The sequence below is a fragment of the Eubalaena glacialis genome, chromosome 4 (genome assembly GCF_028564815.1).
Source record: "Eubalaena glacialis isolate mEubGla1 chromosome 4, mEubGla1.1.hap2.+ XY, whole genome shotgun sequence".
In the NCBI taxonomy this organism is placed as follows: Eukaryota; Metazoa; Chordata; class Mammalia; order Artiodactyla; family Balaenidae; genus Eubalaena; species Eubalaena glacialis.
Window position 1 is genome coordinate 98835081 of NC_083719.1, and position 288358 is coordinate 99123438.

Here is a 288358-nt window from a genome sequence, read left to right on the forward strand (position 1 = left end):
TCCTCGCCTAAATCCAGAAAACGCTTGTTGAGTGAATGACAAAACGATGGATGAAAGTATGAATGAAGTTAGGGGAGTCAATCATTTTACTACACAGGTCCCAGCAGCTCCCGTTACTTCCGGCCGCAGAACTGGCCCTTTCAAGCCAAGCCTCTTGCGCAGGCTCTCGCCGCGACTGGAGGCATGCTGGACTACATTTCCCAGAGTTCCAAGGGATCGCTGCGCAGGCGCACTTGGAAAACTAGGCGTCTCTCTCCTCCGCAGAAACTGGCAGGTCATTGCCGTCCTGCCCCAGCCTGTCCTCCTGTCCTCCTTGTCCCGCAGTGTGAACTCCAGTAGTTCTGCTAGTGTATGTGTGTCGCTGCAGGCAGGACTTATGGCCTCGCCGTTGAGGTTCGACGGGCGGGTGGTACTGGTCACCGGCGCGGGGGGAGGTGAGTACGCGAAGGCTAGAGGGCCGGCGTCCTCCAGCTCGCTCTCGTGCTGGGAGTCCCCCTTTTTGGTCTGGGATCCGCACGCAGCTGTAGCTGCGATCTCAGCATCTGGGCTGCGGGCAGCGGTGGCGGGGCGGCTTGGGGAGCGAGCGACTGGACTCGGTGGGGTTGAGGGTGGGAGGACGGACAACGATTGTTCTCCGGGCGCCTAATCGGCTGAGGATGGTGAGGAGGGGCTGGCCAGCCTTGAGTGGGGAGCCAGAAACTCCTGGTGCAGCCCACTCCTCCACCCGCCCCCAACCCTGTGGGAGCTTCTCAAGGCTTCAGGTCTTGAGAGAGGCCCGGCTCGGCTGCGGGTTGCAAAACTAGGTATAATGCATCCCGACGCCCGTCTGTGCGTATCGATTGCGACTCTTCCTGTTAATAGACTCCCTAGGCCTCTGTCAAGTGTTCTAAACGTGGCGGAAAAGCCGTCTGGGGGCTGGAATCACCCTCGCAGGAGTAGAGATGTCAGACCCTTGCCTTTGAAAAGTCAGTCATCTTTCCCTCTGTCAGATGATTTTAAGTTCTTGAGAGGGCCTTCTTTAAAAAAAGGCATCTGATAAGAGTCCTCCTTTTTGGACTTTGTGTGTTTATCAAGCGGATTGCAAACTCCAATGCCTGCAGGACTCAGGCAGGCGATAGAGGAATAAAATGAGAGTGGGGTGGGGGCAGTAGGAACTGGAGAGCAGAGGCCTTTCTGAAGTGGGCCAGATCTTCCTGTATTTCAGAAGCCAAGTGGAGATTGGTTATGTGAAATAACCCTATTTTTATTTCTATTTATTTATTTATGGCTGCGTCAGGTCTTTGTTGCGATGCGCGGGCCTCTCATTGCGGTGGCTCCTCTTGTCGCAGAGCCGGGCTCTAGGCGCACAGGTTTAGTTGCTCCACGGCATGTGGGATCTTCCCGGACCAGGGCTCGAACCCGTGTCCTCTGCATTGGCAGGCGGATTCTTAACCACTGCACCACCAGGGAAGTCCCCAAATAACCCTATTTTTAAAGGACAAAATTTAAGACAAACCACTCATACCCACACGGATGCTTTGCAGTGAGGTTTTACACTATTTCCCACCTGTCCATGATCTCTGTAATCTCCAAGTGCAGGGATCTTGACCTCACGGGCCTTTGATTACCCACTGGTAGTGCCTTATACCTAGAATGGACCTAATGCAGAATTAATTTGAATTATATATTAAAAGTCACAAACAGTGGAATTCTGACAGTTAATTCATATGTATTTTCACGTCTCCATTTATAAAATGGATTCACATGCTTCCTTTCAGAAAATATCTTTAGTATTAATTGGTGGCCAAATGTTTTATATCCGTAGCTATATTTATTCTAAAATGATTATGTTTTTGGGAAAACATTTTGTTTACACTTTACTTTTGATGGAAATAATTAAGTAAAGCACTCATGTTTTAAACCTCTTTTGACAGTGAGTGATTCACAGTATGAAATACATTTTATACCAGGACCTGGTATACACACACACACACACACACACACACCATATTTGAAACAAGCTCATGACACGGTACATAGTAAATGCAGTGCACTTTGAACGTTTCTATTCTGTTTCATTAAGTAAATGCAGATTACAACCCACTAAATTGATTTTGTGAAGTATTAATGGGTTGTGACTAGACAGTTCTGAATTTAGCACCTCCTGTTCATGACTGATTCATATTTTAAAGAGCCTGGATTATGATACAATTACTAGCCATTAGATTTGAATACTGATCTGGGGCAGATATAATTTTGTGGTAAAGTTGAGACTGTCATTAGGTCTACACTGGGCCATCATTATGAAAGAGAGATTGAGATCTAATTCCAGCCCTATCATGAAGACTGTTGTCCTTGAGGTCTTGGGGTTCTCATTTAAGGATACATATCTGTAGAATTGAGGCACTGCTAAACATCCCAGGAGGGTGTCCGTGAATGCCTGCCAGGCCTGTGTCTGGGAATTAGTCTGACTCCAATTAGAACTCCACGCATGTTCTAAAGATGAATAGAAATATCTTTGCACTATTCAGGTGCTGTTGTTTAGCTTGGAATATTGAATAGTTTAATGGGAGACCTGGAAGGAGAGGTTTAGAATTGTCTAGGATTAAGGTAAACAATTTTGCCATGATGGGTGGTATAACGGGAATTCGTATTTATTAGCTGATTGTAGTAGTTGCTGGGGATGTAGTTGTGAGAGTGGTGGAGGTGGGCGGTGGAAGAAGGGAGTCTGGCCATTGTGAATTTGAGATGGTTATAAAATAGCAAGCTGTAGATCTGGAGATAGTGAGAAGTGTGTGAGTAGTTGGAGATTCTGGAGTCAGGAGAGGTTTCGAAGTCATTTGACTTCCTTTGATTGGTAAAGCTAGAAGGTGAAATAGTCCAGGAAGCTAATCTTAGAGGCTCTGTCAACTTGAAGCAGAGAGAAGTCTAACCCACTGAAGAGAGCACTGAACAAGCACTGTGAGAAAAGAATCAACTGATATTTAACAGTGCTAAAGAAGTTAAGGTCAGAAGAGAAATGGGGGAGAGAGGACGGTTGACAATGAACTTAGGTGTGGGAGAAAGTTAAGACAGGATTTAAAAGAGGATTAACAGAAAATAGAGGCTCTTGGCTTTAACTTTTTATGCATTTTGACTGTAAAGATGTGCTGGGCATTGTGGGAAATGTAAAAGAACGACATAATCTCAACCTACAAGGACCTTCTAGTTTAGTTGGGGAGACAGACTAAGACACAAAGTATTTAAATAATGTTTATGTAAGCACAGATATAAAAACGTTGGAGGACACTTAACGAACCTGTTAATGGACGAGTGGTATTACAGGGAAACAGGGAGGAGAATGTCACTTTTAACTTTATATACGGATTTGTGTACAGTTTGCATGGGCCTTTATGGTAAAAGTAGATTACTGACGTATCTTTTCAGAGAATTGTATAGCTTGGTTTTGAGATAATTCTCTGATTAACTTAGATTAATCTCTACGAGAGACATACCCCATTCCTTTCATCTGATGATTTTCTACTTTGTTACCATTTTTTTTTTTTTTTTTTTGCGTTCTGGTTATGAGTATTTGATTTCTCTGAAAACCTCATGTTTAGAGCAAATGCTTCAGCCTAGATCTGATAAAATATGAGGAGACTTGAGTTATTATATTGGGTGGGTTCTCATCCATTCAGAGTGGATTAAATTTTAAAATAAATTATTTGGTGGTCTTTTAGTTTTGGAAAACTTTATAGTTTGGGTTCTTTTTAGAAGAGCCTGATAATTTAGCCATCTCAATATTTGTTTACTTGTTTATCAATTAATTCAAATTAAATTTAAACTACCAATTAAATTTATCAATTACATTTTAAAAAACGTGCGCACGGGGCGTCAGGGGCATGAGGCGGCGCCGGCCTGGCGCGGGGCTGCGGCGGCCGCGTGGACAGGCGCCCGGGGCGGCAGAGCGGCGGCGGGCCCGGGGTTCCGGAGCGCAGCCCCGCCGGCCGGGCCGAGGCGTTGGGGCGCCGGGGACGCGTGGTGGGCGCAGGGCAGGGGCGCCGGCCCGGACAGAGGCTGCCGGAGCGCCGCAGGCCTGGAACTCCGTGCGGGTCGCCAGGAGACGACGCCTCCGCCAGGCCCTGCTGGAGGCCGCCCCCGCGCCCAGGCGCAGTTGGCCCGCCCGGTGCCCACGGCGCGCTGGGCCTCAAACCATGCCGGTGTCTGACCAGGCGTTTGTCACGCTGGCTACCAATGACGTCTACTGCCAGGGGGCCCTGGTGCTGGGGCAATCATTGCGGGACCACAGGGCCACCAGGAGGCTGGTGGTGCTGGTCACCCCTCAGGTGTCCAACCTGCTCAGGGAATTTCAGATGATCCACATTGACACCAGAAGAAGTGAAACCCTTCTGCTGACCAGTAACAACGGGAGACATGGAGAATGTTATCAAAGGCTTATCTGGGGGGAAGGACCTGGGCCTGGGCAATTGTAAGGGATGGTCTGTAAAACTGGGCACAATAAATTTCCATGCAAAAAGAAAAAAAAAAAAACCAAAAAAACGTGTGCATGTTAAAATAATTTAAACAATGCAGAAGTAAGCTTTCCACCCCTTGTTGCTAGTTACATAATTCTGTTCCCCAGAGGTAACCACTAATTGCCAGTCTCTTATATAGTCTTCCTGAGATATTCTCTGCCTATAAAATTTATATGGGCACGTATCCATTTTTGGATGTATAAATTTACACCTCATACCTTTGAGTCTGAATTAAATATTTCCTGTGTGTGGTGATTATGTAGTCAAGGTTCAGAGCAGGATATAGAAACCACTAGATATTTGAAACAGGAAAGGACTTAATTTAAGCAGTTGGGTTTTAGGCAGTTCCTCTTGGAATTCCTTATGGAACAGTATAAAACTGGTCCATTAGGGGAGCCACTACCTCTGAGGCTACCATTGGAACTGCCACAGCCCAAATAGCCACTGGCCCCAGGGATCTAGAGAATGGAAGCTGCCATCCAGAAATTAGGGAGCTAGATCTAGAAGCTGCCACTATACCTGCTTAATACCTAGGAAGCCTCAAGAAATCAGCTTCTTAACCAACAGTAACATCCAAAGGTCACAGTAAGGTGGCTTCTGCCTCATTCCCTCCTTCCACATTTCATGCAAATGCGTTTAATGGTGGAAACCAGTTCACATCTAGCATCCATCCTAGAAGCTAGGTAGAATGATAGGAAATGGTAGGTAGAATAGGTGGAAAATACAGTTTTAAGCTTTCCAACCCCTGAAAATAGAAGTAGGTGAAGTAGAGGCTGAGCGTACCAATGAAAGCTCTACCCTTGTAATGTAATTAATTGTTCACCAGTTACTTTGCAATAGGGATTGAGTTGAGTGGACCAGAAAAATTATGCTAACATTTGCTCAACCTTCTGATTTTTTTCTTTTGTTTTCAATAGGATTGGGCCGAGCCTATGCCCTGGCTTTTGCAGAAAGAGGTGCATCAGTTGTTGGTAAGTTGATACATTTTTCTTTTCATTCAGTAGCTAGGAACTAAAATACAGTCTTCACAAGCCAGAGGCCTTTGTATTCACATCAAATAATTTGTCAAGGTCAAATTTCATCACTAATTTTTTCTTCTGCGAGCAAAATTTTTTTCCCCATTGAGGCTAACTTTGTAACTTACTTTTTAAAGTAAACTAGTTTCACAGAATTTGCAACTTAATAGAACTGAGAAAGATGAGCCGACATTCATTATATAAAAGGAAATTCTTGAATTTGGTATACTGTGGGCTGTAATTTTTCGATGTAGAAGACTGGTGCAAGATGAATCCTTGTAAGTGTAAATATATTGATAAGGTAAGAAATAAGTACATTTTCATAACTAAATGTTTGGAATCAGGGAATCCAAAGTATTTTTTTTTAAATCTCTTTCATAAAAATTTTTCAAATGGAAGCTTTTATAACAGTTAAAAATTTTTTTAATTAAAGGGGCACTTGCATGAGTTTTATTATGGGGGGATCAGTTGGAAGATGGTGTATTGAAGAATACACCAAAAGTGGGAGGTTTTAGTAATCTCAGTGGTTTGCCTGATGTACTTGGCAGTTGGTATGGACCTAGGAGTGGATTTGTCTACAGCCAAGTCTTTGTGGGGAATATCTAAATGAGTGCCAGGTAGGTACATAGGGCAGATGTATGGCCCAATATTTATTAATATCTTCCCTGGGCTAAAATTGTTGGCCCACATCATTGTCCTCCCAATCCCAGTTTTCCTACATCTTATCAGGGAATACACAGAGACAAATTTCTCCCAATTTGTTTATGGAGATGTGTAATAAAAGACTGAACAAGCAGCCAGGTTTTCTAAACAAAGAAGACCTAAGCAGGATATTGAATATACTTTTCTTCCTCAGCATATATCTTTTTTTTTTTTTTCATTCATGAGATATTTATTAAAATAACACATTTAGGGAAAAATATCAATACAATTGTATACATCATTACTGAAAACTGTATACCATCATACAAAAAAGGATTTTATTTTGGGAAGTCAATTCCTAATTTATGGCAAGTTTTACTTTCAGAAATAAAACCACAAAACAACACAATCTAATTCAATCTTAAAGGCTGGCATGCTGAGCAAGGAATGTTCTTATTCTTTGTAGGAGCTCCTTCTTTACACTGTCAGGTACCAGGGCTTTGCCTTTTGGTGTGATTTCAGCCACCAAGTCATCAATAGTAACGTGTTCTAGTCCTTTTTCTTTTCTTTTTATTTATTTATTTATTTATTTAATTTTATGGCTGTGTTGGGTCTTCGTTTCTGTGCGAGGGCTTTCTCTCGTTGCGGCAAGCGGGGGCCACTCTTCATCGCGGTGCGCGGGCCTCTCACTGTCGTGGCCTCTCTTGTTGTGGAGCACAGGCTCCAGACACGCAGGCTCAGTAATTGTGGCTCACGGGCCTAGTTGCTCCGCGGCATGTGGGATCTTCCCAGACCAGGGCTCGAACCCGTGTCCCCTGCATTGGCAGGCGGATTCTCAACCACTGCGCCACCAGGGAAGCCCCCTAGTCCTTTTTCTTTAATTACCTTTACAGCGTGCCTTCAACTGATCCTTCCAGCCACATTCAATTAATTTAGCTCTCAGCAACTCTTTGAGGCGTTCTCTTTCTCCAGTTTCTATCAACTTTTGGTTAATTGCTGCTCTCATCTGCGCATCTTTGTTCATCTTGCTAACCACACTCTTCTCCTGCCCGGACCTAGCATATATCTTTATGGAAGGGACACAGCGACTTTGGATGTTCCTTGTTTAAGGTCATAGCCACTGTCTGTTAATCCAGTCTACTTCTTGGGGCAAGGACAAATTTTGATATTGTGGTATTTGGTCAGGGCGTGTATAGTTCAGGCCTTTTTGGTCAGATTTTCCCCAAAATATTTCATGTCAGGGCCTAAAGGCACATGTTGTTACTTTTTTTTTCCTTTAAAAAAAATATATTGTTATTTATGTATTAATACTTAACAACTTTTTATTTATTTACATCTTTCCCACTCAACTCTGTAAGTGCAAGTATCTCATTTTATCTTTTGTATCTCCTAAAGGACCGAGAATGTTGCCTTTTGTAAAGAAGGGACTTTGTTCATTCGTTCCTTTATTGTTTGCTGTAGCCCTTTTCAGGGGGTGGGGTGGGCTGGGGAGTGGTTGGTGTGTCTTTGAGATTGGTTGAATAAATTTCTGCTTTTTTTGTTGTGACTAAGTTATAATCTTAGTTTATAAACTTGTTTTGTAAGACCTTTTGCAGCAATATGTGTTTATGTGGATCAGTTTTCCTGTATTTATTTATTACCTTTGAATTTGTTGAACTCAGATTGGAGTTTTTCAGTTCTAAGAAAAAGGTAAACAGGGACAGTGTATCTGTTTATTTTGTCATTGCCTCAGGGATGGTATTGCAGCAAGTGCTTGTGAGAGTCCAAAAAGGCAGAAAATTAGTGTTTTGGGAAAAATATTTACCAAACTAGGCTGGAGAGCCAGATTTAGTTTAGTTTAGTTTATGTGAAAATGTAGAACTTTTCACTGATATTTTCTACCGCTTTTTAGCCTGTGACCTAGCTGTGAACTTTCTGGGCTACCAATGGGTTTTGTTCTTCCCTAACCACCACCACCCTCTGCTTTAACTTTTTTAAAACACAGATGCCCTGAGTCCAGGTTGTATCATGTGCACTAACATTTCTCCTGTGTTAATTTTGTTCTGCTCAGCATATTTTTACCTGAGTAAGCAAAAAATAGTAAAGAGGAGTAAGCAAACCTAGGATTTATGACATCAGAGTATCTTGTTTGTGGAAAAATTACTAATCAGTTAATCCTATGACTAGCTCAGAGGCCAGTAAGAAGTAAGACCTTAAGAAATGGAGTACCTTGTTTCTCATATAAGTCAACTTTTGCTAGGTTATGCTGAGTTAACAGACAAATCTCAATGGTTTATAATAATAAAGGATAATTTCAGGACTTCCCTGGCGGTGCAGAGGTTAAGAATCCACCTGCCAATGCAGGGGTTACAGGTTCGAGCCCTGGTCCGGGAAGATCCCACATGCCGCGGAGCGACTGAGCCCGTGCGCCACAACTACTGAGCCTATGCTCTAGAGCCCACGAGCCACAACTACTGAGCCCGTGTGCCGCAACTACTGAAGCCCACGTGCCTAGAGTCCGGCTCCACAACAAGAGAAGCCACTGCAATGAGAAGCCCACACACCTCAACGAAGAGTAGCCCCCGCTCGCCGCAACTAGAGAAAGCCCACGCACAGGAAGGAAGACCCAACACAGCCAAAAATAAAAATAAATAAATAAAATAAATAAATTTATAAAAAAAAAAAGGGTAATTTCATACCTACCTGACCTTTCAGCTTGTGGTCAGCTGTGTCTCTGCTTTATGTGTCTTACTAATTTCAGGATCCCAGCTGAAGGAGCAACTTTCATCATGGCTGTTCTTCCGGCAGAGGGAAAATAAAAATGGATCCCCTTGGTGTCTCATAAAGCTTCTGTTTAGAAGTGGCATGTCATTTCTACTCACCTTTCATTGGCCAAAGGAAATCACCTGGCCAAGCCCAAAGTTAAGGGTATCACTTAAGATATTCTCTTCATGTAAATATGATTGCTATGTTTTATATTCCGTAATATAAAGCATTATGGGAGATTTAAATCTGGGTATAAGAACTGCTAAGCCTTTGGCTGATAATTACAACAAGGGACATTTGGTTTCGTACACGTTATATCTTTCAAGAAATGTTCGCACATATCTGAAGGAAATGTTGGGAATGGAATAGATTGTTTGAGGTTTCCTCTGTAGGTGAGCTGTATCGAGTTCTCTGAATATTAAGTTTTGTCTTGAGGGCGTGAACACAAAGAAGATCGAAGTGTTCCAGCAAGGAGAACCTCTTTTTGGACAGTAAGAAAGGCAGAATGCTTTCTATCCTTGAACTGGAGGAGTAGCATTTTTGGGTAATTGAAACTGCAATCATTTGAAGTAAGATCGACATGATTTCTTTTCTGTACTGCAGTTGCATAATAACTGGTAAAGATGAGTTACAGGTTCCTGTGGTCTGATGCCAGAGCCTGTGTTTTTAACCGCTGTGTGATCCTGACAGCCAGAATGTGAACTGCAGTGGGGAAAGTGAATTGTCTTTGAAGTTAGGTCAGGCTATAAATCCTGTTTCTGCTGTCTAATTACATGACCTCTCTGAATATTAGTAGCCACCTTACCTAATAACTTCCAGGATTATGATGGGGATTAAAGGACATCAAGAATTAAAACCTTTTGTAAAGGGGGTAAAAAGCCAGTAATAGTGACTGCCTACCGGGCAGTGTGCTGGGCACTGTGCTCAAGATTATGTCAAAGTGAGCTTAGGGGGCATCCCAGGCTGGAGTGAAGTCATCTAGGGGAACGAAGTGAGAGAGGAGAGATCACAGGAGGTCAGGTCATGTAGGATCATTTAGTTCAGAGTAAGGACTGGCTTTTACCCTGATTGAGATGGGAAGTCATTGGAGAGCGTGGAGGAGCAACATGACCTCATTTAAGGTTTAAGTGGATCATTCTGAGTGCTGTGTGAGGAATAGGTTCTAGGGGAGCAGGCGTGGAAGTGGAGAAGTATGTTGGGCATGTTGGGGTCTATTATCCTATTAACAATTCTTGTCCACACTTGTGATTTTTCATTAAAAATAAGAAGAGGAAGAAGAGAGATCTGTCAAGTTATCGCAATAATCTACATAAGAGATGGGGGTGATTCAGGCAGGTGGTAGGGATGGAGGTGGTGCAAAGAAGTTAAATTCTGGATATATTTTGAAGGTAGGTATGGCAGGATTTGCTTATTTGCTGATGTGGGTTGAAAGGGAGAGAGAAGGATAAAGTGGTGGTTTACCGAGATAGGAAAGACTGGAGGAGGGCCGGATTCGCAGAGAGGGGACATTCGCAATAGACTTTTAGATGGGGATAGTAGGTAGGCAGTGGGACATAGGACTCTGTAGTTGGGGGGACAGGTTGAAGGTGTATAAATCTATTTTCAGTTTCTAGGTGGTATCCAAAGCCAGGAGACTGGATTAGATTACCCAGGTGGTGAGTGCAGATAAACAGGAGATGGGGTCCCAGGACTGAACTCTGGAGGGGACTCAGTCTCTCATTTTCAGTTTCTTCTCCCTTTAAGGAGACGTTTGATGCCTTCTTGTTGTTGAAACAGATTAAGTCCCTTAAATTAAAGGGACCTAATTTAAGACGTTGCTTTCTAAACTATCACAACATTTTGGAGGTCTTCAAATATTTAGATACATTTATGGCCATTCTGGAAGACTCTGATGAACTAGGGTGATTTTATCTTTCTACCAAACGTGAAAATAGTATGGCAGCTCTGTGTTTTCCGCCTTTTCTTTGGCTGTCAGGAAGCTTGAGGGTAAACCTGACACTGTCCCCAAATAGAGTAACTACCATTAGCATATGCTTTGAGTAGGCTTCTCTTTCTCTGATGTAACGTTTTCGTAATTTTTCCGTTTTTTAATAGTCCTTGCACATTTAAGCCACCTTAAATACTTTTTGGTAGCAGTCAGGACATGAACAGAATACAGGAAGAAATCCCCTTTGGGCCCACAGCTCTAAAATCAATGAAATGATTCTTAATGCTATTGTTTGCTATCGGAAACTTTATCAAAATAGGAGGAAAGGCATCAAGCATAGAAAACAGAGATGTCTGGAAGAACATCCAAGAGATGGTTAATAACAGTTACCTCTGGGGTAAGACAAGGATTAAAAAGACTTTCTGAATCTGCAGGGTTTGAATTTCTTGAAAGCATTAAAAAAAAAAAAAAAAGTAAATAACCTCTCCAAAAAATAAGTACACTTGTAGTATAATGTTGCCCGTGTCATCTTTTTATATGCTTCTCAGATTACTCATTGTAAAGGATGTCACTCACAGAATCAATACATATGAAAATTATTTTGATTTTGTAGATTTGGAAGCACCATTTTACTTTGGAAATAAAAGTCGTTTATAGATAACGTCATTGGTAGTGGATATGACTCAGCTGGTGTCAAACCCTTGGATTGAATAAATATATGAACACGAATATGTGTAAGCACAGTGATAAAGCACTCTTCAAATACAAAGCATTATAACATTATTACTCTTGATAATTAAGTGGCAAGTTAGAAACGGCTATATAAGCAATTTCCCGCACTGAGCTACAGCAAAAAGGACGAACTACTTATAATAAAGTGAAGCAGTAAAGTGAGGGCAGACTTTAAGGGATCTTGAAAGTTAGACAGTGAATAGTTAGGGTTCCACTGCAGATTTTGAGCAAGGGGATGACTTAGTATAAAGGCTGCCTTTGGGCCATTACCCAGCAACAGTCTGCTGATTGCCTGGAAAGATTAAGATTGGAGGCAGAAGACCACCGGGAAGGCAACTGTAGTAATCTGGGCGTGAAATTATAGAATAGGAAAGAAATGGCAATAAACGATTCCTCGAAAGAACTGGAAACTCCTCAGTGCACAAACTCTCTACCTTGCGAGCTCAAAGCACCTAGCACCAGTGCTGGATACAGAGTGGGAACAGAGTGAACATTTGAAGAATCATAATGAAATTGATGTCAAGCCTTGATGGCTCAGTGACATGTGCTGTTCAGAAATGGGAGAAAGGAAAGAGTACCTGGGAAATAACTCACCCAGCAAAGTGATGTTGAGAAGGTCGGACAGTTTGAGGAAGATGATAATCAGTTTGATTTGCTTTTTTTTTTTTCCTGTCAAACTATAAGTGACGTATAGTCCCTCAGCTGGTTTAGCAGCCCTGATATCAGGAGCCCCAAAGCATGTTTCTTGCTCTAGTCTTTGGAGCCAATAGTCAGGGCTGAAGGATAGCAAGAAAGAACAAGAAAACCAACTTCTGAGAGCAAAGTCCTGTACACAAATAGGATTGCTAAAGACAAATCCAGATTTCTCAATCTGGTTTATGTAACAAAACACTGAAAAACAATGTATGTAATGCTCATCAAATAATATTAATGCTCCAATGTTACCTCTGTTTCTCTTTCAACATTTCAATAAAGGAACTATGATCTGCAACACATATGATAAAGAATTAAAATCTTTTATAAGTAAGGGACACGTACACATCTGTAAGAAAGAAAAGCACCCCAAATGAAATGTGATTTAAGCAGGCAAAACAATAAGAAGTATAACTGACCAATAAGCCCATGAAAATAATGTTACCTTACTAGTGCTCAAAGAAATGTAAATTAAATAATGAGCTACAACTTGTAATCATTTAATTGTTATACTGAAAAGAATGATGTCCAGTGTTGGGAGGATATGGGGAAACAGGCATTGTCACAAACATGGTTCTGTTTTCAGGCTTCCATAGCTGATAACTTGATACTTTGTATTTAGGTATCCATTTACCTATTAATAGAGTACTTTTACAGGCTCCAAGTGTGTTTTAGAATTCTCTGGATTCTTATATCCCTGCTCTAGTGGTTAGCATATTGCAGGTATTTAGTAAAATCTTGGGGTGGATTTTTAGTAAAAAACCTTATGTAGTCTTTAGTAGACTATCCAAGTCATTGATTTATTTAAAATGACAGAAATAGGAAAAAGATTTTACATCTTAAAAAAAAAAACCAAAACTCTTCAGAGCTATAAACTGGATTTTATATGGAGGATTTACAAATATATCACTTTGGGGGATATTTTGATGGTTTTAGCTGAAAAGACTCTGTCCTTAACTATCATAATCTTAACCATTTTTACTCCCTAATTTAAAGCTATTTGTTTGACTGGGGTGGCTGATTTACTGTTCCTTCTATATTCTCCCCAAGCACATGTGATTTTTTTTTTTTTTTTTTTTTTTTAGTGGAAATAATTAGGATAAAAGAAACTTGTCTACAGCATTAGAGGAGCAGAGTGGTATTGTGGTAGGTCCAGGTTCTAGTCTGAATTTTGCCATTTCATACAGCCTTGGAGCCTGGACAAGCTTTGGAGCCTGGAACAAGTTACATAACCTTTCCTAAACTTTCCTCTTCTGTTCCTGCCAAACTCCTAAAAAGCTGTGTGGAGATCAAATGCAGCCATGTACATAGATGGGTCTTTGAAAATGTAAAGTATATACATACCAGTATAAGGCGGTAATGGTATTTTAAAATATTATTGTGATTAGAATTTTAGTCATATATTTAAGCGGAACAGTGTCACATAGTGTGGATACATTTCTCTTTGTATACAATCTGTTAACATTGTTGCTATCCAAGCCCTTCAGCATGTAACCAGTGCTTTTCTAGTTAAGCCTGAAATCCCTGTGATTTAGCTCTGGTGATAGTGGGATAACTGAGTGGGGTCAGTGTTAAGTTTGTACTCTCTAAGGTAGAGACTTGTCTTGAATAAATCTATTCTGAAACTGTTTCACTGCACATCATTGATCTCAATAATTATTTATCCAGTCTTCAGTTCTTACCTTTGATTGCACTTGGTTGCACTTTGAACAGTTTCCACTTGGGGGTAGTGTTTCATTTCACAATTGAACAATTCTTTCTTTACTTAGGTATGGCCTGTGCCAGTTTGCTCTTGAACTTTCCCTTGCTTAGTTAAAAAGGGTCTTAAAAGACTGTTAGCCGCATGTTTTAAAATCTTGATTTTTTAAAACTGTTTCCTGTCATTTGAGTAATTGTACAGAAATGAATAGTTAATAGGAATTTAGTCTTGAGAATCTTTAACACTTTTTTTTTTAATCTCTGAGGGATAATGTAAGCCTTTTCCCCATTATTTTGTGTCTTTGCGGCATTTTTTATTTGCAGTAAGGCTGTTAAGACTATATTGTTAGAAAAAATATATCCCAGTCCACATTTTGAAAAACTCGTTTCCTTTAAGCGTAAAAGCACATTAGGCTAGCTTTGCTCTGTATCATCCCTGTATCTCCCTTTATCACCCAGCCCCACTTGCAGCCCTCACCCCAGCCCCCCGCAAAAGAGAACCATTCTTGAAAAGAAAAAAAAATCTTGTGGGTTTTTTTTTCCCCCAGGTATGGTAATTATCAATTTGGTAATATTAAGAGACTTTAAATTTTAGTATATACCTCTATGCCATTTATTAAATAGTAATTTTTAAATTGTTATATGCCTCACAGTATGTGCAATAACCCTACAAAAATGATCACTTTGCAATGCAAATTAATTCTTTGTCCCAGGTATTTGTTTTAAATTCTGTTTTTTCCAAGTTATTTGGCATTGATCTATATATCTTTTCATTTGTTTTTGCATGTTATTTTGTAAATAATTAAATTATTGTATAAATTACCTTCGTTATCATATTATTTAGTTATGTTGGCTTTTATAAACTTTATGATGCAATTAGTGCATTAGTGTAGCATACTTAACTTTCAGTAGATTATAAACTCTGAGGATAGGCACCATTCTTATACATCTGTAGATTTCTGTAGATTTCCTTGCAAATAGTAAATGTGCAATTAATGTTTGTATCTATATAATTGGATATAGGGAGATGTTATGTGGTAAGTGTGGTCAGTTGTTAAACATATAAATTACATATATGGTATAAATTAGTGACTGAACACATATTAGTTGTGTATGTAATTTTTGACCTCTTTCAATAAATAGTTTTTATTTCTTTTTTTGGTAGACCATGACACACTATGTTTTATAAAAATTCACATGTGCTTCTCCAAGAGTTTAATATTGTGCTTGTTCTTTATCACCATTCCTGTAAACAAAGGCTTTCTTGACATGGAGAAAATATTTCACATTGTGTATTTAACCTTTCTTTCTTTTTTTTTAATATGGTAAGAACATTTAATATGCACATTTAACAAATTTTTAAGTGTACAATACAGTATTATGAACCACAGGCACTATGTTGTATGGCAGATAAGATCTCTAGAACTTATTCATCTTGCATTATTGAAACTTTATGCCCACCGATTAGCAACTCCCCATTTTCTCCTCCCCCTAATCTCTGCAACCACCATTCTACTCTCTGATTCTATGAGTTTGACTATTTTAGGTACTTTGATGTAAGTGGAATCATGCAGCATTTGGCCTTCTGTGACTGGGTTACCATATTATCTTCAAGGCTCATCCATGTCGTTACATATTGCAAAATTTCCTTCTTTTTTTAAAGGCTGAATAATAGTACATTGTATTTATGTACCACATTTTCTTTATCCATTTTTGTCTGTCAGTTGATATTTAGATTATTTCTACATCTTGGCTATTGTGAATAGTGCTGCATTGAACATTTGGAGTGCTGTTATCTTTTTGGTTCCTGATTTCAATTCTTTTGAATAAATACCTGGAAGTGGGATTGCTGGATCGTGTGGCAGTTCTATTTTTAATTTTTTGAAGAATGTCCATACTGTTTTCCTGTGTATTTAATCTTAAAAGTGATCTTTAGGTTTTTTTCTTTTCTTTCTTTTTGCTAAAAGTGGGTTGAATCATGGTCTTTTTCTTTCTAAAAAAGGAGAAGCGTTGCACAGTTAAAAATTTCATGACATGAACCTGTGTTTAAATATTTTTGCTGCTTCATATCTATATTTAAAAACAAAGAGGCATGTTTTGAAAGTACGTATCTCATGGTATGTTCAGTAAGATGGGAATATGGTAGTAGGGAATTAGGAGGATGACTGAAGAAATACACTAATAATATAATTTCATTTCCAACTCATATTTTTAAGGTCTAGAACTGAATTCTTATTTGTTTATTTTTGCATTGCAGTGAATGATCTAGGAGGGGACTTCATGGGAGTTGGTAAAGGCTCCTTAGCTGCTGATAAGGTTGTTGAAGAAATAAGAAGGAAAGGCGGAAAAGCAGTGGCCAACTATGGTACAGTATTTGAGAGAACTATACTGCTTCTTTTATATTTCCTTAACTAATGCTGTTTCTCATGTTTTATTGAGCAGATATCTTGGCATTCCAGTATAATTATGAAATTAGATTTTATCTAAGTCTGCCAAAGATGTTTAGTGATGTATTTTTTAAACTTTTGATGTAGATTATTTCATGAGTTTAACTTTTATTCAGTTGTTTATTTAATATTTTTAATAATGAGCACATGATGTAATCAGTACATTACTGTAGATGTGAATATGAATATGCTCTTTTCTTAAAAGACCTGTCTTAGCTAAAAGGTCTTATGTATTTCTGCAGAGTAATATTAAATCCTTCTTTTTAAAATTGCTTTTAAAAAAAATTTCTTAAAGTAATATAGTGTAAGAAGTGAAGTGCCCCCTTTCTGTACCCAGCCTTCATATTCCATTCTGCACAGGTAATCATTGCTGTATGTAACCTTCTTATCTTTATGAAAATGTAAGTGTCAAAGTTAAGCATTAAAAATAAAGAAAAAATAATGACAGCAAATACAACCTTTATGTTTGATGTATTGATTCTAATAGTATTTGTAAGGAATCTTCTTGAGTAGATTTACTTTAAAAAGCTAGTGCTTACTGACTTTTCTGCAAATTAGATTGTTTTTATGGACCAGGGAGAAAATTAGATTGCCAGTGACTTTATTCTGAAATTTTAGAGGAAAGGAAAAAGGATATGATTTGTTTTGAGAGTTCAAGGGAATAATGAGACAGACATTTTAGTATCTTATTTCCACATTGAGAGTCTAGAAAAATGTTTTCAACTTAAAAAAAATTTCTGGAGTTTTAAAACCTATTTTGTAAAGATAAAGATTTCAGACTCTCTTCCCTGCCCCTCAGTTTTGGTATTCAACCTGTATCAGTCAGGATTCAGTCAAGAAAACAGAAGCCCCTCTCGGTTTTCCAAGTGTGAAGGGTTTTATACAAAGAATTAGAGACTTAACATTGGAAGGTCTGGGTATGTGCATGTCAGGGAAACTGTCGATGACCATCTCAGCCTGTGGCAGGTGGTTTTCAAGAGCTCACCTAGATGTGCTGTCAGTCTCACATCTGCAGCCTGCTCACGAGATTGCCTGCATTTACAGTCTCCTCCTACTTTTCCTCCCTTTAAGCGAGTATCTCTTTTTGGCAGATCTAACTCAGGAGCTTATGGGTCCCAGGGAAGGGACCTGGCTCCCCCTGTGATTGCAGAGGAAGTAGAAAGAGGCAATGGTGATGCTGAGTTGATAGCTGACCATTTGACACACAGCTCTGGGGATATGAGCCCTTCTCCTGGGCTGATTAGCAGAAAATAATAAATCCATAATATTTCATTGAGCTTTACTTTTTGTAGTTAGTATTACAAAAACAGTAGGTTTGTTTTCCAAATGTAGTGGTACAGAATTGAACATGCTTTTTCAGATTAAACACGCTTCTCCTTCCCTCCCTCTCAAAGTCTCATTTGCATCCTTAAGGGGAAGTGCTTATGTGGCTATTTAAAATTCAATAGAAATGAAATAAAATAGAATATTCCATTTGTCGTACTAGCCACATTTCAGACCACATTTCAGTAGGCACATGTGGTTCGTGGTTACCGTATTAGTGCAGAAATAGAGCATTTCCATCTTCACAGAAAGTTCTATTGGACCGTGGTATCTTGGATATTATTTGTCAAATACTTCTCATTTACCCCCTCTCTTTTTTTTTTTTTGTAGGTTAAAGGATTGTCTTAGGGACTAAATTTCTTTTGTAACATGTATCATTTATATTTTAGTTTGTTACGTGCCTGCAATATGAATGTATTTTCCTTGGAAACAGGTTCTATTGAATGAATAGTATCTGTCATGTGCTCTGAGCCACAGAATTTAGAAGTCGTTTGTAAGGGATATTACTGAAGTTTTGTCCTAATTTCCCTTTCCCTCAGATTCAGTGGAAGCAGGAGAGAAGGTTGTGAAGACAGCACTGGATGCTTTTGGAAGAATAGGTAATGTTTCTTTGCATTTATGGTACTAACAGAGCAGCTTCTACCTTTCTAATGAAATATTTTTTATTTCACTTTTGTTTATTAAAAACTCTTTTTTGGTAATCAAATTTTTAGATTTGTTTTAAATTTTAATTTTTTTACATACCCTTTTCTTATTCCACAAAAGGCTTGAGGTGACAGTTTTTATGCATGTATGTGTTGAGTTTGTTTTATATTTTTTTGTACTTTAAGAGCTTTTAAAAAAACTTGTAAGTATTCTCTAAATTTCCTTTTTATAATAATTTAATCATACCCCAAATATATTTAGAAAATAAAAAATAAATCAGTATTTTGGCAATAGAGGACCCAGTGGAATATTTTAGATAATTATAATGATTCAGATTAAAATGATTCAGTATCTTGCAAATTAATTAAGATGAATTATATAAAATAAAAATCTTCATTTTTAAGAAGCATTTCAAATATATTTAATTTTCCTGACTTAGTCCCATACATTGTTAGTAAAAGGTTATTGAATTACTAGAGGGAAACTACTGCAGATAAGCCCAACATGTTTATAATCTGAAAAATGTTAATTTTTGTAGTTTGAATGTGTTCCCCCCCCCTTTTTTTGGTCTAGCATATATATTTTTCTAGCTATATTTGGTTGAATTTATGAGAGACGTGTTCACATAGTGTCTGACACAGGGATAGAGACCACAAAGTTTTGAAGTCATAAGGTGAAAATAGCCACAAGATGGTGGTTGAACCTTAGGAAACAATCCCTTTCTTTTTATAGTGAGAATGCAATTATGTATTAAGATAGGCCATCAGTTTCGAACTCTAATGGTTTCCTTTCTGGGCTTTTGACTTTTGAGTGGCAAGGGAAAATCTTTTAAACTTTTAACTTTCCCAGTGAATTTTGAAGTTAATTGAGGGATGGCTTACGATTACCACTGAGTTCTAAGAACCTAAGAGTTGTGTGACTGCTAATTCTGTAAATAAGCTCACAGAATTTTGGCAGAAGGTAGAGGTGGAAACATTTAGGTATGTAGACTTGAGAGGAAAGCACTGATATAATGGGGTACTTATTGTGCTTTTGTGAATCAGATTTTTTTTTGCTATAGGTATAAAATTTTGTTCTGCTAGCACTTGTTACCTATTATATCTACTTTTCCATGGGCGGGGGGGAGGCAGGGAACACTTCTGAAAGAAATGTGAGTTGTAAGCAAAGGCAAATTAATATGCTTGCTTTTATATTTGTGACTTGAATATTTTTATATTGTAGATATTGTGATCAACAATGCTGGGTGAGTATTTCTTTTTAAATTTCCAATAAAGTAATGTACATGCAAACTTTTTTTTTTTTTAAGTGTTGACTTTCTCTTCTCAACATATATAATATCAATTTTTTAGAATTTTGAGGGACCGTTCCTTTGGTAGAATAAGTGATGAAGACTGGGGTAAGTTATTTTAAATATATGTTCTCTGGAACATACTTATCCATTTAGCCTTCTAATATTTGATACATTTACACACTTAAGGAAAAACTTGCTTCTACCTACTTTTGCTTCTGCTAATGTAAGTGATGAGTAAGCTTTACAACTGATAATGAACAGTTGGAAGAAAAGGCTTTTGTGACTTTCGTTCGTTTCCCTTTTTCTCTTTGAGAGATGGTCAGCATTTTCTTGCAGTATTAGTTGTTTCTAACAGCCTTTGCATGCTTGTCTGGCTGTGTGATTCTTATTGCAAGAGCAAGAGCAGGCTATGGAAGAGGGTCTGAGGCACTAAAGACGATGGAGATCTGAGAACTGGGTGGGAAAAACCTAGATATAATTTTGAAACTTCTAATAAGTAGGAAAAATTTCCATTAGGAATGTCATGTTGGAAAGATTGAGTTTAGATGATGAACAATCAAAGGTATAAAATTTTTTTATCCTGTTTGCTCTTTTTTGCCCTTACATTCATTGGCTATCAGAACTAAAACAAGCATTGGTGGCTGAGATGGTGGCAGGCATGGTAACTGAGATGAATTACATCATTGTTTATAGAGTGTGTTTCTGGGAAATACTGCCAGAAGTTCTTTTGGAAGAAGCAAGATATCTTTCTGACTTAGAATTAAGCAAAGACAGGCTTTTAGCTTCCAATTCCCTTGTAATAACTGGAGAAAAAAAGGAGCTGAGAAGGATAGAATTTGTTGGCAGAGGGGACTTAAGTCGGTGCTTTGCTTTGAGCTCTGATGGGGCTGGAGTGTGTCCTCTTCTGGTTTCATCGAGTAAGATTAAATCTGGAGTTGTTTGTTTATCTGAATCATCCTCCAAGCTGTCTGTTCATTAGATTGACATTTCAGAAAGCAGGCTTCTGTGTCTCTCTTTTTCCCTCTTTCCCTCCCCCTCTTTCCTACACCTCCACGCCCCGACCCCCAGCTCTCTCTAACTCATTTGCAAATCCTGTTAAAAATAGGGATTTAGGGATATACTGAACATTTTATAAACATTTCTTGATGAAGAACTGAGTGGTTTTTGATTATGCTTTAACTAACATTTGTGTTGAGTCCCAATTATATATGTAAAATTCTTGGTTATTTGTATTAATGAATTTTTATATAAAATAGGCAAAAATTAAAGATGGCATTGTACTTAGATGTGCATAGGCATCGTATTTAGGTGGCATTGTATTTATGATAAAGTTAGATATATTAGATAATAATCTAATCATAAATTATAGGCAAAATGGGTATGAATTATTGATTGGTTATGTAACTGGAACTAAAGCAAAAATGATTACTCGGAGTGCAATGTGACAATAGTTGATTTTGAATGCTAGGTATAAAATGAACATCTTTGTATAAGTAAGTCTTTGCTTATGTTGCTTCTGAGATAGGTCTGTCTAAATTTGACAATATTCATGATAAAAATTTCTTGTTTTAGATATCATCCAGAGAGTTCATTTGCGGGGCTCATTCCTGGTGACCCGGGCAGCGTGGGATCACATGAAGAAACAGAAATTTGGAAGGTAGAGTTGTATGTGGCTGTCAAGGGGGATTGGAGATGCCTTGTGTGGGTTCTTATATACAGAGGAAAAGAATTGCTTTGACGTTGAAAAATACACCTTCAGATATGCACAGGCTTTTTAAATGTAGTTTTGGAGGATGCCTCCCCGTTACATTGGTGTCAGTCATAGATTAGCGAGCTGGACAACTTAGTATTTCTTTTCACCTCCTACTTTTCATTATTAATGATTCTCCTGCTATTCTCTGATACTTTAGCAGTACAAACGTTGAGGATTCAGCAGTACTTTATTCTCTAACCAAAATATCATTTTTTGTGCCCATTGACCAACTGGGGAGAGATGAGTGGCTGTTTTCTACTGGCTGGCACTGGTCAGACATGAGTTAGTCTTTGTAAACTAGGAACGGTTAAGACTCTTATAGTTGCGTCTGTGTGACTCAGACATGGCAGACCTAGTAAGTGGCCCCATGCGCTCTAACGTAAAAGTTATTCCTGTTAACTTAGGGTTCACACACATCTACTAGAAGTAAATTGCGTGTGATATCTGTTCTTATTGGAGAGTTCTAGTATATCCTGATACTAGCAGTTTCTGAAAGTAAATGATAGGATTTACTTGTTCTACTAAGTAGAGTAAGTGAGATTAGGTCAGATCATGAGATGGTATTGTTTAATATGAGGCATTTAATATTATCCAGAAAGGGAAAGGAGCAAAGTTCTGAGGACTAAAGAACTAGAACTTCATGATCTAATATTTCTTACTAAAATTTTGACTTGTAAATTGGCAGTTTATTTTATGTTTATAAATACTTATTGTTTTCAGTACATAATGAATATACATTCTTACACTTGAATTCATTTGATCCTGACCAGGGATTCTTTCTAAAACAATAAAGTCTCGCAGTTGAATTTTGAGAGATTATTTTTATTATTTATATTAATTTAGATACATGAATCATGACTTTAAGAACCTAATGGCAGTATACAGTTGCTTTTGACAGGTATAATAGTAATGAAAAAGAAAAAAAAATGCTTAGAGTTGCAACATTATCAAAATATAGAAAAGATGATGTTGAGAGATTGATTTTCCTTTTAGGATCATCATGACTTCATCGGCTTCAGGAATATATGGCAACTTTGGCCAGGCAAATTATTGTGCTGCAAAGCTGGGTCTTCTGGGCCTTTCAAATTGTCTTGCAGTTGAAGGCGAGAAAAGCAACATTCATTGTAACACTATTGCCCCTACTGCTGGATCACGGTTGACCCAGAACATTTTGCCTGATGGTAAGTAGTTTAGATTTTTTTTAATGCTGTTCCTCACATACCTGTGTGGTGTGAGCTTTGTAAAAGTATTTAATTTTTTGAGTAGCTAAAAAAATTTCCTTACAATTTAAAAAAGCATTATGTGTAGTTTATGTTCATTATAGAAAATTTAGGAAAGCACAAACAAACAAAATATGACCCATAATTCTACCACACTGAGATAAACTTTCTCTTTGTGTAGGTAGACATACATACATTTTTTCTTTACAGAATGAGGTAATAGCATTCTTACTGGTTTATAATAATAATTATTTAAAACAATTAATAGATTATGTTTTTTAGGGCAGTTTTAGGTTTATAGAAGAATTGAGCAGGTAGTAAAGAGAGTGCCCATATACTCCTCCTCCCACCCAGTGTTACATCAGTGTGCTACATTTATTACAATTGATGAACCAGTATTGATCAATTTTTATTTATTTATTTATCTATTTATTTATTTATTTATTTGGCTGCATCGGGTCGTTGAAGCATGTGGGATCTTTCGTTGTGGTGCGCAGGCTTTTCTCAAGTTGTGGCACGTGGGTTTTCTCTCTCTAGTTGTGGCGCATGGGCTTCAGGGTGCGTGGGCTCTATATTTTGTGGCATGCTGGCTCTCTTGTTGAGGCACGTGAGCTCGGTAGTTGTGGCACCCGGGCTTAGTTGACCCTCGGCATGTGGGATCGTAGTTCCCTGACCAGGGATCGAACCCACATCCCTGCATTGGAAGGCAGATTCTTTACCACTGGACCACCAGAGAAGTCCCTGATTGATTATCATTAACTATAGTTAATAGTTTACTTTAGGGCTCACTCTTTAGGTTGTATGATTTTATGCGTTTTCACAAATGCATGATGTGATGTACCCACGATTATAGATCATACAGAATGGTTTCACTCTAAAAATCCCCTGTGTTCCATCTCTTCATCCTCTCCTTTTTTTCCCAAATGTCTGGGAGGATTGAAGCTCATTTCTTTTTATCACTACATAATATTACATGGTATGTAGGTGCCACAATTTGTTTTTTCATTCACCTATCGTGGAACATTTTGATTGTTTCCAGTTTTTGACAGTTGTGAGTGAAGCTGCTATAAACATTCATGTGCAGGTTTTTGTGTGGACGTAAGTTTTCAACTCATTTGGGTAAATATTAAAGAGGATAATTGCTGGATTGTATGGTAAGACTGTCTTTAGCTTTGTAAAAATTTCCAAACTGTCTTCAAAAATGGCTGTATCGTTTTTCATTCCTACTAGCAGTGAGCGAGAGTTCTTGTTGCTCCACACCTTTGCCAGCATTTATTATTGTTAGTCTTTTGCATTTTAGTTCTTTTAATAGGTGTATAGGGTATTTCATTGTTTTAATTTGCAGTTCCCTAATGACTTATGATGTTGTGCATTTTTTTCCTGTGCTTATTTGCCATTTATTTGTCTTCCTTGGTGATGTGTCTGTTCTTATTTTTTGCTCATTTTTAAATTGGGTTCTTTGTTTTCTTCTTCTTTTTTTTGGGGGGGGGGTTCTTTGTTTTCTTGTTGTTGAGTTTTAAGAGTTCCATGAATATTTTGGAAACAAGTTCTTTATCAGATATGTGTTTTGCAAATATTTTTTCCCAGTCTAGCTTGTTTTTTTATTCTCTTTAGTCTCTTTCTCTTTTGAAGGATAATTTCACCGGGTACAGAATTCTGGGTTGGTAATTTTTTTCTTTCAGCACCTGAAATCTTTCACTCCACTCTTCTTTTGCTGACATGGTTTCTGAAGGAAAGTCTGACATAATTCTTTCCTTGTTTCTTTATGCATAAGGTATTTTTTCCCCTCTGTGTTCCTCCAAGATCTTCTCCTTGTTTTTTCTGCAGTTTGAATATAGTATGCATAATAATAGGTGTAGATTTTTGGCAATATTCTACTTGATGTCTTCTGAGCTTCCTGGATCTGTGGTTGGTATCTGTGATTAACTTTGGAAAATTCTCAGCCATCACTGCTTAAAATATTTCTTCTGTTGTTTTCTTTTTTTCTTCTACTTCTGGTATTCCCATTATGTGCCTGTTCTATCTTTTTATTTTAATTCATTAATCGATTAATTTATTTGGTTGGGCCGGGTCTTAGTTGCAGCAGGTGGGCCCCTTTAGTTGCAGCTCGCAGGCTTCTTAGTTGTGGCTCGCAGGCTCCTTAGTTGCAGCACGTGGGCTCCTTAGTTGTGGCATGCAAACTCTTAGTTGTGGCATGCAAACTCTTAGTTGCGGGATCTAGTTCCCTGGCCAGGGATTGAACCTGGGCCTCCTGCATTGGGAGCGTGGAGTCTTAACCGCTGCGCCACCAGGGAAGTCTCAATATATCTTTTGTAATTATACCACAGTTCTTGGATATTCTATTCCCTTTTATTTTTTTGTCCTTTTTTCTCTTTGCATTTCATTTCAGTTTGGGAAGTTTCTATTGACATATATTCAAATCAAGCTTACTGACTTTTCTTTTTTCATTTCAAAATGTTATATTGTTTTTGTTTTTTAGCATTTCCTTTTGATTTTTTTAGCATTTCCTTCTGTCTGCTTACAGTAGTCATCTGTTCTTGTAAGTTGTCTACTTTTCTCCATTAGAGCCCTTAGCATGTTAATCACAGTTATTTTAAACTCCTAGTTTGAAAATTCCAAAATCTCTGCTGTATTTCAAGCTGGTTCTGAGGCTTGCTTTGTCTCCTCAGCCTGTACTTTTCTTGTCTTTTAGCATGCCTTGAAATTTTTGTTGAAAACTGAACATGATGTATTGGGGTAGTAGAAAGTGTGGTATACAGAGCTTTATTGTGAGGTTTCATGTTTATCTGGCTAGGAGTTAGGTTGCGTTTATTGGTTGCTGTAGCTGTTGGTGTCAGAGGCTACATTTTCCTCTTTGTCGTTGTTTTTGTGTCCCCTGTTGTCTTTGGGTTTCCCTAGGTACTCTTTGTGTTTGCAACTCTCTCAGTTGTAATCCACTGTTATTATACTGGAGGCCTGTTGAAGTGGCTGTAAATTATGGCGAGGGGAAGTGTTCTATAATCTTATGATTAAATCCGCAAGTTTTTTAGCAGGTCAAAGTCTCTGGACTCTGAGCTTCAGTAGAGTTTTTTAGCCTTTTTTTTTTCTCCCCTTATTTGAGACAGGAAGGCTAGAGGGGTTCCACTAGTCTAATTGCTCTTCCCTTAGGTCAAATAAGGCTCTGGTAGCTTCCCTTGAGGATAGGCCTTTGTTAAGGAGAACAGAATGCTCTGGGCATATTTCAAAATGATTCTGTCTTATTGATTTATTTATTTTGTTACCCTCTCCCTTTTTCTCTGTAACATTTCAAAGCAAATCTTAGATGTTGCATTTCACCTAATAAATACTTGGAAATGTGTCTCTAACAGATATGGACATTATAACCACAATGCCAATATCACACCAAATAAAATAATCCATTAACATTGTCTAATACCAAATTTATATGAAAACTTCCTCGTTATCTAAAAAATATCGTTTTAGAGTTAGTTTATTCCACAATGATCTAAACAAGGTTCACAGTCGTTTTGTTACTGTATCTCTTAAGTTTTATTTAACATATGATAGTTCATTCTCCTTTTTGAAAAAGTGCCAATTATTTGTTGAAGAAACTGCGAGTTCATTTGTCCTGAAGACTATTCCTCATTCTTGATTTGGATTGCCTTTGCACTTTTGTGGAAAATCAATTGACCATGTATGTATGTGTGGGTCTGTTTCTGGATTGTCTGTTCTGTTGTATTGATCTATGGGCCTGTCCTTTTACCAATACCATGATGTTTTGATTACTATAGTTTTATAGTAAGTCTTGAAATCAGGTAATGTGAGTCTTCCAACTTTGTTCTTTGAAAACATGAAATATAAAGTTTTAAATTTAAAAATTTAAATGTATGATTGAGAGCCAATGCTTATTTATTTAGTTTTATAAGAAATAGAATACTTGACTGGTGGAAAACTGTATGGTGTTTGATACTCCTGGTTTTAACATATTTCTAAAAAGAAAATATCTATAATACTTTAAAAGTAGTTTCTGTGAAACAGTACAAAACAATTGATGAGTGAAATTACTTTAGAATTAGCTGCTTCATGGCATACAAATGCTCATTCACAGTACCATTTTACTTTCCACGTTTGAGCTAACATTCATTTTAGAACTTGGGATTTGTAATACCAAGTATGTACTTGCTAGCTTTTCCTAAGAGCTGTGCCTAACCAGTTTGCTTTAGTGTAGAATAGCTATTTGTACCTGAGATCTAATTTTTTTTTCCTTTTCTTTTGTCAGCAGGGCCATTTAAAAAAGTCCCTTATTTTAAAAACTCTTTATACGCTCATATCTTATTGAAGGAATTCTTGTTAAAGAACTGGATTATTTAAGTATAATGCTACATATATATGCACAACAGTGTAGGTTACTGGCAAGAAGTAAAGCATCAAAATGTAATGCATAGTCATGAACTCACTGCTCAACCCAAGAATTGGAACATTACTTGCATCTAACTTTATACTTTGTATTCTGTTCCTCTGCTTCATGCCAAGAGATAACCACTATTTAGAATTTTATGCTTATCATTTCTGTGCTAGACTCCTACCTTAGTCACTTTTTGCCATTGGCTGTAGACTTGCTTGGGGAAGCAGCAAGTTTTCAAGAAAATATTGAAAACTTTAGCTTTTAAATTTGCTTTCCTTTGGGAATGTAGCTTCCGTTAATTTTGACCTCTAGAGATGTTAGGTCACTGCTTAATGTAGTATCTTTTATGCCCACCAAACCCTAGTGAAAGATGTTTGGAGAATAAGATCTACTTTAGACAAATAATTTAATCATTCTGGACCTGCTTTCTCTTCTGTAAAGGAAGAGAGTTGTTACAGATCATTTTTAAAAGCCCTTCAGATTCTGAATTCCTGTTATTTTAAATTTTGGTATTTATTACTTTTTTATAGTTTAGAAAAAGCCGAAAATTTATTTTGCCTCAGCGTTTTTCCTCTTTTCCTCTGAAATATTAACTTACAGGCTGTCAAAGGAATTATTTGTTAAAGAACCAGGTGTTATGAGTAATGTGTGGAGACATTTGCAATTTCATTTCCCCCTTTGAAATATATTTGAAAAATGGAAAGTCATGTATGTGACTTACATGTTTCTTACATGAAATGAAACGTAATCTTAGGATGAATACCCATGAACTAACTTCCCAAGCTGTATTAGTTATTTACTGCTGTGTAATAAATTACTTCAAATTTTGTGGATTAAAACAACAAGTATATATTATCTCACAGTTTCTGGGGTCAGGAATACTGTAAAGTGAAAGGTTCTTAGAGCTGCTCTTTAATTTACAGGGACTGTAAATGTCATCTTTGTCACTTTAAAATATAAAACTGTATTTTGTCCCTTCACAGTTAAAATTTACATTTATTTGATTCTTTAAAGATTATAAGATGTATTTACAAATCGTGTCTCATTTGAGCCTTGCAACAACTTAGTAGAATAGGCAGGTAACGCATTTTAATTACCATCTTATAGATGCAGACGCACGTCCAAGAGAGTTGAGTGCTGTGCTCAATGCCCTAAATTGCTTACATGGCAGGGCCAGCAGTAAAATCTAGGTGTTCATGCTCCTTGTGTAGTACCTTTCTGCTCTGTTAAGTTGCTCACAGAAGGTATGCAACAGGAAAATATTTCTTACACTTTGTGACTCATCAGTAACGGTTGCAAGGTCCATTTTACATCATCTTACTGCCATTACAGTTGTCAAGGCTGTTTTGTAGTTTTCTAGCTTCTGGGAGAGCAAAATAGTTTTGGGAATGAATGGTACCTAAGTTCATTATGCTATGTATGCCTTTGCTCACCAGTCTTTGCCAAGGCAGCTTTAACTTGTCTTCTAAACAGTACGTTACCCATCTTGGAAGGGGATATCTGATGCCTTCTATGTTAGAAGCCTGAATGTCTCCATTGGGATGAAAAGATTCTTCTAAAAGCCTTGGATGTTAATACTAATTATTTATGTATATCTAATTTTTTTCCTATTTATTTAAAAAGTCTCTGAACCTATAATTTTATAAGTGAGGAATTTTCAGAAAGTGAAATGATTGATTGAATATGTATATGTTCTTATTGATAGATTTTTTTTTTTTTTTTTGGCTATTTATTTCAGATCTTCTGGAAGCTCTGAAGCCAGATTACGTGGCACCCCTGGTCCTTTGGCTTTGCCATGAGAGTTGTGAGGAAAATGGTGGCTTGTTTGAGGTATTCTGCACCTTTGCACTTTCTCCCAAAGCAATATTTGTGTAATTAAATATAAAAAATGATTCAAAAATTAGTATTTTCCAGTTGTTCACATTTGTAAAAATCTGCATCAGTTGGTATCACTTGTATATTTTTTAATATTATGTATATGTTATAATTAAGGAACAAGTATGACTAATGTCCTTTTTTGAGAAAGTAACAGCAACTTTGTAAATTGTTCTTCCCTAGTTCTTCATTTCTGATATTCTTGTCAAATGAAAATGTGACTGACTGGTTTGATGTGTTTAGTCAGATACAGAAAGTCTCATTTGGTTAGAGATGCTGAGTAGTAAAGTGAAAGGACAGAGGTGATGGTTTAAAGTCAGCCAGGCCATGTTTTGATTTCTTGCTCTGGTAATTGCTGGCTTGCTGGAATATTGTACAAATTAACCTCCCTGAGTTTTAGTTTTCTTGGGGTTTTGTTGTGAGAACTGGAGATCATATTTTTAAACTCTTAGCATACCTAGCAGTCACCCCTCAATTTTAACTATTATATCAGTATAGCAGGAGTTCAGTCTGGGTATGATAGATCAGTAAACACAACTTATTATTTGTATTAACTTTAAAAATAAACTTTGCTATGTTTCCCTGTTGCAAAGCTTTACATGTTTGCTATAAAAATAAAAACCACACATAATCCTACCATCCAGTGAGGTTCAGTTTTCACTCTATAATCAAAGTCCCTTTAGATTTCCTTATGCTGATTTATATATTTTTTGGTCCTCATTTGAGTTTGATCTCTTTTTTCTTTTCTAGCATAAACTGTTATATTTTAGACCACCCCCCTTTATTTGATTCTCTGTGGTAATATAATAATAAACCTGTTGCATGCGGAATACATGACATCCAAAGATATTTCTTGGTAGCAAAATTACCTGGCTCAGTTTGAAGTGAATGATATATTAGCCTGATTTATTTGAATAAAAAGCTGTTTAGTAAATGAAAAACAGTCTACACATGTCTATGCAGAGATAGGCACCTCTGCTTTCTTAATCACAGTCGTTGATTGTGAATTGTGGAAAATTAGAGGTGGAAAGAACTTTACAACTCTAGATTTACAGAAGAGAAATTTAATAATATCAAGCCATGTGGAGCTCAAAATTTGGTCTGCCTGTCTTTTGTCTCATTAAGGAATTTTAAAAAAATTCTTTGTCTTTTACATTTATATTTGTTTTTAATTCTGTGAACAAAAATAATATATGCTTTTTGTAGAAAACTTCAAATATGTAGGGGAGTACATAGAGGAAAATAAAAATCACCCACATTACCACTATCGAGAGATAACTCCTATTAATATTTTTATGGATATTCTTTTCCAGTCTTTAATTATATGTGCATTTTACACGAATAGTCTTTTTTTTTAGGTATACAGTTTACATACACACCCAAACATACACAGATAACTAGGATAATGCTGTAGATGAAGTTTTGTATGTTGTTCTTTTATTTTACTATATTGTGAACATTTTTAGTAAGGGACATTTGCTGTGTGAGATTGAGTACAAAATACAGTAAGAGAGGTGTGTAATATCCTGACTTAAACCTTGAATGTAAATTCACGCTTTGTTTGCCAAGTTTTGATAGATATCTAGAGTGGCAGATAGAGATTTTTTGGATCGACTGGAGCTGTCGTTTCTAGCACCTGCGAGGAGTTTGCAGCTTGTTGCTTCACTCCCCAAATATGGTAAAAGATGATATTTTTCTTGCCTGTTATAAGTACCACTGCCACTTTAACTACTCTGGCAGCATCAAGGCCGATTGTCCTGTTAATATACGTAAAGGAATGAGTGATTAAAAAGCCATACCCTTGAGCGTAGAGCCACTGAGAAGTGTGCTGTCTGCTGGTACAGTTTCTTCTGTTATATGCATGTGGAACACTGTAGTTGTGGTGTTTGAAGATATGACAAACAGATTTTCTTACATCAGACATTTTCTTCTGAGGATTTCCTTGAATGGCTTCTAGAAAAAAATATCATCTTTCTGTACGGTGATTAATGTATTTGGTCATTTGCCTTATTTCTATATAAAGGTGTTTCATTAAAATGAGTATATGTAGTTCATTAAGTCAAATCCTGGCTTTATTTTTCTTTGCTTTTTATTTATTTTTTATTCATTAAGTCTTTCTAGAAGGACATGTATTTCAAGTGATGTGCTGGGCAAATTTGGTATTTATATTGTTTAACCTTCATGGTTACTTCATGAAGAGTGTATTATTATCCTGATTTTCCATAAGGGGAATCTTGAGTTTAGGGAAGTCAAATTATTTGACCAGGAATCAGACAGCTTGTCTGTAGAAGAACTGGTATCACATCTTGGTTTCTGTGCAAAGTCATGCTTTTCTACTACGTGCATTTCTGCTATATTGTGTTGCTTTATTTTTCTACTCTGATAACATGAATAGTGCAAAGTCATGCCGGCCAACGGACTTTTGTAGAGCTGCATTATTTTCATCCATTGTCATCTAGCATTCTGATACTCGTAAAAAGATAGCTGCCTGTTTTGTTAATTTCATAAAAAATTCTATTAGTAATTCCACATTAGATGGTATAACTTCTTCCTCCTCTTTTTGGTAGGTTGGAGCAGGATGGATTGGAAAATGTAAGTCTCTTTTGGTTTTTGGTTTGCCATACATTATTTCCATATCTTTAAACCTGCATATCCAGGTAGAGCTGGGTAAAGACCTTGTCAAATGCCGAACCATTGGATTTAGTGCACGCATAATCAAACTCAAACATTGTTATAGCAACAGGTCTTCTAAAACATGGAAGTTGTCCTGCAGGCCTGTGGTATTTTCAAGGATCTTTTCAGTTTTTTTCCTATTAGCAGTGCTTATTCAATATTTGTCCTGTCCTATTCAGAACTGGCTGTTTCTTCAGACAGCACAGTCTCTGTTTATATTGATGTTTGTCTTCCCATGTCTCCGGCACCCCACATGCTTGTTCAGCAGAGTAGTGAGTGGGAGGGAGGGCGTTTTTTGAAGATGGGAGGAGCTCTGTCCTAGGCAAGTTCTCCAATTCTCTCAGTGATTCTTTTCTTCCTTGGAGCGTGAGACATCAGAAGGAGACAGTGGGAAATCACACTGGACAGCTTTCTAGAAGAGAAATTGCAGCTGATCTATAGAAATTATTCTCCTTCAGCCCAACAGTAAATTCATCTGGCTTAAATCTTCTCTTCCCCCAGTTCTTAAACCCTGTGAGCTCCAAATTGGATAATTACTTTATGGTGTTTAAAAAAAATTGTGAACATTCCAATATCCCAATTCAAGTTTTCAGTTGGATGCTGGTATCAAAATTAATTGAATTATTTAAAAGGCTGCCATTACTGGATGACATTGTTACAACATATTGTAGAATATTATTAATGACTGTTCTCTAAGTTATGAAGTAACATATTCAAACATTTTTAAGTGTCTTATGACATCTTTTAAGAAAGGAAGATCAGTTGTTGCAATAAAAGCTGTATATGGGACTTTATCAATAAGAAATCTCTAGAAGCTTCTGTCATTCCCCAGGACAAATCTTCAATTTAGTAATCATCAAAGTCTGACCATTCTGTTTAAATAAGGTTCTGTTTATTCCTCAGGCTTTTTAAAAAAGACACAATGTTAAAAATTATCTTCATGGAACTTATGCAGCAATGATGATTTTTGTGAATCTGGGCAATCTAGTTGACTTCCCATGGACAAGGAGGAAGAGCAAAGGGAGGAAATGGGAGAATTATGTGGGGTTGTCTGATATATTAATTTGATTATCTGGAGTCTTTGGCCTGTTATCACCACTAGTTTTCAGTTTGCTATTCAACAAAGCTCTCTTCTGTTCTGTTACCTTAAAGTGTATTATCTAAGTGATCTGTGGTGATGAAGACAGTCTTTTGGTGTGATTATATATAATTTAACTTTCTTATTCAGCATTTCATCCTACCTTTAGTAGTATCTGGCATAGTCAGAGGAGGGAGAGGTTTTCCCTTCAGCTTCAAATATTAGAAAAAGAAATTTGACATCCTAATGGGTTTGTTATTCTTTTAAAAAAGATTTGTAGTAAAAATCTTTAGAAGTTAGAATCTTTTTTCCAAATTCCATTTTTCTTGAAGTTAAAAAAAAAAATTCAGGGGACTCATGAATTCTACTTTCTGTCTCCCTCTTAAACTATGTGTTCAGTATCTTAGTTTTGTTTCTATAACCAGTACGATGGGAGCGGACCCTTGGAGCCATTGTAAGACAGAGGACTCAGCCAATGACTCCTGAGGCGGTGAAGGCTAACTGGACGAAGATCTGTGACTTTGATAATGCCACCAAGCCTCAGAGAATTCAAGGTAAAGAGTCCCAAGTCATTTCAGTCCTGGTTGGGGAATCAGAGGCAACAAAGCATTCTCTTCTCTTATGGAATTGTCTTCTTAATTGTGATAACTTAGATGCTCAAATCATCTAGAGCACATTTTCTGCTCCAGTAGGTATTAGAACTCTCCAATTTAAGGTATGTATGTTACTCCCACTGTCAGTTTTTCAGTTTTCTTATGATCCTGATTTTTTGGTATATGTGTGATTGAGGGGATGGTAGGAGGTGTTTACCCATTTGTGCTCAATGCATCTATTCCCCATCTGGTGGTTGGTTTCAAAGTCTTGCCTTATCTAATCACATGCTCCTTATCTGACCTGATTTTTCTTTATTTCCCCAAAAGTTTATTTAAGTCTTATATTATTTAGGCTTAGGTCTTTTCTCTCTAGTGAATAGATTTTGCTTTGTTTTAGCACTTTGTCTTTGCTACTGTTTCTCTGCCTTTCTAAGATGCCTCTTATTCCTTTTATCACCTCTGCTAATCTCGGTGCTTCTTTAGAAAAACTCAAGCCCCAGATGTTCAACAAATCCTCCGCAGATATTCTGGGCTTCACTGATCTCTTTCTTAGCTGAACTCTTACAACTTGAGCGTCTAATCATGACTGCTTTCCACTGCCTTTGTTTCATAAGTGTGTGGTTTCTTAGCTGCATAATAAGTTCCTTTGGAGGCAGAGAATGTATCTTGTATGTCCTTTTGTATTTGGTGCTAGTATAGTGCTGAACTCATAGAAAGGATTTAGTAAATGCTTGTTACCTTGAATTATTGAATCGTCTATGATATGCCACAGGAAGAGATGGCCAATAAAAGTCACATTGTTTTTTCTAGTATAACTCACATATGTATATAGTATATGAAATTTAAAGGACCTTTCTGGGAAGGATCATGAATCAGGATTATTTTACAGAAAAATCTTTTTTTTTCCCTTCCTAGTATTATATTTAATGTTTGATAGAAGAATATATCTGAAAAATGACTGTTCTTTTTTTTTTTTAATCCCAATGTTACTTTCCTGTCTGCTGGTACACTCACTGAAATTTTCATTATACTTTTCTCAATCAGAGGATAACATGATTGTTATGTCATTAGCGGTAGCATTTTCTGTATTCTTTTTTTTGATATTTGAGATAAATTTAGTCTCCGAATAGCAGTCACCTATCAATGAAAATTAGGAAAAGGAAAAAGGAAGAAGTATCTTAAAAACTCTTCTCTGAGGTCAGAATTCCATTTTATTGCCTTAAAAGTATTAGACTAATACAAAGAAAAAGCTAACAATGAATTATATAGTCATAAATGAAAAGATACCCCTAGTATTTGAAGTACAGTTAGAAAAAAAATCTTACACTTTCTGTAGAATCACGACTTTCCAAGCACCCATTTCATCATTCTCATTTTACAGATGATGGAACTAAATCCCAGAAAAGCTGAGTAAGTGGCCCAAGCTTTCTCAGTGTTTGAGCCAAGAGTTAACTCAGGCGGTCTGTCTTTGAGTGCAGTACCGCCAGCCTGTACCGAGGTTACTTTCAGTTAAATAGCCTCCCATCTAGGCAGCAGCCTAAATGGGGTGGTAAGAGGAGGATTGGTAGGCAAGAAACCTACTTAGTGTCACCAGGAATGGCAGAGAGCCCTGGTCATCTCACATTCTGTAGTTTAGTTATAGTTTTTGTCTGAGTTTAGAAGGAGGCCCGTATATCTAAGGTTTGTTAGAAAGGTCCCAGAGCTTTTGGAACCTTATGGCATATGTGGATACTCAGTGACTCTCCTTTATTAACCTTTTAGACCCCAGAATAGCAGCTTCTGAATTCTGTCTGTAGTCACTGGTCATAACGGTGGTTTTCTCTGGAAGAATTTTCAGTAATATTTTCTGAGCAGTTACCTGTACAGAGACCTGGGGGGTAATCTTGACATTGTTGCATCCTGGAGGAGGGGTGATGGTGGGGAGAGAAGGAAAATTAGTTGTCCCTCCACCAGATGGAAGTTGCACATCTGTGGACAAGGATCCGACTTTACAGAGTTGTAAAATCACTCAAAGACTTTGCAAAGCTCAGAGCCTCTTTGGAATCATAACGTGGGGAGAGTATGTTGGAAACACCCAGTTATCTTTGGTCTATTCAGAGTCTTTCATGATTTTTTCCTGCAATAGCCTGACATCACGCAGTCAGTTCATGAATGCCAGCGAAGGTTCTGCAGCAGGCTTGCTGGATGTTATAGGAATGATTGTCTAAAGCATTGTAGCTTTTCTTAGTCACGTCTGTAACAAAAGCTTTTTTTTGGAAATAGCTTACATTTATTTGGATTTCACCAGGGGAATATTAGCTCTGTAGGATATTTGAAAGATGATGCTTTTATGATCTTTATGTAATAGGTTTACCAAAGCACTCTGTCTTATTTAAATTCCAGTGATCCTAAAGAGAAGATTCAATTCGTTCATCCTTATTTATCCTGAAGTTGATGGACTTGAATCATTCATGATTTAAAAATCTTTTCAGTACAAATGAAATATAGTTCAACTATATAGGAAAAATCTGGAAGTTTGTCCTGTAGGTCACTATTTAAATAGCACTGTAAAATAACTGGCTAGATATTTCACATATGCAAATGCTCTTCCCACACCATAGTGGGACTGATTGTTTTTTTTTTTTTTTTAATTTATTTATTTATGGCTGTGTTGGGTCTTCGTTTCTGTGCGAGGGCTTTCTCTAGTTGTGGCAAGCGGGGGCCACTCTTCATCACGGTGCGCGGGCCTCTCACTATCGTGGCCTCTCTTGTTGCGGAGCACAGGCTCCAGACGCGCAGGCTCAGTAATTATGGCTCACGGGCCCAGTTGCTCCGTGGCATGTGGGATCTTCCCAGACCAGGGCTCGAACCCGTGTCCCCTGCATTGGCAGGCAGACTCTCAACCACTGCGCCACCAGGGAAGCCCTGATTTTTTTTTTTAATTAATTTTTATTGGAGTATAGTTGATTTACAATGTTGTGTTAGTTCCTGCCGTATAGCAAAGTGAATTAGTTATACGTATATATATATCCACTGTTTTTTAGATTCTTTTCCCATATAGGTCATTATAGAGTATTGAGTAGAGTTCTCTGTGCTATACAGTAGGTTCTTATTTATCTATTTTATATATAGTAGTGTGTCTATGTCAATCCCAGTCTCCCAATTTATCCCTCCCTGTCTCCCTCTCACTTGGTAACCATAAGTTTGTTTTCTACATCTATAACTCTGTTTCTGTTATGTAAATAAGTTCATTTGTACCATTTTCTTAGATTCCACATATAAGTGATATCATAGATATTTGTCTTTCTCCTTCTGACTTAACTTCACTCAGTATGACAATCTCTAGGTCCATCCATGTCACTGCAAATGGCATTATTTCATTCTTTTTTTATGGCTGAGTAATATTCTATTGTATATATGTTCTGCATCTTTATCCATTTGTCTGTTGATGGAAAAAAGCATTATTATTGTTATTTATTCCTTTTTTTAGACTCAGTTGGTGGTATAATTGAAGCTCTAAATAAAATAGATTCAGATGGAGGAGTTTCGGCAAATCATACCAGTAACGTGACATCAACAGCTACATCAGGATTTGTAAGTGGAAGAGAAAGCCTAACGCTTTGCCTTCTCTGGAGACTTTTTTCTTTTCTTTCCTTTTTTTCTTTTTTCTTTTATGCAAAAAATGCTTTTCCAAGCTATTAATTTATTGTTAAATAGGAAAGGTGAGTGACCATAAAACTTTATAGAACATGTACTGAATGTTTATAAAATTTAAATGAACATAAGGCTAAAATATTAAATGTAACTTTTACTTTCTCTTCTTCAGTGTAATAAACAAGTGTATTTTTTGTTTTTTGGAACATTTTTGCTAATCATCCTTCAGTCACTTTCTAACTCTTTAGAAAAGGATATTTAACTTAGTGCCTCCTTTGAGTCATTTCTTTTAAGGAAAAGCATTGATAGATTGTATTTTGGAAATATTTCAACATGGCTGCAAGTAAAAAGTCTCCCATTGTGTCAGAAATTCTAATAGAGCTGTGGTTATAGCTCTTGTGAAGTTTGCTGATTAACTATCTCCAGTACTTCTTTTTTAAAAAAAAAATTATAGTGCATAAATAATAAGAAATAAGTCATTTGACACATTCAGTTGTGGTGTTTTGTGACTCAGGGGAGACATAGTAATGAAATAAACAATCTAATTGTAACCCTGAGAATATGATCAGTTTATAAATGTGATTTTACTTTAGAGTAGGGGTTGGCAAATTTTTTTGGTAAAGGGCCAGATGGTAAATATTTTAGGCTTTATGGATCACGTACTGTTTCTGACACATAATCTTCTTTTTCTTTTTTTAGACCACTCTTAAAAAAATGTAAAAACCATTCTTAATTCTCAGCTGTTGTTTGCTGACTCTTGCTTTAGAATGAAAGTGATCAAAAATTGGACATGATTCTTTTATAACCTAACATATACTTCACAAATTAGCTAGGCATGTCATCACTAAATAGAAAAATACAATATCCAATTAGATAAAGGACAGTCCTGGGTAGGAGCTTACGGGAAAATCTAATTATAACCAAAACCATTATGAGGGAGTCTGATTTACAAGCATTAAGCAGTGTTTTACTCATCTGTTTATACTGACTTTTATAAAATAGATCTTATAGAGCCATTCATTATCCCTGTTTATAATAAGTTTTTTATTTTTTGTAATTTTGAGTAGCTAACAGTCACTGTATTAATAGGCTTTTCCGTCATCAGAGACAGGAAAGTTGAAAATGAGATATACTACCTGTTAGCAAGAAACGGGCAAGAAAAAAGTACTTATTTGTAAATGAAGTCTTTTTCCATATATTATAATTGATTTTATTTAAAAAATATAGTGAAACAATTATGATACCCTATCAGATTCACTAAAATGACATTCTATTCACAAAGCTAAGTATGTAGCAGTTAATAGTTTTGAAAAGTCAGAAATTTAAAGATTTGACAAGAATATCAGTGAAAAAATAATTTTCTACAATTGTTCCATAGGCTGGAGCTATTGGCCATAAACTTCCTCCATTTTCTTCTTCTTATACGGAACTGGACACTATTATGTATGCCCTTGGAGTGGGAGCATCTATCAAGGAACCGAAAGATTTGAAATTTATTTATGAAGGGAGTTCTGATTTCTCCTGTTTGCCTACCTTCGGAGTGATTCTAGCTCAGAAATCTATAATGGGTGGAGGATTAGCAGAGATTCCTGGGCTCTCAGTCAACTTGGCAAAGGTATGCATAACAAGAAACCTTTATTTTGCTCTTCTTCTCTTTCTTTAAATATGATTGGTAAATGTCACATGCTGTGTGTGTGTGTGTGTGTGTGTGTGTGTGTGTGTCTGTGTGTGGTGTCTTAATACAATAGTTTATAGTGGTTGATTCAAGAATAAAGATTTAGCATGTCTTTTGAGTTTTCTTAAAAAGAAAAAAAGGGTAGAGAGTTAGCTGAAAAGGCAAGCAAAAAGAAGACAACAATAATTATGTACAGTCCATAACCCTGGCATAATGTTATTAATTCTCTCTCTGCCATTACATGCTATTTGACCAAGGGTAAATAACTTCTCTAAGCTTCAGTTTCCTTATCTATAAAGTGGGTATGATAATCCTTACCTGACGATAGTGATGAAGGAGCAAGAGTGAAGAATATTTGAAGCAGAGAGAACAGGTGTAAAAGGCCCCGAGGCAGGTGCATACTTACCTTGTTTTTGGAACAGCAAGGGGGTTGATACAGCTGTAGAATGAGCAAGGGGGCAGTGGTAGGAGAAGAGGGCCTTGTAGTCATCGTAAGAATTTCAGCTCACACTCTGATAACATGGGAGGCCATTTGTAGTGCTTTGAACTGAGGAGTGGTATGATCTGGCTATGTTCACTCACAGGCTCATTTTTGCTCCTCTGTGGAGAATAGATTTATGGGAGCCAAGCATGGAAGCAGGGAAACCAGTTTGGAGTTGATTATGGTAATTCCAGCACTAGTCTGGATATGCATGGAAAGAAAGAGGAGTCAAGGAGGAAGGTTTTTTGTCTGGTTAACTGGGATGATATATATGCATATATACCCATATATTTAGAATTAATTATGTACAATGTATTTAACATGTATAGTAGTTACATATGACACATTACTATGTATGATAAAATAGATATATACAGTTACTTTAAGGTGGGGATGATCAGGAGTTGGTTTTGGACAGATTTGAGATGCTTACTATACATTCAAGTGGAGATATAAAGTGGGCAGTTAAATATGTGAGTTTAGAGTTTGCGGGGGAGGCCCTACTGGGATTCGTAGCATTTAAGTGAGATTTAAAGACATGAGGCTGGGTGAAATCACCCATGTGTGAATGTAAGTAGAGAAAAGCCTGAGTTTGGTGAGAGGTGAGAGGTGGAAGAGATGAGGAGGAGTGAGCAAGAGAGACTGGGAAGGAGTGGCTGGTGAGGTATGAGGCGTATCAGGAGAGTGTGGTATTTGAGAAGCAAAGTGAATAAATGGTTTCAAGAAGGGAGGAGCAAACAATTGTGAGGCTTTGGGGTTATTTTATTTCTTGAAGTGAGGGTCAGGCCATGAGTCCCGTTGATAACTGTTGAATCGTAGACTTTTGAACTGATTTCTGTGATTTTGACTGATTGGAGAACCCATTTACTGGAGGATCAATTAGCTCATTGCTGCTCTGAGTCTATGAGAATCTACGGTTATTTTATTAAAGTAGTCGATGAAGCTGGGAGGGAGGCAAGAAATAGATTCCAGGCAGTTTGTTGTTTTAGTCACTCTCCCATGGTATTTGTTGCATACAGTTCTTCTGTTTGGGTAATGTGAGTACAAACAATTAAAGTAAATGTTTCAGAATTCTTCCTCAGAGTTGGAAGGAGTTGGAAATCATGAATAGTGTTCAAAATCTGTCACTGGGAATGATAGCCGTCTTGGGATTTGAATCCCAGTCTTCCTAACCTTGAGCTTCCAGGTCATATGATAGTGAGGCAGTCCTTCATTTGTCCTCCCATCACTACCCTCACCCCTCTTCTTTTTCCCTTCTGGGTTCTGAGGAAGACTGGGAATTAAACTGTCCCATAGCAGTTGAGTGTGGTCATTCGGATATATGGGTCAGGTTTTGTTTTTACTGTCCTATTGTATTCCTACATATATTTTTATACTCTTGCTTTGATACATTGAGGTTAAGTGGCTCTGAAGTTGCACAGGGTCTTTAGTATTTACTCTTACACTAAGGAAATGTTGACATTGACAGTGCTTTTACTTGAATGTGGTTGTAAGATTTATATTAATGTTTTGGTTGTGTCATTTGTATTTGGCAGGTGTGACCTGAAATTACTTTTCTAGTACTGACCTATTTGTTCATTTTTATTCAATAGATATTTATTGGATACCTGCTATGTTCCAGGCACAGTGATGAGCACTGGAAATACGCCTAGTTTAGTGTCTCCATTGGCGAATAATCCACAGTTATCAGTCAACAAAAATTTATGAATGTCAAGAAAGAACACAAATGGATCTTTTCTATTCTAGAGAGCTGACAGTCTTTAGATTGGGGGACTGATTATTTCTGAATCATATAATTAAGAAGTGGGAGCCAAACTGAGACAGATAATTTGGGGGAAGTAGTCACGTGAACGTGTGGACATTGAAATGCCGCTTGTGATTAGCGGTATCCACAGAAGAAGCTGTGGAAAAAGAAAGTCTACTAATAAAATTTTGCTTACCCTAACGTAGGTTCTTCATGGGGAGCAGTACTTGGAATTATATAAACCACTTCCCAGAGCAGGTGAGTTCTTGATCGTTTTATTTTCTGACTAACCTTCCAAACTGTGTCAAGGTGTTAAACTGGCATAGAGCAACCTAAATAAACTATATTATAAGTTATTTATGTGCATGTCAGCCATTAGAGTAGATTGATGTTAACTAGTACCTATTTTGGTTGCCTTAAACTTTGTCCTATTTGAATAGTCTTATTTAATAAATTACTTCAAAATACTAAACATCTGGTCAACAATTGAAAGGAGCATATTCTGTGTGTGTCCTAAACTTAGTGATTGTGTATAATCAGTTATGATTCCCATGAATATGATTCTTCATTCTTTTCTCAGGTATTTGTGTTGGTACTGATTTTCATAAAGCAAACAATGTTAAAAGATACAGAATGTCTTGTAATTAACTTTTTTCTATTTTCTTTTAGAGTAAGTAAAACCAAGGCTGTTTAATAATCAGTTTATTTTTCTCAATAATATCTTACTTGTTCAGTAAATCTTCTCATTATCTTTTCACTTTACTTTGATATGTTTGTTTTATGTTGCTACTCTGATGTCAGAATATTAATTATATACTGACCATGTAAGGTGGTAAAATAAAAAAAAAGTCTTTTTCATTTCACATTATATAATGTAGAGGTCAGCAAATAGCTAGAATTGTACTTTAATTTTTTTTGAGATTTTAATTAAAAAAAAATTCGTATTGCTTAATGCTGAATAGTTCTGTTTCAGTGTTAGTGTTACTTGTTTCTGGTTGTTTTTGTAGTTCTTCCCTGTTTTTTTCTTTTTCTTTTAGTTTTTTCCTTTGTGGTTTCATGCTTTTCTTTTGCTTGTGTTCCTTTCTCTTTTGTTTTTGGGTATCTGTTGTAGATTTTTGATTTGTGGTTACCATGGGGCTCATAGATGTTGATCTATGACTCTATTTATTTGTTTTAAACCAGGTAGTCCCTTAAGTTCAAACACATTTTAAAAGCTCTACATTTTTTACTCGCTTCCACCATACTTTGTGTTTTTTGTTTTTTTTTAATTAATTAATTTTTATGGCTGTGTTGGGTTTTCGTTTCTGTGCAAGGGCTTTCTCTAGTTGTGGCAAGCGGGGGCCACTCTTCATCGCGGTGCGCAGGCCTCTCACTATCGCGGCCTCTCTTGTTGCAGAGCACAGGCTCTAGACGCGCAGGCTCAGTAATTGTGGCTCACGGGCCCAGCTGCTCCGCGGCATGTGGGATCTTCCCAGACCAGGGCTCGAACCCGTGTCCCCTGCATTGGCAGGCAGATTCTCAACCACTGCGCCACCAGGGAAGCCCCCATACTTTGTGTTTTTGATGTCATAGTTTACATCTTCATGTTTATCCCTTTACTGATTATTGTAGTTATACTTGATTTTACAATTTTTTGTGTTTTAGTCTTTGTACTAGCTTATTTAAGTGGTTGAGCCTCAGCCTTCCCTATATATTTGCCTTTACTAATGGGATTTTTTTCTTTTCTATAGATACTTAATTCTTGTTATAGCTTTTTCTTTTCCACTTAGAGAAGACCCTTTAACATTTCTTTTAGGGTTCGTTTAGTATTGATGCTTATCCAAGAAGTTCTTTATCTCCCCTTCAATTCTGAAGGATAATCTTGCTGGGTAGAGTGTCCTAAGTTATAGGTTTTTCCCTTTCAGGACTTTAAATATACCATGCCACTCCCTTCTGGCCTGCAAAGTTTCTGCAGAACAATCAGCTGATAGCCTTATGGGCATTCCCTTGTATATGCTCTTTGTTTTTCTTTTGCTGCCTCTAGAATTCTCTCTTTAAGTTTTGCCATTTTTATTATGATATATCTTGGTGCGGGTCTGTTTGGATTCATCTTGTTTGGGACCCTCTGTGTTTCCTGTACCTGGATATCTGTTTCCTTCTTCAGACTTGGGAAATTTTCAGCCATAATTTCATTAAATATATTTTTACCCCCTTCTCCCTTTCTTCTCCTTCTGGGACCCCTATAATGGAATGTTGGTATGCATGATGTTACCCCAAAGATCCCTTAAAATGTTCTCATGTTTTTTTCTTTTTGCTGTTCTGATTGGGTGATTTCCATTTTCTATCTTCCAGATCACTTATGTGTTCTTCTGTATCACCTAGTGTGCTGTTAATTCCTTTTAGTGTGTTTTTCTTTTCAATTGTTGTATTCTTCAGTTCTGATTGGTTCTTTTTAGAATGTTCTAGTTCCTTGTTAAAACTCTCACTGTATTCGTCTATCCTTTTCCCTAATTCAGTTAGCATTTTTATTACTAATGCTTTGAATTCTTTATCTGGTAAATTGTTTATTTCTATTTCATTAGTTGTTTTTTTCAGGAGTTTTCTCTTGCTCTTTCAATGGAAACAGATTCCTCTGTCTTTTCATTTTGCTTATCTATTTCTTTATCTGTTGAAATTTGGTGAAATAGTTACCTATGGTGGTCTTGAAGGGGTGTTCTTTTGTGGGCGTGTCCCTATACGTATAGTCTGCGTGTGCCCAGTGGCATTGATGGGAGAGCTGGATTTGATGTGAGCACAATTTATGTCTTTCCCCAAGGTGTGCTGGCAGCTGTCATCTTGGTAGGGGGTGGGGCTGGAGATGGAGGGGTAGGGCCAAGCCAGATGTTAGGTAGAGCTTCCCCTCTGCTTAGTGGCTGTTACCCCACTATTTGGTGTGGGGGCAGGTCCCAAGTTGCTGGAGCAGAAGCCCTGAGGGTCGGGTCTGAGCTGGCTAAGTTTCCTTTAAGTGTGTGCTTTCCCCCGCTCCCAGCACTGGCACTCTTACCCCAGAGGGGAGCAGTGGTGGAGCAAGAGGGGCTGGTGTGGGTAATCAGTGAGGGTCGGAGCATGGGTTTCGTTTGGCATGGCCACCATCAGAGATCTGGGGCCCCTGTGCAGCCACCAGTAATGGCTGCCCCCTCGCTGCTCAGTTGCCACGTAGGGTTTGAACCTCCTCAGTGTCTCATGGCTGAGCCTTTTCCTCAATCATGGCAGCCCAGAGTGTGAAGCTGCGACACGAGGCACATGGTGCTGGCGTGTTCTCTCAGCTCAGGCTGGGAACCAGGGCAGTCGTAGGAAACCAGTCAGCTACCCAAGTGGTTTCAGTCTGCCCTCTCTGCCCTGCCTCAGGGGCACGTAAGTGTTCACCTGCTCCCGGAGTCCAGGCTTCCCACAGCCCTCCTGTTAATCCCACTGGCCCTCCAACCAGCCAAGGGGACTCGTGTTCCCCTTGTTGGACACCAGGGCTGGGGCGCCCAATACGTGGCTTGAACTGCTCACTCCCCAGGGAAGGTCTCTTCCTGTGTAATCTCCTTTTTCCTCTGAGTCCCCTCTCAGGGACACAGGTGCTGACCTGATCGCTTTTCTTCCCTTTCTACCCAATTACCGGTGGGTCTTTCTTATAGTCTTGGTTGTACAGGTCTTTCTGTTAGTCTGCACTTAGTTTTCAGTGAGAATTGTTCCACATGTAGATGTATTCTTGATGTGTTTGTCGGTGGGGAGGTGAGTTCCGTCTTCTCCTGCTCCACCATCTCAGTTTGAGTCTTCAGTTTAGTGTTACAGCCTAAGTTTTCACACAGCCCTTTTTTTATCTGAGGCAGTGTGCAGTGTGTGGTCAGGTGAAGAAGTTTGGCTTTTATTTTAAAGACAATAGATAACCGCTGAAGGACTGAAAGGAGAGAATTATATGATCAAATGTGGATTTTAGAAAGCATCAACTCTGGCTCATGTTTGTAATGCTTGGATTCTAAGGGAATGAGATAGAGAGAAGGAGATTTTGTAAGAGACTGTTGCAATAATCTAGGTTAGAGACCGTGGTTGATTGAATAGGATTGTGGGCATGAGGATGGATATAAGTGGAGAAATTATAGAGATATGTAGGGAGTGGGCTTGGTGTTTGATTGGATGTGGAGTTGATCACTTGAAGAGATCATCAGCAATTTGACAATTATTTATTGATTACTTCCTAACTTCTAGGCTTTCTGCTAGGGTTGTGAATAAATGGAGAATGGAAGCAAATCTGGACTCTGCCCTCATGGAGCATATAACCTAGTTGGTGGGGAGGGCAGCCAATAATCAAAAACCACACAAATAAATGTACACTTGCAACTATATGTGATAAACATTGCAGATGAAACATACATGATACCATTAGAACTTAAAATAGAAGGATTTGGCATAATCAGGTTGGTAATTAGGTTGACTTTAGGAAAAAATAACTTCAGACATAATAGGAGAGCATGTTTTAAAGTTGGTCAGAGTGGACATGCAGGTACCTAGTTAGAAGTCTGTTGTGGTAGTTCAAATGAAATGATGGTAGCTTAGGCTAAGGTGGTGGTGGAGAGATGGAGAGAAGTGGAAGAAGCAGAGAGAGATTGAGGAGGTGAAAGTGACAGCAATCTAGTTATCCTTAGCGTTTCTTTTACCATTTCACCAAATTTCACACCCAGGCAGGTACCAAGTTCTTTGATTCTCTCCCTTCAATACATTTAGAATCCTATTTCTGTCCACCTCACTTCGACTACCATCATCTTCCACTTTCTAAGTGTTCTCTCTGCCTCCATTCTTGCTCCCAGGTCTGCTCATCTCACTGCAGCCAGAATATTATTTCCAAAATGCAAGTGTATTTGTCACTTCCCTGTTAAAAACCCCAGATGGCTGTTCATAGACTTCAGGATGAAGTCAGAAACTTTTCATATAATCTAGCTTCTCCCAGTCTCTGCATACTCAAGTCTTGCCACATACTTAGACACTATTTTATGAGGCAGGGGTCATGCTGAAGTTTCTGGCTTGGCAGTTGGGTGGATAGTACCATTCATTCGTATAGGGAACAAAAGAGAAAAACAGGTTGGAGAAAAAGATTATGAGTTCACTCCCAAATAATTGTTAATCCATCAAGACGTTACCAGTTAAATAATGGAACAGTCCCTCAGAGAACAGAGGAGTTAGAAAGAAACACTGTCTGATTGAAGCCGGTAGAATAGAGATTTGAGAAGGAATGGGGTAGATGGTGTTGGCTGTATGCTTAACAAGTGTTCATTGAATGATTGAAAATTGTTACTTTTTACAACCTAATTTATCAGAATTATTGATGTTTCAAATTTGGTGACTCAGGTATTCTGATTGCTTTTAATGTTTATGATTCAACATTATATTGAAAACTATTCTAAATCATGATTTTTTAGTTTTGCTGAACTTACAGTGGAAGTTATGTTAATTTCTCTCATGTCTTCATATAACTTATGGTCTTTAAAACAGTCTCATTTATTTATTTATTATTTATTTATTATTTTACTTTCCATTTTTAGGAAAATTAAAATGTGAAGCAATTGTTGCTGACGTCCTGGATAAAGGATCCGGTTTAATAATTCTTATGGATGGTAACTCATTTCTAGTTCTTATAATAATATTGTTAGATTCATAGGCTTTGTATGTAACATAATACTTTATCACAGAAGTTGATTAATAAGTTTCTATTTGTCTTCCAATTGTGAGAAAGCAAGATTAGTGTTCTAAAAATTCACAAGCTTTTTTAGAAAATAAGGGAGGAGGGGGTGGAATAGATTGGGGTAGAGGTCCAGAGAGTGGGACATTTCAGGGGATTTGTAACAACATAACCAAAGCACAGAGGTGAGAAATGTGGCTGGTATAGCAAACATAGAGGAGAATTATGCTTCCTAGATTATGTTTTTGGCAGGAATGAATACATAGACTGCCCTCAATTGATAATTAGGCTATGTTGTAGATACTCTTTTCTATGTTAGCTCTTTGGAACTTGGAACGTATTTGACCCCTGAATCATTCTTATAAATGGTAGTTACGTTCTTAACCTTGCACATTCAAACCTATTGAACTTATAATGTGGTTTAAACACCATAGCCACATTTTATTTGCAGTGGAAAAAAAGATTATAGTAGTTTAATGAATGTTGAAATACTAGTAATTAAACATAAGCTAAAGATACATTGCTTAGAATTTATTTGTTTTAAAGTTTAAGAACAATAGAAATAGATAAACATTATAAAAAATTTTGGAAATAGCAGTGGAAAGTTTAATATTGTCTGGTATTTGGAATATAGGCTTTATCATTTTGTTCTAAATACATAGGAGTTCTGCTGAATATGTTGTTTTGGAACTTGCCTTGTTTTTACTTAATAATATATTGAGAACATTTTTAATGCTCTTAAATATTTTCCTACTACATTGTTTTTGTTAACTCATAGTTTACAAAGTAAACTATGTATTTCATCATAGACACGTAGAACATGTGTCTGTTCTCTCTCTTTCCCTCTTCCTCCTTATCCCTCTTCTTTCTTTTTTAAGATTTTTGTATTTTCTTACCATTCCAAATATTGGCTAACATTTGGCTGCAACTCTCCCGGTTTTCTTTTAGCCTTCTCACCATTCTACCAAATGTCTACCACAAAGAAGTTTTGCAGTAACCTTGGCTTTAATTTTTACTATTCTTTCTTGATCTACTCCATTTATTTAGCTATAGCTTGGTAATGGGTAGTAATGTATTAGAATTTGTAGATAAAATATAGATGGAATTAGATATCCAATTTTCTGTGTAATAAGGATAAAAGTCTTATTTTAAATACAAATCACCATGACTTCCCTTATTTTTTGTTATAATTATATTTTTCCTTATTATACAATTCAAAATCATATTCCTAGTTTTATAGTGCTGGTGATTTAGGTGATGCTCAAACTGTCACCAGGAAAGTAGTCAGTAGAAAGAGGGACAGCTGTCTTTCATTCATTACTTGCTTACTTACTCACTAACTTGCTCAGTCACATCGTTTGTTCATTGATTTACTAATTAATTTAATACATATTTATTAGGTGCCTTTTCTGTCCCAGTTACTATTCTAATTGCTGGGAATATGATGGTGAGCAAAAAAGCCATGATCCTGCCCTCCTGAAGCTTATACCTTCATTCTCACTTATTTCTTCTTTTACATTCCAGGCTCTATTGAGGACTTCAGCAGAATGTTTGAAAATTTGGGAGTGTGGTTATCTGTATTTTATTTTAATTTTTTAATTTTATTGAATTATTGAATTTTAGTGGATTTACAATGTTGTGTTAAATTCTGCTGTACAGCAGAGTGATTTAGTTATACATATATACATTCTTTTTCATATTCTTTTCCATTATGGCTTATCACAGGATATTGAATATAGTTCCCTGTGCAATACAGTAGGACCTTGTTGTTTATCCATCCTATATATAATAGTTTCCATCTGCTAATCCCAAACTCCCAATCCATCCCTCCACCACCTTCCCTTCCCCTAGGCAACCACAAGTCTGTTCTCTATATCTCTGAGTCTATTTCTGTTTCGTACATATGTTCGTTTGTGTCATGTTTTAGATTCCACATATAAGTGATATCATATGGTATTTGTCTGTCTCTTTCTGACTTCTCTTGGTATGATAATCTCTAGGTGCATCCGTGTTGCTGCAAATGGCATTATTTCAGTCTTTTTTATGGCTGAGTAATATTCCAGTGTGTGTGTGTGTGTGTGTGTGTGTGTGTGTGTGTGTGTATCACATCTTCTTTATCCATTCATCTGTTGATGGACTTTTAGGTTGTTTCCATGTCTTGGCTATTGTAAATAGTGTTGCTATGAACATAGGGGTGCATGCATCTTTTTGAATTATAGTTTTGTCTGGATATATGCCTAGGAGTGGGATTGCTGGATCATATGGCAATTCTATTTTTAGTTTTTTGAGGAACCTCCATACTGTTTTCCATAGTGGCTGCACCAATTTACATTCCTACCAACAGTGTAGGAGGGTTCCCTTTTCTCCACACCCTCTCCAGCATTTGTTATTTGTAGACTTTTTAATGATGGTCATTCTGACCAGTGTGAGGTGGTACCTCGTTGTAGTTTTGATTTGCATTTCTCTAATAATTAACGATGATGAGCATCTTTTCATGTGTGTTAGTCTGCATTTTATAGTGGAATTGTTTGAAAGGTTTGAGAAGGAGAGAATTGAAATATGAAAGGCAGTTGGGGAAATTTAAGAAGAGGTGAGATGAACTGCTGTTTCATAGTCAAGAAAGGATTTGTCAAGATCCTCTTCTCTCTGCCTCCAGAGACTGGTAGTGAATGATTAAAATGAGTGCTCTGTATCCCAAACTTGGGTGTCTTTAAATTGCAAAGCCTTTTAGTAATTGGATTTTGTTTCTGAAACTTTTAAAAGGATTGTTGATCATATATTGGGTAACTAGTTATGTCTTTTGGTAATAACCTCTTTTCTTTTTTTCTTTCATTTACTTTTCAGTCTACTCTTATTCTGAGGAGGAACTTATATGTTATAATCAGTTCTCCATCTTTGTTGTTGGCTCTGGAGGCTTTGGTGGAAAACGGACGTCAGACAAAGCTAAGGTAGGCTATGACTTCATAAGCGAGATACATGTGTTGTTAAGGATCCTTATCTGTATTTTGAACTTACCGTATGTGTAATTTCATAGAGTAGGGTTTCAGTAATCCACAGTTCTTTGAATCAGAATGTGTTCCTTGGATTTGAAATGCTGTTTATATTTGTATATTTTAATATATAACATATGTTATATATAGAAAAGTCTGGCTGACGTAAGTGTAATGTAGCTGAGGTAACTATGGGAATATCTTTACTTTCTTATGCAAACTTTGCCTGCATCCAAAACTCTTTAGAAAAACCTAACACTTACAAGTGATCCTTGTATAAATGCAAATCATCATTCATTAAATGACTTGAGCATTTCTCTTGTATAAAACAATTCTAGTTACTCTTTAGTTCTCAAATTCTATCCAAAAACATATTTTTTTTCCTAAAAATATTTTGTAAATTGGATTTTACATCAATTTAACCTAGCTTTTACCTCTGCCCTCAGTTCCCAGAATAGGGCCGCACTGTCTTCCTAGGAGGAGCAGCCCACTCATTTTTCCTATTACCCCCAGCCCGGCTCCCCGACCCCAGCTTGTGCTGCAGAAGCTCAATTCCAGGTCAAAGTGGCTGAGAGTTACGGGGCTGTCTTCCTCCACCCCATCCCCACTTGTAGGGTGGAGACTGTGTTCCACCGTGGCAGGCTGAGAACACTAGGGCCCTGATAACTCTTGCCCAGCCTGCTCATAGGGTGGGGGTCCCCTGCTGCTAGAGGCAAGCTGAGAAGACCAGAAGCTCCGACCTCCGCCCAGGACTCTTCTTGTAAAGTGAGGGTGTCACCTGGAGGGAAGTGGGCCACTATCCTTACCCTCATGTCCGTTGCAGTGGTGCAGAGGTTTTGCCTGGGGGGCAAGGCAGGCTGTAATAATAGAGAGCTCTGAAGCTCTTCCCACGGAAACTGACTCATTTTGGTACCAAGTATTTGGAAGCTTAAAAGTAAGGATGGTTTCAAAAACAAGGTTACTTTAGTGATAATCAAGAGGAGGCTGGTAGCTCCATGGAAGCAGTAAACTAAACTAGTCCAACTAGAAGTTTGCCAGAGAGAACCATGGAAAGAGACAGCTAAGAAGAGTCGTCATGGGATCATAACAAACCTCAAAGACTGGCCTCAAAGACTACACCTCCAAAAAGGCCTGACTTTAATTGGATCAGACTGTGGAACAATTTATGCCCCAGGGCACTGTTGAAAATAATAGAACAGTCATCTGGCAATTTGTGAAGCCAAACAGCTGGACAGACAGTTTAACAGAGAGATCAGCGAGAGACAGTCACAGAGAGCCCTGCTAAAACCACTGTCATCCCAGGCTGACTGTGCTTGCCCAAGGCTGTACCCTCTGAGGAGCAACATCAGAGTCTGCACACTGTGGGGGAAATACGCTTAACTAAAATCGTCTAGCCAAGTCACTAAACAAATAAACAAGTTAACAATAACAACAAGCCCTGGAAGGGGAAGGGGGTCTCAGTATCCAGAGTTGCTGCAATATATTATCTAAAGTATCCAGTTATCAACAAAAAATTACAAGATCTGAAAGAAATAAAAGAGTATGACCCATAGATAGGAAAAAACAAAACAGGCAACAGAGATTGCTTTTGGGAAGACTTAATAGGAAAAGACTTCAAAGCATTTATTGTAAATATAGTCAAAGAACTAAAGGAAACCATGCTTAAAGAAGTAAAGTGTGTAAAGAAGTAAAGTATGATGACAATGTCTCATCAAATAGAGAAAAATTGGAGAATTTCCCGGTGGTTCAGTGGTTAGGACTCCACACTTCCACTGCAGGGGGCATGGGTTCGATCCCTGGTCGGGGAACTAAGATCCTGCAAGCTGTGTGGTGTGGCTCAAAAAAAAAAAAAAAAAAAAAAAGGGAAAGAAATCAATAAATAGAAATTATATAAAAAAAGAACCAAATAGAAGTAGTTCTGGAACTGAAAGTACAATAACTGAAATGAAGAATTTACTAGAGGGTCTCAACAGTAGATTTGAAGTGGCAGAATTAAAATCAAAAAGCTTGAAGATCGATCAATCTATCTCTGTCTGAAGAACAGAAAGAAAAAAGATGAAGAAAAAGATTGAAGGGGCTCAGAGAAATGTGAAATACCATTAAGTATACCAGCTTTTATGTAATGGGCATACCAGAAAGAGAGGAGACAGAAAGAAGCAGAAAAAAATAATTGAAAGAACAATGGCATTGATGAAAAACGTTGATCTACACATCCAAGAAGCTCAACTGCTCCAATTAAGATATAAATGCAAAGAGGAAGATCTAAATAGACATTTCTCCAAAGAAGACATATAGATGGCCAAAAAGCACATGAAAACATGCTCAACGTCACTAATTATTAGAGAAATGCAAATCAAAACTATGAGTTATCACCTCACACTGGTTAGAATGGCCATCATCAAAAAATCTACAAACAATAAATGCTAGAGAGGGTGTGGAGAAAAGGGAACCCTTTTGCACTGTTGGTGGGAATGTAAATTGATTGAATGTAAATGTAAATTGATTCTTCACTACGGAGAACAGTATGGAGGTTCCTTAAGAAACTAAAAATAGAGTTAGCATATGATCCAGCAATCCCACTACTGGGCATACACCTGGAGAAAACCACGCACCTCAATGTTGATAGCAGCACTGTTTACAATAGCCAGGACATGGAGGCAACCTAAATGTCCATCAGCAGAGGAATGGGGGCTTCCCTGGTGGTGCAGTGGTTAAGAATCCGCCTGCCAATTCAGGGGACACAGGTTCAAGTCCCGGTCCGGGAAGATCCCACATGCCGTGGAGCAACTAAGCCCGTGCGGCACAACTACTCAGTCTGCGCTCTAGCACCCGTGAGCCACAACTGCTGAGCCCACGTGCCACAACTGCTGAAGCCTGTGCGCCTAGAGCCTGTGCTCCGCAACAAGAAAAGACACCGCAGTGAGAAGCCTGTGCACTGCAATGAAGAGTAGCCCCCGCTCACTGCAATTAGAGAAAGCCCGTACACAGCAACAAAGATCCAACACAGCCAAAAATAAATAAATAAATAAATTTATTAAAAAAAAAAAAGATTTATGCACTTAAAAAAAAAAAAGAGGAATGGATAAAGAAGATGTGGTACGTATATACAATGGACTATTACTCAGCCATAAAGAAGAATGAAATAATGCCATTTGCAGGAACATGGATGGACCTAGAGACTGCCATACTGAGTGAAGTAAGTCAGACAAAGACAAATATCATAAGATATCACTTATATGCAGAATCTGAAAAAAAAAATGATACAAATGAACTTCTTTACAAAACAGAAATAGAGTCACAGATGTAGAAAACAAACTTATAATTACCAGGGGGGAAATGGTGGGGGAGTGATAAATTGGGAGATTGGGATTGACATAGACACACTACTATATATAAAATAGATAACTAATAAAGACATAACTTTATAGCACAGGGAACTCTACTCAATACTCTGTAAGGACCTATATGGGAAGAGAATCTAAAAAAGAGTGAAGATATATGTGTATATATATATATATATATATATATATATATATATATATAACTGATTCACTTTGCTGTACACCTGAAATTAACACATTGTAAATAAACTATACTCCAATAAAAATTAAAAAGAAAATAAATGCAAAGAGATCCACACCCTTAGTAAAGTGCATTTAAAGATTAAATCAATATAGATGTGAATTGTTTGTCTAATTCTTACAGTTACTGACATCTTTTGCATTGGGAAAAGAGTCTTTACCTTTTTCTCCTTTGTGGCCTAGAGAATGGATCTGGTTATATAATTCCTTTCATTAAACAAGGTCATTTCAGGGAAATCTTAATGTAGATGAAGCTAGCAGTTGTGAAATTTTAAATGTCATTATGTGCTGAAAATAAAATATTAAAATAAACTTTTTATCCAGCTTGCAGATTTTGTTATAGTCAGCCCTCCATATCTGTGGGTTCTGTATCCACAGGTTTGGCATCTGCAGATTGAACCAACCGTGGATCAAAAATATTCAGAAAAAAAAAATTGCAGAAAGTTCCCAAACTATTTACATAGCATTTACATTGTATTAGGTATTATAAGTATATGGGAGGATGTGCATAGATTATATGCAAATACTACACCGTTTTATATAAGGGATTTGAGCATCTGCAGATCTTGGTGTCCATGAAGGGGTCCTGGAACCAATCACCCTTGGAAACTGAGGGATGACTGTATATTGAAACATGGTTGTTTATCAAATATCAGTTTGGGTAAAGAGAATAACAATTATTTTGTTATTATTTAACGTGTAGTGTTTTTTGATCTTAGGTAGCTGTAGCCATACCTAATAGACCTCCTGATGCTGTACTTACAGATACCACCTCACTTAATCAGGTAAGAATGTATTTTTGAAAAGTGATAAAGCCACCTGACTCCTGACACTTTTTGATTTATAACTCTGATACCCTGTAATTTTGTGAGTCCAAAAGTAGTGGCTGTGTTCTTCTACGTAATAAAAATAATGGCATATTTCTGTAGTTGAAATTCGTTCTTTCTGAATTTTTACTTAGCAGTTTTTTTCTCCACTAGGTATCAAAAGAAAATGTAAAATGGCTTTTCATTAGTCAATTGAAAAAGCGTCATGCTTTGTTGGCAATGGATTGCTTGCCTTAAGGAGACTGCCTAGCTTAGTAGTGAAGAATTTCATTAAAGCCTTAGAGAGCAGGATAAAATAAAAGGCAAATTTCAGTTATCCTTTCTTCTATTGGAAAACAAAACTGAGCTCCATTGCTTCGAGAGAGATTATTTTATGCTAACTTTAGTGGACAGGTACAGTAAAGCATCTGAGAAGGAGTAGATGATTTAATCTCTTTTGTTTGGCATAAATAATATGTTTTCTGATGGAGGAGTTAAAATGCCCTGTCAGTTAACAAATTCTGTAAGCATGCAAAGATTTATCTAAGAAACAAAAGGTGACCGTAAAGATGAGAAAAGCAACTTTGTTTTTGAGAGACGTGAAGATTCTTCCCTAAAATGGCCAGAATACTAACCATGCAGACATAGAACAGAATATATAAAGCTCTGAAGTTATGCTGTGAATAAGCAGGTAATGACAGCACATTATTTGTAAAATTCACTTATTTTTTGATACTAATTTTGATATACTTGATATGAGAACTTCTGCAGGATTTATGTGTGCTGGCAAATAGGAATATAATTTCATGAGCCAGAAAGAATTAAGTTTGGAACATATTAATTGTATTTTTTTATACACTATATAATTGGGTGATAGAACAATACTTTCTACCTCAGATTAGTTTTTGCCTTTAAATGTTCTTCCCATCCCTATTTCTTATCAATTTCTTAAGAGAGCACTCGTATTTATGTTTAATTAAAGCTTCATAGTGAAATTAATTTTATTAGCACACTAAAGAACAGAAGACTTCATGGTTTCATGGTTCAGAAAACCCAGAAGTGCTCCATTATTATTCTTGGGTTACTGAAATAATAAAATGTATCTGCTGTAGATAAGAAAAGCTGAATAGTTTCCATGGCTTGAATTTCTTTATACAGTAAGCAGAAAGATTTTCTTTTTTTCTTTTTTCAGATGAATAGAACTTTTTGTTAGCTTTTAGCAGACTTGAGTATTTTGCTGTGTGGCAAGGACAGTTTATAAGTTAACAAATCTTTTTTGTATAAATAATGGGCACCCATCATTTGACAGAGGTTCCTGACCATTTGTATCATATGGTCATTCGAGAATATGATAAAAACTACTGACTGTTTCTTCAAAAACATTTTGCATAAAACTTTGCATAAATTTCAGGGGATTTGTGGGCTGTTTAAAATTGGATCTGTGCTATAGGAGATACAAATCAAGTAGAAGAAGTGTGATCTATTGACAAGGAACTGAAAGGACACTTAGATATAAGGCGTAGATGTCTTAATTTCTAGGGCACCTATTCTAAGCAACGAATGATTAAATACAAGGCTTTGAATTGTAGAGTAAGTGCTGTAGACATCCTGAGATGGGCTACTCATTAGAGAATGACATACAGAAGAGTTTGGTAGGAAAGATGGGACTTCTGAACTAAAATGGTGTATAGATATTCTCTCTTACCAGGGATATAAGGCTTGCAGTATGGCCTGGAAGGGGATAAGAACTTAGTAATGATAGCAGAAAAGAGCATGATGTATGTACAAGGAGTAAGAATTAGAGCATTCACACCAGAGAGTGGTGGGAGATGATTGTGGATGAACAGACCTTTAAGGAGAAGTGGAAATGGAACAGATTATGTTGTTATAGCGTAAACTTTGTGCCAGGTATTTAAATTAAATAAGTAACTTTTCAATCAGTAGGGAAACTGGCAACCATAGCTCTACCAATATCACTTCTGGAATATTTTGTTTTTCATGTCTTTAGGAGAATTTCTTCGTCTTCAAACTGTTATGATATTACAAGTATACTTCATGGTTTTTCATAATTAATAAAGAGAAAATTCATCCCCAATAATCTAGAAAGACCAAAGAATAAATAGGTAACAGGTGTCAGGCTTTGTATTTGAGGAGAATGAAAACAAGTATCTTTAGTTTCCCTAGATACATATCTCATACTACTTATTCTAACAGGACCTTAGCTACCATCATTGTTAAATAAAGTTAATCTTTGGAATATTGGTTATACTATCCATTAAAATATAATTCTTTATTATATTACCATGTGTATTATACTTTTAAAATTTTGTTTTGAAACAATGATTTATTATTTTGCATGACTCTGGGTTGCCTGGGCGGTCCTTGTGCTACAAATGGTGTTGGCTATCACTCATGTAGCTGTTCTCAGATGGCGGCTGGGTGGGGCAGGAAAGTCCAAGATGGCTCTTTCACAAGTGCAGGGTCTTAGTGCTCCCTGTTGGCTGGCGTGCCTCTAATCTCCACCTGGCTTCTTCTCCATGTGGTGTCTCATCTTCCAGGGCCTATCTCTGTGGCCCTCAAGGGGATTTCTATTTCAATTTCTGGAGCTGTTTCCTGTGTAGCTTCCTCCTTTTCAGTACATCTACATTCCAGCTGCCCATTCTCCCAGAACTCTGATCTTTATCTCTTTAACTCTTTGAGACTGTTTTGCTATGTTTCGGTTTCCCTTTTTGCACTGCAGTCTAGAAAGTGCTGTCAGGCAGAGCACTGTGGCCATTGTAGAGTCCATCTTGTTTGTTTCTTTTCTATCAAGAATCATAATCCTGTCCTGCCTACTGTCCAATGTCTAAGAACAGTATCTCCCTCGCCCACTTAAAAAAATTTTTTTTTTCCTAATTGTTTACAGTGGAAGAGTAAGTTCATTCCACTTATTCCATCTAGGCCGGAAGTGGAAGTCCTATACCTTTTTATATGCCCATAGTGCCCAATTTTCTCATTTATTACTATTTGTTTTTTCAGTTTTTATTGCTGTGCTTTGTTTCCTACTTGTTTCTAATAATTAAAGAGCCTATTTTATTTTCTTGTTTCTCTTTCCCTTACAGTTCCCATTTTGGGGAATGCATTAATTTTACTTTTTCAGAACAATTTAACATTTATATATTATTCTTCCCTCTTCCCCACCTTTGTTTTAGTCTTAGATTTGCAATCGAATATATATCAATCCTTTTGCCAAAGGTTCTCCCATATCTCCTGGTTGGATAAAGCTCCTCCTGTGGTAGGTTCCCCAAGAAGGCCTCGTGTATAGTATTCCTTTGGTTCCTATGTATTTATTTATTTATTAAATAAATTTATTTATTTATTTTTGGCTGCATTGGGTTGTCGTCACTGTGCGCGGGCTTTCTCTAGTTGCAGCAATCGGGGGCTACTCTTTGTTGTGGTGCGCGGGCTTCTCGTTGTGGTGGTTTCTTTTTGTTTCGGAGCATGGGCTCTAGGCCTGCGGGCTTCAGTAGTTGTGGCACGTGGGCTCAGTAGTTGTGGCTCACGGGCTCTAGAGCACAGGCTCAGTAGTTGTGGCGCATGGGCTTAGTTGCTCTGCGGCATGTGGGATCTTCCTGGACCAGGGCTTGAACCCATGTCCCCTGCACTGGCAGGCGGATTCTTAACCACTGCACCACCAGGGAAGTCCGGTTCCTATGTATTTAAAACTATTTTTCTATACCCTGGATACTCAAAGGACAGCTTGGCTGGATATGAAATCTTGAGTTTCTTAAAATGGTGTTCCATTGTTGCCTGGCTTTCTATATTGCTGTTTAGAAGTCTGATGCCAGTCATTATCTTCCTTTAAGTTACTTGATCTTTATCCTCGAGGGCTTTAGGATTTTTTTTTCCTTCATCTTTAAAAATCTAATAGTTTTACTAGGATAAGTCTCAGTGTTGCACATTCCAGGTCAGTTTTCCCATGTACCTGGTGGGCCTTTTTAATATGTGTGTTCAGATCTTTTATTTTCAAAAAGTTTTCTAGGGTTATAATTTTAAATATTAGTTCTTATTCATTGTTTTATTTTTATTTCTTCAGGTACTCTTTATGTACATTGGATCTTTTTCTATCTTTCTTCCAACCATTTTCTGTCCTTTTTTAGTTCTTTATTAATCTCATTTCCATTCTCTTGGTTTTTTTCTTCTTTTTCTTCTATGCCCCTTATTAAAATTTTGTTTGAATATGTTCTCCTTTGGGAACATTATAATTTAGTCTTCAATTTCTGGTATGATTTTGATTTTTCTTTTATTTCTTTCCCAAGTTTAATCATCTCTTACTTCATTTCTTCATGTTTGTTGTCCATTTATATTTTTGGTTTTTGAATTTCAGATTCAAGATGTTTATTTCCTATCCCCAAATGCTTGAGTATTGTGTTATCGTTTTCTTCTGTTTGCTAGTTGTTTTGTTTGGGAAAATTTTATTTATTATAATGTTTTGGTTCTTATTTTCTTTTTTAGTCTTATTGTAGCTTTGTACAGGTGAAGATTACTTACCTATATGCATTTTGTAGGTAAAGTGAGTAGTTTGGGACAGTTTACAAGGTTCTTTCTTAAAGAAATTCAAGATTGTCATCTGTCAGTATAGCAAAGTGCCTTTTCTTTCATGGATGGCTTTTTGGAGTAGGGCATAGTGGGGAAATGTTTTATTAAATTTGTTTTTAGTTCTCTTTATCCTGCAGGATCATAAATTTCCCCTCTTGCTTCTCTTTCTTCACCATTCGTCTTCGAAGGAGACATCTTTGTTTTATCCTCTTCTTCCTCAGAAGTATTGCCTTTCTAGGACTGCCATTTGGAGGCCCGTGCACTTTTAATTCTTTTCTCCGTAGTCAGTATTCTAATCTTCCAGGATTCTTCTCAGTATTTTTGTCCTCGAGGTAGACTCTCTGTGTCTCGAAGTGATTTTTCTTTGTTTCCTTTTTTCTCTTCCATGAGCTTCTGCTATACTCCCCCTCCCCACCCCTACCACTCTCTCTAGTAGTTTTAAGAGGGTGCTCAGAAGACAGTGCTGCTGGATATAGGTGTTTTTTTTCCTACTTATAGGAATTTGAAGTTTGCGGTTTTTCTCTTCTAGTTACACTGTAGGCCTGGGATCTGTATAGTTCTACTTGTTTTTCTTGTCGATCTGTTTGCTTTTTTAGGGGATGTGAGGATTTGGGAAGAACTAATTCCTGACCCCTTTTATTTAGCATTTGGTTTAACTTAATGTACACTTTAAAAAAAAAAAATTTACTTATTTATTTGGCTGCATTGGGTCTTAGTTGTGGCACGCAGGGTCTTCGTTGCGGCATGCGGAATCTTTCACTGAGGCACGTGGGCCCTCTAGTTGTGGCGCGCAGGCTCTAGAGTGTGTGGGTTCAGTAGTTATGGCACGTGGGCTCTCTAGTTGTGGTGCGCGGGCTCTAGAGGGTGTGCGCTCAGTAGTTGTGGCACAAGGGCCTAGTTGCCCCTTGGCATGGGGGGTATTAGTTCCCTGACCAGGGATCAAACCCATGTCCCCTGCACTGGAAGGTGGATTCTTAACCACTGGACGACTAGGGAAGTCCCTAATGGTACACTTTAAATAAATAAAACTAAGAACTAATTTACTCATATATGGGAGATCCTCCCATTTACATTTAATACTCAAGTAAGACAATATAGAGCTATTTTTCTTAGTTTGTATGTGTGAATTTTAGTGATTTTTACATCTAGGCAGAAATGAAACAAAACAAAACATGAAGCTTTTTGCTTTTCTTCTGAAATATGAAAGTCCTTCAAGATATGCAGAAAATAAACCTTGATAGTGTTCTTTATTGTTTGGAGAATGGTCATTTTGCATTATGATTGAATTTAGTCAAACATCCAATCAGTTGACTTTAGTCATTTCTCATCATAGATCTTTTATGTCTTTGCTAATTCTGCCTTCTGTTGGAAGCAATGCTGTCATTGAAATAATATGAAAATTTTCATATTCCTTTAATATGATTTCTTTAGAAAAGTTGTTTCTTTTCATTTATAGGAATGATATCTGTGGGGTAAGAACACTGGCACTAATCTTAAAAACTTGATTGTCTTATACTGTTGCTGAAATCTTTAAAAATAATCATAATAGTTCACATTTATTGAGGTATTAATATTTATCAAGGATAATGCTCTGTAAGAGTTTGACTAGCCTCTCAGTTTTTTAAATGAGAAGATTGAGGTTAGGGTGATAAAGAAAATTGCCCACTAATGGCAGAGCTGGATTTGAACCTAGGTCTGTCTGGTGCCAAAGCCCATGATCTGTTATGTGTTTGACACCTTCCTCTTTGGGCCCTGAAATTTGTCATTCTTTTACCATTTGTATGCAACATGATGATGTATATTTGCCTAGTGTTTTATTTTTTTTAAAGTGCTTTCTAAAATTTATCATTTAATCCTCTACCATCTTATACAGAATCTTAAGTCACATCTATTTGATAATTGTTGATTTGATTTAATTATTTTTAGAAGCCATATAAAGGGAAAAAATACTGAGTCATTAAAAAAGTGAATAATTTAGAAAACTATCATATAGAGTGATGGGAAAGAGAAAGAGCTTATTAAAATTGTACAAAACATATTAAAAAGTAAACAACATTTTCCTATGAATTATAGGAGATGTTATTTTCTGTAAATAAAATTTGTTAAAAAAGAATAATCAGTAATTAAGAACAACAAAAACTCATTAAGAAAGTCAGGTATGCTAACATGGCTAGTCTCTACACAACATTTTAATAGTCTTGGAAAGCTTAACCTAGCAATTGATAAGAGAGAAGTCTAGAGGCAGACCCAAAGTTAATACACAGATACATTAAATACTTACTGTTAGCTCTTTTGTGAATTTCTTCCCTTCAGTACTGAAAAGTACTCTCTCATTTGACCAACGCACAATTTAAATGTTGGGAAGTATGGTGACTTTTTTCCTATTGTTATCTCTATCTTTCTGCTAATTCTGCCTTATCTAAGTACAGAAGTGATGTGAAGATCTGGAGTAAGCAGGAATATAATCTTAATGGCAAGTTATTAGTCTGTTTTTTTGCAGGATGAGCTGATCTCAGTATTTAGTGTACCCAGTAGAATGAAAGTTTGTGAGAAGTGTGTGATATTTATATGTCTAGTATTGGGTTACAGGCTTCAATTTAAAACACCCCATTAAGAAAGTTGGCATAAATTTTGCTTGGTTAGAAGAGGCTATAAACATTTACACCTTATCTTCATTGTGTTTTTTTTTAAATGTTTATTTCTTTTATTTTTAAAAAATAATTAATTAATTAATTTTTGGCTGCATTGGGTCTTCGTTGTTGTGCGCGGGCTTTCTCTAGTTGTGGCGAGTGGGGGCTACTCTTCATTGTGGTGCACTGGCTTCTCATTGTGGTGGCTTCCCTTTGTTGCGGAGCGCGGGCTCTAGGGCATGCGGGCTTCAGTAGTTGGGGTGCTTGGGCTTCAGTAGTTGTGGCTCACGGGCTCTAGAGCACAGGCTCAGTAGTTGTGGCGCACAGGCTTAGTTGCTCTGTGGCATGTGGGATCTTCCTGGACCAGGGATCAAACCCATGTCCCCTGCATTGGCAGGCGGATTCTTAACCAGTGTGCCACTAGGGAAGCCCTTCATTGTGTTTTAATGAGAGTAGATTGATGGATTCCTTTTTGTGAATTTCTCCTTAGGCAGTGGTAACCAGTGTTGTTCCCAGATGTAGTTCTTGGTTCCCCTTCCTATTATTTGACAGTCCTCACCCCTTCTGATCTCAGTGGCAGGTGTTACAAAAAGCATTTGATTTACACTTAATCTTTTTTTGTTAGAAATAGTTATTTTTTAATCAAAGCTACTATTAGGTACATTATAATGCATTTCTTATGCAATAACCAGCCATATTTCCTGTTTTTATTTTAATGTATTCTAAGAAGGCACTGGGTGCTAGTTTCTTTTATAATTCTTTCTCCACAGGCTGCTTTGTACCGCCTCAGTGGAGACTGGAATCCCTTACACATTGATCCTGACTTTGCTAACTTAGCAGGTGAGTTGCTAATAATGTGAGCCAATGAAAATATTAGCTCAGTTATCTAAATAATACTTAAAGACGTTGCTACTTATGACTGGAAGTTTGAGTAACATTTAAAAAATAGCCCTCTCCTAATATGTTTATGCAAAGGCCATGGAAAGGTGGGAAGTAGTGTTCAGAAAATGGTGTACGTGAAATTCAGATTATGGTGGAAGGTAGCTCCTGCTCGTGCAAGGTCTAGGATAGGACCATGGGGATGGGTATCTGAGTTATCATGAAGGTCAAGGCCATTGGAGGGGAGAGCAAAGAACTGAAAGGTTGAAGAAGGATCATCTACATACATGGATATTGAAATCACTGTGGATGATTTCATGGTTACAACCAAAGCTAAATAAAATAATTATTTGTGTCCCCAGATCTCTGACATTCCTTTCTTTTTTTTTTCTTTTTTTGTTTATTTCATAATTATTTTCCCAGGAAGTATTATTTATAAAATATTTTCCATGTGTCTTAACACATTATTGACTAGAGATGTATTAACGCCATAGGCGTTAGTTTCTGCAAAAATCCCCCTGGTCAATAATGTGTTAAAATAGATGGTATGATTCAGGCTAATGCAGTTTAAAAATGTATTTTTGAAGTCCTGAGTGAACTGTTCTTGGTTTTTAAACATGAAATGTGCCTTCATCTAACTAAATTCTCTCTATCATTTTTAGGTTTTGACAAGCCCATATTACATGGATTATGTACATTTGGATTTTCTGCCAGGCATGTTTTACAGCAGTTTGCAGATAATGATGTGTCAAGATTCAAAGCAATTAAGGTATGTGTAAATTATTAATAATTTAACTACTTGTTCATTTTTAGTTTTAGAGGAGTCTTAGTGACTTCATTTAAAAATAGGTACTATACTGAAGTTATTATTTTTATTATTTCATTGACTTGGCAATCAGCAAGTTTTCTTTTTGTAGCTATAAATGCCTCTATTACACATGCATCATGAAGGATATTATATACAGTTACACTTTTAACAGATTGATTTGATTGTTTTATAAATTAATTAGGAGCATACATATATCAGCATATATGCCTTAACAAACTCGAGATTTACCTTTAAAAATTTATTTATTCATGTTTTACTGTTTTATAATTTGCCTTAATTTAATTGAAAATGTTAAGTGGCTGCATTTGAACTCTAATAAACGTGCACCTATATCAGTATGTTGGCTGCATATTGATTTTAGTTTTGCACTTTTTTTTTTTGTGGTCACTGTAAATTTATTTATTTTTTGGCTGTATTGAGTCTTCCTTGCTGCGCGCAGGCTTTCTCTAGTTGTGGCGAGTGGGGGCTACTCTTCATTGTGGTGTGCGGGCTTCTCATTGCGGTGGCTTCTCTTGCTGCGGAGCACAGGCTCTAGGTGTGCGGGCTTCAGTAGTTATAGCACACGGGCTCAGTAGTTGTGGCTCGTGGGCTCTAGAGCACAGGCTCAGTAGTTGTGGCACACGGGCTTAGTTGCTCCGCAGCATGTGGGATCTTCCTGGACCAGGGCTCAAACCCGTGTCCCCTGCATTGGCAGGCGGATTCTTAACCACTGCACCACCAGGGAAGCCCTAGTTTTGCACTTTTAAGTTGGCTTCAAGTTTTCATCCATTATAAATTGCAAAGAAAACTGACTCTGCACAGTTTTGCATAAATCGAAAGACATACACTTAAAACAAAACAAAACAAAACTTTAAGGCAGTGTCAAATAGCTCCAAAAGCTTTTATCAGTTTGTGCTCCATGCAGCAGTGGAAATTTATTTTCTGATGTCTTGCCTTTGATAACACTGATTATTCTCATTATTATAACTATTTTATAGTTATTATTATAATTATTTAAAAAATCAGCCAATAATATGTACACAGAGCAAATAAAATAGTATAGAAAATTAGGAAATAAAAAATGTAATTATTCTGTCCTATACAACAACTCCAGGTCTTATTCCTCAGACTTAATTAGTGCCACTTTTAACTGCTTCTGTTAAGTTGTTCTGGTGGTTACCTATATAACTCTACTTAATATGATTATTCTTCTGTGTTTTGATTTGTCAAGATTAAACTATTTATTGATTCTATATTTTGAAAGACAAAGAATTAACTTTTACTAACTATATCTCTACTAATTTTATCATATTACTATTTTTATGAATTTAAGTATAGTCCAGTCTCTGTTTCTTCCTTTTATGCTCTCCAGCCTTCCCCCCAAATTCCACCCCCCCGCAAAGTGGAAAAGTTTCATATTAAAACATTCTTAACCCTAAAACACATTTTTTTTAAAGGTTCGTTTTGCAAAACCAGTATATCCAGGACAAACTCTACAAACTGAGATGTGGAAGGAAGGAAATAGAATCCATTTCCAAACCAAGGTATGGATAACGTAGTTAGAGGTACATTGTTTCGTTACCCTCTTCACTGTATCCTATAATTATGTTCCATCCTAGCATTCTTTTGGTTAATATTATGGATATGAGATAAAACTTAGAAAGTTTTTTAAAAAAAATCAGTGGTAACTTTTAATTGAAAATAAGATGCCTCCGTACCTTGTTTTTTATTTTCTGTTTTTTTTTTTGTTTTTTTTTTACAGTCCAGGTCTTTTATTTTCTTTACCCCCGTCATGCCATGAATTCATAGGGAATGGGCTCCAACAGTTCAGGCTCTTTTCCATTGGTTCTCACGAAGTGTGCTTCCCTGGGGGGAGCAGGCTGGCGCTTCAGCTGAACCCAAGTACCTTTCTCTTTGGCTTCCTTCTTTTTCTGATCATTTTCCTTCACTCGTTTCAGGAAGCTGTCTCGGCTCTTAGAGTGCTTAACATGCTCGATACGCACATTAATTCTCTTGGCAAGAATCTTGCCCTTAACTTGTTTGTTTACAATGATGCCAACAGCATGCTGGGTAACACTGTAGACTCTCCCAGTTTTGCCATGGTAACGTTTGTGGGGCATTCCTTTTTGAACAGTGCCCGTTCCCTTGATATCTACAATATCACCTTTCTTGTAGATTCGTATGTATGTGGCCAAAGGAGCAGCTCCATATTTTCTAAAAGGCCTAGAGAACATGTAGCGGGTGCCCCTCCTCTTTCCCTTTGTGTTGGTCATTTTGGCGAATTACTGGAAGGTGGCGGTTCTGGCCGAAAAGAAGCTATTTTCTGTTTTTTATTCTCAGCTAAATTGGTGCCTGTCTACATAGCATTTCTGAAAACCCAACCAACCATATCTTTTTGGCTCAACCCATCATTCAAGTTGTTGTCAGAATATAATCTTCAGAAAATTAAAGGCATAACTCTCAGACAGATATAAAATGAAAATGTGACACAAATTAACATCTTATGTCACAGAGTCTGGGCTTAATTAATAGTAAGTAACAAGACAGAGTATATCTCCCTATAGAGTTAAGTAATTTTGGGGTGAGGCTGTTAGCAGTGCTCCAGTAAAATACTAAAAGGACATGCAATCAGCCTTTTATAAGTTTTTTACAGATTATTTTTGTTAATACAATTGACCAGGGTGATACTTCTTGGCCTGATCATTTGCACTACATTGATGGTTTGTGTCGAGCAGTTTAAATACCACCACCAACGATAATAACAGCTTAAAGTTGTCGAGTACCTATAAGCAGGCTATCCCATTATTTCTACTATGCGTAACAGCTCTACATTTAATTTAGGAAAATCTAGATTCAGGTCTCCTAAATAACTTGCTCATGGTCACATAGAAAGTGGTGGAGCTGGGATAGACACCCAGGTCTGCCTGGCTCAAGGCTTACTTCCTAGGCCCTAACTTTTTTTTTTTTTTTTTTTTCTTTACTGTATCATGATTTCTTTCATAAATATAAATAACTTTGCAGAACTCTTCTTTGTATGGCTGCCTTCTCCTTATTACTTCCTGCTGCTTGCAGTATCATTTTCCTGCTTCATGTATGCACACTATTTCACTTTTCAAATTTCTTTTGTCTTTTCGGCTTCAGTGGAAGCTCTACCTTGTCCTTAGAGGCAGTCCCTTACTACTCCCCTTTCCCTCATCCATATAAAAACACATACTGGCTTTCTCTGAAATCCTCCTACAATTAATGTTGGTGCCACATATTCTGGAACCCTCTTATTTTCTAATTATTTCACCTACGTTTATTTTATTTATTTATTTTTAACATCTTTATTGGAGTATAATTGCTTTACAATAGTGTGTTAGTTTCTGCTGTATAACAAAGTGAATTAGCTATACATAAATATATATCCCCATATACCCTCCCTCTTGCGTCTCCCTCCCATCCTCCCTATCCCACCCCTCTAGGTGGACACAAAGCACCAAGCTGATCTCCCTGTGCTATGTGGCTGCTTCCCACTAGCTATCTATTTTACATTTGGTAGTGTATATGTGTCCATGCCACTCTCTCACTTTGTCCCAGTTTACCCGTCCCCATCCCCGTGTCCTCAAGTCCATTCTCTACATCTGCATCTTTATCCCTGTCCTGCCCCTACATTCTTCAGAACCATTTTTTTTTTTTTTTTTAGATTCCATATATATGTGTCAGCATACGGTATTTGTTTTTCTCTGACATACTTCACTCTGTATGACAGTCTCTAGGTCCATCCACCTCACTACAAATAACTCAATTTCATTTCTTTTTATGGCTGAGTAATATTCCATTGTATATATGTGACACATCTTCTTTATCCATTCATCTGTCGATGGACACTTAGGTTGCTTCCATGTCCTGGCTATTGTAAATAGTGCTGCAGTGAACATTGTGGTACATGACTCTTTTTGAATTATGGTTTTCTCAGGGTATATACCCAGTAGTGGGATCACTGGGTCGTATGGTAGTTCTATTTTTAGTTTTTTAAGGAACCTCCATACTGTTCTCCATAGTGGCTGTATCAATTTACATTCCCACCAACAGTGCAAGAGGGTTCCCTTTTCTCCACACCCTCTCCAGCATTTATTGTTTGTAGATTTTTTGATGATAGCCATTCTGACCAGTGTGAGGGGATACCTCATTGTAGTTTTGATTAGCATTTCTCTAATGATTAGTGATGTTGAGCATCCTTTCATGTGTTTGTTGGCAATCTGTATATCTTATTTAGAGAAATGTCTATTTAGGTCTTCTGCCCATTTTTGGATTGGGTTGTTTGTTTTTTTGACGTTGAGCTGCGTGAGCTGCCTGTACATTTTGGAGATTAATCCTTTGTCAGTTGCTTCGTTTGCAAATATTTTCTCCCATTCTGAGGTTTGTCTTTTCGTCTTGTTTATGGTTTCCTTTGCTGTGCAAAAGCTTTTAAGTTTCATTAGGTCCCATTTGTTTATTTTTGTTTTTATTTCCATTACTCTAGGAGATGGGTCAAAAAGGATCTTGCTGTGATTTATGTCATAGAGTGTTCTGCCTATGTTTGCCTCTAAGAGTTGTATAGTGTCTGGCCTTACATTTAGCTCTTTAATCCATTTTGAGTTTATTTTTGTGTATGGTGTTAGGGAGTGTTCTAATTTCATTCTTTTACATGTAGCTGTCCAGTTTTCCCAGCACCACTTATTGAAGAGGCTGTCTTTTCTCCATTGTATATTCTTGCTTCCTTTATCAAAGATAAGGTGACCATATGTGTGAGGGTTTGTCTCTGGGCTTTCTATCCTGTTCCATTGATCTATATTTCTGTTTTTGTGCCAGTACCATACTGTCTTGATTACTGTAGCTTTGTAGTATAGTCTGAAGTCAGAGAGCCTTATTCCTCCAGCTCCGTTTTTCTTTCTCAAGATTGCCTTGGCTATTCAGGGTCTTTTGTGTTTCTATATAAATTGTGAAATTTTTTGTTCTAGTTCTGTGAGAAATGCCATTGGCAGTTTGATAGGGATTGCACTGAATCTGTAGATTGCTTTGGGTAGTATAGTCATTTTCCCAGTATTGATTCTTCCAATCCAAGAACATGTTATATCTCTCCATCTGTTTGTATTATCTTTAATTTCTTTCATCAGTATACTGTAGTTTTCTGCATGCAGGTCTTGTGTCTCCTTAGGTAGGTTTATTCCTAGGTATTTTATTCTTTTTGTTGCAATGGTAGATGGGAGTGTTTCCTTAATTTCTCTTTCAGATTTTTCATCATTAGTGTATAGGAATGCAAGAGATTTCTGTGCATTAATTTTATATCCTGCTACTTTACCAAATTCATTGATTAGCTCTAGTAGTTTTCTGTTAGCATCTTTGGGATTCTCTATGTATAGTATCATGTCATCTGCAAACAGTGACAGTTTTACTTCTTCTTTTCCAATTTGGATTCCTTTTATTTCTTTTTCTTCTCTGATTGCTGTGGCTAAAACTTCCAAAGCTATGTTGAATAATAGTGGTGAGAGTAGGCAACCTTGTCCTGTTCCTGATCTTAGTGGAAATAGTTTCAGTTTTCCACCATTGAGAATGTTGTTGGCTGTGGGTTTGTCATATATGGCCTTTATTATGTTGAGGTAAGTTCCCTCTATGCCTAGTTTCTGGAGAGTTTTTTTCATAAATGGGTGTTGAATTTTGTCACAAGCTTTTTCTGCATCTATTTAGATGATCATATGGTTTTTCTCCTTCAATTTGTTAATATGGTTTATCACATTGATTGATTTGCATATATTGAAGAATCCTTGCATTACTGGGATAAACCCCACTTGATCATGGTGTATTATCCTTTTAATGTGCTGTTGGATTCTGTTTGCCAGTATTTTGTTGAGGATTTTTGCATCTGTGTTCATCAGTGATATTGGTCTGTTGTTTTCTTTCTTTGTGACATCTTTGTCTGGTTTTGGTATCAGGGTGATGGTGGCCTCATAGAATGAGTTTGGGAGTGTTCCTACCTCTGCTATATTTTGGAAGAGTTTGAGAAGGATAGGTATTAGCTCTTCTCTAAATGTTTGATAGAATTCACCTGTGAATCCATCTGGTCCTGGACTTTTGTTTGTTGGAAGATTTTTAGTCACAGTTTCAATTTCAGTGCTTGTGATTGGTCTGTTTATATTTTCTATTCCTTCCTGGTTCAGTCTCAGGAGGTTGTGCTTTTCTAAGAATTTGTCCATTTCTTCCAGGTTGTCCATTTTATTGGCATAGAATTGCTTGTACTAATCTCTCATGATCCTTTGTATTTCTGCAGTGTCAGGTGTTACGTCTCCTTTTTCATTTCTAATTCTATTGATTTGAGTCTTCTCCCTTTTTTTCTTGATGAGTGTGGCTAGTGGTTTATCAATTTTGTTTATCTTTTCAAAGAACCAGCTTTTAGTTTTATTGGTCTTTGCTATCATTTACTTCATTTCTTTTTCATTTATTTCTGATCTGATCTTTATGATTTCTTTCCTTCTGCTAACTTTGGGGTTTTTTTGTTCTTCTTTTTCTAAGTGCTTTAGGTGTAATGTTAGGCTGTTTATTTGAGATTTTTCTTGTTTCTTGAGGTGGGATTGTTTGAAAGATCTTTTTTTCTGAAGTATAATGGGAAGTAGTCAAGGGAGAATGATCTTCCTGATTGTTAAAAGTCAGTTTTAATAAATGCTGCCTTAAGTTTTAGGCATTGTCCTATACATTTGTAGCAATACCATAATTTTATGAAAGAATACCACTGGAATAATTTTAGCTGAAGTATTAGGAATTAGAATTAGAGTTCCTTTAATATTTTATAGAAAGGCTATTTACATATTACTTTATACTGTGTACACTTCCTTTTTGAAATAAGAACTAGAATTATTTCTTTAAAAAGACTGTGGTCTGTTCCTACCCAATTTTATTCTATGTTAACTGAACAAATACAGTTTATGTACCCCTACCTCATGTGGATTTTTTTGCCATGCCTTTTACTATTTATAAGAATTAAGTAATTCTCACCCTGGCTCCCCATTAGACATACTTATATTGGAAAAAAAAAAATCCCCCAAATACCAGTGCTCAGGGTCCACCCCAGACCATTTAAATTGGAATATTTGGAGATGGGACCTGGTCATAAATATTTTTTAAAAGGGCTCCAGTTGATTCTACAGTTAGGGTTAATTAACACTTGTATTAAATCAGTAAGCCTTCATGTTTATTTCTCTTGATATTTAATTTATGAACTGTTTATTTAATTTGGATTATTTTCTTTTTCATATGAAGAAAAATGTAAATTTCTTTTAAAAGACTTTATGCTGTTTCACAATGAAATTGTATTTTCATTGGAATCATCAGAGTGAACTGGTTGTTTTTTTTTTCCTCTTGTACCTTTATAAGATCCAAGGAACTGGAGACATCGTCATTTCAAATGCATATGTGGATCTTGTGCCAACAGCTGATGTTGTAGCTAAGACACCATCTGAGGTGGGTTATAACCACTGACATCCAAGTCATACCCTGACTTATGAATTTCAATTAAGATCACTTTAAGAATATTCAGTCTACTTTAGAAAATTAAGAGCTATGAAAGATTCTTAATTCTTGAACTGGAGAACATTAAAACTGCTTGGAGAAAAAGGAATATTTTGACAACTTACGAATTTTTTGAAAAACTTTTTTGTGGGGATACTAGGGTATCTTTCAAGAGAATATAAGTAATTTTCTAGTTTTATAGTAACTAAATCAGTTGTTTAATGAGAAATCTTAAACAGTATTTGGGAGAAAAATATATTAAAAATTTAAATATCCTGTACCTTTTTCTTGATTTAAAGATTTGTATAATGCTTTGAATGCAGATATAAACACAGTAGCATGTATTATTTATTAAAACATTTGTGTTATTCTGTATTAACATGCTGAGACTTTTAATAAAAATATTTATATTTTCTTTCTCCAAAATACTAACTTTGTAATGTTGAGGTTTTTAAACCCATGACGTTTGTCTTTCATTCGCCATATTATCATATAACTGAATGAAAATTAAAATCTCTTTAAAAAGAATCTAAGATCAAAAACTTAAGAAATTTCAGAGCTAGAAAGAAATTCAGGCTTCATGTAATTTAGTCCTATTTTACAAACAAAGAAATGAGACCACAGTAGTTGATTGATTTGCCCAGTATCTTCCTGCTGAAGTTAGTTAGGATATAAGTTATCCGGTTAGTTCCTAGTCTACTTGTAAAATATTATTTCTGAATTTTGATAAAAGTAAAATTCTTTTATTAAGAGGACTGAGGTTCTGGATGACATAAATTAATATAAGGAAAGGTATGAAAGAAACCTAGTGAGAAAAAACCAGTTTGCCTTATTTATGTGCAGGTTTTTAAAGAAAATCATGTTGTTGCACTTTTATTTTGTAATAGTTTTATCCCCTTGAGTCATTTTTACAGAACTTCTAAAATTAAATTAACTTTTCTCTTTTTGCTAGGGTAGGGAGCTTCAGAGTACCCTTGTGTTTGAGGAAGTAGGTCGCCGCCTTCAGCATATAGGGGGAGAGGTGGTGAAGAAAGTAAATGCTGTGTTTGAGTGGCATATCACTAAAGGTGAAAATACTGCAGCTAAGTGGAGTAAGTCATGTCCCTGGCTCTATAATATTCTAAGATAACTCTTAATCAGTAGAGATAAAGTATCCTTGTTATAACTAAAGCCTGTCTCTTTGAAGGTAGGTAAATCTTTTCTTCTTCGGTAAGTTGTTTTTTTATGGGAAATAACGGGTTTCATGGCACCCAAAGCCATGCATGTTTTTTAGAGATGAAGGGAATCAATTAAAATGAAAATATCTGTTTTAAAGATTTCATTGTAACACCTGAAATTAGTACTTTAAACAGTCACCTTAGCCGTATGCTTCTTTAACTAATCTTCAAATTCCTCTTAAATGTGAAGAAAGTACATCAGGTTAAATGAAATATTTTAAAGTTTTGAGTAATTCTCATTACATTTTAACAGCTTTAAAAATATTTTCTTCATTCCCCCCAAATTAACATTTTGGATTATCACCTTAACTATCAGTATATAATCATAATTATTTTCTTCATTTATACAGATGGCAATCAAAGGTACTAATTTTATCTAATGTAGGGAAGTTATCTACTAGAGTGCCATGTTAGCAATCTGGCAAGGCATCCAATATAAGCCAAGTTGCTGCAGAGAGAAAGCAGTCACATTTCCATTCACTTCTGTGGAGCTCCAAAAGGACTCTGGTACCATTTTAAGAAGAAAGAGAAGATAAAAAGGGAAAGGGGTAGAAAAAATTCTACCATGTCTTTTGTATCTGTTGTGTAACTACATTCTTAATCATGGCACAGACTTTTCTGTGCTGTGGTCTCTTAAAAGATTGCAGTGTCCAATTTTAATTTAATTCTTAAAGTAAAATTGGGGAAGGTAAGATGAAATTACTAAAGATGAGTAAAAAAAATTTTCTAGATCAGAGAATTTTCTTCTTTTTCTGTCTGCATAATAAAAGCACTAGCACTTTTGTGGGCTCACTTTGCTAATCAGCCAGATCTGTTAGCAAGTTTTTAAGTATCCAGTGTCTATATGTCATGACAGAAAAATATGTGGCTTTATCAGATTTCACTGTGCTGTTTCTATATAGGTTAAAGGACAGGGAAGTGAGTATATGTCCATTCTCTTTCTTCAGCATCAGTCAATTATAGATTGAGAGGCCACTGCTTCTAACAATGAGAGTATCTTAGTTCAGTTTGCTATAACAAATATACTATAGACTGGGTAGGTTAAACAACAGAAATTTATTTTCTCATAGTGTGGAGGCTGGAAGGTCCATTGTGAGGGTGTCAGCATGTTTGGGCTCTAGTGAGAACCCTCTTTCTGGTTTGCAGATGGCCGCCTCCTTACTGTTTCCCCACAAGGCAGAGAGAAAGATCATCTCTCTCATGTCTCTTCTTCTAAGGACACTAACCCCATTATGGAGGCTGTACTCTCATGATCTCACCTAAACCTAATTACCTCCCAAAGGCCCCATTTCCAAATACCATCATTATTTGGAGATTAGGGCTTCAACGTATGGATTTTGGAGGGACACAAACATTTATTCCATAGCTGACCGCTATTCATATTTTGAATCATGAAGCATGCTATGAATGAACGCTGACCATCACTTCTTTACCTTTATATTATAAAGTGTTCTAGCCTTACTTTGATTGGTAGAATATTCTTTCTGTATAGAGTATTCTAACCTTAGGTTTATGTTATAGAGTATTCCGATCTCTAGAGCTGTTGGAGAAAAAGGGTGTATCAGTGAATGTTCACTGAAACTTCTTGATTTCTCATGTTTTTTGTCTTGAGGTCCCAAGGGATAGGATCCTTTCATTTGTAGTCAAGCAGCTGTGGTCCCTTGAATCTGTCTACTAATGAGGTACAGGGAGCATCCAGAATAGTTTTTAGCTCAAGGATTTTTCCCGTCCTTCATAACTGTGAAGTACAATGGGATCCTGTGTAGTTAAGGTTGACCAAGAGCCCCTGGAATGCTGAGGGACTCCTGGAAGTGACCTGTGATTGGCTTACACTCCAGGACCATGTTAACTTTCAGGCCCATCTCAAACCTGGTTGTAATCCTTCTCTGGGGACTGTAGGCTAGTGTATGAGATGTAGTATACTATGGTGGTACCTGAAAGCAAGGAGATTGTAGGCTGTGCTTCTGCAAGTCCCACAACTGATGGTATGAACCATCTTCACTCATTATTTGTATACCACATATCATGCAGATAATCTGTCTATACAGACTTTTTTTTAAAGGAAAAAATCTTTAGGTTTGGGATTTTACTTGCACAGTAGAAACTACTGTTTTGTAGATTTTCATTATTTTTATTCTGAGATTACTATTTTAGAGTGCCTAAATACCTTGTAAATCAGACTGTTTTATTTCTCATTACAATTAAAGATCACTGTAAATGCTCACTGAGATCAAAAAAATTAAAATGTATCTCTAAATCAACTAAAACTTTTTGAGACCATCTTCTATTACATATTCCTAGGAAACATTTTGAAGTTTTGTTCAATTGATTTTGGTTTAATGTAAGTTTCTTTTTAACATAACAATTGCTATTCCTTTTAGGGAGTATATTTTCATTATATAAAATTTGGTATATAAAAGTATAGAGCAGAAAATAATGATGTATAATCCCACTACCTACAGTTAACATTTTGATGTTTGTCCTTCTGGAAGACATTTGTGCTTATAGGAGGTTAATTCAGAAGGGGGTAAAGGAAGCCAAACATGTAATATGTATTTAGTTACCCAAAGTTCAAAGTGTCTATTTTTTTTCCTAAAGAACTTCATAGATTAACAGTGATATGTAGGTATCATCACTTTCTTTCTACTTTCTGTCCTTCCTTCTTTCTATCTATTCATGATGGAATTCAGCCTTTTCCCCTATAGATGAAACTGTATTAGAAGTTGAGTTATGAATATAAAACACAGGATTTTTGAAGATACTGGTGAAGGAAAGGAATGCGATCTATAAGAGAGAAAACGTGCTGGAATTATGTGTCTCACAGTTGGCAGAAAAGAACTCTGTAGAGATTTGTAAATTATACAAGTGATTCACTCTGGCAAATAGCGTAATTTCCTTCAATATAGTGTCAATAACCAACTAAGATTTTCTCCTTATCTTAGTATCACTTTCCTTGTAGAAAGTATTAGAAAATGTGCTTACATTTAATAATTACCTTTAATTAACCTAGGCAAAGGGTTTTTTCTTGTATTTTCACCGGAAAAATGGGAATATTAGAAACCTGTTAATAACTACTTGTAATTGATGCTTGTGGCTTTTGTTTGTTTTATCATCTCTTCTTCAGGTCCAAATTTATCACAGCTAACAGTCAAATTGGATCTTGAAGCTTTCTCTGAAAGGGTTCATCATTATCTTTGGTTATCTGCCTGTCTTTTATTTGATCTGATTCTCAGCTGTGTAACTTTTTTCAATTCTGGTTGTTTTCTCAACTTCTTTGTGTCACTGAGCTAAATCAGAGTAGCTGGCAGCAGTAGAAAGTATCTAGGTGTTTTGGCTTATGATATTTTAGAAGATGATTCCATGTTGGTATCTCTCTTTTGCATCTTGGTGCTTAATGACATAAAATAGGTGATTGAATGCTCTGACTTAGGGAATACCTAATTTTTTTTTTTTTTACAAGCAGTTTTAAAAATGTTTTGCTAAACAGTTAATCACCAAATTCTTGGTATTTTAAATTGCTGTTAGTTGTCCCAGTCATGTTTGCATTATGGCAGATCCAAACCTGTTTATAGAGAACAGGCTCAGCTCCTTAGTTCACCTACGGAACTGGAGTTACACAAGTGACAGGCCTTGAGCAAGTCTAGGAACCAAGGGGTTTGGGCTCAGTGGCCTGGAAGATGCATGTCAAACCCAAAGATCCTGGACCGTGCCCATCTTCCCTGCTCCTTCCCCTATCTTGCCATCCAAACAACACCAACAATGAATCTCTGGGCAGAATGTGTGTCTATGTTGGGATTTTTAAAAACTAAATTAGTGTGAGTCTAGAGAGAATGGGGAGAGTTCTGGTATCAGTGTTGGTTTTGGCTGTGGAGGAGGAGGAGTCTTAGCTATGTCTTTCGAGGTTAGGCCTCTCTGAGGCCTGTTGTGCTTGATCATCTAGGAGCAGGAGGGCTGCCTGGGCGAGGACCCTTCCTCTTCTCTGGGAAACAGGAGTGTGTAATGGAGAGATGTAGGCCCTTGACATACATAAGAAACCAGAGGGTGGGCCTCAGTGAGGTGCTTTTGGGAAGGAAGCCCAGATCTTGGAATGCTCACTTGCACCTTCTTATCCATACTGATGTGCAAAATATTAATGAAATAAAAAAGAATCAGAAAGAGAGACACTGTAGACTTCTTCAGCTGTTTTGGGAGCTGAAATCAGAACATTGTAGCAAGGTCATCCTGTTGAGTAAAATCTATAACACTATTATTTATTATAAAATAAAAATTTTTTATTGATGTATGGTTGATGTACAATATTGTATAAATTTCAGATGTACCACATAGTGATTCACAATTTTTAAAGGTTATATTTCATTTATAGTTATTATAAAATATATTTCCTGTGTTGTACAATCTATATAATAGATATATAGCTTATCTGTTTATCTATTTATTTATTTATTTAATACATGACATCCCTAGGTTAGTTTGTTTACTGGATCTATACTTTTTTTTTTAATTGACATACAGTTAATTTACAATGTTGTGTTAGTTTCTGGTGTACAGCAAAGTGATTCAGTTATATATATACACATATACATATGTATATACACATATATATATTCTTTTCATATTCTTTTTCATTATAGCTTATTACAAGATACAGAATACAGTTCCCTGTGTGAAAGAGTAGGACTTGTTGTTTACCTATTTTATATATATTAGTTTGTATCTGGTAATCCCAAGCTCCTAATTTATCCCCTCGCCTCTTCCCCCTTTGGTAACTATAAGTTTGTTTTCTGTCTGTGAGTCTGTTTCTGTTTTGTAAATAAGTTCATATTTTGGATTCCACATATAAGTGATATCATATGATATTTGTCTTTCTCTGTTTGACTTACTTCAATTAGTATGATATTCTCTAGGTCCATCTATGTTGCTGCAAATGGCATTATTTCATTCTTATGGCTGAGTAGTAGTCTATTGTGTGTGTGGGGGGGTGTGTGTGTGTGTATGTGTGTATATACACACACATACACACACCACATCTTCTTTATCCATTCATCTGTTGATGGACATTTAGGTTGCTTCCATGTCTTGGCTATTGTAAATAGTGCTGCTATGAATATTGGGGTGCATGTATTTTTTCCAGTTAGAATTTTCTCCGGCATTATGCCCAGGAGTGGGATTGCTGGATCATATGGTAACTCTATTTTTGTTTTTTTAAGGAGCCTCCATACTGTTCTCCATAGTGGCTGCACCATTTTACATTCCCACCAACAGTGTAGAAGGGTTCCTTTTTCTCCACACCCTCTCCAGCATTTATTATTTGTAGACTTTTTGATGATTGCCATTCTGACTGGTGTGAGGTGATACCTCACTGTAGTTTTGATTTGCATTTCTCTAATAATTAGCAGTGTTGAGCAACTTTTCATGTGCTTATTGGCCATCTGTATGTCTTCTTTGGAGAAATGTCTATTTAGGTCTTATGCCCATTTTTTTGATTTTTTTTTTTTTTGATATTGAATTGTATGAGCTGTTTGTATATTTTGGAAATCAAGCCCTGTCTGTCGCATTGTTTGCAAATATTTTCTCCCAGTTTGGAGGTTATCTTTTTGTTTTGTTTATGGTTTTCTTTGCTGTGCAAAAGCTTATAAGTTTGATTAGGTTCCATTTATTTATTTTTCCTTTTATTTCTTTTGCCTTGCGAAACTGACCTAAGAAAACATTGGTACGATTTATGTCAGAGAATGATTTGCCTATGCTCTCTTCTAAGAGTTTTCTGGTGTCATGTCTTATACTTAAGTCTTTAAGACATTTTGAGTTGATTTTTGTGTATGGTGTGAGGGTGTGTTCTAACTTCATTGATGTACATGCAGCTGTCCAGCTTTCCCAACACCACTTGCTGAAGACACTGTCTTTTCTCTATTGTATATTTTTGCCTCCTTTGTCAAAGATTAATTGACCATAGATGTGTGGGTTTATTTCTGAACTCTCTTCTGTTCCATTGATCCATATGTCTGTTTTTGTACCAGTACCATGCCGTTTTGATTACTGTAGCTTTATAGTATTGTCTGAACTCTGGGAGGGTTATGCCTCCTGCTTTGTTCTTTTTGCTCAGGATTGCTTTGGCAATTCTGGGTCTTTTATGGTTCCATATAAATTTTAGAATTATTTGTTCTAGTTCTGTGAAAAATGTCATGGGTAATTTGATAGGGATTGATTAAATCTGTAAATTGCTTTGGGTAGTATGGCCATTTTAACAATATTAATTCTTCCAATCCAAGAGCATGGGATATCTTTCCATTTCTTTAAATCATCTTCCATTTCCTTTATCAGTGTTTTACAGTTCTCAGCATATGAGCCTTTTACCTCCTTGGTCAGGTTTATTCCTAAGTTTTTTATTTTTTTGATATGATTTTTAAAAGGATTTTTTTTTTTTACTTTCCCTTTCTGATATTTCATTGTTAGTGTAAAGAAATGCAACTGATTTCTGTATGTTAATCTTGTATCCTGCTACCTTGCTGAATTTGTTTATCAGTTCTAGTAGTTTTTGTGTGGAATTTTTAGGGTTTTCTGTATTTAGTATCATGTCATCTGCATATAATGACAATTTTACCTCTTCCCTTCTAATGTGGATACCTTTTATTTCTTTTTCTTGTCTGAATGCTGAATAGACTTCCAGTACTATGTTGAATAGGAGTGGGCATCCTTGTCTTGATCCAGATTTTAGCAGGAAGGCTTTCAGCTTTTCACCATTGAATATTATGTTGGCTGTGGGTTTGTCATAAGTAGCTTTTATTAAGTTGAGGTATGTTCCTTGTATACCCACTTTGGTAAGAGTGTTGTAATTTGTAAGGTATATATTCTAAAACCTTCAAAGATCTCTAAGTCCAAATGTATGTTCTCATCTAACACCTTTCCCTCCCCCATTAAATTCTGTAAAGTATAACTGAAATTTTTTGGACTTTTTCAGTGCATTAATGATTATATAAATACCGAGCTAAAATAATTCATAAAGCTTTTAAAATACATTCTACCACAAAAAGAAAATACATATAGCTTGTTTCTTCATTTCATTTAGATTACCCATGACCTGACAGGTATCTGTAAACCTAAGGTGACGGTGGTGGATGACGATCCTCCCGCAGGAGCCATTTGTAGACCATGACTTGAGCCACTGTGGAATGGAGAGTTTCACTCCTTTACCCCAAATTTCTGTATTCTTGCTAAGAACTTCCCCCTTTTTAGCCCTCTTTTCTTTTACCAGCACTAGTTATTAGCTTTCCACAGAAAAAAAGTTTTATTGCTTCATAAGAGTCAGGGCTGTGAAGCAGCATGTAAAACCAAGTGAGTGAGAGGGCAGGTAGACAGCCCTTCATTAGAAGGGCCTTCATTAGCTAACAGACTTATTCCACACTGAAGTATTAAGATGCGTGAGTCCAGTTTTATTCCTGAGCAAGACTAGTACATATAGTGGTCATTACACTTACTTGTGAAGAATTAAAATCATGTCTGTTGAATGCCAGAGGTTTGCTTTTCTTTAGTCTTTCCTTTCTGCTCTCTGACCCCCGCCCCTTATTCTCTCCCTGCTCCCTCCCTGCCTGCCTTCCTCCCTCTCTTTTTCTACCTTTCTTTTTAACTATACAAATAACACATAAAAACACATTTGTAATATGTGTGTACCAATAAGAACAGAGCCTTTGTTCTTCATGCCTTACTTTTAGTACCTTGTACATTGTCTGACACCCATAGAAGAAACTTAACAATGAAGTGAGTGAATGAAGCATAAAAAGTAAAAAGGTCTCCTTCTCACTCTTACTCCTTCCCAGGTAACTGTCATAGTCATGTTATTATTTTTTAGTTTAGTTGGCAAGATTCTCTTCTGTGGACAGTGGGAGTGACTTAATTTTCTCTTTGGAGTAGGGCTTGGCTAAGCAGAATGCATGGCTTTGCTTACCTGTGTGTAGCTTTTCCTTGATCCTAAATTGGGAGTTTCCTGGCACTCTTAGGGAGAGTGATGCAATCATAGCTCCTTCGAAGTAGCAGAGAAAGCACATTCAAGAGGCTGAAGCTGGATGAGTGGAATTACCTTCCTGGGTGACTGGTTTCAGTCATGTATGAGACAATTAAAACTTTCTAAAATGTAACTTTAACATAAAGCTCTGTAAGTGTTGTATAGAGAGCAATGAAGGCAAATTTTTAATAGTTTTTCCAGTTACCCAGCCTGTTTCTGGGAGACTTAATCCTTCTGTCAAAAACATTTGAGGGAAAAGATTTTAATTTTAACGTTTATTCACAACAGTTAGGGCAATAAACATTTTATAAATAAATTATAGCAAACTAATTAGAATACTTTTTAAGATTTAATTTGACTGTCGTTTAATTCATATGACAGAACCTTTGATGAATTCAGGTTTTTGAAAGGTAATTAGAGTGTGCGTTCCCTTCCCCCACCCCAACCAATATGCAGTTGTTTTAAAATTCAGTTTTCTTCCTTTGTTGACTACAGAGTCTTTATTTGAATCTAAAGGCCTTAACCATATAACTTCCAACCACTTAACTTCCTTATATTATTCTCCATTGATTCACATTTCAAATATCTCTGTTATGTAAACTTCTTCATGATGAAAAGCTATTATTGATTTGACTGTTCTGAAGATCATATTCTTTATAAAAAGGACATCTCAAAAAATCAAGGATTTAAAATTTTTTTCTAAGTGATAGGTAATATATAATGTATTGGTTTGGCTAAAAAGTTCGTTCGGGTCTTCCATATCTTACAGAAAAACCCGAACGAGTTTTTGGCCAACGCAATAGAATAAGTACCACAGTAACTTGGAAACTATAAAAATGTCTGCATTTATTTGGTTTATTTTATTCTCATATTGTGAAGAAAAAAATGACAGACATTTGTTTCTTCCTATTTTTCCCAGCTATTGACCTAAAAAATGGTTCTGGAAAAGTGTATCAAGGCCCTGCGAAAGATTCTGCTGATGTAACCATCACGCTTTCAGATGAAGATTTCATGGAAGTAGTCTTGGGCAAGCTTGATCCTCAGAAGGTAAAGTTCTTAAAATGTTCATTTATTTGTCATTATTGCTTCCTATTTGACAATTGCAGTTTTTGGCTGACTCCAAAATTCTGATTTATAAGACATATCTTGCAGCTCTGAGGAAAGACAGAGTTGATAGCAGTATTCAAATTGACAGGTCATATATTTTTCTAATGGAGTTTTTCAACTGATACTTTTTAAAACTAAATTTTTGGGTGGAATTCTTCTTTAGCAGATAAACAATGTAAAACCCACATCTAGACCTTTTAATATATTGTTAGTTCAGAGTTGAAAAACCATATGGTATTTCATAAAATTAGACATTCTTTCCTGATATATAAAATTAAGAACTTGTCTTAATCATCATTGAAAACTGGAAGTAGAAGGATGGAACATAATAGCCAGTGTCTTACTGAAGGTAAAACATTTAGAGACATTTCAGTGGAAAATCATGATTAAAACAAGAGTGCCTTTGCTGGCCATTATGAGGTAATATTGTTCTGAAACCTATGGCTAGTCCACAAACACACAAAATTAGATGTAGCAATTAGAATGGAGTAGAAAATTTGAATGATTATGTAGCTGGAAATCCCACGAGAATCAACTGATTGATTCTTAGACCAGAAGAGTTCAAACAAGTGGTTGAATGCACAATGATTATTTAAAAATAGCTTTCACATAGCAGCAAAACCAACTAGAGGATATAATTTAAAAAATTTGTTTGTAATCGCTACCCAAACTACGAAGTACCAACAACTACCCTAACAAGAAAAAGCACAGGGCTTATTTGCAGAAAACTATACAACTTTACAAGGAATGGAGCAATTTGAATAAGGGAGAAAATGTTCAATTTTCCTGGATAAAAAGACTAATTTTAAAAGAATTGTAAAGTAGTATAGTGGTTAAAAATACGTTCTTTGGCATCAGATAAATCTAAGTTTGAATCTTAGCTCTGCCACCTACTCTCTAAGCCTTAATTTTCTCATTGTAAAATGAATTGTGATAATCCCAAAGGATTGTTATGATAACTAAATCCAGTAATATACATGAAGAGCTTAGAATAATGCGTGGTACTGAGTGAGCCCTCAGTTAATTGCTTCCCGGGAATTTATTTAGTACCTCCTTTTATTCAGGTGCTAGGTGTGGCTGAACAAGACAGTGCCCCTTCTGGGTAGAGCTTAGTTCTAGAGGGAAATGGAAAAGACGTATAATTTCAGGTATGAAGAAAAATAAGTCAGTGTAATGGGTTATAGCAGTGGTTGGCAAACTTTTTCTGTACAGGGTCCCCTAGTAAATATATTCTAAGCTTTGCAGGTCAGATGGTCTCTGTTGCACTTACTCAGTTCTGCCATTGTAGAGTTAAAGTAGCCATGGATAATATGTAAACAAATGGATGTGGCTGAGTTCCAGTAAAACTTTGTTCACAGAAACAGGCAGCAGACTGGTTTTGGCCCGTAGGCTGTAGTTTGCCAACCCTTGGATTAGAGTGTGACAGGATAGAGGAACTATTTTAGATCGGATTGTCCAAAAAGGCTTGATAGAGACCTGAACAAAGTGAGAGAAGGAGCCATAAGGCTAAAGAAACAACTAGCACAAAGGCTGGAGGCCCCGGTAGCTCAGCTTATTGGATACTATAACTGTGAAGAGGCCAGTGGGGAGAGAGGCAGGAGGCGAACAGGGAGAGGTAGGCATGGCTTAGATCACACAGGACCTTGTAGATGTTGGCAAGACAGTTTAGATCTTGTGTGACAGGAAGCTATTGAGCTGTGGAGTGACATCTGATTTTTCAGGGTCATTGTGGCTGCTGAGTGGCTAATTAAGAGTTCTTTTTTAAGATATATTTGAGGTGCTTATATATAAAGATTAAATGTAGGGTTTACAGAAACATTTATATAATTGCTAGGAATATCAGACCTTTGTTGGGGAATGGATTATTCGGTGAATGGTACTGGGCAGTTGCATAGGAAATGGTAGTGCTTTATGTCATTCCATATACCTTAGTCAGTACCATACAGGATGGAATTAAATGTAAAAAAATTAAAGCAGGGCTTCCCTGGTGGCGCAGTGGTTGAGAATCTGCCTGCCAATGCAGGGGACACGGGTTCGAGCCCTGGTCTGGGAAGATCCCACATGCCGCGGAGCAACTAGGCCCGTGAGCCACAATTACTGAGCCTGCGTGTCTGGAGCCTGTGCTCCGCAACGAGAGAGGCCGCGATAGTGAGAGGCCCGCGCACCGTGATGAAGAGTGGCCCCCACTTGCCACAACTAGAGAAAGCCCTCGCACAGAAACGAAGACCCAACACAGCCATAAATAATAAATAAATAAATTAAAAAAAAAAAAAAAAGAAAGTGAGTGCCATGTTGACTAGTGTATTTATTAAAAAAAAAAAAAAGCAGAAGCAAAACTCAATGAAAACCTAGGTGTTTATTATTCTTAGTGACAGTCCTTAGAGAAGTTCTAATTTAATATTAGGGGTTTTCTAAACTCATTTGGCTCAATTACGTTCTGCCTCACCTCAGTGCTATCTGTCATCACTAGTCTTCAGTTATCAAAGACCTTATATCCCAGTGTACAGTCTCTCTCTCTCTCTCTCTCTCTCTCTCTCTCTCTCTCTCTCTCTCTCTCTCTGTCTCTCTCTTTGCATCAACTCTTGTCAACCTTGATGGCTTCCTTCAGGATTTGTAAAAGTGACTTCTCTAACAGATGACTCTTAGTTTATTGATATTATTTCTAATTATCTTTTACTCCATTCTACATCAGCTTTTGTCTTTATTGGCAGCATAAAATGTACAACTTCCAGTATCTGTTTCAAAACGTCACCATTTTCCAACACCCTCACCTCCAGTTTCATTAACTTGTTTTGTTATTCCTGCTACTGCTGTTGAGCTTCACAGAGACCTCCAGTTTGTTGACAATACCACTTTCTATCCATCAGCTCCCTTCTGTCTTCTCTTCTTGTTCAGCTTAGATTCCATGGTCCATCAGAGTATCTCCCTTGAAAATACCCTCACCTCCCTTGTACCTCTCTCATCTTATTTGCCTGGAAAACTCCACCCTATTTTAACCCTACTCTCTGCCATCTTTGCATCTGTACCTGAATAGATGAAGACGCCAGGAGAAAAGCCATACAACTAGACAAATTGGCTTCCCTTTAAAATTTTGATTACAAGTCTCAAATAGTCTCTACACACTGTCTAGCAATCTTACTGTGATTTTCCACTAAGCCTCCATTCCTGTTGTCTGAGATGAGTATTTCATACCTGTCTTCTCAAAACTCCCCCATGCCTACCTCTCTTTCATTTTCAGCTGATGACCTTTCTCATGTTCTTTGGGAGAAAAAAAAGACTTTCAAATGAAAATATTCACCTTCCCATCACCAGATCTATTTTGTCAGCATCTGCACCTGTCTTCTTTTCTTCTTATACATTACATTGAAGGAAGTCTCCCTCTTCCTGTCAAAGACTTCTTTACTTCTCATCCAGGTATCTACTCAAAGTCATTGCTTCTTCTCCTTTCCACTTTTTTCTGCACCATTCTCTCCCATTCTACTATATAATTGTCCCACAGCATAGAGGCAAGCTAACATCTTGATTTTAAAGCAAACACTCTCTCTTGATATCAGATCCCCATCCAACATGCCATATCATTTCTCTGTTCCTTTTCACAAAAGAATTGTCTAAACCAGCACTGTTGAATAGACATATAATGTGAGCCACATAAGTAATTAAAAATTTTCTAGTAGCCACATTAAAAAAAGGTTAAGAATAAACTCAAAATGGCTTAAAGACTTGAACATAAGACATGACACCATAAAACTCCTAGAAGAGATCATGGGCAAAACATTCTCGGACATAAATTGTTCCAATGTTTTCTTAGGTCAGTCTCCCAAGACAATAGAAATAAAAACAAAAATAAACAAATGGGACCTAATCAAACTTACAAGCTTTTGCACAGCAAAGGAAACCATAAACAAAACGAAAAGACAACCTACAGAATGGGAGAAAATATTTGCAAATGATGCAAGCGACAAGGACTTAATTCCAAAATATGCAAACAGCTCATACAACTCAACAACAAAAAACCAAACAACCCAATGGAAAAATGGGCAGAAGACCTAAATAGACAGTTCTCCAAAGAAGAAATACAGATGTCCAACAGGCACATGAAAAGGTACTCCACATTGCTAACTATTAGAGAAATGCAAATCAAAACTACAATGAGGTATCACCTCACCCTGGTCAGAATGGCCATCATTAAAAAGTCTATAATTAACAAATGCTGGAGAGGGTGTGGAGAAAAGGGAACCCTCCTACACTGTTGGTGGGAATGTAAGTTGGTGCAGCCACTGTGGAAAACAGTATGGAAGTTGCTTATAAAACTAAAAATAGAATTACCATATGATCCAGCAATCGCACTCCTGGGCATATATCCCGACAAAACTATAATTCAAAAAGATTCATGCACCCTTATGTTCATAGCAGCACTATTTACAATAGCCAAGACATGGAAACAACCTAAATGTCTATTGACGAATGGATAAAGAAGATGTGGTGTATACAATGGAATACTACTCAGCCATAAAAAAGAATGAAATAATGCATTTGCAGCAACATGGATGTAACTAGAGATTATCATACTAAGTGAAGTAAGTCAGAAAGAGAAAGAAAAATACCATATGATGTCACTTATATGTGGAATCTAAAATATGACACGAATGAACCTACCTATGAAATAGAAGCAGAATCACGGACATAGAGAACAGACTGGTGGTTGCCAAGGGGGAGGGGGTTGGAGGAGGGGTGGAGTGGGAGGTTGGGGTTAGCAGATGTAAGCTATTATATATAGAATGGATAAACAACAAAGTCCTACTGTATAGTGCAGAGAACTGTATTCAATATCCTATGATAAACCATAATGGAAAAGAATATATTAAAAAAAGAATGTATATATATGTATAACTGAATCACTTTGCTGTACAGCAGAAATTAACACAACACTGTAAATCAACTATACTTTAATAAAAAAATAAAAATAAATTTAAAAAGATTAAAAAGAAACAGGTAAAATTAATTTTAATATATTTTATTTAACCCAATACATTCAAATATTTTAACATGTACAATATTAAATATTAATGGGACATTTTATATCCTTTAAAAAAATCTTTAAAATCCAGTGTGTATTTTATACTTATAATACATCTCAGCCAGAGCTAATCATATTTCAAGTACTCAATAGCCGCATGGGCCAGTGGCTACTTTAGTGGGCAGCAAAGGTTTAAACATTCTGTCTTGACTGCTCTTCTGCCTTCTCTTATCTGACTTTCACATCTGTTACTCCACTGATAATGTTTTTGTGAAGTTCTTGTGATGACCTATATTGCTAAATCCAGTAAATGTTTCTCTATCTACATCTTTCTCAGCCTTTCAGTAGCATTCAACTCAGTTAACCACCAACTTCTTGAAATAATCTTATCCCTTGGCTTTCATGATGCCTTATTCTCCTGTTTTGCTTCCTCCACCTTTGGCTCTTCCTAATCTCCTTTGGTGTCTTCCTCTTTTACCCCCAACTGTTGAGTTTTGGTGTTTCTCAGGGCTCATTTCAGGGCTCCTCTCTAATTAACACTCTTCTTAAATGAGTCCATCCATCCTGTGGTATTTAGAGCCATCTACATGTTGACAACTTGCAGATTTAAATGTCTCTCTCAGTCATCTTCTCTGAGTTCCGTAGTGGTATAACCAGCTCTTCACTTGTGTCTCTGATGGCACATCTTACTATGTCCAACTTAGAACTTGTGATTTAGTTTTCTCCCCCATTCTTTTTGTTTTCAGGAAATGGCACCATGATCTATCTACCCAAATTAGTATGCTCAGTAATGTAAGAATTGTCTTGGCTTCCTTCATTACCTCTGTATCCTTTTTATCCTTAATCCTGCTTGTTCTTTCTCCAGAACGTATGTTGAGTTCATTTTCTTCTCTTCATCACTAGGGTTATCATCATGATCCAAGCCTCCATCATCTCTCACCTGGCTTCCTAACTGGTCTTAGTGCTTTTAGTCTTGCTTTTCCACCAATCTGTTCTCCATACAGGAGCTGGAGTAATCTTTTAAAAATGTGAATCAGATTATAGGTCATTCCACCTGATAAAAACCTCCAAGGTTTACTTTTGCACTTGGATAAAATCCAAACTACATATTATTATATTGTATGTGAAGTTTCCCTTGCTTATCTTCCCAGCTTCATCCCGCACTGCTTGCCTCATAACTTACAATGCTAATTCAACTTACATTGCCTCTCCTCTTAGTTCCTTCCCATCAATTTTTACCCCTTCAATGTCTATTTATTTGCCTTTTCTGGAATTTCTATTCCCATCTTTTTGCATGGCTGGCTTTGTTTCATCCAAAGTAGTTCCCTCCTATTATATTATCTAAGTAGCCTCCTTCATAGCATTTATAACAGGCTTTAATTACTTGTTTACATTTTACTTTTTGACTCCCCTACTGTAATGTTAGCTCCATGAGAACAGGGAGAGATGTCTCTTTCCTAGCATAGAATATTGCCTAGTGTACTGTAGATGCTCAATTAATACTTGAGTAGATTAAAGCAAGGATAGAAATAAGGAACATAAGCTCAATAGCAGTAGTTTAGGCTATGTAGAAATTAAAAACTTCTGCATGTCAGACTCCATAAGATATTCCATAAACCTGGGGAAAAATAAAATGATGATACATAGTATATTGGTGTTAATAACCTATAAAAATTCTGGACAACACTAAGACCTCAATATAAAAAATGGGCAAAAGACATGAACCAGTAATTAATGAAGGAAATAGGTATGACTAACATACATGAGAAAAACTATTAATTTTTCCCAGTATCTAAAACATGCAAATTAAAGCATGTCATTTTTGCCTCAGATTTTCAAAGATTAAGAAAACCGTATTATTAAGGTTGGGATAAGAGGATTCACACGTAGCTAGAAGGAATATTAATTTAACAGTCTTTCTGGAAAGCACTATGGCAGAGTTTCACTGACTTTCTTCCTTTATGGCCACTTACTGTCTCAGCACTTTTTGCGTGGCACTCCTAGGCCAAAAGAAATACCTAATGGTTCAGTTTATTAAGTAGTTAGATCCAAACAAGAGTAGTTTTCATGTTGTGTTTGACCAATGTCACTATGTTTCCTTCAAAAATTTTAAATATTCTGTAGTCTCTGTTGGAGTTTGGTGTGGTGCCCCAGTGCACTGAGGTGCACAGTTTGAAAACTGTAGTGATGTGGAAGCATGGTCAAGAAACTTATTTAAGAAATGCCATGATTTAGTAATTCTTCTTCTAGGAATCTATCCTAAGAAAACAGTTAGATAGGAACAAAGATTTATGTACAAAATTCTTCCACTCAAATAACAACCATCAAATATTGGTATATTTACTTCAAGGAAGTTGGTGTTTTTATTTTAGGTTGTAAGTCCCTTTCAGACTGTAGCACCTGGCAAGCCCATCTAAGAACTGACTCTGCAGGAGTCGCAGACCGTCATTTCTGTAACTGCACAGTGAAAGCTGTCTTAGTTTTAAAATTCCAGTCTCTAGTTTGAATGCTTAGCACTTGAACCTGATTGAATGAAATTCTCCTGCATTATTTTTGGGATAAAAAGTTTAAGCAGTTTTTGCTTTTCCTCCAGTTGGTAAGGATTCGCTTCTGAAATTAAGTTGCTGCTAGTTAATAAGCAGGAGACGTTATTAAGCAGAGAACACCCATGTTTAGTCCTGGCCCACTTTTTGTTGGCTCTGTGGCCTTGAGCAGGTTTTTAAGCTTTTTGAATTTCTTTTTTACTGATATGCCCACTTCAGGTTGATGGCTGTGCTTCTCAGGTGATATTTTATTTGTGAGGCTGCTTTGTAATGTTACGTATACATGGATATTACTATTTTTTCAATCTAGCTAAAAATCTAGAGACTTCTTTTTCACTTCATGTTCCGTATGTTATTTTCTCAGTAAGCTGTATTGTGTTTTATTTTTATTTTACTGATAGGGAACTTGACACCAGGGGAGAACTTGCACAAGTTTCTATTGTCAGGTCAGGAAAGAAGTGGTACAGGAGCTCTTAGTGTTTTAACATTATAGTCTTTTGCTTGGTAATAATGAGCTTAATAGCTCCTTCCACATGTCAAATGCTAAGCTAAGCACTTTTCACACTGTTTCATTTAACTCATACAACAAAGCTGCTATTTAGGTGCTGTTGTCATGCCCTTTGTAGATAAGGAGGCCAGAGCTCAGAGAGGTTAAGTAATTTGTCCAAGCTCACCTTGCATTTAGTGGCAGAGCCTAGATTTTAACCCAGGCATTCTGATGCTACAGCCCAGGATCTATTCACTACTTTGTTACACTATCTTATTTTGCCATTATATGGCCTTCTGTTTCATGAAGATATAATAAATATTTTAAATCTTTTAAAAGTTCTGAACTGAATGTTTTTATTGTTAGTAATACAGTAAAGCCTTTTATTCATATGGTCTCAAATTCACATTTAAAAACATAGACTAAAGCCAGAAGCATAGGTTGAAGCAGAATTCCCAGATCTGTCAATTCAGATAAATTATTCTATCATTTTCTAAAATACACAAGGAGTCTTTACTTTTTCTTAGATATCTAAAAATATGGGTGTTACTATAATCATTAAACTATCATTGCTGGATAAAAGTTGCCTTTGTTGTCCAGAGTTATTAACTCAATTGTATTCAGTCTAAGCAATGATCTTTTTAAAAAAGAAATACAGTGTGACATGGTAAAGGTTGGTTCTCTCTTTCCCTCTCTCCTTTCCAGGCATTCTTTAGTGGCAGACTGAAGGCCAGAGGGAACATCATGTTGAGCCAGAAGCTTCAGATGATTCTTAAAGAATATGCCAAGCTCTGAAGGACATACTACGTTATTAATTACAATAGAAAAATTAAATACTCTCTTCAACTAAATATGCAAAAGTGATTTAGCAAAAATGGTCAAAATTAAGATACAGGGGAAATTGCTTAACATTTTCAGATTACAGATAACTTTTCAGATGTTCATTTTCTACTAATTTTTCATGTTATTACTTTTACAAGGAACTGTAAGCTGGCACATGATTATCCTTCTGTTCTTAGACCTATGTCTTCATAATAAAGTTTTGCTCAAGTCCAATCTTTTTAGAATTATGATGGCATTTATAAGTTGTAAGGAAAATGAAATGAGTAGAGGCCACTTTGATGCCTTTTACAGTTTGTTTTGTTATTTTCTCTTCTCTTTATTGATATCCCAATTTTAACATGAATTTTCATATATTTATTCATTTTCATACTTTGCTATGATAGATAGTGTTCTGTTTTAAGGCAAGATAAAGGTCTTTGTGTTTTCAAATAGTTTTCTTTCTTCTCTCTTCGCTTTTGCTGGAAATTCTTTACTTTCATAGAATGCTTGGAAATCTACCAAATACATAACTTTCTTTTTTTTCTTTTTTTAAAAATTTAACTGTAGTTGATTTACAATATTATGTTAGTTTCAGGCATACAGCTTCAGATTCTTTTCCCTTACAGGTTATTACAAGATATTGAATATAGTTCCCCATGCTATACAGTAAATCCTTGTTGTTTATCTATTTTATATATAGTGGTATGTATATGTTAATCCTGTGCTCCTAATTTATCCCTCTCTCTCCCCTTTCCCCTTTGGTAACCATAAGTTTGTTTTCTATGTCTGTGAGTCTGTTTCTGTTTTATAAATAAGTTGATTTGTATTATTTTTTTAGATTCTACATATAAGTGATATTATATAATATTGTCTTTCTCTGTCTGACTTACTTCTCTTGGTATGATAATCGCTAGGTCCATCCATGTTGCTGCAAATGGCAATATTTCATTCCTTTTTATGACTCAGTAGTATTCCATTGTATATATATTCACATCTTCTTTGTCCATTGATCTGTCGACGGACATTTAGGTTGTTTCCATGTCTTGGCTATTGTGAATAGTGCTGCTATGAACGTTGGGGTGCATGTATCTTTTCCAGTTAGAGTTTTCGTCTTTTCCAGATATATGCCCAGGAATGGGATTGCTGGATCATATGGTAACTCTATTTTTAGTTTTATAAGGAACCTCCATACTGTTCTCCATAGTGGCTGCACCAATTTACATTCCAGCCAACAGTGTACAAGGGTTCCCTTTTCTCCACATCCTCTCCAGCATTTATTATTTGTAGACTTTTTGATGATGGCCATTCTGACTGGTGTGAAGTGATACCTCATTGTAGTTTTGATTTGCATTTCTCTAATAACTAGTGATGTTGAGCATCTTTTCATGTGCTTATTGGCCATCTGTATTTCTTCTTTGGAGAGCTGTCTATTTAGGTCTTCTGCCCATTTCTCGATTGGGTGGTTGTTTTTTTTGTTGTTGAGTTGTATGAGCTGTTTGTATATTTTGGAAATTAAGCCCTTGTCGGTCACATCATTTGCAAATATTTTCTCACAGTCTGTAGGTTGTCTTTTCATTTTGTTTATGGTTTCCTTTGCTGTGCAAAAGCTTGTAAGTTTGATTAGGTCCCATTTGTTTATTTTTGCTTTTATCATAAATGGAGTTTTTATCATAAATGGATGTTGAATTTTGTCAAGTGCTTTTCTGCATCTATTGAGATGATCATATGATTTTTATCCGTACATTTTGTTAATGTTTGGTGTGTCACGTTGACTGATTTGCAGATGTTGAACCATCCTTGAATCCCTGGGATAAATGCCACTCGATCATGGTTATAATCCTTTTATGTATTGTTGAATTTGGTTTGCTGATATTTTGTTGAGGATTTTTGTATCTATGTTCATCAGTGATATTGGCCTGTAATTTCCCTGTGCCATTCTTGTCTGGTTTTGGTATCAGGGTAATATTGGCCTTGTAGAATGAGTTTGGAAAAGTTTCCTCCTCTTCTAATTTTGGAAGAGTTTGAGAAGGATTGGTATTAATTCTTCTTTGAATGTTTGGTAGAATTCACCTGTGAAGCTGTCTGGTCCTGGACTTTTGTTTGTTGGGGGATTACTAATTCAGTCTCCTTACCAGTAATTAGTCTGTTCAGGTTTTCTATTTCTTCATTATTCAGTCTTGGGACATTGTGCATTTCTAGGAATTTATTCATTTCTTCTAGGTTATCCTATTTATTGGTGGTATTCATAGTAGTCTCTTGTGATCCTTTTAATTTCTGTGATATCAATTGTAACATTTCCCCTTTCATTTCAGATTTTATTTGTTTGTGTTTTCTCTCTTTTTTTCTTGGTCAATCTAGGTAGAGGTTTGTCAATTTAGTTTGTCTTTTTAAAGAACCAGCTCTTAGTTTCATTGATCTTTTCTATAGTTTTTTTAGTCTCTGTTTCCTTTATCTCTGCTCTAACATTTGCTATTTTCTCTCTTCTACTAACTTTGGGCTTCATTTGTTCTTCTTTTTCTAGTTCCTTGAGGTGTGAAATTATGTTGTTTGAGACTTTTCTTGTTTCTTAAGATAGGCATTTATTTCTATGAATGTCCCTTTAAGAACTGCTTTTACTGCATCACATAAATTTAATTTAGGGTGATTCATTGTTATGCCAGTTGAATTTTAAAAAACCAAATGGCAGTCTTTTAATGTTTGTCTTTTATAATTGTGCTTGGAACAGCTTAATGTCCTTCCAAATAGAAATAGCATAGTAAAGTTAATCAAATGCCACTACATATTAATGAATGGAATGGTTGAATATATACCCTAGATGCTTAAAGCATATTAAGAAAGTGACCTTTTAATTACCTTATTAACCCACCTCTGTCAATCTTAATGGTCAGAGAGCTACTGGTATCCAGATTTTGTAGCTTCTTATTAGTCCTCATGCTCCTTAACCTTTTTGTAATATTTAATATTACACCATGTTGTGTACCATCATGCTGAGTGCACCATCCTTTTTAATTCTTTATTTCCCTTTTATTCTCCGGTGAGAAATATTTTACCTTCTTAAATGAACCTATGAGTTAATCTCCCTGACTTCTGCTTGTCTCTTTGGTAATTTCCTCTGTCTACCTGTCTTTACAGAATTTTTGATTGAGGTTTCAGCCCTCTCCACTTTTTGATAGGTGTTTTCTTCCTGGGTGATTTCATTAACTGCCTTATCTTCAACCATCACCTGAGTATTCATAACTCTGAGTCTATTATCTTCAACTCTGATCTTGCCATAATTCCATAGTTCCACCCACAGTGCCAAATGGTTACTAGACTGTTGTCATATATAGTTGACCCTTGAACAATGTGGGTTTGAACTGCATGGCTCTACCTATACTCAGGGTTTTTTTCAATAAATGCATACTACAGTACTATACCATTTGTATAGTTGGTTGAATCCACAGATATGGAACCACAGATATGGAGGGCTGAGGGCCCACTCTAAAGTTATATACAAATTTTCGAATGCATGGAGGGTTGGTGCCCTTAACCCCCTTATTCCCATTGTTCAAGGGTCAAGTGTAGTTACTGCAGATACATGTTCAAAATAAACATGTGATCTTCCTCTCCACTCCTAAATGTGCATCTTTTCTTATTTTGTCTTAGTTAAGAACATCACCTTTTGCTGAGTTAAACTAAGAAACCAGAGTTATCCTTGACTTTTCTCTTCCTCACACCCCATATCCAGTCCTTCACCAACTCTTATCACTTCTATTTCCTGAATATTTAAGGTTTTTACTCTATGCCACTCCTACCCAGGTACTTGTACGCTAGTACCTCATACTTGATAGCTCATTTTAATGGCTTTCCGACTGCTTTCCAGTCTTTCATTACCACCCTCTTGCCACCCACTTCCCTGCAGCCTCCAGAGGTTAACACATCTGAACATGTGACTTCCCAACTTAGAAACCTGCGATGATTCCTACTTGGTCATCTTACTGTCAGACTGTTCAGCGTGGTTCAAGTTTGCATCATTTGGGATTCTTTCAGTGGCAAGTAATAAAACCAATTCAAATTGGCATAAGAATTTTTCATATAACGGAAAAAAGTCTAGATGGGTAGGACTGGCTTTGAAGGGAAATCATTGAATGAGTCAGCGTTCTCCAGGCCATCTCTCTGCCCGCTTTATCCACAGGCTCCATGTGGTAACCACCCTGGCAGCTCCGAGTTATTCTCCTTGTGTTCACAAGATGGCAGCCAAGAGGTACAGCCTCATAGTCGCATCTCAAATCAACCAGCAGAAGAGAGACCACTGGGTTCTCCCAAAAGCCCCAGTGAAGACCTTATCTGGTCTCACTAGCTGTTATTGATTGTAAGCCAATCCCTGAACTCATCACTGTAGCTAGAGATTGTGGGTATGCTAATTGGCCTGCATCTATACATGTAGCAAAGGATAGTGTGTTGGGGAGCCCCAAGACTTTCCCCAGATTTGGTGATTTGTCAGGAGGACCACAGAACTCACCATATAGTCATACTTATGACTTATGAATTTGATTTATTATATCAAAGTATACAAAGCAAAATCAGAAAAGGGGAAAGCGTGTATGAATAAGTCCAGAGGAAATCAGGTAAAAGCTTCCAAGAGTTCTTTCCCTGTGGAGTCATCCAGGACATGCTTAATTTTCCCAGCATCAAATCATGACGGCATGTGAAATGTCTACCAAGACTCAGTGTCTGAGGTTTTCATCAGGAGACTAGTCACATAGGCGTCTTCTGCCAGAGTGCATACCAAAATTCCAGACTTCTAAAAGGAAAGCGGGTATTTAGCATCAACCACATTGTTTGTGCAGTTTGTGCACAGGGAACCACTCTTCTCAGTGAGGGAACGTTGGGAAACTTCTCAAAATTTTAAGTTCCCAGATGTCAGCGAAGGGCCAGCCTTGCAGGCGAACCTTTCTAAGGACAGCAGTCTCAGGCCTGACACGGTAACTGTTCTGCACCGATAGGATCAGCCCCAGCCAGACCACAAGGCCTGAGGGTGAATCAGCTATGATACCAGAGGAAATTTAGAGTATGGGGAGCCACATCTCAAAAGTCTACCCTAAGGTTTCTTTGCCTTTTCACCTCGTCACCTGGCAAACTCCTCTGTATCCTTAAGCCTCCCCAGCGTGTTCCCTGTGCGAAGCTATTCGTAACCCACACTAGTAGAACAGCCTCTGTTTGCTGCTCACAGGACTCTGTGTGTATATTTTAAAGCAAACCATCTGAGAAAGCCGAATCCTATGTTGGAGAGAAATAGATTTGAATAATAATCTATTTAATAATACTACCCCAACATTAACTTTATCCTTGAAGTCAATAACTATTGCAGCAAAACTAAACGATAATCCAATGCCGTGGAGAAATTCTGAAGTTGAGAAACCTCAAAAGCTGAAAGTTAAGGAGAGTGATTTTCTGAAGAGCAGAAGGTTTTAGGTCAGTGTGGACTAAGCTATTTAAGAGGGGAGAGGAAGGACAATAACCCATTTAAAAACCCATAAATAGGCAAAATAGAAAAACTGCAAGTGTCGATTAAGAATCTAGATTTATATTACATGTGTCTGCAGTATATTGGCTGAAGTTGCCTAGTAAGTGACATATAGCTATCAGGGTTATCGTAGCTTAAAAGATAAAAAGATATCTGAGGAGGTGAAATGTTGAGGCACTAAAATTCAAAATTTGCTCATGGGAGAGCTGTTGATGGCCTCATCCAGAATCCGTCTTTTAGACAGTTTGGTTGCATAACTTTTGAGTCCACAGCTGATAAGAGTCAGAAAACAGAGAAGTAGAAAGCGCCGTGAGTTGGGGCAGTGTTGGCCAGGGGAAGTTTTTGAAGGCAGCGTGGAAGAAGACATAAAATTATGTCTAAAAAGTATCACTTCAAGTGAGTTTTATGTGAAGGGAGATTGAACAGCTCTGTCTTCCTTAGTCTCTTTTGAAGTTACAAGCATGTCAGTAAAGAACAACGATGGGTTAAATCAGCTGTCAGCAAACGTTTTCTGTAAAGGGCTAGAGAGTAGTATTCTAGGCTTTGTAGGCCACATATGGTCTCTGTAGCATCTTCTTTTTTTAAAAACAGCTTTGTAAAAAAATGTAAAAACCTGTCCAAAAACAGGCCAGGGTTGCGGAGGTGGGGAGCGGTGGATATGGCCTTCAGGCATAGGTGCTGAGAGTGCCAGTTTAGAAAACAAAATATTGAACTGTCACCTTTATTTGCTTTAAACAATTATGAAAATATGAATTCATATGAATTATGAAAGTGTGAAAGGCCCTCTCCCACTTCTACACCCAGGCAGGTAAAACCACATGGCACACGCACTGGCTGTGCCCCTACCAGCCACACGATGCATTCCCTGTGTCGGCGAGTGGCACCAACATCTACTCAGTTTTCCAAACCAGCAACTCCAGTATCCTCTTGATCTTCCCTTTTCATCTCCATCAACATTCACGAACCACTACCCTCTATTTAAACACTACTGTTTTAGACATTTAAATTCTTCTGAACTGTTTTCTTAGACAAAGCTTTTAGGGGTAGGATTATTGGGTCAAAGGGTGAAAGCAGCTTGTGACATCCTATACAGCCAAGAGGTTTCATTTGTGCTTATCCCACTTTGGGAGGTGAGGAAAGGAGAGCAAACATGTCAGCACGTTTATGAATGGCGAGTTCTGTCATAAAAAACAAAAGTCTTATACAAGTCAGTGCCTGCGGACTGCAGCAGTCCCTTAGTTCCTAATGTGACTAAATCTTGTATCACCAAGCAAGAGAAAGCAATTGAAGCAATATGACTTAGACCTCTGATTCAAATGAGGTGTCTGTGGGAGTAAAGTAGGCAGGAAGTGCGTACTGCTGTGCGCAGATGCTGGGCCAGGAGGAGCAGGGCCCTGCATCTGATTGGGAACCCGTCATCATCAGAAGATACAGTCCTGTTCACAGACTATATCATAAGAAGGTGGGTAGTACTGTGTGTTTTCAACGATCTGACTCTTTTGCCTTTTTGAATAATCAACTGAAGTTGGGGTTCCATGGCAACCAAGCCTCAGTCCAGAGTGAGCCATCACTTTGGCCCATGTCCCAAGGGAGGACACCTGGGCAGTAAGAGTATTTCACCTTAGATTTCAGATTGGGAGATTAGAGAGAGGGGCTTTTGGTACCACTGCCTTCTGGCCCACTGTCCCCTATAAAAATAGACCTGTCTTCTTTTTCCTCTGCCTGGTAAAGAGTACTCAAGTTTATTGGCCTGTGGAGGTGAGTTAGGACAGATTGGAATAAACCATTTCCCCTCACTCTTCACCTTTCAGCCTAATGTGTGAGCTATTCCAGATATATGGTTTTTGCTACATGTAACCATACTGATTCCCAAATAACAATTTTCAAGCCCACCAATGGATAGTCAGTTAATGACTGTTTATTGAACTCCTAATGTGCACTGGGCATTAAAGATTTAGATGGGAATAAGGAAGAGAGAATATCTGATCTTAAGCAGCTCATTGCATGAGTGAATCCAATTTTATCATTACTTCTTAAGGATTATTATCATTAAAAGGAATTCTTATTCTTTAGCAGATGTTCAGTGGTTTCTCTGGTTTGATTTAAATTGCATTTTAAAATTAATTAGAGAATGAACATTTTTCCATGAGTTGTTTAAGGAGTATGTATTTCTCCATGTGTGAATTGTCAGTTTCTATTCTTTAGAGTTGACAATTGAAAACAAAAAAATTCATTTGACAGATGGCAGTGAAACTCCGAGAAGTTGATGAGTTGTCCCAGGTCATACTGGGAGAGGTGTAAGAGTCAGACCAAGAAACAAACTCACCATCTCCTAGTTTGTGTTTGTTCTACTATGCATTCCAAGCAGTATCTCTAAACATATCTTTCCATCCCTATCTTTTAAGGTAATATGATTTGTCTTAAAATAGACTCCTTAATTAAGGAGATTGGGGCTCTGAGAAGTGCTGTATCTATAAAGCTAGCAGTACTTTTGCTCTGTAACTTTGGAATTATAGAAAATTATCTAACTAAAGGTGAAATAGGAGAAGGCTGGGTATTGTATAAATAATTGGACCAGAGAGGCCAATCTTTGGCATTTTTTGTTTCTAATTCTTGCAGAGTTGAAAATATGCTTCTCACTTGTACCTTATACCTTCTTTCTTTATGTATTAAAGTTTCATTCCCTAAGTGCCTTTTTACAAAACCTTAGGGACTCATCTCTTCTGGACCTCCACCCCTCCTCCAATATCCAAACCAAATATTCTTTGTATTTTTCTGATAAAATCTTGTAGTTGACAAAGTCAACTTCTTTCTTGAATTAATTAGGCTTATAACTATAACTATTATAAAAGAATAATGCTTAGAGGCCTAAGACATGGTCTGTTAACTCCAATTTCCATACAGTAGCTCATCTTTATTCTTCTTTGTATATCTTAAAAGTAAAATTATTACTATTGTAAACATATTGAATTGCTGTAGAACTATGACTTTATCACACAGCCATTTAAAAAAAAAATCCCAAGTTACAAATCTCCAAAATTAAGTTAAAGTGTTTAGTTGATTTTCATTTCATAAATTCAGTGAAAATTAGCTTAATTGCTTATTCAATAATTAGACTACAACAGAAAATATTGAAATTTCATATTCTTTGTAAAGGCATTGAATTTTGTAAATTGTGTTCACTTTAACTCACCTGAAAATCAGTTCGAGACATAGGAAAGCAAATGAAAACTTCAGAAGTTTTTTAAAATTTACTTTATTGAAGTATAGTTGATTTACAATGTTGTGTTAATTTCTGCTGTATAGCAAAGTGATTCAGTTATTCATATATATATGTTCTTTTTCATATTCTTTCCCATTATGGTTTATCACAGGGTACTGAATATCGTTCCCTGTGCTATACAGTAGGACCTTGTTGTTTATCCATCCCATATATACTAGCTTGCATCTACTAATCTCAAACTCCCAATCCATCCCTCCCCACCCCACCTTCCCCTTGGCTACCACAAGTCTGTTGTCTATGAAAAACTTCAGAAGTTATGATAATCAAATGGGTCTGCTTTCATACTCAATTTCACTTTTATATCTCAAAGATTGAGTTTCATCATGATATTTTATTCTACGGAGAACGTTAGAAAGTTATCTGATATAATAATGCATTGATTGGTGTAGTTGAAATAAAGAGATTATCTGTTGCTAAAATGGATTAACTAACATCACAACTCAGGAACATATGCAGGCAACTAGTAATAGCTCCCTAGTTTTATGAGCCCCCTTACATACTTAGGCTTAATTTTATTCCCTTTCTGACTTGAAACAGCCAATGATAAGGAAGGGAATAGTTGCCCTTGGCTGAAAACTCAAGTCCATTTGCTGCTGGTAACTTGCATGAAAACCGGGCAAGCGTCCTCTAGGCTGGTTTCCTAGTTGTTAAGAGCTTGAACTAGGTCATCACCAGAAGGTCTTCTGGTTTCAAGATTTTAGGAGTCTATAAACATTAAAGTTCCAATCTTCCTTTGAAACCAATTATTTCACTTTATCAAGTAGGAATAATATTGTATATAGATGTCCAATGAAAACCAGTGATGAAAAAAGAGAATTGGCATAGTCAAGATGTCAGCAGTCTTGGTGGAAAGAAGGTGGCGGGGGCCCGGGTTTTTCAGCCTCTTTGGTCACCTTTCATTTAATACTTGATTCAAAGAGTCTCCGTCCTGCTTACAATGAGAACTCCCATGTCCCTACCAACATGTCCAAGTATTCTTGGGGAAGGGAGCAGTGGTTAATAGTTTTTCTAGTCATCTTTTGATATAATTTTCTGACTCCATTGAATTAGCAGTCTCTCATCTCTCCTTATTCAGTTATTCCCTTCTTTTTTCATTGCATTGAATCTAAATGCGGAACAGCATTCATTTTTGCTCATATTTTATCCCAAACCATTTACACAAGGTAGTTATGTGTACTAGACCAGGACTGAAGCATTAGGATTAACACAGAGGGTTTACCTCACAGCTTAGCCCAGTAGGCTACTTGTGGAATATACTAGATGCTCTGGTTCTTAGTAGTGCCTTTGCCACTCCCACTGTTGAAAAGCCCCAAATAGGCTGACTCCTCTCACATCTGCCTTCCTTACCTCCCACGTCTCCATGTTTAATAAAGCAAATATACCTAACAGTTTAGCTCTGTTTCTCAACCAGGCCATTGCAGCTCTTTTCACAGCTAGGGATGATTTCAGTGTATATGCCTAAACAAAGATAATTCTTTCTCTAAAAGGAGTTCTGCCTCTCCCTTACAAGTATTTTTTCCTTTGGGGCAAAGTAGGATGGCAAGTTAGGGAGAAGTGAGTAGGGAAACTTGGAGGCAGCTTGGGAAGAGGATGCTGGGACAGGGAACTAGCATCCCTGAGTTGCCCACCAGCTGCAGGACTCAGTGCCAAGGGTTTTACAAGTATTATCCCAGCTAATCATCACGACAAGCCTATGAAGTAGATAATATCATCATCCCTTTTATAAAGACAAGGAGACAGGTTTGGGGAGGTTCAATAACTTGCTCAAGAGCATATAGCTAAGTGGCAGATCTGGGATTTGGATGCAGGCAATCTTTGTAAATCACTATGAAACGCTGCTGCCTTATCCATTATGCCGGCACCCCACGTACATGATTGCATTCTATTCCTGTGAGTTATGTGCAATTTTCATCACTTTTTCCAAAGAGAAAACTTTCCCAAAGTCACAGAGTTAGGATGTAGTGGCACCAGCAATCAAACCCAGCTCACGTCACTAATCTCCTAAGTCTGTGTGGCATGTTGCCTTGATGGCCTTTCCATTTAAAATATTGATATACCTACACTTTTCCTTGGGTTTAACAAGCAGAATTTATAATGATCCCATTAAAAATTTGCCAGGTTTTATAGTAAACATCACAGAGTTGATGCCTAAGGACATTTATTTTCAAAGTTTACAGTGTGAGCAATAGAAAGAATAGGAGAAAGTGCATCAAAGAAGATTAAAGAAAACACTTTCAGATAGTAAAAGTACCATTGGGCAAGAAATACACGCACTTAGGATTGTGAGGTATGGGTATTGTTCTAATTTTGGGATTCCAAACCCATGGATTCTGGTAAGAAACATTTTACCGGGTACTTCAACTTGTCAAAAATAAACGGACTGGCAAGTATGAAAATATGCATTGTCATTTATGTTAAACATTGCAGTGAAAATACTGAATTTTCATTGTCTTTTAAAATTACTGTGCCCACAGAAACATTTTACACATAAAAATTATGGAAATGGTAATAGGGATGTTGAGTCTGTTTTTAAAAATGAGCTTAATAGAGAAATTAAGAGAATTTAAAATCAGTAAAATGAAACATCAGTCAATATCCATCCCACTGGATGCTTGAATTCCATTTTTGCTGTACCTGGCGGGTGTTAGTGCCGCCTTTTCTTGGTTACCTCTAGTGATAGAGAACTCTGTTTTTCCTAAGGCAGGGAGGGACTTCCTTAGGAAAACAGGCCGTGCTAAGTGTTACATAATTGAGTGTAATGATGAAATATGTTTTCTGGTATAATCTGTTGATTTTTGTTTTTGCTTAATGAAGCAGGAGAGATTAAATTCCTCCTGTAGAGTTCAAATTGTTTTCAACAAACTTATGGTTACTGAACGGGAAAGGGGGGTGGGGGAGAGGGATAAATTAGGAGGTTGGGGTTAACATATACACCCCACTATATATAAAATAGATAACCAACAAGGACCTACTGTATAGCACAGGGAACTATACTCAATATTTTGTAATAACCTATAAGGGAAAAGAATCTGAAAAAAATAGATATATATGTATGTATAACTGAATCACTGTGCTGTACATCTGAAACCAATACAACATTGTAAATCAACTGTATTTCAATGGAAAAAAAAGATACATTGTGCAACACAGAGAATATAGCCAGTATTTTGTAGTAACTGTAAGTAGAAAGTAACCTTTAAAAATTGTATAAAAATAAAAGAATTAAAAAAATTTTTCAAAAGAACTAATAAAAATAAATAAATACATAAATACATAAAATCAAGCCACACCCCCAAAAAAACCCCCCACAAACAAATCCTTTTCAAAAGGGAGGGAATATGAACTAAGGGGAACAATGTTAGCCTTGGAGTCAGGAGGCCAATCCCAACTTCACACAATGGTGGGTCTGAGAGCCAGTCCTGTGATTCCTGAGCATCCCTCCTCTTGGCTGTTTTCTTGGTGCATCTCTTGGGGTTGTTTTAAGAGTTAGATGAAAATGAATATGAAATATGTTTTTTTAATAGATCTTTATTGGAGTATAATTGCTTCACAATACTGTGTTAGTTTCTTTTGCACACCAAAGTGAATCAGCCATATGCATACACATGTCCCCATATCCCTTCCCTCTTGAGCCTCCCTCCCACCCTCCCTATCCCACCGCTCTAGGTCATCGCAAAGCACCGAGCTGATCTCCCTGTGCTATGCAGCTGCTTCCCACTAGCTAACTGTGAAATATGTTTTAATAAGACCACTTTATAGTTCTGTGCTTTATGAGTCATTAAATTGGGAGAGACAGTGCTCTAAATGTAGTCAGATGAGTGTAGAGTTCAGTGGTGCAGGCGCTTTGCTTACTTATACAGGGGTTGTCAGGGCCTGGAGCACTTGCAGGCAAGAGTTTGTCTGTGTGGGGGTGTGGGGTGGGTCCTGGTTGTCAAAGATCTGATGCCAGGAGAGGGAGCATGTGTTCCAGTCTACCTGCAGACGGGTCAGATCTTTCTTTCGGGTAGGAGATGCTCCCAGCTTCCCTTCCCTGAAGCTCTCTGTCCCAGATTCATTCCATCAGCCCCTGGGGACCCCCTACAACATATTGGCTGGTTCCCTTGAGGGCTGAGGTCCTGATCTGATTTCAGCAGGTTGATCATGGCTATGGGACCCCACCCAGCTCTGTTCACTTTTCCTGGGGTGAGACTTTACTCCTCATCTGATGGTGAAGGGCCTGCCCTTATGGGGCAGATTTCTGGGACTCACCCATTACCCATCTGCTTTCTATCATTGCTGGCTTAGTTGTCTCAACCGTATCTTCTGTGTTTTGGATTGGATTCACCTAATACCAAACCATTTCCCAAACATGCCTCTGTTTTCTAAACTTCTGAGGCAGTATGTCTTAGACCTGTGGTTTTCAAAATATGGTCTCTGCAGGCTCTTCAATAAGTGGTGCTGGGAAAACTGGACAGCTACATGTAAAAGAATGAAATTAGAACACTCCCTAACACTGTACACAAAAATAAACTCAAAATGGATTAAAGAGCTAAATGTAAAACCGGATACTATGAAACTCTTAGAGGAAAACAAGAAGAACACTCTTTGACATAAATCACAGCAAGATGTTTTTGACCCACCTCCTAGAGTAATGGAAATAAAAACAAAAATAAACAAATGTGACCTAATGAAACTTAAAAGCTTTTGCACAGCAAAGGAAACCATAAACAAGACAAAAAGACAGCCCTCAGAATGGGAGAAAATATTTGCTAACTAAGCGACCGACAAGGGATTAATCTCCAAAATATACAAACAGCTCATGCAGCTCAATATCAAAAAAACAAACAACCCAATCAAAAAATGGGCAGAAGACCTAAATAGACATTTCTCCAAAGAAGACATACAGATGGCCAACAAATGCATGAAAAGATGCTCAGCATCACTAATCATTAGAGAAATGCAAATCAAAACTACAATGAGGTATCACCTCACACCAGTTAGAATGAGCATCATCAGAAAATCTACAAACAACAAATGCTGGAGAGGGTGTGGAGAAAAGGGAACCCTCCTGCACTGTTGGTGGGAACGTAAATTGATACAGCCACTATGGAGAACAGTATGGAGCTTCCTCAAAAAACTAAAAATAGAATTACCATATGACCCAGCAACCCCACTACTGGGCATGTAGCCTGAGAAAACCATAATTCAAAAAGAGTCATGTACCACAATGTTCATTGAAGCTCTATTTACAATAGCCAGGTCATGGAAGCAACCTAAATGCCCATCGACAGACGAATGGATAAAGAAGATGTGGTACATATATGCAATGGAATATTACTCGGCCATAAAAAGGAACAAAATTGGGTCATTTGTAGAGATGTGGGTGGACCTAGAGACTGTCATACAGAGCGAAGTAAGTCAGAAAGAGAAAAACAAATATCGTATATTAACGCATATATGTGGAATCTAGAAAAATGGTACAGATGAACTGGTTTGCAAGACAGAAATAAAGACACAGATGTAGAGAACAAATGTAGGGACACCAAGGGGGGAAAGAGGGGTGGTGGGAAGAATTGGGAGATTGGGATTGACATATATACACAAATATGTATAAAATAGGTAACTAATGAGAACCTGCTGTATAGCACAGGGAACTCCACTTCGCTGTACAGTAGAAACTAACACAACATTGTAAAACAACTGTACCCCAATTAAAAACAAACAAAAAACAAAAAAACTAAAAGTAAAAAAAATAAAAACAAAATATGGTCTCTGGACCAGCAGTATTCGTGTCTCCTGGGAATTTGTTAGAGAGGCAAGTTTTGGGGCCCAACTTCAGACCTACTGTATCAGAAGCTCTTAGGATAAGGTCTCGCAATCTCCCTCCAGGGGATTCTGATGCACGTTACTGTTTGCGCACCCCGTCCTGGACTGTCTGGTTGCCCTCTGTGAAGGCAGATTAGGCCACTTCATCTCCCCCTCCTCCCTGTACTAGTCCGAGAGTAGAATTTCTGCCTGGGGTCAGGTTTCACTCTATCTCTACCATCCTGTTGCTCAAATCCATCAAAAGGATCATGATTATTTCTACATATAAATAGTCCAGGTTAAGTAAGATTACCATGGGAGCATAATGAGCCACATATTCTGGTGCTGTGATTTACAGACATCCATCCTGACCTGAACTAACTGGGTACTAATTCTGCAATGGCAGACAACATGCAATTTTTTAAAAAACAAAAGAAATGCCACAGGAGGGAGTGGTGGGGATGGTGGAGGAACTCAAGGGTTTGAAGTCGGCTAGGATATTACCCTATATCACACTCAGGATAACTTCCCTGTACTTCCTTTTTCTCTCCTCTTCTTTTTTCCTTCTGTTCTAGTTCTGATTTTCTTTCTTACAGGAACAGATGAGTAGTTTGACAATGCTACTAGCTAATGAAAAGAAGAGAGCATTACCTTATTTATAGACTTTGGGCATTACTACCTAGCGGCTTAAATGTGAAAGCTGAGGTATGTCTTCATGATTGCTACTTAATTTTCTCAGGAATAACTAAGTGGGAGCTACAACATCTTCATTTAGCAGCTATGGTTTTCATTAAATTTAATTAAGTCTCCCAGAAGCTTTAAATTTAGGGTAACTTCAAAATTCTGGTGGCTTCTGCTAAGTATAATTATATTCCCTTTACAGCTGCCATGGTTTGGGAAAGCTGGCCTGTCAGACTTAAAAATCTTTAACAAGTTCACCAGTACTTTGGTTTCAGAGAGTCCATTTCCAAGCTCAGCCCTCCCTTCCCTCTCTCCTTTCCTCCCTCCCTCACTCCCTCTTTCTTTCTTCCCCTTTTGCAGAAGGCTGTGGCTAATGTGAACTTAACAAAAGCTGCCCAGTTATGCTTACAACCTCACTAATGAGTTGAGGTCAACATTTCCGAGGTTACTTTTGCCAGAAGGATTCTAAGACAGTCTTGGTTGACCACTGGGGTAAGTTGGGGTCCCTGAGTTCACTAGATTCTGTGTCCAAAGAACCAAGTGGACACAAGGCCTGGAGAGGATGAGAACAAGGGTCTGAGGCTGCCTTAATGGCAAACACTCACTGCCAGAGTGGAAGGAGACTTAAGCGCCTGGAGCTCCCCCTCACCTTCTGTTTAATCCTTTTTCCTTTGAAATAAGTACATCCTTTTTAAATCTAGATTTAGAAAGGACTGTGCAAATTTTCTGTGAAGGTAGTGCAGTAACATTGCAGAAAGCCTTTTTTTTTTTTTTTTAATAAATTTATTTATTTATTTTTGGCTGTGTTGGGTCTTCGTTTCTGTGCGAGGGTTTTCTCCAGTTGTGGCGAGCGGGGGCCACTCTTCATCGCGGTGCGCGGGCCTCTCACTGTCGCGGCCTCTCCCGTTGCGGAGCACAGGCTCCAGACGCGCAGGCTCAGTAGTTGTGGCTCACGGGCCCAGTTGATCCGCGGCATGTGGGATCTTCCCAGACCAGGGCTCGAACCCGTGTCCCCTGCATTGGCAGGCAGATTCTTAACCACTGCGCCACCAGGGAAGCCCCTGCAGAAAGCCTTTGATGTAACCATCAGTGTTTTCCAAATGACAAACTGTGTCATGAGAAGGAATTTGCTCCAGGTCGGTTTTCTGAACCCTCACCTGTGCAGTCCTGCAAACTGAGGTGGGCATAGGGAGGAGGAGGAGAAGGAAGAGGGGTTATTAAACAGCTACAGTGTGCAAAACTGGTCCTCCAGGCTCCAAGATTTTCATATGAAAAGAGTTCTTCCTCAGAGGTCCCAGAACAATTGCATTTTTGTACTTGTGCTGTAGTTTCATATCAGCATTTTTCTCGCCTAGCTAAGAGTATAATGTATCATTGCAAAGGTAATGAGAGAAGGTTGTCAGGAGTTTGATGAAGTTCAAAAATTTTTTTGTACTCTTGATATCAACTACACTTCCCTGGGTCTGAACGTAGATTATCCAGGTCAATTCTATTTCTTTCGAAGTAAACAATTTTCAAGTTGCAAGCAGATTCCTGTACTACTTGTGTACATTCTATTTGATTCCAGCTGTAATCCTGGGCACATTTAATGATGTGCATAATTGTTATGATGATCTTTTGTCACTGGGGATAAATATCAAGCAGTTGAATAAATTGCGTTAATTAGTATTGTTTTAATACAGCTAAACAAACCAAATGTTTTTAAGTTTTGTTTCCCTTTGATAGTTGTTCAGTATCTATAATAATATTACTATAATCATTTTTTTCTATATTATTAGTTTTCCTGCTATCCATACAAAATAAAAATATTTCTCTCCAGTTCAGGATTGAATATGGACTGGATGTTAGATGATATCAAGGAATTTTATTAAGGGTAGCAGTGGTGTTGTGCTTATGTAAGAAAATGTTCTTACGTTATAGAAATGCACACTGAATCATGTATGACTGAAGTGATATGCTAGTTGATTATACTATTCTTTTGTGCATATTTGAACATTTTCATGATAAAAAGCTCATGGATTGGAAGAATTAATATCGTTAAAATGACCATACCATCCAAGGTAATCTACAGATTTGATGAAATCCCTATTAAAACACCACTGGCATTTTTCACATGACTGGAATAAATAATTCTAAATTTTGCATAGAAACACAAAAGACCCTGAATAGCCAAAACAATCTTAAGAAAAAAAGAACAAAACAGGAGGTATCATGCTCCCTGAGTTCAAGCTAAACTACAAAGCTTTAGTCATCAAAACAGTATCACGCTGGCACAAACACAGGCACATAGATGAATGGAACAGAATAGAGAGCCCAGAAATGAACTCACACTTATATGGGCAATTAATCTATGACAAAGGAAGCAAGAAGATAGAATGGGGAAAAAGACAGCCTCTTCAATAAATGGTGTTGGGAAAACTGGGCTACTTTCTCACACCTTATTCAAAAATAAACTCAAAATGGATTAAAAACTTAAATGTAAGACCTAAAACCATAAAACTCCTAGAAGAAAACATAGGTAGTATGTTCTTTGACATTGGTCTTAGCAATATTTCTTTGGATATGTCTCCTCAGGCCAGGGAAACAAAAGCAGAAATAAACAAATGGGACTACATCAAACTAAAAAGCTTTTGTACAGTGAAGGAAACTATCAACAAAATGAAAAGACTGCCTATTGAATGGGAGAAGATATTTGCAAATGATATATCCAATAAGGGGTTAATATCCAAAATATACAAAGAATTCATACAATTCAATATCAAAAAAACAAACCACCCAATTAAAAAAGGGGCAGAGGACCTGAATAGAAATTTTTCCAAAGAAGACAAATAGATGGCCAACAGACACATGAAAAGATGCTCAACATCACTAATCACCAAGGAAATGTAAATCAAAGCCACAATGAGATACCACCACCTCACACCTGCCAGAATGGCTATCAAAAAAACAACAAATAAAAACTGTTGGTGAGGATGTGGAGAAAAGTGAATCCTTGTGCACTGTTGGTGGGGATGGAAATTGGTGCAGCCACTATGGAAAAGAGTATGGAGTTTCCTCAGAAAAATAAAAATAAAAATACTGTATGATCCAGCAATTCCACTTCTGGGTAGTTATTCAAAGAAAATGAAAAATTAGTTCAAAAAATCTATGTACTTCACTGTTCATTGTAGCATTATATACAATAGCCAAGTTATGGAAGCAACCTAAGTGCCCATGAATAGATGAATGGATAAAGAATATGTGGTATATATATATATATATATATATATATATACACACAATAGAATATTACTCCACCATAAAAAAGAATGAAATCTTGCTATTTGTGACAACATGGATGGACCTAGAGGGTATTATGCTAAGTGAAAAAAGTCAGACAGAGAAAGACAAATACTGTATGATTTCCCTTTATGTGAAACCTAAAAAACAAAACAAATGAACAAACATAGCAAACCAGGAACAGAATCATAGATACAGAGAACAAATGGGTGGTTGCCAGAGGGGAGGGAAGAAGGAGGATGAGAGGAATAGGTGAAGGAGGTTAAGAAGTATGAACTTCCAGTTACAAAATAAATGAGTCACAAGTATGAAATGTTCAATGTGGGGAATATAGTCAATAATAATGTAATATCTTTGTATGGTGACAGATGGCAACTAGACTTATTGTGGTGATCATTTTGAATGTATAGAAATATTGAATCACTATGTTGTGTAATGGGAACTAACATAGTGCTGTAGGTCAATAATACTTCAAAACCAAACAAACTCATAGAACAAGAGATCAGATTTGTGGTTACCAGAGGCAGGGGTGGGGAGAGGGGGCATCTGAAGGTGGTAACAAGGTACAAACTTCCAGTTATAAAATAAATAAGTACTAGGGATGTAATGTTCAACATGATACATATGATTAACACTGCTGTATGTTATATGTGAAAGTTGTTAAAGTAAACCCTAAGAGTTCTCATCACAAGGAAAAAATTTTTTCTTTTATTTTGTATCTATATGAGGTGATGGTTGTCACTAAACTTATTGTGGTAATAATTTCATGATGTAGAAGAGGCAGATCTTTACGCTGTACACCTTATACTTAGATAGTGCTGTATGTCAATTATATCTCAATAACATTGGAAGGAAAAAAAAATTAGCCCCTTCATACACGTGCACGCCATAATGCAAAGCTACCGCATTTGATCCGCACACACAGAGTGATCCCGACCCCCTCTGCCCAGTTTGAAAAGATGAGCAAGGAAGTCTAGAAAATGCTCGGGTTACTCCGCAGTCCTTGTGACAACCAGAAACACCCCCATGTGTCCAAATGAGCCTAGGAGGCTGGCGTCTGAGTACTTGGTGCAGGGCTGGGTGGGGTCAAAGGATGGGAAAGGAAAGGAAACCCTCTGCATTCAGTCTGAGACTGCACGAGATATTCGTGCTGGGGTAAGAAGGGCTCCAGTCCCTGAGGCTGTGTTTCTGGGGCACTTCTGTCCTGTGGCTCTTGCCTCCTACCCATCACATTCCTCTCCATTTCCAGAAAGTGGTTCTTAGATGCTCCCTACAAACTCCATCTACTTGCTGATGGCTAAAATCCCTGTAAGGGGAGAAAGCATTTCAATCTCTAATCCATGATAAGATATATAAAAGGAAACACCTGGTTGAGATGAAGCATTGGCATTCATTTACCCTGAGGTCTCATCAGTCAACAAGTGTTAAGTGTTGAAATGAGAGCTTTTCCTAACGAGAGGGGAAGGAGGTGGTGAGGATGGTGCCTGGAAAGCGGAACAGGCCGCTCCTGACTCATTCTCGTCTGTGTGTGGACTGACAAAGGCCTTCCTTGCTTCTGTGGCCTCTGGCGCCTGAGGTAGGGAGGACCCTGAGGGAAACCCCTGAGGTGTGCTTTTGAAGCAAGAAGCCTTCCTGTTATATTTGGCCAATGGAAATCAATTTCATTGCTCTACAGTATGAGGTTTTCCTTTTTCCAAATGTGACAGGGGAAGAGGCCTTAGAGGTTCAGAGATGGCAAGTGTAAATTAGGGAGCTAAAACCAGACAATGGCAAGCATGGCTGACACATGTTCTCCATCTACTTAGGTGCTAGGATGGCCACATCATTTTGGATATTGTAACAACTGAGTTTTCCTCTCTGACTCTGTTACATGGAGACTGGGCTGCACAAGTGAAACAGGTGATCTCTGATACCTAATACAGTGTGTTTTTACCTTGTATTAACAAGGTGCTTTTAAATCCTTGCTCTTTACCATAAATTAATTGTAGTTGTTAATATGCTTTGGCATTGTCTTAAATCATTGTGTTAGCTGTGAGAAGATCATTCAGAAAGGGTTTTTTTTGTTTTTTTTGTTTTGATAAAGATTACCCATGATTGCTCCCTGAACTATCTCACATACAGTATTAGACATAAGGTAATCAGTACATGATTTTGCTCCATGACCAAAAAAACAGTGCTTTGTGCAAACCTGCTTTGTGCCAGGGACTCTAATAGAGCCTAAGCTATGTTTTAAGTGTATTGTAAATGGCTTGGAGTGCAGAGGAATAAATTAAGATGACTCTAAGGGGATGTGAGTCCAGCCACATTCCCACCTTTCCTGCCCTTATGCTGTCTCTATTGCAGTCGTTAGTCTACTGAGGACGTGTTTTTACCTCTCAGAATTGTTCACAAGCTATTAAAGTGTTTGCAATAAGAGAGGCTAATACCAGATTGCCCCCTCCCTCTGAGTATGGAGAGGTTTTAAAATGAAGAGGGACTTACTGACTTGCTAGTAAATGTTGAACTCTTAAAAGTGCTTTAGAGAAATCATGACCTGGTGAGCAGTTTGCATCTGCCTTCAGAAAAGGAGCTAAGTTTTTCCTTCATTGGGCTTTTATCCGAATCACAAGATCAGTAACAGTAATGTGATACTGAGACAAGGGCAACAGTGGTCTAGTAATGAAGCAGAGGGAATGTGGAAAATTCTGAAAATCTTGGCAAGGGAAAAGGATCCAGGATCCAGAATCCAGAAGGCCACAGAATCAGTAGCAGTGACTTTAGCAAGTGATTATGGAATCCAGGATCTCTAGAGTAGGTGAGGGCTGCAAACGAATTCTTGAGGGTTTTAGCTGTTTTTCTAATCTTTTTAACCTTAAAGTTGGTGTGTGTTGAGAAAAGTCAGTATCTTTCCGGATTGGAGGTTAATGCACAGGGATTTATGCAGCGGTTTTCAGATCATGGTCATGGCATCAGCAGCATCAGCATCATCCAGGAAATTGCTAGAAATGCAAATTCTTGGGCCCAGATCAGACCTACTGAATCAGCAGTTTGCTTTAACAAGTTTCCAGGTGATTCTGATGCCTGCTTAAGTAGGAGAGCCACCTGTCTACATCCTTTCAGTGGATCCCACCCATAGGTATGTGGGATTTCCAGAACTCTTTGTGAATTGGTGAGATTAGAGCTTGGTTTGTAAGCTCTCGTGTAGTGAATGAGTAAATAGGAGGTTGAGTTTTGGCAGCTAAAGTTGGCCACAGATTTAAAACAAAATTTCTTTTTCTAAAAATCTTGGAGATATTTTGCCTCTTCAGTATAAAATATTCCTGAAACTAAGAAGGAAAGTACTGACTTAAAATGGAAAAGGAAAAAAGGGTGATTCTGGGAAACACCAGGACACACACCTGACTGGTTATTAGTTGACAATATGAAAATCACTGTGCCCCAAAGAAAACTTATTTGATGATATTAAATGAAATTTTATCCAAATGAAAGCATATGAAAAGGAAATATGGATGGATAATTACCATGAAGTTGTTGAATTTCAGTAAAGGCAATTTTTCATTTGTAGAAATTACATTTTTAACTCTGTACCAGCTCAGAGAAACCATCAGCAGGAAGAGTCATGGGAGTTTTAGTCATTTTTAGCCTTGGATCAGTTATAAAACATGTTTGTGATGTGAATCAAATGGTATAAAGATTAAATATGAAGGCCCTCTTGCAAATCATTATATGTGTAACGTGTTCTTCACGTTAAGGTCAATTCATTCGGTAATATAAGGAATTCCAATTGGAATATGGAATTTTATGAATATTTTCTTTCATCAATGTAACTAGAATTTAGGTGGCTACCATGTGGACAGAATAGTAATAGTGTTCTCACCCTTCCTCCAAACAATGTTAGGAAGAGTCAGCCACATTCAGGAGGTGGTGGTGGTGGGATGAACTGGGAGATTGGGATTGATATATATACACTAATATGTATAAAATAGATAACTAATAAGAAAAAGCTGTATAAAAAAATAAATAAAATAAAATTCAAAAATTCAAAAAAAAAAGAAAGAAAGAAAGAAAAAAAAAGTCATCCACATTCATATGAAGGGTGAATAAGATTTTTTGACCGCAGAGTTACACCGCTATGGAAAAGATACAAAATTTAAAGTAACTGAACTTTACCTCAAGCCAAACCAAGGCTTTTGAAAATGAGAACCCTTATATGCATAAAGGAGAAACCATATACAAAACTAAAAATATCACCTTAGGAATGCCTTACCTTTGAGATACGGGGCTCTTAATTTTCTAAAGTTACCCCTTCCCTTGTGTGGATATTATATGCTGAGCTAACGGTTCCTTATTGAGCATCCTTTTTGGCTGAATAGCTTCCCTATCAAACTATCCCAGAATGGTCAAGACTGAAATTGATTTTAGAAGATTGGGTGTATCAGACACTGACTAAAAAAGGATTCCCCAGTTCCTCATATGTCCACTCTGTGACTTATTCTTCCCATTATATGTTTTAGAAATCAATTGTGAATCAGGTTTCCGTGATGACTCACAATAGTCTTTTGAATCTTCTTAATAAAATACGTGCTTTCTGCCACTAGATGTCTAGAAAAAAATGGAGTAATATATCTTCCTCGGAGCTCTAGTGAGGATTCTTTTATGTTAATATTCTTTTAAACAAATGAAGCTTCAGGATAAAAGTTCATTCAGCAATGTCTATGGGAAATAAATGATAAGCCACAGGACATATTCAGAAATGCAATCAGAAAAGAAGGCTAGCTTTTAACTTAGGGCTGGTTTTTAACTTTGTGGGACATAAAGTCATCCTAGAAGGCCGGCGATAGATAACTACATACATACATAATATTTATATATCTAACATACATATCTAACTAGGCAAAAGTACTTCTTCCCATGGCAGGCCAAAGTCAGTATGGGAAGAAAACCTTCATTGTATTTAAACAGTGAGAATATGTGAGATTAAGACTTTGGAAGGCAGAATGTGGGAATAAACGTTAAAATGAGAGGAAGAGGATCTATTATTTCAACTATACGCCGAGTGTTTGTATACATTATATCATATAGTCCTCAAAAGAAGCTTCAAGGATAATATCTCCATTTTACAGATGAAGTACTGACAGATCAGGAATATCCTCAAGATCATGGACTAAAAATAGGGGTTTATTGCAGAAATCTTATCAAAGACCCAAATCTTCGGTGCTGGAATGGTAAAGTCCAGGCAATGCCAGAGCCCTGATGGGGTAAACAGTTGATAAAAACATACGTAAGCTGACTGGCACTATTCCTCATTTACTGCCTCCTCTCAATGCTGCTATTCCCTGAGTTTACTCATAAAATCTTGGCCAAAGAAATTGTTCAAAGGAGGTGGATAAAAGTCCAGTATCCAGAATATATAAGTAACTCTTACAAATCAACAATAAAGAGACAAATAATGCAAATAAAAACGGGCAAAGAATTTGAATAGACCGTTATCCAAAGAATATATACAAATGCCAATAAGCATGTGAAAATATGCTAAACATCATTTGTCATTAGGGAAATTCAAATCAAAACCATAATGAGATACCCCTTCATAGCAACTAGGATGTGGAGAAATTGAAACCGTTATTCATTTTGCTGATGGGGATGTAAAATGGTGTTGCCACTGTGGAGAAGTTAGGCAGTTCCTCAAATAGTTAAACATGGATTTATCACATGACCCAACCATTTGACTCCTAGTTATATACTCGGAAGAACTGAGAACATATGTCCACACAAAAACTTGTACATGAATGTTCGTAGCAGTATAATTCATAATAGCCCAAAAGTAGAAACTCAAATGTCCATCAACTAATGAATGGATGAACAAAATATGCTATATGCCTGCAATGGAATAATATTCCACCATAAAAAGGAAGAGGCACTGATATCTGCTACAACGTGGGTAAACCTTTAAAACGTTATGCTGAGTGAAAGAAGCCAGCCATAAAAGGCTACATATTGCATGATTCCATTTATGTGATTGATCCAGGATAGGAAATTTATGGAGACATAAAACAGATCAGTGAGCAAAAGAAGGAAATGGAAAATGATGACTAATGTGTATGGGTGCTCTCTTGGGGTAACAAAAATGTTCTGAAATTAAATAGTGATAATAGTTGCACATTCTTGTGAATATACTAAAAGACCAGTGAATTGTGCACTTTAAAAAGGATGAGTTTGATGGTATATGAATTATATACTAATAAAAAAACCCCTTTATAGCTCAGTAAAGCACTAGAAAAATTAACAAAATCAAAGGCTGTTTCTTTGACTAGATAAATGAGATTGACAAACTCTAACAAAAATGTCGAGGAAAAAGAAGGTCGATAAAATTAAATATTATACAGAAAGAGAATGGTCAAATAAATACAGATACAACAGGAATATTAAAAAAAATAATAAAAGATTAGAGAAACATCTCACAGTAGTATGAGCTTGATATATCAGGAATGATGACGTTTCCTGCCCGTGTTCTCAAATGGCTGTGGGCTTAAGGTTTTATCTTTTCTGGGAGGGCCATGTTGGGGGTGTGAGGGTAGGGTTGGGGGGCAACAGCAATCTTTGAAGGGGCCTCAAAGGGCGAAGGAGTCCCTTTAGCCCAAATCTGCAGCAATGGGCAACCAACGAACTGGGAAATTCCTAGCATTTCTGCCAGTGACCTGGAAGTTTTGGCTAGCCTGGGTCCTAGCATTGTTACCGTCTATAATGAAGCCCGAGTGGACAGTTACCACTAGATGGCATCACAGTGCAGCTAGCCAGGATGAATTTGAACTGTGCAACTCTGCAACTCTCGGTCCGTGGTTATAGAAGCTCGTCCTGGACATTTCATTTAGTCTCACAATTAAACATCTCTTCATTTACATGGCTGATTTCTAATGTTTGCATTCTACTTATCCAATTTTGGCTTTTTCTCTACTGTGAATGACTGTATGTGAGTGAACTCAAAATGTAGATGAAGTGGATACATTCCTTGAAAAATATAAAATGTCACAACTAGCACAAATATAGAAAACTTAAATAGAATCATACATATGAAATCAATTGAAATGGCATTTAACAACTTCCCCTCCCTGGAACCCCAAGCTTAGATTGTTTTACAGGTAAATTCTAAGAAACTTTCAAGAAACAGTTGTTTTCTAACCTACACTGGATATTCCAGACAATGGAAGAGAATAGAAACTGCCTAACTCATCTTATGGACCCAGAGTAAGAACTGAGCTTCACTAAGTGTGTCTATGAGCGCACCCTCTGCCAGGAGGGGCGGCTGCCTCAGCACCGGGCAGACATTGGAGCCTGGCCTTTGCCCACTGAGTCCAAAGATGTGCCACCAAGGTGCCAGGTTCTTCCCGCTCCCTTCTTCCTCAACCTCCCCAGCAGATGAGAGCTCTGTGTACTCAGGATTAGAGACCTCGGCTGGTATGTGGAGACTCAAAGTCACACCAGGACCTCCTGATTAGAGGAAACTGAGGCAGAGAGAAGGGACTGCACCACTCCCTCCTAGGGCAGCTGGGTGAGAAAGCCCTTCCTTGGTCTGAGTTGAAATCTGCTTCCCTGGAGCGCTCCCTGAGAACAAGACCTGCTTGAACTGCCCAACTGGGAAGGTAAACAACTGGCTGGGAAGAAACAGGGTCTTCTGATCTATCTGTGGTGCTAAGGTTAAAGACTGAGGTCTAGGGAGGTACTGGCTACCACACACTTGGGACTTGAAGCAGATGAAGGACAGACCAAGATAGTGAAGGGTCTTGATTAGAGGAGCCAATGGCAGCTGGGTTAGCTGTTTAGCATACAGCTGCTGTGGCTGGATAGCACAGGATATGAATGGTGTTGGGAAAATCCCATATTAGCCAGAGGCTTCTCTGTTATACTGATATCATTTGTCTATCAGTCCATATGTAGGAATTTCTGCAAGACAGACTGTATCTAGGAGTTAATTTATCCAAGACTAGGCACATGCTCTATGGGGAAAAAATTAAAATGTAAAGAAAAGGCATAAAGGATGATCTGAATAAATGGAGAAACATTTCATGCTCTTGGATGAAATGACTAATATAATGAAGATGGCAATTTTCCCTAAATTATCTATAATTTCAATTCAATCCTGATAAAAATTCTATTTGGATTTTTTGATGAATTTGATAGCCTTTACTTGAACATTTATACAGAATAATGAAAGTCCACAAATAGTACACCAATATCTTTTTAAAAATTGTAAACACATGAGATCTATGCTCCTAACAAATGTACAGTACAGTATTGCTTACTCTAAGCAGAATGTTGTACAGCCGATCTCCCGAACTTTTTCATAGTGAGCCAATCTTGCAAAAGAAAAGTAAATGGAATAACATTCCCTGGCAGATATTAAGACATGCTACAAAGCCATAGTAATGAAAACAGTGTGATATTGGTACAAGGACAGACAAATCGATCAATGGAACAGAATAGAGAGCTCAATGTGATTTGTATATTGATTGGAAATTAATATATCGTAAAGGTGGCACCACAAGTCAATGGGGAAAGGAAGGATTGTGTAGTACACTACTGGACGAACAGGCACATTATACAGAGAAGAATAAGATTGACCTTGTTATAACACTATATACAAAGGCAGATTCCAGATGAATGAAAGACCTAAATGTGAAAGTTTAAACTATACAGTTATTAGAAGAAAATGTACAATTTCTCTGTGATCTTAAGGTGGGGAAGGATTTATTAACTAAATCCTCAAATGTGAAATCTTAAAAAAAAAAAGTTGATTTCGATTACACCTGGGCAATGTTATTGTTGATACAAAGATTAGAATGTTAACAGACATTATAAATAAAGTGCTAATGCCAACAAGGGACTGATATCTGAAAACTATTGCAAATTAACAAGAAAGAGGTACAAACTCTAGTGGAAAATGGTGAAGTATGGGAAAAGAAAATTTACAGAATACATACAAAATTTTACAAGAACATATGCAAATAAAAGAATATACATTGTTTATGAAGAGGCAGAGAAATGCTGGTGGGCCATGGGGATTTACAAATATACATGTGAAGAGACAAAGGAGTTAATGAATAAATAAGAGAAGAGTCTGTGTGGACCAATAAACTGAGTCCCACCAACTGAGGCATGTAATCTCAGTCTTTGAAGGAGACCCAAAAAGAAAAGGAAAGCAAAAAAATTTGAAGATATCTGTCTTTTTTAAAGCTCCAAACCCACCCTTTCTTTCTAGTTTTATCCCTTGAGGCTCTGTAAATATCTTCTCATTAATTAGGTAACTTCAGAGGCTGTCTTTTTTTTTTTTTTTTAACATCTTTATTGGAGTTTAATTGCTTTACAATGTTGTGTTAGTTTCTGCTGTATAACAAAGTGAATCAGTTATATGTGTCAGAGGCTGTCTTGATGATTATCTGAAGTGATGTATGTAGGGCAGCTGGCACAGAGTATATACTCAAATGCTAGTTTCCTCTTCCTCACTTTAATGCTTTCTTTTTCATCGGCCTTCCCCCTACCAGTTCTTTATTTGAACCTTCAAAAGTCTTTCACTGTTGGGCTCATTTCTCTCTGTTTTTCTCTATCGCTTTTGAAGCGTGGTCACGTATTCTCTCCTATGGGTGTGTCTCCTGATTAACCCTCTTCTGGAGATCTCATGTCTATGGATGCAGCCTGGGAGAGCACGAGGGGTTTCTGAAGCCACGTCACCCTGATGACTCAGGTGGAGTTCTTGCCCCCCCAGCCCTCCATCCCTACCCCAGAAATCTATCACGTAACTCCTGCTGCTAACGCCCTTTCTCTCCCATCCTGTCCTTGTGCTATACTTTCTTAGCCCCAAGGAAAAGAGGTTGTGGATACCTGTTGGATTTCATTTTGTTCAGTTTGCCCTCAGCCTGTCAATTGTGCTATCAAAGAAGCTCTCCAGGTTTGTATCATTCCAGAATTTGATATACGTATTGGGTAGATTTCCATGGTGCTTCTGGGCAGAACAAGGATAAATTGAGGGATGGTACAAAACGCAGGTTTAACTTCAACGTAGGGAAAACTTTGAAAAATCAGAATGGTCTCAACATGGAATGGGTTTCCATGGAGGGTAGTGAATTCCTTGTCAGTGGAGATGTTCCGAGTGTGGCTGCTTGATCAAGGCGGGGATGGTGGAGTCCCGTGGATCTCGACCCTCCTGTCACATTAGAATCATCTGGGGAGTTGTTTAAAGCTCCCTGTGCTTGTCCCTTTCCCTCATTTAGTCTTCTTTAATTGGTTCCACATGGGAGCAGACATCAGATTTAAAGCTTAAAACTCCCCAGGTGATTCCAATGTGCCCCCAGAACTGAGAGAGTCTACTGTAGAAAAAAAATTAAAGTTAAGAAAGTTGGGTCTGACAACCTAAAACTCTTCCTTTCATCTTGGAAATGATATTATTTTAACTTCCTATTTGGTATTGAGTCGGTGCTTAGGTGCTTTTTGATGCTGACCTCCTTTTCCTCCCCATGTTTTCTTTCAACTAAGCTCTCCCCTGTATCCACCCAGAACATCTTTGTGGAAGGCAGGTGGCTGCCTCTCCTGTGGCCGCTCTTCCTCTTGGGTGCTGGTGTGTTTTGCTCCCTTTGAGATCAATTGCCTTAAAGTGCTCTGTTGCCCTCACACACTGGAAATCACAGCACTTTCTCCAGAGGGACAGTTTTCTGTAGAACTGGCTATTTTAAATAGTAGCACAAGATTGAAGAAAACACATTTAACTGTGGAAAGGCCATTGACAGTAGCTGTAAGTGTAAATTTTCTTTTTTTGGGCCCATATGTTGAACTGGTTTAGAAAGCCCCAGATTCTTGTTAACTTAGTTGGAAAACACATTAAGGAATGATTACAGGGGCCTGCATTTAGGGGCGCTTGTTAATTATCTGCTTCCTGCAGAGAAAAGATGAGGTTGGGTGGAGGAAGGGCATAAGGGCAGAGAGAGAGAGAGAGAGAGAGAGAGAGAGAGAGGCATCAACTGCAGGACCCCAGCCTGTAATAGAGGTAATGACCTGAAGTCCCCTCATCACAGAGTCTACATCCTGTTTTTCTGTCAAGTGAACTTATCTTGAAATCTGAGATGCCCCTTCCCCTCTGTCCTTTTCAGACTCGCTGTCTGCTCTTTCCTTCTTTTTAGCTGCCCTGAGAGCACTGTGACACAGTGCCATTCTATAGAGTTAATTCTTATGTCTCTTGCCTCCTTTCAAGAAAAAGATCAGGGCTTGACATTATGACAGGTCTCCTCAAAGGCCTGTGAGAGGGTAAAGTTCTTTAAAATATAATCATTTGCTTCTAGGCGAATAGCAGCAATTCTTGTTCCCAAACTTTAACCTTCCAACCATTAAATGTTAAATGTAAATAAGATAAACCTTTATATTGCCTTAAATACCTTCCTTTAAAAAATTTCCTTCTCAGATAAATTTTCCCACCTAGTTTCATGGATTTCTTTCCTTAACCTGACAGTTGGCCATATTTACTCCTTCCGAAATTCTTTTTTTTTTGAATTGAAGTATAGTTGATTTACAATGTTGTGTTAGTTTCAGGTGTACAGCACAGTGATTCAGCTCTCTCTCTATTTTTTCAGATTCTTTTCCCTTACAGGTTATTACAAAATATTGAGTGTAGCTCCCTGTGCTGTACAGTAGGTACTTGTTGGTTATCTATTTTTTTAAATTTTTGTTTATTTTTAAAAATAAATTGATTTATTTATTTTTGGCTGCATTGGGTCTTCGTTGCTGCGCCCAGGCTTTCTCTAGTTGCGGCGAGCGGGGGCTACTCTTCGTTGCGGTGCATGGGCTTCTCGTTGCAGTGGCTTCTCTTGCTGCAGAGCATGGGCTCTAGGCACGCAGGCTTCAGTAGTTGAGGCACGCGGGGTCAGTAGTTGTGGCTTGCAGGCTCTAGAGCGCAGGCTCAGTAGTTGTGGCGCACGGGTTTTGTTGCTCCGCAGCATGTGGGCTCTTCCTGTACCAGGGCTCGAACCTGTGTCCCCTGCATTGGCAGGCGGATTCCTAACCACTGTGCCACCAGGGAAGCCCCTATCTATTTTATATATAGTAGTGTGTACGTGTTAATCCCAGACTCCTAATTTATCCCCCCCATCCCCTTTGGTAACCATAAGTTTGCTTTCTATGTCTGTGGGTCTATTTCTATTTTATAAATAAGTTGATTTGTATCTTTTTTTTTTAGATGGCACATGTAAGTGATATCATATGATATTTGTCTTTCCCTCTCTGGCTTGCTGCACTTAGTATGATAATCTCTAGGTCCATCCATGTGGCTGCAAATGGCATTATTTCATTCTTCTTTATGGCTGAGTAATATTCCATTGTTCATTGTATATATGTACCACATTTCTTTATCCATTCATCTGTCTATGGACATTTAGGTTGCTTCACTCTTTCCTAAATTCTTAAAATGGGGTGCATGGGAGTATAGTTTTTAAGCCACAAAGAAAATTTTGTTTGTCTGTTACCTCACTGATAAGCGCTTCTGTTTTTGCTGGGTCGGCTTTATTGAGCTAAGGCTGAAATGTGATGCTCTCCACTCAACCATCGCATTGCCCTCCTGGAACCGAAGTTACTACGTCACCCTTGGCTGGAACTCTGGATTCAGAGGAGGAGAATCTGAAGGATGGTAACAGGGGCTTTGTAGTTATGGAATTATACCCTTTCCTTGAGCGAATAGAGAAAAACACAAGCTCGTGTTTATGTTGGTCATTTTTAGCTCATATCCTTTTTGGGGGGACTTAAAATGCTGCTCATGAAACACAGAAGTGCTAGGCTTCAACTGTGTGCCTTCAGCACAGTTGGCTGACATGCAGTGCCCAGCAGGCTTCTAGAGCAGCGGTCCCAACCATTTTGGCACCAAGGACCGGTTTCGTGGAAGACAATTTTTCTACGGACCGGTGGCAGGGGGTTGGGGGGGATGGTTCAGGCAGTAATGTGAGCGATGGGGAGCAGCAGATGAAGCTTTGCTCGCTCGCTGCTCACCTCCTGCTGTGTGGCCTGGTTCCTAACAGGCCGTGGACCAGTTGGGGACCCCTATTCTAGAGAACAAACCAGGATGATGGGGTTGAGGAGTTTCACTTTTGGCTTAGCTTTGTTTGACATCCAAAGATTTCATTTTAGAAGTTTGGTGCCCCAAAGGTCTAGAGATGGATAAGTGTTTATGGCTCCAGGAAGTTCTCAGCGGTTCTGAGCTCCCTTATGAATCATTTGTGTGACTGTAAGAACTAGGCTTAAAGAACTTCCTAGACAAGAGTCAGTACCCCTTGGCTTGGTAGAGGCTGACGATGTTGTCATGACCATGTGACAGATGCACCACCTCCTTAAAGCTTTTGGGAGCCTTTCCTCAGTGAAGGGTGCTCTTACCCTGGAGAAATAGGGACTATTAAGTTAGGAGGAATTGTGGTGTCTTGGCCGAGCATCCAGTAAGAGGTCCTCAGAGCAGCGCAGCTACCCCACCTCTGGGTCCTAGCTACCTGGAGCTTTTGGTTAACTTTAAAAAAATGACCAAACAAAATCACACACACAAATTAGCTCATGCTGAATGGGTGGCAGCTAGCAGGAATCATGTTAGCAGATATGATGGAAATGAGTTTTATTAATTATATAATTTTGAACTATCTGAATTCAGCTAGTTACACCAGACCCATTTGATGAATCAAGAGATCATGAGTATGAATAATGCCTCGGTATACATTTGCCTTACTTCTGAGTAAAGTTCCATGTTTATATGATAATCATTGATCTTCTCTAGCTACCATTATCAACAGTTCAAGCAGTCTTCCCAATTATGTTTTTATTTTCTTGTGACCTACTTCTGAAAAAATGTAGATGCCTTTGATCTAGACTATGATGGTCTTGGACCTGCTCTGCCTGAGTTCCTTTTTTTTTGTCCTTCTGCTGCTGTGTTCTCTATCACGGAGGGGCTGACCCACGAAGGCTGTGGTTTACCAAAGTCTTGTGTTTGCTAGCTTCTCACTGACTTTAGCCAGTGGAGGCACTGGTGAGAGCCCCAAGGGAGGTTGGGAGAAGCCAGGGTATTTTCCCTCCTCCCTCTGCCTTGGGCTGATGCTCTGGCAGCAGGTGAATTTATCACGTGGCTCCAGCTCCCACTGTACAGGCTCTGCGTGCTTCAGGCTTTGTTGGCTGATGGACTGTCCTGAGTTCCAGCAGTACCACCTCTTCTCTTTGTTCTCCACCCTAAAGGTGGTATCGGCTTCTTGTTGTTGCTAATATCTGGGTTATGACATCATCACCTGTTCGACTCTCAGCTTCTCCATCACCTGTGTTACCCATTCTGTGCCTTCAATGCCCTCTGTTTTAAATACTTGCAGTGGTACATAATCAACCTCCTCATTTTGTAAAGAGGAATTTGAAGTCCAGAGAGATAAAAGTGTGCTTCCTAAGGCTATCTGGAAGTCAAACTTCTAGCATTTCAAGCACTGACAATGCGGTTAAGAATCCAGAAGTAAGAAAACAGTAATTTCTTTGATGTGAGTAGCTATCTGAAAATTCTTACCCTAATGCCCAAACATCAGCCCCCCAAGCAGACACTCATTAAGCCTATTATTTCTGTTTTTTGCAAACAATTATTCAAGTTGTTGTCACTAAAATTCTCCTGGAAACTGGTGCTCATATTTGCCTGGTGACAGCATTGCGCCCAGCCTGTTGTTTCATTGACTAGAGCTCTCATAGCCTGGAATGGTGGTGAATGTATCTCCCCAGGCACCTAATTTACTGTTAACTAGAGACTCACCCAGTGGAATCTGAGTTGATAATTTATAGAAGCACAGAGAACTGAAACCCCCAAACACAGGACTAAATAAATTAGTGGTTTCATTTTCCTGAGACAATGAGAAGCCAGAAATGGGGAGTTGCCGGCAGTAATCCCAGCTTAACGATGTCAAGGCTGAGACCTTCACTGTGGTGGTGGCCATGCAGGTCTACTGCTTAGATCCTCCTTCAAGGAAGAATTTGCCATCTTGAGAGACTCCAAATGCAACGCTTTCAGGATCTGCCTCAGCTTTTGATGCAGGGCCACACTTTTCCCAGGCAGCCCCCAAGTAATGACTGAGCATAGCAGAAGACACTTGGGCATGGCCATTCTCTCTGATATAGGATTCATCAAATGGACAGTCTCTGCTCTGGAGGTTCCTGTTGGCTTTGCTGAAATTTTGTGAGATTTGCATCTTAATTCAAGGCTCCTCTTGTTCAATACTGCCTTCTTCCCCCTTTCCTCTCATAAGCGTGGTCAGATTTTCAAATCAGAAAATCTGAAGGCCTTTATGGCCCAATCCCCTACCCCCCCTCCAATACTACTTTTGATCTTTACCCTCCCAATAATGCCAGAGTTGCACTCCTAACTCTGATTCAGTGTCTGCTTCCTGGAGGTCCTGACAGCACTTCTCTTGGCCCTTCCCTACTATTTTTTTTAAATTAAATATAGCTGATTTATAATATTATATGTTACAGCTGTACAGTATAGTGATTCACAATTTTAAGGGTTATACTCCATTTATAGTTATTATGATATATTGGCTATATTCCCTATGTTGTATCCTTGTAGCTTATTTTATTTTTTCATTAAAAAGAATTTTTTAAAATAAATTTATTTTATTTTAAAATAAATTGGGTCTTTGTTGCATTGGGTCTTTGTTGCTGCACACGGGCTTTCTCTAGTTGTGGTGAGCGGGGGTTACTCCTTGCTGCAGTTCACAGACTTCTCATTGCGGTGGCTTCTCTTGTTGCAGAGCACGGGCTCTAGGCACGCAGGCTTCAGTAGTTGTGGCATGCGGGCTCAGTAGTTGTGGCTCACAGGCTCTAGAGCGCAGACTCAGTAGTTGTGGTGCACGGGCTTAGTTGCTCCGCGGCCTGTGGGATCTTCCCGGACCAGGGCTTGAACCCATGTCGCCTGCATTGGCAGGTGGATTCTTAACCACTGCACCACCAGGGAAGTCCCAAAATTTTAAAAAAATTTTATATTGGCGTATAGTTGATTTACAATGTTGTGTTAGTTTCAGGTGTACAGCAAAGTGATTCAGTTATACGTCTACATGTATCTATTCTTTTTCAGATTCTTTTCCCATTTAGGTTATTGCAGAATATTGAGTAGAGTTCCAGATACAGTAGGTCCTTGTTGATTACTTTATATACAGTAGTGTGTATATGTTAACCTCAACCTCCTAATTTATCCCTCCCCGCTACCTTTCCCCTTTGGTAACCATAAGTTTGTTTTCAAAGTCTATGAGTCTGTTTCTGTTTTGTAAATAAGTTCATTTGTATCATTTTTTTTTTAGATTCCACATATAAGTGATATCATATGATATTTGTCTTCCTCTGTCTGACTTATTTCACTTAGTATGATTATCTCTAGGTCCTTGTAGCTTATTTTATACATAACAGTTTGTACCTCTTTGTCCCCTACCCCTATATTGCCCCTACCCCTTCCCTTTCCCCAGTGGTAACCACTAGTTTGTTCTCTGTATCTGTGAATCTGTTGCTTTTTTGTTATATTCACTAGTTCGTTGTATTTTTTAGGTTCCACATGTAAGTGATATCATACAGTATTGTCTTTCTCTGTCTGACTTATTTCACTTAGCATAACACGGATCCAAATCCATCCATGTTGTTGCAAATGGCCCTTCCCTTCTATTTACTCGAGGTTGTAGAATGGTGCTCCCACCTCCAGCATCTCAGCACTGTGCCCATGCTTCAGCAGAATGCAGCACTACCAACTGATTCTGTTCTTCTTTTAGGAAATTTTACTGCTTTCATTTCTTAGGCCAGAACTGTGTCATATAACTATAGCAACCACAAGGGAGGTGGGGAAATGTTTTTTGTTTTAGCTGAACTTATCACAGTCCTAACAAAATTGAATTCTGCTACTGAGAAAGAAGAAAAGAATAGGTATTTTGTAGGCAACAAGTAGTCTTTGGCCCACTTTATTTTCATTTCTGGAAAACCTTTTTTTTAAATTGAAACATAGTTGATGTATGCTATTATGTTAGTTTCAGGTTACTACATAATAATTTGACATTTGCATACATTATAAAATGATCACCATAACTCTAGTAACCATCTGTACATGTACAAACTTTTTACAATATTACTAACCATATTCCTTATGCTGTATATTATATTCCTGTGGCTTATATATTATATAACTGGAGGTTTGTACCTCTTATCTTCTACACTTACTTCACCTCCCCACCCCTCCTTCTGGCAACCACCTGTTTGTTCTCTGTGTGTATGATTCTGTTTTCATTTTGTTTTGTTTTTGTTTTTTTAGATTCCACATATAAGTGAGATCAGGTGGTATTTGTCTTTCTCTTTCTAACTTATTTCACTTAATATAATACCTTCTAGGTCCATCCATGCTGTTGCAAATGACAAGATTTAATTTTTTTATGGCTGAGGAATATTCCATTATAACTTTGTAATATTCCACATCTTCTTTGTACATTTGTCTATGTCTATCTTAGGTTGCTTCCGTACCTTGGCTATTTTAAATAATGCTGCAATAAACATTGGAGTGCATATATCTTTTCAAATCAGTGTTTTTGTTTTCTTTGGATAAATACCCAGAAGTGGAATTGCTGGATTGTATGGTAGTTCTATTTTTAATTTCTTTAGGAACCTCCATACTGTTTTCCATAGTGGCTGCACCAATTTACAGTCCCACCAATGAGGCATGAGGATTCCCTTTCCATATCCTTGCCGTTACATGTTATTTGTTATCTTTTTGATGATAGCCATTCTGACAGGTATGAGGTGGTATTGCATTGTGGTTTTGATTTGCATTTCCCTGATGATAAGTGGTGTTGAGCATCTTTTCATGTGTCTGTCGGCCATCTGTTTCTCTCCTTTGGGAAAATGTCTATTCAGGTGCTCTGCCCATTTTTTTAATTGGGTTATTTGTTTTTTTGATGTTGAGTTGCATGAGTTCTCTGTATATTTTGGATATTAACCCCTTGTCAGATATATTGTTTGCAAATATATTTTCCTATTCAGTAGGCTGCCTTTTTGTTTTGTTGATAGTTTTCTTTGCTGTGCAAAAGCTTTTTAGTTTGATGTAGTCCCATTTGTTTTTTATTTATTTTTGTCTTTGTTTCCCTTGCCTTTGGAGACATAACCAAAAAATTATTGATAAGATCAGTGTCAAAGAGCATATTGTCTGTGTTTTCTTCTGGGAGTTTTATGGTTTCAGGTCTTACATGTAAGGCATTAATCCATTTTGAGGTTATTTTTGTATATGGTGTGAGAAAGTAGTCCTGTTTAATTCTTGCATGCAGTTGTCCAGCTTTTCCAACACCATTTATTTAAGAGGCTGTCTTTTCCCATCATATTTTCTTGCCTCCTTTATTGTAGAATAATTGTTCATATAAATGTAGGTTCATTTCTGGACTCTCCATTCAGTTCCATTGATGTATGTGTCTGTTTTTGTGACAGTACTATACTGTTTTGATTACTATAGTTTTGTAGTATGGCTTGGAATAAGGGAGCATGATACCTCCGGTTTTGTTCTTCTTTCTCAAGATTGTTTTGGCTATTTAAGGTCTTTTGTGCTTTCATACAAACTTTAGAATTATTTACTAGTTCTGTGAAAAATGCCACTGGTATTTTGATAGATATTGCATTGAATCTGTAGATTGCCTTGGGGAGTATGGTCAATTTAACAATGTTCATTCTTCCAATCTATAAGTATGGTATATTTTTCCATTTGTTCATGTTGTCTTCAGTTTCTTTCATCAATGTCTTACAGTTTTCCAAGTACAAGTCTTTTACCTCTTTGGTTAGATTTATTCCTACGTATTTATTCTTTTGATGCAATTGTAAATGGGATTGTTTTCTTAATTTCTCTTTTTGATAGTTCATTGTTGGTGTATAGAAACACAAAATATTTCTGTATATTAATTTTGTATCCTGCAACTTTACTGAATTTATTTATTAGTTCTGATTTTTTTTGGTGGCATCTTTACGATCTTCTATATATAGGATTATGTCATCTGCAAACAGTGATAGTTTTACTTCTTTCTTTCCAATTTAGATTCCTTTTATTTCTTTTTCTTGTCTGATTTCTGTAGCTAGTGCTTCCAATACTATGTTGCATAAAAGTGGTGAGAGTGGACATCCTTGTCTTGGTCCTGATCTTAGAGGAAATGGTTTTAGCTTTTCACTGTTGAGTATGATGTTGGCTGTAGGTTTGTGATATTTGGCCTTTATTATATTGAGGATATTCCCTCTCTACCTACTTTCTGGAGAGTTTTTACCCTAAGTGGATGTTGAATTTTATCAAAAGCCTTTTCTACATCTATTGAGATAATTATATAGTTTTTGTTCTTCAGTTTGTTAATGTGGTGTTCACCTTATTGATTTGTGGATATGGATCCATCCTTGAATCCCTGGAATAAATCCCACTTGATCATGGTGGATGATCCTTTTAATGTATTGTTGAATTTGGTTTGCTAATATTTTGTTGAGGATTTTTGCTTATATGTTCATCAGTGATATTGGCTTGCAATTTTGTTTTTTTGTGGTGTCTTTGGTACCTGGTTTTGGTATCAGGGTAATGCTGGCCTCACAATGAGTATCTTCCTCTGCAATTTTGAGGAATAGTTTGAGAAGGATAAGCATTAACTCTTCTCTAAATGTTTGGTAGAATTCTCCTGTAAAGCCGTCTGTTCCTGGACTGTTCTTTGTTTGGAGTTTTGTTTGTTTGTTTATTACTGATTCAATTTTATTCCTGGTAATTGGTCTGTTCATATTTTTTATTTCTTCCTGATTCAGTCTTGGAGGATTGTGTTTCTAGGAATTTATCCATTTCTTCTAGGTTGTTCATATTTTTAGCGTATAATTGTTTGTAGTAATCTCTTATGATCCTTTGTATTTTGGTGATGTTTGTTGTAACTTTTCTTTCCTTTCTGATTTTAGTCACTTGGGCCATATCTTTTTTTCTTGGTTAATCTAGCTAAAGGTTTATCAATTTTGTTTTTCTTGTCAAAGACCAGCTCTGAGTTTCATTGATCTTTTGGTTTTTTAGTCTCTATATTTCATTTATTTCTGCTCTGAGCTTTATGATTTTTTTCCTTCTATTAATTTTGGGTTTTGTTTTTTCTTTTTTTAGTTCCTTTAGGTAAAGTTAGGTTGTTTATTTGAGATTTTTCTTGTTTACTGAGGTAGGCTTGTATTGCTATAAACTTCCCTCTTTAAACTGCTTTTCCTGTGTCCCATAGATTTTGGATCATTGTTTCCATTTTCATTTGCCTCCAGGTATTTTTTGATTGCCTCTTTGATTTCTTCAGTCACCCATTGGTTGTTTAGTAGCCTATTGCTTAGCCTCCATATGTTTGTGTTTTTTTGTAGTTTTTTTCTTGTAGTTGAGTTATAGTCTCATAGCACTGTGGCCAGAAAAGATGCTTGATATGATTTCAATATTCTTAAACTTGTTGAGACTTGTTTTATGCCTAGCATTTGATCTATCCTGGAGAATGTTCCACGTGAACTTGAAAAGATTGTGTATTCTCCTGCTTTTGCATGAAGTGTTCTATAGGTATCTATTAAGTCCATGAGGTCTAATGTGTCATTTAAAATGAGTGTTTTTTTATTGATTTTTCTGTCTGGATGATCTGTCCATTGATGTATGTGGGATGTTAAAGTCCCCTACTATTATTGTGTTATTGCTGATTTCTCCCTTTATGTCTGTTAATATTTGCCTTATATATTGAGGTGCTCCTATTTTGGGTGCATATATATTTACAATTGTTATATCTTCTTCTTGGATTGATCGATGATCATTTTGTAGTGTCCTTCTTTGTCTCTTTTAACAGTCTTTATTTTATTTATTTAATTTTATTTTTTAACTTTTTATTTTATATTGGAGTATAGTTGATTAACAATGTTGTGTTAGTTTCAGGTGTACAGCAAAGTGATTCAGTTATACATATACATGTATCTATTCTTTTTCAAATTCTTTTCCCAATTAGATTGTTATAGAATATTAAGCAGAGTTCCCTGTGCTATACAGTAGGTCCTTGTTGGTTATCCATTTTAAATATAGCAGTGTGTACATGTCAATCCCAAACTCCCTAACTATCCCTCCCGCCACTCTTCCCCCCTGGTAACCATAAGTTCATTATCTAAGTATGTGAATCTCTTTCTGTTTTGTAAATAAGTTCATTTGTATCATTTTTAAAGATTTCACATATAAGCAATATCATATGATATTTCTCTTTCTCTGTCTGACTTACTTCACTCAGTATGACAATCTCTAGGCCCGTCCATGTTGCTGCAAGTGACATTATTTTATTCTTTTTAATGGCTGAGTAATATTCCATTGTATATATGTACCACATCTTTTTTATCCATTCTTCTGTCGATGGACATTTAGGTTGCTTCCATGTCTTGACTATTGTAAACAGCACTGCAATGAACATTGTATCCTTTTGAACCATGTTTTTCTCCAGGTATATTCCCAGGAGTGGGATTGCAGGATCACATGGTAACTCTCTTTTTAGTTTCTTAAGGAACCTCCAAACTGTTCTCCATAGTGGCTGCACCAATTTACATTTTCACCGACAGGTTCCCTTCTCTCCACACCCTGTTCAGCATTTTTTGTTTGTGGATTTTTAACAGTCTTTATTTTAAAGTCTATTTTGTCAGATTTAAGTATTGTATTTTGGCTTTCTTTTAATTTCCATTTACGTGTAATATCTTTTTCCATCCCCACACTTTTATTCTGTGTGTCATTAGATCTGAAGTGAGTCCCTTGTAGGCAGCATATATACGGGTCTTGTTTTGTTTAATCCATTCAGGTACCTTATGTCTTTTGACTAGAACATCTAGTCCGTTTATATTTTAAGTAAGTATTGATAGGTATGTACTTTTTGCCATTTTGTTAATTGTTTTGGGGTTGTTTTTGTAGTTCTTTTTTTTCCTTCTTTTGCTGCCTTCCCTTGTGATTTGATGGCTACCTTTATATTGTGTTTGGACTCCTTTTTCTCTATTTTTGTATCTATTTTTGTATCTGTTACTGGTTTTTGTTTGTGGTGACCATATATATATGTGTTTATTTTAAGTTGGTGATCTCTTAAGGTTGAATGCATTCTTACAACCCTGCATTTTTACTCACCCGCTGTTGCCCTGTGCATGCTTAATGTTTTTGACATCATATTTTACATCTTTTTATGTATCCCTTAATTACTTATTGTGGATAAAGATGATTTTTACTACTTTTGTCTTCAACCTTCCTACTAGCTTTATAAGTAATTGATCTCCTACCTTTACTGTATGTTTGCCTTTACCAATGGAATTTTTCCTTTTATAATTTTTATATTTCTAATTCTGGTCTTTTCTGCTTAGAGAAGTCCCTTTGACATTTCTTGTAAGGTGGGTTTAGTGGTGCTGAGCTCTTTTAGCTTCTGCTTGTCTGTAAAACTCTTTATCTTTCCTTTATATCCGAATGACAGCTTTGACAGGTAGAGTATTCTTGGTTGTGTTTTTTCCTTCATCACTTTTTTTTTAATAATTTTTTTTTTTTTTTTGGCTGCGACATGTGGCTTGTGGGATCTTAATTCCCCCACCAGGGATTGAACCCAGACTCTCGGCAGTGGGAGCATGGAGTCCTAGCCACTGGACTGCCAAGGAACTCCCTCCTCTCATCACTTTGAATATATCATGCCACTCCCTTCTGGCCTGCAAAGTTTCTGCTGAAAAGTCAGCTGATAGTCTTATGGGAGTTCCCTTGTGTGTAACTAGCTGCTTTCCTCTTGCTGCTTTTAAGACTCTCTCTTTATCTTTAATTTTTGCCATTTAAATTACAGTGTATCTTGGTGTGGACCTCTTTGGGTTAATCCTGTTTGGGACTCCCTGTGCTTCCTGGAACTGGATGTCTGTTTCCTTCTCTCAGGTTAGGAAAGTTTTCAGCTATTATTTCTTCAGATAAAGTCTCTGTTCCTTTCTCTCTCCTACTTCTAGGACCCTTATAATGTGAATGTTCCTACTCTTGATGTTGTCCCAGAGGTGTCTTAAACTATCCTCATTTAAAAAAATTCTTTTTTCTGTTCACCTTCAGTGATTTCCACTACTCTGTCCTCCAATTCACTGAGCTGTTCCTCTGTATCATCTGATCTACTGTTGATTCCTTCTAGTGTATTTTTATTTCAGTTATTGTATTCTTTAGCTCTGTTTGGTTCTTCTTCATATTTTCTAACTTTTTGTTAAATTTATCACTATGTTTCTCTATTCTTCACCTGAGTTCATTAAGCATCTTTATGATCATTACCTTGAACGTTTTATTGGGTAGACTGCTTATCTCCACTTCATTTAGTTATTTTTCTGATGTTTGTCTTGTTTATTCATTTGGAATATATTTCTCTGTCTCCTCATTTTGCCTAATTCTCTGTTTATTTCTATGTATTCAGTAGATTGGTTACGCTTCCCAATCTTGGAGAAGTGGCCATATTAGAGACATACTATGGGGCCTAGCAGCACGTTCCCCTCTGGTCTTCAGAGATATATGCTTTAGGGGTACCCTTATGTGGGCTGTGTGGGCCCTTCTTTATGGTGGGGCTGACTATTGTGGGTGTGCTAGTAGACAGGGTTTGACCACCACCACCCCCCCACCCCAGCCAGGTTGGCTGCCAGGCTCACCTTGTGCAGCGGATGCTGACCTGCTGGTGGGTGGGGATAGGTCTCAGCATGGCTGGCTGTGTGGCCTCGTGAGTCCTGGGGCCAGTGTTGGCTCTCTGATGGTCAGGGCTGGGTCCCTAGTAGGCTGGCTGTGGGGCCGAGGAGGGTCGGGGCTGGTGCCAGCCCACTGGCACTGGGTGGGCCGGTAAGCCCCTGGCGCTAATAAGCTAGCAGGAGGACTCCAAAGTGGTGCTTACCAGTACCAGTGTCCTCATGGTAGAATGAGCTCCCCAAAATGGCTGCCACCAGTGTTTATGTCCCCAGGGAGAGTCCCACTAGCCTCTTGCCTCTTTGGGAGGCTCTCCAAGATCAGCAAGTGGGTCTGACCCAAATTCCTTTCAAATTACTGCTTCTGCACAGGGATTTGGAGTATGTGAAATTTTGCATGTGCCCTTTAAGCTATTTCCCAGAGCCCTCTGGCTCCCCCATATACAAGTTCTGCTGGCCTGCAAAGCCAGTTGTTCTGGGGGCTCATCTTCCCAGTGTAGGACCCCCTGGCTGGGGAGCCCCATGTGGGGTTTGGAACTCTTGCTCCTTGGAGAAAACCTCTGTAGTTGTGGTTATCCTTCCAGTTGTGGGTCACCTACCCCAGGGGTATGGCTCCTGAGTTTACTACATCTCCACTCCTCCTACCCATCTCATTGTGATTCTTTTTTTTTTTTTAATTATTTATTTTTGGCTGCGTTGGGTCTTCATTGCTGCGTGCGGGCTTTCTCTAGTTGCAGTGAGCGGGGGCTACTCTTCGTTGTGGTGCGCGGGCTTCTCATTGTGGTGGCTTCTCTTGTTGCAGAGCACAGGCTCTAGGCATGCGGGCTTCAGTAGTTGTGGCTCACAGGCTGTAGAGCGCAGTCTCAGTAGTTGTGGCTCATGGGCTTAGTTGCTCTGCCGCATGTGGGATCTTCCCAGACCAGGGATCGAACCCGTGTCCCCCGCATTGGCAGGCGGATTCTTAACCACTGCGCCACCAGGGAAGTCCTCATTGTGATTCTTTATATTTTTAGTTGGGAAATCTTTTCTGCTAGTCTTCACGTCATTCTCATCAATAGTGTCTCTGTAAATAGTCGTAGTATTGGTGTGCCCATGGGAGGAAGTGAGCTCAGGGTGAGCTCACCTCTTCCTACTCCATCATCTTAGCTACACCTCCTCATTTCTGGAAAATCTTGAGTTTATGAAAGCAAAATGTCTGTTGATAATATAGATGGTAGTCAGGCGTGAGGAAGAGACAGCTGACCATTGGCTCTTTGGTATAGTTTGGGGAAAGGTTTTTGCCACTGGAAAACAGAGGAAAGAAAAAATGATGAGTCTCCATTAGTAAGTTCATGATTATGATAGGAATCTCTTGGTCTAAGCTAGTATCCTTTAACACATAAGGAAATTGAGGCCTAGTGAGAGTAAGCCTTCTTACTTGAAGTGTTTATTGAGCACCTATGAGTATATATTGTAAATGCTTGAGATTCATTAATGAGCAAAACAGGTGCTAAGGCCCCACCAGCAGGGGAAGGATGGGTGTTGGAAGCCAGGTGTCTTAAATGCCCATTGCTGTATTGCTCAGGGCCAAAAGGACCGTAGCTTTAAGGTTATTTAAAATTCATGTAATGTAACTATTATGACTGGAAACCATCAGAGGTTTGCCTGGTTGCTTTGAGAGGTATTGGGAGATTCTGAAACAATCCTTTTGCCTTGTGAATCTGATTGACCTCCAGGCCATTGATAATATCTGCTGACTACCTCCCATATCCCAACCCCCAATCTTGTCTTGTCTTTTTCCCCTCTCAGGTTTTTTTCTACCCTGTAAAGGGGAGGGAGCCAGAGCTGACAGAGTAAGTCTCATTTCTCCTCTCAAACAATACTTGAAAGGGAAATAACCCATTTGGTAGGTAGGTAGGTATCTTTAGGAATTTGCCTTAAGTTGACAGGTTACTTTTGAACAAAATGTGAAAAAAGGGATTGAGAACTATTTTGAACAACCATATCTAAATGTTCATAACAAAGAGTTTAATTTGTCACATTCTTTTGGAGAAAGTTATCTTTTCTAATGATGCTACCATTATTTAAAACACTTTGGAATTCTTCCTATCTTACTGGTTTCAGAACCACTTCATAAGTTACACAAGAAAGTTGGTGTCATTACTTCATAGGAAGATTCCAGTTGATCAAAAGACCATTTACCTTATTTTCCAGATCTGGCTCTGAATGTCTTTGTCTATTCTCCAAATCAAATCTACCCATAAATGATGAAAAGTTGTCACCACTGAGTCTATGTCATAAACTAAAGGAAAATTTAAAAGAGGTGTTCAGAAATATTTTGAATAAAGGCGATATTGTTGGAGTAAAGTTACAGACTCCCGAGGTGTCTAGTTGGAAAAGGTAGACCCTTTATTTTGTCAGGTATTGAATCACCTACTCTATGAGCAGTCCAAATATATATTCAGGTAATCTTCCCTTTTCAAATCTAAGTGGATATTTTTTAAAATTAAAAAAAATTTAACTATTATTTTTATTGAATGAAAGATTCTTTAAATTCTACAATGCTTTACAATTTTCAAAAGTTTCATACACAGGATTTCATATAATCCCATAATAACCCCATATTTAATCCCCTAGCCCTATAATGCCCCACCCCCTCCCCACTGGCAACCACCAGTCCATTCTCTATATCTGCTAGTCTGCCTGCTTTTTGTTTTATTCACTAGTTTGTTGAATGTTTTAGATTCCACACATAAGTGTGGAAATCTTTACTTAACTTTGTTCCATTAACATTTCTCATTTTTTAATGAAACACATCCTTCAGAACATTAGTTTGAGAGACATACCATTAAACTGATTCTTTATTTCTATCACAGATTGAAGGGGCTGTTCTAGAATTTGATGAAGTTAAGAAATGTTATACAGTTAAACATGTCCATTCCCAGCTCGTAAAAATATTCCAGAGAAGCTAATTCTAGTGCTAGAATCAGAATCTGGCAAGGATGAAATGATGTAGAAGTTGGCAAGAGGTTATGCTATGGTAATTAAAAGGTTTTTCCATGTTAAGCACAGATCATTTTCAGAAAACGCTGAGAAGTATTTGTTTTGAATTCCAAGGAAAATTAAAGAAAATGTAATTACAATATACTCAAAATGTACTTCAATTTTGAATAATTTCTCTAGGGATATTATATAAATGTAGTATTTGATCTATTGCTTCAAGATAATATTTATGGCTGCTGTGAAAAGAGAGAGAGATTTACAGTAATGATATCAGTGTTATTTTACATTAAATACACTAATGTCATATTGGTTATTACCAGAGTCAAATTAGCATACCAGGAGCAGATGGAATGGAAACTTCTGGAAATGAAGACTAAAAACAGCCATGGGAACTGGCCCTCCCTTCTGGAGTTTCTGTACAGCATCATTCCTCCTTGGAATCCCAACTCTTCTGCAGTCCCACCACGCTGTTCTCCCTGTCTATGTGGATTGACGTATTGTCCAAAGCTTAGCTTTTATCACAGTTACCACCTCCTCCATGAAGTCTTTTCTGATCTTCTCCAGAGGCCTGTTACTGCACTGGGGAGTTTTGTGTTTCTGTTTGTCTTATGACATTTCATTCTGCCTTGGTTATGGTATATGTAATCTTGTCAAGACCATTTCATGCAACCCACATGCCACCTTGAAATCCTTCTTTGCATCTCTTACATTTAGCCAACACACAGCTAGTGTTCAATATTTATGAATAGTGAAAAAAAAAAAACCCAAACACCCAGCTACTTCCTGTGGTACTCTCATACCGAGAGCAACTGGTAAAAACAGAATGGGCATCTGAGGACAGTCCCCTCATTGTTCTGTGTTGGCATTAGCATAAATGGTCTCCCCAGGACACCAGTTTGTACTCCAGGAAGAACTTAAAGTCTGTAATTTCATCATTGTGTCTCTAAGAGTCAGTTCTAATTTAACCAGCAGAACATTTCTCAGTATTTCTGTGGCAGGGACTATTTTTTAATTCTTTTTTTTAGTGTGTTATTACCTTAAGATGTGTAAATTCTTGGCAGCTGTCTGGATTAAATAAATAAACAAAAACAAAGGATGATATGAAATAAGAACATTTAAAAGGTCCATTACCTCTTGACTTTGAGCAATTGCCTAATTACCTCAAGTTCAAAGCTAATTTATGGAATTCCACGTAATAATGACTTACATTTGTCTAGCGATAGGAGTTTTCTAAGGTGCTTTCATCTGTGGCATTCATTCAGTCAATCAACTAGTCAGTCAATTAACAAATCAATCCTTCAACAGACATTTCTTTAGAGCCTATTACATAACAAACATTGGCAAGCATGGTTTGGGGATTTCTAAAATAAATAAGACAAAGGTACTGCCCTGTAAAAGTCTTCAGTCTGGTAAGGGTAGACAGAAATATAGACAAGTAAATGAGGGAATTCCCTGCTGGTCCAGTGGTTAGGACTCCGTGCTTCCACTGCAGGAGGCCCAGGTTCCATCCCTGGTTGGGGAACTAAGATCCCCACAAGGCGCACGGCCAAAAAAAAAAAGCAAGTAAATGACGGAAACGTTGTGATCGAAGCTTGTATACACCTCAGTGGTGGAGGCAAAGGTGGCGAGTGGGCCATTCTCATTAAGGGAGGGGGAAAGTGGACAGGAGAGCATTCATAGAGGAGCAGTCATTGAGTGAAGTCTTATCTGATTCTTACTAGTGTCACTATTATACATGGTTTACAGTTGAGAACCTGACTTGGGTGTGAAGCATCTTCTCTGAGGTGACCCTGCTCTTAAGATTTCAGAAGCAACTTGCATCCCACTGCACAGCATCTCTCCCGCACCCCCTGAGATTCCTGGAGTGTGACTCTCATGTTCTAGTAGTGATGAGAAAGGGAAGGTAAAGCCAGAGAGCCTGAAAATCTCTGGCTTTATGCCAGAGAAGATTATGTTTATGCAAAATGAGCTTGGTTCCCAGAGTAAGAAGAAAAACAACTTGATTGAAAATGTTATTCATCCATAAAGAAAGGGAGAAAGCCAAACCCAAAGGCAGGATTTAGAGCTGGAAACAATGGCTTTGTTAAAATTTACAGGCCTGTGGGATTTCTCAGTTGCATAGGGTATTAAGGAAAGTTATTTGAAAAATATTCAAATTACTTTGACATCGTTTTCCCTAGGCAATATGGAAACTCAGTTTTTGGTGGTTGGGCCTCTATTAACATAAAACTTTGGAGGAAATGAGGTTTAAAAGGATGACCCACTTCTTCTGCTGTCACCACCCACAGACTCCAATTTAATTTCTTCCTTATTCTGTTCACTAAAAGTCACTAGTTTTTTTCATGGGATGGATGCTTCTCTCTAGTCGTACTTTTGGTGTGTGTGGCCACATTTCACTATGTTGGTGGCATATTGATTTGTATCAAGTGCCTTAAGAAGACACCCACATTCATTTAATACAACAATGGCAAGAATAACTTAATATTGGCATATATTTTCTTTTTTCTCTGAAAGAAAGCTTAATATCGGATGTTAGAATGTAACATCATACAGAGATTTCTAATATGAACCAGAACTGCCCAGATACTGTGATTGAAGGGGATTTGGTCTTTTTCTTTGCCTTTGTACTTCATGTCATCACATAAGAATTAGGAGCTGGAGTGATACATTTTATAAATTATTAAATTGTAAATTTAATAATTAGGGAAGCAGGTATTTTAACTTACCTGAAAACAAAGTTCCATTACTTCAGTGGACTAGGTGTCCCCTTATTTTTATAGTAATTTACAGGTTAGAAAATGTTTCAAATGCTCTCTTTTGGCCCTCACAAGAACTCCAAGGGGAGGCATATGAAATCTTTTTAACTGCAAATTTTTTTTTTAACTCATGAGGAAACTGAGACCCAGACAGGTTAAGGCTAGGCTCTAGCTAATAATAATGCTTTTTGGTGTATCTTCTGGACTAATGTTGCTTAGTTCTGTTAAAAGATAAACTGAGGCATATTCAAATTTTAAGAGTTTATTTCAGCAAAAATTGATTTGAATCAAGCAGCACCAAATGGGAGATGGTTAGGATGCTCCCCATACAGGAGCTGGGAGAAAGACTTTTGTAGAGAAGATGCAGGGGAAGCAAAGCGAGGGAATTATCTGATTGGCTGAAGCAGTTGCATTATTTGTAAAAGCTGAGTTGGCTGTCTGTGATTGGTTGTCCTTAGGTTTCACTTTCTTAACCTTGAGGCATTACAGGCTTAGGTTTTGGTTTGCTTATGTAGGCTGCTAATGTATTAGAGCCACCTCAGTCAAATGGTCTCCTTGTTTAATTGATTTAACCATTCTTTATATTATATTGCTTCTTTGCAGAGAAATTGTCTCATGGACACACACGGTGCCTCTAGTCCTGACCTTCTATTTCTCAAACGTGTGTGATTAGTTGCAAGGGATCCTTCGTGAGAAAATGCATGATTCTTTACCAGCCCATCCCACTTACAAGAAAAGTAATACAAATCATATATCCCACTGGTACAGTAGTTTGAATTACTTTAATATACAAAGAGCAGCACATAATTAAATTCTAAGAATCAAGAATTGTATTTCTTTTACTGGGAACACCTGCATCAGAAGAGATTTAGTCTGGATGAATACAGCCCACTAGGGATCCTCATTACAACACTGTGTGCAGATTAAATTGTAGAGAAATAACAGAAGGAGGTGATATTACCAATGTCAACCCATTTTCTCAGGCCACGCTAGCCTGGAGTTTTAAAAGGGGTCACAGCAATGGTAATACCCATATTTTTAGCTTTTTATCTCTTTGGCTATTACAAATCTCCATGTCCTCCCCACCCAGCCCCAGCGGAGTCCCAGGGGTTGTCTCCTACACGTGCTCCAGTTCTGTCCGCCTCCTGTGGGTTCCATGATGCGTTTCCTTCCTCCCCTGCTTCAGCCCCCGTGGTGGTAGGCTGGTTGCCCTCATAGGGGACACAGATTTTGCTCTCAGTTGGCAGCCTTCCCTGGTACCGTTCTTGCCTCTGCCTCTGATTTCTTTCTTGGAGTTCTTCATGTGAGCCAGGCAGAAGCGGGACATGCAGTCTTCTCCCTTTTGGGATATGCGTGGATTTCATAGCAGGGCAGGATTGTTAGTATGCCTTCTCTTTATTTTTAGATGGACAGCCTTCTCTTTTTAGCACTGAGTCCATGAGGGTAAGTAGGCCATGGACAGAGTGGGGGAACATTAAAACTATATTAAGACCATCACCTTGTCCTCCCCTTGGTTCCTCATGAAAATACTTATTAGTGTTTTTTGGCAGACATTAATACCTATTAGCTGCCAGAGGAGCCCAGAATTTCAGCACAAAATAGAGCCTAGACTCAAGCTTAGGGGACCCCAAATATCAATATTTGTGTTCACCCTGGGGCTGATTTTTTTTCCCTTCTATTTTTCTGTGCTCTCTTTCTTGTACTCTTGGCTTCTGTTTCTTTGGTTATTTGAAAAAATGTTTTAAATCTTAGTTATTGAAGTGAAAACTGCTTTGAAAGGGAGAATGCCCTAGGTGAGATCTATCTCCCTGATTGAAGGGAAAGAAATGAAGGCGACCCACTGAAATAAAGTGAGTATTTCCAATCAGAAGAGGAATATTCTACCTCCCTCAGTGGTGAGTGACACCAAATCAGCTGGAAAGGGCTCTCATTCCTAGAGCTAAGGAATAAGGAATCTGGAGCTCACTGATACTGTACATACAAAACAAAACAAATCTAAACTGCGATATAAAAGCAGCGTTTAAAATTAACCAAGGGAGGCAGAGCTTCCTGGATTTGGATTTGTGGGTGGCAAGTATCTGGGTGCACTGCCCCTATTTTACTGTCCAGAGTGAGGTAAATAGTCCCTGCTCTGAATTGGGATTTTTGGGGGGAGCCATTCTCTCCCTTTACATTCCCAGCATCTTCCTAAACCATCCTGAGTCCACGTCTTTTCTTTATTCTCATTTTATTAGAACCTCAAAGAGGATCAGAGGTCACCTGACAATTTGAACTCTGTTTGTAGGAAGGTGTTTCTCAATCAAGACAACACTTAAAAGGCAGCATGACCTCGGGAAAAGAATGTAGTCATCTAGGTATCAGGAGACCTGGAATTTTCTTTTCTGATAACTGTGCCACGTTACCAGGGAAGCTCCCTTCTCTACCTCTCATCCCTGCTCTCCCCCTCTGCCTCCGTCGGTCTGTTTCTTTGTAAACAGGTTTTATCTATGTGATCCCTCCTTCTCTAAAGTTCTGAGTATATAATTTTGAAAAGCTCCTCCCACCCAAGGAGTTTCTTCAGACCCCAAGGAAAAGTCTCTAGTTGGGAGGGGAGATGTTTTCCCATACATTTATTGAGCACCTCGTATGTAACAGGTGCAAGTCGCCATTCAAAGCGTCCTTTATGTGTGTCATTTAATCCTTAAGGATGATGATAACATACACTTATATAGCACTTCCTCTGTGCCAGACTCTGTTCTAATTAGTTTACATACATTCACCCATTTAAATCCTCATCACGAAGTGTATGAAGTTGGTATTATTATGATCTTCCTTTTGCAGATGACCACTGAATCTTAAAGGAGAAACAAACATAGTGCCCTAGGGCCTAGGGCTGATCTCAATATTCATAAACCAGGACAGGACAATCATCTTCTCTTGACAGATGAGGAGGATGGGGTTCTAACAGGCTAAGGAAAACTGCCCACAGTCACAGAACAAGTAAGTAGCACACTTGGAAATCAAACTCATGTCTAATTTGTTCCAGAGCCCACATTCTTTCCATTTTGCTGCTTTGCCTCCCAGAGACGTTTTCGCTTTGTCATAAACCGCAGAGCAGAGCATGGCACTTTTAATGAAGGAAGAGTTTGCCAAATGAAAAGCAGATTAATGAGATATTTGGGATGCTTTGCAGTAAATAAATCTCTTTCAGAATTCTCATCTTCTCCCACTCACATCGTTAAAGCCATAACAGTAACAATTACCTCAGGCTGGTTGAGGCTGTGTGGGAGTGTCTGTCGCCCTGGTAAGACACTGGGGACCCACAAAACTTTCCTTGAGCTGACTGAGCCATAGGTCAGAAATTGGATATATTAGAGGTTGGCTTTCCCCGTCAGAGCCTCGTCTTGCCCCTCCTGTTTCTGGCTGTGTCTTGAAACGCGGTTACTTGAGGAGAGAAATAGAGCTTAAAATTGGGTCAACATTAAGAATATTAGAAATGTCAATGTCAACCTGTTTTCCGAGACTTAGAGCACCATTTGAACATGATTGCCCGAGACTTGAGTAGAGTCTATCTTTTTTCTTTTTTATAATAGATAATCTTAGCTATTCCCTGGGAATTAAAAAATATCCCTTTGAAACTGAGAGGCCAGAGCAGAAATGTAATTATTTCTATATGATATACAACTGAATTTAAAGCCAAATGCTCACCTTTATATTCAAGAGGAATGTGTGTCTACTTATGCTGGTGTTGAGGGTCTGGGGGATGTGAAGACAAGCAAGTCCCAGACCCTTTCTCTAAGAGCTAGGAATCTACTAAGGGAAATGGGGTGTAAACTGTAATAATCTGTGCTGCGAGGGGAAACATACCATGTACTGCCCGTCTGCCACAGATCAGGCATTGTGTCAGTACTTTATACAAGGACATGGCAAGATGGGTGTATTAGCCCCATTTCTAGGGGAGGAAAGCAAGACTCAGAATAAGTTGTCCTGGGCCAACAGCACTTTATGAATATGGCTGAGGTTCAGACTCAGGTGGCTCTAATGACAGACCTGCACTGTCTCCCCTAGGATTTACTGTTAATTAGGCAGGATCCATTTAATGGTTTAACGTATTAGGTATCCTTCATGGGATTTAAAGATTCACGAAATTAGCTCACTGAGTTGCATAACGTTTTGAGATGCCAATTTTTGACCTGGAGTATTTTGAGGAGTCTTGGGCAAATCAAATAATGTTCAGCTTTTTCAAAGGAATGTACAAAACAGAAAACTTTACCTATTTCTTGTGCTTTTATGTTGGTGGGGTGAGGCTTATGGATGGTCTTTGGGTGAGGGATAGAAGAGGTCTGGATAACCCAGACAGCTACATTACTTGGTAAGAAATAATGGTTTTGAAGTATGACTTGGCTACTTTATTTATTTATTTATTTTTTAAAGATTTATTTATTTATTTATTTGGTTGAACTGGCTCTCATGCGGCAGGTGGGCTCCTTAGTTGCACGGCATGCAAACTCTTAGTTGTGGCATGCATGTGGGATCTAGTTCCCTGACCAGGGATCGAACCCAGGCCCCCTGCATTGGGAGCGTGGAGTCTTATCCAATGCGCCACCAGGGAAGTCCAGTGACTTGGCTACTTTAAAGTGGCTGTATCAGCTCAGTAGGAGTTAGCAGTTTGATGTGGCTACCAAAAAGCTAGTCTTAAGAGTCGTATCTCTGGTGGGGGAGGTAAGAACCCCACTCTACTTTGCCTTGGTCAGACCTTAGTTGGAATACTGCGTTAAGTTCTGGGGAATGTAGACTAAGATAAATATAAAGCAACTAGGACACATTCAGGAGAAAGTTTGGATCACAATGGGGAAATGAAATCTGGACGTTTGGGGAAATAGGGCTGTGCAGCTGAAGAAAAGACTTGAAGGGCTGAGATAACAGTCTTCAAATATTAGAAGGATTGTCTTATGGAAGAGGAATGTTGATTTTTTTTCTCTGTGGCCCTAAAAGATGCAACCAGAAGCAACAGGCTCTGGGGAAGTGGATTTGTCCTTACAAGGAAGAATTTTTTGTTATATCTGCCTAAATATGTTTTATCTGCCTAAATATGTTGAGATTTTTTTGTTTGTTTTAGAAAGTGGTGGATTCCCAGTCCCTGAAGGTCCTAGGACATGTGCCAAGTAATTACTTGGTGGAGCCATGGCAGAGGAAATTCAAAGGTACCACGGATTGGATTTCACAAGCATCAAAGTCCTTCCCAACCCTGAGCATCTCAGTACCTGTGGACTGTCCTTCCAGGCTTTGCCTCCACCTTTGTCACTAGGGTTGGGGTATGTTTTGGGGGGATGGATAGATGGATGGGTGACGGGGAATAGGAAGAATGTACAATGGCAAAGCAGTTACTTGGTCCATTCAAATTTGGTCTGCCATTTAAAAATTTTGCCTTTCCTATATACTCATTTGCTTGCCTTAAACTCTGGGCACCTGGAGGCCTTTGCTGTAACTGTTTGTGATCCTCAACATAGTACCCCATCTCATGCAATTGGGTTCTTATAAATGTTATTTGACAATGATTTTTATCAGGTATCAAGTATTGTCAGGCTCCAATAGTAAGCGAATCTAACTTCGCTGTATGTACAAACTATAGGTTTGTAAAGCTTGTGGCTGCCTCCCCTCTCTGGGGAAAGACAGAACCTGAATTCTTTTCCAAATTTCAGTGAGATGGAAATTTCGGGACACCCAAGAGATAGAGAACCAGTCAAAGGGCTTCACACTTAAAAGTAGCCTTAAAAATTACCCATATGCTAGTTGCACTACTCCCAGCTCTCTGTCAGGTAGCAATCTTCAACTGTTTTGAAAGATCTCTAGCTCTTTTTATCCAATTAAGGACTGAAAGTGATTGACAGAAGGTTTTTGCTCATAGTCTACAGGTGAACTCTTGTGTCAACAGTAAATATTCCAGCAGAAGGAGTCGGGGTTTGATCATTTTACTGCTTTCTGCAGGGCAGACTCTGTGGGCTCATGGCAACATCTAATCTTCAGTGACCCCAGTTGTCACACCCAGGAGTCGGTTTCTCTCTAATCCTTTTCAGAGCTATGAACAGCAGGGAAACATGATTTATAGACCAAGAGGCATTTTAATCATGGGATTTGTGAGCATTTCATGTTCCCCTCCTCATTATGGATACACTGCCCATCCTTTGGAAGAGACACTAAGATGTTGGTCAGATCCTGTTAACCTCGTTTACTTCCATGAATTCATGTCAAGTGTATTAGGTTCATGCAGGAGATTTTCAAAACCCTACCAAATGGGTTTAGAGGAAGATGGGGCTAACTTCAGATTACTTCTTTAGGCCAGAGGTTTTCCTAGGCACCAGTAATCATCTGATTCTGCTTTCTAAGGCTGCTTCCTTTACTTACAATTCATACATAGAAGCTAAGTCCCTGATGGAAAGGTGTTCTTTACAGTTGTGGGTTTTACCTCAATCTCTGGGCTCCTTTAAAAATAAACTTCGAATATTCTTCTCAACCCTAGTTATTTGAACTCTCTGAGTCTCAGCTCAGTTTATTAACGTTATTAATTTGCAGTGGATCTGTATGTCTTATGTCCTTAATACATTGCTTCACACAGGGGCACCAGCTCAGGAAGATTTCGTCTGTTGCAAATTTATGAGGAAGGTGAATATTTATTTTTGGTACTTTTTCACCACCTCCCCATCATCTACCTCCTGACCAGATACCATTTCTTCTTTTTCCTGTCTCTACATTTCCAATCCCATTAAAAAATGGCCCAATTCTCAGCCTGTTTTCCCCTAGTCCTTGCTAAAACAATGGCTGATGATGGTTTAAATTAAGGCACCACTTCTCATGAGGTTCCTTGTATTTTAATAAAAATCTTTGAAGGGTAAATATTCAAAGTACTGCTTCTCTATGGTTAAATTTTAGGCAGTGTAAAAAATAGTTTTAGATGGAGATGAAGGGAGTTGGGTGGATTACACAGGACATGGGATGAACAGAGCTGTCACTTTTGTTCAGTTACATGAACATGGTGACAGGCAAGCATAAATGCAGAGATGGTATTTCTATGCTGGTATGGGGAAAAAGAAGAGAGGCCACTGGTCAGGACATTGTTTGGCCTAGGGACGAAGAAAATCCAGTACTTTGGCAATTTATTTAAGCTTTTGTTTTTTTGCGGGATAGGGGAGCAAGTAGGGGAGCTCATACTTGAAGCCGAATCCGGCTAACACCGAATTAAATCTCAAGACAGAGTTTTGGGTGAAGTAGAAAAGAATAGCTTTATTGCTTTGCCAGGCAAAGGGGGCTAGAGCAGGCAATTGCCCTCAAAACTCTGTGTCCCTGACCCGGAAAGGGTTGTGAGGAGTTTTATAGTAATTGTTCAAAGAGGAGGGCATGATCAGCTCATGGACTTTCCTCTGATTGGTTGGTGGTGAGGTAAGTGGGAGTCAGCATCATCAACCTTACGGTTCCAACTGGTTCTGGGGTTTGTGTGTTTGTGGGTAGCACGCCGTTAACTTCTCCCCCCTGGTGGGGCTTTCAGTATCTGCAAAACAGCTCAAAAATATTGTTATGTGTATCCCTTGAGGGGGCACCAGGACCCTGCCCCAGGGCTGCAGTATTGTTTCTTTTGACTATTCCTCCCTTGTCTGCATCCCCTCCCTTCCCTAATCAGCAACTGTTTGAACCTTCTCGTTGGAACTCAGGGAAGGTCATGGAGGCTGAATGAAGCCTATTTCCTGTAATCAAGAAATGGGGGACACCGATATAGGCTTTTGTGCCCAGGAGCCCCACAGGGTCCTGCTAGGGATCATACTCAGTGCAAGGAGATGTGGAAAATCCAGAGATAAGGAATCTTGGCCTCTACTTTACAAGGGATCCTACTCTATGTTGTGGGGGAAATCAGACACATTCGTTAAGAGTCTGCCTGAGTGGAGAATGTGAAAAGAGTTATCACAGAGGTACAACTAACCTGCTGGGAAAATGCTGGGTCCATTCTCACTGGGATATCTGGAAGGGCTTCCTGTAGAAAGTGGGATTTTAATTGAACTTAAAAACAAATTGAACTTTGAAAAATTATACTTTTGAAAGAAATGAGTAAGCGCCTGTCCTCTGATGGAGGGAGGGAAGTCTGGCCTAGTTGAGTGGAGGCGGGAAGGTGAGTGTTATGCTTAGTCTGGAAAACTCAGCAGGGTCTTCAACCCTACGGGGCTTTGAATGTTCGGTTGAATATTTTAGGTTTTATTCTTCTCACATTGGGAAGCCATTTAAGATTTGAGAAGGGGAATAATATTCTTAAAGAAAATAACTATGACCAGGATGAATTGAAGGGAGGGAGGAACGACATACTCATTTGTCTACAATTTGGGGAAGAGAGGAAGATTATCTCTAATTCATTAGATGTGCATGGTATCAGGAGGAGCAAAATAAGCAGCATATCTTGATACATAAATCCTCCTCCCATATATGCATTCTTTTTCACCAGGGAGCAAGTATTTGGCAGCCAAGTTATCTTTAAAGGAATAATAAGAAAGCTATTTGGAATAAATGTTTCAGAACCATTTGTTACTTTGCACAGACCTATGAGCAAATAGGATTGAGCTAAAGCATTTACAGTGGTATGTGGTTCTGCAGGGGCCGCCACACTATTATATATACTTTTATCTTGGCTAAACTCTAGCTGTTGCCACTGCTATTACTCAAAGAACTGAAGTGTCAACAAGCTAATCAAAATAGCAAAGTGGGAGTCAAGAGTTTTTCCGCCTGTTTCTTAAAAGTCTTAGGAAGATTGTTTCCTTTTTATTCCCTATATTCAGAACATAAAAGCCTCCCAGACATCTAATCTTTACTAGGTCAAGCATTTCAAAAGGCAGTGGGATTATTTTCCAGTTGCTTTTCAGTTTAAGGCAAGTGTTTTAGGGGCTTCCAAAGCCTCCCTCCTGAATCAATTTATGGAAAAAAAAAAAAAATGAAGTAAAGGCATTATTAACCCAACTACATTGTCTTGGTATAAAAGTCCTAACATAGCATAGTGGAAAAAGGTTCTGAATCCAGACCTAAGTGATCTGAGTTCTAGACCCAGTTTTGTGAATGCATAGCTTGATGGTTTTGTCAAGTCTCATATTTAACAGGGAGGGATTAGAATTTTTCTGTATGGTTTCTGTACTATTCAGTAGTATTGTTCACAATTATTTTTGCCTAAGGAGTCTAGGAAATGGAGAGACACATGATAATGTTGCAGGAAGAGGGACCTCTTCCAGGGCCCAAGAGTGGGCTCTTGTCTACCACTCAGAAATGAATTTTCTGAGGAGACACATGTGCTGACAACGCAAGAGACTTTATTAGGAAGGGGTGTCCGGGCGGAGAGCAGCAGGGTAAGGGAAGCCAGGAGAACTGCTCTGCCATGTGGCTCGCAGTCTCAGGTTTTATGGTAATGGGGTTAGTTTCCGGGTTGTCTCTGGCCGATCAGTCTGCCTCAGGATCCTTTCTGGTGGTGCACACATTGCTCAGCTAAGATAGGTTCCAGCGAGAAGGATTCTGGGAGGTTGGTAGGACATATGGACTGGAGTCTCCACTCTCCTTTTGACCTTTCCCGAATTCTTCCGGTTGGTGGTAGTTTGTTAGTTCCGCATTCCTTACCGGGACCTCCTGTTGTAAGATAACTCGTGCAAGTGGTTACTATCGGGCTTGGTCAGGGCAGGCGGTTTTGGGCAGTGGTTTCCCTAAAAATAAGATCGTGGTCAACAATTTTGGGTGGAAGTGATGTGTGTTACTTTTGGGCCAGGACTCACACTGCCAGTGTGAGGCTCCAGAATTCTTTCTCTCTACAAAGATGACTGAGAGAGGTGGCTTCGTCAGGCTGGGGGCAGGAATAAGGAGAGTGGAGAGCAGAACTCCTAGCCAGCCCATGTGCAGCCCATGCACAAGGAGCGGGAAATGAACCCTTGTTGTTTTAAACCCCTGAGATCTGGAGGAATTATTTGTTACAATAAAATGTCAAGCTTATTCTTGATTGATATGGTCTTCAAAGAGTATCACTGGGATGCATAGGGAAAGCCCCATGGATATGGAAGATCCTTCTTTTTCCTAAATTAAAGTTTAAGTTTTGTATACATAAATGTCAAAGCTGCTTTGAGGGGAATTGTTTCCTATCATTGGAAATACTGAAATATAGACTGGGCAACCTCTTGAAGGCAGTGCTGTAGAAATTGAAGGTGGTTGTGTGATATAATAGGAAATAGATATTTGGTCTTCAATGTTTCTGGCACAGAGCTCCTAAAACCCTTGGCATTTCCTAAGTGCTGAGAGCAATAAAGGTGTCTAAGGACGGAGGCTGGTTGCTAGTGGAGCCAACCAAGTGATTAGAGGGTTGGAACTTTCATTCCCACCCCTCTGAAGAGGTCAGAAGGGCTGGAGGTTGAATCATTCACCAAAGGCAAATGATTTAATCAATCAAGCTTATGTTAATAAGCCTCCATAAAAACCCAAAAGGAGGGGGTTTGGATTGCTTCTGAGTCGGTGAACATGTGGAGATATGAGGAGAGTGGCATGCTCAGAGACCATGAAAGATTTAGACACTTTCCCTATGCCTTACCTTATGCATCTCTTCCATCTGGCTATTCCTGAGTCTATATATATATAAAACTTGTAATATGTAGTAAGTAAAATGGTTATCTAGTAAGTAAAATGTTTCTCTGAGTTCTGTGAACCCGCTTTGTGTGAATGGATTAATCAAGCCGAAAGCAACATCTGGTTGGTCAGAAGCAAGGATGGAAACCTGCATTATTTGCTACTGGTGTCTGAATGTGTGTGTGTGTGTGTGTGTGTGTGTGTGTGTGTGTGTGGTAGGAGCAGTCTTGTAGGACTGAGCCCATAATCTGTGGAATCTGACGCTATCTTTGTGTAAATAGTGTCAGAATTGAGCTGCATTTGTACAACACTCAGGTGGTGTCTGATAATTGCTTGGTGATACGGGGAACCCCCTGTCCCTCCACATTGGACTTGGTACTACAGCTGACTCTTGAACAACGTGGGTTTGAACTGCGTGGGTCCACTTATGGGTGGATTTATTTCAGTAAATACACATCCTTAGATTCAACCAAATGTGAATCAAAATTTCTATCCATGGTTGGTTAAGTCTGCGTACGTGACACTTGTGGATAAGGAGGGCTGACTATATTATGCCATTTTACATAAGGGACTTGAGCATCCGTGGATTTTGGTGTCTGCTGGGGCTCCTGGAACCAATCCCCTGAGGTTATTGAGAAACGACCAAAGAATCTTAGGTTGGAACAGAGAAGTTCATGGTCCATTTGAGGTTAAAAGTATTCAGAGTTACAGCTCCTGAGGGTAACTGTTGCGCCTCACCTTTGTGCAGCTTGTATGGTTTATGACGTGTTTTCTCCAGTGTTAACTTACTTGCTCTTCCGTGGATAGCAAAATGTTTATTCACTGTACCTTTCATAGTGACTTCACAGGTGCTAAGAAAAATTTGTTTGGAGAAGCAAGCTAATTTTTTACCTGAATCCCATAGCTATTCTGATAGATGAGTGGTGATATCTCATTATGGTTTTCATTTTCATTTTCCTAATGGCTAGTGATATTAAACATCATTTCATGTGCTTATTTGCGATTTGTATATCCTTTTCAGTGAAGCATTTCTTCATATCTCTTGTCCATTTTCTAATCAAATTGTTTATTTTCTTACTGTTGAGTTTGAGCGTTCTTTATATGTTATAGACTTACTTCTTTGTTGGCTATGTAGTTTGTAAATATTTTCTCCCAGTCTCTAGCTTGACTTCTTATACTCTTAAAAGAATCTTTCACGTAGCAAATGATTTTAGTTTTGATAATGTCTAGTTTACCTATTTTTCCTTTTATGGTTCATCTCTTTCCTGGTTTATTGCAATAGGCCCACTGTTCTCTCTGATTCTGACCTTGCCTCCCAAAAGTCTGTTCTTAACAAAGCAATTAGAGTGATCTTTTAACATGTAATTTCTCATTTAAAACTCTCCAAGCTTCCCATGTCACTCCGAGTAAAAGCCAAAGTTTTAGCAGTAGCCTATAAAACGCTATATAATTTGGTTCCTCATTATCCCTCTGACTTCCCCTCTTACCACTCTCTCCCTCCCTCAGCCACACTGGCTTTCTTCCTGGTATTCAGACAGGCCAAGCAACCCCTGACCCAGACTCCAGTCTCTTTTTGCCTAAAAGATGTAACCTTGGCTCTAAGCTCCCTTATTGCCCTCAGGTACTACTGAGATGAGGCCCTTTTAGTGAAGCCTTCCATGATCTCCCATTCAGCATAGAAATTGCCCTATTTCCTACAGTCCCATATCCAGTTGCTTGTTTTATTTTTCATCATGGTACTTGCAAATATCTAACCTACTAGGTATTTTACTTATTTAAAAAAAATTGTCTATCTTCTCCTCTAGAACTAAGCTCCTTGAGAGAAAATCTTTGCATCTCTTTTGTTCTTAAATGTTCAAGTACAGAATCTAGAGAGCCTGGCACATAGTAGGGGCTAAATAACTGTTTATATAATGAAGAATGGACAGAGAAATGAAGGAATGACAAAAGTATGTCCCAACCTAGCTGGGGCTTGCTGTGATGAACCCATTGCTTCTAGGTTGGAGAACCTGAGCTGGTACGTTTGGAATCATCTTTCCTTTTCTGAGGAGAGGTTCATTTCTTTCAGAAATTCAGGGTCTAAGAAAGATGCCTTAAGAATCATCCTCCTTGGAATGACGGAATTAGAACTTCTAATGAAAGTTCAGCTCCTAAGGAAGTGGTGATTATCAACGGTTGTTAATGCTCTTTGTTGAATGGTTGGTGAGGAGCATTGTGGTTCCTCATCATTATGGATGGAGGGACCAAGCTGACAGTACCTGAGCTCACTGATCAATCTTAACTTCATTAAAAACCGGACAACTTTTTGTACTTACTGTTGCAATGCAATAGGAAGGTACACAGCATCACTTATAAAATAATCTTGTAGTAACATGAAATCGAATCTAAATCTAATTAATTCTCTAGGTATAACTACCTGTTTATAAGGAAATAGAGGTAATAGGGAACATCTTAAATGACATCACAGGAATACAATCAACAGACTCCTGTGGAAAATTCTACAGGATAAATTACTTAGTTTCTTCAATAAATCGGTGCCAAATAAAAGGGAGGGACAACTGTTGTAGACCAAAAGACACATGGACATATTGCAAGGCGTGGACCTTCTTTAGATCTTGATTTCAATAGATCATGTATAAAAAAGACATTTAAACACATTTGGAGGCAATTGAGTATGGCTTAGTTATTGTGGTAAGAAGAAATGATGATTAAATTTGTTGGGTGAGATAATGATGTTATGTTAGAAACAAGTTTTTATCTGTTGGAGGTAAATACTATGACATGTAAGGAGAAATGACATAATGTCTGAGATCTGCAATAAAAAACAGCACTTCCCCCACCCTCCCCAAACTCCTAAACCAAAATAAATACACATAAAACTAAAAGTGTGTGAGTGAGTGAGTGTGTTTGTGTGTGTGTGTGTGTAGCAGAACAAGAATGGCAGACTTTTGATAATTGTTGAAACTGGATGATGGGTAAATGGTGCTGCATTCCTTTTATATCAGTCTCTTTACTTTGTGTATGTTTGAAAATTTCTAGCACAAAAAAATTAAGAAAAAAAATCCTCCTTGCCCCTTCTTTTCTAGGGATTCTCCAAGAAGCAGGAAGATTGAATCTCATCAGCAAACCCTCACAAGGCTGAAGTTGTCCTCTCTTCACTCTCCCGCTGCCTGAAACCTTAAGTCATTCTGCAGTGCCCTTTCAAATTGGGACCCGCCTCAGTCCATGTGGTATTTCTAATGAAAGCAGTGACTTCTGGGAGTCTACCTCATCCCGTGCACCAATACTCCCACTGGATCCTGGCCACTACCTCAAAATGAGGTGTCTCTAATTCTAGAGTGGAATCAGGAGGATCCAGATGCATTGCCACTTATAACTGGTATAAATTACAGCCCACAAGCAGAGGTGTGCAAGAAATAGTACGAAAAATTTTTTTATAACTCCACATAATTTGTATTTTAAGCCTTGATCCTGCTGGTGTCCTGTTTGGATTTCCGCCATCCCTATTTGGAAGTCATACAGGGCCAAGGTTTTGAGGGAGTGGGTGGAAGCATGATCATTGTTGACTGGAGCCCACAGTTGTTAAGTGTAGACGTCCATCAGCTCGGGGGCCATGTGTCCTTTAGGTTTGGTGGCTCCTGTGCCATGCGTGGGACAGGGTGTCATGATTCTGCTTGTATGCACACTATCCCATCTCCTTTTAGAATTTTTGCTCCATTTACCCCTCCAGCCACACTTGAGAGGCCTTTTCTCCTCCAGGATTTACAGACATCTCTCTCTGACTTAATTAGCACATTTCAACAGTCCAGTAGGGAAACAAGACAGTACCTAATTTCAAAAACCTGCTTCTGTTATGTTTCTGCTCAAGTATCCTCTCTTTTCCATGGAGTTTGCGATTTTCGAAATAAAAGCCAAGATGATCAGCATGCTATTTCTGCTATGCCCTGCCGGGCTCTTCCACTGGCCAGTGAACATAGGGTCTGCTACCCACTTGAATGCAGAAGGGAAAGGGTGAAATAAAGGAAGAAAAGAAAAAAAATGAACAGGAACAGATTAACATCTCAAAGTATCCTGCCACATTTGAAAAATGTGAGAGTTGAATTCATGGGAAAGGTTCTGCTGGGAAAAAGGAGTTGTTCTTGAAAATGGGGTCTGTGCTGTTGCAAAGACTGTTGAACCTAGGTCCACAGAATGCTCTGATGTCATCATTGAGGTTAGAGAATCCTGCTGTAGGCCTGGCAACCTTTGAAACTTAACAGACCTGGTGAGCGCTAGGCAGTACTGCTTGTTCACTAAGTGGTCCAAGTTCTTCAGCCATTTAGGAGACTTGACTATTTTTATTTGTATTGAATCATTTCAACGGATTTCCCAAAAGCCAAGAAGGGCCAACCTGTAGGGAAGAGGAGGAGTTGGACGTGAGGCATCTTCTAAGGGAATCTTCCAGTTGGTACGATGAGAGGGCGACAAAAGAGGAAACATCTGGAAAGTGAAGAGTCCCAGGAAACTGCCGAGAAGGGAGGAGGTATGTGGGGGGCAACTTGTCTGGGGCACATGGGTTTCTGCCAAACTGAGCCTTCTGTAGGAAGGGGGGGACTGAGAACGTGTCACCTGTGAAGCAGGGTGCGAGAGACCTTGTCTCACTGATGCTGCCGTATCCATCTGGAGGGTCCCTGTGGTGTGAGACGGCACAGAACGGCCAGATGCCCCTGGGAGATGGGAGGTCAGCTCCGCTGGTCTGAGGACCCTCTCCTGGGGCTGCCGGGCCTGGAGCTTTGTCGGACTCACAGCAGGCTGCATCCTGCTTGCACAGACCTAGAGGTGCAGCTTTTCTCAGTCCCCGAGTTCTCTCTTATTCTCTTTGATCTTCCCCTGGGGTCATGAGGTGGGGGGTGTGAAGGATGCAAGGATGCTGAGAGAGACCCATGAGCTGCTTGGCCCCTTTTACCAAAGTGGAAAGAGAAGCCCCATGAGTTGAAGGCCTTGTTGAAAAATATCTTGAGAAGTGGAATGCAGTTCGAAAGGAGATTGTTTGTCTAGGGATGGTGTCATTGAAAGCAAGGAGGTTTTATTCCTTCGACAGGAAGAATTTCCCAAAGGAGATCAAGGGAAGGGGAGGGCTTTCCAGAGACTGAGACCGCATGGGCGGGGGTGAGAGATGTCCTCAGGGTCCTGCGGGGAGCTCTGAGAGCCATGGGCCACGTGGTGCCTGCGTGCCTTAAACGTAGGCGAGTAGCTTGCCCTGGGAGAGGGGTGGTCACGTGAGGAAGTGGGGCGGAGTGGAGCCTACCCCAGAGTTCCAGCTGGAAGCCTCTGCCCCAGATTAGAGCCCAGTAGCTCCTACCAGGCCCAGGGCCCTGGAGACTAGGATGGGCCCTGGGAATGGAGGTCTAGACAGCAGGCAGATTTTCAGGCAGTGGCTGGGACAGGCTGGGGAAGGCAATGACTGCCCCTGCCCTGACCATTCAGAATATTTTTCTCTGTGTTCCCATGTGTGTGTGTGTGTGTGTGTGTGTGTGTGTGTGGTAGTGGAGAGAAGAGCGGGATGAATGGGGGTAGAGTGCTTATCAGATATAAAGTCTGCATGGTAAAGTTCTTGTCACCCTGCCTGGACCTGGGTGACACTCGGTGTATGTAAGAGTGTATACAGAATTCTTGTTAGGGGTGTTTTATGAGACAGTAACTCATACACCCATGTACACTCTGATACAGCAAATATATCACACACCCCACATATAACTTCCTTATTAAACCACACACAGCACATGTAGGTATATACACGCATCACTCCTGTACTACGTTCTCATACAACCCACCTGTGTCACAATCCTCTCCTCCAACACCAAACGCTGGAGATGAGATATGTATATAGACACACACACTATATATATATGACACACACTATATATATATGTATCTCCTCAACTCTCGCAAACACAGCTAACTTCAGCTATCTCTAAATACCTCTGTAAGAACCAGTCACATGTCATACACACCACACTTATAACACATTCTTTAGTGATGCCAGACCCGCTTTGTACAAACCACAGTAAACCACAGTCTCACTAACCCATGTCAGGGTTGCCAGATAAAATATGGGCTGTCTAGTTAAATTTGAATTCCAGATAAACAACAAGTAATTTTTCAGTATGAGTATGTCCCAAATATTGTATGGGCCATACTTACACGAAAAATAAGTAAGACCAAATACTGCATGGGAATACTTACACTAAAAAATTATTCTGGGTTTATCTGAAATTGAAATTTAACCGGGTGCCCTGTATTTTTGTTTGCTAAGTCTGGCAGCCCTTATATACTTACCGCCAGCTGATGTGTTATATATTTATTGTATTTTTGTTTAGTGTTTGTCTTCCTCTACTAGAATGTGCAGCATTACCAGAGACTAGAACAATGGAAGAGTGCCGGATACATAGGAGTAGCTGCTTACTGAACCTTGGTGAATGAACACACCATAAATACGAGCCACACCGTGTGATGAGGAAAAGTTACATGTCCCAGAATTCCTGACTTGTGAACAGAAATCATGCACACAGAGGCCACAGATACAGATACACACATCTGCACTGTGCTCCCCACGCCAACCCCACACTTACCACAGACTTAACTGATACACATCACTCACTCTTCACACATACTCACAGTCACCACCTAGGCCCACATTACCCACAGGACACTGACAGAATAAGTATTGATTTTAATTAAATACTGGAGTATCCACTGGGAACCACATTCTCAACTGTGTGTATTCACTGCACCTGACACGTGTCAGACCCTCAGTAAATATCTGTGGACAGAGGACTGAGGAACCCACCCTGAGCCTTTCATTCCTCCCTCAGGAATCTCGAAGTCACAAGAGGATCCCCCTCAGCTTGAATCCCCTGTGGTGGCCCAAGGCCGCAGCCCAGGGGCAGGGGAGGTCTCCTCTGCCTCTGAATACTTCTCCTGTGCTTCTTCTCCACGCAAGCTCATCCACGGTGGTAAGGGCGCGGGGCTTCTCAGGTGAGGGGCTGCTTGGCTGGGAGGCAGGAGGCACACAGGTCCCAGGGAGGCTGAGCGGAAACCCAGGGTCATCAGAGGTGCTGAGGGCTCTGTGGAGGAGCCTGAGCAGGATGGCTGAGCTGTACGAGGGCGTGGATCTCAGCTGAGTCTGGGGGCGTGTGAATCCTGGTACCACCATGGGGGGGAAGTTAAGGAGCAGGGGCCGGAAAGGTCTGGGCTTGAGGTGGAGGGCAGAGGGACCAGATTAAGCATCTTCAGAGGAAAATGTAGGGTTTGCCTTTGCCTTTGCTTCCAGAGAAGGACAGAGTTCTTCATCATAGACCTCCAGCCTGAGAGCAGGACCATCCAGCTCACACATACATCCGCTCTCCAGGCACAGCCATTCTCAGCGCACACGTAAACCCCAAGCACGTGATCCACAGTGCTCTTCTCCTACACCCCCATTCCACAAGTAATGCACCACCGATATTCCCAAACTCACACTCCTCGTAGTACACGCATCCACCCATCACATACCACAGCCCTCACCACCATACTCCACACCCCTGTATCATCCCTCACATACCACAGCCCTCACCACCATACTCCACACCCCTGTATACAGACACCGCTCCAGTATCCCCCCACACGCAGATGAAAAGCGCACAGATGACACCAGATACACCACTCCATCCTACGGCCAACAGACACCAAGCTCATGACACAGCTACGTCATGCAAATGTCCCTCTCTCATCTACCACACCTGCTCCCTCAGCTTCCGGCATGGCCCATGCATGTTATTATATTTTTAATTTCCTTTCCCAGGAATCCGGAGATTACATCAAGACACTCCTCAGCCTAGAGCACCCCTAGCCCGGGTTCAGCAACAAGGGGAGACCGCTCCCCCACCACAGTGTGTCGCCTTCTCATCCCCTTCATCCAATAAGACCTCTCTGTATACAAACAAAGAGGAAAGAGGCATGAAAATATACTACATGCGGGTTAAAACGATCAAGGGTGTAGCTGTCTCCTGGGAGACAGAGAAACCCTTGGGGTTGCTAGAAAAGCGGCTGAGGATAGAAGAAGTGACCCTTCCTGAGGATGTGCGGGTAGGTACTCCCCGCTCTGATGTGTCCACCAGAAACCTCTTGTCTGACAGTGAGCCCACTGGGGAGGAGAAAGAGTGTGAGGAAAGGGCAGAGCCATACAGCCCATCAGGGTCACCTGCAGTCCAGGAGAGACCCAGGGCCAAGACACCGGACTGGCTGGTGACCATGGAGAATGGCTTCAGGTGCATGGCCTGCTGCCGGGTCTTCCCCACCTTGGAGATCCTCCAGCAGCACGTGCGGTACGGCGTCCAGGAGGGCTTCAGCTGCCATGTCTTTCATCTCACCATGGCCCAGCTGATGGGCAATGTGGAATCCGAGAGCACCACCGAGGAGGAGGTGGAGGAGGAGGAGAAGCAAGGAGAAAAGGAGAATGAGGAGGAGCAGCCCACGGGGGAAGGCCTCAGCCTGAGGAGACCGTGGAGCCAACGTCCAGGCTGCGTGTTTCATTCTCCGAAGGACAGGAAGTGAGCAGGGGCTGGGGCTGCGGAGGGAGCTGTACCTTCTCCGAGCCAGTCCTGTCTCTCCACCCCAGGCTCATGCTTCCATAAGGGAGAGTTGGGGGCTTTAGCACCTCAGGGGGCAACTGAAGGGGAGATAACCGGCTCCCGTGCGTCTGGCCCAGTCATGTAATAATAAAGTCATGACTGTAAGTGGGAATTTATCCTGAGCTTTTCAGCTCCCACAGGAAATTCTCTTTAGCTAAGAAGTGTTTTTCTCTCTTTTGATTTCCACACAGCAACTGAGATTCATGGGACAGAAGATCCTGGAAGACGGTGTGACCTTCTGTTGGAAGAGGTAAGGCTTGAGGCTGGCACAGTCTTCTGAGCCTATGTCACGAGGGCCCAGAGGAGTCTAAGGGAAGGGGCCGCAGAGATGTGCTGGTTTATCTAATGGCTGTGCAGTTGCATCAACTTGGGACACACCCAGCACTTCCAAAGGAATTGACCTCTGTTGACTTAAACAAGAATGTGGAGCGTTTTGACTAGGAGTTTTCTCAGGGTCTGCATGATGGACCTCAGCTCTAAGAGGACGTACTGCCAGCAGCTCCTTCTCGTCAGAGAGAGCCAGGGGTGGTCTGAAGAGAGGACAGGGGGCCTCGCAGGACCAGAAGTTTGAGGTCTGAGAGCCTGTGGCCTGAGCTGAGATCTCACCCTGACCACTGTACCTAGCCTTCTGGGACAAAGGGAAATGTGAAAGGGAGTCAGATGGAAATGAGGTTCCCTGAGATATGGAAATGTTCCAGAACCTTCGTTGTGCGGTAGTTGATCTGGAGCCAAGCTCACTGTGGTGTGTGTGGCTCTGAGCTTTAAGGCAACGCTGGAGGGTAACCCTGACCAGCAGAGCTTATAGTGCTTCTTGTCTCTTCCTGTTCTGCCTCATTTGTTTTATCCCTTCCAGGGAGAAGAAAGGACCCTCGGGATAGTAGTAGCAGACAGAGTGCCAGTGGTCTGAAGGAGGATGAAGGGCCCAGCAGTCAGTCTAACATCATATGACAATATAATTATCATATGCAATAAAGGGCATTTTCCAAACCTTTCCTGGATGTTTCATTTAATTACATTTATCTATCTATGCATCTATCTATCAGTCATCTACATCTGTATCTTTCAGGGTTCGTGAACAAGCTTTCACATAAGCACTAGAGACGTCCACCAGCATTTTCCAGAAGGAGACCTGGAAATTGCTGGGGACTTCTCACAAATAGGGAATGGCCACAACCCTTGCCACGCAGACTATGTGCGTGGCCCTCCTGACTTACTCCCACTCACTCTCTGAATTGCCCGAGGTCTGAGATGGGGGTGCTGGCTGGAGGCAATGATCACGTGCAGGCTGGATCTTCTCCAGATTCTGATTCTCTTCCTGGGCATATCGTCCTCAAGCACAGTTTCCATGTCCCTGGCCACACTGATCTCTCTCCTTCAGTCCTTCCCTCCCTCCCTCTCCTGCCTCCGAGTGCAGAGAATACTTTTTACATTTGAGATGAGATTTATTTTTTGTTCACAGAATTCTCACCTGTTCTACTGTGGCCTCCGTTTTTAACATTCCAAAGCTGAGAATTATCTTTTTTTCTCCCTCATTTCTGCTGAGTCTTTACCTTCCTAATGCAGTGAACTCAGAGTGCCTAGCTGACTGGATGGGGGAAAAAATCCAGGGAGCAAAGAGAAATAATAAAAAGTATATCAGTTAATTTTTCATAGTGTTATCCAACTGTATATTTTTAAAAATTAGGAATAATATTAGGAATATTCTCTTTATAAAAAACTGAATTATTGGGCTTCCCTGGTGGCGCAGTGGTTAAGAATCTGCCTGCAAATGCAGGGGACATGGGTTCGAGCCCTGGTCTGGGAAGATCCCACGTGCCGCAGAGCAGCTAAGCCCGTGCACCACAGCTACTGAGCCTGCGCTCTAGAGCCCCCATGCCACAACTACTGAGCCCCCGTGCCACAACTACTGAAGCCTGCATGCCTAGAGCTTGTGCTCCGCAACAAGAGAAGCCACTGCAATGAGAAGCCCGTGCACCACAGTGAAGAGTAGCCCCCGCTCACTGCAACTAGAGAATGCCCGCTAACAGCAACAAAGAACCAATGCAGCCAAAAATCATTAATTAAAAAAAACAATTATTTTAAAGGGTACAATGTATAAAATTCCCCCTTCATAACCCCCCAACCCCACTGTCAAGACTACTTCCTTTTGTAGAGATTATTGATCACTAGCTGTCTGATTTCAAGACTTTTGATCCATGAATTTACATATGTAGGTGCTTTATATGTGATTTATATCTTTATAGAGATTTTTTATTTATAAATTATATCATACCATATCTATTCTAAAATTAACATTTTGATTGGAGATATTTTGATGTCTTTAATATAGAGATTTAGTATAAATCTTTGCTGTAGGTCTATCCCATTTTTTAGGCAAATGTTATTTATTTCTAGTGACAAATCATAGTATAATTATTCCCCTATTGATGGACATTTCGAGAAAGATACTCTTTTTCTCCTGCAATTGCCTTGTGACTTTACCTGTTAATCAGATTGTGTTTCTTCTAAGTATTTTTGATTTATAAATTGTATCATACCATATCTATTCTAAAATTAACATTTTGATTGGAGATCTTTTAATGTCTTTTATATAGAGATTTAATATTAATATTTTATATAGTCTCCCATTTCCCTGTGGATTATTGACATTTTAAACTCTGCACTTCAATTTTCCCTCAATACCTGTAATTTTGTCATGGCTATTGCTCTACTTAAAGATGAGTAACTCTATGATTGATTTCTTCATTTTTTTCCATCTCTTTCCAAGGTACTGAGTTTGATTGTGTCTTATGAATTAGTGAAAAATGCTAGTCCTTGAGTCAGGACATCGGGCCCTTTACCAAGTAACTCAACCTATCTGGGCTTCAGCTTCTGTATGCGTGATCAAGAGGCTTGGACTAGCTGACTTTTCAAATGCTGTGTTTCTTTGATTCACTCTCACTTTCTGATCTGCTACTTAAGAAGAGGGTCTGTTCTCATAAAGTAAGAACAGTCTTTTTTTAATCCTTGGGTTGGGCAGAGTTTAATTGGTCATACTCAGTTTGTTAGTTATATTTACTTTTACATATGCTTAACTCTAAATAATTTATATAGCTCTTGTGACTATTTCTTTTTCTTTTGCTGACACAGCAAGAGGCTTTATTGGGAACGAGCGCCCGGGCTGAGATCAGCAGGGTTAGGGAACCCAGGAGGACTGCTGTGCCATGTGCCTCGCAGTCTCGGGCTTCACGGTAGCCGGGTTAGTTTCCGGGTTGCCTCCGGCCCATCATCTTGCTTGGCCTGTAGTCGGCCTCAGGGTCCTTCCGGGTGGCGCGCGCATCTCTCAGCCAAGATGGATTCCGGTGCGCAGGGCTGTGGGAGGTTGGTCGTGTCCGCCGTCTTCTGGCCCCTCCCGAGTCCTGCTGGTTAGTTTTCCACGGCAGCACCGTGTTCCGTGTCGGGACCTCCTGTTGTGAGACGCCTCAGGCAAGTGGTCATCCTCGTGCCGGGCCGAGGCGGGCGGTTTCGTTCCCTCACAGAATTACACACAGCTTTTCAAGGACGGGGCTGCAAAGGGGAGGAGAAATGGGGCAACACCTGGGAGGGAAGTGGGGCTAGGAGAGGGTCGTTGTCTTTGAAAGAGAAGAAATAAGACCATGTTTGTGTGGCGGTGGAAGGTTGCAGTGGAGAGGGGAGAGTTGCTGGTGTGTTAAGCACTGAGAGAGGAGATGGGGACCCGGGCCTGAGGTCCCTCTCCAGTACCAGAGGGAGAGGGGACTGAGGCAGAGCGCAGAGGAGGGGGCGGGAGAGGGGCTGTGGGCTTCCCTCCAGTGGCTTCTGCCTCCTCTGTGCGGTAAAAGCTGGTCACCAGTAAGAGGCAGGGAAGGGGCAGGAGCTGGCGGTTTGAGGGATGGTAGGACCGGAAAAGGCAGAAAACCCTGGAACAAGGGCAGGACTGAGGGTGGGGTCATGGCTGCCGTTTTGGGCAGGAGAGAAACTCCACACAGGAGTGCGTACACCTGCTGCCTTTCCTCCAGCCACGGGCAGGATGCTCAAAGGGAGGAATATGCTGGTGTCTTGGCTGCTTTCTGCCTCAGGGGAATAGGGTCTCACAAGGGAAAATATCAAGAGCAGAGAGTAAAGCTAGAGCCAGAAATTATTCCTCTTAGGCTGTCTGTAGTCAGATAGAAGTAGCCTGTCGTCTACCAGTCAGTCTATCAGTCAGTCAGTCAACAAACACTCATCTTACAAACAGCTACTAAGCTCCAGGCACTGAGCGGTTGCTGGGGATATTAAAATACTGTCTTTCTTACTAGACTGTTATTTAATGTGGCTGGAGCTCCGTCAGTGAGGACACTCTGGAGAGGGAGCGAGTCTTTCCGCTCAAGGGGAGAGGGGAGAGGAGGATCCCTACCAAGAGCTGCCCACTCTGCTTTCCTGGTTGGACCCTCTCTGTTCCTTGAACACACCTCACGCTGTTCCCTCTGCCCAGGGCCCTCTGCCCTGGCTCTTTGCATGGCTGATGCCTTCGTTATCTCTTACGTCTTATCTCAAAACCCTCTAGGCCTCCACCTAGAGCACCTTTGGACTCTGCCTGGAAGGCTCCTCCCCCACTCACCTGTGGCTCCCTCCTGTTTGTCCGTTTTTTTCCACCTCAGCCATACTGAGGTCTAGTTGACAAAATCGTAAGATACTTAAAGCATATGTGCTGATTTGATATACGTATACATTGTGGAATGATTCCCCCAGTGAGTTAATTACCATATCCATCACCTCACATATTTACCTTTTCTGTGTGTGGGAGAACATTTAAGCTCTACTCTCAGCAAATTTCAATTACACTATACAGTGCTATTCCCTAGAGTCACCACGTTTTACATCAGATCCTCAGGCCTTATTCATCTCATAGCTGAAAATTTATACCCTTTTACTTTTACCAACCTCTCCCTATTTCCCCCACCACCAGCCACTGGCAACCACTTTTCTACTCTCGGTTTCTATGAGTTCGCCTTTCTTTTTTTCTTTTTTTTTTTCACACACGCACACTGTATTTTATTTTTACAAGAGATAAATAGACTGACACCAAGCATTGTAAATGGATGACCACAACAAAAGCAACAATGATTGCAATTACCAAACACGAAACACACTCATACTATGTCATAATATTGACATTCAGTCCAGTAATCCTCCACTGTAACAGCTCCTTTACTTTGCAGTGAAAATTGATTTCTATATTCTTTGCCTCTGAGTCCTTGTGGGATTTTTTTTTTTAATTCAAACAGAAAGTCACAAAAATTATAATCATCCTCATCAGTTCACTCAGTCCCATGTAATTAATTTTCTTTTTCATCTTGATCTTAGCACTTTTATGAGTTCATCATTTTTTCATTGGAGTTCTGAAAATGCTTATTCATTCAGTTCAGCAGTACAGTTACCAGAAACCTGTACTTGTCAGAGTCTTTTCCATGAATTCCTTGAAGATGAAACCCTTTTATAGGAACATATTTGCAAAAGCATCAGAGTACACCCAGAACTGTCTGTAACTGACAAAAGACTTAAAAATGACCGTGGTTAAAGATTTGATGAAAGTTCATAATAGTGCAATTGACAAGGAAATTTAGCTTTTTCTGAGATATACATTTTAAAGTAATAACTAGAATTATGAGTTATGCCATTATACCAGAACATACAAGATTTTTAGAAATTTCACGTAATGTCTGAAACATTTATATTAACATATTTCCATACAGTTAACCCAATGAAAGTTTAGTATTAGTTGTTTTGTTTGTTTGTTCTTTTATACTGCAGGTTCTTATTAGTCATCAATTTTATACACATCAGTGTATACATGTCAATCCCAATCGCCCAATTCAGCACACCACCGACCCCACCCCACCGCAGTTTTCCCCCCTTGGTGTCCATATGTCTGTTCTCTACATCTGTGTCTCAACTTCTGCCCTGCAAACCGGCTCATCTGTACCATTTTTCTAGGTTCCACATACATGCGTTAATATATGATATTTGTTTTTCTCTTTCTGACTTACTTCACTCTGTATGACAGTCTCTAGATCCCTCCACGTCTCAACAAATGACTCAATTTCGTTCCTTTTTATGGCTGAGTAATATTCCATTGTATATATGTACCACATCTTCTTTATCCATTCATCCATCGATGGGCATTTGGGTTGCTTCCATGACCTGGCTATTGTAAATAGTGCTGCAATGAACATTGGGGTGCATGCGTCTTTTTGAATTACGGTTTTCTCTGGGTATATGCCCAGTAGTGGGATTGCTGGGTCATATGGTAATTCTATTTTTAGTTTTTTAAGGAACCTCCATATTGTTCTCCATAGTGGCTGTATCAATTTACATTCCCACCAACAGTGCAAGAGGGTTCCCTTCTGTCCACACCCTCTCCAGCATTTGTTGTTTGTAGATTTTCTGATGATGCCCATTCTAACTGGTGTGAGGTGATACCTCATTGTAGTTTTGATTTGCATTTCTCTAATAATTAGTGATGTTGAGCATCTTTTCATGTGCTTCTTGGCCATCTGTATGTCTTCTTTGGAGAAATGTCTATTTAGGTCTTCTGCCCATTTTTGGATTGGGTTGTTTGTTACTTTAATATTGAGCTGAATGAGCTGTTTATATATTTTGGAGATTAATCCTTTGTCCGCTGATTCGTTTGCGAATATTTTCTCCCATTCTGAGGGTTTTCTTTTCGTCTTGTTTATGGTTTCCTTTGCTGTGCAAAAGTGTTTAAGTTTCATTAGGTCCCATTTGTTTATTTTTGTTTTTATTTCCATTACTCTAGGAGGTGGATCAAAAAAGATCTTGCTGTGATTTATGTCAAAGAGTGTTCTTCCTATGTTTTCCTCTAAGAGTTTTATAGTGTCCGGTCTTACATTTAGGTCTCGAATCCATTTTGAGTTCATTTTTGTGTATGGTGTTAGGGAGTGTTCTAATTTCATTCTTTTACATGTAGCTGTCCAGTTTTCCCAGCACCACTTATTGAAGAGACTGTCTTTTCTCCATTGTATATCTTTGCCTCCTTTGTCATAGATTAGTTGACCATAGGTGCGTGGGTTTATCTCTGGGCTTTCTATCTTGTTCCATTGATCTATGTTTCTGTTTTTGTGCCAGTACCATATTGTCTTGATTACTGTAGCTTTGTAGTATAGTCTGAAGTCAGGGAGTCTGATTCCTCCAGCTCCGTTTTTTTCCCTCAAGACTGCTTTGGCTATTCGGGGTCTTTTGTGTCTCCATACAAATTTTAAGATGATTTGTTCTAGTTCCGTAAAAAATGCCATTGGTAATTTGATAGGGATTGCATTGAATCTGTAGATTGCTTTGGGTGGTATAGTCATTTTCACAATATTGATTCTTCCAATCCAAGAACATGGTATATCTCTCCACCTGTTGGTATCATCTTTAATTTCTTTCATCAGTGTCTTATAGTTTTCTGCATTCAGGTCTTTTGTCTCCCTAGGTAGGTTTATTCCTAGGTATTTTATTCTTTTTGTTGCAATGGTAAATGGGAGTGTTTCCATAATTTCTCTTTCAGATTTTTCATCATTAGTGTATAGGAATGCAAGAGATTTCTGTGCATTAATTTTGTATCCTGCAACTTTACCAAATTCATTGATTAGCTCTAGTAGTTTTCTGGTGGCATCTTTAGGATGCCCTAGGTATAATATCATGTCATCTGCAAACAGTGACAGTTTTACTTCTTCTTTTCCAATTTGTATTGCTTTTATTTCTTTTTCTTCTCTGATTGCCGTGGCTAGGACTTCCAAAACTATGTTGAATAATAGTGGTGAGAGTGGACATCCTTGTCTCGTTCCTGATCTTAGAGGAAATGCTTCCAGTTTTTCACCATTGAGAATGATGTTTGCCATGGGTTTGTCATATATGGCCTTTATTATGTTGAGGTAGGTTCCCTCTATGCCCACTTTCTGGAGAGTTTTTATCATAAATGGGTGTTGAATTTTGTCAAAAGCTTTTTCTGCATCTATTGAGATGATCATATGGTTTTTATTCTTCAATTTGTTAATATGGTGTATCACATTGATTGATTTGCATATATTGAAGAATCCTTGCATCCCTGGGATAAATCCCACTTGATCGTGGTGTATGATCCTTTTAATGTGTTGTTGGATTCTGTTTGCTAGTATTTTGTTGAGGATTTTTGCATCTATATTCATCAGTGATATTGGTCTGTAATTTTCTTTTTTTGTAGTATCTTTGTCTGGTTTTGGTATCAGGGTGATGGTGGCCTCATAGAATGAGTTTGGGAGTGTTCCTTCCTCTGCAATTTTTTGGAAGAGTTTGAGAAGGATGGGTGTTAGCTCTTCTCTGAATGTTTGATAGAATTCACCTGTGAAGCCATCTGGACCTGGACATTTGTTTGTTGGAAGATTTTTAATCACAGTTTCAATTTCATTACTTGTGATTGGTCTGTTCATATTTTCTGTTTCTTCCTGGTTCAGACTTGGAAGGTTATACCTTTCTAAGAATTTGTCCATTTCTTCCAGGTTGTCCATTTTATTGGCATAGAGTTGCTTGTAGTAGTCTCTTAGGATGCTTTGTATTTCTGCGGTGTCTGTTGTAACTTCTCCTTTTTCATTTCTAATTTTATTGATTTGAGTCCTCTCCCCCTTTTTCTTGATGAGTCTGGCTTATCAATTTTGTTTATCTTCTCAAAGAACCAGCTTTTAGTTTTATTGATCTTTGCTATTGTTTTCTTTGTTTCTATTTCATTTATTTCCACTCTGATCTTTATGATTTCTTTCCTTCTACTAACTTTGGGTTTTGTTTGTTCTTCTTTCTCTAGTTCCTTTAGGTGTAAGGTTAGATTGTTTATTTGAGATTTTTCTTGTTTCTTTAGGTAGGCTTGTATAGCTATAAACTTCCCTCTTAAAACTGCTTTTGCTGCATCCCATAGGTTTTGGATCGTCGTGTTTTCATTGTCATTTGTCTCTAGGTATTTTTTGATTTCCTCTTTGATTTCTTCAGTGATCTCTTGGTTATTTAGTAACGTATTGTTTAGCCTCCATGTGTTTGTGTTTTTTACGGTTTTTTCCCTGTAATTCATTTCTAATCTCATAGCGTTGTGGTCAGAAAAGATGCTTGATATGATTTCAATTTTCTTAAATTTACTGAGGCTTGATTTGTGACCCAAGATGTGATCTATCCTGGAGAATCTTCCGTGCGCACTTGAGAAGAAAGTGTAATCTGCTGTTTTTGGGTGGAGTGTCCTATAAATATCAATGAAATCTATCTGGTCTATTGTGTCATTTAAAGCTTCTGTTTCCTTATTTATTTTCATTTTGGATGATCTGTCCATTGGTGTAAGTGAGATGTTAAAGTCCCCCATTATTATTGTGTTGCTGTCGATTTCCTCTTTTATAGCTGTTAGCAGTTGCCTTATGTATTGAGGTGCTCCTATGTTGGGTGCATATATATTTATAATTGTTATATCTTCTTCTTGGATTGATCCCTTGATCATTATGTAGTGTCCTTCCTTGTCTCTTGTAACCTTCTTTATTTTAAAGTCTATTTTTTCTGATATGAGTATAGCTACTCCAGCTTTCTTTTGATTTCCATTTGCATGGAATATCTTTTTCCATCCCCTCACTTTCAGTCTGTATGTGTCCCTAGGTCTGAAGTGGGTCTCTTGTAGACAGCATATATATGGGTCTTGTTTTTGTATCCATTCAGCCAGCCTGTGTCTTTTGGTTGGAGCATTTAATCCATTCACGTTTAAGGTAATTATCGATATGTATGTTCCTATGACCATTTTCTTAATTGTTTTGGGTTTGTTTTTGTAGGTCCTTTTCTTCTCTTGTGTTTCCCACTTAGAGAAGTTCCTTTAGCATTTGTTGTAGAGCTGGTTTGGTGGTGCTGAATTCTCTTAGCTTTTGCTTGTCTGTAAAGCTTTTGATTTCTCCATCAAATCTGAATGAGATCCTTGTCAGGTAGAGTAATCTTGGTTGTAGGTTCTTCCGTTTCATCACTTTACATATATCATGCCACTCCCTTCTGGCTTGTAGAGTTTCTGCTGAGAAATCAGCTGTTAACCTTATGGGAGTTCCCTTGTATGTTATTTGTCATTTTTCCCTTGCTGCTTTCAATAATTTTTCTTTGTCTTTAATTTTTGCCAATTTGATTACTATGTGTCTCGGCGTGTTTCTCCTTGGGTTTATCCTGTATGGGACTCGCTGCGCTTCCTGGACTTGGGTGGCTATTTCCTTTCCCATGTTAGGGAAGTTTTCGACTATAATCTCTTCAAATATTTTCTCGGGTCCTTTCTCTCTCTCTTCTCCTTCTGGGACCCCTATAATGCGAATGTTGTTGCGTTTAATGTTGTCCCAGAGGTCTCTTAGGCTGTCTTCATTTCTTTTCATTCTTTTTTCTTTATTGTGTTCCGCAGCAGTGAATTCCACCATTCTGTCTTCCAGGTCACTTATCCGTTCTTCTGCCTCAGTTATTCTGCTATCGATTCCTTCTAGTGTAGTTTTCATTTCAGTTATTGTATTGTTCATCTCTGTTTGTTTGTTCTTTAATTCTTCTAGGTCTTTGTTAAACATTTCTTGCATCTTCTCGATCTTTGTCTCCATTCTTATTCCGAGGTCCTGGATCATCTTTACTATCATTGTGAATTCTTTTTCTGGAAGGTTGCCTATCTCCACTTCATTTAGTTGTTTTTCTGGGGTTTTATCTTGTTCCTTCATCTGGTATATAGCCCTCTGCCTTTTCATCTTGTCTGTCTTTCTGTGAATGTGGTTTTTGTTCCACAGGCTGCAGGATTATAGTTTTTCTTGCGTCTGCTGTCTGCCCTCTGGTGGTTGAGGCTATCTAAGAGGCTTGATGGGAGGCTCTGGTGGTGGGTAGAGCTGACTGTTGCTGTGGTGGTCAGAGCTCAGTAAAACTAATCCACTTGACTGCTGATGGGTGGGGCTGGGTTCCTTCCCTGTTGGTTGTTTTGCCTGAGGCAACCCAACACTGGAGCCTACCTGGGCTCTTTGGTGGGGCTAATAACAGACTCTGGGAGGGCTCACACCAAGGAGTACTTCCCAGAACTTCCGCCGCCAGTGTCCTTATCCCCACGGTGAAACAGAGCCACCCCCTGCCTCTGCAGAAGACCCTCCAACACCAGCAGGTAGGTCTGGTTCAGTCTCCCCCGGGGTCACTGCTCCTTCTCCTGGGTCCCGATGCACACACTATTTTGTGTGCGCCCTCCAAGAGTGGGGTCTCTGTTTCCCCCAGTCCTGTCGAAGTCCAGCAATGAATTCCCACTAGGCTTCAAAGTCTGATTCTCTATGAATTCCTCCTCCCGTTGCCGGACCCCCAGGTTGGGAAGCCTGACGTGGGTCTCAGAACCTTCACTCCAGTGGGTGGACTTCTGTGGTATAGGTATTCGCCAGTCTGTGAGTCACCCACCCAGCAGTTATGGGATTTGATTTTACTCTGATTGCGCCCCTCCTACCGTGTCATTGTGGCTTCTCCCTTGTCTTTGGATGTGGGGTATCTTTTTTGGTGAGTTGCAGCGTCCTCCTGTCGATGATTGTCCAGCAGCTAGTTGTGATTCTGGTTTTCTCGCCAGAGGGAGTGAGAGCACGTCCTTCTACTCCGCCATCTTGTCCTAATCTCCTCTTGTGACTATTTTTAATATCTTATTTTTTTCTTATTTTCTTTTACAGTTTCTAATTTGTTATCGCCAGTGTAGAGGAGCCTGATTGAGTTTTAAAATGTATTGATCTTGTATCTGTCTGCCTTGTTGAACTGTCTTATTAGTTCCTACTAGTTTATCTGTGGGTCCTTTTGGGTTTCCTAGATAAATGAGCATATTAAATGTAAATAATGTGTTCTTTGGATAAAGTTTATTTTCTTGCATCTCTCTATATACAAGCAATATGTTGAATTGATTTAAATATTTAAATACTTACATAACTGTTATCATAATCTAACATTCTTTATCTTATTTTCTTTCAATCAATATTATGTTTTCAAGATTTATCCACGTCAATCCATATAGATCTAGGTCTTTTATTTTTGACTGTTTGATATTATTTCGTCCCATGCATATAGCATCATTTATCTTCCATTCAAGCATTATTGGACAATTGGATTGTTTCCCTCCCTTCTCTAGAACAAACAATGTTTCCTAGAATATCCCTGAAGATGTCTGACAGTCGAGAAGGGCCAGGCGGCCCAAAGGATTCCTACTTGCTTTTAGCCACCTTCCAACAGGCCATCTCCAGCCAGCAATTTGAAGCACAGATGAAATGAAAACTCCCCCAAATGTGGAGACCTTAGGAGCTTCCTAGAAGGTGGGAGGTTAATGATAGGCATCCTGCTGGGATCCCAGGGGAGTCTGAGCTGGCCTGAACCTCCTCCTCCTCCTCCATCTCTCAAGAGAAATGTGGAGGAAAGACTTCAAAAACTGTGAGTAGGCAGAGGGAGAGACGTTGGGGGCCGAAGCTGTAACTGAGGTCTTCGAGTGGGCTGTGAGGACGCAGAACCTCTAGAGAGCCAGGCTCTGCCTTCTGAGAACTTCTCCCCTAAGGATGCTCATAATTAAGGTGATAGCAGGCATATACAGCCGACTTGGTCCACACTGTCACGGAAAGCCTTATCAGAATCTCTTCTTGTTCATACACTCTTGTGTCTGTTACTTGGTTATTGCCTTTGGGACTCCACTGATGTGAACCACAGTCGCTAGGGGATGGAGGACACTAGTGACCCATCTTGCTCTGTGGCATTAGTCCACAGCTTGAGGGTAAGGGAGGAGGCCAAATGAAGCTCAAGAAGGAAAGATGGAGTTTGAAGAGAAGACCTGAGTTAAGGGTGTTTTCTCAAGTCTTGATGAATGAAGAGTAGCTCCAGTACCTGAAGTCCTGCTTGTTCTCAAGGCTGACCACGGGGCTGGGTGCACTCAATGAAGGAACCGTATACACTTCGTATTTCATTGCTTGCTCACACTTGCCCTCCTCTGATACACACTCTGCAAGACTGATCTTTCCACCTGCTACTGTCATCTCATGAACATTTGCTTCCCCTTCCTAGTGTCCCTCTAGAATGCCATTGCAGCAAATTCATAATTTGATAATCGTGCTTCTTACCATATTCTCAGCAACTTCTGATAAATTTTATTCACTTTATTCCATAGTCTTCACACATCAGTAATCTTCCTTAACTTCCTAGCTGCAGGTCAACCCATTTGGAATCATTTCTTTTTCTTTCTCTTCTTTGGCAAATCCTTTCTATCTTTTAAGGTCCTTTTCTTGTCTCTCTACCATCCTGCCTTCCTGAACTTTTTTTCCGTTTAAGTAACCTTTCAGTCTCCTTCCCCAATTTCCTCATAAACATTTAGAGTTTATTCCTCACAAGTTAGACAGCGGTTTATGAATGGCCAGGCATAATGGACTCAGAATGAGTTGGTACCCCCGAGGTACCTGTCTTGCTGGGGAGCCACAGGTGAAGGGCTGGCTGCTGGACACATGTTTGCGTGGAGTCAGGCTGAGTGGCCTCAGGGTGTTTGCTCTGCACTTGTGTGTGTTTCTTCCTAGTTGGTTTCCTTGTCCAGCCACCTCCGACCTCCCTCCATCCAGCCCAAGGAATCCTTCTCATCACAGGGGTAGGATGTTTGTCTCATTTCCCATCAAATCCTTTCCCCAAAGTTTGGTTGTGAGTTGTTCCCATTCCAAAGACCTTTCCTCTTTTAAGAAAAAAGAGAACATCTTTTCTCTTTTCTCTCACTTCACTTTTGCTCTATTATCTCCTCTGTCCAGAATGGCCCACTGACTCAAATGGGTGTAGATCCGAAGATGGCAAGAAATGCCAGCAATTCTGAAATAATAATACGGATGTATCAGGAAAACTTGAAAACCTTTATCCTGCCACATTAAAAAAAATTGCACTTCCAGTGTATTAAAAGTCTCAGTGTAGAAACACAAATGGTAAAGAAATTGAATTACACTCAATTTTTTCTTTACTCCTTTCCTGATTTATTCTAATCCTCAAAGTTAACATGATTAACTATTTGTTATGTAAACTTTCAGACATTTTCTACACATACATATTTTTCTGTTTTTCACATAGAGTGTGAACTAGGTCTCTTTCAACATGCTGTGATTCTGTGATTCACTCTCTCCCACCGAGTCATCCACTGATAAAGTAATCTTTTTCATGGAGAAATATTTCCAATAGCTAATAGCCAATGTCTGTGGAGTGCTTACTCTGTGTCGGTGTTTTCTAACTACTTTACAGACAATTTGTACAACATACCCATGGACTAGTTACAATTATAACCCCCAAGTGACAGATAAGTGCAGATAAGTACAAATAAACACAGAGGCCAAGTGACTTGCGCAAGACACTGGAGCAAATCGAAATCCATGCCTCTGTAATCATTTTGCTCTATTGCCTCTGTCTGGGAGGCTTGATGATATTGCAACTAAAACCTTAAATATCATGTTACATTTTTATATGTCTGCCACAAACGTGGGGTTGTGATATGGGGTAACTAACCTGACTACTTTTGAAAACCCTTATGCACCTGGATGAAAGTAAGCCAGGGACTGCAAGCTATAGATTTAAGATTTCCTACCAACTTTTAAAAATAGCTTCTTGAATGCAATTTATGTAATGTCAAGTCTAGGATGTAGTCCAAATAGTAACAGAAAAATGGAGATATGTAGAAAAATACTTAAAGTTGACAAGTATTGGGAGTGTAGTATTTTTGGGGCCAATGTGTAGACCACAGCAAAGCTTGCTGTTTCCATCCCAAAGGGAAGAGCTCTATGTTGCAACTGCCAAGGTCCCTGGGGCAGCAAGTCTGCCCACTGCTTAGTAAAGAAGCATCCTCAGTTTGAAAGAATCATATGGAAGCCTTACATTTGGTTAGCAGTTCTACATTCTTGATGTAGTAATATTTTCAGGGTGTGGGAGGGTATCAAGCTATGAAAACACCCTTGGAGAGATTTGCTTATTAAGTTTGGCTTTTTCAATCTCCCTAATACTTCTTTACTAAACACCAGGCGGTTTCCTTCACTTTTCAGAATCATGTTGTTTTTCCTTTGTCTTATGAACTTTCAGATACTTTTTGATAAGCTATTAAGTTTGGAAAAAAATAAACATCTCTTTAAAATAAAGAAGATAATAACAATGACAAGTAGAAAAAGCTCTAAAATTGAGAATATACTCCATTGTAGCCAATTAATGGGAGTGGCAAGGTCGTGCTCACTGTCCAGGACATATAAATAAAAGTCCATGATGCTCTGAGGCATCTCTTGGATCTCTATAAGCCTCCATCGTTTCTGATGAGTAGGGTTGACAGATAAAATATAGGCTGTTTAGTTAAATATGAATGTCAGAAAAACAATGAGTACATTTTTAAGATAAGTATGCCCCAAATAGTACATAGGGTATACTTATACTAAAAATAATGATTTATTATTCATCTGAAGTTCAAGTTTAACTGGGTATCCTGTATTTTTATTTACTAAATCTGACAGCCCTACTGTTGATCCACAATGGAGGCAGTTCAGGAACGGTACATGCTGGCTCTCGGACAGTCAGAAATTGCTTCAGCAGATCCAGGTACAGTATGAAATTCTTTTTGGATGTAGCTCAGAAGCCATGGCCAGCCCTTGACTGCAAGTACTTCCTCGGGTTTCCCTGAGGTGGGGTAAACCTTCCTCTTAATGGCCTTTTGGTAAGTCTGGAAGACCATATCCAAGGGGAGCCCCAAAGTCAGTTTCATCCTCACAACATGTTTCCAATTCCTGGAATTGGCTGCATGTGACTCACAAGAGATGAGGAGGTTTGTGAAAATTGGAAGTGTCATAGCTTTAACCCTTTGTAGGTAAAGTTTTGCTCTTCTGAGAGTTTTAACAAGAGCAACGTGAAAGACTCCAGGTCCCCAGGTAGACAGAAATAATCCTGTTATACTTCTGTGTATGTGACAAGTCTCCAGTAGTTCACAGAGCAAATATCTGGTCTCAGAAGGACTGATCCAAGCTTGGATGTTTCTGGTGACAAGGCAAGGTCCTGAGTTTCAAGTTCATCTTTTATGGTTGAGGAGACAATAAGGTTGTCAGAAGGGAAATCATGGAGGAGACCTTGGCTTCATCCATTGTGCAGGCTTTTATATTTGGTTCTATCTAGATTGTGTTTCAAAGGTGGAGCTTGTTTACAATGATGAACGTTCTCTGATGTGCTTTTTGGACCTTCATTCCCAGAGCGAGAGCAGTGCCGAGGCTTTAGAAATGCCGTGGATATTCTGAGCTGTCAGTGGCATTTCCCAGGTACTGTTCCCTTGGTGCTGCTCCTTGAAATGTGCAAAGGGATTGTCATCTGCTTCGTGGCCTGTCCTAGCATTGTGAAAGGAAGCTGCTGCACCTGGCTCAGAGGATTTAGGATGCGGTGGGAGAAGACGGGCCAAATTTAGGTAACTGGTGTTACTGTAGCCAAGGAGAACAAATTATTGGAAGTGGAGGTGTCTGGGATGGGAACGATGTTGCTGTAATTTCACAAATGCTCCAGGACCAGGGAAGACAACCAGAAGTACTGGGCTTTGTTTTAGGTTGCAGGTAAGAGAGGGAGGGATGGACTAGAGATTGACCTCATACAGCTGGTCAGTGTGTTGTTCATTCGTTCATTCATTCATTCATTCATTCATTCATCCAACACGTATTTACTGAGTTGCTGTCATGTGTCTGTCACTCTGTTAGGTTTTTTTTTTTTTAAGTTTTTTTTTTATTTATTGATTGCTTGATTGCTATGTTGGGTCTTCGTTTCTGTGCTAGGGCTTTCTCTAGTTGTGGCAAGCGGGGGCCACTCTTCATCACGGTGCGCGGGCCTCTCACTATCGTGGCCTCTCTTGTTGCGGAGCACAGGCTCCAGACGCGCAGGCTCAGTAGTTGTGGCTCACGGGTCTAGTTGCTCCGCGGCATGCGGGATCTTCCCAGACCAGGGCGCGAACCCGTGTCCCCTGCATTAGCAGGCAGATTCTCAACCACTGCACCACCAGGGAAGCCCTCTCGGTTAGGTTTTGAGATGCAATAGTGAAGAAAACAAATTCTCAGTCTTTAAGGAGTGTATAGTTCAGTCAGAGAGACTGATAAAGAAATAGGTAATTACAACATAGGAAATAAGTCATTTGATAGAGTAAGTGGGTCTTTGTGGGTGTAAACAGGAGGGTAAATTTAACTAAGCCCAGTGGTGGAGGTAGGGAATGGGAGACCCAGAGGGACTTCTTGAAGGAAGTGATAGTGGAGATCAGCAGGGTGAGTGGAAACTTTCCAGGACCTTCCCAGGCAAAGATGGAAGGAAGAAAGAAAGTTTCAGGCAGAGGGACCACTCTGTACAAAATCCTTAAGATAAAGAGAATATTGTATGTTCTTCAGCATGGCTGGGGCATGAACTCTGAGAAAGGGGATTGATAGGAGATATGGCTGGAAAGAGAGGCAGGGCTCTGTCATTTAGACTTTGTTCTGTAGGCAATGGGGATTCATTGAAGGTGAAGGCAGAGGAGTGACTCCATCAGATTGTGTTCTAGAAAAGTCATTTAGGTGACTGTGTATAGGGTGGGTTTAACTGAGCATCAGCGTGGACAGTAAACTCAAATTTTTCTATGTGGTACCAGTGTCACACATGGGACTATGTAGGTCACCAGATTCAATGGGGCAATGAGTGTGTTTTGCTTTTTTCCTCCTTTTTTATATGAGGCTAGGCAGATGATGCCATGCCTTCGTTCCATTAAGAGCAATGTGAAATCAGTGAAATCTCCTAAGATTCTGCAAGGCAGATTTTTCTTTGTATTATTTTAAATTACCTCAAGACCTGAAAGGGCCATTGCTGTAGAAAAGGGGTCTGGCACATGTAACACCTGGATGGAAATAACAGCTTATGGGAAAAAATGGAATTTGAGGAATTCTGGGGCAGGATGCTGGAAGTAGATGACCGCTAAAGGCCTTTGCAACTCACAGTCTTATAGGTCCTGGTCCTCTTTACCTTCTCCTCTTCCTGACCCCAACCTCATGAGGATGAAAGTGTACTCTAGAGACCTTTGATCAAATTCTGCCCACAGCACTCTGTGGTTTGAAAGTTACAAAATTCCCTGAGAAGTGATAAGCTGTTTATCTTCCTTATTAGTCATTTAGTACCATTTATAATTTCCAAACAGCTACTGTTTATAGAGCCCTCTTGCTTTCCATTTGTGAGTGTGTTTTATCATTATTTCTTTTGATCTTGGAAATGTAATCTTTAACAAACCACCAATTAACCATGAGATGTCACTAGAGCAAAACATATCAGTATTCTCCATGGGATTTGTTGTACTTGGATTTGACCTTCATTGTTAATTCTTGGACTGTCTTCCTAGTTTGTGGCTTGTTTGGATTCACATTTCTTCTTTTTGTTGATTACTTCAAAGATTTTGTGTAGAAATTAAGCTGGTAAAATAACATAGAAGTCATTTCCCCTATGATAGTCCCTTTCTTTTGATACCAATAATTAAAAATGTGCTGTGATAGCATTAGAGGACTTAAAGTTTGAAGGTTTTAAGAATGACTTGGAGACTCAGAGTAAAAAGGGACTAATACAAGTGAGTATGAATTAGTATTTTGCTCAAAATGCTATTTAAAATAGATTCGAATTTAGGTTTATTGAAGAAAATGGTTATATTTGAGCTATTTGAAGTTCTAACAGTCAGATATTCTTTGAAAATCTATTTTAAAGTTCTAACTGGTGATCTTAGAATAAAATTGCCACTTGATGGAATGTGGAGTGTGAAGAGGTGAAAGAAAAGTCAGACTGGAATGATGCTACAAAAAAAGAAACTTCCCATCCATGACCAGGCAGAGCAAATGGAAATCAGACGGGGAAGGAAATAGAAGCAGAGATGGTTTTGTAATTCATGGAGCCTGCAGCTCTTTGAAAGTGCTAACCACCAAGGGGCAGGTGCAGAGCACTAAATGAGAGCTTCTCATAAACGTCCATGCGGCAAAAATGGCAGGGGCACCAGGTGGGAAGTCTCTCCAGTTTTGGTACACAGGCTGGAATTTCAAAGATATGAAGACACAGGTCTTTCTCTGAAAGGGGGGGGCTGTGATGTTTTCTAGATAGAATTTCCAGAGCTAATGACATACTCAAGCTAAAGAAAATATATCTGTCCATCTAGGGACTTTGAAAACAGTGGGAGGCAGAAGGAGAAAATATTTTGGCAACTGAGAGACCTGGGCTGGTGTCTGTTACTTCAGTAAATTACTTAATCCCTCTGAGTCCAACTTCCTCATCTATAAACTGGTGATGTAATAATAGGATTGTTGTGGGCGTTAAACGAGATCATGGACGTTGTGCCATTGGTACAGTACCTGCCACATAAGAACTGTTTAATAAATGGAAACCAGCGCTCATTATTCAAATGATAAGAATAGTGCATCTCAGGCTCTTGTTGAGAGAGGTTTCTTATTATCTATTCTAATTGCTAAGATCACTTGTGAAGCCCCCTGAATTTGCGTTTGCCACGTGCCTGCTATTGGCAATTTGTTCAGTGTCCCTCCTATATTTCTTAGACCCTACCATTTTGTGCATGTGGCAAACTTTCAACTGCCATTATTTGGCATTTTCCAGCCCAGGAACTTCTGAAGCTGTTGAAGTCAGCTCTGCCTGTGTAGATGGCAGGGAGGAAGTGAGGGGAATTAATAGCTTCCCAGCAGCAGTCCTCAACCGAGGACTGATGGGTGTGGGTATCTAAATGCCCCAGCTCCCTGGCCCTTCAAGTTGGAAGCTTGTGTTTCCCAGAGTTTCTCTGTGGATTACCTCCACTTTTCCACACTATTACCTGGCTAATAACACAGTATTTAATGCTTGCCTTCTCTTCCCTATCTCACTTTCCTATTGGGGTTTCTTCCATTTCTCATATTAACTATTTGAACTGGAGTGTTTATGATTGGGTTTGATTCTGGGAGAACCCATGGGAAGTCATTTTCTTGAGAAAAAATAAGTTTTCATGTTGCCTTCTATGAAAAGATATTAAATAATAGAAAAACTTAAGTTTTCTTTATGGTTGATTCATTTTCCCCTATGCACATTAATTGGCTACAGTATTGTTTAAATAATTATATAATATAGAAGTGATACAAAAAGCAAAAGGGCACTGCTGATTTTAGAATATTTGTTTTCCTGTTAAGCATCTAAGACACATCAGTTATGTGAAATGAAAACATGATGACCCAAAACCTATGGGATGCAGCAAAAGCAGTTCTAAGAGGTAAGTTTATAGCAATACAATCCTACCTCAAGAAACAGGAAAAATCTCAAATAAACAACCTAACCTTACACCTAAAGCAATTAGAGAAAGAAGAACAAAAAAGGCCAAAGTTAGCAAAAGGAAAGAAATCATTAAGATCAGATCAGAAATAAATAAAAAAGAAATGAAGGAAACAATAGCAAAGATCAATAAAACTAAAAGCTGGTTCTTTGAGAAGAGAAACAAAATTGATAAACCATTAGCCAGACTCATCAAGAAAAAAAGGGAGAAGATGCAAATCAACAGAATTAGAAATGAAAAAGGAGAAGTAACAACTGACACTGCAGAAATACAAAGGATCATGAGAGATTACTACAAGCAACTCTATGCCAATAAAATGGACAACCTGGAAGAAATGGACAAATTATTAGAAAAGCACAACCTTCTGAGACTGAACCAGGAAGGAATAGAAAATATAAACAGACCAATTACAAGCACTGAAATTGAGACTGTGATTAAAAATCTTCCAACAAACAAAAGCCCAGGACCAGATGGCTTCACAGGCAAAATCTATCAAACATTTAGAGAAGAGCTAACACCTCTCCTTCTCAAACTCTTCCAAAATGTAGCAGAAGGAGCAACACTCCCAAACTCATTCTACAAGGCCACCATCACCCTGATACCAAAACCAGACAAAGATGTCACATTGATAGAAAACTACAGGCCAATATCACTGATGAACATAGATGCAAAAATTCTCAACAAAATACTAGCAAACAGAATCCAACAGCACATTAAAAGGATCATACACCACGATCAAGTGGGGTTTATCCCAGGATGCAAGGATTCTTCAATATACACAAATCAATCAATGTGATAAATCATATTAACAAACTGAAGGAGTAAAACCATATGATCATCTCAATAGATGCAGAAAAAGCTTTCGACAAAATTCAACACCCATTTATGATAAAAAACTCTCCAGAAACCAAGCATAGAGGGAACTTACCTCAACATAATAAAGGCCATATATGACAAACCCTTAGCCAACATCGTTCTCAGTGGTGAAAAACTGAAACCATTTCCTCTAAGATCAGGAGCAAGACAAGGTTGTCCACTCTCACCACTATTATTCAACATAGTTTTGGAGGTTTTAGCCACAGCAATCAGAGAAGAAAAAGAAATAAAAGGAATCCAACTTGGAAAAGAAGAAGTAAAGCTGTCACTGTTTGCAGATGACAGGATAGTATACATAGAGAATCCTAAAGATGCTACCAGAAAACTACTAGAGCTAATCAATGAATTTGGTAAAGTAGCAGGATACAAAATTAATGCACAGAAATCTCTTGCATTCCTATACAGTAATGATGAAAAATCTGAAAGAGAAATTAAGGAAACACTCCCATTTCCCATTGCAACAAAAAGAATAAAATACCTAGGAATAAACCTACCTAAGGAGACAAAAGACCTGTATGCAGAAAACTATAAGACACTGATGAAAGAAATTAAAGATGACACAAACAGATGGAGAGATATACCATGTTCTTGGATTGGAAGAATCAACATTGTGAAAATGACTATACTACCCAAAGCAATCTACAGATGCAATGCAATTCCCATCAAACTACCAATGGCATTTTTCACCGAATTAGAACAAAAAATTTCACAATTTGTATGGAAACACAAAAGACCCTGAATAGCCAAAGCATTGTTGAGAAAGAAAAACGGAGCTGGAGGAATCAGGCTCCCAGACTTCAGACTATACTACAAAGCTACAGTAATCAAGACAGTATGGTACTGGCACAAAAACAGAAATATAGATCAATGGAACAGTACAGAAAGCCCAGAGATAAAGCCTCGCACATATGGTCACCTTATTTTTGATAAAGGAGGCAAGAATATACAATGGAGAAAAGACAGCCTCTTCAATAAGTGGTGCTGGGAAAACTGGACAGCTGCATGTTAAAGAATGAAATTAGAACACTCCCTAACACCATACACAAAAATAAACTCAAAATGGATTAAAGACCTAAATGTAAGGCTGGACACTGTAAAACTCTTAGAGGAAAACATAGGCAGAACACTCTATGACATACATCACAGCAAGATCCTTTTTGACCCACCTCCTAGAGAAATGGAAATAAAAACAAAAATAAACAAATGGGACCTAATGAAACTTAAAAGCTTTTGCACATCAAAGGAAAACCTAAACAAGATGAAAAGACAACCTTCAGAATGGGAGAACATATTTGCAAATGAAGCAACTGACAAAGGATTAAACTCCAAAATTCACAAGCAGCTCATGCAACTCGATATCAATAAAACAAACAACCCAATCCAAAAATGGGCAGAAAACCTAAATAGACATTTCTCCAAAGAAGATATAGAGATTGCCAACAAACACATGAAAGAATGCTCAACATCACTAATCTTTAGAGAAATGCAAATCAAAGCTGCAATGAGGTATCACCTCACACCAGTCAGAATGGGCATCATCAAAAAATCTACAAACCATAAATGCTGCAGAGGGTGTGGAGAAAAGGGAACCCTCTTGCACTGTTGGTGGGAATGTAAATTGATACAGCCATTATGGAGAACAGTATGGAGGTTCCTTAAAAAACTAAAAATAGAGCTATCATATGGCCCTGCAATCCCACTACTGGGCATATACCCTGAGAAAACCATAATTCAAAAGAGTCATGTACCACAATGTTCATTGCAGCTCTATTTACAACAGCCAGGACATGGAAACAACCTAAGTGTCCATCGACAGATGAATTTATAAAGAAGATGTGGCACATATATACAATGGAATATTACTCAGCCATAAAAAGAAACAAAATTGAGTTATTTGTAGTGAGGTGAATGGAGCTAGAGACTGTCATACAGAGTGAAGTAAGTCCGAAAGAGAAAAATAAATACCGTATGCTAACACATATATATGGTATCTAAAAAAAAAAAAAAAAAAAAGGTTCTGAAGAACCTAGGGGCAGGATAGGAATAAAGACGCAGATGTAGAGAATGGACTTGAGGACACGGGGAGTGGGAAGGGTAAGCTGGGATGAAGTGAGAGAGTGGCATGGACATATATACACTACCAAATGTAAAATAGATAGCTAGTGGGAAGCAGCCCCGTAGCACAGGGAGATCAGCTCGGTGCTTTGTGACCACCTAGAGGGGTGGAATAGGGAGGGTGGGAGGGAGACACAAGAGGGAGGAGATATGGTGATATATGTATATGTATAGCTGATTCACTTTTTTATAAAGCATGAACTAACACACCATTTTAAAGTAATTATACTCCAATAAAGATGTTAAAAAACAAAAGAAAAAAAAAAAGATTGAATCGGACCGGAAGGCTAAGAACGTAGCTGGAACCCATGTGTAATCACAGCTCAGCATTTAACAACTGCTTTAATTCCTTATAAATATAAAACCAGGCCAGAGGCATCCAATATTTATTACAAATATCAGTGACATGATAGTATCATTATGAGACCTCTGTGTATTCTTTCTGATTCAGATGAAACCCAAAGTTTGTGTCTCCCCACAAAACTTACTTTTTCTATTTCCATGCATTGACCGCATATTTGATTTTGGAGAGCTTGCCATCTGTGTTTTGAGTTGGGCTGAAGTAAGCAGTCTCCCTCTCAGTGGGGTTGCCTACTCAAAACTCAGACAAAATACAGCATGGAATACACATTGGATGTTTTGGTTCTACCTATCAGGTTGATTTACAAATGGTGCCAGTGGTTGTATCTTCAAAATAGCAGTTTTCAAACATTTTTTTCCCCAGTGATTGATTCCTTTTACAAATATAATTTTCTCTAGAACTCCAAAACATAAACTATATTATGAAAATACTGATTTGACAGGCAGGTAGTTGAAAATGGTAATGGACTGCTGTGTGGTCTCAGGACACTCTGCAGTTATTATTTACCCAGAAACCCATGGGAGGTATAGTAAGAAATTCCATTTCAATATTGCATCACCAACAATACCTAACTACTGCTTGTATTTCTTATCATAAGCATCAAAGTCAGAGAAGAAGCACACAAAACTTGTAATAAGTACTAGAAGGTTTATAATTAAATAATATTAAAACATTATCTGTTGGAAATTAGTTATTGAGTAATTGACTATTATGTGATAAGACTGTGTTCCTGGTAGATGAGTCTGAATTTTACATGGTATAGAAATTGGAGGGGCATGTTATTGTAGAACTGGGTTACTGATATGGGAAAACTGAGTTCTCTTACTATATAAATCTTAGAGAAGGGACAGTTTACTGTGATAAACTTAAACGATATGTACTTAGCAAATTGTACCAATAGGCCAGTCTGTGAGATGTTCAAGGAACATGGATTCTCCATTCTCTGAGGTCCTATCCAGTTGCATGAAACCCAGAATGGTGTCTCATCTAACCCTTTATGGTCCCGAAAACTGTTTGTCACCCTGAAAATCCAGCATGATTCCCCAACATGATTGCAAAATCTGCCATCAATCAACCAGCCCTTGTCACCTGGCTCTAGTAGTTTCTCACTATACCACTAGCACCATCTTGCCTCATTGCCCAAAGGTTGCATGATAAGACTAGGTACTGCACATGCCCAATATGGACTGGTTTAGCATGTAGGCTTTGACAAGGCTTTCACATACATAAGGACTTGATTACACATCTTTAGAAATGAGAGCAAACCAGGTACTGCCGTTATAAAAAAATGACCAGGGCTAATCTACACACTTACTAATAAATAACATATTTAAAGTAAGGTCATTTATATACACAGATTTGGTAGGAGTTTTACACTGAGATTTGCAGACAAGAATGAGTTAACCAGACATATCTTGCAAGGCGGTTCACCAAAATGTGTTAAAATCTAATATATATCACATGTGAGTTAGTGACTCCTAGAATATTCCCACAGTGTTAAAATATACATTAAAAATAAAAAATTTGGACTAAATTATTTATATGTAATGCCTGAAACAACTGTGCAGAATTTTAGGGCTTCTAGAAACATAGCTTAAAAATAAATCCTAAAATGAGGTCCCTGACTTGGAGAATTTGGATTATTGCCATTTTACAAATGGAGAAAAAGCAAACAAATCAAAAAATGACTTAGGCATGATTACATAGTAACTCAATGGCAGGCCTGAAGAGTGGAACTCAGGGTTTCTGTGCTAAAATCCAGGAATCCAATGAGCTAAACTTCCAGTAAGTAGAGTATAGCACTGAAGTTCCAGACGACAGCTATATCATTGAGTTTGGTGTAAAATAAAATTCATTTCATTCAAGTGGGAACTGTTAGTTGCTCAAAAATAATATTGGGATATAACTTCCTATTACTTTGACTTTGCACCTAATCCATGTCTGATGGCTTGGTAATGATAAAAAATCAAAGTGTAAAGTTATGTGCAGGAATAATCATTAGGCTTGGAGGACAGAACCAGTAATGGGAAGGAATTGCAGGCTACTGTCTTAGGCTGTGAAGTCATTCATAATAATTTTCTTATTAGCTTTTGGGCCATGATGTTGTACTGAATATCAAGCATTAACCGACTCAGCTTGTAGACTGTAAAGTGTGTATAGGAAACAAAGTGTCATTTGTTTTTCCCTAAAGTGATGCTGAAGCACATTGCCAATAGATTAACATTTTAAAGGACCATCATGTAAAGAAATCCTTTTCCTCAAAGAGTGAAATTCAGAACAACCTATTCTAGCCTAAAAGTTCGGATGGCTCTTTGCATCCAATTTCATTCTGATGGGAAATTTTGGACAGTCCCCTTCCTTCATTGTGGAGAGTCAGGGGGAGCTCAGATAAGGTGCTTGCCTTGAAAATGCACGATGAAGTTTGTGTAGTGAAGGAAGACGTAGGGGTGAGTATTCACTAAAGGTATTTAGTTTTCTCATTCAGAAGATAAGTTCAGATTTTCCCAAAAGATAGGAAAAGATCTAGAAATGGAAGACAAAGCTGAGTATAGAAGTAGGACAATGTGAGATCAGGTGGGCATGGAGCATGGAAGGATCTCTTTTTCTCTTTATTGATTTTCAATTGGTTTATTGGCTTTATTGGTGTATTAGTTTTGGAGAGAAGGTGTGAACATAGGCTTTGTGTATGTACAATCTTCTCGTTTCCTTTTACTGAGAATCTCTGGTATAGGGTGGGATTAGGATCAGTGATAGTAGGTATGAATCAGCAAAGGAACAGATCTCAAGAAATAGTTCAATTGAAGAATTTTAATAACGAACTAATAATTGCATAAGAAGATAGGGCATGTTTCAGCCAATGCATACAAACAAAGGGAATCTTTTATTGAAAAATACACTCTCTCCATGGTATATGCTTGTACTCACTGGGGTAATTCTGGGAGTAAGATAATACTTTGAAGTTAGTTGGGTGGTTTGAAGGTTTCTACCACTCTGTTCCTGAAAAGGGTGTTTTCATCTTTCTTTTTGATAATAATGCTTACAGGCTTTGTAGAGTAGATACAATGATGCAGAATAAAGTCAATAGATAGAAGAAATAGGTAGCTAAAATACCTCTCAATGGAAGGGGACCAAATGCATTGTGAATAACCAAGTGTTCATTTTATTCCAAGGAGGGGTTTGGGTAAATGACTCTGGTTCTGTGCCAGATGTTGTTTAACAACTGGAGCTAGTGGCGATGGAGTCTTGCTGTGTCACTTCAGAAAGGATGTGTTGACTACAATTGTCACTCTGTCCGGTGGCAGTCTTTGTCATCATTCGTCACAGCCGAGAAGGCAGGCGTCTCACACAAAGTTGTTTAGTTGACAGATGTTTCCTGCGTGGAAGCTCTGAGTTAGCAACCTTTGTAGAGTTTCCTATCCAGCTCAAGCTGGGATTACAGGAACCATTCAGCAAATGAACACTGACTCTACCAGCTGTTCCATCTACAGCACACGGAGGCTCTTCAGCTTGTCTGAAGCCTGGTACAATTTGTCTGCACAGGTGCTGCAGGTGGAAAGGTATTAGACTTTCATTAATGCTGGCATTTCACTAGAGGCATTCAAGCCTCCCAGAGCTGGAAAGGGTTGCACTCTTAAATGATAGGATTCAAAGGACATTCAGATCTTAAGGAGAGAAGCAGGAACATGTAGGCAATGACCCTCTTTGTTTATAATGTCTCCTTGGTTTCTGAACTCATTCAGTGTTCTGTCCTCCCCCGCCCCTCTGGATGCTACCGTGCCAGATTCATTAACTGGTTAACCCTCCTTTTCATTTTCATGTGAAATGATTCTAACGTTTAAGTAATGAACCCTGGTCTCACTGGTGTGCTGCTGACCTTGGGCTTGTTTTGAATTTGCTAGTTGGCTGCAGTTTACTCTTCAAGCCTTGCCTAAAGTTATCATTCTGTGATGAGATATGAAGAAAATCGATTAGAAATGGTCCAAAAGACTGAACCAATTCAGGAATGGATGATTTTTTTCACCCAAACAGAGATGGAAGAGAGGGAAGTAGGATAAATGCATCCTAGTGAGACATGGCATGTCTGAAGTGAGTGGGAAAGGGAGACGAATATGGAAATTCTTTATCCATTGCAGTAGAGACTGGGGGTAGAGGGATAACTTTAAATTCCCTTTAGTTTATTTAAGAAATGATTTTATCCTCACATCTGAATGGTCTGAGCACAAATCCAAGTTAATTACAGTGGAACCTGTTGGACTCCTGATGTTATGGTGGGAGTCCTATACCTGCTTTATGAGTTGGCTGCATATGATGGGTCTTTGATTCTATTCTGTGTTTCTATTAGAAAGGATGTTAGGACAGTGACATATCTTAGGGATATCAGTGCATTGTGCTGTGATACTCCTTCTTTTCTTTTCTTCTCTCCCCATCCTCTTCCTTCTCCTCAGAACATATAGAAGCCAGAAATTTCCTAACCTCTTTTTACCTTCAATTTTTAAAACATTGACCATGTCCCTGGCTCTGTGCCAGGTAATGTAGGTTTCATTACCCCATTTAATATCCTCAGCAAGCAGCAGAGGTAAGCATTATCAGCACCATCTTACAGACAGAAAATTGAGGCTCAGAGAGGTAAAGACACTAATGTCAGGTCATGTAACTAATAAGTGATAAGGCTGAGATTCAGATCCGTGTCTCACTACAAAAGCCGCCTTTCCCCCACATGACTGATGTGCATTCACTTTGAATCCGTGTTTTCTTTAAAAAACTTTGGAGAGAGACCAAGTCCTTGACTTGGGTTAGAAAGGAGTTTCATAGACCTGAATCTCAAAACGCTTAAATTACTGAAATAACAAACAGTAAGAAGTCCAGACCTTCTCCACATTTGGAATCGTTGTTCTTCCCATAGTCTTGTGTCTGTTTCATCAAATATGAGTTGATTTTGTTTCAATAAAAAAGGCCACTGAAACATAAATCTGGGCGATTTAAAGGCATCTTTCGAGGCTTGACAGTCAGTGAATGTTTTATTCTCCTCTGTTGCTATGTCACAAGGACAACCGTAGATCTGATTATAAAATGCAATTGTATTCCTCTCCATGTTCTACACTGAAAGTGTTATTAAGCCGTGGTGACATTTACTCGCAAGAAACGTGGTTGGCGAGTCACAGAAAGTGTGAGCAATTGCTCCCCCATGAAGCCCTGCTCCTGTGAATGGAGAGATGCCTTTTGGGTAAAATGTAGCCATCTAGGAGGATTTAGGAAGGTTGAATACTGAGAAGTAAAGTGATGTGGGTTTTATGGCTGGTTGTTGTGAAGTAGATCACTTGTCTAAATCCCAAACCCTTAAATGGCTATCTCTATGAAATAGAGCATAGCTTTTATGATACGAATATTCAGTGACCTGACATCAATAAAAAGGGGAATAAAAAGAAGAAAAGCACATAGGTCAATTACATTTTGCCCACCTGGACAGGCCTTTGGCTCTGAAGCTGGGCATGTCTTTGGACACAGAACATCCTTCTGGTGTGTGCTTCAGGCATTGTGGGCAGGTGTCTGGGTCCCTTTGTGCTGCCAGTGGACTGGGGGGCCCCTTGCTGATGGAGCTCATTGGCAGCTCTTTGTGTATCTTCCTGCTGTTCTTACCTCCCAGGGAGCATCATGTCTTTATCTTCTTCCTTCACTGCTCACCTCAGGCACAGCAGGGACTTGGATCTTCTAGCACCACCATGAACTTGAGAGCTTTGCCTCTGCTCTTAAATCTTGCCAAAAGCTTAATTGACACGTTTTCTTGAAAATTCTTTTTTACATTATAACTAAATCTTTTGGAGCTTTTTCCAGGGTACTTTGTTGGAGTTTTCTCTTATTTGCTGTGAATTTGCTATTAGTTCTCAATTCGTGGCAGTGTCAAATTTGGTATGTCTTTTATTCATTGTTAATTTTATGTTATTCATTATCCATTGATATTTAAACTCCTTTAAGCATATTTAATGGTGGTACACGTCATGCCAAACAAGTCTGAGCTTCTCAGATCCACCTGAAGCAGAGAGGATGAAAAAAAATCAGAATCTTCACTTTTCCAGAGGAAGCGGGGCCAGACCTTCTATTATTGTAAAATGTGTGAAATCATTGCTGTCTCCAACCGCAAGATTTTTTCAGCATCCATGAGGCAATTTTATGTGTTTTTGCAATGAGATCCTTTAGTTTCTCTCTGTATTACATTTAGTGTCTGATGAACAATCCCTACTGTCTACACTTTTGTCCTGTTAGTAGTCTAAAGACTTCATTCTCACAAACTGTACCAGTTGACTTTTATCTCCCCTCTTATAATAAGTAGTTTGATGTCTGTTATAAGTAGCCTTGCCAATAATGTTCAAGAATCATCAGGTTCACTAAAATTCCTTTGGCCTGAAATGTTTTCAGTTTTCCTGCTCACCTCATTGTGTTCAACCAGCCCTTCTAAGCTTTCTTTCTTGTTGCCATTGATTTCCTTCTCTAAGCCACAGACCCTATGACCAGTCCTGCCATTGCAGGTGTACTCAGAGTTCACCCTGGTGGATCACAGATTCTCATGTCTATCAGATGAAGTGGGATGTTATTGTAAAGAAGAAATATGTTAAGTCCGTATGGCTGGCATCTCATGAAACTCACTTGGCACGTGGACTAATATGCTTTCATGATTGTTGTAGTCTTTGTTTTTAAAAAATGTTTAAAAACATTGTGGTAAAATATACCTAACATGTAATTTACCATTTTAACCATTTTATAAAAAGGTATACACTTCAGTGGCATTCACACTGTTGTGCAACCATCACTACTATCCACTTCGAGGACTTTTTTCATCTCGTAAAATGGGAACCCGGTACTCATTAAACAATAACTCCTCTTTCCTCCCTTCCCCCAACCCCTGGCAACTATCATTCTACTTTCTGTCTCTATGAATTTGACTATTCTAGGTATCATATATAAGTGGGGTAATACAGTATTTGTCCTTTTGTGACTGGCTTATTTTACTTCAGATAATATCTTCAAGGTTCATCCATGTTGTAGCATGTGTCAGAATTTCCTTCCTTTTTAAGGTTGCATAGTATTTCATTGTAGGTGTATACCACATTTTCTTTATCCATTCGTCTGTTGATGCACAATTGGGTTGTTTCCTCCTTTTGGCTATTGTGAATACTACTGCTATGAATGTGGGTGGGCCAATATCTTTTCACATCCTTGCTTTCAATTCTTTTGGGTATATATCCAAAAGTGGAATTGCTGGATCAGATAGTAATCCTATTTTTAATTTTTTGAGGAACTGCCATACTACTTTCCACAGTGTTGCACTGTTTTATATTCCCACTAGCAGTGCGCAAGAGTTCCGATTTCTCCACATCTTCACCAATAGTTATTTTCTGTTTTTTTGATAATAACCGTTCTGATGAATGGGAAGTGGTATCTCACTGTGGTTTTGATTTGTATTTCCCTAATATTAGAGATGTAAAGCCATCTCTTCATGCGCTTATTAGATATTTGTATATTTTCTTTGAAGAAATTCCTATTCAAGTCCTTTGCCCATTTTTAAATTGAGTTGTTTGTTTTGTTGTTGAGTTGTAGGAATTCTGTTTATATTCTTGATATTAACCCTTTGTCAGATATATAATTTGCAAATATTTTGTTTCATTCCAAGAGCTGCCTTTTCACTTTGTTGATAGTACAAAAGTTTGATGCATAAAAGTTTTAAATTTTGATACAGTCCAATTTACCTATTTTTTTCTTTTGCTGCTTCTGCAGCCTTTGTCTTTTTATTTTCAATCTTTTATAGTGTTTTTATCTTGAACGAATAATCTTGGTTATTTTACTGTTTCCTCAAGATTCATGTTATAGACCCTTACTTAACCTCAGTGCTAAGCATGCTTTTCACTCCCACAGACACTAAAGTCTAGCCTGGAGTGTTGCTCCACGTGGAAGGTCAGTGAGCAGGCTGCAAGGGACCTTATGTCCCCATGCTTTTACTTAGGCTTTCTCTAGGTTGAAGTTGTGTTATAAACAATAACATATGATTTGGTTTGTTGGATAGCCTCAGAATTCCACTTTCTTTTCCATCTATTTATTCCCTGTTCATTGGTGCTTGTATTTTCTATTTGTGCAGTTACTTTTCTCTCTATTGGTGTTATCTGAAAAATTGAGTATTCTAGATACCCTCATCTAGGTCAGGGTTTTTTAACTTCTTTCTTTAAAGCACTTGAACCCCTTTTCTAACAAAAGCTTAAATAGAAGCTCAGTACAGTGGGTAAGAGCAGTGGTTACTCAGGAGCAGGGGATGAAGATGTTCAGCTCACTGCTTTCCCTCCTCCAGCCCTTGAACCTTTCCCTTTGAACCTGGATGGAGGCTCTGTGGAGTCGAGTTTACTCAGGACAGAAAAGCCTGTTGATAAGGCAGGAAATGAATTACAGTCATTCACTTCCCACTTCTCCAGTCCTACTTACATCAAAGCAATTCAGCTTTTGTATGGTAAATGTATTTAGGAATCCATGTACTATTCAGCTTAAACTACAGGGTTCTCTCAAACTGGAAATCAAATAAACAAACACCGCCCACCCCCTCAAAAAAAACAGGTTTCTCTGCCTGAAATTGTTGTTCAAAAACCTCCAATCTAGTTTATTGACCAAAACGATAATCCACACATGCTAAGGACTTGTAACCATGAAACACTTCTTGGGACCCCCCATTGTGCATAGTGACCCATTTTATTGATGAGTACTTCACATAGGAAGATTCAAAAGCCAGAGGAGAGTCCCCTGGTAAGGAGGCCAGCTACTGAGACACAGGAAACTTAATTTTGATCCACAGACATTTTAAACTAGAAAGGAACTTGGAGTTCAGTAGCCCAAGAGGCAGCAAGTGGTGTGTTTGGTTTGCACAGAATTTAAAAAATTAGTTGCCAGCATTAAAAAAAATCAGCAATGTTTATATAAACATTAAAAATAAAGATAAAAGTTTTGATTTTAGCCTCTCTTGGAAAAATCATAACATCTGACAATACTAGGCCCATGGTCCTGTATGGCCCTGATGAATTACAGGAGGCCTTTAAAAAATCCCAGTGTCCAGTCTGCATCCCAGACGAATTAAATGATATTCTCTGTGGTTAGCACTCAGACGTCAATATATATTTTAAAAATTGTAATAAAAACACATGACAGTGATTATCATCTAAGTCATTTTAAGCATACAGTTTAGCGTTTTAAGTGTATTCACATTGTTGTGCAACAGACTTCTAGAACTTTTTCATCTTGCAGAACTGAAACTCGATACCCATTAAACACTAATTCCCCCACCCTCCTTCTTCCAGCCCTTCCTTGGCAACCACTTTTCTACTTTCTGTTTCTATGATTTTGATTGCTCTACATATTTCATATGAGAGGAATCATACAGTATTTGTCCTTTTGTGACTGGCTTATTTTGCTTAGCATCATGTCCTCAGGATTCATCCATGTTGTAGCATTTGACAGGATTCCCTTCTTTTTTATTAAGGCTGTATAATATTTCATTGTTTGTATGTCCATTCATCTGCGAAGGAATATTTTGTTTGCTTCCACCTCCTGACTATTGTGAATAATGTTGCAGAGTGTGCAGATTTATTTCTGAGATCCTGCTTTGAATTATTTTGCATATAAACGCAGAAGTGGGATTGCTGGATCATATGGTACTTTTATTTTTAATTTTTTGAGGAACTTCTGTACTATTTTCTATAGTGACTGCACCATTTCTCATTCCCAGCAAGAGGGCACAGGGTTCTAACCTCTCCATGTCCTCTCCAACACTTCTTATTTCTGTTCTTTTGACAGTGGCCATCCTAATGGGTGTGAGATAATGTCTCTTTGTGGTCTTGATTTGCATTTCTCTTAAGTTTAGTGATGTTGAGCATCTTTTCATATGCTTGTTGGCCATTTGTATATCTTCATTGGAGAATTGTCTATTCAAGTCCTTTGCACTTAAAAAATCAGTTATTTGTGTTTTTTTGTTGTTGTTGAGTTGTGGAAGTTCCTCAGGTATTTTGGATATTAACCCCATATTAGATATAAGATTTTCAAATATTTTTCCCATTCCAATAGGTTGCCTTGTCATTCTGTTGATTGTTTCCTTACCTGCATGGAAGTTTTAAAATTTGATGTAGTCCTATTTGTCTACTATTGCATTGTTGTATGTGCTTTTAGTGTCATATCCCAGAAATTATTGCCAAATGTAATGTCCTGAAATTTTTACCCTATGTTTGCTTCTAGGAGTTTTATAGTTTTGGTCCTGTACTTAGTTCTTTAATTCATTCTTTTGCAAGTAGATATCCAGTTTTCCAATATCCTTTGTTTAAGAGATTGTATTTTCCCCATTGTGTATTTTTGGCACCTATGTCAAAAATCATTTGGCCATATAAGCAAGAGTTAATTTCTAGGCTCTCTATTCTGTTAAATTGATCTAAATGTTTTTCTACCAGTACCATACCACTTTGATTACTGTTGCTTTGTACTGTGTTTTGAAATCAGGAAGTGTGAGGCTTCTAACTTTGTTCTTTTTCAAGATTGTTATGGCTACTTGAGGTTCCATAAGAATCATAAGATATTTTTCTGCTACTGGGATTTTGATAGGAATTGCATTCAATTTGTAGATTTCTTTGGGTAGCATGGCCATTTTAACGATATTCCAATCCTTGAGCATGGGATGTCTTTCCATTTATATACAAATACAATCTTCCTTGATATCTTTAAGCAGTGTTTTGTAGTTTTCAATGTACAAGTCTTTCACCTTCTTGGCTAAGTTTATTCCTAAGCATTTTCTCCTTTTTGATGCTGTTGTAAATGAGATTATTTCCTTAATTCTCTTTCAGATTGATCACTGTTAATGTATAAAAATGCAACTGAATTTTGTATGTTAATTTTGTATTCTGCAACTTTGCTAAAATTATTTCTTGGGTTTAACAGGTTTGTGTGTGTCTGTGTGTGTGTGTGTGTGTGTGTGTGTGTGTAATCTTTAGGAATTTTTGTGCCTAATATGTCATCTGTGAACAGAGATCATTTTACTTCTTCCTTTCAAATTTGGATGCCTTTTATTTTATTATTTTGTGTGTCTAATTTCTCTGGCTAGGACATTTAGTAGTATGTTGAATAGTAGTGATGAGAGTGGGTATCTTTTCCATCTTCCTGGTCTTAGAGGAAAAGCTTTAAGTCTTTCACTGCAGAGTATGATGTTAGCTGTGGGTTTTTCATATATGGCTTTTATTATGTTGAAGTACTTTCCTTCTATTAATAGTTCACTGTGTTTTTATCATGAAAGGGTATTAAACTTTGTGAAATGTTTTTTCTACATCATTTGATATAATCACGTGGTTTTGTCTTTCCTTCTGTTAATTTGCTGTATTACAATGATTGATTTTCATATGTTAAATCATCACTGCATTTCACTTGGGCATGGTGTATAGTACTTTTAATGTGCTGCTAAATTCAGTTCTCAAACTTTTTGGGGTTGTGAATCCCATTGAGAATCTATGAAAGACATAGACTCTCTCTCGGGTAAATGAATTTCAGCACATAGAATATTTTAGAAATAACTTTGAAGGCTTCATAGAGTGCCCTGAAGTTCTTCTTGGGGTCCTCTAAGGACAACTAACCTTTGTTGTTTGATTACAATGCTAAGAACTATGGGATGTTACCTGAGTTATCTCAATTAATTCCAGCAATGACCTGATGAGACAGGTTGTATGTTATACTCATTCTATAAGATGAGGAAATGGAGGAAGTAAGCAGAGGAACTGGGATTAAAACCTAGGCAGTCTGGTGCCAGAGCTGGAGACCCATGGAGTTCAGTTTGAGAACCCTTGGTTTGGAGAATTTGATTTGATTCTAGGCTGAATTCTAATCTGAAGGAGCATCAAGAGTATTGGACAGTTATGGGGGTTCTGAGTCACCAAGGGACTCAACGGTGTGATCCATAGATCAGCAGCTTTTGACATCACCTGAGTGCTTGTTACAAATGCAAGCACTCAGTTAACACCCCAGAACTATAGAATTTTAACAAGATACTTCAGGAGGTTTGTGTGCACATTAAAGTTTGAGAAGCATTGGCTTAGGCCCTGTAGCATCAGCAATTTTGACACCCTCTGAAACCATTTTGAACTTAAAGTTAAATTTTTGGTAGCTTTGGGTAATATTGCTTCTTGGTTCCTGGTGAACTGACTGATAGTGATGGTTGTGGGGAAGGTGATATTGGGAGAGGTGGAGTCAGCACTCATGAGTGTGTATGACAGCAACATATTGGCACCCAGTATGTCCCCCTTCTCGGAGGTCACTGTAAGATCTCTTTCGAATATTCTTTTAAAATGATAGCATTCTAGAATTGAGAAACAAATGGATGAAAGTGCCATTCTCACTTGTTAGCTGCATGCCTTCCAGCAGCACAGGATGATTCTGGGTAGTACTAGGCTATGGAGAGCCATCAAAGCTTCAAAAGGAAAAGCTTTCATCTCTCGCCAATATTTCCTGCCAGGCACTATTGCCGTGGTAGGTCTTTAAGGACCGGTGGGGGTGTGTCACTCCTGGGGAGCAGGTGTCCTCTGAGCTGATCGCCTGCTGCCCCCTCCTGATACCCTTACTCTGTGACCCGATTTCTGACCTCCAATGTTGGCTATTCTCTTAGAGCCCTGCTTAGCTTTGGCGTCAGTGCCTCCCTTGGAATCAATTGCCTCTTGGATTGTTACCATCTTCAATTGGATTCTGCAAGTAATCCCTTTCTTGTTTTTGAACTCTAGTAAGTTGAACTTCCTATGGCTAAATGATGGCATATCCCTAAGCCAGAGCTTTTACCAAGCAGTAGTTCTTACACTCAGATCTCTCCTCATGTGGGACCTTCTTTGTCATCGAGAGCAGTCATTATGATTAATTCACAGGATCACAGGAAAGGACTTTTTTTTAACCCTTTCAGGTACATTCTGGAATGTAGGAACATCCTGTAGAATAGTGAGGTTAAATGAGTACAATGTCCTCACAGACAGGCTCTTTTGGTGAGAACTCGAGTCCAGCAAAGATTTTGTAGTTAATTTAATAGGTTCTGGGATAGAGATCGGACTTTTGTGATGATGAGTGAAGAGATTATTATTCGGATATTAGGAGAGCTGTGTGTGCTTTTCTTTCTCTGAGCATGGAGCGTGAAATCTGTTTAGAGATGTAACCATCAGCCAAAAATGAGAAGTCTCTTAAAACAAGGAAAAAAAAAGGCACTGCTAATAATTTTGATTCCTGTACCAAGAGTGCTCTGTAAAAGTGGTGCTAAGAATTCCCCTTTAAAAACATCTTATTTCATTATATTTTAAAGTTCAGTACAACTTCTTCAACTGATAAAGCTGGAGGACACAATGTTTCAGAATGTTAATATGGGGTTCTATATTTGAGTTAACTAGACTGGGAACACACAGAGAAAATTGAAATTATAGACATTTATATGATTACTACTGAAGTATATTGATATTTGGCATGAAAATATTATCTCCTAAAATGCAAGGAAATGCACATCCTTGACATTAGACAAACACAGATACCATTGAATATGTGGGTCCTGAGAATTTTGCTTTTCCTTTAATTACTCATTTGAAACAAGTGATGACTGAAAGAGTAAGCAATATGTAAACTCTTCAGCTGGGGGAATATTTCAGTGTGAGATGTGGATCCATTAAGGTCTTTTGATGTGTAGATTAATTTTTTTATTAATTAACCATTGTGCAGAAGTCAGAGCAAATGGCTGTTTTCCACAGGAATAGAGGAACCAGTGCAAACCTTGGAAATGTCAATGTGCCAACCACCTTGAAAAGGTTGTTCAATGGTTGTTCAATTTTTTAAAAAAAATTTCGGTATAGTTGATGTACAATCTTATATAAGTTACGATGTAGTGTTTCACGATTTTTAAAGGTTATACTCCATTTACAGTTATCATAAAATATTGGCTATATCAATGGGAGATCCTAAATTGCAAGTTTACTTACGGTGCCTGGGAATGTTTCTTCATTGGGAAATACCTAATATAATTAAAATAAATTAAATTAATTCATACTCGGCTTAGTTCCAAAGAAGAGTCACGCTGTTATAGATGTTGCTTTCCTAAAACTTAGGATAATTCAAGGCTGCCTACGGAGACAAAGTGCATCAGTTGTGGAATCATCTATGTGTCATCTGCTGATGTTTCACTAGTGATCATCGAATCATTCAGAATTCTATAAACAATATTCTTCCACCAGGGGAAAGAAGTCCACCCTGCAATTCACTGTTTCTTTGGCAGTTGTGAAAAATGCAATCAGAGAAGTTGTCAGGGACCTTAATGAAAGCTCCCTGAGTGAATCTTTTGCATATGCAAATTATCCTCATTGGTATCATTTGTGAGGAAAGGTTAAGGTAAGTGAGTTAGCACTTATGCTATTAATTAAAAAGAAAGACGATCTGTCAGTGAATCAAATAAAGTGTTTATTTAGTTTATTTGTTTTTTTTTTTTGCTTTTACCTCAGACTGTAAGCAGCACCCACAATGCAGGGAGATCCTCTTCTTGATCCCTTTTGATCACTGAGAAGCCTCTGTTTACATACTGAAGGGTCTGACAAATACTCATTGCAACTGTCCATGTATTTTGGGGTGTTTGTCTCAGGTACCACAAACACGTTTATTCTGGTGATATTCTGAAGGGAATGGTACGAAAATAAACTCTAATGTTTCACAAGCTGATCTGTCAGCAGCCTTGAAATTGAGAAAAATGAGCTTTGAAAGGAAGAAATGGGTGAAGTTGGAGCAGGTGACTGGGGACCAGGAACAAGGGAAAGGTAAAACATCAGTGAGTCACAGTGGTGGAAGGGCAGTGACATTTTAATGGAAGAGAGTCCAAGAAAAAAGGAAATTAGAGAAACAAAGATAAATTAACAGAAGAGAAGTATTTGTCAATTTTTTAATCAGGATTTAAACTTTTTAAAAAGTATTTTTCTTTCCTTTTTGCGTTAATGTTTATAAGCACTGTTTATGCAACTGGCACTGTGCTAAATGCTTTATTTTAAATTTTATTATTACAACCCTGTGAGGAGGCTAATAGTGTAATGATTAAATGTGTAAGCCCTAGAGTTTGATCGTCTGGAGTTGGAATACCTGAAGTGCCACTTATTGACCTATGATCTTGGGCATAGTAAACTTTTTGTACCCCAGTTTCTTCATCTGCAAAATGGTGACAATAATAATATATTATTAATATTAATATTAATAATATTATAGTATCAACATTATTATATTATTATATAATATATTATATAATTATATAGTAATTATTAATATATTAATATTATTATATTAGTAATATTAGTAATACTATTATTATTATTAATATTATTATTACTATATCTCGCTTTCCGGGCGGCTGGGACGGAGGTGGGCCTGGCGGGTCCGCGCGGCCTTGGGGCCGGAACCCGGGGGCCCGCCCACCCCAGCGCCCGCCGCGCGCCGAGCCCCGCGCCCCGCGCCTGCGTCTTGGGTCGCGGTGGCCGGAGGTGCGCCCGGGTCCGCGGGACAGGCGGGCGCAGAGGTCGCTTGTGTTGGGGGTGGTGGTGCGGCGAGGATCCGGCGCCTCCGCGGAGCGTCGCGGGTCCGGCGCTGGGGGCGCCGCTGCCTGCTATGCCCTCCGCACTTTCCTGGCTCTGAAGCCTCGAGAACACGGCCAGGCAGCGGTAGTTTAATGGGGAGTTTGCCTGCTGGGAACTAGGGGCCTGCTGGGGTCTCAGTTCTTGGCTGGCCCCGGAACACGAGGTTGCCAGGTGCCTGATGGCAGTAGGTAGGAGTGAGCCGCTGGTGCAGTGATGAGCAGGGAAGGAAGGACCCTGGCCATTGGCCTGTGAACCTCGGCAAGAATGACCAGCCGACACAATCCAGACCGAGGTCCGTGGGCCCAGCTCGGTCCTGGGCGGCTGGTCAGTGGAACAGACCTGCAGGTGTGGCTCTTGTCACTCTAGGACTGGCTTCAGGACAGATGAGCCCAGGGCACCGTCTTCAGTTCTCCAGGAGAGTGAGTGGGAGTGGAGCCAGGGGGGTGTGCCTGACTCATCACTGCGGCCAGGCACGTGCAGTCTGCCGGCGAGGGCAGTGGGCAGCCGGGGGAAGTCATGGCCTTGGGAATCTCCTCTGCTGAAAAAGAACCTGCAGGCTTATCAAATAACTTTTGTGTGGAACGTTGGTTTGTTGAAAAGCAGTTCTGTGTGCTTTTCCCTCTTAGTGTGGATTAGCAGTGCTGAGGCGGCAGGCGTGACACAGAAGTGTGAGCAGAGACCGTCTGGAATCCCCACACCCCAGGGAAACTAGAGGTGACAGCCAGCCTGGTGAAGAGGACAGGAGCTGGGGGCGGGGGCGGCAGCCCAGCAGGCGCCCCTCGTCTCAGGGCCCTAGTCCTGGCTCCAGCCGGCTGGTCAGGGGAGCTGCAAGGTCTTCTGGGCGAGCAGAGCCCACAGTCCTGAGCTGTTCTTCGCTGGGTTTGGGTCATCTCCCCCCGTCCAAGGGGAGAAATCTAGATGAAGTTTAAGAATCAGTGCTTTAAGAATGTGGATCTCATAGTTGAAACCTCGGAACACGTGTTTTCAGCACAAGGTGTTAAAGTGAATGGAAGGATTCAATGCCTTTTCAAGGAGGGTGTCTCCATGTGGGCAGAATTAGAGAATAAATGGGTCTTGAATAAAAAAATATATATATATATGTATATCTCATAAGGTTATGGTGAGGATTAGAAGGTTAATATATGCAAAGAGTGTACACATGGAAGCACTCAATAATGACTGGCCATTGTTATTATCATTTATATTAATATTCCAATTCAGTGGTTGAGCCTCAGAAAAATCAAGTCACATTCTTAAGGTACCCCAGTTAGTTTCAGACCCAGGTGAATGTGACTTTAGTGCCTGTGCTTTTAATCACATCCCACAAAGAGACAGAAGACCTATTTTCTAACTGCAACATGAACTGACTCTTTTATAAGTTACTTAAACTCTCTGATTTTGTTTGGGTTCCCCCCTAAAGCAGATTCTATGACAAGGGCTTGATGAATGGTTCCCAGGGAATGTGATTTTTCTTGAAGTGTATATTAACCATTTATTAATTAACTACTGTAGCCAAATCTGATAAAGCAGGATAGGCACAGCAGATTGGGAAGAATGGAACAGGGAAGAAAGGAAGCCAATCCAAGGATGCAGTTTTAAGAAGGTGGCTGGGTGCACCTGGGGCTCAATACTAGCAGGGCCCCACTGGAGTTCTACAGAATGTGCCTCAGAATCGTCCACCAGGGATGGGGAAAGGTGAGTGTTTATTTCCCAGTTCCTATCCTATGTTAACCAAGGGTTGCTCCAGAGGTGTTAATTTCCTTGCACTTACAGTTTTGCACATGACCCATCACAGCCCAGAATCTCAGTGGACAGAGAAGCTTGGGCCAGAAAGCAAGTGACAGGCAGTGCAGCAGAGGTGTGTCATTTTGTCAAAGGTTATATCTGCGGCACAACTTGTTGCCACAGCCATTTGAGCAAAGCTGTGTGCCAAGGGGTTATAAAGGTGTTTAGCACCCTCTGCCTACTGGAATCCACACATTGATTACATGAGATATTTGCTTCACGTTTGCATAGGTAAATTTTCTGTCATTCACACTCAGTTATTGAGGTGATTCAATGAGATGTGTGTAAAAGTGCTCTGAAAAATATGTCATGTAGACTATTACACTACACATGTGATATTGAGATCTCCAAAGCTGAAGGTCAAACAGTGGTTGAACAATTTTTTTAACCCATTAGTCTACAGGTACTTTTGAACTCAACACTTCTCTCATTTCATGTAAGTAATAAACCTTTCATACCTTCTTGTTGTGTGTCATCAGTCTTGACGTTCCAACCAGATTTTGGGTGGGGGATTTATTCTGTTTCTTCAGAGTGGTTACAACACAGAGAAATCCGGATTTCAGCCAAAAAAAATCACCTCAAGACCGCAACAGGGCATACTTCACTGAATTCCAAACTGATTGTTGATGTGATCCTTTGGATTGGAAAAGTCCAAACAGTTCATCTGCCCCATCCCTGGTCATTTGGCTACTGGCTGTCTTGGATGCTGGACCCTAATATTCTAAGGTAAAAATAGAATAGAAGAGAATAAAAGTTTATGCTGACTAGGTTAAAATCTGAGCCAGTCTGGCACTTTCTATCTTTAGTGGAAATCAATCTGTGTTCTACTTTCAGAGCTAAAATACAGTTATGAAATGTTGAATTTTCTTTTTTTAAAAAAATATCTATCTATCTATCTATTTATTTATTTGGCTGTGCCAGGTCTTTGTTGTGACCTGCGGGGTCTTTGTTGCGGCGTGTGGGATCTTTTAATTGCGGCATGCGGGATCTAGTTCCCTGACCAGGGATTGAACCTGGGGTCCCTGCACTGGGAGCACAGAGTCTCAACCGCTGGACCACCAGGGAAGTCCCGAAATGTTGAATTTTCAATGTTATTTTTCTGCTTTGTGTTTGAATCCTCACTTCTTCACTTACCTGCTGTGGGATGTTGGTCACATTATTTCACCTCTTTGGGCTTCAGTTTCCTCATTGCAAACTTGAGATAATATTAATATTAAATCCAAAGAACTGTTATGAGGATGACTGTAATGTGTTTGGAACATAAAGACATTCAATTCATGTTAGCTGCTAATCTTATTGTTATTATCATTATATGTTTTGACAAAGATCTGTAGCTTTATTTTTTGAGTGTTTAAATGTAATGGTTGTCTCTATGAATTGAATTTAATGATGTGCTGCTCTAATCTGACATTTATATGAAATATAAAGGCTCTTAGAACTATCTTGATGTCTTGACTGAGAGAGAAGTTTAAATGCTTTTGACCCTCTGAGGAGCCCTCTGACATCATGAAAGCACATATCCTTTCTAAAGTTGATTTTCTAAACAGAAAATTGATAGCCCTGTCCATAACTGACTTAGAAACAATTTGAAAATGTCAAGTAACTTGCAAAGGAATAATGATTTTGCTGCTGCTACTGTGTATTAATAGAGGTTGTTTCCCACTGAAAGAGCTGGAAGTGCCTTGTGTTCTTATTCCAGGTACTTCACATGTACCCTGTGAAGGTGATTTGGGTGCACATGGTATCTATGTAACAGATCTCTATCTCATAGACTTACGTAAAAGAATGTAAGTGTAGCCCAGTGTAATAGTCTGACCCCATTTTTAAACATTTTTAAAACATTTTAATTAATTAATTTTTATTTTTTAAAATTAAAAAATTTTTTTAAAAATTTAAAAAATTTTCTATTTTTAAAGTTTTTTAAATTAAACAAAATTTAAAAATATTTTAAATTTTATTTATTTTTAATTTTATCTGACCCTGTTTATTTGATGTTTGCTGACATCTTAAACCTCATCCCTCCTTCCTCCCCTTCTGCCCCACTTCCGGGAAATCTGATAAGAAAGTCTGAGTGCTTCCACCTTTGGTGTTGATGGGAGGTTCAAGCCACACAAGCCCCTGCCTGTGCACAGAGGCCCTCATACCAGCCTCACCCTCTAACCACCATAAACCCCCCCACAGGTCTTCTTCCAGCTCTCACAAACCATTTTCAGTCCAGCTTATGAAGACTGCCCTGCTCTCCCCAGAAAGCCTCAAGTAAGTAATAAACCTTTCATACCCTCTTCCTGTGTGTCATCAGTCATGACATTCCAACCAAATCTGGGGTGGGAGATCCATTCTGTTTCATCAGAGTGGTTACAACGCACAGATATTGGCATGTACTGAAAGGAACCAGGGTTCCTTGGAGAACTAAGTCCAGGTTTGGGGCAAGGACAATACAAGGTAAGTCTGGGATATTTTGTCATACTCTAAAGCAAGGAAGTGCTCCAAGACTAATGGGATCATGTCAAAAGAATAACAGAAGCCAGGATGCAGGGGCTTCCACTTGTCAAAATGGGACAATTTGAGCATTGAAAAGAATAATGATGGTAAGAGATTATATCACATTGAACATAAATCTATAGTGATAGAAAGAAGAGGGGAAAGAGAGGGAGATAGAAGAAATAAGTAGGAAAGCTCTTCTTTACAGAAGATTATAGTAAATGTAGAAAAAGGAGAGAATTTTTAAAAAATCACCATTTTGCACCTGAATGCAATTCAAGCAAAGATCATCAAAGAATACTAAAACTTTTGAATAAAATGTTGTTGGAGGTGGCAAGAGATATTATCCCATGGATTATGTGTTTTCATTGCCAAGGAAAATTAACCTTTAGAATAGATACCTGACACAATGGGAGGTATACAGCATCCCCTGTGTGCTATGTAGTACTTATGCCAAAATATTTAACCTGATTCTCGTGGTGAAGAACAATTAAATACAGAATGTGGGGCATAATATAGGACAACTGTCCTGAATTTTTCAATGTTGTGAAAATAGAAACAGAAACAAAAAGAATGCTCTTCAGGAAAAGATTTAAGATACTAAAAGACATAATCAAAGGCAATGTGTGGACCTTGATTTGATCCTAGATTGAAAAAGTAAAACAATTAAAAAAAACAATTTTGGGCAACTGGGGAAATTTGAATGTGGATATATGAAAGTGATACTCTGATTATATAGGAGAACACTCATTCTTAGCAGATGTGTGATATTTAGGGATGAACTGTCATGGTGTCTGGAACTTATTTTCAAATGGTAGAGCAAGAAAGTATATATATTCTTACATAAAAAAAATATGATTAGTCCAGAGATAGGCAAGAAGGAAAGAAGGAAGAAAGGAATGTTAACACAACATTGTAAATCAATAAAATAAAATAAAATAAAAAAGAAAATTCCCAGAAAAAAAAACCAAGGGTGATAAAATATTAATATTTTGATGAATTTAGATGAATGGTATTTATTGTTCTCTTCTTTCAACATTTTTGTAGGTTTAAAAATTTTTAAATAAAAAATTTAAAGTTAAAAGCCCAAGGGAACAGCAATAGAAACAACAAAAGAACTTCAGAGGACTGCTTAAGCCAGAAAAACTCTTGTGTTACTTCCCCTGAAAACTTAATAGATTTGAACAGATTGTAATATTTGTACCTGGAAATTATTCTTAATGTACAAAACAAATAGCAATTATTATTACGTCAAAAGACCTACTGCACAGCAACCCATGTTCATGAATCAACGCTATCTTCCCCTATCTCTGGCATCTATATGAATTATTTTGCTCTGAAAGCCGAGTAAATATGTGCTCTCTGACAACAAGGACAAATAGACAATTGACTTAGAGATCAAAAGATTTACGGTTGCTGCAAATCTCCTTGTTGTGGGATGTCGTTAATACCAGATTTGATTTGAGAGCATCATGCTTGAACAGAAAATGAACCCTGACTTCTGTGATTGGAGAGCCACTGGCAAGACTCACCTGTGATTAACATCTCTCTGCTCAAATATCCTTAGACTGCTTGACGATGACATTTCTGACTTGTTTGGCTTGTGTTATTGTGTCAGAACACAGCAGTAATTCCTCGACCTGCTCCCGTGCCCTGAGAAAATAATTGGTGTGCTCATTATCTTTTAAAGAGCCTGGAGGAATTTATCCTATTAAGATGGTGGGCAAATGAGTGGTTACCCAGCTCTCTTTGACTTTGTAATGCCTTCCCATAACTTGTTATTGTGCTGCCCTTTGACAAATCTTTGTCCCTTTCTATAGTACTTTTTTTTTTTTTTTAAGATGACAACTTATTTTTCTTTTCCTCTGCCGAAAGACTCTCATTATGAAGAGAGATTGCCAGTCAGTGTAGTATTATGAACTCAGCGCGAAATGCAATGGTAAGAGAATTCTCCAGCATTACATATTCCATCCTCAGCCAATGTGAGATGTAACTATTACAATCATATTCCATGATTTTTTTCACATTTGTAACGTAGCAGTTTTTGGTACTTTCTTGGTTTTTAAAAAAATGTTCCTTGGATTTCAACCTTTATTTTATCACACATCTTTTCTCCCTAGTAGAGAACATAACTTGCTCTACATAAAAATGAAAAACCATAGGCTCGTTTAATGTATTCAGTGAATTTAAGGAATATGAGTTTTGGTAAAAGTGAAATTTCCTTATAAAATGATTATTCATCTCTGAAAACTGGAAAATTCCTGTTGAATGCATACTTTCAAAATGAAACCAAACTGTTATTTCAGTATCATACGAGTGCTTCCAGATATCTAAAAGAGAAAAGCCTACAATCAGATTCAGATGACACAGGTTTGAATCCTGATGTTGCTACCAGCTTAGGGTAGACTTTGAACAGGCTGCGAGGCTTTTATGAACCACAATTTTGTGACATGGGTACAGTAATCCCCACCACACAAGGCTATTGTAAGGGTTAAATTATGATGACATCTATCAAGGAGCCTGGAAGTATTAGGCATCCAATTCATGTTGGCTGAATTTGAATCTATTGAGAATCCCTAACATCCAAATAATTAGTGTGGAAAGGAAATTCACACCCTGACTTACTGTAGCTAAGCAAATCATTTTATCTTTACCTAATAGGAAGTATGGAGGTAGGTGTTGCTCTTCTTGGTTCAGAGGTTCGATAGTATCAGGGTTGGCTGGCAACTCTATAGACCCCCTGGCCTTTCCTTGATAGTCATCACAAGATGAGGGCTACATCACCCGTCATCAAATCTGTGATCATGGCAAGAGGAGGAGGGGTAGATCAGTGACTCATGTTTGTCCCTTTGATCGTGAAAACCAAGATTTTCCAGAAGACCCAGTCAACTTCTGCTTTCACTTCTCTGGCCGGAACTGTGTCACATGGCCTTCTCTGGCAGTGATGGAAGCTGGAAAGGGAGAATTTAGTTTTCCCAACCCCTGCCATAGAGTGGAGCAAGGGAGGAGAGGGCTGGGAATGGGACTGGGGTTAACTGAAACATGGTGCTGTCCCACAGGGTTACTTGAGGAACTGGGGAAGCAGTATAAGAGCATGGGTTTTAGTTGGTCTTGATCAGCTTTGCCAGTTACCACCTGGTGGCCTTGAATGATTTACATAATATCTCTGAACCTCAGCTTCCTTATCAATATTAAAAGGTGAATAATAATCATCTTTCAGGGTTGTGGTAAAGATTATAATGTATACTATGTATATATAATATACACTGGATATATAGTATGCACACATATGCACATACTGGATATATCCTAAATATTGCATGGGACATGCTTATACTAAAATAATATCCATTGTTTACCTGAAATTTAAATTTAACTGGGCACCCTGTATATTTATTTGCTGAATCTGGGAACACTGCCACAAGCACATCTTAAAAGCTGCTTCATCAGTTACAGGAACCTGCTTGTCCTCCAGACTCCAAAGAGAAAGCAAGACCCCTGATGAGATATCATTTTGTATATCTCACTTTTCTGTGATAACAAATTGGTCTTCCTTTGTAGATGTAAGGGTAGCAAAAATCAAACCTCATGTGAATACTTACCTTATTAGCTGATGAACGTTTCTTTGCTATGATCAGTTTTATTTTTTTCTGAACTTCTAGGTAGTAAAATGACCTGGAGGATAGGGGCAAAGAGACACACAAAAGTTTCTGCCTCAGAAAATTGTGCCAGATTTCAAGGCACAAGAGCTGAATTTTTGACAAAGAGCCACCACAACTAATGTTGTGACTTTGTACAATGCACTTACCCTTTATATATTTATCTTCTTCAATATATAATGGGCATAGCACTTAACTTATAGAATTTTAGTGGATATTAAATGAGGTCATTTATGTGCACAACATAAATATGAATTTTATTGAGAGTCAGAAGCTAAAACTAGGATCAACCTCAAGGGAAGTATTTGTAAAATTAGGGCTAATTTTGGCATTTGATAATTTTCTAGGAATTTATCCATTTTATCTATCTTTAAAAATTTATTAGTGTATAGTATCTAGCTGTTCATTAATTGCTGATATTGTAATTGTGTACCTAAAAGAACTAATAGAATCCAGAGACAACCTATTAGAACCAGTATGTGTTTAGCAAAGTTGCTGGATACAGCATCAACTTACAAAATCAAAAATATTTCTCTATACTAGCAATAATTAATCAGGAAACTCCAGAAAAATAATATTCCATTCGTAATTGCAATAAAACTATAAACTATCTAAGAGTTAAAGTAACCTAGAATATGTAAGACCTTTATGAAGGAACTCACCAAAGTGTGCTTTTCAAAAAGTTAAAACCATGACTTTTATGCAAATATAAAATCAACATGTTAAAGATTTTAAACCCATTAATTAATAAGGGAACCAATAAGGTGTATGGCCAGTTCAAAGAGAACTTAAGATGCCAGCGATTTATAGGCAGTTTAACAGAGAAATATCAGGACTGCTGAATTAGTTATAAAACTAATGTCCCAAACACAGACCATAAATCTTTGGAGTCATCTCTTTCATTAGACACAAAATTATTTGCATCTACTGGAAAAAATTCTAGAAGTTAACATGTAACCTCACTAAGTTTGAGACCTTTTATTAATGGTAAACAATGAGATAAACTAAATACATTTCATAACTATACTTTTGTGACCTTTGCCCTCATGTGATATTGAAAGGATGTCCCACTCACCTTTTTGTGGTCTTATTTCCAAGTTTCAAATAGTTTTCCTGACACACTTTAAAATTTGGATGAAGGACATGAAAGATGATATGAAGAAAGGGAGTGACATTTCATGCTCTTGGATGGGATGAATTCATATTATTAAGACAGAGATTTTCTTTAATTTAGTATATAAATGCAATGCAATTTCAGTAACAATTCCAGTTAGATATTTTAGGGAAACTATTAAATTTGCTGTAAAATTTGTAGAGAGAAATAAAAGTTCATGGCTGTCTGCTGCTTAAAGAGAAGTCGTAAAGATGAAGAGCTTGCCCTGCCAGATATTAAGACATACTACAAGGCCAGAGTAATAAAAGCAATGTGCTATTGGTATAAGATCAGATAAACAGATAAGTGGAAGAAAATAATGCACTCAGAATGAGATTCATATATCCATGGGAATTTAATAAACTTTAAAGGAATTACCACAACTCAGTAGAAAATGTTTAGTTGAAGTTTTTTGGGGAAATTGTCTCACTATATGGAGAAAAATTGGATCCCTACCTAAGACTACATAATGAGTTACCTCCAGATAGATTAAACATGTAAGTTGGAAGGGAAAAAAATACAGCTGATAGAAGAGAATGTATGAGATAATCTTTACAATCTAGGAATGGGGAAACACTTCAAAAAATTTCAAAAGGAAAAACGAAGCAAAAGATTGCTAAATACAATTATATCAAAATTAAGGCTCCCCCTGCAAATATGCTGTATAGATGGGAGAATTTTATTGCATGTAAGTTATACCCCAATAAAGAAAACAATCAGAAATATTGTGGGAATGTACGTTTTGGATTGGTTTGTACCAGCAAGATACTTACTCATATGCATATCTATGTAAAATCTTCCAGATACTGACTTTTGGGAACGATCCACTGGGAACGATATGGAGATTGAAATCATGGAAAGAGACTGACAAACAGCTTCCATTGCTCCACCCCACTGCAGCCCTCCCTCCCTGAGCAAGAAGGATTTTTCTTGTACACAAACCAAGTAAGTCGTGGGGAACCGTGCACCTTAAAGAATCCAGGAGGTGAAATGACCTCTCCATAGCTCTGGGAGACTTTCTAACTTCATTCATCTGGCACTTATATATGGCACTAACCCTGGTCCAGGCACTGTTGTAGTTGTGCGGAAAGAGCACCAAACAAAACTGATCCATCCTCTGTACTTGGGCAGCTGTCATTCTGTCCCCAGCACCCTCAGGTGAGACTTCAGGCAGGGAGAGGACCACAGGGGAAGATCTTCAAGGATGAGAAGGTTAGAAAAGAAGAAATAATCTGTGAAAGCTTCATTATGCTCAGGAAAATTAAGGTTTTTCATTCATGAAGAACACTATGGACCAAATTAATAGATGACTAAACGGGAGAAGGCATTTTCAATGTTTAAAACTGGAAAGGAATTAATAATTAGCAGGGAATTTCTGTAAATTGACAAGTCAGTTACCACAATAGGAAAACAGGTAAAGAATATGAGAGAGCAATTTACAGAAAAGAAAACTCTCAAAACCAAGTACTCAAAGGCATGCTGAAGATAGTAATCAGAGAAATTCAGGTTAAATTAACAGTATTAAATTGGCAAAAATTAGAAAACTGGATAATGCTGAGTGTTGTCAGGGAAGCAGCTATGCAGAAAGCTTCATGGGGAGTAGATTGGTACAGCCATTCTGAAGAACAGTCTGGCATGATGTAGACAGATTAAGTGTACATACATACTATGACACAGCAATTCTGCTACTGAGAATTTATCCCAAAGAAAATTTCAAATATTTTTATAGTGTGAAATATATAAAGATAGCTATTACAGTAATGTTTACAGTGGTGGGAGTTGGTGGCAGTTTGGGTAGAGTAAATAGGCAAGACTTGGAGAATACATACCATGGGTGGTTATGGAGCTTTAGGAAGAACATATCTGATGTACACATAGAAATAAGATTGGATCTTAAAAAGATAATACTTAGTCCAAAAGAGTAAGAAAATGAATGAGATCTCTGAGGATTTACATAGTTTAAAATAAATGCCAACAAAATCACACAACACATTTTAGAGCACTTTAAAATAAAAAGAAATAAATAGGGCTTCCCTGGTGGCACAGTGGTTAAGAATCCACCTGCCAACACAGGCGACGTGGGTTTGAACCCTGGTCTGGGAAGATCCCACATGCCGTGGAGCAACTAAGCCCGTGCGCCACAACTACTGAGCCCGTGTGCCACAACTACTGAAGCCCGTGTGCCACAACTACTGAAGCCCGCACGCCTAGAACCCATGCTCCGCAACAAGAAAAGCCACCGCAATGAGAAGCCTGTGTACCGCAACGAAGAGTAGCCCCCACTTGCCGCAGCTAGAGAAAGCCTGCGCGCAGCAACGAAGACCCAATGCAGCCATAAATCAATCAATTAATCAATCAATCAATAAATAAATTTATTAAAAAAGAAAAAGAAAGAAATACAGCAGAATGGTTACCTTGGAGATGTGGATTAAGTAGAATAAATAACTATTAAAACTAGAGAGACTCATATGTATCGATGATTATAATGTGCCTTGAACTGAGGCATATTATTAATTCCGCCCTGTATATCTGATAAACAACTGATAAAATGAAATGAAACATAGTGCACCAAAAGAACCTAAGCATACATGGCTGTTGAAGAGATATGCCTTGCTTACTCCTTGGCTCTGTTTAAATTTACTGCCACAATTGCTTTCTGGGGTGTGGCCCAGCTGGGAGGCTGCTGGAGGCTGATCCAGGGTTTTCACATGCTCTAAACTCAGAGACCAACAAGGAAAATCCTGAAAGAAGGAGCACAGGCACAATCAAAACGGTTCTGGTCTCTACTTTTGTGCATATTCTTAAAATGATGCAAAATTTTTGAATATTTTCTTTGCTATGAAGTACCCCAATGTTTCTGCATTTCCTCCCCTGTTTATTTAGTAAATCATTTTCATGTTTATGCTTCTACACTTGTCTAGCATGCAAATCACTTTGATGAAATATCCTCTTATTTTATCTTCATTACAACTCGGCTGGAAGCCCTCTCTTTTGCAGTTGAGAAAACAAAGGCTAAAGACACCAATAACTTTCAAAATGTCATATATCTGGGAAGTGATGCAAACAGAACTTAACATCAAGTCTCCTGGCTTCAAACCACACATTTTAAGCTAATACTTCAGGCTGCTTTAATGCAAAGAAATCTTCAGTTCTAACCAAATTTCAAGTAATTGAAAAAAAAATTAATGAAGTTCTTATAGAGCTTTCTGTTGCTATTTATGCAGAAATTAACTAAGAATTAATTGGCGAAGAGACAGTAGATCAGACGACCAGGGAAAGGCAGTTTTCAGGTGGAAGTCTGAAAAGCAGTGATAAATACTATAATTCCCTGGTCATCCACTACTATTTGGAAACCATAATGCTTTTTATTATAAATTCTGAATTTCAAGGAATTTCAACTTATCCAAATGCATTAGGCTATGAATTGCAAATACTCTATAGTGTCATCCCAGATGCAGTTTCCAAAAAAGGAATATTTATGGCATTAAACTTTTCAAAATCAGAAAATGTTTTAAGCATGTATGTAATTCAATTTTGCAAAATAACAGGTATAGCAAAACTGATTAAAACAGAACTTACACGCCGAAGGGAAAGCAACAAAAATCTACTGTAAAGTGGCGGGTGGGTTTTCTCCAAGTGTCTTGTAAGAGGTGAGACTACGATCACCTCTCTCCTGAACCACATGTTGTCTACAGCCTCCCAGGGCTCAGTTGACACAAAATTATCAGAGAGATCTGATTAGAGTACTCTTGCACTCCCCTTCCACATTTGCTTTCAGAATGAAGACGTAAATATTGCCTCATCTAGCCCCATCTACCTTTCAAACCTTATTTACACAACTCCTTTCCCACCCTAACCTTAATCTCAAGTAAATACATGATCCTTCCTCCTCCTCAAACTTGCTGTGTTCCCTCTCATCACAGCTGTCTGCATATGTGCTTCCCCTGAATGGAATGTTCTGGAATGTTCTTCAGTTCCCTTCATCAGTTTAATTCTTATTCCTTCCTCAGATCCCAGGTCAGAAATCATTTCCTTAAGAAGTCTTCTGGATCTCCAGTTGATACGAGCTCTCAGAGAACCAGATCTTTCTCCTTTGGAACACTTATGCGGTTGGTAGTTATACATTTATTAATGTGATTATTTGCTTAATTTTTGTCCTGTCTTCCCCAACAGATTAAAAATTCCACAAGAATTTGTTTCTTAACATGTTATTTTATTTTTCCTTAACACTTTCTCAGCCAGTATCTAATGCCCTGTTGCTTTGGTGGGGGTGGGTGGGAGCATGGGCAGTGGTCATTTGATTCCTCAGCACCTTTGTATACCTTTTTTTGTGTGTGGGGAGTTCTTTGCCTTATTAGCCCACCGCTCACAGTGGCAGAGCCCATAACCTTACTTTTCTAGCCATCATGCTTTGCAGCCAAGCACAAACATTGACGCAGGCCAAGACATCCAGCCTTCCAGAGACACAGTCCAAAAGACTCTAGGAGTTGTCTCTAGTACGTGGAACCACCAGTGCAAACTGTGATGTTGTGCCTGGTGGTAGCCCTGGTGCTGGAACAGTCTTGTGTCTTATTTTGGAGATTGTTCTTGGAAGAGTGATCATCAAGGCTGCTTCTGAGTCTTTCCCAGAGATTCTGAAACTTACATCCTTTTAATGAAGTATTTTTTTCTGCTTTAATGAGCTAGAACAATTTCTTTGGTTTGTAACTGAGAATCTCAAGATGAATAAGTGAATAATGGATTCTCTTTGCCGCCAACACAAATTGTATGTTTTAATGTCTATGCTGTCCTATGAAGTTATTGCAAAAGGGACTTAAATTATAGAAGTGAGCTGAGTATTGTCTGGAGGCTTGATGTGGCTCAGTATATTTCAACTGTAGGAGGCTACAAAAATGTTCTTAGATTCATGTAAATATATGCATTACCTTCCTAATATCTATTGCTTAAAATCTTCTGACAAGTATTTTGGAGTTCTGTGTGACCAATTTCAGAATAAGTCAGCTCTTAATGCTTTCTGTTTGTTGTTTTATTGTACATTGCTAAGCTGAAAGAAAAATGTTAGACATTTTTGTGTCAGTATTTGTAAGTACTTCATCCATTGTTCTATACTGAGAAAAGATATTTCAAGCTAAACAAATAAGCCAAAAAAGAGAAGTATGTATGCTGTGATTCTGTGAATCAAACAGAAAAGATTTTCTATGAATATATGTATTTCATAAGAAGAGAGCTATTGGGACTGCATATTTTTCTGATCGTGAGCTTTGGAATCCTGGATGAAAGGCCTGGAAGAACATGAACTACAGCATAGCTTGCTTTTTATTAAATGTGTTAATTGGGGTAACAGGAAGAGTGACCTACAGTTTAACTGGCCTTTCCTTGAATCATCTAGCACTGGACCCACCTCATACTCACTTATAGCAGAGGCTTTCAAGCTCAAATGTCACTGAGTCACAAAAATGTGAAACACAACTGTTAAAAGACAATTGAGAGTTGTGGGGACTGTGAAGGACTGGAGTGTTCATGCTGTTAAAAGATTAATTGAGGCATATTAAACATTTTGAGCTTATTTGAGCAAAAATTGATTTGAATTGGGCAATACCAAACCAGAAGTGTTTAGGAATGGTCCACCAGTAAAAGCTTGGGGAGAACCTTTTATAGAGAAAAGGCAGAAGCAAAGTAAGGAAATTATTTATTGGCTATAACTTAAAGCCTAGTTGACTGTGATTAGTTGTCCTCAGTATTTTGATTTTGTAGTCTTGAGGCATTTATAGGCTGAGATTTTGGTTTGCTTATATAGACCACCTCAGCATTAAAGCCATGTCAGTCTAAGGCCCTCCTTGTTTATTAATTTAACAATTCCACCCTTTTGTTCATCCTCTCATACATGAGAGATTGACCAAAAATTGGTATTAGCCCACTCTCAGTAACCATCAGAGTTAAGTTCCTTCTTGTCTCATTGTAAAAGTTTTAGGTTATAATGCCAGATCGTGAAAGAATTGTTCTTGCTGTTCATCTCATTGTTTGCCTTGTTTCTGTTTTTCCAAGTGCAGCGAGACCATTTGATGTACTGCTGATGGCTGCAAACATGCATTTAAGACCTTTGAGAGAATATAGCACACCAGGGAAACTATAATGATAACTATTAAGAGGATGATACCAAGAGACTGAGTGTACTCCTTAGCCAGGGCCCCCAAGAATCAAACCAACTGGCATCAAATAAATCAAAGAATGTACCTAGGAGCATCAACCTGTTTTAGCCAAGTGGCGTGTTTGATAATTTCTTGTATTTGTTGCAATACCAGAGGTGTATATCTAGGTACAGTAAGAGATATTTACTATGGCACAGACTCCTTCTAGTTCTGCAATTTTATTATCTAAACCACCTTAGCAAGAAAGTTTTAAGGACTTTTGTTGTGCAGCTATGACCTTAGCAGTACATTCAGTGAAAGATACCAGAGATAAGGAGCCTTATCTTCCTGTTAACAGAGAGAAAAGGCAAGTAGTGAAAAAGCAAAAGGAATAAAGCTTTCATATTGGAGATTAAGATCTTGATCCATGATCTTGGGAGAACTGTCCACCTTAAGATGCCAACTTCTTCTATAGAGAAACCTCCCTAGTCAGTTTTAACTTCAGATCTCCAGCTCGTTCCAAGAGCCTGCTGTAACCCTTTTTAATTGCGGGATGTGAACCAAAGGTTCAAGTCCCTGAAGGTGATCTGGGTCTGATCCCAGACCCAGTCTGGTTTTTAAATCACACTTAGTCTGACACCACTGGTTTTCAGACCCAGTCTGGAAAAAGAAATGCTCAAATAAAGTCTGAAAATGCATAATGCAAGAACTATGGAGCTAAGATCATAGAGGGACTTAACCAATACCTCCAGAGGCAGCAAGAAATCTGAGGGCTCAAGGGCCTCAACAGGTACCTACACCTTCCCCTTTCTAGTCTTTCTGGGGGACCCCAAGAGGAAGGTTATCTTACATAAGATTTGTGCCTCTCTTTGTGCCTCTGCTTCTGTGTGCTGTAGCCACTGCTCCTGTTATCTCTCCAGGATGCTGTACAAAACATGTCCTGCTGCTGTTGTCTGCACTGGCCTGCTGTGCCACTAGCACTCTGTCCTGGTTACCCATCTAGTGACCTTGACTCACCCTTGACCTCTCAAGCTCCTTGTGGTCTTTTCTCTGCACAAATCCACGACTACGAGTCTTCACCAACTCTCCTATGAATCTCACATGCTCACCCCTTTATCTGGCCAATAGGAAATACTTATGCCTTGTTGTGTCCTACTCCTCATTTTTAGTGCTGGTAGGAGGGGATTCTACTGTAGAAGTCTTAACTTCTCAGTAATGTTATTTCTTTAGGCTTACTCACCCTCCCCCAGGAGAGGGCTTGTTTGGGTAAATTGAAGTTCAAGCTTCAACTTTACGGGAGTTTTCCCACCCTACTAACACGCAGACCCTGCAGCTGAGTCTGGTCTCACAGGCGAAGCCAGTGGGTAGGAGTGGATCTCTTAGTAAGTGAACCGATCAGCTACCCAATAATATCTCCATCTCAGTAGGGTCTTCCTGGCCTCTGCTTGTTTCAGTGTAGGCAGTGATACTTAAGATCGCTATATGCACTGTGTACAGAGACATCCTGAAGATAATAATCTGAGAGCATAGTGTTATCACTTACAAGGTTTTATTAAGCTTTGTTCGCACCCAGGTGCGGTGTAACTACTCTAGCGATCTAATAGAAAAAAAAATTACTTAGTGCCAGGAGCCATCTTGAGTTTTCTCCCTGCATAATGAATTTCTAAGTGACTTCTCTAACTTCTCAGTGAGAACATTCAGTCCATAAAAATTATTAAGAAGAATGAACTACTGATGCATGCTCTTCCTCCTTTTGTTCTGATAATAGAGTCTCACAAAAGCTGCTCTGCAGCTTTCTTCTCCAATATAGTGTTTCAAAAAAGAAAAGAAAAGATGAACACTAGCTTATAGAGAACAGTCACTTGGAGTGAAGGGTACCCAGGCACTGCAGGCTCAGGGTAAAGGAGGAAGAGAGTCGTGGTTCTGGGAAAGCACTGCCTTCAACTCCATCTGTGCAAAGATGTGTGCCATCAAAAAATGAGGATCAACCTCTCACACCAGGATAAAATGTTGTTGGTCTTCAAATCATGGGGAAAAATGGGCTTTGCTTGGCCTAAGGGGCCTTTCTTTTCAAAGCTGGAAAGGTCATAAAACAACGGCTAGCATTTTTCTAACCTCTGTCCCCTTCAAGGCATAGGACTGAGAGTCATTTTGTTTCGAATCATGATAAAATATGACAACTTCTTGTTTCTCAGTCTCTGTGTCATTTATGATGTCCAATATTTTCCAGGTTCTGGTTGTTTATCATGGTGAACCTGACTTATGAGCTAAAGCTTTCCTTCTGAAACAGTATATTATAGATGACTATGTTTGACTCTTCTTTGAGAACTTCTTACTTTTGTCTCACGAAGAATGACGTTCATCTTAAATGTCTGTTTTGTGCCTATTGAAACATCTTTATTCTTTTACAAGGTTTGCCTGGCTTTTATTGTTATACTTTTTTTATGATGGCAGTAGTATTGAATGAATGGCTATAGTTTCTACATTTAAATAATCTTTTTTAACCTCCTTGTTTATATATATGAGTTTTCATAATGTGATGGTTTCTCTTTTTCTTTTTGATGTGTCTGCTTGGCTAAGCTACATCCCCAGTTATTCAAACACTAATCTGGGTATTGCTGTGAAGGGAATTTGCAGATGTAATTGAAATCCTTATTCAGTTGGCTTTAAGTATGGGAGATTATCCGGGATGATCTAGGGCCTGATTAAAGCAGTTGAAAGGCCTTAGAAGCAGAGCTTACACTCCTCAGCCCTGCTTCTAAGGTTTTTCAACTGCTTTTTAACTGTGTGTGTGTGTGTGTGTGTGTGAGAGAGAGAGAGAGAATAAATTCTGCTTGTGTTTTAAATTTTTTTCTATCTTTACCAAAATATAATTTTCATATAACATTGTGTAAGTTTAAGACATACAAATATGATGATTTGATATATCTATATATTGCAAAATGATTACCACAATAAGGTTAGTTAACACATCCAGCACCTCACATAGGTGTTTCTTTTGGTGCATGTGGTGAGAACCTTTGAGATTTACTCTCTTAGCAATACAGCATTGTTAACTGCAGTTACCATGCATTATATTGGATCCCAAGAACTTACTCTTTTTATAACTGGAAGTTTATACCCTTTGACCACCTTCATTCATTCCCCCATCCCCTGCCCCAGGCATCAACCAATATACACTCTGTTTCTATGAATTCAATGTTTTTAGATTCTACACATAAGGGAGATCAGATCGTAGAGTATGTCATTCTTTTTTTTTAAGTTTTAAAAATTTTATTTTATTTATTTTGTTATACAGCAGGTTCTTATTAGTTATCCATTTTATACATATTAGTGTATATATGTCAATCCCAATCTCTACATCTGTGTCTCTATTTCTGCTTGTTCTCTACATCTGTGTCTCTATTTCTGCCCTGCAAACCGGTTCATCTGTACCATTTTTCTAGGTTCCACATATATGCATTAACATACGATATTTGTTTTTCTCTTTCTGACTTACTTCACTCTGTATGACAGTCTCTAGATCCATATACGTCTCTACAGATGACCCAATTTCATTCCTTTTTATGGCTGAGTAATATTCCATTGTATATGTGTACCACATCTTCTTTATCCATTTGTCTGCCGATGGGCATTTAGGTTGCTTCCATGACCTGGCTATTGTAAATAGTGCTGCAATGAACATTGGCGTGCATGTGTCTTTTTGAGTTATGGTTTTCTCTGGGTATATGCCCAGTAGTGGGATAGAGTATTTGTCATTCTTATTTCACTTAGCATGAAGACGTCAGGTTTCATTTATGTTATTTTTTGCAAATGGTAGGATTTCCTTATTTTTAATGACTGCATAATATTCCATTGTATGTGTAAACAGAAGAGATAACAATTGCTGGCAAGGATGTAGAAAAAGGAGAATTCTTGTGCATTGTTGGTGGGAATGTTAAAAGATATATATATATATATCTATCTATCTCACATTTTCTTTATCCAGTCATCTGTTGATGGACTCTTAGGTTGTTTCCATGTCTTAGCTATTGTGAATAATGCTGCATTGAACATGGGGGTGCAGATAAATCTTTGAGATCATGATTTTACTTCCTTGAATATATAGCCAGAAGTGGGATTGCTGGATTATAGGGTAGTTCTATTTTTAATTTTTTTGAGGAAGCTCCGTGCTGTTTTCCATAGTGGCTGCACCAATTTATATTCCTACCTTTTTATTGACCTCTTATCAGATACATGATTTGCAAATATTTTCTTCCATTCCAAAAGTTGCTTTTTTATTTTCGTTAATGGTTTCTCTTGATACTCTGACACTTTTAGTTTGAAGTAGTCCTTTAAAAATTTTTGCTTTTGTTGCTTGTGCTTTTGGAGTTATATCCAAAAAATCATTTCCAAGACCAATGGCAGAGAGCTTACCTGCTATATTTTCTTCTAGGAGTTTTACAGTTTTTAGGTATTACATTTACGTCTTTAAGTAATTTCAAGTTAATTTTTGTGAGTGGTATAAGATCAGGATCCATTTTCATTCTTCTGCATGTGAATATCCTGTTTCCCCATCACCATTTTTTTTTTTTAACATCTTTATTGGAGTATAATTGCTTTACAATGGTGTGTTAGTTTCTGCTTTATAACAAAGTGAATCAGTTGTACATATACATATGTTCCCATATCTCTTCCCTCTTGCGTCTCCCTCCCTCTCACCCTCCCTATCCCACCCCTCTAGGTGTTCACAGAACACTGAGCTGATCTCCCTGTGCTATGCGGCTGCTTCCCACTAGCTATCTATTTTACATTTGGTAGTGTATATATGTCCATGCCACTCTCTCACTTTGTCACATCTTACCCTTCCCCCTCCCCATATCCTCAAGTCCATTGTCTAGTAGGTCTGTGTCTTTATTCCCGTCTTCCCATCACCATTTATTGAAGAGAATATCTTTTCCCCACTGAGTATTCATGGCTCCCTTGTCAAATAATAGTTGATCTTATATATGGGGGTTTATTTCTAGGCTCTTGATTCTGTTCAACTGGTCTATGTGTCAACATATAGGCCAGTACCATACTGTTTTGATTACTATAGCTTTTTAATATAGTTTGAAATCAGGAAGTGATGCCTCTACCTTTGTACTTCTTTCTCAAGATTGCTTTGGTTATTTGGTATATTTGTGGCTCTAAATGAATTTTAGAATAATTTTTTCTATATCTGTAAAAAATGCCTTTTTTTCCTATAAAGATTACATTGAATCTATAGGTGGCTTTGGGTAGTATGAAAATTTTAATAATATTAAATATTAAGAAGAATACTTCTCTCCAGTAGGGACAATTACAGGGTCACTGCAGAGAGCATGTCTGACCTCCTCCAGTGTGTCCCCAAACGGTAGTGAATGGAAACGTCTTCTACTCCCAGCTTCCTCCAAACTGTCAAACCCCCTAAGTGTGATAAGAAATAGCCAAGACTACAAGGCAGGATAAATCTCTCTCTCTCAACCCCAAAGCGTGAATTCCTATACTCTGTGAACACTGGCAATGGAGAACAATAGCCCAGACAAACCAAAAATGTTTAATAAACTTTCTAAAATCCAAAACAAGAGGAGTATAATTCTTCTCAATCATGAACATGAAATATCTTTCATTTTTTTGTATCTGCTAAATTTCTTTCATCAGTGTTTTTATAGCTTTCAGTGTACAGATCTTTCATCTCCTTGGATAAATTTGGATGAGACCCCTGTCCATGCTCTGAAGTCAGGGCAGTTACTGCTGGTTGGACTCCACAGTTGGGTGGGCCTGCTGGCTGGGCTCCACATTCAAGTGGGGCCGCTGGGTGGGCTCCCTAGTCTGGCAGAGATACTTGCTGTGCTCTGCTGTCAGGTGGGGCCACCAGCTGGGCTCTGCAATCACCTCTGGTTGGGCAGGATCACAAGCTGTGTTTCCTGGCAGGGTGGTGCCACTGGCTTGACTCTATGTTCAGGTTGGGCCACAGACAGGGTACTAAGTTGGTGCAGGACCTCAGGCTGTGTTGTGTGATCACTGGGGCCAAGAGCTGTGCCCTGAAGGTGTGAAGGTTGCAGCCTGGGCTTCACTACTGGGTAGATTACTGGCTGTGCTCCACTGTTGGTGTGATAGTTGTGATAATTTGTGGGGTGGAACTATAGAAATATCCTGTTTCTCACCAAACTCACCACCCTTATCACCCAAGACTAATCTATCAATTAGCCTTATCTAAATAAATTTTTATCATGATAGTTGCATATGATTTTCTAATTGGATCTTTCCAGATTTATTAGTTGGCATTCTAGTTAGAAAGATCTATCTATACCATTTATTTATTTATTTAGTTAGTTATCAATCATCTATTTATTGTCAATATGGATTATTATTTTATTCAATGGGTTATAATGTGTTATGGACCGTGTTTATTTTGATGCTTAAATTGTCTCTGACTTGCCCAGTGGGAACGCCTTTGAGCTGGCTCTATGTGTCCTTTTGACATGTCGTCAATTTTTTTTTTTTTAACTTTTAGTGTATTTTTAGCAGTTCCTTACTTTCTGGCACAAAATGTTCAGGTTCATCTTGTACCTTCCCTGCACCAACCCTGGAATTTGTCGTTTCTCCAGGGATACCTGATTCCTTTTAATAAGAGAATGGTATTTAGGAATAAAGATCTGGGTTTTGGGTGTGCTAATTGCTCCGGGGGTGTAATTACTTCTGGGCTTCTAGGACCTTTCAGTGGACAGAGCTGGGAAAAAATTAAATACCTCTTAAACCTGAATATTAAGTCTCATTTTAGAACCCAGCTACATTGAATCTTTTTAAGTGTATCTTGAGCTGGATAACATTTGTTTCCTCATTCTGTTGCATTTCAGTGCATATTTCTACTTCCTCATTTATTAGCACTTTATTTCCTTGGGCTTTCTCAGCCTTCCAGAATCAAGTGAAAGTTTTAAATTTGATCTTCAGTGTAGATTCTCAAAGACTTATGTGTTTCCCTGATACGTAACTTAAAGTCCCACTTTATACTGTCTATTCCCTATGCGTTAGTTTATCTTTTCAGAGCATACACAAGTTGATAAATATATAACTGATAAATATATAACTGACCCTAACATTTGAGTGAAGATTTTGTGGGTTGGTAAAACAAATGATAGTGGGTGATGTTTTCATCATTTGGATTCTTTTTCAAAAGTCTGGTGAAAGTACACTTGTCTAACAAGTTTATCTTGTAATTTAATTTACTCTAATACCAGCCTTCCCCAGACGAGTTGTTATGTGTTAAACAACGAAAGGGACCTGTAGTTAGTACTGTAGCCTCAAATCCAATCTGACCTGTTGCTTCTTTGGTGGGTTAAACTATATTTGAAAGTATTTTAAAAACCTTGCAAAGGACTGCAGACAATGTACCTTAGACAGTTATTTTGTTTATAGGGTAAAAAAGCTTTTGCAAGAGGAATAAAAGCCATTAGGGCCAGGGCATCAGAGATACTTGTGGTTTTCATTCAGCTGGGATATTTTTTTCCATTACTTCTTGCTTTACACATCAAGGGAGAAATCCGATGCTGTGCCTAAGAGCAAGTTCCACATGGGAGATTCGCTTCTGGTACTTTAATCTCTGGGAAAATAAATCCCTATTTTTATTTATTGTACTTGGATCTATAATAGGGAAAAATCCTATAATTTATAACCCTAAAGGTTTCTTATTGTCTTGGATTTATTTGTCTTGTATAAATTAGCTCCTAAATGTCTTCTTCCATGAGTTACTTCTCTTTAGCTGCAAGATCCAAGCCATACATGGGAAATCCCATTCAAGAAATGACCAGAAAACAAAACAAAAAAGAAGTTTGCTTCCCCTCTAGGGTTGTCCTTTCCGTTCATCCCCAATCCACTTTATCAGGAAAGAATTATGAGAACTTGATAATGGAATCTAAAGATATATAAAGAATTATCAAACCATGTATACCCTAAGGAAGTTTAAAATTAATTTTTTAAATTTGCAAATTATTATAATCATTATGATTTGATGAAACCAAAGAACAGGGATTTGCTCAATAGGAGAAAAATGCTTTAAGTAAATGTATCAAAATGTCTTTGATGTATTAAATATAAATATATATATAAATATAAATGTAGATATGTAGATATATTAAAAAAATATTTCTCTCTCAGAATTCATGAATACATAAGTGAATTATTTTTTTTGATGGTTACTTAATATCAAGGACAACTTTTTAAAAAATTAATTAATTAATTTATTTATTTATTTTTGGCTGCATCGGGTCTTCATTGCTGCACGCAGGCTTTCTCTAGTTGCGGTGAGCGGGGGCTACTCTTCACTGCGGTGCGTGGGCTTCTCATTGCGGTGGCTTCTCTTGTTGCGGAGCACGGGCTCTAGGCACGCGGGCTTCAGTAGTTGTGGCACGCGGGCTCAGTAGTTGTGGCTCGTGGGCTTAGTTGCTCTGCGGCATGTGGGATCTTCCCGGACCAGGGCTCGAACCCATGTCCTCTGCATTGGCAGGCAGATTCTTAACCACCGCGCCACCAAGGAAGTCCAAAGACAACTTTTAATCTAGGAGATTAGCTATGCATATTTACTACGATTCTAGAATACATTTCTAAATCATTGTATAGCATAATAACATATCAGAATTTCTACCAGACTATGATCTCTTAAAGAGAGGGTCCTTAATTCTACTACGTACTGAATAAACAAATGTGATAAACTTTCATTTAGAAAAGAAAATGTGAGGTTTGAAACTAGAAAAGCCATGCTGCTTTGTCTGAACTTCAGATGCATTGGCAGAGAATGGATTGTTTCTGTAGAAATAAAGCCCTAACCAGTCCTTCACGGGTGGCAATGGCAGGGGTAACTTATTAACCCAGTACTCCACAGGCAGATGTGCAGCTGAACAGAACAAGAGTGGTTTATCTTATGCAAGTACAGAAATAGCAGAGCCTCATGCCAATTTTTGAAAATTAATTATTCGGAAAGAGGAAAACCACATCACTTTAGCCTCTATGATCTCAGAGACATGCAAAGTGACTCCCCAGAATACCCAGCTTCCTGCCGGGGGGCTGATTATAGCCAGCAACCCAGGGGGCATCGATGTGAAAGAAAACCCTTATACTTCATCATCAAAGCTGAGGGTAGAATGTGGTGATATTCAAGAGAAAACTGCAGGTAGAAATGCACATCCTCTGAGGAAAGAAAATCACAACTTTTCCTTACATTTACAGTTAGTTTCTGTCATAACTAGAAGCTACTAAAAACATTGAGCAAGGACTCTATAAAGACTCCAAATGACTATGTAGAACTTGAAAAATATGCATTTGTGTGTGATTTGATCATAAGTTTAAAAAGAAATTGTGTGTTAATTTTTAACCTTTTTTTCTTTTTTTTTTTACCAAGAGAAGCATTTAGTTGGCCTGAGGTAAATTCTTCTTTGGGAGTTCTGCTCGGTGGAGACAGTAGAACAATGGGTTTTTGAATGTATTAAAAGCTGTAACATATGTATGCTATTTTTGCTTGCCCTGCATCTATTCCCCCTCTACAGGAAAAAAATATGCCAATTTTCCTTTGGGAAACTGGATTATCTATTCTCTGGCCAAGCGTCCAGATGAGACTCTACAGCATGAAAACTGTGACCCTGATTTCCCAGGGTATAGTGTTTGTTTCAGGGAAAGTCACCTGACCTAAGTGGGCCAATCAAAGTAAATTATTGGGTTCTAAGATGAGCTTTCTAAAAGAGATGCTCTTTATATTTTCTGCTAGACTTGAACATGAAAGGTGTGGATTAATTATCTTGCCTCATTGACATCACATTAAGCCATCACATTAAGGAACAGGGTGGAGAGAAGGAGAAAGCCTGGTTATGCTGACATAGTTCGAGCCCTGGCCTCAAGTCATACATGAATTTTTAATCCATGTGATTCAATAAATTCCTTTATTTGCCAAGTTAGCATCTGTAAGGTGTCCATTATGCAACAAAAGGTGACTTAACTAATATGGTAGCTGAATAAAAAGCAGGCTCCTATTCTTATGCCCCATTGAACACAGTGAAGTGTTTACATGGAAAAACTAAAAGAAAAATTATCAGGTTACCATGCCTTAGAAACTGAAAAGGTCACACAAGTATATGATTGCATTGAATGTTGGTGCCAGCAAAAATGAAACTAAAAGATCTGAAGAGGGTATTGATAGAAGCATTTATGGGATACTTATCTTGCAAAACAAGCTTAATAAGAGATAATGTTAATTAAAAAATTTAAACACGAAGAAAGTATTATTTCCCACCTTTTTAGAGGTCTCTCCTTCTCTCGTTTATAATTCTTATTCCAAAACCCTTTGTAAAATAATTGGTTATAGTTTAATTTCCCTAAACTGTTAAAGGCTAAATAATTGTATGCAGGTATAGAGGCAGAACATTTTCCCTCTTTCCCTTTTAGGTTTTTAAAGTAATTAAAATTGAAATAAGTAATTAAATTGAAATAAGACAGATTATCAAGAGAAATATTTAATTTTGTATATATGGGACCCCCAAAGATTTGAGCCCCATGAGCCAGTTGGGCAGTTGAAGATTATATGCCATACTGAGCTAAGGAATGGGGTAGGGGCCTGGGGTTTCAAAGGGGAAGAGGGAAATTCACAGGAGAATAAAAAGAGCAGATGCTTGGTAATTAGATGTTTGCCCTGCCTACATTTGGTCTTTTGGATAAAAAATTATCTTTGGTAATAGCTATCTTTCTGGGCCAGGTCCTCCATCTACATTCTTTTAGGTAATTAAGGGAGTAAAAGTTGCTTTTTTTTTTTTAGGTCTGCTGGGTCTTGTTTACCTTCAGCTCAAAATAATCCACATGCCAAAGTGACATATTTTGGGGTCACATATTCTGCTCCCCTCACAGGCAGCAAGCTTTCATGGTATATTTTTCTGGGCTTACAGCTTTACTTGAAGCATATCCTATGTATGTCCCTGAAAAAAAAAAGGAACATAGAAAGTAATTTTTTAAGAATAATCAAAAAATGTTTTGAGGAGACTTTCACACTTGAATCAAACTACTTGGATATACAATTCTAGATTGAAAAAAAATTTCTCTCAGAGTTTTAGAGATATTATTCCATTATTTTCCAGCTTTTAGCCATGCTGCTGAGAAATATAATGCCATTTTTATACCCAATTCTTGGCATTTTACCTGTACCCCACTCCCTCCCTCACCATTCATAGTGACAAAGACCAAACTTCAGTCAGGCACCTCTAAGTCTTCTTTTTGACTAGGCCTCACTCTTGGACCCTGCCGTTGATCGAATTTTAGAAATAATCCTGCTGGTTCAGCTTAGTGAAAATCCTGCACTCTTTTTTTTTTGGTCATTTTTATTTACTTATTTATTTTTTATACAGCAGGTTCTTATTAGTCATCCATTTTATACATATTAGTGTATACATGTCAATCCCAATCTCCCAATTCATCACACCACCCCCCCCGCCCCCCCCCCATTTTTCCCCCTTGGTGTCCATACGTTTGTTCCCTACATCTGTGTCTCTATTTCTGCCTTGCAAACCGGTTCATCTGTACCGTTTTTCTAGATTCCACATATATGCCCTAATATATGATATTTGTTTTTCTCTTTCTGACTTACTTCACTCTGTATGACAGTCTCTAGGTCCATCAACATCTCTACAAATGACCCAGTATTGTTCCTTTTTATGGCTGAGTAATATTCCATTGTATAAATGTACCACATCTTCTTTATCCATTCGTCTGTCGATGGGCATTTAGTTTGCTTTCAGGACCTGGCTATTGTAAATAGTGCTGCAATGAACATTGGGGTGCATGTGTCTTTTTGAATTATGGTTTTCTCAGGGTATATGCCCAGTAGTGGGATTACTGGGTCATATGGTAATTCTGTTTTTAGATTTTTAAGGAACCTCCATACTGTTCTCAATAGTGGCTGTATCAATTTACATTCCCACCAACAGTGTAAGAGGGTTCCCTTTTCTCCACACCCTCTCCAGCATTTGTTGTTTGTAGATTTTCTGATGATGCCCATTCTAACTGGTGTGAGGTGATACCTCATTGTAGTTTTGATTTGCAAATCTCTAATAATTAGTGTTGTTGAGCAGCTTTTCATGTGCCTCTTGGCCATCTGTATGTGTTCTTTGGAGAAATGTCCATTTAGGTTTTCTACCCATTTTTTCATTGGGTTGTTTGTTTTCTTAATACTGAGCTGCATGAGCTGTTTATATATTTTGGAGATTAATCCTTTGTCCATTGATTCATTTGCAAATATTTTCTCCCATTTGGAGCGTTGTCTTTTTGTCTTGTTTATAGTTTCCTTTGCTGTGAAAAAGCTTTTAAGTTTCATTAGGTCCAATTTGTTTATTTTTGTTTTTATTTCCATTACTCTAGGAGGTGGGTCAAAAAAGATCTTGCGGTGATTTATGTCAAAGAGTATTCTTCCTGTGTTTTCCTCTAAGAGTTTTATAGTATCTTACATTTAGGTCTTTAATCCATTTTGAGTTTATTTTTGTGTATGGTGTTCTAATGTGTAGGGAGTGTTCTAATTTCATTCTTTTACATGTTGCTGTCCAGTTTTCCCAGCACCACTTACTGAAGAGACTGTCTTTTCTCCATTGTATATCTTTGCCTCCTTCATCATAGATTAGTTGACCATAGGTGCGTGGGTTTATCTCTGGGCTTTCTATCCTGTTCCATTGATCTATATTTCTGTTTTTGTGCCAGTACCATATTGTCTTGATTACTGTAGCTTTGTAGTATAGTCTGAAGTCAGGGAGTCTGTTTCCTCCAGCTCCGTTTTTTCCCTTCAAGATTGCTTTGTCTATGCAGGGTGTTTTGTGTCTCCATACAAACTTTAAGACTTTTTGATCTAGTTCCATAAAAAATGCCATTGGTAATTTGATAGGGATTGCCTTGAATCTGTAGATTGCTTTGTGTAGTATAGTCATTTTCACAATGTTGATTCTTCCAATCCAAGAACATGGTATATCTCTCCATCTGTTTGTATCATCTTTAATTACTTTCATCAGTGTCTTATAGTTTTCTGAGTACAGGTCTTTTACCTCCTTAGGTAGGTTTATTCCTAGGTATTTTATTCTTTTTGTTGCAGCGGTGAATGGGATTGTTTCTTTAATTTCTCTTTCTGATCTTTTGTTGTTAGTGTATAGGAATGCAAGAGATTTCTGTGCATTAATTTCATATCATACACCTTTACCAAATTCATTGATTAGCTCTAGTAGTTTTCTGGTGGCATCTTCAGGATTATCTATGTATAGTATCATGCCATCTGCAAACAGTGACAGTTTTACTTCTTTTCCAATTTGTATTCCTTTTATTTCTTTTTCTTCTCTGGTTGCCATGGCTAGGACTTCCAAAACTATGTTGAATAATAGTGGCAAGAATGGACATCCTTGTCTTATTCCTGATCATAGAGGAAATGCTTTCAGTTTTTCACCATTGAGAATGATGTTTGCTGTGGGTTTGTCATATATGGCCTTTATTATGTTGAGGTAGGTTCCCTCTATGCCTACTTTCTGGAGAGTTTTTATCATAAATCAGTGTTGTATTTTGTCAAAAGCTTTTTCTGCATCTATTGAGATGATCTTGTGGATTTATTCTTCAATTTATTAATATGGTGTATCACATTGATTGATTTGCGTATATTGAAGAATCCTTGCATCCCTGGGATAAATCCCACCTGATCCTGGTGTATGATTCTTTTAATGTGTTGTTGGATTCTGTTTGCTAGTATTTTGTTGAGGATTTTGCATCTATATTCATCAGTGATATTGGTCTGTAATTTTCTTTTTTTTTGTAGTATCTTTGTCTGGTTTTGGTAGCAGGGTGATGGTGAACTTGTAGAATGAGTTTGGGAATATTCCTTCCTCTGCAATTTTTTGGAAGAATTTGAGAAGGATGGGTGTTAGCTCTTCTCTAAATGTTTGATAGAATTCACCTGTGAAGCCATCTGGTCCTGGACTTTTGTTTGCTGGAAGATTTTTAATCACAGTTTCAATTTCATTACTTGTGATTGGTGTGTTCATATTTTCTATTTCTTCCTGGTTCAGTCTTGGAAGGTTATACCTTTCTAAGAACTTGTCCATTTCTTCCAGGTTATCCATTTTATTGGCATAGAGGTGCTTGTAGTTTCTTATGATGCTTTGTATTTCTGCAGTGTCTGTTGTAACTTCTCTTTTTCATTTCTAATCTTAACTGATTTGAGTCCTCTCCCTCTTTTTCTTGATGAGTCTGGCTAAAGGTTTACCAATTTTGTTTATCTTCTCCAAGAACCAGCTTTTAGTTTTATTGATCTTTGCTATTGTTTTCTTTGTTTCTATTTCATTTATTTCTGCTCTGATCTTTGTGATTTCTCTCCTTCTACTAACTTTGGGTTTTGTTTGTTCTTCTTTCTCTAAGTCCTTTAGGTGTAAGGTTAGATTGTTTATTTGAGATGTTTGTTGTTTCTTGCGGTAGGCTTGTATTGCTATAAACTTCCCTCTTAGAACTGCTTTTGCTGCATCCCGTAGGTTTTGGGTCATCATGTTTTCGTTGTCATTTGTTTCTAGGTATTTTTTGATTTCCTCTTTGATTTCTTCAGTGATCTCTTAGTCACTTAGTAAAGTATTGTTTAGCGTCCATATGTTTGTGTTTTTTACGTTTTTTCTCCATAATTGATTTCTAATCTCATAGCATTGTGGTCAGAAAAGATGCTTGATATGATTTCAATTTTCTTAAATTTACTGAGGCTTGATTTGTGAACCAAGATGTGATCTATCCTGGAGAATATTCCATGTGCACTTGAGAAGAAAATGTAATCTGCTGTTTTTGGATGGAATGTCCTATAAATATCAATTAAATCTATCTGGTCTATTGTGTCATTTAAAGCTTCTGTTTCCTTAATAATTTTCTGTCTGGATGATCTGTCCATTGCTGTAAGTGAGGTGTTAAAGTCCCCCACATTATTGTGTTACTGTCGATTTCCTCTTTTATAGCTACTAGCATTTGCCTTATGTATTGAGATGCTCCTATGTTGGGTGCATATATACTTTTAATTGTTATATCTTCTTCTTGGATTGATCCCTTGATCATTATGTAGTGTCCTTCCTTGTCTCTTGTAACAAGTCTATTTTATGTGATATGAATATTGCTACTCCAGCTTTCTTTTGATTTGCATTTGCATGGAATATCTTTTTCCATCCCCTCACTTTCAGTCTGCAAGTGTCCATATGTCTGAAGTGAGTCTCTTGTGGACAGCATATATATGGGTCTTGTTTTTGTATCCATTCAGCAAACCTGTGTCTTTTGGTTGGAACATTTGATCCATTCACATTTAAGGTAATTATCGATATGTATGTTTCTATGACCATTTTCTTAATTGTTTTGGGTTTGTTTTTGTAGGTCCTTTTCTTCTCTTGTGTTTCCCACTTAGAGAAGTTCCTTTAGCATTTGTTGTAGAGCCGGTTTGGTGGTGCTGAATTCTCTTAGCTTTTGCTTGTCTGTAAAGCTTTTGATTTTTCCATTGAATCTGAATGAGATCCTTGCCGGGTAGAGTAATCTTGGTTGTAGGTTCTTCCTTTTCATCACTCTAAATATATCGTTCCACTCCTTTCTGGCTTGTAGAGTTTCTGCTGAGAAATCAGCTGTTAACCTTATGGGAGTTCCCTTGTATGTTATTTGTGGTTTTTTTCCCTTGTTGTTTTTAATAATTTTTTTTTGTCTTTAATTTTTGTCAATTTGATTACTATTTGTCTCGGTGTGTTTCTCCTTGGGTTTATTCTGCCTGGGACTCTCTGCACTTCCTGGACTTGGGTGGCTATTTCCTTTCCCATGTTAGGGAAGTTTTGGACTATAATCTCTTCAAATATTTTCTCGGGTCCTTTCTCTCTCTCTTTTCCTTCTGGGACCCCTATAATGTGAATGTTGTTGCATTTAATGTTGTCCCAGAGGTCTCTTAGGCTGTCTTCATTTCTTTTCATTCTTTTTTCTTTATTCTGTTCTGTGGCAGTGAATTCTACCATTCTGTCTTCCAGTTCACTTATCCGTTCTTCTACCTCAGTTATTCTGCTATTGATTCCTTCTAGTGTATTTTTCATTTCAGTTATTGTATTGTTCATCTCTGTTTGTTTGTTCTTTAATTCTTCTAGGTGTTTGTTCTTTAATTCTTCTAGATCTTTGTTAAATATTTCTTGCATCTTCTCTATCTTTGCCTCCATTCTTTTTCCGAGGTCCTGGATCATGTTCACTATCATTATCCTGAATTATTTTTCTGCAAGGTTGCCGATCTCCACTTAATTTAGTTGTTTTTCTGGGGTTTTATCTTTTTCCTTCATCTGTTACATAGTCCTCTGCCTTTTCATTTTGTCTATCTTTCTGTGAATGTGCTTTTCGTTCCACAGGCTGCAGGATTGTAGTTCTTCTTGGTTAATGCTGCTAGTGTTGGAGGGTCTCCTGCAGAGGCGGGGGGATGACTGTGGCTCAATGTGGGGACAAGGACACTGGCAGCAGAAGCTCTGGGAAGTACTCCTTGGCACGAGCCCTCCTGGAGTCCACTATTAGCCCCACCAAAGAGAAAATCCTGCACTCTTGATATCTGATCAAAATTTTCATCTCTTAACTTTGGCATCTCACCAAATTCCTTATCCTGCACCCTAGATATCTTATCACCCTGGCCTGCCTTCAGCAATAATCCTGTCAAATTGGTTATGCAGAATCTCTCCTTACTCCTGATGTTTCCTCGTAGTAATTTTCCATCCACTGATTTCCACCCTGCTCTTTGGCTATATATTTCCACTTTTTCTTGCTCTATTCAGAGTTGACCCATTCTCTATCCCCCACTACAAACCCCATTGTAATAGTTTCCCTGAAAAAAGTCTTTCACAAGTGTCAGAATAATCTTTTTATTTAATAGGCATTTTATTAATTACTTGTTTTCAACACACACCTTGTTCTCACTCTGTTAAGCCTGGGTGTGTCTGAGTACCAAGTCTTCCTGGACTCAGTTTCTCTAAAGAGTACATTTTCTCTTTTCTTGAGGGGATGGGGAGGGAAACTCACTTGGTGCAGGGTAGAGGAGGTACGTAGTATCAAATGAATCCTTATGTAATGCCATCCTTTTCTCTGCCTCCCAAGGTACCTGGTGCCTCCAATTCCTGAGAGCTTTCCAGGGTTCTAAAGAGAGTCTCAATCTACTTGTCATCATTATCATTCTCTGCAAGTTTCAGCTTTCTTTATGCTTCAAGTCATTTACCACTTCCCAATCTGTTTTTCACCCTCTTAAGTTTTAATAAAAATATCTTGTTTGTCGTTACCTTTTTCCCATTTCCTTTGTCCTTTAAAGTTTGTAATGTTTTTTATTCTTTTATGTTATGCTAAAGTTGTTTCAAGAAATAAATCCATGGAGTCAAACCACCATTTTATGTAGAACTTCCTATTTGCTATTTAAAGAATGACTTTATGCATATATTCATCCTTCACAAAGTCCGTTGAGGAGGTGGACGCTGGTTGACATCTTTTGGATCTCTAGTTCCCCAAACACTGCACCTTGCATTGTAAACTCAAAAGTGTTTAGCATTGATGAGTTAGTTTTACACATTCTGATTCTTATGTTCTCATTCACCATGTTCCTGTAATATACCTAATATGCATAAGGGGCAGAGGCAGTGTGTAAGTATTTGCCTGTGTGTTTATATGTGTCTGAACTAGAAATACAGCATACTCCCTGCCTATAAGTGACTCATTATCTATTTGGAAAAACAAAACTTCTATTCTTAGAATGTTAAAAACAAGATGATAATTAGAAAACAATAGGATAAAAATAAAGAGATATCACAAGAGGGAGTTATTTGTCAAATGAGAGATCGGTGTTTGTATTCAGAAGCTGGCCAGATCTTTATCTGACTGAGGTGGAATTGAAAATTTTTGTAAGAGAGCTGGATTTGAGTGAAGGCTTGGTGGATGCATAGACTTAAAACTATTTAAATTCTAGACTGATGTGTCAAGGACTGTCATGTATTCACGAAACCCAATTTCCTAATCCACTTATTTCCTATCCTGGGCCCATGGCTAGATTATATTTCTGAGTTGGGTGGGACCATGAAAAAGGTTGATAGAAGTGATGCACTCCACACTCATCCTGTCCCTTAAAACACCCCTCAAGTGATCACTGTATGTTCTTAGCCTTCCCTAGGCTGTGACCAGTCTTTGTACTCTCGTTCCTATCCAACTTGACATATGGTTGTAAATCTCCATGTGTTATTCTCTTCTTCCCTAACTACACTTGTTTCCTGCTGTCTCCTGGCGTCCTCACCTCATTGCCCCTAGGACGTGGCCTGACACAAATTGAATTGAAAGTGGTGGCAAAACACTCAACTGTCCAGTGGGCACTTAGCCTGTGGGCACTCCAGCAGGAAGTTGGAGGTGTAAACTGATTTCCACTTTGAATATTTTTCTGGATTTTAAACCCCTGAACTGACTGACATGGTCCTAGAAAGGGTGGTTTATATTGGCTTTGAAGTGCAGCATTTGACTGAAGTGAAACTTTTTTTTTTGAGCCAATAGCTGTTTTCTGGGAGGAAATTTCATTCATTTTACAAATCCTAAGTTTCTTGGCACTCATCAATTGCATGGACCAATACAGATTTAAAAACTGTAGAAACACCTTGGCTGCAGGGGTTTATTTCCTTGGTAAGACTGGCCATGCTCTGTGAACATCTGAGTGCCAGAGGCAGTGAGGCCCTTATGATTTGGGGCAGCTGTGAAGTAAATCTGACCTGTGTGGTGGGTATGAACTACTTGATGGAATCAGCTTTAAAAAACAGGCAGTCGTAGGCCATGCACAATGCTCAGGCTCTACCTGCTCAATGTGAGCATTTGGAAGTAATGAGTGCATGAAGAGAATAAGATTGATTTGGGTTCTTCAACATAACCTACTCCATATGAGCAAGTCAGCTATGCATAGCTCTTAATTCAGATAGTTGTTTTCACATTAATTAACTCCTGCATATTAAATTTCCCCCCAATCATGACTAAAATGTTAACCTGTCTTTAATTTGTGCTGTTGAGAAGAACCACATCATGGACTGCATTTTCCATCCACTATGCACAGATTGCCTCCAATGACAGGCAAACCCAAGGGCTGTAGTTAGAGCTGCAGAAAAAAAATTCAAGGATCTTTTGAATATTGCATAAGCACATATGGGATTCTCTGCTTTAGCATCCTATGAGAATGAGGGTGATCAGGTTGTTTTGAAGGAAACAAATTACAGGAAAGCTTTCACCAGAATCCATTGAAATCATCTTCTGTTACCCAGGGACTGTTTCTTTATTCCAGATGCTTGGAATTAATTCCACATTCAAAGCCTGTTTTCTAGAGGAAGAAAGATAGGCTTCTTTATAATTTTTTAAGAGGTTAAAGGTGGGAAAGTTTCTTAATTTATTTTCTTGGAGAAAACAAAATATAGTAAGGCAGCATTATAATCCCTTTTAAGAATTTATTGAAATGTCAAACTCTGGGGGACTGAAGCTGTATGAGGAAAATGAATAAACAGCAGATTCTCATTTAGACCATATTCTTTTATTGTTTGACTACAGGAAATAATGCTCAATAGAATTAATTTGGATTTTGGCAGGAATTTGAATAGTAGAGGTAAAGCATGCAAATAATTGAGTAAATTTGAGTCTTGTAAGAACATTTATTGGAATAAATTAAGGAATAACATGATGACAAAAATTCTTTTAGAGGCTATAAGTACCAAAAAGCAAGAAAGTAAGAATTTTATACTTATTCAATGGTTTTCTGGAATTTAAAATAGGAAGGTCTCTTTTTCTTTTTCTTTTGAAATCAGGACTTTTTAGCACTAGTGCAATTGAGAACTAAAATCCATCATTGGTATTGAAAGCCATCATTTGTCACTGAGTTTTCTAGGCTAGAAAGTAAAATGATTTCAAATACTGTCTGCCCATTTTCAGTCAGGAATAGAGAAAGAATGACCCTCTAACTAGTTATTGGGAGTCTTAGGATCTCTTTATATAAAGAAAGGGTATATCATTTAAAAAAAAATTTTTATTTATTTATTTTTGGCTGCATTGGGTCTTCGTTGCTATGCATGGGCTTTCTCTAGTTGCGGTGAGCGGGGGCTACTCTTTGCTGCGGTGTGTGGGCTTCTCATTGCGGTGGCTTTTCTTGTTGTGGAGCACGTGCTCTTGGGTGCAGGCTCAGTAGTTGTGGCGCACGGGCTAAGTTGCTCCGTGGCACGTGGGATCTTCCCGGACCAGGGCTTCAACCCATGTCCCCTGCATTGGCAGACGGATTCTTAACCACTGCGTCACCAGGGAAGTCCGAGAAAGGGTATATCATTTTTAATATAAAGTTTTCTTCTATGCAAGAACCTATTCTGATAATTTAATTGCTGTAGTTTATTGAGCATAAATTGTGAACATTTCAGCTATTTTCTCCACTTTCATTTTAGATCTAATTAGAACTAGATAGCCTATTTAAATGTATACATGCAGAAATACTTACATTTAATGAAGAAGCTTAAGAATATCCTAAATTTGAAAGCCATTTATTTTACTGATGAAGTCTCCAAACTGTGCCATGTTGATCAGCTCATACAACTAAATGGAATTAATTTACTCCATTCATTCTCCTTCCTATATGGTGAGACCTTTCAGGGCATTGTTGGGAAAGCTTCTTCATTATATGTATTAAGATTCCTGGGTCTATTATCAATTTCAGTGTAGAAAATAGTGGTTCGATTTTCTTTCCTAGGCACTCAGTCTGGTAGTCTGCAGAGAGAGGAAGTGGGGCTCTGCTGAATATGGTCAGGAGTAACTAAAAGGCCAAGGAGATTATGTGGGGACAGTCTGAGTTCTAGAAGGGCAGTGATGGGAACGAAGGGCAGTGGTGGGAACAAAACCACAGCTGGCCAGAAAGTTGTTTAGATGAGAAGTCAGAGTCTTAAGAATATTGCCCTGGGGCTTCCCTGGTGGCGCAGTGGTTGAGAATCTGCCTGCTAATGCAGGGGACACGGGTTCGAGCCCTGGTCTGGGAAGATCCCACATGCCGCGGAGCAACTAGGCCCGTGAGCCACAACTACTGAGCCTGCGCGTCTGGAGCCTGTGCTCTGCAACAAGAGAGGCCACGATAGTAAGAGGCCTGTGCACCGCGATGAAGAGTGGCCCCCGCTTGCCGCAACTAGAGAAAGCCCTCGCACAGAAACGAAGACCCAACACAGCCAAAACTAACTAACTAACTAAATAAATTAAAAAAAAAAAAAAAAAGAATATTGCCCTACCTTTGCATTCCTTTCTCTCCACTCCTATTCCTTTGAGTGGGCACCTTGTGAAGAGGATATCCTTGTTCTGCCTATTTTCAGAAAAAGGAAGATAAAGAGTAGGCTCGGGATCGCAAGAGCCTGGGCTACCAATGTGGTTGTGGTTGGTGTGGTTAACTGAGAGCCATAATGTTTCACCTGTTGGCAGTGTCCCCAGTGCTGTGCTACACAGTAAATTCTTGTGGCGTATCTATTTTATTTTATTTTACTTTTTTTTTTGTTTTTTGGCCGTACCGCACGGCATGTGGGATCCTAGTTCCCCAGCCAGGGATTGAACCCATGCCCCCTGCAGTGGAAGCATGGAGTCTTAACCACTGGACCGCCAGGGAAGTCCTATCTGTTTTATATATAGTAGTTTGTATGTGTTAATCCCAAACCCCTAATTTGACCCTTCCCCTTTCCCTCTTCTCTTTGGCAACCACAATTTTGTTTTCTGTATCTGCGAGTCTGTTTCTGTTTTGTATACACATTCATTTGCATTATTTTTTAGGTTTCATTTAGTATTTGTCTTTTTCTGTCTGACTTATTTCCATAAGCATAATATTCTCTAGGTCCATCCATGTTGCTGCAAATGGCAAGGCTCAACAGTTTTTCCTCAGCATGTTTGAACATGAAGTAACCAAATATCAGCATGTATATTAGATTATTTAAATGCTGAGTATAAAATTGAGAACATATTTAATTTCCTTAATTATATTCAGGGGCACAAAGCAATTAGAGTTTTGCAAGGCTAACGGATCTCTCTCCTCTTTGATCCAAAAGAAACTGTTGTTTGACTATGTATTACTAGTAAATGCTAGCTAGGCCTCAGATGATTTATCCTGAATGATCTAAAGATTCACCCTCCTGTTGTTGGGCATGAAATACCTCCCTGTGTAAGGGATGCTTTGATGTTATAATGGAATATCTTTTATCCATTCACAGAATCCCTATCATTTTCCAGTTTAGTGAAGCCACTTAACACTGTGTCTTTTTCTCTCTGACTTCTAAGTCCCGTCATATCTTGAGAGAATCTCTAATTATGAGTAGTCTTTGTGGAGGCAGTGTCCACTTCCCAATATGGAAATGCAAAAGGTTAGGTCCTTATCTTGATAATACTGCTTGGGCATGACCTATACTCAGCTGACTGGATGCTCCTGCCAGGGATTTGAAGTCTTAAATTAGTAAATACAAGAAAGGACAGCTGGGTTCACCGGAGTGGCAGTGACATAGAGTGTCCAGTGGTGGCAGTGTCCTGGCAGATTATTACTGCTAAAAATGATTGTTGTGCTTCCAGCTCCTTGGGTTTTAGAGATGTTTATTTTATGAGCCTGATCATTAAGTTTCCGTCAATTGTGTGAGTTCTCAGTACATTTCTAATAATTTTATTTTTGGTAAATAGAGCCAGATTTAGTATCTGTGATAGAAATACCAACCTTGGTCCTTTATCTCTCTTTATATTCAAGCTCCTTGCCATGTGACTTTGCAGTCCTCTCCATTAGAAATGGTGTGCATTTCCTCATGTCTTGACTTTGGGCTGGGCATGAACTAGTTTTGTCCAATAGAATGTGGGTGGAAGTGATACTGTGTCAGTTCTGAGTTAGACCTTAGCAGGTATCACATTTCTGCCTGCCTTCTTGGGCTTCTGCTATTGACATGAGAAAGCTTCTTTGGGTACCTTGTGCTCCTTTAGCCTGTGCCTCAGAATGAATGCATATTGGATAGACCTCAGCCCAACCTGCAGTGAGGAGCAAAGTCCAGCTCAACTTTGAAGCAGCACCACCTAGCCAAGCCCAGCCTGGATTAGTTGCCTATCAAAAGAAACACAGATGTGTGAGTGGGTCCAGCTGAGATTAATAAAACCAAATATCTTATGTTAATCTGCAGCTCTGAGAAATACATGATTTTTGTTTTATGCCACTGAGATTTTGTGTTTGTATGTTTTGTAGCACACAATAGCTAACTGATACATATCTGCTATTTGCAATTGAAAGTATTCTAATCAATGGAATATATGGATGTTGATGGTATGAGGGAAGCATGTGTGTATGATCCTATCCTTAGCCCTGTGAGGTAGATCATGTCCAGCCTTAGCAATCATGTTTTCCTATTCTTTTTCCTGTTTTGGTTGAAATGAGCATATAACTTAGTTTTCACATTAATGAGATGTATGGGAAATCTTGTGTGTGTATGTGTGTGTGAGTGAGTTTTTTTCCTTTCCTGGTAAAAGAGGATACATTGGAAGAGACGTTCTCTGTTCTTTTGTTCTTCTCTCTTTCTTCCTGGAGTTGAGGAAACTGTGTCCATCGAGGAACACCTGAGTATAGCAGAGAGGGAATGAACCTGGGTGCCTGATGCCAATGAGCTACTCAATTAACCAACTCTGGACTGTCTTATCTCTGAGTTTTGTATCATTCGAAAGAATACATTTTTTTTTCTGTCAATGGATATATATATTTTTAACATCTTCATTGGAGTATAATTGCTTTACATTGTTGTGTTAGTTTCTGCTGAATAACAAAGTGAATCAGCTACATGTAAAGAATACATTTTTATTTTTAAGCTGATTGGGTTTTTTTTTTACATGTTAAAAGTGTCTTAACTGATGTGGATGTGGTGTGTATGGAGCATGAGGAGGACTGAATGTGGTAAAAGTTTGGGTAAAAAGAAGAAAGTAGTTCAAGTCACCCTTTATGAAACTGTAGGTACACAGCAGCATGTGTTAAGTGGGTACAGGTGGAAAGCAGCCCACATCTACCTGGTGTTTCCTCTGTACCTTCTGCTGTGGCTTTATTTGCTCTGTATGGATCCCAAATGATGGGAGACATACCTTAATTGCTGACTCTTTTTGCAGAGTCCATATCTAGAAGACTCTGACCCATAAAACACTTACCCTACTTTTCACTTTTGGAAGGAAGTTTGGCAGGTCAAATTGGCTCTATATCTCATGTGAAATCAGGTGGTGTATTGTTTGAACAACAATTTTTACTCAATCCTGATGTCCAGGCTGTATCCCACACCAATTAGATCAGAATCTCTGTGGTTGGGAACCAAGTGTGAGTGTTTTTAAAGCTTCCCAAATAAATTCCAGTATGCAGTCACAGTTGAGAACCACTATTCCAACTTTTGTCCTCCTATGAGTGAAGCAAACCCCAAATCAAACATGTAGACAAGGGGAAAGAAGGCATAGGAAAGAAAAGACTATGGAGGTATTCATTATCTATTGCTACGTAACAGATTACTCCCTAATTTAACAGCTTAGAGCAACAACCTTTCTTATTCTCATTTCTGTGGATTAGGAGTCTGGGAACAACTTAGCTGGTTGTTGTGGCTAAGGGCCTCATGCAGCTGCAGTCAAGCTATTGGCCAAGGCGGCAGTCATCTGAAAGCTTGAATGGAGCTGGTGAATCTTCTTTTAAGATGCCTAGTCACATGGCTGTTGATAGGAGGCCTCTGCTCTTTGCTAGCTGTTGGCAGGAGGTATTAGCAACTTGCCAAGAGCTTTTCTCTCTAGAGCTGCTTAAGTGTCCTTGAAACATGGCAGCTGGCTTCCCCCAAGCAAGTAATTCAAGAGAGAGCAAGGTGGAAGCTCTGATGTCTCCATGACCTGGCCTTCGAAGTCATACACCATCATTTCCACAATATCCTATTGGTTATACAGGTCAGCCCTATTCAATGTGAGATGGGACTACAAAGGTCTGGAGTCTGGAATCATTGGGTCTATCTAGGCTACTACACTGGGATAAAAATAAATAAATATTTGTCTTTATTTTAAGGGTAGATGTCTGTTAGGCTGAATAATATGAACCCAAGCTTGTGGCTTCCTTGAAGACCCTTTGTCAGAATCAAAATACTCTAGAGCAGCCCTACCAATTTCTCAAACACCAGGTGGCTGGGCAGAGCCTTTGGGTTATCTTAAAGGACATTATTCAAAGGCACAATGCTCTTTAGGGAAGTCCAACTCTGCCGTTACTTGAACTAATTTTGCCCAGATTCAGATCAGCTGAGACTACTAGCTGGTGCTTAGCAGCAAATAAATAAGATGTGAACTTCACTAGCACTGATTCCTCTGAAAATGATACTACTTAATGATAACTACCAATTGCATATAGCTACAAAAGAGACCTCTGACATTAAGAAGCATGACTGTCTGAATGATTTGAAATTGAGTCTTCTCCCTCACTTTTTGGATGTGGAAAAACAAGGGTCTTCAAAGCCGTCTTCTTTATAATCCCTTACCAACAGTCATTTACTCTATCCCAACCAGATGCCACCTATATACTGATATTGCCAAATATGTGTTTCTAGCCCAGATTTCTCCTACCAAATGCCAGACTTGCATAGGCAACTGCCTATTTGAAATCTCCTCTTGAGTGACTAATGGGAATCCCAATTTTATTTGTCCAAAACCAAATTATGTTTTTAAATTAAAAAATGTCCTGCTTTATTGAGATATAAGTGACATTAACACTGTGTAAGTTTAAGGTGTACAGTGTGATGATTTGATATACATATATATTGTGATATATTTACCACAATAAGGTTAGTTAACACATCCTTCATCTCCCATAATTACCATTTTGTTTTTGTTGTATGGTGAGAACATTAAAGCTCTATTCTCATAGCAACTTTCAAGTATATAATACAATATTATTAAATGTAGTCACCATGCTGTAATTAGATCCTCAGAACTTATTAATCTTATATTGAAAATTTATACCCTTTGACCAACATCTCCCTGTTTTCCCCATCCCTCAGCCCCTGGAAACCACCATTCTCTCTCTGTTTCCATGAGTTTAATGTTTTTAAAGTTCACATATAAGTGATATCATACAGTATTTATCTTCCTCTGTGTGACTTATTTCACTTAGCATAATACTCTTAGAATTCATTCATGTTGTCACAATGGGAGGATTTCCTTCTTTTTTATGGCTGAATAATATTCCACTATTTATATATATATCACATTTCCTTTATCCATTCATCCATCAACAGACACTTAAGTCATTTCCATGTCTTGGCTACTGTAAATAATGCTACAATGAACATGGGACTGCAGATATCTCTTTGAGATGGTGATTTCATCTCCTTTGGATATATACCTAGAAGTGGAAATGCTGGATTGTATGATAGTTCTATTTTTAATTCCATACTGTAAAATCAAATTCTTAATTTCTTTCTCTACATTTGTTCCTCTATTTTCTTCTCTTTCTTAGTATCTGCAATTCCATTCTTCCAGTTGATCATGTAAAAAATCTGGAGTTATCCTTACCTCTCTTCCTCTCATACCCCACATTCAACAATCTATCCACAACATTCTTCTTTCTCCTTTCAAATTATTTCTTGAATCAAACTATTTTTCACTACCTCCACCACTACTATGGTGGTCCACCTCATCTATTGCTTAGAAGTGCAATAGCATTTTAATGCATCTCTGTGCTCTAACCCTGCCCTTATAACCTGTTTTCCATAGAGCATTAAAAATGAGAGACAGGTGTTGTCAGTTCTCTTTTCAAAACTTTAAGATGGTTTCACATTTTAAAAATTCTTGCTCTGGTCTACCATTCCTAATATGATCTGCTTCCCATTCCTGTTCTACTCCTGCTACCATTGTGTCCTCATCTTCTACCATCTCCCCTTACACTACTCCACTCTACTCCACTCCACTCTACTCCATCACACTGGCCTCCTTGCTATTCCTTGCATATCAAGCACACTCATTTGTCCCTCAGGGCCTTTACACTGCCTCTTCCCATGTCTGTAATTTTCTCCCCCATGTATCTGTTCAGTGTGCTTGCTTCCTCCTTTTAGAGCTCAGCTTAAGTATCTTTCTAAATAGGAGGCTGTTCCTTATCTTCATATGTAAAGAATATTTTTTTCAATCTCATCTATCCCTTTACAATGCTCTAATGAAAAATAGACTCATCCTAGGAAACATACCCAAAAATACAAGCATAGTGATAAGTCAGAAAGATTTATTTGACAGCAGGTGGTGTCTGTAAGATATATCAGGAAGTACAATCAATTCTTTCCACAATTATACTGGAAGCATAATTTGTTTTCATGTTATTGGGAGAAAACCAATTAGCCTAGGGTTACTGATCTGGAAGGACAAGTCAGTCAGCAAACATGGTAAGCCAAGCACCAAACTACTTCCATCGACAGGGGCGTGATAGTACAAAAGGTGGATGTGTAAAGCAAATTTGCTCATAGAAATAAGGGGCTGGCATCACTACCCTTGTTACTGAATCAAACCTGGGTCCACTTGCCTGTGCACAGTAAAGCCAATCTACTGACACAGGGCTGTGGTGAAGGAAAGTGCTGCATTTAATGCAGGGCGCCAAGCAAGAAGTCCAGGCAGCTAGTGCTTGAAAGACCTGAGCTCCCTGAAAACTTTCAAGGAAAGGTATTTAAAGACAGGGTGAGGAAGGGGGTCAGCTTGTGGACATTATTCTGACTCATTGTCGGTGAGGTAATTGGGAGTCAACATCATGAACATTCTGGTTCCAACCAGTCTGTGGTCTACGTGCTTGTGGGCAACATACAGTTAACTTCTTCCACCTGGTGGGGGTTTCAGTATCTGCAAAACAGCTCAAAGGACCTGGCTCAGAATATTATCTAGAGCCCTTAGGGAGGAATTAAAGTCCTTGACTTTAATGGCTAAACTATTATTTTTTTTGTCTTTCTTGACTGTTTTCCTTTCTTTCTGCATTTTCTCACTTCTCTGATTAAATTTATTCTTTGACTAAAGTTTTTGTACAGACAAAAGGCAGGTGGAAGACATGGTGAAGAGTCCTGTTCTGGGAGAGCCCCATAGGGTCCTCTCGGTTACACCCTAAGGGAGGTAGTCCCAGAGAACAAGGATAAAGTCAAAGAAGGGAACAAGGAAGGGAGGGGCTTTGGTTTTATATAAATTTATAAAACTAAGTGTGCCTTTTTGAGGATGTCTTAGGCTGTTGCAAATCTATTTCCTTGTTGTTTTGCCTTCTCTACCAGTTGGTAGAGCTTCGAGGCTGATTCTTAGACTAGGAGATGGTGGAGTTTGCTCCCTTTTTAAGTTGGTGAGTTGAACTGGGCTGCTGTGGTTATGATATGCTGTCAGCTACTGGTTTCTAACTCAGCAACGATACAGGTTGTGTCTATACAAACAAACAAGTTTTAGAGGTCAATATCCAAAGAAATTAAGTAAAATAATTTAAAATTTGAACTAATTTGACATTTTTGGTCTGATGTATCCATCAATCCTGTAAAGAGTTCATTTGTTTATGTGGATACTATCACAGTTTCAGGCACTGTTATTTTCTCGATGATCCTGCTCTATCAGTGATTTCAAGAACCAAGGTAAATGGAGAGAGAGAAGAATGAAGAATGGACTTTTAAAAATGTTTTGGCAGACTTTAATGTGACTAGGGACAACTTTATTTTGTCGTGATCCATTAGCCCTCTCTTCCTTTTTTTTTTGCAGTTATTTTAATAGAGAAGATACACTGAGTGGGCAATCGATGGCTTATTTTTTTTTTTTTTAATGTTTTTCTTGGAAAAGAAATTAGCCTGAAACATGTACATGAAATTGTTTTATTTTTCGCTCACTATTTCTGTTATTTTCATTGCATCAGTAATGCTGAAAGCACTGTCAGTTTTTCTTTCTTGTTCTCTCTCTCGTCTCTCTTTTTTTGCTTTAAAAAGAGGTAGAAGTTTAAAAAAATAAAGAGGTAGAAATGAGTTAACCTATAAGCATGTAAAGAAAGTGGACATTTAAGTGGAAAAAATACAAAGTTCGACCTTAATTGTATTTTAACCCTATATTGCTAAAATGTACTAATCTATTCTTAAGCCTGAAAGATTAGCAAGCTGATAGAATGGTAATTAATGATTTTAATTTTAGAATTATGATTTTAGCATTAGAGATTTCTGTGTTGTTTTTAAATCAAGGACGAGAGTAACAAAATAAAGAAAAATTGTGAGTGATATTGGATTCATATCAAGTATGCTCATATTCAGACTTCAAATGATATGAAATGCAAATTTCATGGCAATTAAGATTAGCATATTCAGAAAACAACATATCCTGAGATTATATCCTTCACATTTTAATACTTAGATGTGTAATACATTTTGAGTATATAATCATGACATTGCCAGGTTTTTATGCATAAAAGGGAAAGCTTCATCTGTTATTTATAACTACAAATACCTAATAATCTTTTTTGTGTCTTCCCCTAGTAAAAGAAATATCCATTCCTTTGACTTGGTGATCAGTGTTTGCTAATTTACCATTTCTTTGTCCTTTTTGAGCAAATACTATACTTTCCATAGAAACAGCTGGGATAAATTATGAGAAGCAGGATGACATGTCAAGCAACAAATAAGGAAAGTAAATTAGGGTTTTCAAGGGTCTATCTTCAGTGTGGGAGCGGGTTTTCCTTCGGTCTCTGGGAAACACATTCTAATCTTTAGCTGGAATTGTGGCTAACTAGAGGTAACTAGAGTGAGGCAGGCTTTAAATTAGATAGCAGAGTACTTTCAGGATGGGGGCCTCGTGCTATGCATAGGGAGTTGTTTTTATTCTCTGCTTTGGCCCTTTGTGGATGAGTTAGGCTGGAGTGTGCTCCTTAATTCTCCACTGTATAAACAGAATGCACTCACTCATATACAGAGCTTTGTTAAAGCTAAAAACACTTTCAAGAAGTTATTGAAGTGATTACATGAAACTTTAAAGTGTTATCCTTTACCTTAAGTCTGGCTCGTTACCAGTATCCACCTATTTTGAAAAAGAACAATGTTTTAAAGACTGGTACCACGAAAAGAATTGGCTCCAAAAACAAGTTACAGTCTTTCTTGCTCCAAAAATATTGGGAATTCTTGGCAAACTGGGGCCATGAGTGAAAGCTGCCTATAGGAAGAGAAGTTTGAAACAGCCCACCCAATAAGTCAGAATGACGTTCAAACAGGAATGACATTTAAACAGCCCACCAAATAAGTCAGAAATTAACCCCGGATCAACAAATTGCAAATTAAGTGATTTCTGCCTTAAATTAGGACTAACTAGACTCAAAAGTCATTTATAGCAGTTCATATCCACCCCATCCCCCCACCTCCCCTCCCAGCTACAGCTCAGGGCTGTAAGCTGAGCCCTTGGATGCTACTGGTGTATGATAACTGAATCAAATTGCTTCTGTGACACTTTAGGAATCAGTAAATCTGTGTGAAAACTGGTTCAGGCACTAGCTAGGTTACATCAGGCAAAATCACTTAATTATTATGAGCCTTATTTCTTCATCTATAAAATAGGGTATTCTCTGTCACAGAACTGTTGTAAGATTGAGTTTAATATACAAAACACTTAATACTCTCAGTGATCTCTAGCAAGAATTAAAAACTGGTAGGTATTACTGTTGTCATAGTGGTTAATACCTATGTCATCCTAAATATTAACTGAGTTAATATTGGCTACACTTGTACATTTCAGGACATTTTATTTCTAAAAATGTTTCATTACTCTTATTTTTCTTGTCTCTCTTGTTTTCTTTCACCACTTTCCTTAAAACCTGTGCCTACATTGCTTGATTTTTTTCTGATTCTTTTACTAATTGCTTAGTCAACTATGCCCAGTATTGATAGTTAAGACAAAAGTTTATTTAATTTTAAAAGTTTATATATGCTGTGCTGTGTCTCCCTGTTTTCACAGAATGATGGTAAATGGGCGGATGGTTGAGCCCTTCCTAAACTGGGAAGGCCATTGGTGGTTGTAAGAAGGGAGATGTCAGTCATTCTTAACTCTGCTGCACCGGAAGATAGCCTGTCTGGGCTCCACCCTTGAAAATTCTGAGTTAGTGGACCAGGTAGATACTGTGTTTAGTGGGTTTTAACAGCTCTCCAGGTGCCTTTAATATGCCACCAAGATTGAGACTCATTGGGCTGTTGGGAGGGAAACTTGGGTTTCTGCAGAATAGCTCTTAGCAAAGCATAAATCTCTGAATCTCTGTATGTTTTCCATAGAGGTTAAAGGACAGTAGGGAGTAAGCACTTGGGAGTAAGTCCAATTAATTTTTTTATGTTGCTTTAGTTTAGTCCAACCCCACACCGGGGATTTCAAATTCAATTGTGACTTTTAAGGAAAGTCCCTTTTTTACTATTTACATTATGGTTCATAAGTGAAAGGCTCCTACCTCAAATGTGAGAGTTAACTGGACTCATTCTCAGTTATTGAGCTTGTGGCCCAAATTTAGACAACCAGTAAAAATGGACCCTAGTCAGTGTGGATCCCAGTGGTAGTTTGGCATCCTTTTGCTGTCTTGCTAAGTGCTACCTAAACTAAATTATTTTAGAAGTACATGCTGTTGCATTTCTTTTACTCTTTGGTTAGCGAGTTTTCCCTCAAGCACAGGTGAGATCACTTTTAGTGATGGATAAATCCACAGATGAAGAGAACGTGTGAGTTCCCCAAACCTTCCCATCGGTCCTATGTTGGTCCGTCTCGACCTCTACGTCTTGTTCACGCTGCCAGGCCTTTCTCTTCCATTCTGGCTGTATGAGAGGGGGCCCTTCTTCCAGGACAAACTTGAAGTCTACCTCCTCCATAAACCCTTCCTCCCTCTGACTAACGCAGCCTTTGCGACCCCATCCTCCTCCACATTCCTGTGTTCACTTACCCCGTGATCTACAACTACTGTGGGCGATTGTTTATACTTTTTTGTGTGTCTGCATCTGTCTTCACTGCTAACTTTAAACTGTTTCAAGCTTAGGAACAGCCTGGTGACTTCAGGAATAAGGTCCTGCATTTCAGTAAGTACTCAGTAAATGTGTGACGGTGGTGGTGAAGTAGAAATCACATTTGAGAGAGAAGGGAGGATCACAGAGAAGGTAGACCTTGAACAGGGATTCAGGATTGGATAGAATTTCGATTGTTGGAGGAGAGAGCCTTCTACAAAGTGTTATTTTTGGTCAGATTTGAATAATCTGTGTAAAACAGACACATATGTACCTGTGGAACCCTCTGAATTCCTAGACCTTCTTAATACCTTCAGAATCTGTCCTAATATATATATATAATATATTAAATTTTTGCATATTTCAGGTATTACACATATTATATATTAAATATATAATATATTAAAAATTTACACATTTCAGGTATTTTATATGTTATATATACAATTTCCAGTCCCCACGATGAGGGCAAAACATACATCATTGAGCCTTACTACTAAATACGAGCAAGGGAATACATTCACTTTTCTGATTTGTACACTCTCAACTAGAGGGAATTCTAAAGGTTGTTCACTATCACTTTTCCATAATGCGATTGGGGAAGAAGAAGTACTAGTATTATCTTATAACCTTATAATTTGCTCTTTCAAAATATATAGCCCAAGCCCCTCACCCACATGCATTTTGAACTAGCTGTCAGAAACATTGTATTGGAATTGAGAGCTCCAGTGACCTTATTCACTTAAAAAGTCTGTTCAGTATTGCATGTGAAATAAGAACCTTTTAAATTTAACTGTGTATCACAGATTTGTGATGGGGGCCCTTGTCATCACTCCCCAGCTCTGATAGTTATGTTAGATGAGTTATTGGAATAAGATGTTCAAGAGGAGGGATGACAAAATCAGCCAGTAACCAGGTTTCAATTATTATGACATTGATGTCTGACAGTGACAAGGTCACAAAACCATTTTCTTGTGTCCATTGGGTTTGGGGCACTAGATTTTTCTGTCCAGCAAGACATTTATTTATTCAAAATTTAAAGCTTAATTTCAGGTTGAGTGCTTTTTAAGTAGACCCAACTTTTTTTTCCCCCTCTAAGGATCACTCAGCTTTCTTTACAACATATATGACCTTGAATCAGGTCTTCCTCTTAAATCTCTCTGTGCTTTTATATTCAGCATTAGCTGACTCCTACAGTAAATTCAGTGTGGCCAGTTACTTTTCATAATGAAGCTCATGTAAATTGGAGTAGAGCAGAGGTTTTATTAATGAAACTGATCTGTTATTAAAGCTACTTTGATCATCCTTTCTGAATAGTGAGATACAAGTCAAATAATATAATGTCCCTTGTCAACAGGCTTGATGAAGAAAATGAAGCTTGGAAAATTTACACATGTCAATTTTTTTTTGAGCATGGCAGAGCAGTTTATTTCAACTCCTATTCCAGTATTTTATAATCTTTTGTAGAAAATCAGGATCTTCTGTAGGTGTATCAGTCTGACCTAATGAAAATTTTTTTCACGTGCAACATGAAACTGAATGGCGGTGTCTTTCGGAGCCCATGAGGAGTGGATTTTCTAGGATTTTCTTACACTGTCATACACTGTCATGGATGTCATGCCATAAATTTGGAATTTTAGTGTGCAAAACTTGGGCAATGTGTTTACTGTCCAGCTCACTTTTTAAAAATCAAATGGCAAGATTATTATTACTTTATTTTAATTTTTAAAAATTGAAGTATAGTTGATTTACAACATTGTATTAGTTTCTGGTGTACAGCCAAGTGATTCAGTTATACATACATATATATATATATATATACTTTTTCATATTTTTTCATTATTGTTTATTACAAGATATTGAATATAGTTCCCTGTGCTATACAGTAGAACCTTGTTGTTTATCTATGTTATATATAGTATTGTGTATATGTTAATCCCAAACTCCTAATTTATCCCTCCCCCTCCTCCTTTCCCCTTTGGTAACCATAAGTTTGTTTTCTATGTCTGTGAGTTTGTTTCTGTTTGTAAATAAGTTCATTTGTATCATTTTTTAGATTCCATATATAAGTGATATCATATGGTATTTGTCTTTCTCTGACTTACTTTGCTTAGTATGATAATCTCTAGGTCCATCCATGTTGCTGCAAATGGTATTATTTCATTCTTTTTTATGGATGAGTGATATTCCATTGTGTATATCTGTATCTATATCTAGATATATGTAGATATATATATATCAAATGGTAAAATTATTAATGGTGGTTTCACAGGCGCTAGGATAGAAATGAGGTGGTACAGTTAAGAGGTCAAGTGGGGGCCTTCTAAGTGCTCCTCAACCTATACTAGCTACTTGCTCTGCCTATTTTAGAATCACCAATTTGCAGAATATGGATCTCAACGCCCCCATCAGTGACCTTATTAATTTATATGTTTGCTGTGAATTATTTCTATATGTTTTATTGTGTCTCTGACTATTTGAAATAATTTAAAAATTTAAAGCATATTTTGGGAAATATGAAAGAAGCAGATGGACTTAAAACTTGTTCAGAGATGAATCAACATTTGAAAAATGACATTGCACAGTGCACTGGTAGATAGAGAGAAGTTGAGGATAATTAGAATAAAGCCCAAAGGTGTTTCTGGACTTTGCAGATGAAGGTTATATATCAGGCCCTGGAAAGAGGCATGATAATGACAGCTGCAGAGCAGAGGAGGAGGCCAGGCTGACACTGGTCTTTGGTTAGAGAGGAAGGCGGTCGAAGAGCATTTGGTGCTCCTTGGTATACTAGGTATGAATCTTTTCATTTGCAAGGGAGAGAAAATCAGTTCCAAGTAATTTAAATATAAAAAAGAGGGAATTTATTAACTTACAAACTGGCTTAATTAAAAAAAAAAACTGGCTTACATAATTTAAAATCCAGAGAAGTCGTGAATCCAAGTGCACAAGTAGTTATATCAGAAATCTTTCTCCACCTCTTGTTCTGCTTTCCTGTATTGGTTTCCTCTTCAGGTCCCCCCCAGCCCCGCCACCAAGAAATGTCTAAGCTATATCCTTCCTGTTTAGTAACCTAAATGGAAAGAGAGTACCTTTTCTAAGGATTCCCACAAGTCTCTGCCCTGATTCTTGTGAATTCAACTTGATTCATTATTCCTTTGTGAACTAAACACTGTAGTCAGGAGATAAAATGATCTGACTGCAAAGGCTGGAACGTGCGCATTTTTTGGTGCTTAGGGTAGAGTCACCTCCACGAACCCAGACCACAAGGACTGAGGGTGTGGGGAAGGGAATTTCCCCAAAAGAAAACAAAAGAATGGGCTATGAAGAAGATAGGCGAACAAAGCAAAACTGAAAAGCAAACAAATAAGAGGTCCACTGCATATGGTTACAAACAATATCACGATGGAGAATGGTCCTTGGGGAGTGAGAGCTTCAGGAAAAATACAAAACAGGCGTTGATGTCATTAGAGGAGAATCTAATGAACATTATTCAAGAAATTATAATGCTAATACTCAGTTATGGTTATTAAGAAAATGAATAGCTAAATCAAAGAACATGTTTTCATGCAGCTGTCCAAAATAATCAGAAAAACATGGAGGAAGATTGATCAAGCTAAAGGATTTTTTCAAAGTTTTCTGGGGGAAACTTTTAGGTCCAAATTATTCATTCTCAGCAAGAGTGGGTGTTTTTGTGAAAACAGAAAACCTCCTTGCAAAACAACATTTGTTTTTCAGTCTTTACGTCATATATATGCCAATTAGTAAAATTGCAATGCAGATACAAGCGGCTACATTTTGCTAACAAAATACTGCATGCTTGTCTAGAATAACTTAATTTGTCTGGGAGAGAAAAATGTATTGTTACCAAATCCCTTAAGGTGAACTATAGACACAAACTTGTCACTGTTACAGGGACTGGGTTAACATTTCAAAGTTAAATATTGTTTGTGAAATTAATCTAGTTTTCTTTAATTATTTTCTAATGTTTTAAAAAATGAAAATTTGTGCCAAGATATAGAAGGTATATACGGCACGGCTTTTGGATTTTAGATAGTCTTTGTTTAATTTTAGAAATAATTTTCCCTAAAAATTTGGTATGCATATCAGAAAACTCAATGCAACACAATGCAGTTCAGACATTATTTATTGAAGACAGATGCTGCGGAGGATAAAGCAAATAGGACCTTTCCTACTTTCAAGCAATTGAAATTTAGCATAGAAAATATTTCTTTATTTTATAATCAGGAGTATAATACATAATACATGATTATGATATAAAATAGTTATTATACAAAATAGTATAATACATAATAGTAGTACATGATTATAATGCATAATACATGATTGTAATACATACTAGAGAACAAGTCTATAAGAGTTGTGTAAGTCAAATATTCAGAAGATGAGGACATTTGGCTGGGGAAAGAAAAGAGGGAAGAGTTTTTGAAGGAAGTGCACTTGCCATGTTTCAGATAGGGTTATTTGGCAAAGGTTTTTCTATTAGAGTAAATAATGTAGAGGCAAGGCATGCATTATAGTACAAGAATAGGATGACGGGGCTTCCCTGGTGGTGCAGTGGTTGAGAATCTGCCTGCCAATGCAGGGGACACGGGTTCGAGCCCTGGTCTGGGAAGATCCCACGTGCCGTGGAGCAACTAGGCTCGTGAGCCACAATTACTGAGCCTGCGCGTCTGGAGCCTGTACTCCGCAACAAGAGAGGCTGCGATAGTGAGAGGACCGCGCACCGCGATGAAGAGTGGCCCCCGCTTGCCGCAACTGGAGAAAGCCCTCGCACAGAAACGAAGACCCAACACAGCCATAAATAAATACATAAAAAAAGAAAAAAAAAAAAAAAGAATAGGATGACGATAATGAAGAGAAGAGGTGAGAGACGAGGCTGGAGAGGAAGACTGAAACCCACAGGAGAATATATACAGTGATTCGCCATCTGGATTCTCTGTTTGGCAACAGACTTAGACCTGGGGTTTGTGAGAGAAGGTAGTAAAAAGATGCCTGAACTCACGAGCGTGGTGGAATGGGAGACAGTTGATGCCACCAGTATAAAGGCAGGTCAAGAGGAATGCCCAGTTACTGTGAGAGGATGAAGATACGATAAATTTGGGATGAGTTAATTTTGAGTGGCAGGGGATATCCAAGCAGTTAGGGCTGTAACTGAAGAGTAAAGTTTAAGTTAGAAAAAGACTTTTGCATTATTCTGTCTGGAAGTGATAGTTGAAGGCTTAAGAAGAATGGATATAAAATTATACAATGGAGGACAATCTGGGGATAGAGACTTGAAGACTTGGAAGAAAGAAGAGTGAGAGGTGGTCTGTAGATCAGTGGAGGTCAGTTTTTCTGTACTCCGTCTCTGACCCTGTGACCAATCCCTTCTACCGGTGTTTCTGTCACAATTTACTACCTTTCTCTCCCATCAGTTTTTTGGCTTCAGTTTGTCTTAGAATAAGCATAGAAGAGTTTCCTTATTTAATACAATCTTGTATCAGAATCAGGTTTTTAGTTTGGTGCTCAGATTGCTGGTAACTTGATTTATTTTTTGCCTTGCATTTCAGGATTTTCATCTACCTTGACTTAGATACATGCTTCTTCTGAACTTGTAATCTGAGGTATCAGAGTCCATGCAGCAAACTGATGGCAAGTTAAAAGTGGTAAGTAAAAAAGCAGCTTAACAAAGGGGCAATTTGCAATGGTATCAGTAGGCTTAAGGGAACTGACGAAGAATGGTGAAGCATTCTTTGGTGAAGCATGCTACACCTACACCTGAACGGACAAAAGGAGGTGGTAGCTATGAAAAGGTGGGGAGAGTTGCAGTCAGGGGAGGGAGTCCATGTGATAGGAGTTGCCACCTTGGGGACAAGAACATAGCCACAGCCAAGCATCACCAGGGAGGGATACAGGGGGGTAAATTCCCTTACCTCTCCCTTCTCCCACCCTCCATCTCCTGCCAGTGCCAACCAGTAGCAAACCAATGTGGAAGCCAGAGCGCAAGGGGCCCAGGTGGTACCATCCGTAGAGGTCAGCTTGCTGGGAAAAAAGGCAGGGTAGAGAGGGTGGAGAGTATGTCTAGAAGGGCAGAAGGGGATACCGATCATGCTTGACTTCCTGGCTTCCTCTTCTCTTTTCTACTCCTGACTTTTGATAAGAAGATGTTGCTTTACTCTTGCTTGTGCTACTTAGACAGTGGCTTCTTGCTTTTTATGATCTCTAATAGATAAGAATGGGCGTTCCAAAGGTACTACAGACTTGTCAGAAGCTTCTCCCTTTCCATTTTCCTTTACTTTTCCTTCTCCGTCTTAAGCTGTGGAGTGTTAAGAGAATTTAAAGGGAAAAAAGCAGAAGTCCAAAAGATAGGAAGAGATGCATAGAATATCAAGCTTCTTTCTATGTCTGTGCACAAAAAGCTGATTATAAACATGACTAAGGCTATTTACAGTTTGACTATTACATATGATTAAGAATTGGCTTCAGAGTTCTGTATTTTAGCTCAGTTTGATTAGAGGAAAATTTTCTTTTAAAGCCACCTGTAAATACCTTCCTTGTGGTGGGCACTCCTGGTTGCCTACCCAACATCATTCCCATCCTTCTACCTTGCTAACAGACTCTCATTTTGATCCAGTATTGGTGGCCAAGGGCTTTTGAAAAGGCTGGCCCGTCTCAGCACCAGGGGTGAATTTTGATTAGTCCAAGAATCGAATTGAGGTATAGTAGGAGGCTAAGTACTATTTTTTTCATGAGTTTCATAATTGTAATTGTGAAACTGAGTACAAAGAGTGTTCAGGGACGATGTATTCTAAAGAAAGGTTGTGGATCATCTATGAAGAACTTCAAATGATTGCTATTCAGAACAAATTGGTGACTCTGAGTCCATTACCCACATCAAGAGTATATAAGAAGAAATAAGGGTACTCTCAGAGAGAAGATTGTATTGGAGAGTGTATTCGTCTTCTAGTGCTACCATAACAATATACCACAGACTGCGTGGCTTAAACAGCAGGAATTTATTTTCTCACGGTTCTGGAGGCTAAAGGTCCAAGATAAAGGTGTCGGCAGGTTTGGTTTTTGGTGACGTCTCTCTTCCTGGCTTGTAGATCGCTGCCTTCTTGCTGTGTTTTCACATGGCCTTTCCTGTCTGTGAATATGGAGAGCTGTCTGGCGTTTCTTCCTCTTCACCAAGCTTATTGGATTCAGGCCCCACCTTTATGACCTCATTTAAGTTTAACTACCTTCCCAGAGGCTCTGTCTCCAAATATCATCAAATTGGGGGTTATGGCCTCAAATCATGAATTCTAGGGGGGGACACAATTCAGTCTATAACAGAGAGGGTTATTGAAGCTGTACTTTTGCTCACTTCAAGCTGAATGAATAGAGGACTTGAGTAAACTACTCATAGAGTGTGGGGATGTTTTCCGGGGGAGAAATAGAGCTAGGGCAGTCACAGAGGCCTGGGAGCAGCCAAGTGACCAACACAGAGTACAGGGAGATAGCTCTGTGAGAACCTAATATGGCCCCCATTGATTTGGGAAGTCAGGGACTGCAGGTGAGAGTCTCATTGGAGTTATCCAGTAAAGTGACTGGAAAGAGTTTCAGTGCATATGAGTTGTTTCCTGTTGAATCAATGTATGTATGTATGTATGTATGTATCTGTTTTTACATTACTTTGGTGACATCATTGACCATTGGTAGTAAGAGACCCACTCATATTCATAAGTATACCTGATTTCATTCTGGGAAATGTCTTTTAAAAGACAGACTCTAATACAGAAAACATAAAGGAAAATTCTGATATCCCTGTGTACACAAAAACTTAAAACTCTTCAAGTCAGTATCAATGATGAATCTAAAAAATTACAATATAGGAAAATCAAAAGGTTAATAATATTAATGAATCTCCCCCCCGAACCAAATGTTCAAAAGACAGGCAAAATTGATTCATAAAAGAAATATAAAAATATATTTCAAATATATGTTTATTTTCATATATTTGAAAATGTTTATTTTCATATATTTGAAACTTGAGAGTAAGCACTCTTCTATACTGCTGGTAGGAGTACAAATTGGTAAACCCAATTTAGCAATAGGTATCAAAATATGTACCCTTTGATCCAATATCTACAATAATAGCATTTTGTCTAAAGCAAATAATCAGAGATGCATGCAGAGAAATCTGTGAAAAAATATTTATAATTATTTATATTGATGAAAAATTGAAATGACTGATATTTCCACAAAATACTTTTTTTGCTGAACTACTATGTAGCTATTAACAATCATATTTTAATAAACTGGGAATAGTCTTATGATATGTTTATTAAAAAATAAAAGGACACACATAGGACACAAAAAGCACTACCTATAAAATAAAAAAGTAGTAAACAGGATCTTCATAAAAATTAAAACATTATTGTCATTCTTATTAAAACAAAAATTGGTAGTAAAATAAAAAGGCAAGCCATAGACTGGGAGAAACCACCACAATACATATGTCTGACAATTGCTACAACTCAGTAGTGAGAAAGAAACCAACCCAATAAACAATGGGCAAAGGACTTGGATACTTCTTAAAAGAAGATATAGGAATGGCCAATACTCCCCTTAAAATGGGCTCTACGTCAGTAGTCACCACAGAAATGCAAATTATAACCACAGTAAGATACCATAATATACCCACTGGAATGGCTAAAATTAAAATGACTGATAATGCCAAATATTGGCAAAGATAAGGGACTACTGAAACTCTCATACATGGCTGGTAGGAATGTAAAATTGTACAACTATTTTGGAAAACTGGCAGTTGCTTATAAAGTTAAATATACACTTCTACTATGATCCAGCAATTCTGTTCCTAAGAATTACTCAAGAGGAACAAAATCATTTGTCTACAAAAAGACCTGTACAAGAATATTCTTAGAAGCTTTATTCATACTAACCAGAAATTGGCACCAAAGCCAATATTCATCAACAGGAAAATGGATAAACAAATTGTGATATATGTCCATAAAATAGAATATTATTTAGCAGCAAAAGGAAATAAACTACTGATAAAAGCAACACACTGGATGAATCTTGAAAACATTAAGTTGATCAAAAGAAGTCAGACACAAAGAAGACATAAGTATGATTCTATATATGTGAAGTTCAAGGCCTGGCAAAGCAAATCTGTGGTGACAGAAATCAGATTAATGGTTGCCTCTGTGTGGGAAGGACAATAAACTGGAAAGGGTATGAGAAAACTTCTAGCAATGATGGAATTGTTATCTTTTTTTAAAAAAAAATTGAAGTATAGTTGATTTACAATGTTTCAGGTGTACAACAAAGTGATTCAGTTATATATATGTGTGTGCGTGTGTGTGTATGTATAGAAATGCTTTGTCAGATTCTTTTCCATTATAGGTTATTATAAGATATTGAATATAATTCTATATAGTAGGTCCTTGTTGTTTATTTCATATATAGTGGAATAGTTCTCTTGATTAAAGTGGAGTTTATATGGGCTTATAAAGTTATCAAAACTTATCGAGCTGTACACTTAAATACAATTCATTGTTTGTAAATTAAAGCTCAATTAACAAAATTAACCCCAATGGGCAAGAAGTACTCAAATTTTCCTTTAGCTGAGATCCCACAGAAAGAGATCATTCACTAGTTGACTTTGTGGGTGTTTCTCATAGTGGAGATCATCACAGACTGATGATTCTTGTGCCCCAGTGATCATCCAATCCACCTACTTCCCGTTGCACTGACTGTATGTTCACTGCGAATGTTCTCATTGTAGCTGTTGTTTCCCAATGTAGATATTCTTGTTGGAGAGAGGAGCTGATCAGTAGACACATGCTAGGCTGCTAGGTTTCTAGCCACAGACTGACAAGTGGATATTCTCCTTAATATATTGGTTAACATCAATGGATCCTTCTTAGGAAAATTACTTTCATTGACCTTTCATCCTGATCCTGCAGTATCCCTGGCACGGGTGGGTACCTACAGAAGCCCTACCTGGATGTCCACAGGCCTCTTTTTAAAAAAGTCAATTCTCTCTGCTCAACAGCTTTGTGAAATAGTTGTTTGATTGTGGTGTATACACGCCTTCTCATATCTTTAATCTCTTTTTGAGAGTTTGGCTTGTTATATATCAGAATCAGGTACATCCCAGTTGTGAGGCTGATTCTAAATTCAAGCAGGATCCTGAGCAGGTAAGGGGTTGTAGAGTAGGAGAGGGCTGCCTTCCAATTTGAAATGTATCATATTTTTGACAGTAAGTGACTTTTCTAACATAGTGGGTTAAAGGCTTAATGTTTCTGTTGTTCACTGACATCTCACTGTAGTTGGTGCCCACTGCATTCATAGAAATAAAGGAGATGCTGTTAAAGTGATGAGGGTTAATGGAAAGACGGGGACACTCTTTTGATGGGGGGAATGAGAAGAGGGAAAGCAATAACATAAAAAGTACTTCAGAGAGGCAGAGGGGCATTCTTTTCCATTTATTTTCCAACTGTAATTTAAAATAAATTGCCTTAAGAAGAATCAAAAGAGAAGTTAGTTTATTATTGCTTTCAGATAACCTGGTAATTTACCATTAAATGAACAGAAAATAAGAACAGTATGAACATTAATAAAAGCTAGGTTTGGGAAAAATTGCTTTGTGCAGAAAGAAAATTCTGTAATTTATCCCATGTTCAGCTCACCAGATTCATAGCATGATGTAATCCTTGTCCACTACGTACCCTTCAGTGTACCTAAACTTGTAAGATATTTTTCTTTGTCCTTTAAGATGAATCGTGCAGCTCAAACACTATTTTATTCTTAGAGCTTACCGAGTATATATAAAAAGAGCACAAAATATTTACAAATATACAATATGTTCTACATATAGGTATGGGGAAAAAAGAGCATTTAATATTTTAAAGATGCTCTATGAGAGAAGTTTTGAATATGACAGACACAACACAATTGCTCTGTGTTGAAAAGACATTTTATGCTTATACAAATTTTATATGTATATAAATTATTTGGATTATAAAAAAATTCTTTTCAAATTTCATGGAAAATTTGAAAAACACCGAGTGACTAGTATAAGAAGATAAAAAACACCTCAAATTCAATATCCAGAGATAAGTGCTGCTAACATTTTAGTGCATATCTGCATCAATTTTTTCAATTTAAAAATATTTTCCATTTAACATTATATGGTGGCATTTTCAAATGTCATAAATATAGTTCAAAAACATTATTTTAAATGACTGCCTAAGGTCTCGAGATGATGTCATCAAGATTGTGACATAGGTTGTTCCTGATTTCACTTCTCCTCACAAGATGAGCAACAAGCAACTATCCACAGACACCACTGTGAAAATCCCAGAACCTGGGAGTGAGGCTGAAGCACCCCCTGCACCAGAGACCAAAAGGGCCACATTGAAAGGATCAGTGGAGGCTACACTCTGACTGCACTCTCCCTCCCCCAGACCTGCGCAGTGCACACCCCCCGCCCAAGGTCTACAGTTTCTCCAGTTGGAAAAGAGAGCCCAAGGTGAACATCCAGCTTCTCCAGTGTTGAGAGATGCATCCCAGAAGGCTCACTCTGGTTTCGCCCCAAGAGGATCACTGGAAAAACCTGTGGGGTTCTCCCCCTGGGGATCAGATATAGACAGAGAAGGGGGGCAGGGCTCACAACAACCAGAACTCAAATCTTGGCTGAACACATCCCTGCTTATAGTCATGCCTGAGCAGAAATCCCAGCCAGTGGCTCTACCCATTTGCAGAGCCAAGTCAGTGGCCCCATCTGGTCAGTTTGTTCAGTTGGCAGTTCTGCCAGATTTGATCCCCAGTCAATGGGCTCTACTGGCTGTGGTATATACCCAACAGCGAGATACTGCTGGAGGACCTTCTGACCAGCGAGCCAGGCCAGCGACAATGCCCAACAGTGGAGCACAGCCAGTGGCCTGTAGCATCTCTAAGCCCAGTCTGTGGCCCTGTCCAACTTCAGCACACAGCCTGTAGCCTCACCTGATTGCACAGCACAACCTGAGGTCCTGTCTGACCACAGTGTCCTGCCTGTGGGCCCACCTGCATCTGCAGCACCATTTGGTTAGGAAACACAGCCTGGTAACCCACCTGATCAGGAGGGATTGTGGGGCCCAGTTCATAGCCCTGCCCAATCACAGAGTCCAACCAATGGTACCACCCTGCCAGTGAACACAGTAGGCAGCCCGGTCCAACCAGGGGTGATTGTGGCGTCCAGCCAGTGGCCCCACCTGACTGCAGAACAAAGTCAGCAGTCCTGCCTGACCAGGGAGCCTACCCAGAGCCCCACTTAAACATGGAACTCAGCCAGCAAGCCCACCTAACTAGATACATACATATATATATATATATATATATATATATATATATATATATATATATGTATATACATCTCACACACATAAAATTATTCACAAAGATTAAACATAAAAAGTTAGTCTTTCTGGAAAACAATTTTTAAATTTTAAATTAATTAAAATGTTTTTCTGACTCAAGCTGGATGTTCACCTTGGGCTCTCTTTTCCAACTGGAGAAACTGTAGACCTTGGGCGGGGGGTGTGCACTGCGCAGGTCTGGGGGAGGGAGAGTGCAGTCAGAGTGTAGCCTCCACTGATCCTTTCAATGTGGCCCTTTTGGTCTCTGGTGCAGGGGGTGCTTCAGCCTCACTCCCAGGTTCTGGGATTTTCACAGTGGTGTCTGTGGATAGTTGCTTGTTGCTCATCTTGCTCATTAATAAAATAATCAGAGGTACATAACAGAGATTTATATACAAGATTATTTATTACAGAGTTATTAACAATAGTGAGAGTCTGAAAAAAATGTAAAATCTCCTGAAAAGAGGAAGAAAGTAAAATAAACTACAATATAGTTAAACGATGGATTAACAGGTAGTCTTTTGTTGTTATTTTTCGTAGGTTTATTGAGATAAAGTTGACATATAACATTGTGTGAATTTAATTTGTAAACTTGATTTGAAATACATGTATATTGTTAAATGATTACCACAATAAGTTAGTTAACACATCCATCACCGCACATAGTTACAACTTTGTGTGTGTGTGGTGAAAACTTTTAAGATTTTTCTCTTAGCAACTTTATTCTCCATAACTCTTGTTTTTCTTTCATTATTTTGTTCTCATCTTTTTTAAACTTTTAAGAAAACTTTGAACTTGTTTCCTACCTCACTAATTTGCTGTTTTTATGGTAGCTAATTATATATTTTTTGCTTTCATGCAGTCTTAAATTTTCCACTAAAAGTTTCCATTTATGTACAGTTTTACATGATTTCAGATATATGTATATTTCTTGTGGTGGCTATCTGATCTAGTTTCATGGATGCAGTGTTCTCTTGAAACTTGTTGAACACTCAAAACATTTAAAAAATATGTTTTTTTTTCATTCTAATTTTATTTATTTATTTATTTATTTATTTTTAACTTTTTATTTTATATCGGAGTATAGTTGATTAACTGTGTTGTGTTAGTTTCACATGTACAGTAAAATGATTCAGTTATACATATACATGTATCTATTCTTTTTCAAATTCTTTTCCCATTTAGGTTGTTACATAATATTGACCAGAGTTCCCTGTGCTTTATGGATAACCAATAAAAAATATGTTATTATACTAAATTAGTAGTTTCTTGAATTTATTAATCAGGAAATTATTAATTCTGATTCTGCAGAGTCATCTCTCATTTGAACTGCTTCACATAACTTAAGATTTTTTTATTTCTTTGTTTATCCTTACAGAAGGAAGTCTACATTTGTTCATAGTGGCAGATGAAGTGAGTTTGGTAAGAAATCCATGTCCATTTCTGTGTACTGCATGCCTAGATGAAAATGAAGATGAAATTTCACATTGTCAATTAATTTTCTAGATCAGAAATCCAGAAGCCAAGGTTCCTGTGTGGTGGTGGGATGCAGGGAGATAAGGCATTGATCAAAGTGATACCGACCAGGGTTCTTGGCCTTCCCCAATCAATAGAAATTGACTCAAGGCCAGACAAGAAATTCAGGCAAGGCTTTATGGGGACCCCTGCGCCGGCTGCAGGAGGGAGCGAAAACAAGTAACAGGTTCCCTTGCTTGCTCCCCAAGGTGGGGCGAGCTCGTTCCTGATTTGGGGTGAGGGTAGGGGAGTGTCCTGGGGTCAGTCTGGAGGGGTGGCTTAGGTGGCTTGCCCACCCCTTAGGAGATGTTGAGTGCAGGGGGGCACGAGCAATACCCTGCTTTTGCTCCTGACACCCAGTTATTTTTGCTCCCGGCTCTTCAGAAATGGCAGTTGGGTTTTTTGTCTTTTTGTATCTTTTGGTCCAGAATTTGCCCCAACTGTGCATGCATGCAGGTATTTTTAGTCCCATGCAGTTTCTTTGTATTTTGTGGCTTGAGGAGAGGTGTGTCTGAGTGCAAGCATTACAGCACTGCAGCAAAGGGTCCCAGGTCCCAGGCCTGTCTCAGAAGTAGTCAGATGGAGTTGCAGTGGAGAGCCTGTCTCTGTCTAGAAGAGTTTCTCTTCATGTTTAGTTTGGCAGCTAGCAGTTAGGAACATGTAGTCACCTATACACCAGGAGATGGTGTGGCTCAGATGCCTCTCTCAGTTCAGCCCGAAGGCCAGGAAGGTCTTCCGTGGTTTCTGACAAACTCTAGTTATGGTTTTCATCTCAGCTGCTTCCCCTCTCCTTGTAGGAGCAGTAGTATGTTCATTCTAGGGTCTTGTTCACTCACCTCCTGGGCTTCTCAGTCTTCTTTCTCCAGGACATGAGAGAGGATGTGATTCAGCCCTTCTTCCATAGTCCCACCTGTGATGTATCTAGTAGAAATTTTAGTTGAAAGTTTAGAAAGATTTGACATGTAATGACACCCTTCTGTAGTTTCCATTCCTTATGCTTTATTTTCCTATTTTTATGTTCTATTTCTTACTTTGTGAATTGAGGGGAGGTTAGAAGATGTCATATTCTTTGTTATAATAACACTGAGGGTTAAGTTTCAACATATGAATTTTGGGGAGTCATAAACATTCAGTTTGTTGCAGAATCTATCTGCTCAAACTGGAAAATATTAAAACAATGGCGGCAACAAAAAAACCAATCAATTTTGAGCTATGTCAGAATATTTTTCTGTTAATTTCCTAAATGTCTAAAATAATGTAAATTCAGAAGTAGTTTGAAATGAGATAAATATTAATGTCATATTTACCTTAATACGTGACTATTATTGATTCAATTAAATTTTTTTGATTTGTGAATTTATTTATATGAAAAATCCTTCAAACTCATCAACAGTAAATAATGTTTAGTTATATGTTTAACAAATTCACTTTATTAAAAAGAATACAATAATGTGAAATTGAGAATGTTTGGTCTTTGCGTACCTAAGGATAAATCCATTTTCTTTCCTGATCAATATGCTAGGAGCATTTCTAACTTAAAGTGTTTTCCTTGTTATAGCCAAGTGGTTGTGGAAAATTTACTGGATTTTTATATCTGAGAAATACAAATTTCCTCAGTGTTTTAACCAATAAGGCAGCTATTCTTTAAAAAAGCTACTTCTTGAACATGGGTAAAATGCCTGCCAGAGTTTCTGTGAGTTTGAGTGTGGGTTGTCATTTAACTAAATGCCCAGACCCCTCTCAAGACCATGATGGTTTGTCTGAAAATCAGGGAGAGAGAACGTAATATTCTTTGTTAACCAACAGTTTTCCTTTGTTGGGGCTGAGGACAGCGTGCATCTGTTTCCAGGACATTACTCCCTAAACAGATGTTCTATCTTTTCTACTTACTGCTTTGTTTGTTTGTGCATTTTATGAAATGTTGTAAAGCTTAAGTAAGTCGGTTGTAGATAAACCAGAAAATAGAGATTACCAAAAAAAAGTGGCCAAAAATTCAGCCACCTAGAAATATCTGCCAATACAGATGTACACATATTCGTACATATTTCTTTTGACCAAAGTGAGATCCTACTAAAAATACTATTTGTAATCTGCTTTAACTCATTAATGTATGACATTCAGCTACGTTTTGTTTACTTTGTAACAGCATTCATTTATTCATCCAACAAATATTTAATTAGCATGTACTACGTAGTAAATGCCATGTTAGGTACTATAGGACATTGCTAAAGAAGATAAAGAAGACACAACTTCTGCCTGAACCATTTTACACTCAAGGTGGAGGAAATATAATTAGCCCAAGAACCACAACGTAATATCTCAATATTAAAAGCTAGCATATAGGTAGGATGTTTCTTCAAACAAGGGTACATGTACTCCCAGAGGGTTGTGAAAATTTTCCCGGGGGCATTTGGGCCCTCAGATTATTTTAAGACAATTCACTGTTAACTTCTCAACTCTCTTTTGTATTTTATTCTTCAGTTGGTCTGCCCTAAAGTGGTTTGATTGTGGTCAAGGTGTGTGCTTGGGGCTGTGGCCTCTCATCTGTACGTTTCACAATAGCCTTTTCTTTCACTGTAGAGAAACATAAACCTCTCGCCCACTGTAACCTTAAAGTGTTGCTTTGTTCTGGGTGCAGAAACCCTTAGGCTTCCAAGCAAAAGGGCGATTTGAAATCTTGGCGTTGGTGCTGAGAAAGTGAGTGTAATGGTAATGTTTCCTTAAAAAAGCAACAGTTTTATCTGAGAAAAGTCATTCTAAACAACAAACTGGCCATTCAGGAAAAAAGTTTTTTTTTACTTCCTAGCATTCCACGGAGGTAACAACTATCCATTACTAGAACCTTATATTTTTATTATGGAGTAGGATAAAATGATCCATGAAAGATGTTTAAGCATAAAAATTATTACGTTAGGATAAAATTCTGTTGGTGACGTTGAATGGAATACATGTCAAAGAAAAAGAGGAGTGATTCAAAACTTCCAACTGTTAAAAAAGTATTCATTAATTCTTCAAACAGATGATGATGATCAAATTTCAGTCACATTTATATTCCATTGGGTATATTTTAAAGAATAATACAATCATATATATGGTGTCAGTATAATACATAGGGCATTTCATCCCTTATAATTACTTGAATTGTAGTGAAAAATAGATGTCATCTTAAATGTATGTATGAGGCATGCCCATTTTTTCTAAATTCTCTTAGGGTGTATGTTAAAAAAAAGTGTACTGTACTGTAGTACTGTTGTCACATGAGTAGCTTCTGAAGGCAGCAAGAATGGGGTTGAGCTCTGGATCTACTAATACCTAGTTCTAGGACCTCAAGCAAGTCGCTCAATCTTTCTAAGCCTCAGTTTCTTCAGCAGTAAATAAGTTGGTAGTACTTCCTCATGAAGTTTCCATGTAATTACGTGTTTAACTGGAATGATTTTGTTCTACCAAAGGAGATTCAAAGAGAATCACATAATTGTATTTCTTAAATTCATATAAAAATTAACTCTGGCTAGATGGCCAATATCAATTTCCTCTTCTTTTAAAAATGTTTTGGTGGGGTTGATGGTATGAAGGGGAGGATTCTTTTTCCTGGGAGTCATATAAGAACCCCAGAAAAATAATACAACTCAGAAAACCTGGGCATGGGTCTTCAGTATATCAGGTCTGTCACTTGGGTCTTTGAATTTCAAGTCCACAAGAGCATGAGGTATTTCTGCGCTTTTTTGCCAAGAATATGCTCAAGTTTCTTTTGATTTGGTTTTTAAAGTTAAGCCCTTAATGTTTAGATTGCAAGGTATCCGTATGTATCACCTGCCCTCAAGAAAAATGCTACCATACTCAATCCTGTGTTGGAGATGAACGTTGGACCCTGCTACTTGCTAAAAGGCCATCCTCATTTTTTTCTTCATCTCAGAGAAGACACACTGGGCTGTTGTTCCTTTTTCATTCAATACTGTCATCTCTTCTTCCTCAAAGAAAATCTAGTTTAATACTCTTCCATGAATCTACATCTCCCCCCCCCCCCCACAACCTCAAAGCTTGAAGTTTTCTGCAGGGTTCCAGCTTTAGACACAAAACTGTGGCCATCCCATCTCTAAGGGTATGGGCAGAAAAGCGTTAACATAGCAGGCCTGAGGCTACAGTCCTTAGAAAGGACTGTTTACAGGGTTGTCTCTTGGCTGGTATTTGGGAACTTGGATTTCTGGAATGTTCCCATTATTCCCTACCTAATCAAAGAGTGGCTCTCTGTGCCCAATCTGTTTGTGCAAACAGTATGGTTTATGCGGAACACCTGCTTTACTTCTGGGAGCGTGCGACCAGTCTCCCATAAAGCCTTGGGCATGGAGTCTCAGGAGCTTCTCTGGTGGACAACACGGCATATGTGTTGTCATAATTTGATGCTAGTGGAATTGAGTCCCGTATGACTCCACTGGGACAGAACTCTTAGAAGATTGTACCTGGTTTCCTTTGGACTTTGTTACATGGGCTTTTTCCCTTTGCTGGTTTTGTTTTGTAACCTTTTGCTTTAATAAGCATTAATCATGAACACAGCTGTATGCTGAGTCCTGTGAGACTCCCTAGTGAATCTTTGAAGCTGGGTGTGGTCTTGGGGACCCCTACACAGGGAAAAATAGGAAAAATTACCTTTTAATATTTCCTAGAATTTCTATACTAGTAATAACAGTAAAACCAAGATAAAAATTAGTATTTTAATGACTTATAGAAACTTAAATGAAATGCCAAGGATTGCTAAACTAAAAAAAGAGTCTCCCCAAAGGAGATTATCCTTGGTAATTATGCAAGTTCTAATGGTTAGTTGTCGCACTGTGGTTAGGAAAGTTTTCGCCGAAGAGGGAATCCTTGAGCCTATGTTTCCATCTTTTTAGAGATGACCTGTCTTTTTTATGCAATAATAGTATCCTAAGGTTGTGTCCATGGGAGTCCAGTTGAACTTGAAATACTGCTTTTTCTATGGAACCTATGTAGATGGAAAGGTAATGCAAGAATGCTTTTTTTTAAAAATCCTGTTAATTTTTCTCTTTGATGTCATTGCAGTTATTTGCTGAAAATCTGTGTTTGTGCGTATACATACATATCTGTGTGTGCCTCAAAGCTTCAGGAATGGGCACAGTTGTAAAAAACCATTAAATAAATAAATAGAGAACAAAAAATCATAAAGACAATCTGGGGCATTGTTGAATCTGTGTTGTGCTTTGCTAACAAGCATATCAGACTTTTCAAAATAATACCAAACAGAGCTAAAAGCTGGTGATTGAGTATATGGTAAACTTATCAAATTGCTTTTTATCTCTGAGTCTCAATGGAATAAGTGTTGCTGATTTTTCACCTGAGCAGGTGGATATAAAATATTCAGCTTCAAGCTGGCAAATGTGGATAAAATAAATGTCACTGCCTGTAGATAGCAATCCAGGTTTCTGTCGTTTTTAGGAAGCATTGGTTTGTTCTCCGGTGAGTATTTCTTGAGAAACCTGCCTTTGTATTTCAAAACAACCACAACAAAACAAAACAAATCAAACAAATAAACATACGTGCCCTGGCACAAAATAATATTGTCTAGATATTAGTAATAGACAGGGTTCTTTTGTCTATGTTAAAAGACTTGACATTTGCAACTAATGGCTCAGAAATGATTCAGTGTGTAGGAAAAATTAGCCTGAGTTAGAATTTTTAAAAATGAGCAGGGATAAAGATTTGATATACTTTAGTTTTTAAAATCTGCATTATAGTCATATTTACACACAACGAGCTTCATCTTAATTGTCCTATGAAAAATCATTATATTAATCATTGATGACCCTTTGCATGTTCTACTGATTATTGCAAGTGAATCCTCGGTGCTAATAGACTCTGAGTTTTGCTCTCACTCAGGGCCATGTGTGAAGTGCCTTTCCTTGGGCCTCACATCATTCTTGTAGGTTTAGTTTTCTTACCCAAGCACATACTCTCGTGCTCCCTCTTCCTCACCTTTTCACTGACATCCAAATTTTGTAGACGTGTTTTTAGCTAAGGGTCTTTCATCTATGCAAAAGAAAAGGTAAAACTGCTTATGATAATACTTTCCAAAGAATATACAAAAAAGAAATATTTTATTTACTGAAGTGTTATATAATTGCTTTTTAGAAATTTTTTTCTTGTCTTTTTGTTTGTGTGTTTGATTATGTGTTTGTTTGAGTGGGAGTAGCTCCAGCTAACTTAGCTCTGTGTTAGCTTTTCTTGCTTTGTAAATAATGAGAGGCCTCATTTTCAGTTGCTAAAGTTAATTTTGGGAGAGTACCCTGCTAGCCAATTTAGTGGACCCGATTCATTCCCTCTTAGTGGTGCTTTATTTTTTATTTTAATTTTATTTATTTATTCATTCGTTCGTTCATTCATTCATAAGTATCTCAGGGACAGCCAAGGTCCTCCAGCTGTGGTCTTCCGCACAGATTGTTGTCTCTCTTCCGTGGAGCCTTATGGCCTCCCCACAGCTTTCCCCTCATCCCCTCCTCCACCACAGAGGACTATGGACTGCAGTGCTGATTGAGCCCCTCTCACAGGAGCTTCTGTGTTGCTTCATATGATGTCTTAACATCTGTGAGAGCTTGCCCAGTGAAGAGCGGTCTCTTCTCCTCAGTGTTAATCCTCTACTTCCATCTTTTTTTTTTTAAATTGGGGTATAGTTGTTTTACAATGTTGTGTTAGTTTGTACTGTACAGCAAAGTGAAGTAGAGTTCCCTGTGCTATACAGCAGGTTCTTATTAGTTATCTATTTTATACATATTAGTGTATACATATCAATCCCAATCTCCCAATTCATCCTACCCCCTCCCACCCCGCTTTCCCCCCTTGGGGTCCATACATTTGTTCTCTACATCTGTGTCTCTGTTTCTGTCTTGCAAACCAGTTCATCTGTACTCTACCTCCATCTTTGACTCTAATACCTGAAGGAAGTTACTTTAGTTACCTCCTCTTGAATTAGTGTCATCAGTTTTTACTGATTTAATTTTACTCCATTCCTTCAAAGGCAACTTTTTATAACCTGTTCCTGTCCCTACAGCTGTCATCATCTTTATTTACTGCTGAATTTCTAGAATGAATGCTTTCTACTAATTGTCGCCATTTCCTTACCACTCATTTTTTTCCTGTTTGTAAAGGTCTTAATTTTTGCTGTTTAATGAATATCTCCAGTGATCTCCCAATCACCAAGTTCAATGGCCCTGGTTTCCCGTTGTTCTGACATTGAATTTTGTACTTTCTTGAATCTTTCAATAACTTATGTTCATTTTTCTCTTTGAAATGTGACTCTTTCTCTTCAGCTTAGATTTTTCCTACTGCTCGTGAACTTTAATCACTGCCTTATGCCTCAGGACTCTGCTCTTCCCTGTATATACTCACCCCTTGGAGAATTTAGTGATAGACTTGACTTTGGGTGTTATTTCTTTGCTGAGTTTAACTCCTAATAATTATTTTCAGTCTTGCCCTCTAACTTGAGCAGCCGGTCTACAGCATCTAGAACAAATACACAGTAAACTTTCACTGAGTATTTACTGAGTGAACATAAAGGTAAACACAGCATGGACTTTTATATAAATATTTGTAAGAATGGCAAATTTTAGTGCCTAAGCTGAGAAGACTTCAACAAAAGAGTAATATTAGAAATAAAATAATTCTATGCCAACTTTCTCAGAGAAAAAGACAAAGGGGATTTTCTCTGGCCTAACATTTATGACTTTCCATTTCATATCGTGTTGACCTAAGTGCCAACTGAAACTGAACACCCTACTTTGATTAGAGTCAGACATTTCTAAGTAATAATGAATGAGCTTCAAGTTCAACTTGAATTAGTTCTAGGGTTGGGTAAGGATAACACAGGGAGGGATACTCCAACTTTTTTCCATTAGGCATTTTTTTAAACTTTCATCAAAGAGATCAGATTTCGAAATAATTTTTTTCTATAGTGATAATTGTCTCCAAATATTTTAAATGCTTAGTCTCAAGATTCATGTGTCTTGGGAAATTGTTTCCTTATGAGCTTTATAATTTTAAAATGTGAGATTATTTTTAGTGTGGATTGTTTTTTTTCTGTGAAAATTCCTTGTGGCTTGGATTTTGGGAGCGTCACTCCAGAATGGCCCTACATTTGCTTCTGACAAACACCTCAGGGGTAGTGCCAGGTTTACATTAAATTTTTAGCTCAAGAGTTTTCCGCACCTCTAAGGAACTGTATGTTTTGGTTCTAAACCCATGAGAGGTACAGGCTTGGGCTTTCCCACCAAGGTCTTGCTTTTTCTTTCCCAGAGAAAAGCTCTCTTTATAGTCTTCTTTTTTGGAGTTTTTCTATTCCCCCCTTTCAGGGTGGTGATAGTTCTTGGTGAATCCTCACTTACAGCTGTGGTATCAATTGTAGCATTTCTCTTCATGCCCCATCTCTTCATTCTGCCCTTCATGGATGTTAACACTCAGTCCCTAGTGACCATTTGGTTTAATCTCCAGGATCTTCCTGAGTATTTTGGTAAAGGGATTGTTAGAGAGAAGTGCTACCATGCAATGGAGATTTATTATTTTACCCTTTGAAACATTATGAATAAAATATCAGATCTTTTTTAACTGCACTAGATAGGTGATCATTCTGTAGTTCTAAACCAGTGTGGGATCTCAGTGGCTGCATAAGAAATTTATATGTGGGCAACAAGATGCTAAAGCACAGGACAGTTATTCACAGGCTTCTCTGACTTTGTACTTCCTTCATCACTTCCAGGACTGCAATGAGTATTCTAAGGGCTCAAAATCTGAGCCTATGTTAGTATTTAGAAACCAGAAATATACTAAAGGGGAACTCTGTGCCAGTTTACCTTATAGGAACAGAATCAGACTTAGATAAACCAGAAACAGTTAGGAAAATTGTGCATCCCTTAGGTGGCATGATAAAGTTAGGGTTTTTGTTCACAAGAAGCATTATGGAATTGTTGAAGTCATTGGTTCAGAGCCAGATAGCCAGATAGGGTTTGAATTCTGGCTCCATATTTTACAAATTTTATGACCTTAGGTTACTAACTTTTCTGTGCCTCAGCAACTCATCTGTAAATTGGAGGTTTTAATATGATCTATCCAAGGGTAGTTGTGAGAATTAAGGAAATTAATGCAGGAGAAGTACTAAGAATGCCCATTACGAAGCAGGCATAAGCAGTATTAGTGAATATCTTGATGACCATAAGAAGGAGGATGATGTTCTAGAGCAGGGGTCATAAACCTAAAGGCATTCAAGTTCAAATCCTTTTCACACATAGTGGAGGTAAATGAAATACTTCTGTGAATTTGTATTAGTCAATGTTTATGACCTAACTAGTTTATGACCTCCATTAAGGATAGACATATGAAATTAATGGAGAGACATTATAGGGGATGACTCGTTAATTAGAGCTAAATAAAACAAAAGCCAGTAAATTTAGGAATAGTGGCACTCTTAAAATAGCATGTCTCAACAATCAATAGGACTTTACTGAGTATTGAACATGCATCTAATATTTGGTTGGGTTAATTATTCAAATGAGGCAATGAAGCCAAAATGGTCAATTCAGTTGCTCATGTGTGTTGTTTCACTCTTTTTGGGACCCCACACTGGCCATAACCATATGCCACTTGGAGGGTTTGTTCATGGCTCTTTCCATGTGTTGGAGAAACAGAATTTAAACCAAAATCTTCTCCCAACCTGGAAATCCTTTCCACAAAAGTTGTAGAGAAAGAAACACTTTTATTAAACCAGAATGTGAGACATATCACAGATAATTCACTAACAGATTAGAAAGGACGGAAAGAAATCTCACCCTTTTTGTAGTCAAGCAAAGACTACCCACTACATGCATTTTTTCAAGATAAACTATAACTAGTCCTCAAGTAAGAGGACTTGACACCACCACTTGTCACACATAGATCATCCTTACTTCACCTGGTAATTGAGGTGACCATCTGTGTTAGCTTTATCCAGAGGAAAACTAAACTTCTCATATCTTTATTACAGGAGATAGTTTTGCACCTGGAGCAAGAGGCCCACCAAAATTAGACTTCTACTCTGTCACTGAAACTGGGGTATAGGGGTGCTATCTCTCTTGATGTTTGCATTTCAAAGAGATGGCTCCCAGGTCCTAGAGAAAGATATTCCTAGGTCACAAAGCTGACAAAAAGCCTATCTAGTTTTCAAGAAGATTTGTATACACTTCAAACAGAGAAGAAAGTACTTACAATAGCAAGTTTTCTAAATTAAATGCTCAGAGAGAAAAGGAGGGAAAGGAAATTTCTTTTCTTATTTGCAGTAGGAAGAATTAAGCCTCTTATTTTTATATGTGTCCTTATACATGCACCTGAAATGCTTCACCTGGACAAGGTCTATCCCCATTTTGCAGATTAGTTGCTGAAGTACAGAGAAGTTTATTCTAACAACAGTTGATGGTAAAACTAAGATTTTATATATTTTAAAAATTGGCAATTGCAGGGAAGATCTTGTGATATATTTTGTGATAACCTATATGGGAAAAGAATCTGAAAAAGAATAGGTTATTACAAAATATTGAGTATAGTTTCCTGTGCTATACAGTAGGTCCTTGTTGTTTATTTTATATATAGTAGTGTGTATATTATGTTATTCCCAAATTCCTAATTTATCCCTCCCCCCCCCACCCAACCTTTCCCTTCTGGTAACCATAAGTTTATTTTCTATGTCTGTGAGTCTATTTCTGCTATGTAAATAAGTTCACTTGTATCATTTTTTTTTTTTAGATTCCACATATAAGTGATAATATGATACTTCTTTAATGGTGCATCTTGGAAAAGAAATGAGATGACTACAGACAACCTTTCATATTAGTTTATACTTTGCTTTTATTACAAGAACCTTGGGGAGAAATGCTTGCCTATTTTAATTCAGAGAGAATTGCTCATTCATTCTTTCAATATGCAGACCTTTTACTGTGTTAAACCAGCCTGATATTAAAAATGTTTTATTATTAACCAGGATTAGGTTAGTAGTACTTTACCAGATAAGGAGTTTTTCAAACGTTCTCACCAACTGTGAATTTTAGGTCAACTAAATGATCTGAAAGAAAGAGAAAGCAGAGGGGTAAATCCTGTGAAGAATTCCCTTTGTGTGCCTGAGTGGAGTCTGAGGCTAAAGATGAGGAAGAGAGGGTCTCAGTGTGAGGGTTAGGATGGTGGTGGGAAAGAGGGGGCGGCAGTGGGGAGGGCCGGGGGTGATGGGGAGGGTGCTGGGGGCCTTGAGACTTGACATGCTTTTCCCCTTATTTCTTATTTTTGGTTTTAAGAGATTACCTGCCTTTAGTTTCCACTAAACTGCAGTGAGGTTGTTGAATCCAGTGACTGATTTATGGAATCAAAGTTCACATGACGCTCCCTGATTACCCTCTTTTTTTCAGTCTAACATTTTATTACATGAGAGGTAACCTTGGCCTGTGCGCTGTTCTAATTCAGGGTCTTTGAATTAAACAGAAACCTTTGCTGTGGACAAAGTGAAAATATTTGTTTGGAATAAACAGTTTTCTCCAGTTTTTTTGTAGCTCTTATGACATTTTAAAGTCATTGCTCTTTACAAACATCAGGCAGTTCAATTTGAAAGTGGTTTTAGTGACCGCAGATGTGTTTTGCATCAGCGCTGAGCTTAGAGGAGGGCGGCCTCCTAGCTGAGCAGATTGTCTTGCATCTTGAATAAGTTTGGTCAGAGAATTGGGAACTCTGGACTTATTCTTATAGCTTAAAATATTTGATGATCTTTAGAAGGTGTTTTTTCCAAAAAAAAATTGTAATGATTGGTGAATCAAAAGTGTAAACCTGAAAGCTTGAATTGTCTTTTATTTACTCCAGTTTAGAAGTGTGTTGGAGAACATAATTATTCACCTCTTATCCAAGTGAGAGTGAAAGAACAGCAACTTTATTAGAGTTCAAATTGGACGGGAACATGCAGCTTGGATCCAAAGGCAAAATGTGACTCCTACTACTTTTCTCCTCATTTCCAAGTCTAGATCTTGTGACCTCCTTGTGTGGAAAGCTCCTCATATGGAGGAAGCAATAAGGGGCTGGAGTAAAAATTGTTACTCTGACTGTTTCTTCTGGGTGGAGGGATGTGGAGTGGAGGACTCACTCACCCGGTGGAAGCCCAAGTCGTGGAAAGTCAAGCGTCTCCCTGTCTCCCTCAATGTAAAGACTATTGAAGGCAGTTCACAGTTATAGGGAAAACAGAGTTCACAATCCTAAACTTGGTATTTGAACAGTTTGTATGATATATTACCTTTTTTCTTGAAAAGTATTCTATCTAGGTTTAATACAAATTGGGTTAGGATTTGAGTTAGTAAATTTAGCTGTTCGCCTGTCTTTTCTGATTTCTCAGTCACCCTTAACAATTGCTGTTCAATGGCCATGAGTCAAAAACTCATCTCTGTCTTCTGCTAACCTGTGTGCAAGGGACAGAAACTTTATATGTCTCACTCCTCTATGCACAGCTCTATGTAAAGAGTGGTATATTTCAGAGAGAAATAGCACTAAATGTGTATCTTGATTTTCACGGTTGTCGAATGTGAAAAATAGAATATTCATAATCCTTTTTTTGGAAAGCAGTGGTGGTCAAGCTGTGGAGCAAGGAAGTATATATTAGTTTTTCAGTTCTCTTGCAGACATGGTGACTAGTGGTCCTACTTACTGTTTTATTTCTATGTTAAAAAAGTACCCAATGTCCAATTCTGGGTGACGTTGTTGACTTTAGGATTGGGGCTTTGGGACATGGGGAAAAGTAACCAGACCAGGAATGATAGGAGGCTAGCTAATTCAAGAGGAACAGCTAGTTAGGCACAAATTCATTTTCCCTTTGAAGAAAATAATAGTTCCTTCTTCCATCACGTTGTATTTTTACTCTCCAAGTCTTAAACTACACATAGATGGTTGTAGGAATAATGCATGAGTCAGCTAGCTACCTAACTAGTATAAACTCGAGGATTTGAAAAGATTTCTCCTGCCTAGAATACTTGATCAACCTGATACTAATATCTGAAACATTTTTAAATGTTTTTCTCTTATAAAAAATATATATACTTGGGAGAGATAGTTATTGAGATCATCACAAGTTTATATCTTGTTTTAAAGGAGTTTATTAGGTAATGTCTTGAGGATTTATTTTGATGGGATGGAGCAGAAAGAATTTGAGGTTCACTAGGTATCTAGAAAGGAGGTGGTGGTGATAGCCTAGTTTGTAGGACAGGAAGAACTAAAACTATGCTTGACCCTCTTCACCATTTACAAAGAACTATTTTGGCCCAAACGACTTTAATACATGCCAAGCATTTAGTCATGTCAACATGAGTTTTAATTATGATAAGTTTTTCTTTGAGGCACCAAAGCAAAGTGGTACTGTTAAGTAGATGGGAAAGGAAAAGTTAATTTTAGTTTAGCTGAAATAAAGGGCGACAAAGGAAAGACCAGCAAGGGGGATCTTTTGCATACCATCGTCCCTGTCCCATGATCCTGTGGAGTACTGTGTTGGAAAAATATATGTTTATATTTTCTTCTACAAAATAATAGATAAAAAAGTAGTAGGTGTGGGGTGGGATATATGCCTCATATTTTATTTGGTACCAAAATAACATTTTTGATATGCTATTCAAACTAATGGAGAAATATTTTGAGTGGGTTCATAAAACAATAAATAATATTTATTTATTTATTTATTGTAACTATTTTAATCCGGTGAGTTCGAACTTTTCACTTCATGGCACACATAGAAAATGATAACATCTGGGTAATTGGCGTAAAGGGAATAGGTGTTTGGGGTCAAACTGAGTGGATAAATACTCAAAGTCCAGCCTTGGAAGCCTTGCCTCAACAACTGAGTAGAATAACTTCGCTGTATTTAAACCATACAATATAGTGCAGTGGTTTCAGATACTATATCAAGTGACAATCATGCTTAAGAATTAAATGATAAACCTCCTTCCAGAAGATCAGAATTGTAAAAGTAGAACAGATTGTATTTTTTAGTTTTATAAATTTTACCTTCAAAAATCTTATGATGTAATTAACTTTGCTTATTGCTTAAAAACTCATATTTTGACCATATCTTGTTTGAACAGAATTAACACCTAGACTATGTATGATTAAATACACTAAGTCCTTCTTTTATATGGCTAGATCATGGAAAAATAATCTTCATACTATTGCATTATTAGCTGGATGTTGTTGTCTCAAACTCACTATGTTTAAAATTGAACTTCATCATCCCTGCTAATCCTGCTACTCTTGTGTTTTCAGTCTTTATAAATAACTCCACAAAATTTCTGTTCATCCTGGCCATCCATCTGGCTAGATCCTTCCCTTTTTCACACCTTTTATTGAATTTGTAATTTTCCTATTGATTCTCTACACTTTCATCAGTTACAAAAGTGAATGCTTTTTTTTTTTTTCTTTTTTTTTTTTCTTTTAAACATCTTTATTGGAGTATAATTGCTTTACAATGGTGTGTTAGTTTCTGCTTTATAACAAAGTGAATCAGTTATACATATACATATGTTCCCATATCTCTTCCCTCTTGCATCTCCCTCCCTCCCACCCTCCCTATCCCACCCCTCTAGGTGGTCACAAAGCACCGAGCTGCTCTCCCTGTGCTATGCGGCTGCTTCCCACTAGCTATCTATCTTACATTTGGTAGTGTGTATATGTCCATGCCACTCTCTCACCGTGTCACATCTCACCACAGACCTACTGGAGAATGGACTTGAGGATATGGGGAGAGGGAGGGGTGAGATGTAAAAGTGAATGCTTTTTAAGCTCGGTGCTTTGCGACCACCTAGAGGGGTGGCATAAGGAGGGTGGGAGGGAGACGCAAGAGGGAGGAGATGTGGGGATATACGTATGCATATAGCTGATTCACTTTGTTATACAGCAGAAACTAACACACCATTGTAAAGCAATTATACTCCAATAAAGATGTTAAAAAAAAAAGGGAATGCTTTTTAAAAAGATAATAAATTTAAATCATACACAGTGTGCAAAGCAAAAAGTGAAAGTTTCTCTCTTGTCCCCTTTGCTCCCTGAGATTCTAAGGAGCCATAGGAAATGCTTCTTAGAATTCACCCTTGGGCAGGAAGCTTAGGTGTACCTGATGTGGACTATAATGAGGTCTGGTCACCTTGTACCTGTGTAAGGCTGGTCAAAACCTGTGTGGAAGCATCAGGGGCTATAGGAAGAGCTTGTAGGTGATGGGATGATTGAAGGTGTGCACAAGAGGTGTCCGATACAATATCTTTATGGAATTGTGTCTGTATTTTTTATATATACAATCAAGCATAATTTTTAAACAAAAAACTGGATCACATTTTGTTCTACATCTTAAAAAAATAACCAAAATTTGGCTGGTGAGTTTTCATGCCAGTACTTATAGAACTACCTTATTCTTTTTTCCCCCTTCAGATATAATTGACATATAACCTTATGTAAGTTTAAGGTGTACACTGCATTGATTTGATACACTTATATATTGCAGAATGATTGCCACTATAGTATTAGCTAACACCTCCATCAAGTCACATAATTACCATATCTTTTTTGTGGTGAGAACATTTAGATATACTCATTTAGCAACTTTCAAGTATACAATACCTTATTATTAGTTATAGTCACCATGTTGTACAATAGATCCGTAAAACTTACTACTCTCATGATTGGAAGTTTGTACCTTTTGACCAACATCTCCTATTTTACCCCACTCCTCACTCCCTAGCCCTTGGTAACCACCACTCTACTCTCTGTTTCTTTGAGTTTCTATCTCATTCTTTTTAACAGGTTTTTGTTTGTTTTGTTTTGTTTTTTGTTTTGTTTTCTTTTGGAGAGGATTCATTGTATTGATGTATCACAATGCCAATTGTATTTCCTATAGATGGACATTTGTTTCCTTTATTTTTTGGTTACATGAACATTGATACAATAAACATCCAAAAGCATATCTTTGCCTTTGTGTTATAAATCTAAATTTTCTTCTTAATGTCTATAGTACATTTTTATAGTTTTTTTTCATGAGGCTTTGTATACTTTTTTCTCACAATCTTTTCTATGTGTTATAGTGACTTCCATTGCTTTTGGATATGGAGTTTTTTTCATTATAGTTTCTAATTATTTCTGAATTATAAAAAAGGCTGATTTTTGTTTTTTGAATTTTTTACCTTATATATGGCTACCTCACTAAATAATTAGAATACTTGATTGTCCTGACTCTTCTAGGTAGAAAATTATATCATATGCAAGTGAAACATATCAAAATTATTGGTATCCAACATTGATACTTCTTACTCTTTTTTCTAGTCTTATCACATTGTCTAGAACTTCCAGAACAATTTTAAATAATATTGACGATAGTGTGTAGCTTTCTTGTTTGTACCTTAATGAGAATGCTTAAATATATGACTGTACACCCTCCCTCCTTCCAAATAATTAATGAAAGTACCCATTTCTCTGTATCCCTTTTTATGATGGATATTTTAATCTTTATTTGTATTTCTCAGTCTCATAGATAAAAAACAATATTCCATGACTTATTTAATTTGTATTTCCCTGATCATACATAAGGCTGAGCATGTTTTCATTTGTTTATTGGCCAGTGTGCTTCTGTGAATTGCCTATTCATATTCTATTGAGTTGCTTATAAATTAGATTTGTGTGAGCTTTTTTTGTGGAAATCTTTTGTTTGCTATGGACACATTGCAAATATTTTCTTCAGGGGTATCAGTTTAGGGTTTCTGGCTAGACAAAAGACTCTCTTCCGGCTAGCTGAAGCTGAAAGGAATTAGTTAGCTCATGCAGTTTCTAAGAGTGCCAGTAAACCATCTTCAGTGAAGCCTGTACAGTCAGAAGTAACACAGCTAAGAGAAATGCCCAAACTCCTCTCAGCTCAGCCTTGTAGAAATCCCACTGGTGCCTCACCCTGTTCCTCAACACCAACAAAGCCAGGATCCAGTATCAGAACACCCATTATGTATGGTGTGGAATATCAAATGCCTCTGCAGTTGTTTTTGCCAGAAAAGCCCGGTGCCTCATTATCTTCAAATCTGCCTTCCAAGTCTCTCGTTGGTACATCTGTTTGATGGAAACTAGTTATAAGTCTACCTGCTAAAAGAATGGGATTCTGGGAAATAGAGATTTTGGATTCAACTTGAGAAACGTGAGGATCAGCAATATGGAGAACTATTACAATGGAGGGTGTCCGGAGGTGTTTGGGCTGCCACAAATGACAGATTTCCACCATACCCAGTCTGCCATTTTGTGCAGAGCTTTGTTTTTGTTTTCTTTAATCATACAGAAATTTCAAATATCCTGATATTTATTGTTTATTCATTAATTCAGTACGTATTTGTTGAGAGCTGATTGTGCCCATTGTTACACTTTTAAATGGAGATAAAATGGTGATCTTGACTTCTGGAATTCTGAGTCTAGTAGGGGAGACAGACATTAAATTATCACAGCAATAAATTTGGCATTACAAATGTGATCATTTAGACAAAGGGTGTATTGAGAGCACATAATAGGGATAATTGACCCACTCAGAAAGGTCAGCTGAGAGTTTGCTAATGAGGTGGTACTTGATCTGAATTTTGAAAGATGATTAGCAGTTGATTCATGAAGGGTAATGGAGGGGTGTTGGATGCAAAGCAGATCTTCACGGACCAGGGAGTAGTAGAATACCCGGCAAGTGTGAGGATTTGAAAGAACACGGTCATGATTGAAATACGGAGAGTGAGGGAAAACGTGGTTCTAAATGATGCTGGAAAGACAGGTAGAGGCCAGACCATGAAGAGCCTTGCGGCCAAAAGAAGCACTCTGGTCTTGTCCTAAGAGCCTTGGGAAGCCTCAGCCTCAGGCTTCAGTGTGGAAAATAGTTTGGAAGATTCAAGGTTACTGTGGGTGAACAAGTGAGGAGGTGACTACGGTTGTTCAGGGAAGAGATACCCAGTGCTCAGCCCAAAGAAGTGCTTGATAAATGTTGGCTGAAGGAATGAAGTAACAAAATACCAAAGTTAATACCAGTGTATTTTTTAAGGAATAATAAAGCCAAAGCAAGAGTATCTGGAGGGCATTTTGTGAATGTGCAAATACCGTATAGAAAATAAAGAAGCAACTTGTTACAGATTAGCAAGACATAGGCTTGAAAATATTTTTATTAACTGAAAGTACCCAGTTAAAACGAAGAGAGCGTCTATGCAACACACAATTATTATGTTTAGTTCAGGTTATTTGTTTTGATAATTTAACATGTTCATTGACTGGCTAATGAGATTTACCAGTAATAACATGTAAACAGTTCAATAGAAATCTATTAATTTCGATGATTAGGTTACTTAGGAGCTTCCTTAAGGAAATGCTCAGTGCCTACCAAATATATTGTTAACTGTGCTGGTTAATAAGCTCATTTGTATAAAAGCAATAACCTGTCAGGCCTTGAGTTTACTTGTTAATGAACTCTTGCTGAATATAGTAAAAGATTTGGAGTTGTTAGTCACAGCAGTTTTTAAATTGAGAGTCATAACCTTCTTGAGCCTCCAGAATGGGTTTAAGGATAAACAGAGCATGACTTACGTGCCTTACAATTTTTTGAATCCTAGCGTGGCAGGACCTATAGATATCCACTGAGATGATCTAGTTTGGGGGATAAATGGGCAGGAAAGACTTTGGAAACTCATGTTTGATGATAGTAAATAGAAGGAAAAAAGTAGAATGAGGGAATAAATACCAAGCACAGTGGATGTGATAGGAGCCTCAATTGTTGCCTCTGTCTGAGGTCTGAGTGTTGCCTTCAGAAAGATGGAGAGGATTGAGAGTTCCTCGAAACTATCAGATGTTCTGAAGTTCCAATGGCCTTAACCTTTCTTGGGTCCAGGTGCCTTCCCAGTACTCTCTTTCTGCTTCTTCCAGGGCCAACCTAGATGTCATCTACTAGACTCAGGCAAGACACCAGACTTCCCAATAGCATCATGCCTCCCCAGATCCCATAAGCATGATTATCATGCTAAGAATCTAGGGGTCTCATCTTGACGTGGTAGTTTATATTGACTTACAAGAAAGGGAGGATGTTAGCAACTAATCCACATGTTTCTTTTGGCAGTCCCACATCATGAATTTTGCTACATAGATTTTTGCTACGGTAAGCAGCCACAGAGAACATCTTATTCATTGGTCTTAATACACTGGTAAGGAAATTGAGGCCTATTAAAAGTCAAGTAAATTTCTTAATTATAAAACAGGTAGAAGGCAGAATATGATAGGAATCAATCTGTAACTTCTACTTCCCTACTGAATATAAAAAAAAGGTGTTTCAGTGAGACTATGACTGTGATGGTTTTTCATGTTTCACTAAGTTGCTCTCCATCGTGTCAAGTTTTGTCAATCCTTCCATAACAGAATTTCCCTTGGGGCCAATGAATGGCTTTCTGAACATGAGCGAAATAGCCCTCTGTACTTAAAAAACCCACTTCTATGAAAATCGCGATTTTTCGTTTAAAGAAAGGGCTTTTAAAAAAGGAATTCCTGCCTTTGCAAAAGATATTAAAAACCAAGCCTTAGAGGGACACATTTATGCCTTTGGAGTTAGAAGGGAATTTAGTGGTGTAATCTTTAACCTTTTTTTGTATACCCCCATAGCTCGAAAATGCTACTGATGTCAGTATAAATAAATGACCTTGAATCAAAAGCTACCATAAAAGCTACCAGCACATAAATGAAACATTTACCAGCATAGCACAGAAATACCCAACACAAGCCCCAAACCCTCTTTTTTTATCAGCTACACAAACTGAGGCAAACTCCTAGCCATATGTCCAAAAACAAACAAACACAAACCAAGTCTAGTTACCTAAATTATTTGAATTTTTTCCTTGAAATGTCATCCAGAGAGATTTGTGCTGGAGCCTAGAGGCAACTGGTCACAGACAGCAAGTAATGCAGTTGACAAAATTCTATAAACTCTTGTTTATTTTCATTTTTTTGGTATAGTGAATCATCTTGCCCTCGAAAATTTGCTTGTACAAAGTAACATCATCCTCTATTTCAACTTCTCATTTTGTCCTGTTTGCTTTTTCCTTTTATGACTCTTAAGTGATGGCTTCTCGTTCCCTCTGGGTGGCCTAGATTGTCCTTGGCGGAAGCAAGGCGCTGAGTGAGTGTTCCAAGCATAAGCTTCCTTGCTTGTCAACAACTCATGAATGAGTTCTGTCAAGGTAGTGATAAAGAGGAGATACAACATGGGTTCAGGAACTTTTGATTTATCTACACTGATCATAGTTATCTCAGTGAAAGTTCAATATATCTTCATTATTCAAGATTCCCTTAATCCATTGGGTTCTCTAATCCAGACTCTTTTCCAGATCTTCCCTCCAAATTGAACTAGTTAGACCTTGTGTTTTGCTACTAATTTCTATTTACTTCATTTGCATAATAATATCATTAATGAGAGAAAGTAGTCACTAAGCAGAATAGTAGGGGATGGTGCCTGTTCATTTAAGCTTTACTAGTGTTCATGAATATCTGTTCTTTTGTTCTTCCAGACACCTTGGAAAGTGGCCTTCTCAGCTTCCTTTAGGTTGGGCAGGGTCATATGATTAATTATGGCAAAGGGGTTATGAGTGGAGGTGATTTGATTTGCTTTTGGGTCAAAACATTGGATTGTCTAAGCAAGAGTCCTCAGCTCTCTTTTTCTCTGGCATGTTGATCGTGGAGACACAAGATGAAAGTAGCCTAATTGCTGAGTTACCACAGGAAAGACAATGTCTTGGAAATTTACCTGGAACCACAGCAGACTTTATGTGAGAAATAAGCCTTTATCATGTTATACCACTGAGGTTTTAGTACTTACTCATTCCTGCAGCATATCCTTAACCATTACACTGAAACTTCTGCCCTAATTAGTTAAACTTGTACTTGTATTCTTGACTCACCTAGTATTTAAGGACACAGGAATATAAATCCTCTGCATATAATTTGTTTCTATATCTTGTTTGTGTTCCCAGTGCCTTGCTGAATGGTACATGTTTGCTAGAAATCATGCACAACACATTTTATTTCTGCTAAATAAATATAAACCAAAAAGTTTCAATTATAACTTTTCTTCTGCAAAACTTGTTACCAACTCCATGTTAAAAACATTTTTTCACAACTTATTTATTTCTTCCTTCTCTGCAATAGATTTCTCTTTTAATCAAAATTATCTCCCCATCCCTAAAATTATAAATTCCTCAAGCACACATGAGAAAATGTTTTGTCAACTCTGTTTCTGGGCTATTGTGATAGATTAGTTAATATCATTTATGTTTCTTAGTAATTCTCATGGTACCCTGCAGGTATAAGCAGCAAATTATAGGCAAGATTTACATTCAATAGGTCAGAATTTACTAATAGATGTTGATTAGTTAATCTGGTGGTATTTCAAGCTGGCTGCTGTTGTCATGACCTCCTTCCATTCGTTGTCCTCCATGCCTCAGTTATTCAGCTCCCAGCAGGGATAGACACACAGTAGTCAACCACAGCATGGGAAGAAGGAATCTGCTCCCGGATGACAATTATCATAACTGATACTTGCATAGCTTTTGAAAGTTTTAAGTCTATATCTCATATGTATTAGTCAGGGCTCTGGAGAAACATATCCAGTAGGAAAAAAGGAGATTTATTTTGAGGAATTGGTTCATGTGATTATGGACGCTGAGAAGTCCCAAGATTCGCCATCTGCCAATCTCCTGGGTCTCCAGGACAGCTAGTGGTATAATTCGGTCCAAAGCCCTGAGAAGCAGGGGAGGTGATAGTGTAAATCCCAGTCTGAAGGCCAGAGAAGATGAAATGAGATGTTCCAGCTCAATCAATGAGGCAGGAAAAATGGGGCAAATTTGTCCTCACTCTGCCTTTTATTCTATTCAGGCCCTGAAATGAAGGGATAATGCACCCATGGTGGGCAATCTACTTTACTGAGCCTATTCAATTCAAATGCTAAGCTCATCTGGAAACAGTCCTACAGACACCCACAAATAATGTTTAATCTGGATGCATTGTGGCCAGTCAAGTTGACATACAGAATTAACCATGAAACCATATTATCATGAGAATAGACCTGGCAGATATGTTGGGATGGTTGGTTTTTGTTGTTGTTGTTATTGTTACTGCTGCTCTTACTCTTGTTATTATTTATTATCCCTAATAAAGATAGAAATAGATATACAGACAGAAAAGGGAACTACGTTTCAGAAAAGTTACATGATTTTGCCAATGTCCCGTACTTAGTAAGTTGCAAAGCATGGACTTGAATCTGTGTCCTTGAATTCTAAATCCTTTTTTTTTTCTTTTTTGTTGGCAAACCTGAATGCTCACTACATTTGGCATTTGAACTTGTCTCCTTACAACAACTCACTGATAATTATAAATTTATAACAGTCTTCAGGTTTTAAGAACTTAAAGCATGATGATTATGTTCCCATTCTTGATGCCCAAATATCTGCTTCAGTTGTAGCACAATCCACAATCCAATCCTGTACTGCATATCTCTAGGTTTCTTTTTCCCTCCTTAGTTTTTATTCATCCCGATCCGCAAAATCCTGTATTAATCTTTCCTCTCTTAGTGTCCTTTGTTGAGAAGTGTTTTCGCTGTGGGACATCTTCTCTCACTACTTTACAGGCAGCTCACTACCTTACAGGCAGCTTTTCTTTTTTTTCTTTTTTTTTTTTCTTTCAGTAGTGAACATACTGTGCTAAGGGATATGTCAAGTTTATTTTACCTTCTTTGGGTATCTGAAGTTCCAGTAAAAAGACCAACTACCTAGAGGCATCACCCTCTCTGGTAGGGTTCTATGCTGCTAGCTTAGATGAATGAAGTCCATTTAAAAGCACCTTGACTGGGTTTCTCATGAAAGGATTTTTATGCTATTAAAGGTTTAAATTTTATTTTAAACCTTTCTTTTTAAAGTCATTAAAGTTTTACTTTTATCAGAGAAGTATATGGTCTATGTTAAAAAATAAAAAAGGCAGAATAGTTCATAATAAATAAGTTTTTTTGCCCTTACTCTATGCTATCCCCAGTCCTACTCACCAGAGGAAACTACCTTATTTTAATTGTTTTTGTTTTTAGTTCTCCGAGTCATTGCCTCCATAATTCTAAATAATATGCTTCTTCCTTTACTTTTTGATTTATGACTGAGAATAGTTACTGACATTATCTACATTCCTAAGGGTAAGAATTTATCTCTCTTGTACAACTCCTGCCTCTTTGCTCCTTTCTCTTCTTTCCATTTCTTCGAAGTAATCATACATAAAAACATTCTATTAGTTCCTCTAACTTCCAATCATATCTATCTATCTATCTATCATCTATCTATCTGTCTATCATCTCTCTATCTATCCATCTACCTATCTATTGTTTTATGCATCTATATATTTTTTATGTATCCTCTTTCAATAGTCTCCTTTGAATCCCTGCCCTGTAAGATAGATGTTTTTGTGCTGGTAACTTTTTTACATATTGCTCTTTCCATCGTCAATTTCTGACAGCTATACCTCTACTCTTACATTTTTTCATATTGAAAACATTTACAATTTATACTGTAACCATAATTAATCTTGTTCATTTCTATAGGTTAATTCTTGAATCTGAAAATCAGTGAAAAGTCTTTTCATCGTTATGGCTATGTTAGTATGTTTCCATTTCCTTCTCTGTGGGTCAAATGCCATTACCCTATGACAGTTGAGAGCGAATGTAGCATCAAGGCCAAGTGGAGTATTTTTTTCTTATACCTTAGCAATCTCTCAAAATCATGCACATTTTAGTTTCCTACGCTTTGAAGTTATGATTCGTCTGTATAGTTTTTATTTTCCTAGATTTTTTTTCGTTTGTTATCCTTTCTCTAAGATTTTCTTTTTGTCTTTATTTGTATGCAGTTTGAATATGAGATTCCCAGGTGTACTTTTTTTTTTTTTTGGTATTTATCCTGCTTGGTGTTCTCTGAGTTGGATTTGTGGTTTGGTGCCTGTTTTGGAAAATTCGTAGCCATTATCACTTCAACTATTTCTTCTGTTTATTTCAGCTTTTCTTTTCCTTCTGAAATTCCTATTATACGTATGTGACACCTTTTGTAATTGTGACACAGTTCTGGAACATTCTGTTCCATCTTTTAAATTCTTTTTTTTTAATTTTAATTTACACTCAAGTTTGAAAGTTTCTACTGACGTATCTTAAAGTTCGCTGATTGTTTTCCTTGTCTTTGTCCAATCTACTGATGAACCCATCCAAGGACATTCTTCATTTCTGTTACAGTGTTCTTTATTTCTATCATTTTCTTTTCTTAGTGTTTCCATCTCTGCTTACATTACCCACCTGTTCTTGCATGCTTCCCATTTTTTTCCACTAGAACCTGCTATATTAATCATAGTTATTCTAAATTCCTGGTCTGATAATTCCAAAATCTCTGCCATATCTGATTCTGGTTCTGATGTTTGCTCCATTTCTTCAAGCTATGGTGTTTTTTAGTTTGTTTATTTTTGCCTTTTAGTTTGCCTTATAATTTTTGGTTGAAAGCCAGACATGATGTACTGGGTAAAAGAACTTAGGTATATAGGCCTTTAGTGGAATGTTTTATGCTTATCTGGCTAGGAGTTAGGCTGTGTTTGCTGTTTGCTGTGACTGTGGTGTCAGAGGCTAAAATTTCCTCTGGTATCCTTGTTTTTGTCTCCCCTATTGTCTTTGGGTTTTCCTGGACATTCCTTAAATAGTGTGATTGTTAATTTTATGTGTCAACTTGACTGGGACATGAAATGCCCAAATATTTGGTAAAACATTATTTCTAAATGTGTCTGTGAGGGTGTTTCCAAGTGAGATTAACATTTGAATCTGTTAACAGTGAAGCACATTGCCCTCCCCAATGTGGGTTGTCCTCATCCAATCCACTAAAGGCCTGAATAGAATAAAAGGTTGAGTAGAAAAGAATTATTTCTCTCTGCCTGACTGTCTTTGAGCTGGGACTTTGGTCTTCTTCTGTCTTTAGACTTGGACTTATACTATCAACTTACTTGAATCTACTTTGTCTCCCAGAAATTTGCTGAAATCCTTGTTGAGTGATAACCATGCCCCATTCTTTGCATTGTTATTGTTCTATTCATTTAACATCTATCTATCTATTGCTTTATTTTCTTATTGAGATAGAATTGACATACAGCACTGTATAAGTTTAAAGTGTACCACATAATGACTTCACTTATATACATCATGAAATAATTATCATATTAAGTTTAGTGAACATCCCTTGTCTCATATAGATACAAAATTAAAGAAATAGAAAAAAACCTTTTTTGTGTGATGATAGCTCTTAGGATTTACTCTCTTCAACAACTTTCATACATAACATACAGCAGTGTTAACTATATTTATCACGTTGTACCTTTTGACCCCCTTCCTCCAATTCCCCTCTCCCCACCCCCGCCTCTGGTAACCACAAATCTGATCTCTTTTTCTATGTGTATTTGTTTTTGAAGTATAATTGACCTAAAACACTATGTTAGTTCCTGTCACACAACAGAGTGATTTGATATGTCTGCATATTTCAAAATGATCACCACTATAAGTCTAGTTACGAGCTATCACCATACAAAGATATTACATAATTATTTATCTTATTCCTCACACTGTACATTTCATACCTGTGACTTGTTTATTTTGCAACTGGAAGTATGTACCTCTTAGTCTCCCTCACCTATTTCTTTTCTTCCTCTACCCCCACCTTCTGGCAACCACCTCTTTATTCTCTGTATTTATAACTCTTGTTTTGTTTTGTTATGTTTGTTCATTTGTTTTGCTTTTTAGATTCCACATATAAGTGAAATCATACAGTATTTGTTTTTCTCTGACTTATTTCATGTAGCATAATACCGTCTAGGATAATCCATGTTGTTGCATATGACAGGATTTTATTTTTTTAATAGCTTAGTAATATTCTAGTGTGTGTGTGTGTGTGTGTGTGTGGTGTGGTGTGTGTGTGGTGTGGTGTGTGTGTGTTTATCTTCTTCTGGGCTTTTATCTTGTTCCTTCATTTGGAACATATTCCTTTGTCACCTCATTTTGCCTAATTTGCTGTATTATTTCTATGTATTTGGTAGGTTGTTTGTGTTTCTCGACCTTGGAGAAGTGGCCTTTTGTAGGAGATGTCCTATGTGTCCCAGCAGCACACTCCCCTTTGGTCAACAAAGCTATGTATGCTCTAGGGGTGCTCCCTATGTGGGCTGCATGAGTCCTTCTGTTGTGGCAGGCTGACTACTGTGGGCAGTCTGGAAGGTGTGTCTGTCCCCTGGTTTGGTTGATTGCCAGGCCCTGCCTTGTGTGCAGGCTGCCCATCACTATTGGGTGGGGTTGAGTCATGAGGCAGCTGGCTGTGGATCACTGGGGGATTGTGGGACTAGTTTTGGCCCAGTGGTGGGAGCCACTTTTGGGGTGGGTGATAACAGGGTTGGGTGTCCTGGATCTAGTGTCACCCTGGTAGGTGGGGCTGGTTCCTGACCTGGCTGGCTGTAGGGTTTGGGATGTTCTGAAGCTGGTGTTGACCCGCTCATGGATGGGTCTTGATCCTATGGTGGTGGCTGAGGGGCCCAAAGTGTCCTAGAGATGGTGTTGGCCTGCTGGTGGGAAGGGCTGGGTACTGACATGGGAGGCTGTGGGGTTGGGGTGGTCCTGGGTCTGATGCCTGCCCAGTGGTGGGTGGAGTTAAGTCAGGGTGTCTCTGGCTGCAGGACCTGGGGATCCCGGAGCTGGTGTTGGCCATCTGGTAGGTATGGCTGGGTCCCAGATTGTCCTTGGGCTGGTGCCTTCCCACTGGTGGGCCAAGCTGGGTCCTGGGGTCTCTGGCTCTGGGTTCCTGGGGATCCAGGAGTTGCTTTTGGTCTGCTGGTGGGTGGCACCAGGTCTCAACAGCTGGCTATGGGGCAATGGGGGCTCCTGGGTCTAGTGCTGGCACCCTGGTGTGTGGGGCCAGGTCCTAGGCCCTCTGGTGGACAGAACCAGGTCTTGGGTTGGCTGTGGGCTCAGGGGGTCTTAAGGAAGTCAGTCTGCTGGTGGGTGGGGCTGTGTCCATGCCCAGCTAGCTGCTTGGCCTGAGGCATCCCAGTACTGGTGCCCACAGGCTGGTGTGCAAGGTCAGGTCCCTTCATTAATAAGCTAGAGGAAAGGATTCCAAGATGGCTGTTGCCATCAACAGTGTCCTTGTGGTAGAACAAGCTTCCAAAAATAGCTGCTGCCAGTGTTTATGTCCCCAGTGTGAACTCCACTGGCCTCTTGCCTCTCTGGGAGGCTCCTTAAGATTGGCAGGTAGGTCTGACCTAGGCTTCTTTCAAATTACTGCTTCTTCCCTGCGTTTGGGAGCATGTGAGATTTTGTGCGCGCCCTTTAAGAGTGGAACCTCTATTGCCCACAGCCCTCTGCCTCTCCCAAAAGTAAGCCCCTTTGACCTTCAAAGCCAAACATTCTGGGGGCTTGTCTTCCTGGTGCAGGACCCCTGAGTTGGGGAACCTGATACGGGGCTCGGACCCCTTGCTCCTTGGGGAGAACCTCTACAATTATGATTATGCTCTCCTTTGTGGGTATGGGTCTTGGCTATACCATGACTCCACCCCTCCTATCTGTCTTGATTGTGGTTCCTTCTTTAAATCTTTAGCTGTAGAAGATCTTTTTTGTTAGTTGTCAGTCTTTCTCATCAACAGTTGCTCTGTAAATAGCTGTAATTTAGGTGCTCCTATGAGATGAGGGGAGCTCAGGGTCTTCCTACTCTGCCATCTTTGCCTCTCTAGCCCATTTACTATGTTTATGATGTTATTTCTTCAATGAAATGTGGAAGCGTAGTCTGTCTCCTTGAATCCAGAATCCTCATTATTTACAATGTGTCTTCTTTAATTAAATGAGACATAAATAATTCTCACTATAAAAATTCAAGCAACACAGAATTATATAGAACAAAAAGTTAACACTGCCTTTATCTCTTGCCCACTTTATCTTCACTTCCTCCTCATCAGCTGACCTTTGCCATATGTAATCCTCCCTTTCCTACCCACTGACCTCCTTATATAGAACCACTATCAATAGTTTGGAATATAGCTTAGTGGACTTTTTCAATGCATTTTGAATCAAATGTAGTTATAAATGTTTGTTTTATTTTACAATAAATGGAATCAGATTCCATGTATTATTTATGTAGCTTGCTTTTCGGAAAGACTATTAAATAATATGTTTTTAATCTCTTGTCGTAGATAAGAAATTTCTCCCCCAGAATTAACTGAAATAAATTTGGGTTGAATTCTTTCCTCAAGCCAGTTATATTGGATGTCATATGTCTGATATCATTTCATAATTATCTGATATCATTTCATAATTTAGAATCAACTTACTTTTAATTAAATTATCCATCTAAAATATTTTTATCTTTCACAGTGATTTGTACAAAAATAGAAATTCTAGCCTACTGTAAATCAAAGAGTTTCAGCTTTTATTATCCTTACTTTATGAAAGAAGAAACTGAAGCTCAGAAATTGTGGTTTTCCAAGGTTATAGGGATAACAAGCAGGATGAACTGAGCTCATGGGCTTCCTGACTTGCGACGTGGTGCTCTTTTAACCAGGTCATGCTTCCTTGATAATTGAAAACTCCACCTCCCACAGGAGAAAAATTAAACTACTAATTAATGTGAAATATCCTTTAAACTTGAATAAAGTAAACCTCATATAAGTAATAAGTAAGAAATTTATGAAAAATAGATCCAGTAGCTGTAGGCACAGACTCAGTTAAAAATTCTCAGTACATAATAAGCAAAGATAGTCTGAAGTGTGTGGGTGAATCTCTTCCAGAAAGACTTTCCTGATGACCTGCCCATCTCCCTCCTCCCACCCAGCCCAGATAGTTAAATAGTTAACCATTTCCTTTTCTAAACTTCATTGTTGTGCTTTTGATTCTAAATTATGACTTGTTTACATGTGCATCTTCCCTCTTGGTATTAAACTCCTGGATGATAGACACTTTGTTTTATTCATGCCTGAATCCCAGCACCTGGGGCAGTACATGGCTCACTAAATGTTTCTTGAATGAATTGACACTTTCTATTATGATGTTAAGTTCTTTAGATTTGACCCTAAGGATAACTAACTGCAGGCTGTGGCAAATATTAATTCTATGAGTAACCTTACAAGGAGAAGATTCTAAGTAGTTCTCATGACAGTTATGAGACAGGACAGTATAAATCAAGCTGAGACAGAAGGTCACTTTTTTTTTTTTCTATATCTCTGAATTTGTGCACTGAAAACACCACAGTTTTAGAACTTGTGCAAGGAATAATCTCATCACCTAATAAAAACATTCAACTATGTTTTGGGGTGAGTATATTTTTAACATCTCTCTTGCTAAGCAGCACCTCTCACCTTTTGTTCATTTATATGTCAGGTTCAGAGTCTTCAATGAGCTGAAGTATCTAGCTAGAACTTAACATTTTGTTTTCTCTGTTTTTCAAATTTATTTACAGTAACCATCCATTTATGATAAATGACAGTTTTTCCTGTGGTCTTAGCATATATTATCCTTTAATGATAAATTAATTTATGTTTTAAAGTGGCCCAATTTAAAGAAACATTCTAAGTAAATGATAGCATAGGAGGTACATGCACATGACAGTAATTGTGGCAGTTGTATATGAATGCCTAAAATTTGAGGCACACTGGATTACAATGTAAAGTTAGAGCTGGCTTCTAATTCTAGCAGCACATCAACCAAGGCCAAATGTGTGCAGCTAGAGAGTCTGAATCAGCAGGTTTGCTGGGACTCCTGAGTGCTGTGGTGGAGAACTTCTGGACTAAGGTGAAGGTGGAGCCTTGTTAGAGCCCTGTGCAGCTTCAGGAAGACCAGGGCTGTGAGGGCTGGCCCAAGTTTGAGTCCAGAAGGCTAGTAACAGCAGACTTTTCAAGAGCCTCTTTGTTTCTCTCTGATTCATCCTTCTGTGTACTCTGGTTTGGCTTCCATATTACTCCACCAATACAGCTGTCACATCTTCAAAAATGACCTTCCCCAGGAGACATTTGTCAACACTCATCTTCCTTGACCTTTCACTAGCTTTCATTGTGTATTATCTCTCCACCGTTCCTTAAATACTCTTTTCCCTAGACTCCTACTGTTTGGCCTTTTAAGTCATATGGTTTCAAGAAGGCAGCCAAAGAGAGAAAAGTCACTTTTGCAGGCTGATTCTGATCTGTCAACCTACTAAATCTTGAGTTTTCTCAACGCTGGTTTCTAGGCTCTCTTTTTCCGCCTCGGGACTCTTGCCTTGGGCAATCTAATCCACATTCAAGGCTCAATTCTCACCTGTATGTGGAAGACTTACAAATTAGCAGTTTCAGCCAAACCTCTTCCCTAGACTCCAGACGCATCTCCCCAATTGTCTTCTTGACAATTTCACCTCAGTGACACCTGAAATTTGTGTCCAGATCAACTCTTAAATTGTCCTTCTTCCTATTTCCTGAATCCCTCATCAAACCTAGTCCTTCCCTCCTGTTATCTTTCTCAGTAAATAATGCCATATTCTACACATTACCAAAGCCAGAAACCTTAATACCTCTTACAGCCCTTATATGCTATATTTAATCCATCCCCCAATTTTGTAAGTTTTTCCTCTTAAATATTTCCCACAGATATCCCTACCTCTGGATCATTATTACTTCCATTGTCCTGTTGAAGCTACCATCTTCTTTCCTGAACCACTCCAATGGCATCTATGTGACCTACTCCCTACTTTTCTTCTCTCTTTACTCACTTTTCCCCTTTCTGTTGCTCATGCTCTAGTGAAAGTATTCAATTCAAATATTACCACCCCAACCCCTTGCTTGGAAATCTTTTGATGACTTCTCATTGCTCTTAGGATAAAGATCCAAACCCTTAACATAAACTTTAAGACCCTACATGATCAGACCCCACCTCTTCCCAGTAAAACCTCATCCCACTCCCCAGCTCTGCCTGCTTTTTCACTAAACTGTGCCCTGATTGTTCTCCTTCAGTACATACTGTTCCTTCTGCCTGAGATGCTTCATCTGTCCTCCCTCCCATCCTTCCACATTTGTCGACTCCCAACAAGTTCAAATGTCCACTTAGAGCTTGATGCCTCAGAGAAAACTTACCTTTCCTCCCTGATCACAGCAAGCCCTCCTGTGATGAGCTGATATGACACCACAT

At 38.3% G+C, this 288358-nt stretch overlaps 3 protein-coding genes across 4 annotated transcripts; 2 read left to right on the forward strand and 1 right to left on the reverse strand.

Annotated features, from left to right (window-relative positions):
- The first annotated feature begins 227 nt into the window (after positions 1-227).
- Positions 228-151188, forward strand: HSD17B4 (hydroxysteroid 17-beta dehydrogenase 4). 2 transcript variants are annotated; one of them, XM_061189542.1, is made up of 24 exons: positions 228-434; positions 5411-5464; positions 16204-16311; positions 18256-18315; positions 19583-19604; positions 19711-19757; positions 21225-21309; positions 22399-22586; positions 28748-28839; positions 31452-31476; positions 33061-33189; positions 36698-36801; positions 38240-38476; positions 40968-41019; positions 46305-46376; positions 49286-49389; positions 53732-53797; positions 61797-61866; positions 62568-62674; positions 64171-64257; positions 70103-70189; positions 71190-71328; positions 80370-80497; positions 151080-151188. In XM_061189542.1, the coding sequence occupies exons 1-24, from the start codon at positions 377-379 to the stop codon at positions 151104-151106; spliced, it is 2148 nt and encodes a 715-aa protein (XP_061045525.1). In that variant the 5' UTR covers positions 228-376; the 3' UTR covers positions 151107-151188. The 2 variants fall into 2 exon arrangements, with proteins under 2 accessions (XP_061045525.1, XP_061045524.1); XM_061189541.1 differs by lacking the exon at positions 151080-151188 and adding an exon at positions 89310-89636 and having other exon boundaries at positions 229-434.
- Positions 64488-65013, reverse strand: LOC133089881 (large ribosomal subunit protein eL21-like). The gene has a single exon (XM_061188076.1). It carries the CDS (start codon positions 64984-64986, stop codon positions 64504-64506), a length of 483 nt encoding a protein of 160 aa, XP_061044059.1. The 5' UTR covers positions 64987-65013; the 3' UTR covers positions 64488-64503.
- Positions 151189-151485: 297 nt separating the features above from the next.
- FAM170A (family with sequence similarity 170 member A) lies at positions 151486-157526 on the forward strand. Its single transcript, XM_061189543.1, has 5 exons — positions 151486-152515; positions 154848-154988; positions 155816-156563; positions 156836-156894; positions 157498-157526. Exons 1-4 carry the CDS (start codon positions 152446-152448, stop codon positions 156840-156842), a joined length of 966 nt encoding a protein of 321 aa, XP_061045526.1. The 5' UTR covers positions 151486-152445; the 3' UTR covers positions 156843-156894; positions 157498-157526.
- The last annotated feature ends 130832 nt before the right edge of the window (positions 157527-288358 follow it).

Coding starts and splice junctions, on each gene's coding strand:
- HSD17B4 (XM_061189541.1), top strand. CDS start 377: ATGGCCTCGCCGTTGAGGTTCGACGGGCGGGTGGTACTGGTCACCGGC. Junction 5,465..16,203: donor AAGAGGTGCATCAGTTGTTG/GTAAGTTGATAC, acceptor TTTGCATTGCAG/TGAATGATCTAGGAGGGGAC. Junction 31,477..33,060: donor AGCAGGATGGATTGGAAAAT/GTAAGTCTCTTT, acceptor TTCTATAACCAG/TACGATGGGAGCGGACCCTT.
- LOC133089881 (XM_061188076.1), bottom strand. CDS start 64,986: ATGACCAACACAAAGGGAAAGAGGAGGGGCACCCGCTACATGTTCTCT.
- FAM170A (XM_061189543.1), top strand. CDS start 152,446: ATGAGAGGGCGACAAAAGAGGAAACATCTGGAAAGTGAAGAGTCCCAG. Junction 152,516..154,847: donor AACTGCCGAGAAGGGAGGAG/GTATGTGGGGGG, acceptor TTCCTCCCTCAG/GAATCTCGAAGTCACAAGAG. Junction 154,989..155,815: donor ACGCAAGCTCATCCACGGTG/GTAAGGGCGCGG, acceptor TTCCTTTCCCAG/GAATCCGGAGATTACATCAA.